The 288,358-nt window shown below is 44.6% G+C and overlaps 2 protein-coding genes and 1 pseudogene across 5 annotated transcripts; 1 reads left to right on the forward strand and 2 right to left on the reverse strand.

The window, feature by feature from the left end:
• The first annotated feature begins 9,310 nt into the window (after nt 1-9,310).
• Nucleotides 9,311-89,680, forward strand: LOC143982179 (RAS guanyl-releasing protein 1-like). 2 transcript variants are annotated; one of them, XM_077480672.1, is made up of 16 exons: nt 9,311-9,486; nt 12,939-13,144; nt 15,469-15,574; nt 15,675-15,728; nt 18,191-18,325; nt 18,469-18,616; nt 38,776-38,949; nt 40,631-40,747; nt 63,886-64,161; nt 71,203-71,283; nt 72,658-72,765; nt 80,987-81,096; nt 83,844-83,979; nt 87,533-87,569; nt 88,012-88,220; nt 89,090-89,680. In XM_077480672.1, exons 1-16 carry the CDS (start codon nt 9,464-9,466, stop codon nt 89,294-89,296), a joined length of 2,127 nt encoding a protein of 708 aa, XP_077336798.1. In that variant the 5' UTR covers nt 9,311-9,463; the 3' UTR covers nt 89,297-89,680. The 2 variants fall into 2 exon arrangements, with proteins under 2 accessions (XP_077336798.1, XP_077336809.1); XM_077480683.1 differs by lacking the exon at nt 9,311-9,486 and adding an exon at nt 10,498-10,571.
• Nucleotides 89,681-91,671: 1,991 nt separating this feature from the next.
• Nucleotides 91,672-151,795, reverse strand: LOC143982188 (protein FAM98A-like; annotated as a pseudogene). Its single transcript, XR_013274414.1, has 8 exons — nt 151,627-151,795; nt 130,270-130,418; nt 118,395-118,529; nt 115,544-115,728; nt 113,962-114,032; nt 107,514-107,630; nt 95,442-95,609; nt 91,672-94,442 (listed from the first exon to the last, which is right to left on the reverse strand). The product of XR_013274414.1 is annotated as a protein FAM98A-like (transcript).
• A 23,763-nt stretch (nt 151,796-175,558) lies between these two features.
• LOC143982196 (sprouty-related, EVH1 domain-containing protein 2-like) lies at nt 175,559-282,668 on the reverse strand. Of its 2 annotated transcripts, XM_077480706.1 has the most exons (7): nt 282,427-282,668; nt 206,623-206,794; nt 202,168-202,336; nt 201,289-201,368; nt 197,749-197,793; nt 195,716-195,877; nt 175,559-194,032 (listed from the first exon to the last, which is right to left on the reverse strand). In XM_077480706.1, exons 1-7 carry the CDS (start codon nt 282,435-282,437, stop codon nt 193,355-193,357), a joined length of 1,317 nt encoding a protein of 438 aa, XP_077336832.1. In that variant the 5' UTR covers nt 282,438-282,668; the 3' UTR covers nt 175,559-193,354. The 2 variants fall into 2 exon arrangements, with proteins under 2 accessions (XP_077336832.1, XP_077336838.1); XM_077480712.1 differs by lacking the exon at nt 197,749-197,793 and having other exon boundaries at nt 282,427-282,667.
• Nucleotides 282,669-288,358: the final 5,690 nt, after the last annotated feature.

Consider the following 288,358-nt stretch of genomic DNA (forward strand, 5'->3'; position numbering starts at 1 on the left):
GGGTGCAGGTGCCTGCAGATGGAAGTAGAAGGTCTTGAAGATGCTGGGTCCTCACGGTAGAAGAGATGTAGATTGGTCACGTAGGTAGGCACCAGAAGACCAGCAGGCGTGCAGGGAACACTACGTGTCTGAAACAGGTAGGATCGGCAACTGGCAGGCAATGCGGCACAATGACAGGAGACAGGTGCGAAATCAGGAACAAGCAAGGGGTCTGGTAACATGCAGGCAAAACGAGGTACCGAATCGGGAGACAAGCCGAAGTCAAAAGTCCAAGCCAAGGTCAGAGGTGGACCAGGAATCCAAGAGTGGGTATCAGGAACGGGTCAAAGGAGCAAGGATCACAGGAGCAAGGCCACAGGAGCAAGGTTTCAGGAACAAGGTCACAGGAGCAATGATCAAGTCTTACAGGAACAGCTGAAGACGATCCAGCATTGGTGTCAGGCCAGGACCCTGTTTATATAGAGGGAAGTGAGCCAGGATTGGTGGAAGTGGCCGTCCGTGCGTGAAGACGTACATCCGTTCAGTTTGCGCGGGTGTTTTCGCGTGTTCGGATTGGCGTACAGCCACGTGTTCGGATTAGCATACGTCCGTTCGTCCTGGAATTCGTACGCCTCTGACGGAGACACCTCGCATGGCGCCTGGAACGAACAGGAACTACTGCTATACGGGAGCGGGCATAAGTACGGTGAGTTCCCTGACAGTGCCCCCCCCTTAAGGGCAGCCTCCGGGTGCCCCTTTGAACCAACCTTTGAGAGCGATGAAAAGCCCGTATAAGCCTCTGGGCATGAAGATTCGCTTCGGGTTCCCAGGAATTTTCTTCGGGGCCGAAGCCTTTCCACTTAATCAAATATTGGTTTTGTCCTTGGCGCTTCCTGTAACCTAGAATGGCTTCGATCTCAAACTCCTCCTCACCATCTATCAAAATAGCTTCTGGAGAGCATAATTCCCGATCTGGAAAGGAATTGGGTACATCAGGCTTAAGTAGAGAAGTGTGAAATACAGGATGAATTTTAAATGAGCCGGGAAGTTCAAGTTCATAGGCTACTGAATTAATTTTCTTCTTAATTGGAAAAGGCCCCAAATATCTGGGTCCCAATTTTTTAGAGGGACACGCCAGTTTCAGATTTGCGGTTGACAGCCATACACGATCACCGATCTTTAAATCCAGTTCTCCCCTTCTCTTCCTGTCAAAAAATTTTTTATCGTCCTCCTGAGCCTTAGAGAGGGTTTCTTTAAGTACCTGATTGTTGGTAACAAAGAAATTCAGCCTATCCTGGACAGCTGGTACAGGAGAATCCGGTAAGGATGTTGGTAGGAAAGAGGGATGAAAACCAAAGTTAGAATAAAATGGTGACTGGTTAGTGGCGGAATGAATAGAATTATTAAATGCGAATTCTGCTAAAGGTAGTAACGAAGCCCAATCCTCCTGAGAAAAAGAAGTGAAACAACGTAAATATTGTTCCAAGGTTTGATTAGTGCGTTCGGTCTGCCCGTTTGTTTGGGGATGGTAAGCTGAAGAGAAATTTAACTTGATACCCAGAGTTTCACACAAAGATTTCCAGAATTTTGACGTGAATTGGACTCCACGATCAGAGACAATATCACCGGGAATTCCATGGAGTCTGACAATTTCTCTAATGAATATTCTGGCTGTCTCGGTTGCAGATGGGGTTCCCTTCATGGGAATAAAGTGTGCCATTTTAGAAAAGCGATCCACCACCACGAAGATAGAGGAAAATCCTTCAGAGGGGGGAAGCTCAACAATAAAGTCCATTGCGATCTTATCCCATGGTCTTTCAGGGATAGGTAATGGCCTCAATAATCCCCAGGCTTTATTTTTGCTGTTTTTATTCCGGAGGCAGGTTGAACAAGAACTAACATAGTTCCTGCAGTCTTTCGCGAGGTTTGGCCACCAGAAATGCCTTTGAACTAAATTTGTTGTTTTGTGACTCCCGAAGTGACCCGCCAGAGGATAGTCATGACAAACCTGTAAAATGGAGGCGCGAAGGTTTTGAGGGATGAATAATTTGCTTCCTCGCCAAAACAGACCATCTTTTTCTTGAAGGTTCATATCTGGAGGGATGGATGCACCTCGGGATGACTGTCGAACCTGTGATAGAAAACTGGTTTGTGTTAATAGGAAGTTTCCAGCTTGCAAAATAGTGTCTGGAGGGGATGAGGCTTCAGTTTCAGAGAACATGCGGGACAATGCGTCGGGTTTACTGTTCTTGGATCCTGGTCTGTAGGTTATGTGAAAATTAAAACGGGAAAAGAAAAGAGCCCATCTTGCCTGCCGGGGCCTGAGACGCTTAGCTGTTCTGAGATATTCCAAATTTTTATGATCTGTAAAAATCAATACTGGATGTGTTGCCCCCTCAAGAAGGTACCGCCATTCCTCCAAAGCCAGTTTGATTGCTAGGAGTTCTCGGTCTCCCACATCGTAGTTTCTTTCTGATGTATTGAGTTTTTTGGAAAAGAACGCTACAGGATGCATTAATGATTTAGGCCCTTGGCGTTGAGACAGAATGGCACCTACGGCGTTTTCTGAAGCGTCTACTTCCAGAGTGTAAGGTAGAGCAGGATCAGGGTGTTTGAGTATTGGGGCTGATGTGAATAATCCTTTTAGTTTATTGAACGCAGCTTGGGCCTCGATGGACCATCGAAAACGGTTTTGTTTGCTGGTCAGTTGCGTGATGGGGGCAATAACACTGGAAAAGTTTTTGATAAACTTCCTGTAAAAATTAGAGAATCCAATGAAGCGTTGTACCCCTTTTTTATCAGTTGGAGGTGGCCAGGATAAAATGGCTGAAACCTTTTGAGGATCCATCTCTATTCCCTCAGTTGATATTACCAGACCCAGGAAGTGAATGGTCTGCCGTTCGAACTCGCACTTCTCGGCCTTGGCGTAAAGCCCATGTTGCCTTAATCTCAGGAGAACTTGTTTCACATGGTCACGATGGGTTTCTAGAGAGTCTGAAAATACCAAAATATCATCCAAATAAACAATTACAAATAAATCCAAAAAGTCCCTGAAAATGTCATTAACAAAATGTTGAAAAGTGGCTGGGGCGTTGCAAAGTCCAAATGGCATGACCAGATACTCAAAGTGGCCAAAACGTGTCCGAAAAGCCGTTTTCCATTCGTCCCCCTTACGGATTCTGATTAGATTATAGGCCCCTCGTAAATCCAGCTTTGTGAATATTTTGGCTGATCGAAGTCTCTGGAATAATTCTGGAATTAATGGAAGGGGGTAGCGGTTTTTAATCGTTACTTTATTTAAATCCCTATAATCCACACATGGGCGGAGCGAATGGTCCTTTTTTTCAACGAAAAATATTCCAGCACCGGCTGGAGAAGATGAATGTCGAATAAATCCTTTCTTGAGGTTCTCATCAATGTATTCTTTGAGGACCAGGAGCTCGGGTTCTGATAGAGGGAATATCCTCCCGAATGGAATTTCGGCTCCAGGCAATAACTCGATTGGGCAATCGTAGACCCGGTGAGGAGGTAGTGTGTCCGCCTTTCTTTTGTCAAACACGTCCAGGAATTTGTGGTATGTGGTTGGGACCAACCCCTGGAGCTCAGATGTAGGACCCGAACAGGCAATGACCGGAACCAGGTTGTTTGAGGTCCTGACACAATTTTGGAGGCAGTAAGTGGACCGAAACACTACCTCACCGGTTATCCAGTTTATTTGGGGATTATGGGCTTGTAACCATGGCATTCCCAAGATGATTGGAAAGAGTGGTGAAGAAATGACATCCAAGCAGATTAATTCTTGGTGACCGGATAGAATGTTGGCGAGCAGTGGTTGAGTCTCATGGGTAATGGGACCTGATCTGATGTTGGATCCATCTGCTAACCGTATAGAAAGTTGGCGTTGCTTGAGTGCCAATGGAATGTTGTGTTGCAGAACGAGAGTATGGTCAATGAAGCAACTACAGGCGCCCGAATCAATTATAGCTTGGACCTGTAGTGTTCCTCCTGGCAGCTGTAAGGAAAAAGGAACAGCTATATGAATTGATTTCGTCAGAGGTAATGCATTGGATACAAGAGGTGAGTCTTTGAACTTACGATTTTTATTGGGACATGCATTCGCATAGTGACCAGTTTCCCCACAGTAGAGGCAAAGGTTATTCTGACGCCGGCGTAGCTTCTCCTCTGAAGACAATGGTGAGCGAAGTAATCCTAGTTGCATTGGTTCTGGAGCTTCGGAGATGGGAGCAGGTGTAGAGGTAGGAGGATAATTAGGAACCTTGGGTAACATCCAGGTGGGGCGAAACTGACCAACTCTTTCAGCTCTCCGTTCCCTAAGACGGCGGTCAATTTGGATTGATACCTGTATGAGGTCTTCCAAAGAACTGGGAACTTCGATGCGGGCTAATTCGTCTTTTAATGGTTCGGACAGTCCAATGCGGAATTGGTAACGTAGGGCGGCGTCGTTCCAATGAGTGTCAGAACTCCACCGCCTAAAGTCCGTCACGTAATCCTCTACAGGTCTGCGACCCTGTCGTAGAGCATGGAGACTGGCCTCAGCAGTGGTGGCACGCTGAGGATCATCGTATAATTTAGCCATCTCATTCAGAAAAGAGTCCGTGGTATCAAGCAGGGAGCTGGCCTGTTCCAAGAGGCGATGGGCCCAGGTCTGAGGTTCCCCGAGAAGCAAGGAGACGATGAACCCAACTTTTGTGCTTTCCAAGGAGAAGGTGCGAGGCTGTAGCAGGAAGTATAATTGGCATGCATTACGAAAAGCACGGAATTTGCTGCGATCTCCGGAAAATCGCTCTGGTATAGGAACTCGAGGCTCCGGGGATGGCACCACTATTGCAGGCATGGATGCTGGAGTTGCCGGACTGGCGGACCGAGACGCTGTAGCCCCTTGGGAGGCAGTAGTGTTTGGAGATAATGACTCCACCCTCTGCTCGAGTTGATGGTAACCATCTTGCAAGCCTTGAACTGCTTGGGTAAGGGCAGAGATCTGTTGGCACAAAGCGTCCAGAGGTGAGGCCCCCCTGTCTGACTCCATGTTTCTGGCTGGATCGTACTGTCACGTACCTTACAGCGGAGTCAGACTGCTGAGGGTGGCCTCTCGCACGGTTCCGGTCACCACGCCCCTGGAGATGGGAACAGGGAACGTGAGGACACGAAAGGGTGCAGGTGCCTGCAGATGGAAGTAGAAGGTCTTGAAGATGCTGGGTCCTCACGGTAGAAGAGATGTAGATTGGTCACGTAGGTAGGCACCAGAAGACCAGCAGGCGTGCAGGGAACACTACGTGTCTGAAACAGGTAGGATCGGCAACTGGCAGGCAATGCGGCACAATGACAGGAGACAGGTGCGAAATCAGGAACAAGCAAGGGGTCTGGTAACATGCAGGCAAAACGAGGTACCGAATCGGGAGACAAGCCGAAGTCAAAAGTCCAAGCCAAGGTCAGAGGTGGACCAGGAATCCAAGAGTGGGTATCAGGAACGGGTCAAAGGAGCAAGGATCACAGGAGCAAGGCCACAGGAGCAAGGTTTCAGGAACAAGGTCACAGGAGCAATGATCAAGTCTTACAGGAACAGCTGAAGACGATCCAGCATTGGTGTCAGGCCAGGACCCTGTTTATATAGAGGGAAGTGAGCCAGGATTGGTGGAAGTGGCCGTCCGTGCGTGAAGACGTACATCCGTTCAGTTTGCGCGGGTGTTTTCGCGTGTTCGGATTGGCGTACAGCCACGTGTTCGGATTAGCATACGTCCGTTCGTCCTGGAATTCGTACGCCTCTGACGGAGACACCTCGCATGGCGCCTGGAACGAACAGGAACTACTGCTATACGGGAGCGGGCATAAGTACGGTGAGTTCCCTGACACGCTCCTACCCCGCTGCGCTCACATACCACTGTTCTCACTCCAGTGGGACTCCAACCAGAGCCGTAAGAGAGGTCTTCTTCCGTCAAGTCAGGCTTACCACTCAGGTACCTATCACTGTCCCTGCTCCACACAGCATCCTGTCCCTACACTGACAAAAGACAGCTGCAGAATCACTCAGCACTGGCAGTGCACTCAGCAATTACCAGCACAGCAGTGCACCAAAACCCTATATACTGTACACCTATACCAGTCCTTAAAAGGATCTTTGTGGACCTAATAGTAATAGCTAGCTAGTGATTAAACTGATTGTCCCTGCTGCACACAGCGTCCTGTCCCTACACTGACAAAAGACAGGTTGCTGCAATCACCAGCAGAGCAGTGCACTGAACCCTATATACTGTACTACACCTATACCAGTCCTTAAAAGGACTTTTGTGGACCTAATAGCTAGCGATTTGTGTCACTACAGTCTCTCCCTGCTCCACACAGCGTCCTGTCCCTAAACTGACATAAGACAGAATGTAAAATGGCCGCCAGCTCAGGTCTATTTATAAGGTATGGGGAATGTCCAATTGTCCATGTGCTGAAATGTCTCAATTGGCTGTCCTGTACCCCATGATGAATGTGTCATCATGGGTCAAAGTTCTTTCACACTGTAAACACATATGTCCGCCGGGCGAACAGTGGCAATAGTCCGCCGATCTGGCGAATCGTGAAGGCGCCAAATTCGCCGTGAACCGACCGCCGGGCGAACAGTTCGGCCATCCCTAATCGTGAGCCCCACTGCACTGCCGACCCGGAAAAAAAAAGAACTTCCGATCCATACTAAGGCTCCCACCGCCTGACAGCTCTTAAAAAAACTAAAAGGCAGGGCTACCTTAGTGATGTCGCCGGTCGCCAGGGTGACATCACTAACCCAGCATGTCCTCAGTCGATGGCGCCACAAGGGGATGGTGTCACCCGGCAACGTCACTGGGTGGCCACGCCCCTTAATTATTTAGGAGCTGACAGACAGCGGGAGCCTTTGTTGGGACTGGAGGTTTTTTCTTTTTTCGGTTTGGAGTGGCGTCGGGCGGTGTGATTGACAATGTATCGACACCGAGGGACATTTTATTTTATTTTTGATTTTCTAATAAAAGAATTGTGAAAAACTTGTGTTTTTATTTACTTTTAACACTTTTTCGGTGAATGAGTAGGGAGCTGCACGCCATTGTTTTTTTCTTTTTACATTTTGGCTTAGGGTTCCACTTAAAATCCATACCCATGAAGGGCCTGATATCGATGGGGTGGCCCACTCTGTTTTATTTCATTTATTTTTCATTGCTGGCATTATTTTGTTTACATTCAGCTGTCAGTGGGGAAACCCGCTAACAGCTAATAAATCATTGCTTGTTAAGGACGTGGCAGCCGGCTTCCTGGCCCACTTCTTAAAATCCAGATATTCTTCACACAGAATTTGAATTGGTCGATCATTATTCGACCGATTCAAATTCAAATTGTTCTAAAAATTTGGAACCCGTTAGAAAATAAAGAATCCAAATTAAACTAAACAAATTTTTGCGTTCTGCACATGTCTAATGACTTTGTAGAGCACAAACAAAACGTTTACATTGGTCAAAGTCGTAACAAAGTTGCATCAAAATTGCATCAAGTCGCAGGGTAAAGACACAATGCAAATCGCACATATGAACCAATCAGCTTCCAGGTTTTTTTGTCAAAGCTTAATTGAAGTTAGACGCTTATTCACTACCATGCACAGCTGCACCAGATTTTTAGTAAATCAACCCCATTGGGTCCAGAGTCGATCGTCTGTTGCTAGCAGCAGCAAGTAGCCAATGGATGTGCAGATACAGTATATGCAAACAGTAGAGGACAGCTGTACAGCCTGTCAGCTTGGCATTGCTTCGTACAGGTCTCCCAGGGGCAGCTGTCTGAAACCACTAGTGATTCCTGCCTTGACCATTTGACCTCCAGAGAGGTTTTACCCCCTTCATAACCAGGCCATTTTTTGACATTCAGCACTGTGCTACTTTAACTGGCAAATGCACAGTTATGCAACACATGTACATGATCCAGCCTGCCTATGCCCCCCTGCACTGAACTGTGGGCGGGCAGGAAGCAGTTAAGACGTGGCCGGACAGTCCTTATAGCACATGTGTTAAAAGAAAAGTACTCTGTGTGGGCCGGCTTATAGCAACCCGCTGTCAGCTGACATAGCAGATTGCTCCAGGATCTGGAAGGATTCCGCCAATAATATTGGGATCCAACCAGTTGCCTGATTGACAGCTGTGACTCCACTTGCGACAGAGAGCTGAAGCCAGCTGTGCCTGTCCCTGTGCCCAGCCCAACGCTCTATTGAGTGCTGGAGGAGTAGAACAGAGAGTGGTGACTTACAGTCACAGCTCTCCACTCTCAGCAGACCGAGAACTGAGTGATCAGAGGTCATGTGATAATTCAGTTCTCGGTCTGAAACTGGCCATAGACGGTTTGATTCCAACCATGTATGGGCAGGCTGAATGTACCCAAGTTGATAAATTGATCAACTTGGGTACAACCAACATGCCCATCCCCTCCCCCGCCCAACGCTCCAATGAGTGCTAGAAGAGTAGAGCGGAGACTGGTGACTGACAGTCACTGCTCTCCACTCTGAGCAGACCGAGAACTGAGTGATCAGAGGTCATGTGATCATTCAGTTCTCAGTCTAAAGCCGGCTATAGATGGTTTCGATTCTAACTATGTATGGGCAGGCTGAATGTACCCAAGTTGATAAATTGATCAACTTGGGTACAACCAGCCTGCCGGATTTTACATGTGATTATTGCTAGAGGCTGTTATAGCCACAAACAATAATCACTGTGTTATCCAGGCGGGGATGGCTTACAACACCCCACCCCCCACCCCCCGCTGGGACAACACAATAGCTCCGTGGGAGGGATTCCCCTACAACACTGACAATGCTGATGTGGGAATCAAGTGATTTTCTTTCGTGCAACCCATAGGGAAAACAAATTGATCCATCTATAGCAGGCTTTAGACTCTGCTCACATCATCAGAGCATGCGGGCATTTCTGCACGCCGCGTGTAGGGCAGTGGGGCAGATAATAAAAAAATTAAATATAGAAATTGAAATTCTGAACCATTTTGTTTCAATGTGGCCCGTAACTGTTTACCAAAATACTTAAGTGGCCTTTGCTCTTCAAAAGGTTGAGCATCCTTGCCTCAGGGGGTAGGAACGCTGTAATTGATCAGGATGTTAGCACTCTTCATTCACTTTTTGGTTTTGTGAACTGGTCATAGTCAGCCCTATAGATAATCCATTATATGGTGTAAGAAGAGCTGCACAGAAAAGGGGTTAACATCTTAGACATGCAGCAACTGGTTGCATGTTTCGTAAGTTATGGTTAGACTTGGTATGAGCTCTCTCTGTAGTCTGTATTCACTGTCAGTGACACACTTTGCAGACGGTTCCTCTTTATCTGAGCTTACAAGAGACACTCCCCTGTCAGTCATTGTGTCCCAACTCTCCTGTGCCTCTTGACACGGGGGTCTGGTGATGTCTAAATAGACCCCAGAAACACGGCCCCCGATTCTGTCCTCCTGCCTTCCAGAAAACATGAACCGCAAGGACAGCAAGAGGTGAGTGTGCCTGCTCTATGTTGAGTGACACCCAAGGAATTCTGGGTTTATAGCTTTGGTTAGCAGTCCTGACAAACTATGCACTTGTCTTAGTCTGCCATATGTCTGCAGGGGGTTTTTCGGGGGTTCGTGATCTAAGACATTTGATGGTATATTATGAGATGACTGCATAAACGACTCCAACAGATGAAAGAGATCAGTTCCTTATTTTGCCTGGTTTCTGCTTTTTTTTTTTTCTGTTATGGAGTAGTACTGTATGTAGTTTTACGTGATTAATTTTGAAAGAGAAAGACAAAGTATGGTCTATGGGGGCATAGTGCGAGACTTTTTTATACAGTTTATTTATACTGATCGGCGGCAGAAAAATCCCCATCAGCTCTGATGTCAGATGTATAACTGCTCCTTTAAAATATGTTTTTTGATGCGACAGCCTAGGCATGTGGTTTGAAACGAAAATTGGTCATCAGCAGAAAAGACCTCGGTAATAAACCACTGGGGTTTTTTCTTTTTTTTTCTAACTTGCAAGGCAATGTGATAATGTGCTAGTATGCGATAAAACTTACCTTAGAACGAAGCCCTCCAGAGAGGCTCTGTCACTGGCAAAGGTGCTTCCATCTTCACCCGGTCTTCCTTCTGGGTTCGTGGACTCCAGCTGTGTGAGGGACCAGAGCTGCAAGAGCCACAGTTTACGGCACAGGACTCTGAAAGAACGGCACGGGTATGCCATTCCTTCAGAGTGCATGTGCCGGTGATGTCTCCGGCTGCATCTACAGTAAATATCTCCTAAACGGTGCATGTTTAGGAGATATTTAAAGTAGCTATAGGTAAGCCTTATTACAGATCACTGGGCCCCAAGCACACCCACTTGTGTGAAAATAGATGATGAATATTCGCTATTAGCACACTGATTCTCGTCCCGGCCAATCAGGAAGCGGGTCCTGGCTGAAAGGACAGGTGATCCTATTGGATGGCTAGGAGGAGGAGGGAGGAGACACACGGCAGAAGCCACCATAATGCAGAGGAGGAAGAGAAGTGATGGAAGCCACTGTCCTTAGGAGCCTTCCCCGCCTGTGATATAGATATGGGTAAGTACGGGACTGGATTACCAACCAACAGCCCAGGGGGGTAGGGGGTCTTGGTGAGGGTGACCTGACCGACCAGGGGAGAAACGGTGGACAAGGGGGTGCCGGCCGACCGTGGCGATGGTTGCTTGCTGCCCAAAAAAAACACCAGCTGCCACTGCCGACATACATGATGTACACAGGTTTATCACCCTGTTTGCTCTGGCACGCCTGTTCTCCTTACAATCATGTGCATCAATTTTCATGCAATGCCAGTTCATTAATTTTGAAGGGCACCCCAATGTCCTGTTATAGTAGAAAGCTACACACTCACACTGCAGTCCAGCACAATACAACTGCTATTCGTTGCAATTTTTTGCACTGCCAATTCATTAAAAATTAATGGGCTACCTTAAAGAGATTGTAAACCCTCACCTTGTAAAACAACCTATCCAGTTTAAAATAGAAATGAAAGGCAAAACATGTGTGTGTAGGTAGAAAAAAACATTATAAATATGAAAATATTTCCCCTTTCTTATAGTTGATTACATTCCCTCTGCTCAGCTGCATAAAAGCTGCAGGAGAAGCAGCAGCACACTGAGCTTCCCAATGAATGGCTGTGCAGGGCAGGCGTGTCAGGACAAGTCTGATAATTGGAGGAGAGCAGACTGAGTTCCCAGCACAGCTGGGGAACTGACCACGCTGTGTTCTCCTGCTTAGTGTGGTCAGTTTTTAAAAGGAAAGCAGAGGGACTGGCAGGAGCACCAGGGATTTCACACAAAGGAAGCAATACAAAGAGAAAAGGATACTTTTTTGTACATGGTATAGCAGGCAAGTGGCTAGTAAGCGGCAGTCAAGTGGCCAGTAAGCTGCTTCAATTACTATTACAAGGGAGCTGACCGCCGGCTCTAAAAAATGATACCGGGGGAATGCCCGCAGCTGCAAGCATCATCCCGGTACAGGCGCCGTCCCCCCAGAAAAATGCCACCAAAGATACGCAGTAGATAAGCCCCTGGCGTTATGTACAATGTTTACTTTAGGAATGGCACAGCCATTTTAAATAATGATTTGTAGCAACATTGCACAGAAGACATTGGGATATCTCAATTTAATACATCTACTTTTAGATATTTAGAGTGTGAAAACCATTGATTTTGATGAGAGATGGCAAATGTGTATATATATGTAGCACTAACCCCCGAAGGAGCTGCTGGTTCGATTTGGGCTTACCGTTACCTTCTTTTCGCCTGACTTCACATCTAGGGGTGTCCCATGGTAGATGGCCCAGTAACTCGAGAGACTGACAACAGATCCACTTGAATGGATTTTATTTGCAAAAAAACATAGACAATGAACAGTCTCTTAAATTGGGATCAGAGGGTTGGAAAGGAAGTTCAGGTACTCTTAGTGTCAAAGTCAAATGTTGAAGAACTTGCTTAACTTGACTGCATCCAGAGAATAGCCATTTGCAGCTGGATGATCACTCAGGTTGGACAGTCCTTCTCTCACAAGGCCTAGCAGCCAACAAGGTGCTTTACTCAGGAACAAGTCTCTGCCACAAACATTGTTGTAGAACATACAAGATATGTCTCTGCCACAGACGTTTTTGTAGAACACGTAGGAAAACTAAACTTGAAGAACACTCATGTGATACCTGGATCTTTCAGCCAGCTTGGGGATATCCACGAGACTGGATTCTCTTGGGTACTTCAGCCCTTCCAGGCTCTTACTAAGAAACCAACCCGTACGTGGTCTTCTTCTGAAGAGTCCTCCCCTGGAATGCATGAAGCCACTGGGTCTCTCCCAAACCGGAGACGGCACACAAACACCTCAGAATCCTCCTTTAGTTTCCTTGCCTCGGGCTAGCCAGCCCCGAGACATCAAGATCGGGTGGATCCGCACCCCAGGCCATAGCCTTCCTGGGGGCTAGTCAGGAGGACCAGGACCATGAAGTCAGTACATCCTTCTGGACCGGAACACCAAACCACGTGATGTTCGCATCTTAAATACCCTCTTCCAGAAAGCACAGCAAGAGCGCCACTCCCACTGCGCGGGCTCCGAGAGAGAGTAACTTAAGCAACCAACCAGACCATAGTTCCATACCTGCCAGAAGAGACAGTGACCCCTGTGGTCAGGCGGAACATCTCATAGTCCAGTCAGACTGATGCTGAAGTCCAAATTTAGACAATTGTACCCAAACCAAACTGCTGTTTAGGTATAACCTTAACTTTGAAAATGCATAGCTTGTGCTCTTCAGGAGCTGGCTCTACATTAAAAAAATATATATATTTTTTTTTTTTCACTGTATATAGTATACTTAATGTAAACGTATTACCAGATGAATATATGGTTAGACAAAGATAACATTGCATTCAACCTTTATGTTCCCAGAAAATCGCGCCAGGAAAGCCAAATGGTAAGCAACAATGGAGTCAACCTTCTCGTTAAGAGCCGTCACACTCAGAGCAGGAGGAGAAGACGTATGACCTGCCCAAGCTCAGCTGAGATTAACAAGGCTTTGATGACCGTCACATTAGAACAACTGGGGAAGGGATGCAGCCTGGATGAACTTATGGAGAAGTGCATACAATCATTTGGTAAGTGGTTGACCATGGACCTAATGGACTGTATAGCGAAAGCAGGAAGCCCATTACAAGAGATGTGAGGCCATTGTCTTCTGCGCCACTCTTGTTTTTTTCTCAGAGTTGTCACTTCAGTGTAAGGAAGGCCCCTAAAATATCTCATATGTGTCCTTGTGTAGAATTTTGAGTCCTGTCTCAGTCTGATGTGAATGTGAATTTCATCAAATGTGGTCATATTTTCAAAGAGACTTAAGTTGACGGTTGTCAGGGCTCAAATATCCCTATTTGTGATTATGAAATATTCAAAGCTGCTGCATACAGTATATAATTAAAATTGTTCCAGTCATAGTTTTTTGCCCAACTTCCCACTTGAGGATCAGACCCATGTTACTGTGGCATGCTGCTTTCTTTAGTAAATGCGCGTTTCTAGGCTTCAAGAGGACACTGAACAGGTTTCTCAAGGGTTGAGGTATAAGTTGGTAATTTAATGGCTCCTACACATATGAAATGCTGTCTAATGTCCCATACACACGAGCAGATTTTCCATCGGAAAAAATTTGGATGGTTTTTCCGACAGAATTCTGCTCAAGCTTGGCTTGCATACACACGGTCACACAAAAGTTCTCGGAACTTTCAACCGTCAAGAACGTGGTGATGTACAACACTATGACGAGGCGAGAAAATTATGTTCAATGCTTCTGAGCATGCGTTGAATTGTTTCTGAGCATGCGTAGGAATTTTGCATGTCTGAATTGGTACAGGCGATCAGAATTTCCGATCGGAACTTTTTCCGACTGAAAAATTGACAACCGGCTCTCAATCTTTTGCTGGAGGGAATTCCGCCAGCAAAAGTCCAATGGAGCATACACACGGTCGGTATTTCCGACCAAAAGCTCACATCGGACTTTTGCTGGTGGAATTTCCAATCGTGTATACGGGGCATAAGATTTAAGGAGCCTAACCAATTGTCAGTTTATATTTAACAAACGTCTTACATCTATGTGTCATCCCTATACAACCTTTGCTCAAGGATGCAGCAATTGGGCAATAAGGAAAATCGTATTCACTATTCCATTCTCTCAGGTTCTGGGGCTGGCTACATGTACTATCCTTTGTAACCCTAAGATGTTTTAGTTATTTTGTGTTCAGTCATTTTTCTCAGACAGTAAAATGGCCATTACATAGCAATCATGTTATAGTTTTGACGAGGTTACGATGGTTACATCAGAACAGTTTGGAAAAAGTGGAACAGAACTGTAAGCAGTTATATGGTTGGTAGACAGTTTCATACTATAAACCTTGGATTTGAAGGTGGTGTCTTGTTATGGTATTTTCATCTGCCAGGTGCAAAACATAAGGTCTGTGTAAGCTAGAGTCTTTGGAGTCGAAGCTTACACAGGGCTTAGGAAATGATCAACCCAGAATGAAAATGTGTTCCTCCATACTTAAAATACTGTTTTTTTTCCCCTTTGGCACTGGTGGGGGAGAGAAATAATTGAATCTGTCATTCTCACCTAGGGTTTCTCCAGTGGGTATTAGGGGTACCTTGAGCTATAAGCAATTTCTGCCTCTCAGATAAGTATCTACTCTCACCAATGATGATTTTAGATATTTGTAAGGAGGTTATTCTTCTCATTGACCACCAAACTAAAAAGCATTCCTCCCACTGACCATCAAGCCAACATACCATAAGCTATAGATACATTAGTTGTCAGTAGTTTCCTGAGGTTTGAAAGTTTGAGGTTGATAAAGGCTAAAGTATACTTGTGTGGACAGGCGTGGGGCTTTAAGCAAACCAGTTATTTTCCCTGAAAACAAATATTTGATTTAAAAATGTGTTACAAATATGACGGTCCACAAGTTTAATCTCATTTATCTAAGGACACCCATAGATTTCAGGGGGTGATCAGAGCTCAGGGCATAATCTAAATACCTAGCTGGTGTGCATTCATGTTCATGACTATAAAGGAGAAATGAAGAATAGCATACATGTGTTGCTCATCCTCTGAGGAACAACTGAGATCAAAACAGGTCATCTTACCGGATTACCTGATACCAGGCTTGATTTAAGAGTTACCAGTTAGTGGCCTCTATGGGGCACTCACAAGAGCTGCCTTGGCCTAATTTTCTATAATAAATTTGCAATATAACTGTCAAGCTTTTTCTAAGGTACCACCATAAGCCTCTCAACCTTCAGAACTTTGTTGAAAATATAATAGCTAAACAGACAGTTTGATATCTAAGACCCATTGGGGTTATCAGACATTTTAATGAATGTTAGATGCTCAATGCATTTACCAGATCTTACTTATTTTGTTTTGACTCCGGTGACTGAGAAGATGCGGATGGAAAGCTCTGGAGAAATGAGGACACTGTTAACATGGTCCTCGTCATGCACAGCTGGGTGGTGCCATCAGCAGAGTTTGCACGAAAACTGCTTCAACTATATCCTTATCAGCATAAATCCATCATCAGGGTGATTTGATATAGATTATGTTCTGCTTATTTCTTTATAATGGTATTATGTTCCTTGACAACCACTTACCTACAGGGAAGCAGATCAAAACCAAAGGAAGAACCAGATTTGTCATTTGTTAAGGTAAGCATACATCTCTCCTTGTATTGGTTTCCTGGCTCAAATTGTGTCCCGTGTGGCATAATAATTAAATAAAATTGTACTTTAAAGTGGAAGTAAACCCTCCTATCGTTTTCAGTCAATGAAGCTGCCATCTTGGCCTCTAATAATTCTTCAACTGCCATAATGCTGCACATGTGATCAGTTATGACACCAGCCATTGGATGGTTTGAAAGTTTGGTTGAGAGCACAACCAACGTGAAAGTTAGCATTTCCGGCATGCCGGGAATGTAAGTGTTTTTTGAAACTGGGTTTACTTCCACTTTAATTACAGTACTTGAGTACCAGCTTGTATACTGTACAGTATACTTCTTCATTACCAGGCCATTTTTTAATACTGTACCCAAATGTATTTTATATAACTGTTTTAGACAACTGTAATTTCGGTCGTATTTTATAACCACCAAGTTTTTTATAATTTAATAAATAGAGGGAAAAAAAGACCAACAATGTTGAGAGAAAACTAAATTATAATACTCTGTTAAAATAAAACACTCCTGAAATTAGACCCTTTTGGAAATTGTGAGATGATTTTTCACTATTTTTTTTTCCAAAATTAGGAAACATGATGGTATTGAGGTTGTTAAAAGGACAAAAGTATTTCAAAGTGATAGAGGAGAGTATAAGTGGGTCAGCTAGTAAGAGACTGTCTCTTCGCCCTGCATTAACAAAAGTGAGATTCTCATTTTGAACTCCAAGGAAACAGCTAAATACACTGGTGAAATATACATGCTGCGTGTGTATATGTATACTGTATATATACACTGCTGTGCAAGTTTTAGACAGGTGTAAAAAAATGCTATAAATTAAGAATGCTTTCAGAAATAAAAGTGTTAATTGTTTATATTTATCAATTAACAAAATGAAAAGTAAATGAGCAGAAGTGAAATTGAAATCAAATCAATATTTGGTGTGCTCACCCTTTGCCTTAAAAACAGCATCAATTCTTCTAGGTACACTTGCACACAATTTGTGAAGGAACTCGGCAGGTAGGTTGTCCCAAACATCTTGGAGAACTAACCACAGATCTTCTGTAGATGTAGGCTGCCTCAAATCCTTCTATCTCCTCATGTAATCTCAGACAGACTCGATGATGTTGAGATCAGGGCTCTGTGGGGGCCAAACCATCTCTTCCAGGACTCCCTGTTCTTCTTTACACTGAAGATAAGTTTTTAGTGACATTGACTGTATATTCGGGGTCATTGTCCTACTGCAGAATAAATTTGAGTCCAATCACACACCTCTCTGATGGTATCGCATTATGGATAAGTATCTGCCTGTATTTCCATTTGCAGATATGCAGCCCCAAACTTGGAAGGAACCTCCGCCATGTTTCACTGTTGCCTACACTCATTATTGTACCGCTCTCCAGCCCTGAGGCAAACAAACTGCAACCTCCAAGTCAAAGCCTGCTGTGTGATAGTGAATGGCAGTGTCAGCCTAGACCCCGCCAGGTCTTGCCCCCAATGCATTTCACTCCGCTCACAGGAGCTTACTCATGGGGATCAAAAAAGCTTGAACATCACATCTTAAAACCCCAGTCTGCTTTAAAAACTTTGCCAGGGAGAGGAGATGCTGATGCAGTATACCTACCTTGGGTCTTGTTGCTGTGCACAGTCTTGCAATGACCTGTGACATGAAACTGTCTTCTACAAACTCACCTTAGTAGCAGAGTTTGGCTGTTCCTCACCCAGTTTTAAGCCTCCTACACAACTGTACACATGAAAATGATTATCATTAGCACCTGATTGGTATAATTGATTAATTGGTCAATCATACTCCTGACTTTAATCCTACAAAATCCCTGACTTTGTGCAAGTATACAAAGTGTGCAAGTGTAAGTACTGATGTTGGCTTGATGCAAAAGTCACACCAAATATTGATTTGATTTAGATTTTTTTTTTTAGATTAAATCTTTTGCTTGCTCACATTGCATTTTGTAAATTGATAAAAATAAACAATTAAAATATATATTTTTAAAAGCATCTTCAGACATGGCTAAAACGTTTGCACAATAGTGTATATATTGTATATATTATATATACTGTCTGCAAAAGGTTTCTGATTATCCACTTGTGTGATTTGTACAGCACAGGCAGAGAGCACAACCAGACAGATGACACCATGCTCTAGCATGGATGCTCCTAAAAGTTGCAATTCTTTAATTATATATATATATATATATATATATATATATATATCACTGTCAATTTAACTTTACATCTTTACACTTTACTGTCGTTTATATTTTATTTGCTGACATAGAAATGTCTGTCCTGTCTGATTAATATTTGAACCAATAACTGTTGGCCTTGAAAGTTGATAGCAACCTTTATGGTAGTTAACTTGAGATTGTAACCGCATCTAAACACTTCTAAAAACACCATTGTGTTTTACTGATGAACTCATCTGTTTCACACCTGCAGGTTCTGGGTAAATCACTATCCAGAGATGTTCCGGCTTGACCGTGAATTAGAAGAGCTGATGTGTGATTTTTGGGAGGTGGTTAAGGACCGCAAATGGCAAATTGACCACCGACAAAGTCTTCATACATCATTCACGTAAGGACTTTATGCAATCCAGTCTCATATATATTTCCCCAGCAGCTGAGGAAACTTTACTTCCCTTTTCTTTTTCCTTGCTGTTCTTGGTGTGTTTTCTTTTATATTCTTCACTTTTCCTTTTTTATCATTTTCAATGCCAGATTTGAGCCGGAAAGCCAACAGACTTTTCCAGAGTCACCAAGCTTCAACAAGAAGAGAAAAGTCTCCCTTCTATTTGATCATCTGGAACCATCAGAACTGGCAGCGCATCTCAGCTACCTGGAGTTCAAATGCTTCTGCAGGATTACGGTAAAAAGAGACTCTACAATAAAACAAATTTGCCTAATGAAAGCAAGAATTCTAAAAGATTTATAGTCCAAAATTGTATAGTTAGTATCTGAAACATGAAAATAGATCACATTTACCGGATAATTGATGGGAAGTGCAGGCTAATAACCACATAACTATTTTAAACTGATGAAGACTGGAGTATGGGTTTGATGTTCATTTGTTAAAATTGTAATTACTAAGATGACCGTCTAGGTAAAAATGGCATAAAAATCGAATTCATTAACTCCCCTTCAAAAAGTTTTGTTTGATTGTTGCTTATCCCAATTAAACAGTGTCAAAGGGAAGTTTCATAGGGTGTGAACAATTTGTTCACTATAGTCAAATGAATGGAGACATTGTGCAGCTTTATCCTTTAAATAAATTGAAAGCTTCCATTAGTGGTTGAGAGGATGGAGAGTGTTCCCTCAGTGAGTTATGCTTACATTGGTCATAAAGAGGAATGAAAGGGAAATTAAGAGTACTGCCATGCCATAAGCCCTTTCTGTCTATAAAGTGATATGAGCACACCTTATTAATCTGGTGCTCAGCTGACGGACCAGGACCCCATACAGCCCTTTGGGAATTTCTGTATGGCCTTTGGGGGTTCTGCAGACAGTACATGGATAGAAGACAATCCGCAACTCCATACATGCTCTTCAATAATTCTGAATTTATTGTAACTCCATAAAAGATAAATATGTACAGTAGAAGTTAATGAGTTTCAGCCATAATGGCCTTGCTCACAGGTTGTGAACAAGGCCATTATGGCTGAAACATGTTAACTTCTGAAAAACATAGTGTATTTATCTTTTATGTAGTTACAATAAATTTGGAATTATTAATCAGAATGTATGGAGTTGTGGATTGTCTTCTATCCATTTCCCTTGTTAGCAACTGAGTGACTGCACATCCTGCACCCGACAGCGCTGGAGAATCTCTACATAATCTGGGGTAGTAGCACCCTTTTCTTCTATTCTCTGCAGACAGTAGTCTGTGCTTTCTCACTGCCCTGTAATAGCAGAGTCTCATGTAATGTGACTTTATGTAGCATGCCCATAGTCTCTGACCATCCCCAGTTGTATGTCTGTCATCTTTTTTTTTCAAGAGCCTGCAGAACAGAGCATATTAGCATACATATCGTGTGTGCTACGTCGGGCTTCTGCAAACACTGCCTACCTCAGGGGTAGAGGTCCGGCCCATCAATTCATGCGCACCCTAGCCTGCGGACATGTTCACCGCTGTCCTCTTCATTGGACAGCGGTGAGCGGCCAGTATCACAGAGCTGAATGGGGCGGGAACCACTGGAGTTAACTTTTTCCATTACACGACAGGTGATTGGTTGCCGGGCGATTCTAGCAACCAGTCACCAGCCTGTCAATGTGAAAAGTTAACTCCAGCGGTTCCCGACCCCATCCAGCTCTGTGATACTGATCTCTGCTCTGCGTGCTGTACACCTGTGTAAGGTAGAGATTTCTACCTAGACAGTGTGTGTCATGGAGGGGCAGAGGACACTACAGTGGGGGGTGGTGGTGCAGGGGACAGAGGACACTATGGGGGTACAGAGGACACTACAGTGGGGGGGTTCTGGGGCCAAAGGACACTATGGGGGTACAGAAGACACTACAGTGAGGGGGGTGGTGCAGGGGACAGAGGACACTATTGGGGTACACAGGACACTACAGTGGGGGGTGCAGGGGACAGAGGACACTACAGTGGTGGGGTGGTGCAGGGGACAGAGGACAATATGGGGGTACAGAGGGCATTATGGGGGTACAGAGGACACTAAAGTGGGGGTAAAGAGGACAGAGGACACTGCTTTGGGGGCACAGGAAACTTGCTATGGGGGGAGGGGGGCAGAGGACACTATGGGAGTGATGTGAAGGGGACAGAGGACACTGCTATAGGGGTCCAGAAGACACTGCAATAGGGGGGACCTTATTAGGGACCCCATCACCTCTGGGGACAGGGATCCCTTCTCGCCTGGGGACAGGAACCACATTACCCCTAGGGACAGGGACCCCTTCACCCCTAGGGACAAGGACCCCTTCTCGCCTGGGCACTCTCCCCTGGGGATAAGGACCCCTTCTCACCTGGGTACAAGGACTCCTTTTCATCCACGGGGACAGGGACTCCTTTTCACTCGGGGGGACAGGGACCACATCACCCTTGGGGACAAGGACTCCTTCAAACTTGGGGACAGGGGCCCCATCAGTGGCAGCTGGTGCTCTATTTTTGGGGGGTGCAAAGAAAGCCCCAACGCCCCCCCCCCTTCTCTCACCCGCGATAGGGCCTATAGATAGATAGATAGACACATAGACATACAGATAGATAGATAGATAGATAGATAGATAGATAGACAGACAGATAGACAGTGTCAATTTGCTGTCCCCTCAAAATTACTCAACATCATTAATGTCTAAACCGCTGGCAACAAAAGTGAGTACACCCCTAAGCGAAAAAATTTCGAAATTGGGAGGTCACCATTTTTTTCCAGCACTGTCTTAACCCTCTTGGGCATGGAGTTCACCAGAGCTTCAGAGGTTGCCACTGGAGTCCTCTTCCACTCCTCCATGACGACATCACGGAGCTGGTGGATGTTACAGACCTTGCACTCCTCCACCTTCCGTTTGAGGCTCCACAGATGCTGTTTAGGTCTGGAGACATGCTTGGCCAGTCCATCACTTTTACCCTCAGCTTCTTTAGCAAGGCAGTGGTCTTCTTGGAGGTGTTTTTGGGGTCGTTATGTTGAAATACTGCCCTGCGGCCCAGTCTCTGAAGGGAGGGGATCATGCTCTGCTTCAGTACGTCACAGTATATGTTGGTATTCATGGTTCCCTCAATGAACTGTAGCTCCTCAGTTCCGGCAGCACTCATGCAGTTCCAGACCATGACACTCCCACCACCATGCTTCACTGTAGGCAAGGCACACTTGTCTTTGTACTCCTCACCTGGTTTCCGCCACACACGCTTGACACCATCTGAATCAAATAAGTTTATCTTGGTCTCATCAGACCACAGGACATGGTTCCAGTAATCCGTGTCCTTAGTCTGCTTGTCTTCAGCAAACTGTTTGCGTGCTTTCTTGTGCACCCTCTTTAGAAGAGGCTTCCTTGTGGGATGACAGCCATGCAGACCAATTTGATGCAATGTGCGGAGTATGGTCTGAGCACTGATAGGCTGACCACCCCGCCCATTCAACCTCTGGAGTAATGCTGGCAGCACTCATACGTCCATTTCCCAAAGACAGCCTCTGGATATGAGGCTGAGCACGTGCACTCAACTTCTTCGTTCGACCATGGCGAAACCTGTCCTGTTAAACCGCCGTATGATCTTGGCCACCATGCTGCAGCTCAGTTTCAGGGTCTTGGCAATCTTCCTATAGCCTGAGCCATCTTTATGTAGAGCAACAATTCTTTTTTTTCAGATCCTCAGAGACTTCTTTGCCATGAGGTGCCATGTTGAACTTCTAGTGACCAGTATGAGAGAGTGAGGGTGATAACACCAAATTTAACATGCCTGCTCCCCACTCACTCCTGAGACCTTGACACTAACAACTCACGTGACAATGGGAGGGAAAATGGCTAATTGGGCCCAATTTGGACATTTTCACTTAGGGGTGTACTCACGTTTGTTGCCAGCGGTTTAGATATTAAAGCAGTGTTCCGCTTAAAAAAAAAAAAATAATAATTAAAAGCCAGCAGCTACAAATACTGCAGCTGCTGACTTTTAATAATCGGACACTTACCTGTCCCAGGGTCCAGCGATGCGGGGGATCGAAGCCCCGCTTGTCTCCCCCGCCGCTTGCCGTGATTGGCTGCGCAATCATCTGGGACTGGAGATGTGTCCCAGATGATTGACAAGAGGGAGGGGGCAGAGCTGATCTCCCTTCCTGCACCAAAGGAAGTGACGTCAAGAGCCCAGGCGGTGAAGGAGGCAGACTACGAGGGACCCCCTCGCAACAGGCATTTAGAGTAAAAAATATATATATTTCTCCAAATTTTTTTTTTTTTAGGTTGGAACTCCATTTTAATGGCTGTGTGTTGAGTTATTTTGAGAGGACAGCAAATTTACACTGTTATACAAGCTGTACACTCACTACTTTACATTGTAGCAAAGTGTCATTTCTTCAGTGTTACAGAACAAAAATATTACAGCACACACATGCAAAACTGACATTTACCTCCAGTAAGGCTTTTTTTTAAAAACACCTAGACATTTTCAGAAAACATTATCAAAAAATATGGGGATTTGGTCACACCATATTGTTATATGGTGCTTAAGCCCACTTACTGCGACAAAGTACCCCATGATTAGTGGGTCAAAAAGGGAAGGTACGGCAGGGCTGCGTTAATTTGTTGTGCCACATCCAAAAACAATATATACTAGAAGAAGAATCCCCTGGGGGTGGATTTTTAAGGTACGTACAACAATGTTTATAGAGTAGTACAAAAAGTTATTTTATTTCATAAAACACACAAAAGAAATATAGTATACAACTAAAATACATATCTAAGGGTATACATATACAACCGGTATTTATAATGTTATACAGCACTTGATTATGCCATATAGTCCATGTAGAGAAGATCACCCTACGTGTTTCGGAGCTTTAACAAAGCATGTCCTTCTTCAGGGGTTTAAATACCGCATTTACATGGAATAATACTAGTAAGGAAGATGATATTGTCCAAAAGATATTGTTTAATAAAAACAAATAATTACAGATGACCACACGTGTAAGAATGGCTCCGCCAGTGTTCAAGGTACATCCCAAGACCTGTCTGCATGGAGGCAAATGGTATAAATGTCGTACCAGTTTGGTACCAACCAAAAAAGGTTATATGAACCAGAGATGGACTGAAACTCTAGTAGTGCTCCACCCAAAAATGCTCTGTGAGCAGGCAAAATAAGGAGTAGCTCATCTGACTGGCGTCATGCGTCATGCATGTTGGATCCACAGATCCAACATGCATGACGCCAGCCAGTCAGATGAGCTACTCCTTATTTTGAGTTTTTTTGCCTGCTCACAGAGCATTTATACTGTATACTATATTTCTTTTGTGTGTTTTATGAAATAAAATAACTTTTTATACTATTCTATAAACATTGTTGTACGTGCCTTAAAAATCCACCCCCGGGGATCCTTCTTCTAGTATATATGATTAGTGGGTCCTACACTATCCTTAGATCGGGATATCCCGATTCTCTGAACCATGGGAGCTATACTCCTCCATATGGGAGAACATGAGGTCTCCACCATGACACAGGTGGTGACAAACAACAGATTTGGGGGGCACACCCTGAAAAATGCATAAAGATGGTACTGCCATAAGACCATACAACAGAACAAAAATATTACAGCGCACACATGCAAAACTGACATTACACTATGGATAGTGTAGGACCCGCTAATTATGGAGTACTTTGTCGCAGTAAGTGGGCTTAAGCACCATATAACAATATGGTGTGACCAAATCCCCATATTTTTTGATAATGTTCTTTTGAAAATGTCTAGGTGTTTTAAAAAAAGCCTTGCTGGAGGTAAATGTCAGTTTTGCATGTGTGCGCTGTAATATTTTTGTTCTGTTGTATGGTTTTATGGCAGCACCATCTTTATGCATTTTGCAGGGTGTGCCCCCCAAATATCTTGTTTGTTTATTTCTTCAGTGTTGTCACATTAAAAGATATAATAAAGCATTTACAAAAATGGGAGGGGTGTACTCACTTTTGTGAGATACTGTAGATCGATAGCTAGATAGACCTGTTGAAAGTGAGGATATACTCAAGGCCGTCTTTAATATTGATTGGACCCGGGGCAAAAATTTTCTTGGGGGGCCCCCCTCTCCCCATGCAATTTCACTGTCCACCTTCTCTGAGACATACAATAAATAGCAGCTACACTTAAAATCAGTTTACTGTATCAGATCAGGCAGTGATTGTGATTGGTTGCCAGAGGTTACAGCATATCATTACTGCTTACTGAGTGGCTGCTAGAGGTTACAGCACACATTAAGGCTCACTGATTAGTTACTAAAGGTTACAGCACATGATTTCTGCTTGTTGCTTGGTTGCTAGAGATTACTGTACAGTAATACTGCTCACTGGTTGCTATAGGTTACAGCACATCTTCTCCTCACTGCAGGGGGGCATGATATACATATGAATGCCAGCTTAATTTACATATGAATGTCACAGACCTCAGATATTTACATATGAATGTTGCTGATATTTACATATGAATGTCGCTGATATTTACATATGAATGACGGTTATTTACATGTAAACACAGGGTCTGCAGGTGAGTCATCTTTACAAAACAATAAGGCAGAGCTGGGCAGCATTACTAGCAGCACTTCAAATTGAGATATCAGGACACAGCATAGGTCTAAAACTTCAAGGGACAAGGGAATTTAAACTGGGATAGTTGGCAAGTATGAGGCAGCTGATTTTGGCCCCACAACAATGACAGGGCCCAGGGCAGCTGCCCCTTTTGCCCTGCCTTAAAGACGGCTCTGGATATACTATACCATGGCTGTAGCAGGCCACAGTGCTAGGGCCCCTCATGGTATACACAGTATACAGGAGATGTGTAATGAAATTCTGCAGAAGACTACCAGGTGAATGGCCGGGGTTGATTCCCGGGACAGAGGTAAAGCAGGGTGCCCTCCCCCTCCCTCCACCCTCAGTCCAATCACAGGATCACGGGATGAGAATACTGTAGACTGTAGTACAAGGTGGACAGACACTGACAGGGTGTCAGTTCACATTACCTTGCAATGCTTTTTCTTCATTCGTGGAGCCAATTTCACACTGGCACATAAACCAGAAGTGACGCCACTGCCCGGGGAAACCACCGCCCATGTTACATAGTTACATAATTAGTCAGGTTGAAAAAAGACAAAAAAATAAAATAATAAATTACAGAGCTTCTTTTAGGATCCGTGGGTGGATGCCATCAGGTCCAGGTGCTTTATCCACCTTTATTCTGTCCAAATATTTCTGGACCACAGCACCAGAACTTTCGAACGGACCCCAAATTCGTACGAACTTTAGAACCCCATTGAAGTCTATGGGACTCGAACGTTTGAAATTAAAAGTGCTAATTTTAACGGCTAATATGCAAGATACTGTCCTAAAAAGGGTTTGGGGACCTGGCTCCTGCCCCAGGGGACATGGGTCAATGCCTAAAATGTTTTTAAAAATTGCCGTTTTGGTGGGAGCACTGATTTTAACCACTTCCCGACTGCCGCACGACGATGTACGTCGACAGAATGGCACGGGCAGGCATAAGGGCGTACATGTACGTCCCTGCCTTCCCGCGGGTCGGGGGCGATCGGGCCCCCGCCCGGTGCCTGCGGCGGTCGGTATTCGTTCGGGAGCGATCCCGGACGAGGGGGCGGCCATTCATTCATGGCCACCCCCTCGCGATCGCTCCCGACGAATAGAAATCGTTCGTGACATCACTTTCTCTCCTGTAATGTAAACACAGGAGAGGAAGTGATGTAATCTCTCCTCCGTGTCGGTATTTTTCGTTCCGACACCGAGGAGAGAGGATCGGTGAGTTGCACCAACACGTCACTACACAGTAGAACATGCCAGGCACACTCACACCAACCCGATCACCCCCCCAATTACCCCTGCCCCCCAGTCACAGTGACACCAATGTCATTTTTTTTTTTGCATTGGTGTCATTTGTGACTGTAATAACTGTTAGGGCAGTTAGGGTTAGCCCCCTTTAGTTCTAATGTACCCCCCTAACCCCCCCATAAAGGTTTAACCCCGTGATCACCCCCCGTCGCCAGTGTCACTAAGGCTGGGTTCACATTGCAGCGGTTTATGAGAACGGATGTGATTCGCACCGCACTGCAGTGCAAATCACATCCGATCTCTGTGCGATTCGAGTTCAGCCATACAGATAGTATGGCTGAATTTGCATCGCACCCGCCGCACCCGCCGGAAATTCGCACGGGACCATTTTTTTGGCCCGCAGCAGAATCGGATCGCATGGGTGTTCACACCATGCGATCCGAGTTTGCAGATCGCACTGCGATATGTGAACTGATCTGGGGGTGTCATTAACATTTCACTGACACTCCCAGCAGTTCGCATAGGGCAGTGTGAACTGCCGCCGGGAGGCATGCGATGCGGGAACCCGCCGCGGATTCGTGGCGTTCCCGCATCACTCCAGTGTGAACCCAGCCTAATAAGCGATCATTTTTCTGATCGCTGTATTAGTGTCACAGGTGACGCTAGTTAGGCAGGTAGGTATTTAGGTTCGCCGCAGCTTTTTATAGCGCCAGGGACCCCCATATACTATCGCATAAAGCCCCCTGATTGCCCCCTAGTTAACCCTTTCACCAGTGATCACCATATAACTGTTACAGGTGACGCTGGTTGGTTAGTTATTTTTTTATAGTTTCAGGGCACCCGCCATTTATTACCTAATAAAGGTTTAACCCCCTGATCACCCGGCGGGTGTCATTTGTGACTGTAATAACTGTTAGGGCAGTTAGGGTTAGCCCCCTTTAGTTCTAAGGTACCCCCCCAACCCCCCCAATAAAGGTTTAACCCTGTGATCACCCCCCCGTCGCCAGTGTCACTAAGGCTGGGTTCACATTGCAGCGGTTTATGAGAACGGATGTGATTCGCACCGCACTGCAGTGCAAATCACATCCGATCTCTGTGCGATTCGAGTTCAGCCATACAGATAGTATGGCTGAATTTGCGTCGCACCCGCCGCACCCGCCGCAAACTCGCACGGGGCCCTTTTTTTGGTCCGCAGCAGAATCGGATCGCATGGGTGTTCACACCATGCGATCCAAGTTTGCAGATCGCACTGCGATATGCGAACTGATCTGGGGGTGTCATTAACATTTCACTGACACTCCCAGCAGTTCGCATAGGGCAGTGTGAACTGCCGCCGGGAGGCATGCGATGCGGGAACCCGCCGCGGATTCGTGGCGTTCCCGCATCGCTCCAGTGTGAACCCAGCCTAATAAGCGATCGTTTTTCTGATCGCTGTATTAGTGTCACAGGTGACGCTAGTTAGGCAGGTAGGTATTTAGGTTCGCCGCAGCTTTTTATAGCGCCAGGGACCCCCATATACTACCGCATAAAGCCCCCTGATTGCCCCCTAGTTAACCCTTTCACCAGTGATCACCATATAACTGTTACAGGTGACGCTGGTTGGTTAGTTATTTTTTTATAGTTTCAGGGCACCCGCCATTTATTACCTAGTCTCACTAGTGTACCCCTAAATTTAGGGGTGTCTACTTTCCAAAATGGGGTCATTTGGGGGGGGTTTGTGCCATCTTGGCATTTTATGGCCTTCAAAACTGTAACGCCCTTAGAAAGCCTGAAGGCGGTGCTTGGTTTTCGGGGCCCCGTACGCGGCTAGGCTCCCAAAAAGTCCCACATATGTGGTATCCCCGTACTCAGGAGAAGCAGCAGAATTTATTTTGGGGTGTCATTTCACATATGCCCATGGCATGCGTGAGCAATATATCATTTAGTGACAACTTTGTGAAAAAAAAAAAAAAAAAAAAAGTTTGTAATTTTCCCGCAACTTGTGGCAAAATATAAAATATTCCATGGACTCAACATGCCTCTCAGCAAATAGCTTGGGGTGTCTACTTTCTAAAATGGGGTCATTTGTGGGGGTTTTGTGCCATCTTGGCATTTTATGGCCTTCAAAACTGTAATAGGTAGTGAGAAGTGAACTCAAAAATTTACGCCCTTAGAAAGCCTGAAGGCGGTGCTTGGTTTTCGGGGCCCCGTACGCGGCTAGGCTCCCAAAAAGTCCCACATATGTGGTATCCCCGTACTCAGGAGAAGCAGCAGAATTTATTTTGGGGTGTCATTTCACATATACCCATAGCATGTGTGAGCAATATATCATTTAGTGACAACTTTGTGTAAAAAAAAATAAAAAAATTTTTTTTTGTCATTATTCAATCGCTTGAGGCAAAAAAATAAAATATTCAATGGGCTCAACATGCCACTTATCAATTTCCTTAGGGGGTCTACTTTCCAAAATGGGGTCATTTGGGGGGGGGTTTGTACTGCCCTGCCATTTTAGCACCTCAAGAAATGATATAGGCAGTCGTAAACTAAAAGCTGCGTAAATTCCAGAAAACGTACCTTAGTTTGTAGATGTGACAACTTTTGCGCAAACCAATAAATATACAGTTATTGACTTTTTTTTTACCAAAGACATGTGGCTGAATACATTTTGGCCTAAATGTATGACTAAAATTGAGTTTATTGGATTTTTCTAATAACAAAAAGTAGAAAATATCATTTTTTTTCAAAATTTGCGGTCTTTTTACGTTTATATCGCAAAAAATTAAAATCGCAGAGGCAATCAAATACCATCAAAAGAAAGCTCTATTTGTGGGAAGAAAAGGACGCAAATTTTGTTTGGGTACAACATTGCATGACCGCGCAATTACCAGTTAAAGCAGCGCAGTGCCAAATTGTAAAAAGACCTCTGGTCATTTACCAGCAAAATGGTCCGGTCTGAAAGTGGTTAATGACGATTAAAGTGAAAAAAAAAAAGTGAAATATTCCTTTAAATATGGTGCCTGGGGGGTGTCTGTAGTATGCCTGTGAAGTGCCACGTGTTTCTCGTGTTTAGAACAGTCCCTGCACAAAATGACATTAAACGGAAATAACACCATTTAAAACTGCTTGCGGTTTTAATGTTATATCTGGTTCCTGCAATATGGTTGAAAATCATTCAGAAAAATGGCATGGGTAGCCCTCCCTTCCCATTACCAGCCCCTTTGGGTCTTGTACGCATATTAAGGGGAACCCAGTACCCATATTAAAAAAAGGAAATGCGTGTGGCCCCCAGGCCCTATATACTCAGAACAGCAGTATACAGGCGGTGCAAACAAGACAGGGACTGTGTAGGTTTGTTGTGTTAAGTTGAATCTGTTTGTAATTTTCAACTGGTACATTTTTAAAGTGTAGCTCCAGTCCAAAAAAACTATTTTTAAGCTTTTTGGAAAACATAGGGAAGGGTTATCACCCCTGTATAATTTGTTTTGTCGTACATCTTTTTTCATCTCACTTCCGTTTGCAAGTAGGAGATGTTTGTAAGTTGGATGTTTGAAAGTAGGGGCCTGCCCTATATGCTCTGCAGAAATGGCGGAACAAGGTGTTGGTTTTGCCACAACATTGTAAGCCCTCAAAGTGACTCTTGGTGGGCGCTGGAGCGCCCTGCTGTGAACGATTATATCAAGAATTGTAATTACATGCCATTGTTGAACAGTGGTAGAAAAATTGACCTTTGGTGGTTTTGGTGCTGGTGCCACAACACTATAAGTCCTCACAGTTACTCTGGGTGGACACAGGAACGGGCCCTCCTGTGAAATATTATATCAAGAATTGTAATTACATGTCCCTGTTAAACAGGGGCAGAAAAATTGGGTCTTAGGCACTGGTGCTGGTGCCACGACACTGCAACCTCTCCCATATACTCTTGTTTTATTGCAGGAATTAGCCCTGCTGCAAAGCATTGCATCAAAAATTGTAATTAAACGCCCCTGTTGAACAGGGGCAGAAAAATTGGGCCTTAGGCACTGGTGCTGGTGCCACCACACTGCAACCTCTCCCATATACTCTAGTTTTATTGCAGGAATTAGCCCTGCTGCAAAGCATTGCATCAAAAATTGTAATTAAACGCCCCTGTTAAACAGGGGCAGAAAAATTGGGCCTTAGGCACTGGTGCTGGTGCCACCACACTGCAACCTCTCCCATATACTCTAGTTTTATTGCAGGAATTAGCCCTGCTGCAAAGCATTGCATCAAAAATTGTAATTAAACGCCCCTGTTAAACAGGGGCAGAAAAATTGGGCTGATGGCATCACCCAGAGCCAGAAATGTTCTTCCAACATATCAGCGGAGGAGGAAGAGGATAGACAATCAACATAACAGGACAGTCACTCAGCATCAGCATAGGCAGTCTTGAAGGGATGTGATATTTCAAAAAAAATTATTCGGTTACATCAGCTTCAGGTGCTTGGTAGCTGTGGGTGATCCAAGACTGATTCATCTTGATGAAGGTCAGTCGATCAACTGATTCGGTGGACAGGCGCACCCTGTGATCGGTAACAAAGCCACCAGCAGCACTGAAGGTGTGTTCCGAAAGAACGCTATATGCAGGACAGGCCAGTAGCTCAATTGCATACTGTGCAAGCTCTGGCCAATGATCCATCCTCAAGACCCAGTAAGCCAGAGGATTTTCGGTGGGAAAGGTGTCCAAGTCTGACCTTGCCCCTAGGTATTCCCGCACCATGTAAATCAGACGCTGGCGATGGTTGCTGGAACCAATCATACCTTGGGGCTGCGGACTAAAAAATTGTCTGAAAGCATCAGTCAGACGGCCACCTTCTCCACCGCTCCTTCTGACCGATGCCTCAGCAACACGTTGTCCAGGACCAGGACTTTGTAACCTCCCAGTCTCTGGGAACGCGTTGCACAGACCTTTCTGCAAGGCCTCCCGGAGATGTCTCATCCTCTGCTCCCTCTGCGATGGCAAGATAAGGTCGGCAACCTTACCCTTGTACCGTGGATCAAGGAGAGTGGCCAGCCAGTAATGGTCCCTCTCCTTGATCCGAAGAATACGAGGATCCTTCCGCAGGCTTTGCAGGATCAGGGAGGCCATGCAGCGTAGGTTAGCTGAGGCATTCGGTCCAGAGTCCTCTGGGTCACTAAGGACAACATGATCCGCAGCTACCTCCTCCCAGCCACGTACAAGTCCACGTGTTTCTTGGGACTGTAAATCATCCCTACAAGACTGCTGCTGCTGATGCTGAGTGCCAGCCTCCACCTCCATGCTGACACAATCATCCTCCACCTCCTCTTCCTCCTCCTCATCCTCTTCCTGTGTGATGGGTGGCACAGCAGGAACACTGTCTGGATAAAGGGGGCCTTGAGAGGCAAGGAAGTCCTCCTCTTCCTGCCTCTGTTCTGCCTCAAGTGCCCTGTCCATTATTCCACGCAGCGTATGCTCCAAGAGGTGAACAAGAGGTACAGTGTCACTGATGCATGCTCTGTCACTGCTTACCATCCTTGTGGCCTCCTCAAACGGTGACAGGACAGTGCATGCATCCCTGATCATGCCCCACTGGCGTGGTGAGAAAAAACCGAGCTCCCCTGACCCTGTCCTGGTGTCGTAGTCGCACAGGTACTCATTGATGTCCCTCTGCTGCATGTGCAGCCGCTGCAGCATGGCCAACGTTGAGTTCCACCTGGTGGGCATGTCACATATAAGGCGGTTCTTGGGCAGGTTCAACTCCTTTTGGAGCTCAGCCAGCCGAGCACAGGCATTAAATGATTGGCGGAAATGCACACAGACTTTTCTGGCCTGCTTCAGGACATCCTGTAAGCCTGGGTACCTGCCCAAGAACCGCTGCACCACCAGGTTAAGGGCGTGAGCTACACAGGGCACATGGGTCAGTTGTCCCTGTCGGAGGGCGGAGAGGAGGTTGGTGCCATTGTCGCAAACCACCATTCCTGGCTTAAGCTGGCGTGGCGTCAACCACCTCTCGGCCAGCCCCTGCAGAGCTGACAAAACATCCGCCCCAGTGTGGCTCCTGTGCCCCAAACAAACCAGCGCAAGCACGGCATGGCATCGTTTTGCCTGCGTACTTGCGTAGCCCCTGGAACGCCTACGGAGCACCGCTGGTTCTGAGGACAGAGCACTGGAAGTGGCCATGGAGGAAGAAGAAGAGGAGGGGGTGGAGGAGAGAGGTGTGTCACAACCAATAGTAGCATTTTGGAGGCGTGGTGGCGGAACAACCTCCAACACTACTGCACCTTGTCCTGCATCCTTCCCAGCTGCCAGAAGAGTGACCCAATGGGCCGTGAAAGACAGGTAACGTCCCTGTCCATGCCTGCTGGACCATGAGTCAGCGGTAATATGCACCTTACCGCTGACCGCCCTGTCCAGCGAGGCAAGGACATTGCCTTCCACATGCCGGAGAGAAAAAGAGAAAAAGTGGCATGTGGGGACCTGCCACTGAGGAACCGCACATTGTACAAACTCACGGAAGGGGGCCGAGTCTACCAACTGAAAAGGCAGCAGTTGAAGTGCTAGCAATTTAGCCAAGCTAGCATTCAACCGCTGGGCATGTGGATGGCTGGGAGTGGACTTCTTTCGCCAGTCCAGCAGCTGGGGCAGGGACATTTGCCTGCTATAATCGGACGTGGGTGTACCGCTAGCAGAGTGCCCGGAAGCACTTGGCTGTGACACACCTAATTCTACACCTTCATTCCTCTCAGAGCAGGTTTCAGAGAGGACTGAAGGTCTAGTGGGGTTGGAGATGCCAGCTGATGAGGAGTAAGGAGAGGTCAGCTTTGTTCTTTGGTGTGGGTCTTTGAGGTACGCTTGCCAACGAGCTGCATGGCAGGTCAACATATGTCTGGTCAAGCATGTGGTGCCCAAGCGGCTGATGTTTTGGCCACGCGAGATACGCTTGAGACATATGTTGCAAATAGCAGCGGTGCGATCTGATGCACTCGTCTCAAAAAAGGCCCACACCAAAGAACTTTTAGAATAACGCGCAGAGGCAGCGCCCTGCACAGGCGGAGCTCTGCGGTGTGATTCAGTCGGTGTGCTGCCCCTAAGCTGGCCCCCGGAGGGCATCCTGCCTCGTTGGACATGTGCCTCCTCCTCCTCCTCCTCCTCCTCTCTCCTACCAGGCACCCACGTGGAGTCAGTGCCCTCATCATCCCCTCCCTCTTCATCGCTGTAGCAAACCTGGCAATATGCTGCAGCTTGTGGAACATGACTGCCAGATTGCTGTCCTTCTTGAGCATCCCCTCTCTCTGCATTCACGCTACTGCCTTCCTCTAGCTGAGTGTCATCATCAGAGGCTACAAAACACTGGGCATCCTCCTGGAGCATGTACCCAACACTGTGCTCAAAGAGTTCAGGAGACTCCTCAGAAGGACGTGGTGGGTCCAGGGAAGGAGTCACTGATGATGACATTGAGACGAGGGAAGACGATGCGTTGGCAGCTGCTTTGCTAGTACCCTGAGACTGGGTGAGAGAGGATGAGGAGGATGAAGAGGGCTTGGTCATCCACTCTACCAAGTCATTGGCATGTTGCCGTTCAACATGTCCAGCTGCCGAAAAGAAGGACAAGCGTGTCCCATGGCCACGTGCTGATGATAATGCACCGCGTCCACGACCAGCACTGTTGTCTCTAGACACAGAGCCTGCTTGCCCTCTTTTATCGGCTCGCGCCTGTCTGCCTCTCCTTGCTGGCCTTCCAGACATGGTAATGGCCTGAAGGGAGTTGGGTAAAACAGCAGTTGGGTAGTGTATATTGTGCTGGAGGCACACAACACCCACTAACTCCTGCAGATGCCTTTATTATAGAATACCAGAGATAAAGGGGTATACTGTAATGGAGTCACACAACACCCACTAAGCCCTGCAGATGCCTTTATTATAGAACACCAGAGATAAAGGGGTATACTGTAATGGAGTCACACAACACCCACTAAGCCCTGCAGATGGCTCTATTAGAGAACAGCAATAAAGGGTAGATACAGGTGTATATTGTGCTGGAGGCACAAAACACCCACTAACTCCTGCAGATGCCTTTTTCATAGAACACCAGAGATAAAGGGGTATATACAGATGTATACTGTGCTGTGCTGGAGGCACACACAACTTCCAATAACTCCTGCAGATGGCAAGTGGGCTCAAATAGAGAAGAGCTATGTAGGTGGATATAGCGGTGTGTACAGGGTACAGAGCATGCAGACAGCACGCACAAGCTCCTAACACTACTGACTGCAAGCTCTATTATAAAAGATAGATCACTAGCTATATAGGTGAGGTGAATATAGCGGTGTATACTGCGGTCAGAGCACACAGACAACAACCACTACAGAAGAGCAAGATCGAAAATCGGCCGATAACGATCGGTGTATACTGTGTTAAAGGTACACAGAACACCCACTAACTGCTTCAGATGCCAACACACTACACAAGGCCGCCGCGCTGGCGGCCTTATATAGTGTGGGGCGTGTACTACACAGCCTGAGCTATGATTGGCCACAGACATCCTGCCTGTGGCCAATCATGGCTCTCCTCGCTGCTGGCGCTGTGATTGGCCAAGCATGCGGGGTCACAGTGCATGTTTGGCCAATCATGAGCCAGCAATGCACTGCGATGACGCAGTGCATTGTGGGCGGTGAGCGCCACACGAATTTGGCGCGAACGGCCCATAACGTTCGGAATTCGTCGAACGGGCGAACAGCCGATGTTCGAGTCGAACGTATGTTCGACTTGAACACGAAGATCATCCCTATGGATTTGGGACTGTGTCACTACCACCCCCATTATGGACATGAGCTGCCCCATGCTCCTTTGTATACACAGAGCTGAAGAAAGTATTTAATAAATTAGCATTATTTTTGTCCCCAGTCACCCACTCCAGATTATTTTGTAAAGGGCCTACATGCTCAGACTTGACCTTTTTACTATTAATATATTTGAAGACTTTTTGGGTGTTTGTCCTACTATCTTTTGCAATCTGTCTTTCCTTTTTCAATTTTTGCATCCTTGATTTCCTTTTTAGATATTCTGTTATATTCTTTGTAACATATAAATGACACTAGTGTTCCTTCATTTTTTATATTTTTTAAAAGTGCTTTTCTTATAGTTTATAGCTTTTTTAACTTTGGCCGTGAGCCACATAGGTTTTATTTTTAGCCTTTTAACTGGTTCCCGACCAGCGCACGCCGATGTACGTCGGCAGAATGGCACGGGCAGGCATATTGGCGTATAGGTACGTCCAATCTTTAATGCCGCCCTGCCATCGAGAGCGCGCCACCGCCAGTCGTGGGTCCTGCGGACTCAATCGTCTCACGGGACGGCTGAAAGGAGAAATGCTATTGTAAACAGCATTTCCCCGTTCTGCCTAGCAACTAGTGATGCTGATCTCTGCGCCATGTGATTGGAGCAGAGATCAGTGTTCACTAAATGAAAGCCACGCCCCCCACAGTTAGTAACACACCCCTAGGAACACTTAACACCCCTACACTGCCACCCACTGGTTAACCCCTTCACTGCCAGTGTCATTTACATAGGAATCACAGCATTTATATAGCAGTGATTGCTGTATAAATGACAATGCTCCCAAAAATGTGTCAAAAATGTTCTATGTGTCAGCCATAATGTCGCAGTCACAATAAAAATCACTGATCGCCGCTGATCGCCGCCATTACTAGTAAAAAAAAAAATTTATAAAAATGCCATAAAAACTATCCCCTATATTGTAAACGCTATAACTTTTGCGCAAACCAATCAATAATTGCGATTTTTTTTTTTACTAAAAATATGTAGAAGAATACGTATTGGCCTAAACTGAGGGAAAAAAAGTTTTTTTATATATTTTTGGGGGATATTTATTATAACAAAAAGTAAAAAATAATGCGTTTTTTTCAAAATTGTCGCTCTATTTTTGTTTATAGCGCAAAAAATAAAAACCGCAGGGGTGATCAAATACCACCAAAAGAAAGCTCTATTTGTGGGAAAAAAGGACGTCAATTTTGATTGGGAGCCACGTCGCACGACCGTGCAATTGTCATTTAAAGCGACGCAGTGCCGAATTGCAAAAAGTGGTCTGGTCTTTGACCAGCAAAATGGTCCGGTCTGTAAGTGGTTAAACTTATTGCCCATGGGAATATATATGTTCTACGTCAGTGCCAATCAGCAGCAAGACATCAAGAAGAATGTCCCATAAGGGAGTGTAGAGGCGCTTTGCATTGCGCCACAAAGCATAACAAAACCTTGTAAATGAATTGTCTCGCCTGCAATCAGCTGACTGCATTGGCGTTATGCTTCCTATAGTGCACTGTGTCCGCCTCCCAAACACAGTGCACTTAAAAGGACCTTTTTTTTTAAAGAGCCTTTTTTTGGCGATTAGCTTTGGGGGGGCGTCCATGCACCCCCTATGGATGAGCTGCCACTGGACCCCATCACCCCTAGGGATGGGAACCCCATCTCCAGACAATGCTGGCTGGCAAGGCTGAAGCCAGCCACTCTTGGTTGCCAGAATGGGGGAGGGGGCAGTAAAATCCAACTCCCCATCCACATTCTCCCTCAGGGTGAACTGGCTTTGTATTAGTGAAGCACCTTAAAGTGAGGTAAACCTGTGCTGTTATTATTAGTATGTCTTCATTTATTAGCAGGTGAATATGGTCCTCCATGCATTCACATACATTGAATCTGGGCCCTTAAGTGGAAGAAGGCTGTTGACCCTTGGCCTTACAGCCCACACCCCAAATGGGCTTTCTTTTTGAAAGCTGTAGGAAGTGTCCATGAACTACAAAAGCACTCATCAGCACCCTCGCAGTTCCTTGAGAACTACAAGTCGTTTTCTACGCTGTCAGACAGGACTTCTAGTTTATTCATTCACAGATCCCTGTGAATAGATGCAGCTGTTTGGGAAGAGCCTCGCACAGCTGCGCTGTTTTAAAATTGTGACAGCGGGTGTGGGGAGAAGCTCCCCTGCCTGCTGTCACAAGAGGAGAATTAGGGGGTGCTCTTTAGTAATTAGTTACATTTTGCACCCTTACCTGTAGCTACAGACATCATAGCGGCTGTTCTGCCGCTTGATCATTCTTATGGGAGGCAAGAGGGGATGTCCCTCGCCTCCTGCCGCCCTCCGCGTTCGAAAAATTGCTGCTCAAATACCGTACGCCATTGTATTCTCTAGGGTCTTTGCTAAAAAAAAACATATATAATGTTTGGGGGTTCTATGTAATTATAGCAAAAAAAATTATGATTTTTACATGTAGGAGAGAAATGTCAGAATTGGCCTGGGTGCCAAGTGGCTAATTACAAGGTGAAACATTTTACTAAAAGTGAACTTGTTCTTTAACCACTAGGCATCCGTGCTATAGCCGAAATACGGCCACAGCGTGGACTCTAATTGCCAGGAGGGCGTCCCTGGACGTCCTCTTGTTTTCTTCCCACATATAAGATCATCTCTCATTGCTGGCTCTCTCTCCTCAAACAGAGACAGCGTGTGAGGAGGGAGAGCGAATGGCTGCAGCGCAAGTGTAAGAAAAAAAAAAGAAGGAAAAATAAAGTGCCCCTCAGTACCTGTCAGTGCCATCCATCCGTGCCATCTGTCCCCAGTGCCAACTATAAGTGCCATCTGTCACCAGTGCCACGTATAAGTGGCATCTGTCATCAGTGCCACATCAGTGTCACGTGTCAGTGCCTCCAATTAATGCCATCTGCCATCAGTGCCACGTATTAGTGTCATCTGTCATCTGTGCCACGTTTTAGTGCTACATGTCATCAGTGCCACGTATTAGTGCCATCTGTCATAAGTCCCACATCAGTGTCACGTATCAGTGCCATCTGTCATCGGTGCCACGTCGGTGTCACGTGTCATTGTCCTGGTGCTCCAGGGCCTTCAAAAGTCTGAGCCCACGTACACACGGTCGGAGATTTTGCCAACCAAATCCGTCGGATTTTGCCCGTCGGATTTAGTCCGATGGATTGTGTCCGAAACTGTTGCATACACACGGTCGGGCCAAATTTGTGGAAAATCCGATCTTTCAGAACGTGATGATGTAATTTCGTTACGATGAGACTACATTCAGGCTAGTAGCCAATAGATTTGGTCTAGGAATTTGATATGAGCATGCGTGGCACTTTGTCCAATCGGAATTCTCTACAAACGATTGGACAAAGTCCGATCGGATCATGTTGTCGGAAAATTTCATAGCCCAGCTCTAAAACTTTGGTGGTCCGATATTCCGACGGAAACAGTCCGATGGAGCCCACACACAGTCGAATTATCCGACAACGCGGTCCGATCGAACATTTTTGGTCGGAATGTCCGACCATGTGTACAAGGGCTAAGAGTCACATCCCTGACTCATCCAATTGTGTGTGCAAATGTTAGCTTGAGTCATTGACCTCTGTGAATATAAATTTTATATAAGGCATCTAAAAACAGGATAACACATAAAAAAGCCATAAATGTCTACAAAACTTTATAAATTATATTTAAGTTCTTAAAGTATGTAGAATGGTCTGAATATATAGGCTGATACCAAATTTATATTACTATCTGAATATGACTTCTCTTTGTCAGCATTTAGACTATCGGAGCTACACTTTGCAGAGTTCTCTGCGAGAAATCCCTCGGCTGGAGCGGTCAGTCTCCTTATGCAACAATATTTCACAGTGGGTTCAACTCATGATCCTCCATCGCCCAACTCCACAGCAGAGAGCTGAGGTCTTCACCAAATTTATCCACATGACTCAGGTGGGAATTGAACATGATTGCATCAAAATCACAGGAGAGTATGCTTTGTGTCATGTTTGCATCATATCTGCACCCAAAATTGGTTTTACTAAGTTGTACTTTTTATGTTTTGGCATCATGTTGCACTTTTTGGAAATCAGCATGCTGCATGCTCCATTTTCTGTGTCAGCAGTGTCAGGGCTTATTCACACGTGTCCTTTATCCTGCATTAAAATGCATACATTTTCCCACATAAGATGCAATTCATGTCAAAATACCAATAATTCCAATATGGCTAATTCTTCTCTGTGTTCTACAGGGAGTGGGGAATGGTAAAACCACCTGTCAGTTCTTTTGGGATTTTTGTGATGTGAACCCAATAGTACAAATAGGACCGTTCACTTTCTGTCCTGGAGACACTCAAAAAAATGGAAGGGAAATCATAATTTTAACTGTAATTACTTTCTGTTTCCCAGGACAAATATATAAGGTGAGAATCTCTAGCTGGGTTAGCAGTAAAAACCTGACAGGGGTTTTAATCCCGTCCATACTCCATTCTGAACTAGAATAAAGTTTTGGTCAGAGATATAGCTTAAAACATAGGACATGCTGCTGCATAAAAGCTGACCATGCACTATATGAATTTCAGGAATTCACCAAAATGTGCTCAGTGGGTGGCCCTATCGACAGCCTCCCGCCCAACATTTTTCAATGGAAGGAGCCAGGTGGAAAATTGACGTCTGAAAAATGGCTGCATCTGATTGCTATTCGAGTATTCGAGACGGCTGGTGGGCTGTCAAAATACAAAAGCCCCAGTGGGGGATTCGTCCATCCATGCCGTTTAACTATTATTGTATGGCCATCTTAAAATGATTATAAGGGAGGAAGATTTTTTTACCCTAATGCATTCTATGCATTAAGTTAAAAAAAACGTCTGTGTCAGAGGATCCCCCCCAGCCCCCCGTTATACATACCTGAGCCCAATCTCGATCCAGCGATGTGCTCGAGAACAACGGCTCTATTCGCTGTCTTCTCATTGAGCAGCCACTGGCTCCCACTGCTCTGAATCAAATTCTGTATGAAGGAGCAGGGGGGCAGGGCCGAGCCGCCTTGTCTGTGTCAATAGATGCAAACAGGATGACTCGAGAGTGAGCCCGCACAAGTGCCCCCATAGAAAGCTCCTTTCTATAGGACACTCACTGAAGAGGTAGAGCCAGGAGTGCCGGTGGGGACCTGAGAACAGGAGGATAGAGGCTTCTCTGTGCAAAACCAGTACACAGAGCAGGCAAGTATAACATGTTTATTATTTTAATACAAAAAAAAAAATGAAGGACAGCCAGACAACTAGTATTGTCAGCAATGACAACCTTAGCATTTCTCTAGGTTTTTATTTAATTTTATTGTACATTTGCTTCTGTTTGAATTGCTTGATTTATCATTAGGCTCTATAGGTACGGTCCTATAGAGCCAGAGGTCAAAAGGTGGCTTCTCCGATAAGAAAAATATTGTAATCTCATATAAATGAGAACATGGTCTCAAAAGAAGGGATCCTAGATGAGACATGCATTGTACAACTGTCATCTTATATCTGTAGGGACCTCAGTAGTTTTGTTTTGTCTTTGAGTAATCAATAAAGGAGCATATGGCCCCAATGATATTTGCAGTGATATTTCTTTATTTATTGTATTTGTTTACTTGACAGAAACTCCGTAAACACCAGAACTTTAACACCTTGATGGCAGTGATTGGAGGGCTGTGCCATAGTGCCATCTCCAGGTTAAAGGAGACACATAGTCATCTGTCACATGATGTACTAAAGGTAAGTGTGAACGAATCACGTCTTTTATAGGATTTGTAATTAAAGGCCAAATACACCCAAAAAAGAATGACCCATCTATCTCTCAAAGCAGCTCCATTGGTAGGATTTTCTTGCAGGAGGTTGTTTCTGTTCCCTCCCAAGGGGCTAAAATGATGGAGTCGATCTCTTGTAATTGATTTTTTGTAAAGATGCTTTTAAATTTTGAATGTAGACAAGTAACATACACCTATGCCGCGTACACGCGATCCACTCAAGCTTGGCTTGCATATACACGGTCACACAAAAGTTCTCTGAACTTTCGACCGCCAAGAACGCAGTGATGTACAACACTACGAGGAGCTGAGAAAATTAAGTTCAATGCTTCCGAGCATGCGTCGAATTGTTTCCGTGCATGCGTAGGAATTTTGCACGTCGGAATTGCTACAGACGATCGTAATTTCTGATCGTAACTTTTTCTGTTGGAAGAATAGAGAACCTGCTCTCAATCTTTTGCTGGAGCAAATTCCGCCAGCAAAAGCTCTCATCAGACTTCTGCTGGCGGGATTTCCAATCGTGTGTACAGAGCTCAACACATAAAAATGGGGCAATTCAAGAGAGACACTATGGGGGTTATTTACTAAAGGCAAATCCACTTTGCACTACAAGTGTACTTGAAAGTACAGTCACTTTAGATCTGAGAGGAAGATCTGAAATGAGGGGAAGCTCCTCTGATTTTATCATGCAATCATGTAAAAGCAAAAATGCTGTTTTTTATTTTCCTTGCATGTCCCCCTCAGATCTACAGCGACTGCACTTCCAAATGTACTTGTAGTGCACCTGTAGTAAATGCCTTTAGTAAATCCACCCCTATGTTCACAATAAACTGTAAATGCATTATACAATAGCCATGGTGGTTAGAAATAGTCATATCAAAACATAATGAATAAGTAATAGTACAGTCTCCCAGTTTTAATCATCACCAGTCTGTAACTCTGTGACTCAGACCGTGGACACCAAATTTTGTCAAATTTCTCAGCAGAACCCCTATTGGAGAATGTTATTTGGTGTAGGGGAAGGGCAGAGTTAACCATTTTTTTCCACTGTGAAGTGAAGGGGGAGAGAGGATCTCTTTCAGGTGTAGCACTGACCCCCAAAGAAACGGCTGGTTTTAATGGACTTACCGTTACCTTCTTCACTTTGATTTGCATCTAGGGGTTTCCCGTGGTAGATGGCCCAAGAACTATAGAGACTGACGACAGATCCACTTAAAGTGATTTTTATTTGCAAAAACGTAGTTAACAGTCTCTCAGTATAGGATCAGAGGGTTTAGGTGGAAAGTCCAGGTGCCCTTAATGTCAAAGACAATATAGAAGAACTCTCTTACTTTGAATAAATCCAGAGAATAGCCATTCACAGCTGGATCTTCACCCTAATTGGATAGTCTTTCTCTCACCAGGCCTAGCAGCCAACAGGGCGCTTGAGTCAAGAACAAGTCTCTGCCACAGACTTTGTTATAGAACACGTGTAAGGAAACTTGAAAACTTGTAGAACGCTCGTGTGGTACCAGTATCTTGCAGCCGGTCCGGCGATACTGCACGAGATTGGATTCGCTTAGGTCCTTCAGCTTTACCAGGCCCTTGTTGAGAAGCCAACCCTTATGTGGCCTTCTCCCGAAGAGTCCTCCCCTGGATGACTTCGAAGTTGCTGGGCCTCTCCACAACCTGAGACGGCACCGAGCCACCTCAGAATCCTTCCTTTCGTTTCCTCGCCTCGGGCTAGCCAGCCCTGAGACGTAAAGTCGGGTGGATCCGCACCCCAGGTCATAGGCATCCTGGGGGCTGGTCAGGAGGACCAGGACCATGCAGTCAGAACATACTTCTGGACCGGAACCCCGAAAACACGTGACATCCGCATCTTAAGTACCTCTCCCAGAAGGCACAGCAAGAGTGACACTCCCACTGGACTGACTCCGAGAGAAAGTAACCTTAAAGCACCCAACCAGACTGTGTTACCATGCCTGCCAGAAGTGACAGCGCCCCCCATGGCCAGGCAGAACACCTTGTAGTCTAGTCCGACTGATGCTTAGGTCAAAATTTGGAGCAATCAAACCCAAACCAAACTGCGGTTTAGATTTAACCTTAAAGTGGAAGTAAACCCTTCTATAATTTTCAGTCAAGGAAGCTGCCATCTTGGCCTCTAATGATTATTCAACTGCCATAATGCTACACATGTGATCAGTTATGAAACCAGCCATTGGATGGTTTGAAAGTTTGGTTAAGAACACAACCAATGTGAAAGTTAGCATTTCCGGCATGCCGGGAATGTAAGTGTTTCTTGAAACTGGGTTTACTCCCGCTTTAAATGTAAAAAACACATAGTGCGTGCTCTTCAGGAGCCGGTGCTACACAGGTAAGAAGAATATTTTTTTTTTAACATAAAAATACTTGGTTCTTATTAGTTACTTGGCATGAATTTGGAGTATCAGAACCAAAAGACACGCCTTGGGGCATCAGAGGTTAGGCAGGCCCAATGCAGTTTCAATAAAACAGCTGGCCTGTGTCCAAAAAGATTGCACATGGGGGCAAGGGCATAGTGTTTAAGTCAAATTTCTACGTTTTTTTTTTTATTCTCCATTATGAAACATCCATCAAAGAAATGTGAAATTTTTCTGGCTGCAGTAGTTGGGTCATACCGCGAATTCTGGTATCACTACTTCCCCACCGCAGTAGGTTGTTTAAGCTGGGTGTGGTTTTCGAGTGACAGCTGAAAAAGTTGTCACATATTTTTCTTAATCATTTTTGTATCCTATTGGGTGGAGTATACCATGGGTGGGATTGCTCGGAAACAGGGCAGGGGAAGGGGGGTTGGAAGTTTCCTAATGCCGCGCACACACTGTCGAACTGTTTGACGTACTTAGTCCGTCATACAATCCGACGGACAATCCGTCGTACTTTCCACTGAACGGACTTGACCACACACGGATACACAAACAGTCCGACGAAAGCTTGCGCGATGACGTACAGCACGTACGACGGGACTAGAAATAGGAAGTCCAAGACACAGCAAAGCCCTGTAAATCCTTTCTGGGCATGCGCCATTCTTAGTCCGTCGGACTAGCATACTGACGACCGTATTGTCCGCTGAAACCAAAGTACGACGGACAGATTTTTGGAAAAACCGAAATTCTTAGTACTCCAGACTGCACGCTGAAAAAGTCCGCTGAAGCCCACACACGAGCGGATTGTCCGCTGAAATGTGTTTCAACGGACTAAGTACGTCAAACAGTTCGACCGTGTGTACGCGGCATTAATGTTTTGTATTTTTCTTTTTCTTATGCAAAATGAATAAGCAGACATTATAATAAAAAAAAATCCAATCGCATGAGCAGGAAATTACACATCTGGGAGTATTCTGTAAACCCGCGCTGTGTACAGAACACCTTCAGGTTGCCATATTGCAGTATTTATTTTTTATTTTTTAAATTTTTAGAAAGTTACAGTGACTTTAGATTGAAATGAAAAGATCATTTTTAATATCACTAAATTACAAAATGGCTTGTGTAGCAGTTTTTTTATACTATATTTATTTTTTGGGCAAAAGTGGAGTTCTGCCGCATATACACGATCAAATTTCTCGTCAGAAAAAGATATGACGGCTTTTTCAAAAGGGATTCCGCTCAAGTTTGCCTTGCATACACACGGCCATGCAAAAGTTTGCTGAAATTACGCCCGTCAAGAACGCAGTGACGTACAACACTACGACGAGCCAAGAAAATGAAGTTCAATGCTTGCGAGCCTGCGTCGAATAGTTTACGAGCATGCATAGGAATTTTTGGGATTGCCACAGACAATCGCATTTTTGGATGGGAACTTTTCCCAACGAAAAATTGAGAGCATGCTCTGAATCTTTTGCTAGCTGGAATTCGGCCAGCAAAAGACTGATGGAGCATACATGCAGTCGCATTTTCCGACAAAAAACTCTCATCGGTGTTTTTGCAGGCTGAAATTCCGATCATGTGTACACAGCAATTCTTTTTAAAGCAGTTGTATGCCCTGAGAAAAAAAAAACTGTAAGGCAAAGTTATACTAGTTCATTATGAAGTACTTACCCTAGAACGAAGCGTCTGCATCCCCTCCCAGTCACTGTTGAGGCAGCTGACATGTTCCTTCTGCTTTTCTTCTGGGTTTGTGGCTCCAATCGTGTGAGTGGCCGGAGCCACGATGAAATCACCCGCGGGATATGCATGGGAGTCCTCCGTTCCGGCAACTGAATTTCTGGTGCCGACTCTTCAGAGTGCATGCAGGGCGAATATCTCCTAAACCATGCAGGTTTAGGAGATATTAATTTTACCTACAGGTAAGCCTTATCATAGGCTTACCTGTATGTAAAAATCACTAAGCGGAGGATACAACCGCTTTAAGGACATACAGGTGGAGCTACCTTTAGGCCTCATGCATACAGAACAACTTGTTTTCCTCCCCGGATGCATTTGCTCCTGGCAGGAAAAAGGCAACTTAGAAAATGCACCTAAAGCTAAAATGCAAATGCAGGTGCATTCTTTATTCATTCCATTGGCCAGAATATTAATTTATTCTGGCTATTGGAATGATTGAAAATAGAAAGAAATCCTGCGAGACACCACTGTCTAGAATGATGCTTAAAGTGGTTTAAATAACCCAAAGACTAATGGTATTAAGCCTGTCACATGTATCATGAAAGATGAATACATGATCTAAAAGCTGCTAGCGTTGAACACGTCACATATATCGTGCAAAGATAAATACATTAATTGAATATGCCGCGCTAAAAATTATATAGATTGTAGTGTATACTAAAACAATGTAAAATTAATCAAATTAATACAACTAATAAATGGATATAATATACATACAAAACCAATTTAAAGTGAATCGTGCATAACTATGTTTAAAACCATAACATAAACAATAACATATAGAAAAGTGCTCCTGTGAAATATATAGTGTCCAAATATGTCATAAATGACCGTGCTCAAAATAAACAACACTGCAGGGGATATGTGATTTAGATCATAAGACAAAGTGCTCATGTGCATATAAATCGCATCCAGATCGCATCCCACTGCGTCTCTACTAACGTAATAAAAGTTTGTGTAATTCAGGAACAATAAAAAGTGTGATCCAAGATGTGCTGGGGTATCTTGACTCAGGTACCCCCCTTAGGTAGTAAACGCTTACCTTGGGGCGTGCGACTTTGCGATTAAGCTGAGTCAAAGCACGCATGGGAACCACCTCTGGGCTCTTTAGAATGTCAGGCTCCCGGGTTCCTCAGCATAGTTATCCAGGATATGTGAAAGGAAAAACTCGATAGTGCAATGACGTTTTAAACAATTTATTTCACTAAAGCAAAGATCCCCATCTGGGGTACTCAAGTGCGTCAGTGCACCATTCTATGATAAACATGTAGAAGATTATACCAGGGTGGAATCGGGATGATACAAGCGTCCTTCTTAGCTTACAAAATGTCTTGTCGTGCTGTCCTGATCCCATCCTCACAGTTTTCATATCTGAGTACTTCTGTTGTTTTATGTTAAACGGTGAAGAAGTTCCTCTCTACTATCAAGATTTAAGCAACCGTTAATTTATAATATGGACTTTTTCACTGTTATATTTTTTTTAAATATTATTTTTATTGATACATTTATTGTTGCACTTTATATTTGAATTGATTTATTCTTTGAGGTCTTATAGCACTTTTCAAGCAGGTAGTAGTTACTTCATCTGCACTTTTATTGCACATGCCACTTTCTTCCATGTTATATGGCAGGGATGTGCAATTAGCGGACCTCCAGCTGTTGCAGAACTACCAGTCCCATGAGGCACAGCAAGGCTCTGACAGCCATAAGCATGAAACCCAGAGGCAGAGGCATGATGGGACTTGTAGTTCTGCAACAGCTGGAGGTCCGCTAATTGCATATCCCTGTTATATGGTCTTTAAAGTGCAGGTCCAGCTGACAAACACTGTAGCTGCTGACTTTTAACCTCCCTGGCAGTATGATTAGTTCTGGTTTTAGGTGCTGAAAGCGGTACAATTATTTTGCATGGAAATTTGGCGTTTTATATTGTAGGTCTGTAATTCTTAAGCCGCGTACACACGGGGCGGACTGTCTGGCCAATTTAGTCCGTCAGACAATCCGACGGACAGTCCGTCATACTTTCAAATGAACGGACTTGACCACACACACCACTTTTTGAGCGGACTAATATGGCGTACTAAGTCCGCCATACTATCCACCCTACTTTTGAAATGAACGGACTCGCCCACACACGCGGAGGAATGTCCGCTCATTTCGAGCGCGTCTCCAGGTAGGCGGGGCCCGCGAAGGAGACGTCGCTGGCCCCGCCGCCTGGTATGGACTTAAAGGGGAACCCCAACGCCGAAAAAAATTGGCGTGGGGGTCCCCCCCAAGTCCACAACAGACCCTTGTCCGAGCACGCTACCCGGCCGGCCAGGAAAGGGGGGCGAGCGAGCGCCCCCCCTCCTGAGCCGTACCAGGCCGCGTGCCCTCAACATGGGGGGGTGCCTTGGGGAAGGGGGGGCCGCGCGGCCCCCCCACCCCAAAGCACCTTGTCCCCATGTTGATGAGGACAAGGGCCTCTTCCCGACAACCCTGGCCGTTGGTTGTCGGGGTCTGCGGGCGGGGGGCTTATCGGAATCCGGGAGCCCCCTTTAATAAGGGGGCCCCGGATACCGGCCCCCCCACCCTATGTGAATGAGTATGGGGTACAATGTACCCCTACCCATTCACCTGTGAAAAAAAGTACAAAAAAAAACACAACACAGGGTTAAAATATTTTATTGCACAGCTCCGGGGGTCTTCCGTCTTCGGGGGTCTTCTCACCGGACTCCTCCGCTATCTTCTTGTAGCTCTTTTGCTAGCGGAGGAGCCCGGCTTTCTTCCTCGCCGCCGGCCTCTTCATCCGACTTCGGGGGTCTTGTCCCCCTCTTCGGTTCTTCTGCCGGGCCACCGCGCCTTCTTATAGCTCTTTTACAGGCGGTGGCCCGTTCTTCTTCTTCTTCTTCTTCTTCTTCTCCAGGAGATGTTGCCTCGACGATCTCCCTGGCCGGAATGCCAGGGACGCGCTGCGCTGCCACTTGTATAGGGACAATGGGGCGGTGTCACATGGGTTGATGTCACATGGGTTGGTCACATGGGTTGATGTCACAGTCGCCATGTGACATCAACCCATGTGACCAACCCATGTGACATCAACCCATGTGACACCGCCCCATTGTCGCCCACACACGCGGAGGAATGTCCGCTCATTTCGAGCGCGTCTCCAGGTAGGCGGGGCCCGCGAAGGAGACGTCGCTGGCCCCGCCGCCTGGTATGGACTTAAAGGGGAACCCCAACGCCGAAAAAAATTGGCGTGGGGGTCCCCCCCAAGTCCACAACAGACCCTTGTCCGAGCACGCTACCCGGCCGGCCAGGAAAGGGGGGCGAGCGAGCGCCCCCCCCTCCTGAGCTGTACCAGGCCGCGTGCCCTCAACATGGGGGGGTGCCTTGGGGAAGGGGGGGCCGCGCGGCCCCCCACCCTATGTGAATGAGTATGGGGTACAATGTACCCCTACCCATTCACCTGTAAAATAAAAGTACCAAAAAAAACACAACACACGAGATAAAATACTTTATTGCACAGCTCCGGGGGTCTTCCGTCTTCGGGGGTCTTCTCGCCGGACTCCTCCACTATCTTCTTGTAGCTCTTTTGCTAGCGGAGGAGTCCGGCTTTCTTCCTCGCCGCCGGCCTCTTCTCCCGACTTCGGGGGTCTTGTCCCCCTCTTCGGTTCTTCTGCCGGGCCACCGCGCCTTCTTATAGCTCTTTTACAGGCGGTGGCCCGGTCTTCTGTCGCCGCCGTCGCCGCCGCCTTCCATTGTTCTTCTTCTTCTTCTTCTTCTCCAGGAGATGTTGCCTCGACGATCTCTCCGGCCGGAATGCCAGGGACGCACTGCGCGGCCACTTATATAGGGACAAGGGGCGGTGGCACATGGCTTTATGTCACATGGGTTGGTGTCACATGGTGACCCCGCCCCCTTACGATGTCATAGTCCCCATGTGACATCAACCCATGTGACCAACCCATGTGACATAAAGCCATGTGACACCGCCCCTTGTCCCTATATAAGTGGCTGCGCAGTGCGTCCCTGGCATTCTGGCCGGAGAGATCGTCGAGGCAACATCTCCTGGAGAAGGAGAAGAAGAAGAAGAAGAAGAAGAAGAAGAACGGAAGGCGGCGGCGACGGCGGCGACAGAAGAACCGAAGAGGGGGACAAGGCCCCCGAAGTCGGGAGAAGAGGCCGGCGGCGAGGAAGAAAGCCGGACTCCTCCGCTAGCAAAAGAGCTACAAGAAGATAGCGGAGGAGTCCGGCGAGAAGACCCCCGAAGACGGAAGACCCCCGGAGCTGTGCAATAAAGTATTTTATCTCGTGTGTTGTGTTTTTTTTTGGTACTTTTATTTTACAGGTGAATGGGTAGGGGTACATTGTACCCCATACTCATTCACATAGGGTGGGGGGCCGGTATCCGGGGGCCCCCTTATTAAAGGGGGCTCCCGGATTCCGATAAGCCCCCCGCCCGCAGACCCCGACAACCAACGGCCAGGGTTGTCGGGAAGAGGCCCTTGTCCTCATCAACATGGGGACAAGGTGCTTTGGGGTGGGGGGGCCGCACGCCCCCCCCTCCCCAAGGCACCCCCCCATGTTGAGGGCACGCGGCCTGGTACGGCTCAGGAGGGGGGCGCTCGCTCGCCCCCCTTTCCTGGCCGGCCAGGTAGCGTGCTCGGACAAGGGTCTGTTGTGGACTTGGGGGGGGACCCCCACGCCGATTTTTTTCGGCGTTGGGGTTCCCCTTTAAGTCCATACCAGGCGGCGGGGCCAGCGGCGTCTCCTTCGCGGGCCCCGCCTACCTGGATACCCGCTCGAAATGAGCGGACTTTTCTCCGGGCGGGAAAAGTCCGCTCATTTCAAAAGTACGGCGGACTGGCACACACAAAATGCGAGTCCAACGGACAGTATTACGGAAATTCCGAAATACTTAGTCCGCCAGACTGCACGCTGAAAAAGTCCGCTGAAGCCCACACACGAGCAGACTGTCCGCTGAAATGTGTTTCGGCGGACTAAGTAGGCCAGACAGTCCGCCCGTGTGTACGCGGCTTAAGGAATAACTCTCTTAAATCTGTTCAAACCAGAGTCTAGCAGACATCCCGGGTATGATAAAGTTTATAATATAATAAATAATAATAAAAATTATTCAATAATGTAATCAAATCCAAAAACACTGAAATTTGCTCATTTGCAGAATTGTCGCTGTCATTAGATTTAGTGTTTGATGACGAATTTCCCCACAAATCGCTATCGCTCAATTCTGCAAGTGATTATAATTTATTATCAATCACTGTTTTCTAGTTGGTCTAAAATCACTTTTGACATAAAGGGACACTTTTTGGTTGCTATGGACAATCTCCAAATTGAAGGCAGAAAAAACTGTATTTATAATATAAAAGTGCATGCAGGGCACTGCACAGACCACTAGGGACAAAGGGGGTGTGTAATTTTTTTTTTATACAGTACTGTAATCTGTAAGATTACAGTACTGCAGTGGCGGCCCACCCATAGGGGGCGCCCGGGCGCGGCCCCCCTCTCCCTAGGTGTAAAAAAAAAAAAAAAAAAGGCCCTTTAAGACATTTAAAAAAAAAAAAAAAAAAATGTCATTTAACAATTTGACATAGTGTACTGTGGCGCCGGTCACAGTGCACTATGAGAAGCGCCACGTCGATGCAATCACAAGATTGCATCCATGGCGCTTCATTTGCGGGTTAAAAACCCGCCTTGCGGCGCACTGCAGAACGCCGACTAGCTTCCGCCCGTAAAATCACTGAGATTCTACGGGCGGGAGCATTGTCATTCTTAGACAGGCAGTCACTTCCGGCTTTCGGCTGCTTCACAAAACCCGGAAGTGACGTCGGCAGCTCCGTTCCTTAGCCCGAGCGGAGCTGCCAGACAGTGAGACAGGTGAGTCACCGCATAAAGGCTTTCTAGTTTCTACTTTGTTGAGAATGTTCATGCATTTAGCTGAATGAATGCAAAAAGCTTTCACAGCCAGAAAGGTTTCCCCAGGCCAGGCGACTTTTGCCGTGGCCAATCAGAGAATGAGCTCTGAAGGGGGAACTCCACGCCAAATTTCTGAAAAAAAATTTGACGTGGGTTCCCCCTCCGAGAGCATACCAGGCCCTTAGGTCTGGTATGGATTCCAAGGGGAACCCCCTACGCCGAAAAAACGGCGTGGGGGTCCCCCCCAGATCCACACCAGACCCTTATCCGAGCACGCTACGTGGCCGGCCAGGAAAGGGGGTGGGGACGAGCAGCCGGCCCCCCCCTCCTGAGCCGTACCAGGCCGCGTGCCCTCAACATAAAGGGGGCTCCCGGATTCCGATAAGCCCCCCGCCCGCAGATCCCGACAACCAACGGCCAGGGTTGTCGGGAAGAGGCCCTTGTCCTCATCAACATGGGGACAAGGTGCTTTGGGTGGGGGGCCGCACGCCCCCCTCCCCCAAGGCACCCCCCCATGTTGAGGGCACGCGGCCTGGTACGGCTCAGGAGGGGGGGGCCGCCCGCTCGTCCCCACCCCCTTTCCTGGCCGGCCGGGTAGCGTGCTCGGATAAGGGTCTGGTGTGGATCTGGGGGGACCCCCACGCCGTTTTTTCGGCGTAGGGGGTTCCCCTTGGAATCCATACCAGACCTAAGGGCCTGGTATGCCCTCGGAGGGGGGAACCCACACCAAATTTTTTTTCAGATTACATAAGTAATGTTTTATGAGAAGTGGGATGGGCCAAAATGATGGGCGGGGTCATGATGGGCGGGGTCTGGCGCCCCCCCATCCAAAAACTTCACCAGCCGCCACTGCAGTACTGTGTGTGTTTTGTGTGTTTTTACTTTTTGGAATTTGGCGCCGATCTTCGCTCCCGTGCACTGTAACATCGCAGGGAACAGAGCTCGGCAGCATTTGGGCACTGTGTGAATCGAGCGGAGGACAGCTCGATCACACAGCGTGGAGGACATCGCTGGATCCAGGGGACAAGGTAAGTAACTTCTCCCTGTGTCCTCCCTGTATCCAGCGATGCGATCCCGAGTCTGGCTTGGGTTGGGATTTAACCACTACAATACAGGGCACTTTCACCCCCTTCCTTCCCAGCCCAATTTTCAGCTTTCAGCGCTCTAGCGCTTTCAGTGACAATTGCGCGGTCATGCTACACTGTACCCAAATGAAATTGTTATCATTTTGTTCGCACAAATAGAGCTTTATTTTGGTGTTATTTATTCACGACTCCGTTTTTTTTTTTGCGATATAAGCGCAAAAATAGCGGAAATTTGGAAAAAAAACAATATTTTCTTTTTTCTATTTGAAAAGAAATCCAATAAAATCAAATTTTGTCATAAATTTAAGCCAAAATGTATTCTGCTACATGTTTTTGGTAAAAAAAATTCCGTTAAGTGTATAATAATTGGTTTGTGTGATCACGGACATATGTACGCAAATGATCATGTACATATGTGTGCAGGTGATCACGTACATATGTGTGCAGATAATCATTGGGACATGTGATTTTAGTGGGACATATGTGGGGGACATGTTTTTATTATTAGGGACATGTGTTTTTATTATTTGGGGACATGTATGTTTTGGGGACATGTGTGTTTTGGGGACATATGTGGGGACTGTGTTTGTACTGTGTGGTGTGTTGTGTGTTTACACTACACTGATGATCAGTGAGTAAAAAGCTGTAAAAAGCAGCCCATACTCACTGATCATCAGCCGGCTGCAGCGTTCTGCTCTCCTCTCCTCAGCGGTGACTTCCGTGTGAGGAGAGGAGAGCCGATTGCCTAGCAACCGGCTGTTTGTTTACATCACATGATGGCCGTGATTGGACACGGCCGTCATGTGATCAGGAGGGCCAATCACAGAGCCCTCCTGCCGATCTGAGATGTGCCGTGTCCGGGTGACACGAGCACATCGGGATCGCGGCGCTGCGCGAGCGCGCGATCCCGCTACTCCTGAAGGACGTTCCTGAACGGCCTATCAGGAGTAGACGGCTCCCACCCGGCCGTATATATGCATTGGCCGGGTGGGAAGTGGTTAAGCACCATAAGCGGTAACCCCCAGCCAGACTCAGGATCGCATCGCTGGATACAGGGAAGACACAGGGAGAAGTTACTTACCTTGTCCCCTGGATCCAGCGATGTCCTCCGGATTCAGACTCAGGATTACCGCTAGGGAGGTTAATAAGCACACTTACCTGTCCAGGGTGCCTGCGATGTTGGTCGCCCGAGGCCGATTCGCCCATCGGATCGGGCCCCAGCGCTGCCATTCGAACTAAGGGAAACAGGCAGTGGAGCCTTGAGGATTCACTGCCCATTTCCTACTGCACATGCGTGAGTCGCGTGGCGCTTTGTGAATGGCCAGCTGTGTTCTGGGACTTTCATGGAGGATATCTTTATCATGAACAGGCAGAAGGAATATACAAGTGCATGCACTGAACATAGATAGAACATCCTGTGACTACATTACCATAGAATAACACATTAGAACACTGCAGTGCCAGCTGCTGGGTAGAAAGGTATAATGTATATGTATATATATATATTTCACAATATAGAAAGCTACTTGCGTCCAGCCCCTTGCAGGATGCTGGATGAATGAATACCAAAGGGGGAAGCTGCCGTGATGCCCGTAAAGAGCAGGGGAAGCTGCCTTGATGCTCACGGAGAGCAGGGGAAGCTGCTGTGATGCCCTCGGAGATCAGGGGAATCCGCAATGCCCACAGAGAGCAGGGGAAGCCACCCAAAAAAATGACCACCAGCCAACACTGGAATGAACGCTCAAGCACTAAACATACCTAGTGCTTTCTCTGCTCAAACACTCATCTCCTGAACGTGCAAGTGTTTTTTTTTTTTTTAGCCTCTAAATTCTCCTCTTCTAATACACCTGTAAACACTTATGTGTGCATGGACATATAGGCTAACATAGAGGTGCATTTAGAGCCTGAAGAAAAAAGTGAAACGCCTGTGTTTTTATGTTCTGCGTGCATGAGGCCTAAAAATTGTTCTGCTGCTATACTCTTTATTTTGTGTAAAGTTTTTCTGGAAAGTCTGAGGGAAGAATAAGACTGCAGAGGGCTGTTTCATACTCAAATGAAGAATAATATCTAAAAGGTAGAAGGCATAGGTCTGCTGTGTGTCAGGGCGTGAGTCATGGCCTAACGTAAGTGTGACTGGCCAGATCTATGAGAAAGTCTGTGAGTCTATGAGTGAACTCTGTCACAATCCAATGCGTTGTCTCATTCTAAGAATTTTACCACAAGCCCTCACCACAGAAACTAATACGGTGTTTTTTTTTTCGCTGTTGATTCCGTGGTTTTACCTTGCTGCTGGTTTGCAGTACAGGAAACAGTTCAGTAGCAGTCTTGACTTGTTAACTCTTATTTTGTGTATTAATGTATGAAGAACCTAGTAAGAATTCAGTAGAGAGTCCAGCAAGTTTTGTATGAGGTTTTCTGTAATGGATCACAGTTACTTATGCCCCTTTCACACGTGACACTAAAGGTTAATTTAAAAAACAAAAAACAAAAAATCAAACATATCATACTTACCACCACTGGGCAGCTCGTTTTGCATAGAGTAGCCACAAACATCCTCTTCTGGGGTCCCTCGGCAGCTCTCTCAGCGCCTCCCTGCATCAAATAACCCCCTGGGAGAAGCTCTCTCCCGGGGGGGGGGGGGGGGGGTTACCTTGCAGGCGTACTCCCGAGTACTGTATTCAGTGTCCATAGACGCTAAATGCAGGACTCAGCCCTGCCCCCCGGCGGCCGAGTCATTGGATTTGATTGACAGCAGCGGAAGCCAATGGCTGCGCTGCTATCAATCTATCCAATCAACAGCCGAGAACCCCCTAGCAGAGAGAGAGGGCATCCCTGTGGGACAAGTTTGAGGGTTCAGGTAAGCAAAAGGGGGGAGGCTGGGGGGACAGTCACTGACAGTTTTTTTTTTACCTTAACGCATAGGATGCATTAAGGTGAAAAAACGCAAACCTTTATAACCCCTTTAGCTGTGAGGGCTTACAGTGTTCTGGTACCACCACCTAAGGCCCAATTTTCTGCAGAGTATATAGGGCAGGCTGTATAGTATATATACTGCTGTTTAGAGTATATAGTGCCTGGGGGACCCCCACGCCATTTTTTTTTATTTGGTTGCGGGGTTCCCCTTAATATCCATACCAGACCCAAAGGGTCTGGTAATGGACTGGGGGGGGGGGGGGGCGGCAGAACCCATGCTATTTTTTCCAATGATTTTCAACTATATTGCCGGGACCTGACAATACATTATAGCCGCGAGCAGTTTTAGATGACTTTTTTCCTTTAGAAATGTCATTTTGCTGTGGTACTGTTCTAAATCTGGGAAAACTGTGCCACTTTACAGGCATACTATAGATATCTCCCAGGCACAATATTTAAAGGAATATTTCATTTTTATTGTTTCACTTTAAGCATTATTAAATTCACTACTCCTGAAAAAACGGCCATTTTTAAAACTTTTTTTTTGCATTGATACATGTCCCCTGGGGCAGGACCCGGGTCCCTAAAAACTTTTTATGGCAATAACGTGCATATAAGCCTTTAAAATTAGCACTTATGAATTTTCACGTCCGTGTTCCATACACTTTAACGGTGTGCGCATGTTCGAACACATTTTTTGCCTTTATATGGCTTTGACTTCTACGCCATATAAAGTCTATGGGGTGGCCAAAAACATGCAATTCAGCCCCAAAGAATCTCATGTACTTTGTCAAGCTTCATCTGATAGGTGACCGTCGACATAACATTTAAGTGTAAATGGGCTTATTGAATAATAGTAGGATTCTTCATCTTGAGCATTGTCGCACTTCGGCTATAATGCGACAAAACACTCTGGTGTGAATAGCGGCTCAAAATCTACTTTATTCACTAGAATGGTCCATAGAATTCCCAAGATTGGATCCTCTCTATCTCTCATGTTTCACTCAATAATGGCTTAATCATTAAGGAGAGGGAGAGGTGGTACCTCTACAATCAAACCCTTATAAGTTAAATGCACCATAGAGAGAGAGAATCTCAAGCAGGAATTACTATGGACCAGCCAGGTAAAAAGGTGAATTTTAAGCTGAATTTGGCACATGCCATTTCTGTTGATCATGCAGTGGATTGAGCATTTAGACAAGCTTGGAAGCCATGCCTGCACCCATGGTGGGAAGCCAAGCATGAGGTGTAGGTTTGGAGCAGTACTACTGTAGTGATAAAACACTTGATGGAGGTTCTAACTCTTACTCATTCTGTACAAAACTAGAAGAAATGTTTTGGCTGGAGTTTAAATGAGCAAATACAGGCATAGATGATCCTTACTTGAAGAGTATATATATATATATTGTTCCTTTTACCGGTTCCAGAAGGTATTGGCAAGGGTTTGTACTTGTATCCATTGACGTTTGTAAAGGTTCTTCTCACAAAACTCTCCAGCTGGAGCACAGGCAAGACTAGTCTTTTGCATGAGTAACATGGCAGGTGTGAGGACCACTGGATCTTCAGAGTCAGGGGCGTAACTATAAGGGGTGCAGCAGTCGCAACCGCAACTGGGCCCTGTGATGCAGGGGGCCCATGCAGCCCCCTCTACCTATGGCCGGCAGCAGCATAGGCAGCTAGGGGTACCAGTGCACCATGCACACGGGTGGCTGGAGGGTGACTAGCAGAGCTCCATGCTTGACTATCGCACTGGCTGCTCTTTAGTTGTGCATTCCCCACATGACCTGTGTCCTCGGCCGGCTCCTCAGAGTACCCCTCTCCTGCTCCATGCATTGCCGCTCAGTCCGATGTCTGTTCTCCCCAGCCAGAGTCCCCCCCCCCCCCCCCAGTCCGGCCCACACTGCACTGCATACTTCTCCCGGGTAAACAAACTTTAAGCACACAGATGCAGATGCTATGAGAGCCGGCTCCCCGGAGGACACTGCAGGCTTGTCTGCTAGCCCCCCTCCTCCCCGTCATACACAGATGATGAAAGGTCTTTCTAGGAGATATGCTGATCGCCCGTTCAGCACACTGGATAGAGCCCAGGCCAACATTGATGAGAGCACGGCCTACAGCTTGGTCATGGCGAGTGAGAGGACCCCATCCCCCACACACTAATACATACCCCCTCCATCTCCCCCTGGGGACAGGGACCCCTTCTCACGTGGGGACAGGGACCCCCACCTCCCCTGGGGACAGGGACCCCTTCTCACCTGGGGACAGTAACTTCATCTGCCCTGGAGAAAAGGACCTCATCTCTTCTGGGGACGGGGACCCCATCCTGCCTAGGGACAGTCCCCCAATGGGGCACCTAAAAATGTAAAAAAATAAAAACTACTGATACCAGTGGTGGAACTACAGGGCTCACAAAGGTCATACCTGTGACTACGCCCTGGAGTTCCGCCGCCGGACTCGGAGGGAAGGGCCCTGGCTGGGGTTCAGGGGGGCCCTTCATGGTTTCTTGCATCAGGGCCCTGAAGGTTCTAGTTACGCCACTGTTCAGAGTTACTTGAAATTGATGTCAAAGGTCTGGCGTTAATGATAGCTGTAACCTCTGCCATAAATGTCACTAAATATTTGTGACTAAGCCTTGCAGGTCCTACTTGTAGGAAGATAGAGTGAAGAATTCTGCGGGCTATGCCTATCATCCTCTCCCAAACACCTCCCATGTGAGAAAAGTGAGGTGGTTTGAAGATTCACGTGCAGTCTTGTTCACTCAAGTATCTTTCTACTCTGAGAACGTCCAAGTTAGAAGGAATTTGAAGTTTTTACTGCTCCTATAAAGTTAGAAACTCTGTCAGAGCGACAGTTTCACTGAGACTCTGATTGCAATTAGTTCAGCTAGCTCTGTGGCTAATACTGCAGCACAAAGTTCCAGCCTGGGTATGGTGTGATCGGGAAGTTGTGCAAGTTTTGCTTTTTCCCATTACAAACCCTATGTGGCATTGTCCTTTAGAGTCTATGGCTTTCAGGTAAGCTACAGCAGCAATTGCTTTAACAGAAGCATCCGAAAACACAAAAAGTCTTTGCATCTGAACATCAGCAGATGACAGAGGAGGATATGGTCGTGGAATTTTAAGGTTGGATAGAGCTGTTAGCGAGTCCATCCACTCTAGCCATAAGTTCTTCCTGTCAGTGGGGAGAGGGTGGTACCAATCTAGCGACTCACAGGTTAAGTCTCTCAGTAGTGCTTTACCCTGGATGCTGACAGGTGCTGCAAAGCCTAATGCCGCGTACACACGAGCGGACTGTATGGCGTACTTAGTCCGTCATACAATCCGACGGACAGTCCGTCATACTTTCGACTGAACGGACTTGACCACACACGGATGCACAAACAGTCCGTCGAAAGCTTGCGCGATGACGTGTACAGCACGTACGACGGGACTAGAAATAGGAAGTCCAATACACAGCAAAGCACCCTTCCGCCGTGTAAATCCTTTCTGGGCATGCGCCATTCTTAGTCCGTCGAACTAGCCTACCGACGAGCGGATTGTCCGCTGAAACCAAAGTACGACGGACAGAATTTCGAAAAATCCGAAATAGTACGCCAGACTGCACGCTGAAAAAGTCCGCTGAAGCCCACACACGAGCGGACTGTCCGCTGAAATGTGTTTCGACGGACTAAGTACGCCATACAGTCCGCCCGTGTGTACGCGGCATAAGGGATAATACAGGCTGTTTATGGTAGACAGGACACCTCTACGGATAAAGGTCTTTTCTCCTGTGTTTACTTGGAAAGTAAACGTGTCAGATCTTAAATCCCAAAGCAAACCAAGGCTGCGTTGCATGGGAAGTGAGTCTGTGCCTAGATTTACAGTAAGTCCTTTAACTCGATACAATGATCTTCGACAGGAAAGGCTTCTAAAACTTTTCTACTGTTGGAAGCAATCTTGTGGAGTCTTAAGTTCTTTTGATGAGACTGATTGCAGCTTCATTTGTGGGTAGTGACTTCAATCAATCATCTGCATAGAAATCTTTGTCCACAAATTGTCTGACATCTGACCCATACTCTAACTCCCCCACTCTAGCAGAGTGTCTGAGGCCATATATAGCAACTGCAGGGGAAGGACTGTTGCCAAATATGTGCACCCTCATGCAGTATTCTGTGATGTCTCCAGAGGGATTGTTTTCCCTGAACCAGAAAAACCTCAGAAAGGTGTTCTTCTTTAACAAGAAAGCAATAGAACATTTGCTGTATGTCTGCCATGAATGCGACTGAATCTTTGCGAAAGGAGAGAAGTACTCCTACTAGTCTGTTAAGGTCAGGACCAGAGAGAAGGACATCATTTAGAGAGACACCTTCATACTTGGTCCTGGAATCGAACACCACTCTAATCTGCCCTGGCTTCTTAGGGTGATAGACACCAAATATGGGTAAGTACCAACATTCCTCTGAGTCTTTGAGTTTTGAGGCTATCTCAGCTATCTGACCATTCTGGAATATTTTCTCCATGAAGGAAAAGAAATGTGCTTTCATCTCTGGTTTCCTTTGAAGATTGAGTCTTAGGGAAGTGAGGCGTTTATATGCTAGTTCTCTGTTGTTAGGCAAACGTCGTCTTTGTGGCCTAAAGGGAAGAGGTGCAACCCAGCTATTAGTCAAGTCTTTCTCCATACTCCTTTCCATAACTTCTAGGAAGAGCCTATCCTCAATGGACATTGCTACCTGGTTTTCTTCCTTTGTTCTCTTGAACACTGTGCTTCCTAAGTCCCTTTGGTCTTCGTCATAGGTATTGCTGTCACAGAAAGGACTTAGGAAAGGAAGAGGTACAGAGTTGTTGTGTGGTAGTTCCTTTATGAGGATGCGATTTTAACATGGTTGGATAAAGAGAAGGACGACCATTCTCGAGGGTACTAGTGAGCAGGTTATTAACAGATGCCAGTTTGTGTGCACCTCCCAGGCAAACATCACCTATAATGACCCACCCAAGATCCAGTTTTTGGGCATATGGGGCGTTTTGAGGACCACTGATCAGTTTTCTTACTTTGTGGACTTGCAAGATGTCCCTTACTCCCTAGGAGTCAGATTATCTGAGCCTGATCATCTAGTTCTGGTATGAGGTGTGCTATGTGGTTCAAGTGAGTCTGGTGGGCTTCTGCGTCTGGCGTGGGAATCTCGAATCTGTTGTCTGGCATCTGGTTGCACACTATTATGGTCGGTAAGGCTAGGCAGGGCCGTCTTTAAGGCCGGGCAAAAGGGGCAGCTGCCCTGGGCCCTGTCATTTTTGTGGGGCCCAAAACAGCTGCCTCATACTTGCCAACTATCCAGGTTTAAATTCCCTTGTCCCTTGAAGTTTTATTCCTGTGCTGTTTCCTGATATCTGTGTGAAGTGCTGGTACTAATGCTGCCCAGCTCTGCCCTATTGTGTGCAAGTGACTCACCTGCAGACCCTGTGTTTACAAATAACCAGCATTCATATGTAAATAGCGGCGACAATACAAAGTAAATAGCTGCGGCTGGCGGCATTGATATGTAAATAAAGGTGGCATTCCTATGTATATCATGCTCCCCTGCTGTGAGGAGGTGATGTGCTGTAACCTCTAGCAACTAATCAGTGAGCAGTAACATGTGCTGTAACCTCTAGCAACTAGTCAGTAAGCAGTAATGATATGCTGTAACTGCTGGCAACCAATCGCAATTGCTGCCTGATCTGATACAGAAAAATGATTTTAGGTCTAGCTGCTATTTATTGTATGTCTCAGAGTAGGTGGAGAGGAAAATTGCATGGGGGGGCCCAAGAAAAATTTTGCCCAGGGCCCAATCTATATTAAAGACAGCCCTGAGGCTAGGCATGTCTTACCATCCATAGATTCAATTTGTAGGCCATCAGCTCTTCTCCCCACCATTTCCACTGTACCTGCACAAGTCCTAAGGGAGTAAGGACTGTTGGGGCCTTTAGGGCCGGTTCACACAGCAGGCGAGGCGAGGCGACTCCGACTTGCCTCGCCGCGACCTGCCGCGGCCTCAGCGGCGACTTGCAAATGACTTCTGTATAGAAGTCAATGCAGGTCGCCCCGAGGTCGCCCAAAAGTAGTACAGGAACCTTTTTTCTGAGTCGGAGCGACTCGAGTCGCTCCTCTCAGAAAGGTTCCATTGTACAGAACGGGGGCGACTTGCGAGAGCGAGGCGAGTCGTGTCGCCTCGCATCGCCCGCTGTGTGAACCGGCTCTTAAGGTTTAGAATGTCAAAAAACACAGACCTAGTTAGCGACTTGTTACTCTGATCATCCAAGATGATGTAGAGCTTGACTGCTTTGTCTCTGCGTCCTTTTGGGTAAACTCTCACGAACAGGATTTGCCACCTGTACTTCCTTTGCAGACTTCAGTGTACTGTGAAGTGATTGCTATGGCATCTGTACTAGAGTCTTTGGTCTCCCTGTCTTGCTCCTTGTCCCTATGAACAGGTGGGAAAGTTCTTGGAGTAGGCCTTGGGTGTAGAGCTGTGTTGTGCTCTGTGCTGTCACGTTCTGTACATTTAAAACTGACCTTGCAGTCCTTGGCGAAATATGTAGACGAAGAACAGCACTTGTAACAGATGTTATTCTCTTTGAGGAAAGCTTTGCGATCCTGGATGGTCGTTGTCCTGAAGGCTCTGCATTTCAGAAAATGATGTGGCATCTTATGTAGAGGGAAGAACTTAGTAGGGTCGCTGTCTTGATCTTCTGGCGGAGACTCTGTAAATCTGTGGGAAGAAGTGTTAGTTTTGTGCACAGCTACTGGAGCTCTGAGTTGTTTAGGGCCTGAGGAAGTGGTATAAGACACTGGAAAAATGAAGCTTGGGTCATCTTTCATTCCTGCTTGTCTGTCTACAAAGTCCACAAACGAAAGGGTGGAAAAGGCACATTTTGTTTTCGTTGTAGTTACAGCCATGAGTAATCCATCTTTCGTGTAACTCATAAGGATTTTTTTGTGCGAAGCAGTTAATATCTCTAGCAGAGTCAAGATAAGACAGGCCGGGTAAGTCTCCTTCTGCTTTAGCAACTTGTAACTCCATAGACAGGTCACTGAATTCTCAGTCTTTGGTAACCTCTACTATGTATTTTTGGGAAGTCTTCTATCCTTTTAAACAGTGTACTCTCTATAGCCTCTGGTGAGCCATAACGTCTATCCAGTCTGTTCCAGATGTTTGCAAGGCTTATCTCAGGGTGGTTTATGTTAATGTCTCTGATCCTTTTGGCATGTTAAACAGAATCATTGCCAAGCCACTTTACGAGGAGGTCTATCTGGTCCCTGCAGGATAGATCTAGGCCTTGAATGTCACTCTGGAAAGAGGATCGCCACACACTGTAGTGTTGGGGGCGATCACTGAATTTGACAAGTCCTTGGGTAACTAACTCTCTTTTGGCCAGGAACTTGGCAAAGTCTACAGTAGCCTGATTAAAATTGGGGTAGGCTGCTGGTGTATTGTGGTGCAGTGTAAAGGCATACCTGGTAGAAGTCTCTTCTGTAGGTGCGCTGGGTTCAAACTTGCATAAGGTTGGCAGTTCATACCGGCTCATTGCATACACCTTTGGAGTGAAGACTGATGTTTGATTCTTGTATGAAGGCTGGGTGCCCTGTGGAGTAGGTTTGGTTGCAACTGGAAAGTCTGGAACTCTGCCAGATTTGTCCTGCTTGTAGCACTGGGGTCCTATGTCGTCTTGTTGCTGCTTTATTTGATGTGACTAACTGATGTCATGTCTACTTTCTTGTGGATGCTGCTTGGGTTGCACTGCTGGTAGACATAATCTGACGTGCGTTGCGAAGAATCTTGTTGGTCCTCCTCAAGACCCAGTATACTGCTGCCTACTCTTGGCTCATCATAGACGGCTGCTTCTAAAGCTTCTGCACTGGCGGGGGCAGCTTCTCGGTCCACTGCCAGCTTCTCCATGTTGGCTTCTAAGATAGCTTGCAATTTCATAGATGCTTCCTGCTGGGCTTGCTTGACCTCCAGGTGTATTCTTTGTTGACGTTTCTCTTGTTCCATGAGTAGTTTTTATTATTCCATGCATACTCTCTTTTTCTCTCTTTCTTGTTCCTGTCTCACTCTTTCTGCTTCAAGGTAGGCCTTCTCTTTTTTTCCATCTTGGTCTGCGAATGCCGCCCTGGCTCTTGCTGCTTCAGCTTTTGAACGGGTGATAGCTACTGCATTTGCAACAGATGACCTAGATGAGCTTGCTCGTGATAGTGTTTTCATTTTGTAAGAAGATGTCCTGATGTGAGACATGGTTGCGGGGAAGAAGCTGTCTTGCTGTATAGAGACCGTTCTAGTGTCGATGCTGCTTGACAGAGCGCGTCTCTGTGTAGCGTGGCTGCTTGCTTAGCCTGCTGCAGGCCTTTTACTTTAAGGCTTCTGACTGTATGGATACTGTGTAGCCCCGGGGTTTGACAGACTTCCAAAGTCAGCTTATCTTCCTTCAGAGGTCAGCTTAAAAATGTCACTGTTCTGTCTCAAGGACATATAGTTAACCTTCTTGTCCCAATAACTTCAAATACCATATTTATTTGATCTCAGTTTTATTATAACAAGCCAGGTGAGACTACAAAATAACAGAAATAGACCTCAATAAGTACAATATTGCATACAATACAGCATATATTGCAGAAACAACAATATAAAATACAAGATCAGATAGTAAAAACATACTTTTTTAAGTTCTCTAAGGGGTGATGGCGATGGATTGAGAAAGACATGTTTTTCTTCCTGCAATGTCTTGTAGAAAATGGTGACTGGTTCACTTCCTGTGAAAATTCTACCCAGAAGTCCCTGCTTATTAACAACTTCCTTAACTACACATAGTAACTCTAAATAAACAGAACTGCAGCAATGCCAAAAAGGAACACTAGATGGAGCCTGCACACCACTTATGATTGTCTTATGTAAATTACACACTATACATGTAAACTTAACAACACAGGTACAAATAGTCAGTATAAACCTCTGATGGACAGAACAGTGCCTTCTAATATCTATCTAGGGATGGTAACACCTTTTACAGGTTTTGAGCTAGTGTGCCCTTTAGAATAACCCTCCAATGCTTTTTCTTGGCCAGACGCTCAGCGAAATGACGGAGTTATTGTCGTCAAGCAGTAACTACAGTACATATCGGCGAGTCTACAACGAATGTGGTGGATTTAAGATTCCGATTCTCGGTGTCCAGCTCAAGGATCTAGTTTCACTCAATGAGGCTTTACCTGATTATTTGGATAATGGGAAAATCAATGTCAGCAAACTGCAGAGTCTGTACCAGCACATCCTGGAGCTTCGGCAGCTTCAGAAAGCCGTTCCACCATTCCAAGCCAACAAGGATGTGATACTGCTGCTAACAGTGAGTATAGAACTAAGTATAAACATCCATTCACAAAAGCATAATGCATGTAGTACATACAGTATAGTGGGCTCCATACTACAAAGTGGTAGATACCGCACAGCGTTTTTCAAAACTTTTTTTTTTTAGTTCACAAAAAATGTTTCCAAAATACCACATGCACTATTTTATGAAGTTCTCCCCAACAGCTCAATGTAAAGAAAAGAATTGCTGGCATAAAAAAAAAAATCATGGATAAATTGGCATGCCCCCCTCCCCCCCCAATATATACCAGACCTGGTATGGATTTTGAAAGGAACCCCCATGCCAAAAAAAAGGTCCAGACCCTCATTACCTTATTATGCAAGTAGGCAGCCAAGAGAGCAATACTAGGATTTTTATAGCAGCTTACCTGTGAAATCCTTTTTTTTTTTTAAAGTACATTACAGGACACAGAGCCATAGTAATTACTATGTGGGTTATAGTCCACCTTCAGGTGCTAGACACCCTAAACAGGAAGTTGCCTCCCTATATAACCCCTCCCATACTGAGGGGCATCTCAGTTTTTTAGCAAAGCAATACACGTGTATACTAAAAAGAGAGGCGGGACCTCTGTGTCCCGTGATGTACTTCAAAAGAAAGGGATTTTACAGGTAAGCTGTTATAAAAATCCTATTTTCTTTAATCGTACATCACGGGACACAGGGCCATAGTAATTACTATGTGGGATGTCCCAGAGTAATGTTAACTGAGGGGAGGGAGACACAACAGAATTAGGGCACCATGAGATCAGAGGACTTATACTGCTGCCTGCAGTACACTGCGTCCAAAGGTGACACCCTCATGTCTTTTTACATCCACCTGATAGAATCTGGTAAATGTATATGTAGCACTAACCCCCGAAGTAGCTGCTGGTTTGATTGGGCTTACCATTACCTTCTTCACCTCGATTTGCGTGTCTAGGGTTACCTGTGGTAGATGGCCCAGAAACTTTAGAGGCTGACGACAGATCCACTTAAAGAGATTTTTATTTTCAAAAATGTAGTTAGTTAATGAACAGTCTCTCAGTATAGGATCAGAGGGTTAGGAGAAAAGTCCAGGTACTCTTAATGTCAAAGTCAATAATAAAGAACTTGCTTACTTTGATGAAATCCAGAGAATAGTCATTCACAGTTGGATGTTCACTCTAGTTGGATAGTCCCTCTCTCACAAGGCCTAGCAGCCAACAAGGTGCTTAAATCAGGAACAAGTCTCTGCCACAGACTTTGTTGTAGAACATGTAGGAATAAGTCTCTGCCACAGATTTTGTTGTAGAACATGAACAAGGAAACTTGAATACTTGTAGAACACTCGTATGGTACCAGTATCTTTCAGCCAGTTCGGCAATACCCACGAAATTGGATTCACTTAGGTCCCTCAGCCTCACCAGGCTCTTGCTAAGAAGCCAACCCATGCATGGCCTTCTTCTGAAGAGTCCTCCCCTGGATAGCTACAAAGTTGCTGGGCCTCTCCACAACCGGTTCCTTAGTTTCCTTGCCTCGGGCTAGCCAGCCCTGAAACATAAAGTCGGGTGGATCCGCACCCCAGGCCATAGCCTTCCTGGGGGCTGGTCAGGAGGACCAGGACCATGGTGTCAGAACATACTTCTGGACCGGAACCCCGAACCACGTGATATCCGCATCTTAAGTACCCTCTCCTAGAAAGCACAGCAAGAGTGACACTAACACTGGGCTGGCTCCAAAAGTAACCTTAAAGCACCCAACCAGACTGTGTTTCCATGCCTGCCAGAAGAGACAGTGCCCCCTATGGCCAGGCTGAACGCCCTATAGTCCAGTCAAACTGATGCTAAGGTCAAAATTTTGAATAATTATACCCAAACCAAACTGCAGTTCAGGTGTAACATTAAATTTAAAAACACATAGCGCGTGCTCTTCTATACATATATACATCTATACATATAGATTGAAGACCAAGTTGCGGCCTTGCAGATTTGAGCCATGGAGGCCTGGTGATGCACTGCTCATGAAGCACTAACAGCCTTAGAGGAGTGCGTTTTGATTTGAGAGGGTAGAAACGACCTCTTTAAACCATAAGCTATAATGATTACTTGTCAAATTCATTTAGAATAGTCGATTTCTATGCTGCTTGTTCTCTTTTAGGACCTTTAAGCAATACGAACAAAACATCAATTTTCCGAATCTGGGCAGTCGTCTTTAAGTAGACTGCTCTCACCACATCAAGAGAATGTAGTGATTTTTCTTCCATAGAACAGGGTTCTGGAAAAAAATGAAGATAGATTAATATCCTGGATTAGATAAAAAGCTGATACTACCTTTGGTAAAAGGTTAGGATGAGGACGCCATACAACCTTATCCTTGTGAACAATAATAATATGGCTTTTTACAAGAAAAAGCAGCGAATTCTGATACAATTCTTGCCGCAGATATGGTTACCAGAAAAAAAATGTTTTCCTTTTTAAAAAAAGGACCAAGGGAATACAAGGGAATATATTGTATGGGTCCAAATAAAGGCTGTTTTGTAATGCCGCCAAAAACTACACCCAAGTCCCAAGGGATCAGGGGTGACCTAACCGAGGATTAAGCCGCGTTACCCCCTGAATAAAGTTACGAACCAAAGAAACTGAAGCAAGTGGTCATTGAAATAATACTGATAAGGCCGAGACCTGTCCTTAGAAAGCCCTCAAGGCCAGCTTTATTTCTCACTCCATCTGCAGAAAGTCAAGGATTCTACCTTTGACCTATTTCCTGGGGTGCAACCCCTGGTTTCACACCAGGAGACATATGCTTCCCAGGATTCATAATGTATAATTATGAAGGTAGGCTCCCTTGCATTAATCACAATAGAAACCACTGAACCTGACAGCCCACGTTTCTTCAGAGTGTGGGTCTCAATAGCCAAACCGTTAAATTTAGCACTTGTAAAGTAGGATGGAATACCGGACCTTGTGAAAAAAAGTCTAGACATGGCGGTAGGGTCTATGGGTCCCCTAATGTCATCTTTACGATCCCTGCATACCAAGATTTCCTGGGCCCCACTGGAGGCCACAAGAATCACCAACTTCCCTTCTTGCTTGATCCTATGAAGAAGTCATGGATGCAGACAGAATAGGAGGGAATGCATAAATCAGTGAGAACCGATTCCACGGGAATAGCAAGGCATCTGTTCCGCATGCTAGCGGATCCTTTGTTCTTGACACAAAGTTGTCGATTTCTATGTTGAACCTGGACATAAAACAGATCTATGTCTGGGATCCCCCATCTTGACATATTGACAGGAAGATATCGGGGTGAAGGATCCTTTTTCCCAGGAAAAACTGCTGGCGACTCAAGTAGTCCACCTGACAAATTTATATTCCTAGAATGGAGACCGCCGATAGGTGAAGTACATTGCTTTCTGCTCAAGATAGAATACGATTCACCTTTCTCTGTTTTTTGGGGGGGGGGGCGGAGCCCTCCTTCTCCAAAGCACCCACCCCTAAATTCAAGGTATGTGGTCTGGTACAGTTCGGGGGGGTCCCTTTCCTGGCCTGTTGGGCTGCATGCCTGTATAAGGGTCTGGTGTGGATCTGGGAGGGGCACACATTTTTTTTTAGTTTTGAGATAGGGGTTCCCCTTTAAAATCCATACCAGGCTTTGGGCCTGGTATGGATTGGAGGGACCCCACGCCTTTTTAAAAAAAAATTTTTTTATTAATGCAAGCAATTCTTTTATTTACATTCAGCTGTCTGCGGGGAACCCTGTCAACGGTTAATGACTCATTGGTTGCTAAGGATGTGACAGCCGCCCGATCCTTAAAAACCATGACAGTTACTGGTTGTTAAGGATGCCAGGGGCCATTCACTCCTTAACAACCAGTAAAAATCATATACATTCCTTAAGTACCGCATGCTTGGAAGACTACTAAATTACCACATGCATTTACTTATTTCCTTCTGTGAAATTAGTTTAACACCTGTTCATTTGGTATTTAACAAGGGTTTTTGTGTTTTGCAGTAAATACCACAAAACGGTAGGCTTGTGCAATTCGTTTCGTAACAAATCGAAATTCACCCGAATTTTGAATTGCTATAATTTCTTTCGTATTAGCCCCTGTACACACGGTCGGAGATTTTGCCAACCAAATCCGTCGGATTTTGCCCGTCGGATTTAGTCCGACGGATTGTGTCCGAAACTGTTGCATACACACGGTCAGGCCAAGTTGGCGAAAAATCCGATCTTTCAGAATGTGATGACGTAATTTCGTTACGATGGGACTACATTCAGGCCAGTAGCCAATAGCTTTGATGTAGGAATTTGATCTGAGCATGCGTGGCACTTGGTCCGATGAAAATGCTCTACAGATGATCGGATTAGGTCCGTCCGGCCCAGCTGGTCAGGAAATATTTCCAACATGTTGGAAAATTGGGTCGGACGGAGATTCGGACAGAATCAGTCCGATGCATACCACACATAGTCAGATTATCTGACGAAACGGTCCGATAAGACTCATTCCGACAGATTCTCCGACCGTGTGTACAAGGGCTCAGTGGAAATTAGTTACTTTTTTATTCAGACATTCGGATACATCCGAATGTCCGAATAAAAAAGTAACGAATTTCAACTAATACGAAAGAAATTATAGCGGATATAACGAATGGATTCAACATGATTCGGTAATTCGTTAAAGATCTAATGACACAAAAGGTCAACTCAAAGTAAATCTTACTGTATTTGTATTTGAGCAGAGGAGAAGAGATATTGTCATTGTGTGTGTTAAAAGATTCAATAAACAAACGACTTTCCAAACTACGAATCATTATCATGAATATATATAATATATATATATATATATATATATATATATATACACACACACACACACAAACACATACAGACACATTCGAACTTAAACGAATACGAACAAAATTATAGTGCATATAACAAATGAATTCAACATGATTCGAGATTCAGTATAACGAATATCAATACTCTACAGAAATAACAAATTATCCGAAAATGTATTAACGTAATGTAACGAATATAACAGAACGAAATTATGTATTTTACACATGACAACGAACCAAAACTAAACAAAATTTTCCGTTGTGCACAAGTCTACAAAACGGTATCGTAAATTGACAGTTTCAGGTTCGCATGCAATGTTTGGACAAAATATGTCTGGACACCTAAATTCCGCAAGCGAGATGCTTTTGTTAATGGAGCCCAGTATGTCTTGACATGAAGTAAGAGGAAATCTAATAATAGAGAAGTTGATGACAATAAAAAACTGACAGGAGATATTCGTGAAGTCAAGGTTTCCAAAGGCTGTAAACAATTTCATCACTATTATACCTTTTGTGGGAAAGGAAGCCATCCTCCAAAAATGGATTTACCCTGCCCAATCCTAACATGTTTTACATATGGAATAGATGGAGGTAGAGGCGTCGCTAGGGGGTGGCTATTGAGGCTATAGCCCTGAATCTGTGGCCCATAGCCCCTAGTCTCTAGGGCAGGGGTCGCCACCTGGCCTGCCACTGCTGAATGTGGGCACCGGCCCTCAGGGCTGGATGGGGACGGGAACCGCAGGAGTTAACCTTTTTCATTAAACAGCAGGTGATTGGTTGCAATCCTAGTTAATGTGAAAAGTTAACTTCAGTAGTTCCCGCCGCCATCCAGCCCTGTGATGTTGATCTCAGATGCTCTGCTTGCTGTACACCTATGTAAGGTAGGAGAATTCTACCTACACTGTGTGTGTGGGCTACAGGGGAAAGAGGGCACTGCAGTGGGGCGGGGTGCAAGGAACAGAGGACACTACGGTGGGGTACAGGGGACAGAGGACACTACGGTGGGGTGCGGGGGACAGAGGACACTACGGTGCTGTGCAGGGGACAGAGGACACTACGGAGGGGTGGGGTGCAGGGGACAGAGGACACTGCAATGGGGTGGGGTGCAGACGACAGGGGACACTATGGTGGGGTGGTGTGCATGGGACAGAGGACATTATGGTGGGGTGCAGGGGACAAAGGGCACTACAGTGGGGTGCAGGGGACAGAGGATACTGCAGTGGGGGGGTGCATTGCTGGGCACTGGTGAGGCTGCATAGATGGGCACAGCTGAGCCCTGCATTCTTTATGTAGCCAACTCCTGAGCCCAGGGGCTCTCTGGGGACCCTGATGTAAGTAGGGAGGCTCTCCGGGGACCCTGATGTAAGGGGGGGCTCTGGGGACCCTGATGTAAGTAGAGGGCGCCCTATGGAGCCTGGTGTAAGAGGAGGCTCTCTGGGGATCCTGATGTAAGGGGGGGGGGGGGGGCTCTGGGGACACTGATGTAAGTAGGGGGCTCTCTGAGGACCCTGATGTAAGCGGGAATCAGTACTCAGATATGTAACGATATTATATACTGTATATATATTTATATATACACACACACACAAGCATACATGTGTATGCCCACCCAAGCGTATGACTTTCTTTACTTCGCTGCTATGGGCTCTAGCCCTGGTTTTTTTGTAGACCTAGCAACTCCCCTGGATGGAGGTTTCCATACAAAAAGAAACACAGCCTTTTTTGAAGCACATCAATAACAATGCTTTAAATACACTTATTGGTATAAAACTAGACTAATGACAAAAGGACCCTCTAACTCCAAAACTCCCACTTCCAACCTAAATCACACCCTGTGGTTTGTTAGACAAGGCCTCCACCTCTTATATATTGCCAGATATAAAACCAACCACCGCCCACATAATGTTTAATGATTAACGTTTAATACTGGGCTCAGTGTTACCAGTTCAATCTCACATTATACTGTTAAAGTAACTATTTGCCTGTACTTTCCTGTTGGCCAAATGTTGCGGCCATGCTTAATGTTAACTGCATTCTTGCTTAAAATAAAACACACACATATATACCCCCCCCCCCCCCCCCCAAGTCCATTCCCCACTCTTCTTTGATTTTTAAAGTGTTTTGTGAAAGCCCTTTGGAATTTTTAATATGTAAAAAAAGACAATTATCAGTGGAATTCTCTTGATCTGAAATAAGCAGGTGTTCCTCTTTACTTACAGACATCATTAGATACCTTTTACACAGAAGATGAGATCTACTCCCTATCCTACACTCGGGAACCACGCAGTCCCAAAATATTGGTAAGAAACTGAGTGGATAAAATGCTTGGAATTTCAGTATGATTCTGACCAAGGATTGTGACCTGGTGTATACGAGGTGAGTCTAAAAAGTTTGGTGAATGGTCCACTATCTCAATGACAACATGGACCAGGTGCGTGCGCATACACATGGCTATCCAGAGACACGTTGAGAAGCGCCACCTAGTGTGGAGTATACGTGACCATCAGGGTGAACCTGCTGTGGGCAGTCAAATGTAGTCAGTGTGAGAGGTAAGGTCAGAGTGCAATGAAGCAACGCGTGAACATCAAGTTCTGCTATAAATTGGGGCAAAAGGAGACGCATGAAATGTTTGTGCAAGAAATGTGTTTATGACTGGTTCAACCGCTTTTACGAGTGGAAGGAAATGACTGAAGATGAGCCACGTTTGGGTCGGCTGTCGAGAAGCAGAACCCCAGACATGATTGAGCGAGTGCGACAAATGCTGGCACGATATCGGCAACTGATTCTACGATTGATGGCGGAGGAATTGGGCATTAGCAAGGACACGGGGCGCACCATAGTCTGCAAAGATTTGGGTAAGCAGAAGATCTGTTCCCACTTTGTGTCACACAAACTGACACCCAAACAGAAAACCAAACCGATGGAAAACTCTGGAGATTTCATGAGATTTCACCATGTGTGACCAGGATCCATCCTTTCTGCGAACCATCATCATAGGGGATGAGACCTGGTGCTACTAGCAATCAATGGAAAGGTGTTCACTGCCCGTGACCCAAAAAGAGTCGCCTTCAAAATTCCAAGGTCAAGACAATGTTAATCGTCTTCGACAACAATGACATGATCTATAAGAAAATCCAAGAATGTTGCGACAACTGTTCTGTGATTGATTCCTGAAGAGGCCTTTGCTGACAGTTCCCAGGAGCTTTATGAACATTGCCAAAAGCGTGTTGTGGAGGATGGCAATTATTTAAAACACCAAAAAAGGTAATTGGTTTGTATCTTCTGTTTTGCTTGTTTTCTGATACCATTCACAAAACTTTTTAAACACCCCTTGTATGTTCTCATGGTTATCACTACATGTGTCTGGACTGTTTCTTAAATGCTGGGGCAGAAGGTGCCAAGCTTGGAAGACTATCAGCCTAAGAAATAGAGCTGGGTATAAGGTGAAAAATAAGAGGCAGCTGGCATAAGGGTTCAACATCCTTATCCCTCTATAGCTCCAATTATTATTGGAGGTTATGCAGTTAGCAGCCATGGTGATTCATCAGCTTTGACCTTTTACAGGATACCCAATGATATCATTGCTTCCTTTGCACAAAAACTGTTATTTTCTGCCAATTTATTTTTGATAAACATTTTTAATGTTTTTTTTATAATGTATATCCTTCTCACAGTCCACCACAGCTAACAAGCCACCTGCTGATATTCCACACTGGACCCCTGACATTGCCATACAGCCGGACCCCGAGGCCCTCAGTCGCAGTGTTGAGCAGATGGTGCAAGTGAGTAAACAGTTTGATGTCAGACATAGCTGCAAGAGACATACTATAGTACTGAAATTATGCCCAACACAAAGATCCCTTGGTTGGAGCTTTTGGACAGTGCCCTATATAACCATTTCTGTTACATTTGGCTACACTTACTTTTAATTTTGTCATTTAAGTATACAGTTCCTGCAAATAATACATCACTGTTTCACAGCCAGCCATAGTTTGAACGCACTCACTTCCTGACCACTTCCTGTTGTGCTTTAACCCTGCACACAGCAATCCATCACACACAACACACAAACAAGCATTTGTGAAATATTGTTGGATTTAGAGAGTCAATAGTGAAATTACAGAATGATAATGAGAACAATTATATACAGATCCCATAGTAACCAATCCTTTTCAACTCTTCATTGGAGAAGTACGAGTGAACGTAAGCATATCACTGTATTCATGATTATTTTGTAAACTCCTAGCAGTTACGATTGTTTAAAATAATATAGAGCGGGGGAAAGTACTGAACACGTCATCGAGTTAAATATATTTTTAAAGGTGCTATTGACATGCCATTTTCACCACATGTCGGTAACAACATGTGCAATCCATACATACAAAGAAACCAAAACACGTTCAGAAATGAAGTTATGCGTAATAAAATGGAATGACACAGGGAAAAGTATTGAACACGCTAATGACGCGTACACACGATCGGACTGTCCAGCGAACTCGGCTCCGGTGGACTTTTTCTTTCCAAAAGTCCAGCGGACTTAGAAAGAAGTTTTGATGCAAAATTGTCCGCCGGACTCCGCAGTCTGGCGGACGATCCGCACGTCTGTGTGCTAGTCAGCCAGACTTTTGAAATGAATGGACTTGCCCACACAGAGAAAAGTCAGTTCATTTTGGCTCCAGGTAGACGGAACTAGTGAAGGAAGTCAATGTCGCCGCCTCCATTGGCAAGATTGACACCTCGCTAGCCCCGTCGCCTGGTATGAATTTAAAGGGGAACCCCGAAAAAAGGGCCTGGGGTCCCCCCAAAGTCCATACCAGACCCTTATCCGAGCATGCAGCACGGCTGGTCAGGAAAGGGGGTGGGGACGAGCCATACCAGGCCATGTGCCCTCAACATGGGGGGGTTCTTTGGGGAAGGGGGGCCCTGTGGCCCCCCACCCTAAAGCACCTTGTCCCCATGTTGATGAGGACAAGGGACTCTTTCCGACAACCCTGGCCGTTGGTTGTTGGGGTCTGCGGGCTTATCGGAATCTGGGAGCCCCTTTAATAAGGGGGCCCCCAGATACTGGCCCCCACCCTATGTGAATGAGTATGGGGTACGATGTACCCCTACCCATTCACCTGGTAAAAAAAAATTGTAAATAAAAAAACAAACAAAAGTTTTTAAAGTAATTTATTAGACAGCTCCGGTGGTCTTCTCTTCCGTCTTGGGGGGTCTTCTTGCCGGACTCCTCCGCTATCTTCTGCTCTTTTGCTATCTCTTTTACTAGCGGAGGAGCCCGGCTTTCTTTGTCGTCGCCCCCATGTTGAGGGCACCTGGCCTGGTACGGTTCAGGACGGGGGTGCGCTCGCTCGTCCCCACCCCCTTTCCTGCCCGGCCGGGCTGCGTGCTCGGATAAGGGTCTGGTATGGACTTTGGGGGACCCCCGTGCCGTTTTTAAATCCATACCAGGCCACGGGGCTAGCGAGGTGTCATTCTGGATGATGGAGGCAGCAACATTGACTTCCTTCGCTAGTTTCGTCTACCTGGAGCCACGTTCAAAATGAACCGACTTTTCTCCGTGTGTGGGCAAGTCCGTTCATTTCCAAAGTCCAGCGGATTGTCTGCCGGACCTAGCCCGCCAGAAAAGTCTGGGCGTGTGTGGGCAGGTCCACTCATTCGGAAAGTCCGGCGGACCTCAGCTGCAAAGTCTGGCGGTTTGTCCGCCGGATTAAGTCTGCCGGATAGTCCGATCTTGTGTACGTGGCATAACTGAAATTTATTTAATACTTCATACAAAATCCTTTGTAATGACAGCTTCCAGGTGCCTCCTGTATGGAGAAACTAGTGGCATGCATTGCTCAGGTATGATTTTGGCCGTTCTACTACAGTCTTCAAATCTTGAAGGCTCAGTGGGCCCCTTCTATGAACTCTGATTTTTAGTTCTTTCCATATTCTATTGGATTCAAGTCAGGTAATTGGCTGGGCCATTCCAGTAGCTTTATTTTCTCTTTGAAACCAATTGAGAATTTCCTTGGCTTCATGTTTGGGATCATAGTCTTGCTGAAATGTCCACCCTCATTTCATCTTCATCATCCTGGTAGATGGCAGCAGATTTTTATCAAGAATGTCTTGGTATATTTTTCCGTTCATCCTTCCTTCAATGACATGAAGTTTGCCAGTACCGTATGCTGAAAAACAGCCCCACATCATGATGTTCCCACCTCCGAACTTCACTGTTGGTATGGGGTGTTTTTGGGGTGATGTGCAGTGCCATTTGACCTCCAAACACGGTGTTTATAAATTGATCCAAAGAGTTCAATTTTGGTCTCATCTGACCAGACTATATTCTCCCAGTATTTCACAGGCTTGTCTAAATGTTGTGCGGCAAACTTTAAACGAGCGTCAACATGCTTTTTCTTCAGCAATGGAGTCTTACGTGGTGAGTGTGCATACAGACCATGGCAGCTGAATGCATTATTTATTGTTTTCTTTGAAACAATTGTACCTGCTAATTCCAGGTCTTTCTGAAGCTCTCCACAAATGGTCCTTGGCTTCTTTTCATTCCTCTGTCAGAAATCTTGAGATGAGCACCTGGTCGTGGCTGGTTTATTGTGAAATTATGTTCTTGCCACTTCCGGATTATGGCCCCAACAGTGTTCACTGGAACATTCAGAAGTTTAGAAATCCTTCTGTAACCAATGCCATCAGTATGTTTTTCAACAATAAGGTTACAAAGGTCTTATGCCGCGTACACACGACCAGACTTAGGTCCGACAGACTTTCGACGGAGTTCTGACGGACTTTCCGAATGAACGGACTTGGCCACACACAATTACACCAAAGTCCGACGGATTCGAATGTGATGACGTACGACCAGACTAGAATAAGGAAGTTCATAGCCAGTAGCCAATAGCTGCCCTCGCATCGGTTTTTGTCCGTCGGACTAGCACACACACGAGCGGATTTCTCGGTAGGAACTGGGTCCGGCGGAGTTCTGGAGGAAAAATTTGAAACATGTTCCATTTCTAAAGTCTGTCAGACTTTTGCAAATCAAAAGTCCGCTGCAGCCCACACACGATCGAATAGTCTGCCGGAATCATTCCGTCAGACTTTTGATGTTGAAAAGTCTGGTCGTGTGTACGCGGCATTAGAGATCTATTTGGTTTTTCCCCTCATGAGAGGTTTCTTGTGTGACACCTTGGGGTTTTGGGGTTTGTCCTACTATCTTTTACGAACGACAGATTGCAAAAGATAGTAGGACAAACCCCAAAAAATTCTTCAAATATATTAATAGTAAAAAGGTCAAGTCTGAGCATGTAGGCCCTTTACAAAACAATCTAGAGTTGGTGACTGGGGACAAAGAGAAGGCTAATTTATTAAACACTTTCTTCAGCTCTGTGTACACAAAAGAGCATGGGGGAGCTCATGTCCATAATGGGGGTGGTAGTGACACAGCCCCAAATGATCCACAATGGCTCAAAAGGGATATGGTCCAGAAATACTTAGACAGAATAAAGGTGGATAAAGCACCTGGACCTGATGGCATCCACCCACGGATCCTAAAAGAATTGAGCTCTGTAATTTCAGAGCCATTGTATCTAATTTTTAGGGACTCATTAATGACGGGAATAGTCCCACTGGATTGGCGCAGGGCGAACGTGGTGCCTATATTTAAAAAGGGATCAAAGTCTTTACCAAGTAACTATAGACCTGTTAGCTTAACTTCTATAGCTGGGAAGATACTGGAGCGTTTAATAAAAGACCACATCGACGAGTTCTTGCTGAACAATAACTCTTTAAGCAACAGACAGCATGGATTCATGAAAGACAGAAGTTGTCAGACAAATCTGATTTCTTTTTATGAGGAGGTAAGTAAAACCTTGGACAGAGGGGTGGCGGTGGACGTGGTATACTTGGATTTTGCAAAAGCATTCGATACAGTTCCGCACACACGGCTCATGTGTAAGGTAAAGTCTACAGGTTTGGAAATATCAGTTTGTAAATGGATAGAAAATTGGCTAGAAGACAGAATTCAAAGAGTCGTGGTTAATGACTCTTACTCTGAATGGTCTAAGGTTATCAGTGGTGTACCCCAAGGTTCAGTGTTGGGACCCTTACTTTTTAACATCTTTATAAATGATATTGGGTCTGGCATCAAAAGTAATATTTCTGTCTTTGCAGATGACACCAAGATATGCAGTGGAATAACGTCTTTACAGGATGTCTCCAATTTACAAGCCGACCTCAATACACTGTCTAATTGGGCGACTATGTGGCAGATGAGGTTTAATGTTGATAAATGTAAAGTTATGCACTTGGGGCCTAAGAATATGCATGCATCATACATGCTAGGGGGAGTACAACTGGGGGAATCCATAGTGGAGAAGGATCTGGGGGTTTTGGTAGACCATAAGCTCAATAACAACATGCAATGCCAAGCTGCTGTTTGCAAAGCGAGCAAAGTCCTTTCTTGTATTAAGAGAGGTATGGACTCCAGAGAAAGAGATATAATTTTGCCCCTGTTCAAATCATTAGTAAGACCTCACCTGGAATATGCCGTTCAGTTTTGGGCACCAGTTCTCAAAAAGGATATCGGGGAACTGGAGAAAGTGCAGAGAAGGGCAACCAAACTGATAAGAGGCATGGAGGAACTCAGCTATGAGGAGAGATTAGAGGAACTAAATTTATTCACTCTTGAGAAGAGGAGATTAAGGGGGGATATGATTAACATGTTCAAATATATTAGGGGTCCATATAGTGAACTTGGTGTTGAGTTGTTCTCTGTACGGTCAACCCAGAGGACACGGGGGCACTCTTTACGTCTAGAGGAAAAGAGATTTCAGCTTCAAGTACGGAAAGGTTTCTTCACAGTTAGAGCAGTGAAAATGTGGAATAGACTCCCACCAGAGGTGGTTCTGGCCAGTTCAGTAGATTGCTTTAAGAAAGGCTTGGATACTTTCCTGATGGTACATAATATAACTAGGTACTAACATAGGTAAAGTTGATCCAGGGAAAATCCGATCGCCTATTGGGGGATCAGGAAGGAATTTTTTTCCCCTGCTGTAGTAAATTGGAGCATGCTCTGCTGGGGTTTTTTTTCGCCTTCCTCTGGATCAATTGTGGGCATAAAATTGGGTATCTGGATTGTACGATTATTTTTTATTTTATTTATTTGTTTTTAAGGTTGAACTGGATGGACTTGTGTCTTTTTTCAACCTGGCTAACTATGTAACTATGTAACTATGTAACTATGTAACCTTGGTAACGAGACACCTTTTTATAGGCCATCAGTTGAGACTGAACCAGCTGATATTAATTTTCACTGACAAGGAGCAGGATTACTTTGTAATTACTGATAGATTTCAGCTGGTGTCTTGGCTTTCCGTGCCTTTTTGCACCTCCCTTTCTTGTGTTCAATACTTTTTCCCTGTGCCATTACATTTTATTACACATTACTTCATTTCTGAACTTATTTGCTTTGGTGTATGTGTATATATGAATTGCATGGCTTATTACCGACATGTGATAAAAAATTCATGTCAATAGCACCTTTAGAATTATATTTACCTAGAAAATGGCGGTGTTCAATATTTATTTTACCCGCTGTATATCCTTTGCAGCAATTGGGACAGCTGGCGGTTAATAATCAGGGCAGTAGTTGAGTGGTCGGCGCTCCAGTAATAGGGTTCTGGGTGTCCCCTAGCTTCATAAGGCAGCTCAGAAACATACTGGTTGGTTTTATTGTACCTGTTCAAACTGACAGTAGTCTAGAAAATGAGAAATGAGTGTAGAGCTATCCGTCCAGCTACATAAACAATAAAAATTAGTGCAAAAAAAATGGACACTTGATACAGACATGTAAAATATACATACAATATACAACATACACTCCCACTATACTGTAAAGGGTGGACAACCCTCCAAATTACTGAGTTCAGGGGTTTCAAGTGAATGGTACTGTTAAAGTGGTTGAAAACCCTTACAAACCACTTTGACCTACAGGTAAGCCTAGATTAAGGCTTACCTGTAGGTCCAAGAAATATCTCCTAAACCTATACGGTTTAGGAGATATTTGCCCGAAGACAGGCACCGCTGTCTACGGCGCACTGAGCGCGGCATTTCCAACAATGGAGCTGCCGCTTGTGTCGGCTCCCGTGCGCACGCACGGGAGTGACGTCATCGCGGCTTCGCCGAATGACAGCGGCGGAGCTGCGAGACCCCACCGAGAAGATGGATGCGCCGGACTACAGGGGACAGCGGTGACTTCGCTGGCTCCTGTGTCAGGTAAGTGACACATAATGGGCTACTATGCGATGCATAGTAGTCCATTATGCTTTGCCTTTGCAGGGAATGAAAGGGGAAGTAAACTCATCAGGGTTTACTTCCTCTTTAAAGCAGTATTTAACTGAGAGGCAGGTTTTTATAACAGAAGAGACCCTAGTGTTTTCTTCTGTCATAACTCTCCCCCCTGCCTGTCAGCGGTATTGTGATAGGAGCTGTGCAATGCGCAGCTCAGATCACATTTAGAGCACCCACTGTGTGCTGTAATTATACGAGTCCTGTGAGCATGCACGGGAGTGACATCACCACGGCCCCACCATTCAAGTGGCCGAAGATGCAGAATCCATAAGGAAGACCAGGCAAAGATGGAGGCTCCGGCGAATAGGGGGTTTATGACAGCATAACACTGGAGGGCACTGTTCGCAGGCAAGTCTATCATAATGTGCTAGTATGTAGTGCATTCTAGTACATTATGAAGCCTGCTGTCGGCTGACGTCACAGAGCCTCTCAGCAAGCCACAGAGCATGAGCTGGCCACTCCCACCCCAGGACTCCAGTGAGCGAAGAGGTGTTAGAGCAGAGAGTAGTTGACTGACAGCTGGCTCTCTGCTCAGGGAGCTCTGAGAACTCGAGAGATCAGTGGTGTTCGCTTGCTCGGTTCTCAGTGTTAGAGGCGCTGGGGGACCGATGCTGCATCCACCTAGGCAAGTATGATTCTTAAAAAAAAGAAAAGAAAAATCTTATACATAAATCTTTTAAAGTGGTAGTAAACCACAAAGAAATAAAAAAATGAAAATAAATTAGGCCCCCGCAGTCATAATGTGTATGTATGCATCGTATACTAGCAAATTATGAAAGACTTACCTTTAAACAAAACCCTCCAGCGGCACACTATCACGGCTGAGAGGGCTTCCATCTTGATCTGGTCTTCTTCCCAGGTTCACTGGCTCCAGCCATTTGAATGGCCCAGCCACGATGAGGGCACTCCTGCACATGCAGGTGGGAATCATGGCTGTGGTGCAGCTCTTTCAATGGATAGCATACTGTCCATTGGTAGTGCAGTGTGCATGCGCCGTTGACGTCACCTGCTGCAACTAAAGTAAATATCTCCTAAATGGTGCACTTTTATGAGATATTTACTGTATATTTACTGTACCTACAGGTAAGCCTTATTATAAGCTGTAGATAACTATAGATAAATAAAAAGGCGGAGCTTACTACCGCTCTAAACCTACAGGAGAGCCATTTTGTTAATGACTTTACTACCACTTTAATTACTCCAGAATAAGAAGACACTGTATACAGTTGTGAACAGCTTACCTTGTGGCAGCAGTTTGGAGAAGGCTCATTTCTTTTTTTAGCACGGCTTGTACCCCTGTGCACATAGCCAGCTCCATAAAGGCATGATTTTGGTATGGAGGAGCTCAAGTAGCCTTCATGTCAAAAGGGAAATAGGTCTTCTCATCCAAAACCAGTATCTGTACTGATCTCAATAATGCTTTTTGGAGTGAATGAGTACAATTTTCCTTACATTTTCATACACTCCAAAATCTTTTGGAAAGCTCTTCAAGAAGAGTAGAGGCTGTTATAGCTGCTAGAGGGGGCAGCATTATGGTTTTGGAATGAAATGTCCAGCAAGCTCATATAGCCATGTTCATAAAGTTTTGGTCATATCGTGTTTGTGTATATTTGTGTTTTTGCCTTTAGCAAAGTTCTTGATGATCATCCTATTTCTTTGCAGTCTGTTTTTCGGTTTTATGATCCTGATCAAAGAGGATTTGTCTCCCAGGAAGACTTTGTAAAGGTTGTTTCCAGTCTTCCATTTTCCTGTCACATCCTAGAAAAGGATCAGTAAGTAGAATGCATTGTTTTTTTAATGGGCAAGCAGCCAAGAAATCAGCCTGTATAGTTTGTCATTTTGTTTTTATATATTCAATTTTTTATTTTCATCACTTTGTTTTTTTTCACAATAATAAAACGTCATTAGACGACATAAGATGAAATAAATAATGAATGAATAAAGTCATAGTCGGTATCTCCATAAACCCTTAACAAGATCACAATATCATGTAGATCAGATTTACAGCTTAAAGTGGGGTTCCCCCTAAAAAAAAAAAAAAAAAAAAAAAAATTAAAAGTCAGCAGCTACAACTACTGCAGCTGCTGACTTTTAATAATCGGACACTTACCTGTCCCAGGGTCCAGCGATGTGGGGGAATGAAGCCCCCTCGTTCCTCACTCCACTCGCGGCGCCAGATTCTTACTTGGTCCGGCAGACAATCCACTGGACTTTGCAGCGGAGGTCCGCCGGACTTTCCAAACGAGCGGACTTGCGCACACACACAAACTGACTTTCTGGTGGACTAGGCCCGACGGACTTTCCAAATGAACGGACTTGCCCACACACCGTCTAAAGGCCGTTAATTTTGAATGTGACTCCAGGTACGATGGGACTAAAGAAGGAAGTCAATCTTGCCGCGAGATTGACACCTTGCGAGCCCTGTCGCCTGGTATGGATTTTAAGGGTAAACCCCTACGCCGACAAAACAGCGTGGGGGTACCCCCAAAGTCCATACCAGCCCCTTATCTGAGCACGCAGCCCAGCCCGTCAGGAAAGTGGGTGGGGACAAGCAAGCGCCCCCCTCCTGAACTGTACCAGGCCACATGGGGGGGGGGGTCCTGTGGCCCACCCACCCCAAAGCACCTTGTACCCATGTTGATGAGGACATGGGCCTCTTCCCGACAACCCTGGCTGTTGGTTGTCAGGGTCTGCGGGTGGGGGCTTATCGGAATCTGGGAGCCCCCCTTAATAAGGGGGCCCCCACCCCATGTGAATGAGCATGGGGTACATCGTACCCCTAACCATTCACCTGGGGGAAAGTGTGTCAATAAAAAAAAAAAAAAAAAAAAAAAAAAAAAACACACTACACAGGTTTTTAAAGTAGTTTATTAGGCAGCTCCAGGGGTCTTCTTCCGACTTCTCCACGCTTTCCGGTTCTTCTCGCCGGGCTCGATAAGCGGACTTCCCGGCAGGCTCGGCGGACTTTCGGCGGGGATATTTAAAACATGTTTTATTTCTAGGTCCGCCGGACTTTGAGGAAGAAAAAGTCAGCTGGAAAATCATGTGTACGCGGCCTAAGAGTTGAGACTAGGCTGAGTGGACACTTAGGTTAAATAGCACAGTGTTGGGCGGTTCATAGACACTTTCTTACAGCCACCAGGAATAAATGGATGTCTTCTATAGAAATTGGGGAAGGTAGAGGTAAAGTGTTAAGGCCCACAGTAAAGAAATTGGGGTGAAGAGGCAGAAAATAAGAAAGAGTTAAAAAAAAAAAAAACACTAATGGCAAGAGTGGCAAAAGGGGAGTTTGAGGACCCAGATTTTAGGCTGGGTTCCAGGACACCATGTAAGTTGCTGCACTACACTCATTTTAACTCTAGTACAGGCATCACTAAATAGCGGATCGCGGTTCAGATCCAGACCTAGTAACACTCCTATCTGGACCGCAGCCTCGCCAAATGCATTCCCTACGCATTTCCTGTACCTTGTTCTGGTGTAAAGAGGCCCTTAGGGCTTGTATACACCATAATCTCTGCATGCACTTTTGGTTTGTTTGCAAGCATTTGTGCCTGGTCTTTGGCAATTCGATAACAGAGACACCTTATCCCTGACTGATGTCCTTTTTACTGCATATCAAGAACCATTGTGTGTTGGCAATTCCCATCCTTTGGATAAAAGCCCTGGCTGGGTTGTAAGCCGCAAGCACGATTTAGCTTTCTTTTGGTAAGCTTGCATTTCATGTGGCGGAGGTTCACAAGGCTGAGTGGTGTTTGAGTGCTGTTTCAATCAGTCTCAATATATAACATAAGCACATCCATCTGTGTTTGAAGGTCTTTATATGCTCAATTCTACTGAAATTATTGTTTTTGGTTCACTTACTGTTATTTTCAACTATGTTAGTACTAGCGCAGCTTAAGTTGTTTATTTAAATGCAATAAAAACTAGATCAAACAGACACCAACATCTAAATCACCAATCAAAGCAGGATGTGTAACAAGCTCCAAACAATAAAAAGTGCGCTATCCTTGTGCTTGTTCACACTTGTGCCAAGATCTATGTTTTTTATGCACTAGAAAAACACCAGCCTCTCAAAAGGGCAATAGAAAACAATTGCAACATGCACGGGAGGCTGAGATGCAAAGGATCTGAGTCATAGCACCAATATGACACTCAGACCTCTGCTGGAAGAAAAGTTTACTGACCGGACCCCTGCAAATTTGAATTCAGTATCCCTGCTCTAGGAGGTAGCAGCAGGATGAATGGAGGAAATCAGGCAGCCTTAGACTTGAGCTCCTGGTAGGCTAGTATATGGTATTTTGACTGAGATGTATATGGAAATGTCAGAAGGCATAGCTGATCTAGAAGTGTAATGTCTGCAACGACTTACATCATTCTTTAAAATTTATGTACCAAGAGCAAGTTGGCTGTGTTGATCTTTTTATTAGAACTCTGCAAGACCAGTACATATGAAACCAGAATGTGTGGCTGGATAATGGGTAAGGAGGTATTTCATAACCCTCTCACACCTTCTTCATAGGGAAGGACCGGTAAACAAGCAGGAGATGACATCATACTTTATGAAAGCCAGCCAGATTTGCTCCAAGCTTGGAGTTCCTGTCCTACAAACGTTGGTGGAAATACAACTGAAGGAATCTCCTCTGTGCCCCAGCTGTGTAAGTGACCACCCTACCACTTTCAATTATTGGTGGCACTCCTAGTATTAAAGTCGGTGTAAGGGCAAAACATTGTTTTTCTTAGCTTTGGATAGAGTGGGGAAGGGTTAGACCCTCTATTAAAGTGGTTGTAAAGGCACAAGGTTTTTTTTTTTTAATCTTAATGCACTCTCTTCTGTGAAGAGGAGGTTCAGGGCTGCTCTGTGCAAAACCATAAAAATAAATCAAAAAAATTTCCCCTTGGAAAAAAAAAATAAAAATTCAACAGGACTTTAGTATCACTAAGTTTTTTTAACATGGTCTGTGTCCCCACTTGAGGCGATTCACCCCATTCTTTTAGTCCTGACAACCATGGTCACAAAGACAGAAAGTAAAAGAAAATCCCCAAATGTTCAAGTTGTCAGCATAGCAAGAGGGGAGGGATACTCACCTCCTAGGGACTAATGTTCCACTGACAATGGTCTACGATGAGAATTCCCCTCACTTTGATGAGATTTTCTCTGATTTCCTGCTGCATCTCCAGGACAGGAAGTGAAGGGAAGGGAAATCTCCCATGTGAGACACAAACAGCCAAAACTAATACAATAGTGGTTTCAGCCCTTCTCTACTCTATCCAAAAGTTTGATATATACATGTTAACAACAATGTTATGTTAGAATTGCCATATGAATTACTAATTATATATCTGAGAACAAAAAGTATAATACTGTTTAAACTTGATAATTTGAAAGAAATTAATACCTGTGGAAGCGAAGACGAACTAGAGTAGCTTTCTTGGTACCATGCAGAGTAGCTGCATGGGTCACCTGCTTACTTCACAGAATGCCTTGCATTATTCTTATTAAATTCAAGGCATTCTCTGATTGGAAGAGGTGGAGAGGTCTCTGTGCAGCTGGCAGGAAGCAAGTAAAGTGATCGTCTAACCTGCGTAGTATGTGAAGCACAAGAGTGGCTGAGAAGATTAAGTATAATTGTTTAATTAATTAAAATTAACCCTACAAATTATTCAGCTTGGACAGATGCGTCTAGAATTAAAGTTTCAACATATGAAAGTCAATGTAAGAACCAACATGCTTTACACGGTCACATCTAAACTGAGCATCTGAAGAATTAGCTAAAGACAGCAAGAAAATGCTAGGCCAGTTTTCTGTTAATGCAGTGTGTACATAATGAACCTAGTCCTATGTGCTGGTAATCTGGAATTTCTCTATTTTTGTTTTGCTTAACCTCAATGTCACAAGAGGCAGGAAGTGATGAAGTCTGTGGTTTGATATTTGATTTCTGATGAAGTGACCGCCCAAATTGGTTGTCAAAGCAAATGTACTAATATAGCAGAGCAAAGGGCATTTCAGACGTAATTTTCCAGCATAGGTTAGGAAATGAAAGGAATTATCCGATTTGCTGCTGCAAGTGACCCTTCTCTATTGTGTCTGTGTCACTTCTAGCAACCTATTCTAGTACTTCTTTACAGCTGAATTCTAGGCATTATTTATTTTGCCTAGTTACTGTGCATTAGTCCAGCTTGGCTCAAAAGTAAGTATGTATATTCCATACCTGGCTGATCCCTGAGCACTAAATTCGCAGCCACTATTACAATGTGCCTCACTGCCTTCTGGCTTTTATGCTGTATGGCTGCCTTGCTTCATAGTGAACATGGCATGGGTTCCATTCAGAGAATGCCTTGCAATTTTTTTCAGTGAATGCAAAGCATTCTCTGATTGTGATGTTACTTCACCTCATCCAGGGAATACCTTCAGGAGGAAAAAAAAAAAAAAAAAATACAAGGTGTTCTCTGAGTGACCTCCTTGATTCAGCATGTAATGGGACAGCCACTTGGCACAGAAGACAGCAAGGATCACTGGAGTAGCGGCAGCTACTATAGTGAATTCAAGCTCCCACAGGTATGGAATATGTAGACACACTGGCCCAACAAAACTACAATATCTATCTCATCATCATTTTTTTTTTTCAGCTTTAAAAGTCTAACCTAAAATTGAACAACCCAACAATTTCTCATTGGTAAAAGCAGCCAACGCCTTTCTTCCTTTAGTTATACTACATCAGGAAACGTACCTGAAAAGGAGGATTCTGGGATTTTGTGAACCTCATAATCATGAACGACCAGTTGATTATAAATACAGAAAAATGAAGATGGAGACATATGAACTCTGCAGCAGTGGTCTCATATAAAGTCCCAACAATTGTATTAATGAACACAGATTATAGATACTTTTGATTGAAAGATTTTTGGAAGCAACTGTAAATATTGCACAAAAGGGAAGAAAACAATTTGGTCAAACCTGACAGGGCCTGTCCTTTTCATTTTAATGACAGTGGCTGTTGATTCATCAAACCACTTATTTCACGACATTGATTCCCAGTGCTTTCTGGTAATAGTGTTTATTGACATTCTTATAGAAAATACAGGGAAGAAGAAACCAGTACAGGTAAAAGAACAATGGAGTCAATATGACTGCACCGTAACAACTCAGTCCATAAGACAAATACCATAGGACACAAAGAACAGATGGTGTTGGATGAAAAGATGGGAAATAAAAAAAATAAAAAAGGGAGGGGGGGGGGGGGGAGTCTGGGAGTGCAACACCATCCCCAGTTACACAATCTATTTTCTCATAGGTTAGTGTTGAATGAGGTTTAGTTAAACAGATACTTCAAAACAAGAGAGATGGGTGTGTAGAGACAGTGGTGGTTTCAGAATAGAAGTTACAGAGCATTAATACAGGTCTTTTATAAAGGCAGGGTAGCCTAATAACCATGAGGTCACATGAACCATGTAATGTAATAATTTACCTTGTTGGATTCATAAGGAATTCTGAATCTGGACAGCACATGACCAATGTAAGCTTAATCATGACAGAGGGCAGAGTATTTAAAATAAATAAATGAAACAGTGATCCAAATGAAATTTGCAGTGCCACTCTAAGCCGAGACCAAGATCTCCCCGCTGGTTGCAGTGAAGGTAGCTGGCATCAGTGCACCATACAGAGGTGTAAGAGCATTATCGAAGAGACGGAAGGGGGCTGCTCACCAACCCAGTGAATTAGTATGCAGATAAATGTGGTCTCAACCAGGGTCACTCTAGCCACATCCCTCCGACATTTTTCCTGAGGTCTGTGACCAAGCCCTGGTGAGCAGGGCGAAACATGTCATGGCTAGAGCCACCCTGGCTGAGACCACATTTATCTACATACTAATGCACTGGGTTGGTGAGCAGTGCCCTTTCGTCTCTTTAGTAAAAACGGTGATGTTAGAAGTGTGAACTGCACCTATTGCCGAACTGACAAGACATCTGCAGTACAAGATAATGTCAAAAAGGCCCTGCCATTCCAAAAAGGAAAATTAAAGTTACACTAAAACAGTGTTGTTATCTCAAGGTATGAGAGGACTATCAGTGCAATACCCCTAGAGAAGGAATGGGCCAAAAGATAGAGTTCCAATGCTTTCATAGAAATGATCTTTACATGTATACCCAGCAGGTGTTTGTTACATTGTAGTTAGGCTTCTCACCTCTTTTTTTTTTTTTTTTAACCAGATTTGGGCTGTAGCTAAGCAAGGCTATGTACCTGAAGGTAATTCTTCTCTATTTATACACTACAGATTATCTACTACTGGTCACCGGACACACACACACACACACACACACACACACACACACTAAGAAGAGCAAACATCTGGTATTCTACATCTGGCCAAACTACTGGCAGTTTGAGGAAGCAAAAATTCCATTCTATTTTTAAGAATCTCAAATCATTTGGAAAAAAAAAAAAAAAAAAAAGGCAGTTTCAGTCAACTGAAAGAAATTGGAAATTAAATTGCTCTGATCTGACCTGGCATAAAAATTTGATTGCTTTTCATAAAATCTCCTGGCACCACAGAACAGTAGCTGGATTCTAACTCAGCTTCTGGTGTGAACAGGCTCTTATGTATAGTTTCCACCAATCATAGTCATATATTGAGTAAGATTACATAGTTTATATCTTTATTTATGGATTAATTGCACTCTGCATTCAGGTTTGCACAAGGACAGTACAGAGACCTGGACATCTAGGCCCAGCAGTTCCATGCACAGCAATAAAAAGAAAGGTCTAAGCCATAAAGCGTGTCAAACTGATTCTGGTGGTCCTGTTGCTTCAGAAGACCCCGCTCATGTCAAAACCAACTGCGAAGAAAACTGCAGGACCTCAATTTCCTTACAAAGACAGCTTAAAGAAACGGAAAAGGTAGTAGGAATATCTAAAGCCAACATAATTGGGGGGTGTAATTGTAGATGTTCACCTCAACAGGCAATCTAAAGTTTAAATCAGGCTAAAGGGCACATTTCACAACAGAAAACATAGGATTTTGGCTTGCATTTTTTAGCTGTAAGACACACATTTGTGTAAGGTTTACATGCATCCAGCTGTGCTGCGTACATGGACCCTATTAACCATCACAGTAAATAAACAAATAGTTTTTACATCGATTACACAACATTACTAGAACCCCGCTGCCTATTGTGCTTGGCTGCTAGGACGCAGGTGGTCATTCAGGGTTGACCTCTATTTACATGGTGGTGGACGGGAGCCAATAGGCTGCAATAACGCTGTACCCATATAAACCTTACAAACGTACACTGAAAAAAAGAATACTGAGATTTCCAAACTGTGGACCATGCACATACATGTGTATTATGGATATAGGGCTTGAAACATTCACTCAAATGTTATTCTTGTCTGGGGCTCAGTTTCCTTTGTATGGCCTCAACAAGCTCCAGACCCTGAGAAGCAAATACTAAGGTTTTGATTTGATTTCTCTCCATTTGTAAGGCACAGTAGAAATGTATATGCAACCACTATAGTCTAAAACCTATCAATAAAATTTAAAAGTGCAAAAAAAATGACACTGAAATGTATGGCTTCAGACACAGCTTTATCCTATTTTGAGGACACATTTGAGTGAATGGTCCCTAGCACAGGTTTAAGAACACTGGAGTTTGGCCCTGGTTGAACACCTGTGTATACAGTGAAATAAAAAAAAATAAAAAAAATGTAATTCTCTGTTACAAACTTATCTTCATATGCCTCTGATATATTGTTGGTTTGCATTGCAGGAGAGGGACCACTTCTTAATGGACAATGCCAGATTGCACTGCATCAACTCCCAGCTAGCTGCAAAAAATGCCAAGCTGCAGAGTCAGTTAAGTATGTTGCAAGAGAAAGTGCAAGCTCTAAAGGTGAACACAAAGATGCGACCAGCTGTCAATCAAATACTCGATACTTTTAAAGAGCTTCACATACAAGGGGAAGGAAACTTGTGACCAGTAAACAGACTACAACCTAAGGACAATTAAAAAAAAAAAAAACAACAACTTTTTTTTATTGTATATTACTAAAGAGATAATTACCTCTGTGGGGTCTCTCTCTGTGTACATAGTGTACTATGGCATGCACAGATCACTTAGTAGTATGTTAAGATACAACTAATTTATTTATGTGATTTTTTTTATTTTTTACTAGCAAGTCACAATACTTTCTTGTCGAATACAATTCTAAAAATGCCTGTATTATGTGCAGAAGATTGTGCAGTAACCCATAGCAATCCTAAAACAACCCCCAGCAATCAAAAGTTTATTGCAGATGTCTGCTAGGGGTGGTAAAGATATTTTTACATTTATAATAAATAAAAATATATTTTATTTTGACTTCTTGCGGTTCACTATGCTTAAAGAGGAAGTAAACCCCTTCAGACCACTTTGACCTACAGGTAAGCCTAGATTAAGGCTTACCTGTAGGTCCAAGCAATATCTCCTAAACCTATATGGTTTAGGAGATATTTGCCCGAAAATGGGCACCGCTGTCTACGGCGCATGCGCCGTAGACAGCGGCGCGCAGGCGCACTAAATGCGGCAAGTCCAAGAATGGATTTGCCTAATTTGTCGACTCCCGTGCGCATGCGCGGGAGTGACGTCATCGCGGCTTCGCCGCTGTCATTGGTCGGAGCTGCGAGACGCCACCAGCAAGATGGATGCGGCGGACTACAGGGATCAGCGGCGACTTCGCTGGCTCCTGTGTCAGGTAAGTGACACATAATGAGCTACTATGCGATGCATAGTAGTCCATTATGCTTTACCTTTGCAGGGAAAAAAAGAGGAAGTAAACCCATCAGGGTTTACTTCCTCTTTAACTTGAACATTTTCCTATTCCTTTGGGGTTAATTTGTAAAAGGAAAAGTGTTATCTACTTTTCACCAATAACAAGACCTCACCACAAAATACCACTCTGGGGGTTCATTTATTAGAATTGGAGAGTGCAAAATCTGGTGCAGCTCTGCATGGTAGCCAATCAGCTTCTAACTTCAGCTGGTTAAATTAAGCTTTGACAAAAAAAAAAAAAACACACACACACAACACAACCCACACTGTCCCAGTTTTTCTTTAATATTTGGTTTAAGTGTAAAGCTTCAAGTGTTACGGTGCAGGAGTACTTTTTTTTTTTTTTTTTTAAAGCGAAGTTTTCTTAGAATTCCTAGATTGATGCAAGCCTTTATTTCATTATAGAACCCCAAAGCAAGTAAAGATTAGGCAGATCTAAAAGTAACACAGCTTTATTAGATGCGTTGGAGGGTTTAGGGTGGATTCATACTTTTGCAACTGGTTGAACTGCATTTGCCTTATGCTAGGACAGCTTATTCATCAAGTCCTTTTTCACACTGTGGTTGGGGAAACCCCCCATCCAGAGGCCAGAGGGATGCTTGCACTGAAATACTGCACAACAACTGCTAACTAAGCAATCGGCTCACAGTTGTGGTGACTGCAAAAGGTGAGTGTGACAGACAGTGCTACTTGAATTACCACACCTTAAAAGCAAAAACAGGACCTGTGGCAAAGTGTACTCACCTAAGCTACACCTACATGTTCATTTGGAGGTGGTCTGCCACCCATGGTGTGGTGAACCTACTCAATGGTCTCAAAAAATAAATAAACAGGAAGTACATTTGTTATGTGGTGCCATGTATTTTACTGATGCAAACTTGATTTAACAGTCAAACTGCTCTATACAATTCTTTTCTTTTGGGGGGGACAGAACCCCCAGTCCCTTTCTCAGCAACCTTAGCTGCACTGAAGATGAATGTGAATGGACAGGAGACAGAGGCTCCTCTCCAGTCATAAACTCAAGCATAGTAAAACACAGATGCTCGGTTATGAATGGACAGAGTCAGTGATCACCGTCTCCGTGCATTCAGAAAAGGAAGGAGCCGGTAAATTACATTCACCGGCTCCTTCCTCCGCTCTCCATCCTGACAGATCTGGGACAGGGGGACGGGGAGACCGAAGGAGCACACAATGGACAGTCCGGGGTGAGCACTGTTCTCCCTGTATAGTTTTCAATCCTCCTCCATCGGATCAAGCATTGGAGCATTTGCTCTATCGGTGCAACCCTACATTTTAATACAACCCCTCAAACAAATAGATGTGAACCATCTGTACATTGTGGTACCCCTGCAGGCCCATCAAAACTTGCATTGTGAGAAGCAGTGATACATCACAATGGTCTGAATCAGCCCTAAGAAAAAGATCTTATGTGGACCCACCAGCTCAGGCACACTGTTAACATAAGCAAAAAAAAAAAAAAAAAAAAAAAGAGTACAAGCAGGCACCTGCTTACATATTTATAACACATGGACAAGGACAAATCAATAAAGCAAATTTATATTTAGCCATTTGGACCACAATAAAATTAAACAAACAATGCACAATGTATATTGTGCAAGAAAAATTGAGAGCAACTGCCTCCTTGAAACAGAAGCCTTTAGAAAACATTTTACATATTCAAATGATTATAGCGTAAACTGACTTCTGCAATTATCTGAAATAAAACAAAGCACTAAAAATCAGCTTTTTTTCACACCCTGGGCAAACTTAAACAGCAGTTAATGCGATTTTCACCAAACATTCACTGGTGGGGAATCCTCATTTAAAATGCATGCACTAGGAAGTTTCACCTACAGTGAATGTGTGGTGGATGTCAGATTTAAGGCTTTATAAATATGCCCCCTTGTGTTGTGTTCACCTGTTTTTTTTATTAGAAGGAGAAGGAGAAGGAGAAGGAGAAGAAGTGGAAACATTTTTAGATAATACCCAACATATAACCCCTTGTGTTATTAGCAACAAAACTAACTGCAGGTGACTTTTTTCCCCAACTGGAAACTGAAAGAATTTATAATCAATATAAAATATTTAAAGACAATCAAGCTGCTCTTTAAAGCTGTGTATTTTATACATTGAGAACCTGCTGTCAACACAGTGATCTCTTGAAAGAAGTGCAAGTCACCCCTTAATATGCTTTTGCATAGTGCAGAATGCAACAGCAGACACCATAGCAAGATAGAGTTGAGTTCTGATTCAAGCTTAGGAGTTCACCAAGAAAACTTGTCACGGGAGAACACATTTATTGCCATGGAATTTACACTAAGCAAAGTGAATAAGCTTACAGGACTGGCGAGCACAGCCATTACTTCAGAAATGTGATGATGTTTCTTCATTGTCCACTCAGACTGGGGCAGATCCAAGACCAGGCTGTTTTGCTTAACTGCACTGTAGTGGGCAGGGAGGTCTGGGAGCCAAATGTGATACGTTTATCAAAACACTGGCTGAGCAGAAATACAAATAATTGTCAGGCAACGTCGTTCAACTTTGTATTTAGTTGCTTGCTTGGAGATCAGTTTTAAAGCAAAACACCAGGAATTATATTTTTGCATACTTACATTGGGCCAGCTTGGCTTGATGCAAGTATGCATATCTGATAACCAGAGGGCCACTGGGGATGCTGTAAATCACTGTAGTGGACCACGGTACAAACGGTGAAAGCCCTGACGTTTCTGGTTTTGTGTGAGTGGCTTCCCCTGTGGACGTAGACCACAAGGAGGCTCTCGCTCAGCACCTCTGCCATTTATAGAACACCTTGTAATTTTTTCAATGAATATAAGGTGTTCTTGTAAAAATGAATTAATTGAAAAAAATACTAGAGGTTTTATGAATGGCAAAGGTGCTGAGCGAGCAACCTCTGATCAGTGTGTAGAGGGTAAGCCACTCCCAATGAACCTGAAGATCACAGCTATCACTGTATATATGCTATGCTACGCTACTACAGTGATTTATGGCACCCCTCCAGATATGCATACTTACAGCAAAGCAAGCTGGTCCAATGCAAGCATGCAAAATATATTCTTGGAGTACAGCTTTAACTATGTAGTGTAGTGATTATGTGTGCACTGTTGTACTCCCCCATTCTCAAAAATATTAAACCTTTATAATTTTTTTTTATTTTATCAAGTTTTCTTTGCTTTGAAAACAATTCTCTAGCAGGCAAAAAGCCTTCTGTAAACAAATCAGTGGCTGATCACAGTTCCTAAGTTGTACACCATGAATAGAGGTACCTGCTAAACGTGAGCTCTTTTTGTAGGCTACACACAGGGGTTGATTTACTAAAACTGGTGTGTGCAAAATATGGTGCAGCTGTTCATGGTAGCAAAATCAGCTTTTAAGCCCCCCCCATATACACCGGTGTGACTTGACAGGTCCAAAAGTGTATGACAAGTCACACCCTATTGTCAGGAATGAAACTGCTCGAATCGGCACACAAAGCTGACCTTTGCTGTGCTGCACCAATTAGGAAAAAGTTCCCTCACTATTCTTGGCGATTTCAGGTGAGAGTTGGATAGGTGCATGAAGTCGCCTTGACATGCGGCTTTGAAATTGTGCGAGCTTAAGTGAAGTTGCATGATTTCAAAGTCAGATTCAGTGTGAACGGGTCCTAAAATTTTAGCTTGTTCAACTAAGCTTTGAAAAAACAAAAACAAAACCAAAAAAAAAAAAAAACACTAACTGTAAGCTGAATTTGTGCCATTGAGTCGACTGGCCTGCCCCGGGGAAGCACTAAAAAGAATGAGGTCTATAGAATCAAAACACCAACAGACATTACCACCAGTGTTAGTTATACCATGGGGCAAAGCCAAAAGAAACACACTTGTTAGTTAGCGCTCTATAGGCATTAAGAAATCTATAAAAATTATAATATTATATCAGGGAGTCTAACTAGTTGCTAGTTGAACCCAAAAAATCCTCTTTGTTTTGATAACTGTAATATAGAGTCCACATCTGGAACTCCTTTCATAGATATTACCTGCTTAGCAGGTAGGAACCATGCAAAAAGCCACTACCTGGCTCTGTTAATAAAAAGTGCAAACAAATTTTTACCCCCTGAATAGAATTTTGGCAGACAAGAGGCCACGAATAAGAAGCCAGATACAAGTTTATCTGGCACTCAGTTCTTTCTTTTCTTGTTTCGCTTTCCCCAATTCTGACGCCCACCACCTCCCTCCTTTCTTTCTCCCCAAGAAGGCATAGGAGGCTCAATTTCATTGGGTCTTCCCCCTCGATCAGGCACAATGCCTGTCATAAGCACCTGTAATAAAAAAAAAAAAAAAAAAATTTTAAAAAAAAAATGTAAAAAAAGGGGAGGAGTCTTTGAAATTATGCAAATACATTTAGGGTCAATTAAAATAAAGTATTTAAAAGCATTACTATTAGTTTTGTTTGTAAAGCAGATTCAGAGCTCCTAAACAGCTAGGGACCACTACTATATGAGAACAGCAGTCTCTTGTTGCATTAAGATACACCCACTGCTTAACTTAAAGCTATAGATCTACAAAATCAGCAAGGTTTATACTCCCTGCCGTATGCAAAGCTATAGGTCTGAGCCAGCTTAAGCCCTTGTACACACAGTCGGAGAATCTGTCGGAATGAGTCTTATCGGACCGTGTTGTCAGATAATCCGACTGTGTGTGGTATGCATCGGACTGATTCCGTCCGAATCTCCGTCCGACCCAATTTTCCAACATGTTGGAAATATTTCCCGACCAACTGGGCCGGACGGACCTAATCCGATCATGTGTAGAGCATTTTCATCGGACCAAGTGCCACGCATGCTCAGATCAAATTCCTACATCAAAGCTATTGGCTACTAGCCTGAATGTAGTCCCATCGTAACGAAATTACGTCATCACGTTCTGAAAGATCGGATTTTTCGCCAATTTGGCCCGACCGTGTGTATGCAACAGTTTCGGACAAGATCCGACGGACAAAATCCGACGGATTTGGTTGTGGAAATCTCCGACCGTGTGTACAGGGGCTAAGGGAGCTGGTATCTGATCTCTGCAGAGAAAGACTGCAGTGTACTAACAAAGCAGGCTGCCACAGTAGTATAAAGCCAAATATTACCTCCCCTTCCATACAATCTACATTCCAACAACCAGAGAATTCAGTCTCAAAAAGTGCTGGTTGCACTAATTTTACATTAGCCAATCAGATGAAAAACTTCACTTCAGGTGAAGCCGACCTGTTAAAGTGGATTTGCACAAAAAACATTACCATGCTTAGATATTTATCAGCCTTAGAAGATTACCTTCTGGATGGAGCTGCGGGTTTTTTGGCAGAAAGCAGCATTGCAGGTATGGACAATGCGAGAATAATCTTCACGTGCTGCCAGCAGGTGGGCCACTGTGATAAAAGATTCTGTGACAAGAGCCTTTCTGATAGGCCAGAAGACATCATTCATAGAGGGTCCTTGTACCTGGGTCAATAAAGACAGACATAGGGGTTGATTTACTAAAGGCAAATCCACTGTGCACTGCAAGTGCAGTCACTGTAGAACTGAAATGAGGGGAAGCTCTGCAGATTTCTATCATCCAATCATGTCCAAGCAAAAATGCTGTATTTATTGTCTTACAGCGACTGCATAGTCAAGTACACTGCACTGTGGACTCGCCTTTAGTAAATAATCCCCATAGTGTTAGCAACCAAGCAGTTTAATGCTGCAGTAGGTTATTACAAGACTTGTAGCCTGCTTATTTAATTGCAAGAAGACAAAGAAAGAAGGCAGCATGCCCCCAGATACCAAACATAAATTGATCTCAACTCAAAAAGTGAAGATGTGCTAGGTTATAGGGGACATCAAGAATTATTAATTGTGCCTAAGCAGCATCCTGAGCAAGCCTAGATTTGTGTACCACAAGACACCAAATTTGAGAGATAGATAAATTGGTGCATAATGTACCAAACCCTCCAAATCGGTTGGTGACCTTTCTGGACCATAACGGGTTTTACACCTATGGCAGATGTAAACCCTGCAGAACAGTTAGGAACAGAAAAAGGAAAACTTTTTTCTAGTCCAATGTTACCTTTAAGGAATACCTCATTAAAAAGCACATTGCCTGTCAAAGTACGTATGTGACCCATCTGCTTTGCAGTCCTTGTGGCCGACAGTATGTTGGCTGCACTACACGAACATTATCTATACATCTGGGTAAACACTGCACTAACATCAAAAATGTTTAGAAAGCAACGTTTCAAACCATTTTAGCTTAAAACATAATAGGGACCCCAGTTTACTCACTTTGTCGGATAGACAAAATTGATCAACATTGGAGGGGTAAAGATATGCGAAAGGCTGGGTCACAGAATGAAACAAGTTGGATCCACAAGTTATGTAGTCATCAGGGTATGAATATTGATATGGATCCAATTTTTAGTAGCTAGTTGTGGATTTTGATTATGTAATTCGTAACTCATCTGGATTTGCATATGATCATATTTAATACAGAACAAAATATAGTGGGCCAACAGGATTCATATATTCCATAATAAACCTATTTTAACTATTTAATATTTATTTACTCTAGACCTGTTGGGCATATATGGGTTAATTAATGTTCGTTTCCCAGGCTATTTAAAAATGACGTTTAATGGATAATTAGTTGCCCTTTTTATGTGGGGAAAATTGACCTATTTGCCAATTTTGTTAAAATTATATATTAAGTGTCGGTTCTGCATTAAATGGACAATATTACTAATCGAATACATTTTTTATTTCACCATACAGTCACAAGCAAACCACATGATTTGCATAACATCTATCTGCTATGTAAGGGTGGGGCAGGCTTATATCGTGGGGAGGATATTTCTAGTGTTGGCATCGCGTGATTTTCAACTTCTGATGGCCTCACGTTTGATAACGAAACGCACGTTGCGCTACATTACGTCTTTGTGGAGCACATGCTGACTTTGGTGTGGGTCATACAGCTTCCACAATCCTCACTGTGTTTGCAGTTGTTCGCATTGGCAGGTATAGACTGCATTTACCAGATTTATGCTACAGCCCATTGAGGCTTTTAATAAAATTACCTATAAGGTCTCACACTATGAGGCGTCTGGCCTCTGTTTTTTGCTACCTATACGGCTGGTCACATCCCGGCTTGAAGTTCCACTCTATCTTGAGGAGGGGGACACTGGAGGCTTTGCCTAAAAGACCCGAGGAGACCCCACAAGCCCTATATAATCTCTCGTTATAAGGCGGGGGGGGGGGGGGATCTACAACATCTGGAGAGTGTACATCCACACCTAAAGGGGGTTGTAAACCCGAATTTTTATTTTTTATTAAAATAACAAACATAAACTTGCATCCTCTGTGCAATTTGTTTTGCACAGAGTGGCCCCGTTCCTCCTCTTCTGGGGTCCCTCAACGGCGCTGGTGACTCCCCCCCCCCCCCCCCCCCCGCATCAAATGTCCACATTGGAGCGCTCTCCTTGGTGGACATCTGTGTGGGTGTGCTCCCGAGTCCCACATCTGTGTCCATTCACACAGAATGTAGGACTTGGCACCGCATCATTGCATTTGATTGACAGTAGCGGGAGCCAATGGCTGCACTACTATCAATCTATCCATTTAGGACACGAGATACCAGCTAGATCTGGTGTGCTCATTTCCGGACAGAGGGTGACAGCTTTCAGGTAAGTAAAATGGGGGGGGGGGGGGGCTGCGGGGCTGCAGCACTACAGAAGGTTTTTCAGCTCAATGCATAGAATGCATTAAATGTGAAAAACCATGCGGGTTTACAACCCCTTTAATTGTCACCGTATGACCCATGCAGGAAGATTGTCTTTTCATTGGAGTATATGACTAATTTTTGCATATTTCATGTTCACCTATGTATCAAGGACTGTTCTACTATATAGTTCCCCCCCCCCCCCACACTATTTAATTTTTTACACCAATTTTGTTTGCACTAGTATTAAACATAGTTCACATTGTATATTCTATGTGTTACTAGCAAGCGCTGTTTTATACATCCAGGTTTGTGAACATTTTAGCAATTCACTATATAGAATTGGAACAGCAGCTGCCACCTATTTTATATCATCTGGCGTGGGTGCATCGATTATTATACCGTGAGAAATGTGCCTTTTGCCTAAATTTCTCCACAAAAATTTCAGTGCTCTTCCTGGTAGGAGACATGCCTAGCCATTCCTGAGCCTGCAGCATCAAATCCTGCTATGATCTGCAGTGTGAAATCTAAGGCATTGCTACCTCTAATTGCTAGTCTGAAGAGATTTGGTGATGTCACTACTGTGCAGCTCACCGTTCTTCTTGCTCTGACATGAGGAAACAGGAGCCCTGCCTTCACACAGACAGTGCAGAATGAGCAAGGTAACCAACGGGGGCAAGTTCAGCTGCAGGGAGACCACATGCAATACTGGCGGCCATTTCTTAGCCCTCTGCCCTCTTCTTTTTTTTGGGGCACAGCTTCCACAGTTCAGTTACTCTTTAACCTTTTCTCTGTACATTTACGATGTATGGACCTGGCAGCGGGGAAGTCTCACACACACACTTGGCGGCTGCACTGCCACACCCCCCCCCCCCCCCAAGCACATAAACCCCCCCCCCCCCCCCCCAAAAAATATGAATGTAAATTCACGTGTTGGGGGCACCTATGTGTGAAAACGTCAATTGTTGTACATATTGCAGTGCAAACCGGAGTGACAGCAATAATTCTAGCATAAGACCTCCCCCATAACACTAAACTAATTACCTATAGGGGGCTTTTAAAGCATTGCCTATAGAAAATATAGGGTGCTGAAGTGTCGCCATTTCACAGGTGTGCACAAATTTAAAGGTTTGTTGAGGCATCTGTTTACTCGGTGCAACCTTATCTTTTATATTTTACTGTGTTTTTTTTTTACAAAAATTTTGGATTCCTAGACCTTTGCGGTAAGATCAAGTGACATAAAAAAATTGGAACAACCAATATTTTATTCTCCAAGGGTGCTGGCTTGGGGGTTTTATGTAATCCAGGCCTAAAATTATTTTTAAAAAAATGTGTGCAAAAACTGATCTGGCAGCAAGGGGGTTAAAGAGGGAAAAATAGGATTTTTATTACAGCTTACCTGTAAAATACTTTTCTTGGAGTACATCATGGGACACAGAGCCTAAGTAATTACTTAATGGATTATGGGCCACCTTCAGGTGTTGACACTGGTATACCCAATCAAGGAAGTTCACTCCCTATATAACCCCTCCTCCTTCCACATCAGTTTTTGTAGAAAAGCAATATACTTAAATCCCAAAAAAGAGGGAAGGGACCTCTGTGTCCCATGATGTACTCCAAGAAAAGGATTTTTACAGGCAAGCTGTAATAACAATCCTATTTTCTTTATTGTTCATCATGGGACAGAGAGCTTAAGTAATTACTTAATGGGACGTCCCATAGCAATGCTACTTGAGGGGAGGGAGAGACGACTTGAGGGCTTATACTGCTGCATGCAGCACACTGCGCCCAAAAGGTGATATCCTCATACCTCCTTACATCCACCTGATAAAATTTTTGTGAATGTAGGCCAAGTTGCGGCCTTACAGATCTGAGCCATGGAAGCCTGGTGACGCACTGCCCAAGAAGCACTAATTGCGCTGGTAGGAGTGCGCCTTAACTTGAAACGGGGGAATCTTACCCCTTAAATCAGAAGTTTGAATTATCACTTGTCGAATCCACTTAGCAACAGTGGATTTTGACGCTGCCTGTCCTTTCTTAGGACCCTCTGGCAGAATAAATAAGACATCAGTCTTACGAATCTGAGCAGTTGCCTTTAAATAGATTTTCACTGCTTACCACATCAAGACAATGTAGTGGCTTTTCTTCCCTTGAACATGGTTTTGGAAAAAAAGATGGCATGACAATATCTTGGTTCAGGTGCAAACCTGAAACCACTTTTGGTAAAAAGTCTGGACGGGGGCGTAGCACCACTCTGTCCTAATGAAAAATCAAATATGGCTCTTTATAAGAAAGAGCAGAAAATTCCGAAACCCTCCTTGCTGAGGATATAGCAACCAAAAATACCAACTTTCTTGTCAGAAGGACTAAGGGAATATGCTGTATTGGTTCAAATGGCTGTTTTTGTAACACTGACAAAACCAAGTTCAAATCCCAAGGGTTCAAAGGTGATTTAACTGGCGGATTAATCCGCATCACCCCTTGCATGAAACCCCAGACTAAAGAATGCGTAGCAAGCGGTCTTTGAAATAAAATCAATAAGGCTGAGACTTGGTCCTTAAAAGTACTCAAGGCCAACTTCATCTCCATGCCTAATTGAAGAAAGGCAAGAATTCTATATCTCTAATGCCGCGTACACACGATCGGAATTCCGGCCAGATAAAGACCGATGAGAGCTTTTCATCGGAAAATGCGACCATGTGTATGGTTCATTGGAATTTAGCTGTCCGAATTTCCGCCAGCCAAAAATGGATAGCATGTTCTCAATTTTCCAGACGGAAAAACGTTCTAATCGGTAATTCCGATCGTGTGTATGCAATTCCGACATGCCAAAAATCACGCATGCTCAGATTCAACTACGAGACAGAAGCTATTAGCTACTGGCTATTGAACTTCCCTTTTATAGTCACGTTGTACGTGTTGTACGTCACCTTGTTATAAATTATCGGAATTTGATGCGACGTGTGTAGGCAAGACAGCTTAAGCCGAATTCCGTCGGGAAAACCATCAGAGCTTTTTCCGACGAGAATTCCGATCGTGTGTACACGGCATAAGGGTTCCAACCCTTGGATTCAAACCAGGAAACATAAGCCTTCCAGACTCTATAATATACAGTTCTGGAAGCTGGCTTCCTTGCATTAATCAAAGTAGAGATAACCGACCTGGAAAGCCCAGGTTTCTTCAGAATGTGGGTTTCAATAGCCAGGCCGTTAAATTTAGTGTTCGTAAAGTAGGATGGAATATCAGCCCCTGTGAGAACAGGTCGGGCCTTAGTGGAAGGGACCACAGACCCTCCACTGCCATCTTTATGATTTCTGCATACCATGACCTTCTGGGCCATGCTGGTGCTGCCAGAATTACCGGTTTTCTTTCCAGCTAGATCCTGCAAAGAAGTCGAGGCAGCAATTGAATAGGGGGAAATGCAAAGATCAGCGAGAACTGATCCTACGGCATCACCAACGCATCTGTTCTGCATGCAAATGGATCCTTTGTGCTGGACACAAAGTTAACTAACTTTATGTTGAACTGGATGCTAGAAGATGTCCGGAGTCCCCCATCTTTGACAAACAGCCCGAAAAAAATGTCGGGATGAAGAAACCCCTGGGAATAATCTGCTGGAGACTTAGGTAGTCCACCTGCCAATTCCCTATTCCCAGAATGAAGACTGCCAATAGGCACGGAATGTTTATTTCTGCCCAAGTAAGTATAAGGTTCACCTCTCTCTGAGCTAAGAGACAGCTGTGGCATTGACGGATTGGATACTGACAGGACAATCCCTTAGCCTGGAAGTCCAGGCTTTCAGAGCCAGATACACAGCTCGAATCTCTAGGATGTTGATGGGCAAGGCTCTTACGGTTCTTGAACACTGTCCTTGGACAGTTGTCTTCTCTGTCGTTACCACTTTCCAGATAACGGGTCTGAAGGATTTACCTTTTAGCAGATTCTTTAGTAACCACCAATTGAGGCTTTGGGACACCCTTGGGGACAGCCGCATTGGCAAGTCCAAAGCTTGGATCGTTTTGTTCCAAGCAAATAGAATACTGTTTTGTAACAGTCTCAAAGGGAACTGGGCATAGGGAACTGCTTCAAATGAAGCCACCATCTTTCCTAACAACCTCATGCAAAAGGCGAATGGAGGGACCTCCCTTTGACCTGACCATCCGCACCAACTCTCTCTTATGGAGTTGTTTTTTGCCTGGGCAAGAACACCTTTTTCTGGGCTGCATCTATGATCAGACCCAAATACTCCAGCTTTTTTTGCAGTTTTAAGGGACACTTCACTAGGTTGAGAACGCAACCCAGACTTTTACAAGTAACTAGTTGTAATGCGTACACCTTACTCCGAACACTGATTGATCTATTAGCAATAGATCATCTAGGTATTCCAAGACTGTTTATGCCCTGTGCCCTTAACCTGGCTAGAGGTGGGGCTAGCACTTCTGTGAACACTTGGGGTGCTGTAGCTGGCCCAAAGAGCAAGGCTACAAACTGAAATGCTGTTCTACTTCGAACGGCAGAAACCTTTGGCGAGTGGGAAATATATGGACATGCAGATATGCATCCCTGATGCCGATAGATGCCAGAAGTTTTCCTCCTTGTAGGATATAAACTACTGACCTGATAGACTCCATAGAAAGGAGCGGATCTTCAGGAACCGATTTAGATTCTTTTAGATCTAGAATGGATCTGTTGAATTTCTATGTGGATCTGTACATTTAAAAACATTATAAAGAAAGATTAAACAATAAACATCCTTTTTAGAATATTGTAGCAGCGCTTTCTGTCCACATCCAAGTGAAAACAGATTCACATAAAAAGTCAACAAAGGACATGACTGTATAGTGGCAGGGGAGAAGTATTAGCCCTTGTACACACGGTCGGAGATTCCGATGGAATTTCCCGACAAAATGCTCCGATCGGACATACTCCGACGGACAAAGTGCCACGCATGCTCAGATCAAATTCCTAGACCAAAGCTATTGGCTACTAGCCTGAACGTAGTCCCGGCGTAACGAAATAACGTCATCACGTTATGTACAATCGGATTTTCCGACAACTTTGTCCGACCGTGTGTATGCAACAGTTTCAGACAAAATCCATGGATTTGGTTGCCAGAATGTCTGACCGTGTGTACAAGGGCTTAGAAGGTCCTTGCTGCGATTTGTAGAAAACATCCACCAAAATTCACCACGTGCAGCACATTGGTGAGTGCATCCCCAGAGAACCAGCATTAATGCGCCTTTCAAATAAAACTTCTCCTCTCTCATCGTCCACATGTCAGTGTCAATTACCAAGGGAGTGGCCCCTGGGGGCGGTGATGGATCTTTACATGTACGGGAAATGTATGAAAAAGGCAGTGAAGGTTTTAGGGAACCCAAGAAGAAACAGAACTATCAGCTACTAGAGGTAGCTTGAAAGAGGCACGAACCATCGCTGTAAGATTTGTACTAGCACTCTGATTGCGAGGCTGAAAAAAAGGTTCAACTCCAGTTGTCTCCTCCGCAGAGGAAGGAGTCAGTTTAAATAAAAGGACGTTTATACCTTCTTTTGGGCAAAAGAGTACCTTTCCTGCTAGAAATCCTTTGGATGTATTTTACCAAATCCTCCCCAGATAGTCGCTCCCCCTGAAACTAGTCAGAAGCTTTTTTGCAAGATGCTTCGGCTGACCAACTTTTTAATCACAGGGTCCTACGCATGTGTTTTAGCACAAGCACAAGGCGGGACTCTTGTTGGATAGTCTTTTATGGCATCTATGGCAAAACATAGCACCTTTTAGAGTTCGGCTAACTCACTGGCCTGTTGTGCAGAGACCTCCCTAATGGCCTCTTTGAACTGGTCCTTTAGGGACTGACAGATGCCTATCACAGCAACTGCAGCCTGAGAAAGAGGATTTTAACAAAATTTCCAACTTCTTATTTGTTGGATATTTAAGCATTTGTGCATTGTCTTTCTACTGAACAAGTTAAATTTTTATTGATGCTGGAAATTGCAGCATCTATTGCTGGTACTTTCCATCTTTTGTGAATTTCTCCTCCATGGGATAGAGAACGGAGAAACTCTTTGGAGGGAGAAAATGCTTATCCAGAGGATCCCATTCAGCATAAATAAGCCTTTCTAGTAATGCATGAAAAGGCTGTAAAAGTTTTTAAAGAACCCAAGGAAGGGAGCGAACTTTCAGATGGCTGTTAGGGGTAGCATGAAAGTGGAACGAACCAGCTCCGTAAGAGTTTGTACTATCAATCTCGCAGATTGCGAGGTTGCATAAGGTTCATCAACTGTTTTCTCTGGAGAAGAAAACTCGGCTGGTGATCACCTGAGGGTAATACCTCATCCTGTGCCCACTGTTCCCTTGGTAAAGGGTTTGAGGTGGGGAAAGGGGATCTAGCACGCTTCCTATCCCCTTGGATGGAGGATGTGATTAAAGCTACTAATCTTCCTTTTAAGCCCTGCAGGGCAGAGGAAAATGCATTCAGTCATGTATACAGGGGCTGAAGTAAGAAGCAGTTGCACCACCAATAGGTTACAAAAACTCCCCCTGGCTTGCCATATCTGGTATCTCTGGAGAGGATGACAGTGTGGAGGCATGACTGGAGTTCCTAGCGCCTGGGGGTGGAACTTTAGGTGCTTTTGGAAGCCATAGGGCTAAGCACAAAAGCAGAGGCACTCTAATAAAAATGTACCATTTGCTGAGCAATAGTAAAAATAATGCAACATAAAAATGAATCTGATGGTAAACACTGTATTTTCCTGTACTGGAAATGCCTGTGAACACCCCTTGCGTTCTCCAGCGCTCCTGTGTCCTGTGTTGCAGCTCTTCATTCAGCTGCTCTGGTAGAGACATTTTAGTCATAAGAGCGCTGCTTTTAAAAAGATTTCTCAGGTGTAAGCCTGATTGCTGTGCGCGCTGCGTGCTTCATGTGTACACAGAGTCCCGCACGTGGCACCAACTGCCTTGGGCCATACTCCCTTCTATTGACCCGCCCTCCTCCTCTTTCAAGTTAACTTCAGCCCGCACGGACACGGCACTCGGGTCTGAGACACAGACCTGAAGGAAAGGAGGCTGCAGCCGCCCTGCAGCATTACAGGCAGGAACAGAGTTTTTTCTTCTATATAAGAAGCTGGCCTTCCTTGCATTAAAAATAATGCTAAAAGGCAGGTATAACTAAAAGTGTTTGTATAAGAAAGCTGCCTCGCACCCCCTGGAGGGGGGGTGGGCGGCTTTACTAGTAAGTGTGAAAACAACTTTTTTTTTTTATTCCTTAATTAAATTTTCCAATTATTTTTAATACAAAACAGACTAAAGGAAAACAAGCAGAGGATCCAGAGAACATCTGTACCGTACATATTACATGTTATCTATCGTTTCTCCTTTTACCTCCCTCCCTCCTCCAATCCTCCCCATTCTCCTGCCCATCTTCCATATCTTGTGGGCAGGAGAGTGGGGAGTCCCACCTTCCGCTTCCCCCCCCTACGGCCCCATTACCTCGCTATAGTTCTTGGTTAGCTTAAATGTTTTCCAGCTCTCCCATTTCTTATGAGACCCTCTGCTTTCCCTCTCCTCCTCTACTCCATAACCTTCCATTTTATATATTTCTTCTACTTTTTCTAACCGCTCTCTTAATTTGGGCATTTCTGTTTCCTTCCATTTTTTTGGAATCAAGGTCTTTGCCGCGTTTATCAAGGAACTTATGAGTGAGTTTCTATACTCTTTGATTGGAGTATCTACTCCATGGAAGAGACATGTCCATGGGTTTTCTAGTAACTGGATTTTAGTCATTACTTTAATATATCTTATTATTTCTCTCCAGAACTCTTTGATCCCAGGACAATACCACCATATTTTTCCCGTTTGCCCACACCCCCTCCAGCATTTCCCAGATTGTCCCTCCTGATATTTTGCCATTATATCTGGAGTCCTATACCTTCTGACTAAGAATTTATAATTTGTTTCTATCATCTTAATATTTTCCGAGGATCTATGTGCTATCTTCACTATTTTTTCTATACTGTGTTTCTCCCCCCGTGGTCCTATTTCTTCTTCCCATTTTTTTATGAATGTTGGCACCTCTACTTCACATTCTCGTCTCAGTGCTTTATAAATCTGGGCAATCCCTACCCGTGGTGTTTTCACCTCACATATCCGCTCGAAGACTGTCAATTTTTCTCCGTCTCTTAATGGTTGTGATAACCCTGAGAAAAAATGCCTAAGCTGTAAGTACCGCCACTCATTTAAATCCTTCCAATATTTTTCTTTCTGTAATGTTTCTAGTGTTTTTATTTTTCCCTCTTATTATGTGTCGTAATTGTATATTTTCTTTTTTTACCCACTTCCCTCCTATAGTGCTTTTACCTGGTGGAAAAAAATTATTATCTTTTAAATATATTAATGGGGAATTATATTTCCATTTATTGTGTTTGTATACTCCCTCCCAAACTCTAATCACATTTTTTGTAAGTAAAGGTGTTGTCTCCCCTAGTGATCTATATTTTGGAGGTGTCCAAACTTCTTTTCCTAAATTTGTGCCTGACAAACTGTGTTTTATCTTTACCAATCTTTTTTTACCATCTAGTTTTGTCCATTCCACCACCCGTGTTAGTACTGCGGCTTCATAGTACTTTTTAAAATCCGGTACATTTAATCCTCCCTGATCTTTTTCCATTTGTAAAGTCTTTAGTAAAATTCTAGGTTTCTTTTTCCAGATGAGCTTAGTAATTAGAGACTTAATAATTCTAAAATATACTGGAGGGATGTAACTCGGGAGCATCTGGAATTTATACAGTATTTTAGCCCATATAATCATTTTTAGGGCGTTAATTCTTCCCATCCAGGTCAAGGGTTTTGTTCCAATTCTCCTTATTTCTTGAAAAGGACTTTTAATGCTGCCACACCTTGAATAAACATCTGCTCAAACATCTTGTGGTTAAAGAGAGGATGTAATATTCCTTGTGCAGTATACATAATGTACCCCCAGCTACTTATTTCCCCTCCTGATACAGGGACACACCATGCTGTTGTAGCTGGACACAGAGCTGCTGAAGTAATGTGTACCTTTACTTCCTCTAGAGGAGTTAAGGCATTACAAGGTTTAAAATACATGGAAGAAAGGGTTCCACTCCTTTGGACCTGTATAGAACCCCTCAGGAGCAACTTTAGGTAATGTAGGAAGACCAAAAAGAGGCCTGGTTCCTAGGGTCTAGCCCTCAAAGAGAAGAGTTATAGGCAAAACCTTGTTCTTCTATGCGAGGCCCGGGTACCATCCTGTGGCCTCAGTGGCATGGATGGATCCGGTTGTGGAGGTTTTTTTAAATCCAGCATGGATCCTTCCTGGAGTTCCTCAGAGCACATTTTCACACGTGACCAACACCTTAATCACTGGCGAAAAACTGATGTGCTCCTAGAAGGAGGAGGGGTTATATAGGGAGCGAACTTCCTTGATTGGGTATACCAGTGTCAACACCTGAAGGTGGCCCATAACCCATTAAGTAATTACTTAGGCTCTGTGTTCCATGATGTACGATAGAGAAATAATAATTTTATTTGTTTGCTGTTCTGCCAAATTCCTGAACAGCGCAATTCATGATGAAGGCAGCAGGGAGCAGCTTGATTTTCATTTGTAGTTAAACAGATGTTATTTTACATGACTGCCTCTGACCTTTGCTCTTTCAGACCAGTGAAACGATTGCACAGTGACATCAAATCTTGTGATCAGCATCTTCATTCTACACTCATACTCTCTGAGCATAGCCCAATGCAATTCTTGCAGCATTGCCTGTGAAAAGAGTAGACTTGTGTTAATAAAACCCATGCATCTTTAAATAGGAGAGAAGTATGCACCATGCAGGAAATGGGATTTTTGTACTCACCATAAAATCCTTTTCTCTGAAGTTCATTGACAGACACAGCTTCTTTAATTCTTAACCTTAGGGTTATCACGCCACCTTCAGGAGAGGATTAGGCAGAACATGTAACACATGTAAAAACAGCAAGACTGCACAGCACCGACCCAGGGGACGGTCCCTCTGGTTATAACACCTCACCCTGCTTCCTGCAGCTCAGTTCGTTAAAAAGCAGTACAAACAGAAATAGGAGGGGTGGGTGCTGTGTCAGTCAATGAACTTCAGAGAAAAGGATTTTACAGTGAGTACAAAAATCCAATTTTCTCTTTCGTTCAGTGACTGACACAGCTCCTTTAATTCTTGAACGAGGGGTGGAAACAGCAAAACATAACTTCACCCACAACAAAAGGAACACCTCAGAGGAGTTGCCATCTTAAAAGGCCACCATCAAAACCTGCGGCCAACTTATGCATCAAAAAGATACGTTCACAACAAACTTGTAACTGAAAGTGTAAATTGCAACCTTACACAGCCGCCAGCAAAACCTTGCGGCCGAAGCAAGCATCCGAGGATGTGCTTACATCAACTTTGTAGAATTTAGTGAAAGTGTGAACAGACAACCAAGTCGCTGCCTTACACACCCGGGAGACATACACTTGATGTCGGAAAGCCCAGGAGGTTCCAATTGCCCTGGTGGAATGAGCGGTTACAGGAAAAAGGGGGCACCCAGCCCTTTAAAGGCATAAGTCTGAACCACCATCTGTCTGATCCACGAGAAATGATGGACGACGAGACTGCCAGACCTTTTATCAGACCAGCCGAGACAAAACAGAGTATGACTTCCGGAAGGGAGCTGTAGCAGACAGATACACCCATAGAGCCCGGACCACATCCAGGGAATGTAAGGTAACTTCTTTCGGGTGTGTCGGCTTTGGGCATAGGGACGGTAACACAATGTCCTCATTTAGATGGCATGCCGAAACCACCTTTGGAAGGAGAGGGCCAGACGTAGAACTGCCTTAGCCTTGTGGATGACCAGGTAGGGAGACTTGCATTACAAGGCCGCCAACTCAGAATCCCTCCTGGCAGATGTAATAGCCACTAGAAAGACTACTTTCTGAGAAAGTTAACAAGGGAATCTCCCTAATGTTTTCAAACGGTGGTTTTTGGAGCGCCAATGGCGCCAGATTCAGATCCTACAGAGGTAGTGGTGGTCGAATCGGAGGGACTACATGTCGAACCCCTTGCACAAAAAGTACCCACTAATGAGTGAGCCGCCAAGGGACGTTGAAAAAAAAAAAAAAAAAAATACACAATATCTGCCCCTTGATGGTGCTCAAGGCAAGTTTCTGATCCACTCCTTGCTAGAAAAACTGCAGGATCCTGGAAACTGAGTATGTGCGCGGACACCACCCCATCTCCTCACACATGGAGATGTAAGCCTTCCACGTATGATGGTAAATCTTTTGGGAAAACAACTTCCATGCCCTCAGCATAGTGGAAATTAGAGTCTGACAGACCTCGCTCCCTTAGTGCCCAGTTTTCAACAGCCATGCCGTTAAAACCGGCAACGGTAAAGCAGGATGAAGTATCAGACCCATGCGCAGTAAATGTGGTAGAAGTTTGAGAGGGGAGGCATAAATCAGTCGACAATGCCCCCATGGAGCCACAGAGTCTGGACTCATCCGCCCAGGGGTCTCTTGTCCTGGACACAAACCTCTGCACCTTCTGATTGAGCCGAGAGGCCAGGAGGTCCACATCTGGTGTGCCCCACCTTAGGCAAAGGAGACAGAATACATCCGGATGCAAGGACTATTCCCCTCGGTCCAGCATCTGATGACTTAGGTAGCCGCTCTGCCCAATGAAGGATGTGAGCGACCTCCCGTGCTGCGGCTGAGCTCCTTGTTCCTCCTTGATGGTTGACATATGCCACCGCTGTTGCGTTGTCCGACTGGATCCTGACCAGATGCCCCTGTAGCCTCCTGAACCATGTGGAGAGGCACCGTCTGATCGTCCAAAGCTTGAGCACATTGATTGGCAGTTCAGATTCTTCCTGCAACTAAAGGCCCTGGGCTTATTGAACGCCCAAAACTCCCCCCCCCCCCCCAACTGGTCAGGCTGGTGTCCGTCGTGATCACCGTCCAATGGAGAGAAAGGAACGATCTCCCAGCCCGAAGGGCCGGAGCCCACAGCCACCAGAGAAGGGAATACCTGACTAACTGGCTCACCTGAATTTGACAATCCAGGGATAATGGAGATTTGTTCCATTTTGACAAAATCTCCTTCTGCAAGACTCCAGTGTGAAATTGAGCGTACGGTACCGCTTCGAAAGTGGCTACCACGAGGCCCAGAATTTGCATGCAGAAGCGCAGCGACGACCACCTGCAGTTCACCAACAACTTCATTGCAGTTAGAAGAGTCTGCAGCTTGTCTGAAGGGAGAAAAAAAAAAAAAAAAAACTCTCGCTTCTGAGGAGTCCAACAGTAAGCCCAGGTACTCCATGCGTTGAGTCGGCACTAACACTGACTTCTTTAGGTTCAGCACCCAACCAAACTCCCGAGGAGTCTGCATGGCGATCGCTACATTCTCCCTTAATTCTGAGGGGAAGCTGCTCTCAGAAGGAGGTTGTCTAGGTAACCCACGGTTGCGATCCCACGTTGCCTTAACAGCGCCAGAATTGGAGCCAACACTTTGGTAAAGACTCGGGGTGCTGACGCCAGGCCAAAAAGGGAGAGCCACAGACTGGTAGTGCTCTTCCCCGACTGCAAATCACAGAAACCTCTGATGCCTGAGGCATATGGGTACATGTAAGTACGGGGGGGCATACCTTCATGCGGTAACATTTTTGTTCACAGTTTGTCTTGCAAAACTAGGGACACTTTTGTCCTTCAGCAGGTGCCTTGTCGAACTGGGAACGCTTACGTGCCGACCCGGGCGGGCAAAAAAGGTGTTTCTACGTGAAAAAAGAGGGACCTTGCCTACGGCGTGGCTCCTTACCCTTCTTGGACTGTGGGAACAACGTGCTCATCCCACCGGTAACATTTTTAATAATGTCATCCAGCGAAGCTCCAAATAGCCTCTCACATTGGAAGCGCAAATCCACCAGTTCTTTTTTTTTTTTTTTTTTTTTTTAGATGCCTGGTCCGCAGACCAGCATTTCAGCCAAATCAGGTGCCCTAGCACCACTGCTGATACTGATGCTCTAGAGAGCAGGTTAACCATATCCAGGGCCGCATCACAGACATACTTAAAGCCATGCACCAGCTGATCTGCCAGTTCTATGCAGACCGGGGGAGACTGTTGCATCTCCAATTCACGGTGCAACAACTTTGCCCATTCAGTAAGCATCTGCGACACCAAGGCTGTGGCCAGCACAGGTCGTAACGCTGACCCCACCACCGTGAACATGGACCAGCCACTGCCTCGGCCCTCCTGTCGGCTGGGTCTTTGAAGGCAGGAGTCCCTTCTACTGGAATCGTGGTTACTTTATTTAACCTGTATACGGGGGGGGGGGGGGGGGTGTATGTGGTTCAACGACCGGAGAAGATGCCCATTTTTTCAGCAGACTCTCCTCAAAGGGGTAACACACCGCCATTCTTCTCGTGACTGAAAAGGCCCGTTGCGGACTTCCTCATTCCTTGTACAAAATAAGTCAAATATGGAAACACCTTAGGCGTGCGGGCCGGTTTGCAAGACCCAAAAGGGACAGCCAACTCAGCAGAAGTTCCTTCTGCATCCTGTAACTTCAGGGTATCCCGCACTGCAGTGATAAGTGCTCTAACTAGCGATTTTTCTTGCGATAACCCGGACATAGTCATTCTCCCTGTCCAAACGGTCCTGGTCCGCATCCTCTGACACGCCAGAACAGGAGCCGCCAGTCACCACGGGGCCCCGAGTCTGAATCAGAGCTCTCCCCAGAAGACGAGGGGGGGGGGGGCAGGGGGCGTTTTTTGGCCCCCTTGCGCTCGCAGGCCGCTTCCACCCTGGAAACAAAGGTCTCCAGGACTGCCGACAAAGCATCCATAGGCACCGCATTTTTTAGCTGGTGAGCAGGTTGCAATAGCAAGGATGTCTGGGGAAGAAGCGCCAGCTTCTGATGCCATGCTGACCCTCACTCGCCTGCCACAACTTAGGGACTTAAGGCAAGGTACACAAATCCCACCCCCCTAGCTGCTCGCAGACTGAGGGGCCCCTCCTCTGGACTCCCCATCCTGACCAAGTGCTGCTGCTGACCGCTCTGCCCTGTGTCAGTCACAGTCACAAACTGCCCAGAGTAAAAGCCGCGCTGTCCTTAGGTACACAGACCCAGCACTAGAGGTAAAAACGCACTGAAGGTACAAGAAAATGGCCGCCGGCCATCCTAGTAAAAAAAAATAAAAAAATAAAAATAAAATAAAAAAATCACCAAGGAAATGGCCGCCAAACTTTCTAGAAAAATAAAAATATGAAAAAAAACTTACAGCACATACACTGCATAAGACTACAAGAATATGATGGCGGCCTCTCCTCATGTAAAACAGCCCAAGCACCTCACAGTGAAGAAAAAAGGGCAGTAAATAAAAAACGGACCCTAACAGCCAACGCAGCCCACCGCCAAAGCCCAGGGGCCCGCCCTGGAGGACCCCCGGCCAGGTACATACACCTCACCTCATGCCCAGTCACAGCGCGGCCCCAGCAGGGGGAGGAGGGAATGAGGGATAGAGAAAGAAGGGAGAGTGAGAGACCCCCTAGTCGACCTCCCAGGGAATGCCCAGCTGCTATATCCTGCAGAGGCAGGGAGAGCCATAGGTGCCCCTCCTGTCGGGATTGCTGGATGCATTCCACTACAGACCCATCACCTGAGCAGTAGGGGGTGGCTTCTGGTTATGGTACACTGACACGGACAGCAGTAGCCCGGTCACATGTGTACCCCGCAGCATATAGCTCACCGGTCACCCCAGGAGCACGTCATGGCTGACCCAGCGCATAGCTAGAGACTGCTCACACTTGATGGCCAGGCTGGGGAGACTGCAAGGATCTATATTATCCAGCCTGTCACCCAGCCCGGCTGTTGATTGTAGTTCACAGGATTAAAATTGTAGAAAAAAATAAATAAAATAATAATGAAAAAATTCCTAGGACCAATGGACCCCTCAGGGAGCCAGGTCCTTCTACACTAGGCAGAAAAAAAACTGAGCTGCAGGAAGCAGGGTGAGGGGTTATAGCCAGAGGGACCGCCCCCTGGGCGGTGTTGTGCAGTCTTGGTGTTTTCACATGTGTTGCATGTTCTACCTAGTCCTCTCCTGAAGGTGGAGTGATAACCCTAAGGTCAAGAATTAAAGGAGCTGTGTCCGTCAATCAACGAAAGAGAAAATATGGCATTTTAAAAAACAAAAAAAAAAAAAAAACACACAGTATTCCAGCCAGTGCACAGTGGTTGGTTTGAGGAGTACATATCGCCAACTAATTTAAAAACAGTTCTCAGTTGCATACAATTGTAGATAAATTAGGAAACTGCATACCATGTCAAAGAGGGCCTTAATGTAATGGATATAAAATGTCCACTCCAGTTACACCGCTTTTTGGAACAAGAAAAGCACCATCCACAGACACAGCACTGTGTCTGGGGAAAGGCCATGCACACAACAGATGCCCTCCATTAGGTTATATAAACTCTACAGCGCAGCCCCATTTGCAGCTTACACTGATTTGAACAGTTAGCATCATTTGAGCCTCTTATTTTAGCCAATAATGCATCACGAAAGGTAGCCTCAGAGAAAGATCTGTCCCAGCTCCCAGTGGGAAAATACTAAAAGTGTTTGTAAAGTCTGTAAAAAACCTTCAGTGTGCAGCTCCCCCCTCAGCCCCCTAATACTTACCTAAGCCCGATCTCGATCCAGTGATGTGCAGGAGACTCAAGGCTCTCCCAGGTCTCTCCCTCTTGATTGGCTGAGATGCACTGGCTCTCACTGCTGCCAATCACAGCCAGTAAGGTAGGAGCGGGGGGGGGGGGATTGGTTCTCAGCTGCTCTGTGTTTTATGGACACAGACAGCTGACTCGGGAGTGAGCACGCATGAGTACCCCAACAGCAAGTGGTTGGCTGCGGGGGCACTCGGCAAGGGGGAGGGGCCCAGAGGTGGGGGACCCGAAAAAAAAAAAAAAAGAGGACCACTGCACTGAGGCAAGTATGACATTTTATTTATTTAGGATTTTTTTTCCTTTACAACCACTTTAATACTGGAGCTGAAAAGGTCATTATAGAAATATACAATTTTGCTTCTTACCCACTGTTCTGGTCGTAACTCTGTTTTCAACAAAGGAGGAGACATAGTACAACTGTACATAGAGCAGTTATCTAAAAAGGAGAAAATAAATAAATAAATGTATATACAGACACGCCTCGTTTAACAACCGCTCGGACTTACAAACCAGCTCTTACTTTTTGGGCACTGTACATCATTGTATTGTGCAGTACAGGATTGTACTAAAAAAAAAAAAAAAAAAAAAAAAAGTCTAAACACAACTCCAACTCAATAACGTTGTTTAATTTGCATAAGTACAGTTCTGTACTTATGCAAATTAAAACAATGTTATTAAGTTGGAGTTGTGTTTTGACTTTTTTTTTCAGAAAACAGTAGTTAAAAATGCTAAAAATAATTGATTACTTGTGGCTCGTCATTTAAATAACCAATTTGTTTAACAATCTGTTCGCTGGAACGAAAGTGAGGTGTATGTGTGTAGAATAATATATATATATATATATATATATATATATATATATATATATATATATATATATATATATATATATATATATATATATATATATATATATATATATATATTACACATACACACACACACCTCATAAACCTGCACAGTTTAGGAGATATTTACTGTAAATGCAGCTGGTGATGTCACCAACGCTTGCCCTCTGAAGGAACGACCACCAAGTCCATTCCTTTAGAGTCCTGTGCCATAAATGCGGCACATGTGCTGACGTGAAGTAATCGTGGCTCCATCTACTCACAGCTGGAGTTGGCAATCCTGAAGAAAGACCGGGTGAAGATGGAAGCACCTTCACTTCAGCAGTGAAATCTCATCGCTGTGATACATACTAGCACATTAAGACATTGCCTTGCCGATTGCATAACGGAAAAAAAAAAAAAAAAAAAAAAAAAACACACACACACACACAGGTTTACTACCAATTTAATTAACCCAACAGCTTACCAGTTCCTTGGATGACAACCCATTTGTATAAATATTTTTTTTATTATTTTTTAAAATTTCAAAGAAAATCTAGTGCGCCTCATAGCAACTAAGCAGAGGTTTGTTGACATTTCTCATTATAGATGAGAAAGTAAAACATTTGTTGCAGAAATTTCCTTTTTACACTCGTTTAGAAGTGTAATCTGTGCATCATTGTAGAAAGATGGTCTGTTAGATATACCACGTTCGAATGAGTCCTAACAAGTTACATAGACTGCACTAGTTCATGATACGTGTCAGAGGTTTTGGATGTACAGCTGGCCGGTGGAGCAGAAAATAAATGATTTTCATGTCTTCCATTGCAAATTATTCATCAAGCCACCATATCCTAACTGTCCACGTAGTCTTGTCATTCTCTCTCCCCCCAAAGCCCTGCTAGCCTGCTGGAAGCCAGGAATTCCAACTCTTGCACAAAGCAGGGCTATCAAATCGGAAACAGCTGCATGCAAATTGGATAAATGTTTGGTTTATAACGCAACCTCAATGGTTCTATACTCTAATTGGTCATGGAGCCATAAAATAAACCATTTGCTTAGGTTCTGTCCACCAACCCTTACAAAAGGTTATTAGGTTTTAACAGTATTATACAAGTACCTTGTCCTCCAACTGCTTAATTAAAGGAGTAACTGGGACCTCTGAAGAAATCTCAGGTAACGCTAAAGCTTTTCTGATCAGCTCTAACTCGTATAGGACTTCCTTTTGTTGATCTGTAGGCTCAGAACTGGGAATGCTGTGGCGACCAAGGATTCTTGCAGCTTCAAGCTCTGTGCTTAAGAAAACTGATGAAAAAACAGCCTCTTAAACTATGGATTTTTACATTTATAAAAATACTTTAAAAGTGTTAGTAAAGGCGTACTATTTTATAGGTATATAGTTAACCTTTAAAGTGGAAAACAAGACTTCAAGTTCACATTTGTAATAAAATGTACTAGTCAAGCAGCCCCAGTACTTAGAAACTTAGAAACACTCTGCAGCTTAGAAAAATTGCTCCTCAAATGCCATAACTGTAGGCCATGCTTGACTTACCCACAGCCTGGCTGAAAAAAAAAAAAAGCTATCATTGGGAGTGATCTGCCTTGTCCTGCCCAGGATCTGTGACATACTGGTAAATTAGGCATGCTCCCACAATCACAAGAAGAGTGCTTTCTTTTAAAACCCGTGCTGAGCATTCTACCTCCCCCTTTTGCAGCAGCGCTGAGCCCAGCCGCAACAGGGGGAAGAGAGGGCACACTGCACATGTGCTGAATTCAGAGCAAGGGGGGAGAGGGTTTGTTCCTATTATGTTGGAGGTCTACTCAACGGTCACTGTGTCCAACTTCAATGGTAGGACAGAGCAGTTGTTTTTGAACAGGCTTATAAGAGATTAGTCTTCAGTCAAATAATATAAAACAAAGGCTGTATCTTTTTAAGCTGGATAGTGTTTTACCATTAATGGACTGCTTATGCATTTTTTTTTAAGTGAACTTAGCCTTTAACTTTATCATATCAGTTTACTGCATGTACTGTATAGTCAAAATTGCAACCCACACAAAAGGGTTTGAATATTATTTTCTTAAGTATGTATAGCCAAAATGTTTTTCTTTTGGATAGCATACGGCAAAAGAACCCATTGTTACAAAAAAAAAAAAAAAAAAAAAAATTAATCTGTAATTCAAAACATGTTACAGTCGGCACCAGAACATGAAAAGAGAGGAAATCATAAAAATGGGGACATATGACCGCCCAACAGTTCAGTGGAATTGTCCTCACATTTCAGAAGAAAAAAAAAGAAAGGAAGGAAGGAAGGAAGGAAGGAAGGAAGGAAGGAAGGAAGGAAGGAAGGAAGGAAGGAAGGAAGAAGGAAGGAAGGAAGGAAGGAAGGAAGGAAGGAAGGAAGGAAGGAAGGAAGGAAGGAAGGAAGGAAGGAAGGAAGGAAGGAAGGAAGGAAGGAAGGAAGGAAGGAAGGAAGGAAGGAAGGAAGGAAGGGAGGAGGAGGAGGAGGAGGAGGAGGAGGAGGAGGAGGAGGAGGAGGAGGAGGAGGAGGAGGAGGAGGAGGAGGAGGAGGAGGAGGAGGAGGAGGAGGAGGAGGAGGAGGAGGAGGAGGAGGAGGAGGAGGAGGAGGAGGAGGAGGAGGAGGAGGAGGAGGAGGAGGAGGAGGAGGAGGAGAGGAGGAGGAAGAAGAAGAAGAAGAAGAAGGGAGGAGGAAGGAAGGAGGAAGAAGAAGAAGGAGGAAGAAGGAGGAAGAAGGAGGAAGAAGGAGGGTACATACACCTATGGAAAAAAATTCAGACTTTACAAAATCTAGAATCAGGTGTTCCAGATTAGGGGGTGAACGATTAGAACCCACCTTGGGAATATGCAGGTGGAACCTGTTTTTTTTAACCCTTATGCTGCCAGTGACATCTCATATTTCATCAGCAGCGGGAGGTTTTACACATAATCCTGGCTGCGAATGCATGCAAAAGTTACAAGCCAAAATGTAAACTTTTCAGATAAAATTAAGTGCTTCCATGGACCTATGCTACACCCCTCCTTCCCCCACTATGATTCCAGGGGCTCACAGAGTGGTGTTGCCAGACAGAGGCAAGGAAGACCAAGGAGCCTCTGTTTGTTGATCTCCCCTAGCTAGTAAGACCTGGAAGTGACAAGGATTTTGCAACTTTTCCTAGCTGCTGTGGATGGGGAAATGTTAATAGAGCACAATTTGTACTCCAACAGCTTCAGTGGAGTGCATATAGATTTCAAACAACTATTTTTTTATTTATTTTTTTATTCTTATTTGCTGGGTCTGCAGACAACTCTTACAGCAGTTGGTGTCAGGCCTGGTTAACACTATTGTGGGTTTCTGACCCGCGTTTGCGTGGGCACAGCAGCCCATTCATTTGAATGGGCTGCCGTGCCTGCGTTTCCTACAAGAAAAAAAAAAAAAAAGGAACATGCACCATTTTGGAAACGTAGTGGCTGGGAAAATTGCATGGTGCTTTTGATCCACCAGCAAATTCACTACAGTTTGAGATGAGAGGGGGTGCCAGTTCAACCACTGAACATATATGCAAAGAGACAAGACTGTGTCTGAATTCTGCATCATATCAAAAGGGGAAAAATGTGAAGCCGTCTATTCAAAACCTGAAGATGAATTGGAAAAGGATCTTTCAAAACATGATAATCATGCAAAGCACATTGTCAAATCAACCAAGTAAATGGTTCAAATTAAGAAATGGACGGTTTTGGATAGTCCATTTTTCACTGAGACAAAGTCAAAGTCAGAGACTGGTGGGAAAAAGAAAGAAAGAAAGAAAGAAAAGAAAAGAAAGGAAAAGAAAAAGAAAGAAAAGAAGGACTTCTTTTGGGCATTTTGTATAAGAGGGCAGTACCAGCTTTTCATGCCAAGGGTGTATGTACTTTTAAGGAAAATAAACATCTTTTAAAAATTACAAATAAATTCTAAAAGAATAGCCATTCTTACCAAGAAGTTGCAGGCAATTTGAAGGGCTGTAAAGTCTGGAGGTAACATTTCCAGTGGTCAGAGATGGGTATGGACAGTGGAGCTCGTTCATCACACCACTCATTTCCAGCTGAAATGTCTCTGCATCGGCCGGGCCTGGGGAGGTAATGGACTGTATTAGAGAGAAAAAAAAAGAAAACCCTGTGAATTCTCTGTCCCATCCTGACTAATAACCCCATACACAGGATTTGTGTATATAGAACTCCATCCTTTAAATAAATAACATAAATGCACTTTAGTCACACACACACACACATATATATATATATATCAAAAAAGGTTTTTTAAGGTAAACCAAGCCTAAGGGAGTGGGATGTTAACGGTGCAATAAGTCAAAAACTGTATTCTTATTAAAAAATTACAAAATTTATTTATACATAATTCATAAAAGCAGAACAATGATCTGTATAATCATACTGAGGTTATATACAACTTTGTGGTCCAATAGATGGTAAAGTTGAGGTAGTTGCGATTGATTTATCCCGACATGTTTCGCTTAATGCTTCATCAGAGGATAAGCCAACTACCAACATAATAAATTCAAAAAAGAGAAAACATAAATTAATTTCACAAAATACATTTCTTTGTACATAATTCATACAAGTAATCGACATATATAGTGTTTAACCACTTTCAGACCGGACCATTTTGCTGGTAAATGACCAGAGGTCTTTTTACACTTTGGCACTGCGCTGCTTTAACTGGTAATTGCGCGGTCATGCAATGTTGTACCCAAACAAAATTTGCGTCCTTTTCTTCCCACAAATAGAGCTTTCTTTTGATGGTATTTGATTGCCTCTGCGATTTTTATTTTTTGCGATATAAACGTAAAAAGACCGCAAATTTTGAAAAAAAATGATATTTTCTACTTTTTGTTATTAGAAAAATCCAATAAACTCAATTTTAGTCATACATTTAGGCCAAAATGTATTCAGCCACATGTCTTTGGTAAAAAAAAAGTCAATAATTGTATATTTATTGGTTTGCGCAAAAGTTGTCACATCTACAAACTAAGGTACGTTTTCTGGAATTTACGCAGCTTTTAGTTTACGACTGCCTATCTCATTTCTTGAGGTGCTAAAATGGCAGGGCAGTACAAAACCCCCCCAAATGACCCCATTTTGGAAAGTAGACCCCCTAAGGAAATTGATAAGAGGCATGTTGAGCCCATTGAATATTTTATTTTTTGCCTCAAGCGATTGAATAATGACAAAAAAAAATTTTTTTTTTTTTTTTTTTACACAAAGTTGTCACTAAATGATATATTGCTCACACATGCTATGGGCGTATGTGAAATGACACCCCAAAATAAATTCTGCTGCTTCTCCTGAGTACGGGGATACCACATATGTGGGACTTTTTGGGAGCCTAGCCGCGTACGGGGCCCCGAAAACCAAGCACCGCCTTCAGGCTTTCTAAGGGCGTAAATTTTTGAGTTCACTTCTCACTACCTATTACAGTTTTGAAGGCCATAAAATGCCAAGATGGCACAAAACCCCCACAAATGACCCCATTTTAGAAAGTAGACACCCCAAGCTATTTGCTGAGAGGCATGTTGAGTTCATGGAATATTTTATATTTTGCCACAAGTTGCGGGAAAATTACAAACTTTTTTTTTTTTTTTTTTTTTCACAAAGTTGTCACTAAATGATATATTGCTCACACATGCCATGGGCATATGTGAAATGACACCCCAAAATAAATTCTGCTGCTTCTCCTGAGTACGGGGATACCACATATGTGGGACTTTTTGGGAGCCTAGCCGCGTACGGGGCCCCGAAAACCAAGCACCGCCTTCAGGCTTTCTAAGGGCGTAAATTTTTGAGTTCACTTCTCACTACCTATTACAGTTTTGAAGGCCATAAAATGCCAAGATGGCACAAAACCCCCACAAATGACCCCATTTTAGAAAGTAGACACCCCAAGCTATTTGCTGAGAGGCATGTTGAGTTCATGGAATATTTTATATTTTGCCACAAGTTGCGGGAAAATTACAAACTTTTTTTTTTTTTTTTTTTTCACAAAGTTGTCACTAAATGATATATTGCTCACACATGCCATGGGCATATGTGAAATGACACCCCAAAATAAATTCTGCTGCTTCTCCTGAGTACGGGGATACCACATATGTGGGACTTTTTGGGAGCCTAGCCGCGTACGGGGCCCCGAAAACCAAGCACCGCCTTCAGGCTTTCTAAGGGCGTTACAGTTTTGAAGGCCATAAAATGCCAAGATGGCACAAACCCCCCCAAATGACCCCATTTTGGAAAGTAGACACCCCTAAATTTAGGGGTACACTAGTGAGACTAGGTAATAAATGGCGGGTGCCCTGAAACTATAAAAAAATAACTAACCAACCAGCGTCACCTGTAACAGTTATATGGTGATCACTGGTGAAAGGGTTAACTAGGGGGCAATCAGGGGGCTTTATGCGGTAGTATATGGGGGTCCCTGGCGCTATAAAAAGCTGCGGCGAACCTAAATACCTACCTGCCTAACTAGCGTCACCTGTGACACTAATACAGCGATCAGAAAAACGATCGCTTATTAGGCTGGGTTCACACTGGAGCGATGCATGCCTCCCGGCGGCAGTTCACACTGCCCTATGCGAACTGCTGGGAGTGTCAGTGAAATGTTACTGACACCCCCAGATCAGTTCGCATATCGCAGTGCGATCTGCAAACTCGGATCGCATGGTGTGAACACCCATGCGATCCGATTCTGCTGCGGGCCAAAAAAAGGGTCCCGTGCGAATTTGCGGCGGGTGCGGCGAATGGCTGAACTCGAATCGCACAGAGATCGGATGTGATTTGCACTGCAGTGCGGTGCGAATCACATCCGTTCTCAAACCGCTGCAATGTGAACCCAGCCTTAGTGACACTGGCGACGGGGGGTGATCACGGGGTTAAACCTTTATTGGGGGGGTTAGGGGGGTACCTTAGAACTAAAGGGGGCTAACCCTAACTGCCCTAACAGTTATTAGTCACAAATGACATCCGCCGGGTGATCAGGGGGTTAAACCTTTATTAGGTAATAAATGGCGGGTGCCCTGAAACTATAAAAAAATAACTAACCAACCAGCGTCACCTGTAACAGTTATATGGTGATCACAGGTGAAAGGGTTAACTAGGGGGCAATCAGGGGGCTTTATGCGGTAGTATATGGGGGTCCCTGGCGCTATAAAAAGCTGCGGCGAACCTAAATACCTACCTGCCTAACTAGCGTCACCTGTGACACTAATACGGCGATCAGAAAAATGATCGCTTATTAGGCTGGGTTCACACTGGAGCGATGCGGAAACGCCGCGAATCCGCGGCGGGTTCCCGCATCGCATGCCTCCCGGCGGCAGTTCACACTGCCCTATGCGAACTGCTGGGAGTGTCAGTGAAATGTTACTGACACCCCCAGATCAGTTCGCATATCGCAGTGCGATCTGCAAACTCGGATCGCATGGTGTGAACACCCATGCGATCCGATTCTGCTGCGGACCAAAAAAAGGGTCCCGTGCGAATTTGCGGCGGGTGCGGCGGGTGCGGCGAATGGCTGAACTCGAATCGCACAGAGATCGGATGTGATTTGCACTGCAGTGCGGTGCGAATCACGTTCGTTCTCATAAACCGCTGCAATGTGAACCCAGCCTTAGTGACACTGGCGACGGGGGGTGATCACGGGGTTAAACCTTTATTGGGGGGGGTTAGGGGGGCACATTAGAACTAAAGGGGGCTAACTCTAACTGCCCTAACAGTTATTACAGTCACAAATGACACCAATGCAAAAAAAAAAAAAAATGACATTGGTGTCACTGTGACTGGGGGGCAGGGGTAATTGGGGGGGTGATCGGGGGGTAAAGGGGGGGTGTGAGTGTGCCTGGCATGTTCTACTGTGTGTGTAGAGTGTTGGTGCAACTCACCGATCCGCTCTCCTCCGTGTCGGAACGAAAAATACCGACACGGAGGAGAGAATACATCACTTCCTCTCCTGTGTTTACATTACAGGAGAGGAAGTGATGTCACCGGGGATTTCCATTCGTCGAGAGCGATCGCGAGGGGGTGGCCATGAATGAATGGCCGCCCCCTCATCCCGGATCGCTCTCGAAGGAATGCCGACCGCCGCAGGCACCGGGGGGGGCCCGATCGGGCCCCCCACCCGCGGGCAGGCAGGGACTTATATATACGCCCATATGCCTGCCCGTGCCATTCTGCCGACGTATATCGTCGTGCGGCGGTCGGCAAGTGGTTAAAGGACACGAGTGAGGTTCAAAGAAATGATGGAAATATGCTCACCCCCATTTTACCGACCCATTCGTACCCCAGGAAAAGTTATATGACTACCAGATGGATAGAGGAATGCAGGGCAACAAGTACAGCAGCCAGGCAATATAGCTGGAGAGGGCATAGACGGCGGCTAATTGGAACAGAAAAATTGTATCATATCAGCATACTATTTATAAATAAGAGCTATGTTGTTATTATATATTTTATACTATAGTCAATATATAGGAGTAATCTGTAGCCTTTTTTTTAAAAAAAGAAAAGAGAATTATATTTTAATATAGCAATCATTTCAAGATTTTTTGCATTTTTTATTTTAATGAATAATTTATACTAGTGGGGCCCAATTACTATTTATTTGAATACATCCACTTACATTTACTGACGATAAAGTAGAATTTCCTTAATATATTTTATTTCCCAGATATTATATTATATCCACCAAAGTGCATAAGGAATTCTCCTTCAGGTTAAAACAAGCCCAGAGTGATAGCACACTCACATGGGCTCTGCAACCTGTTTACACGATATCTAAGAGAAAAAAAATACATTTACCATTAATTGAAGTGTGGATAAGGAAAGAGAGTCATTCTCAGCAATCAAATATTAAAACTACTGACCAGCCAGCAAGCGTGGACTTCCTCCTAGCGCGGCTCCCCCACAATAGAGCCGAATGTTTTGTGTCCCAATAAATATACCGCCGTCCATCGAGCCGGCGTCTGACGTCACCGGCTCGATGCGGACGTAAACAGCGGCAGTGCGCCTGCGCGAGAGAGCCATTAGGGGAATCTGGAGACTACATTTCCCACAAGGCCTCGGTGCAAACACCGGTGTTCAGGGAAACGTACAGGAGGGGGCAGCCAGAGCGCAGCTAAAGCAACGCTCTGGCTAGCACCCCCATATTGCTCCAAGAGTGTGTGTTTCCCTGTCTCGCACGCAGGGACCACCGCTAACCAATGGGCAGCCCGCTCAATCAGATATAATCCGATCCAGCAAAGGTGCCCTCGGGCGTCCATATGCTCCTCTCCAATGCCAAAGTGCCAAAAGCTGCCGACCAGGAGTCATGCATCATAATTGCATGCGATATTCGAACAAATCATGAATCGCATGCCAGACCACATGTGGGGAATGGAAAAGATTTATAAATAAAAACCAATGGGGGATAAAAAATACAAATAGATAAGGGGGGCAGAAAAATATATGTATATATACCCCAATATATCAATCGGTACAATCGCGATAATGGACCAAATCAATCGCGAAATCAGTATATATATTTAATTGAAGGCCCCATTTCGTGTCCCAAAAACAGAATTCACAATCTACTTTGAATATCAATAGTATGGAGTATCACAGATAAGTATTAATATATTTGACATATCAAAATGATATACAACCATATAAACAATAATTAATAAAAAACAGGACGAGACAAAACAAGACTGAACAAAGGAAAAACACAGCAAATATCATCCCCCAACCCACCCCCCAAAAAATCAAAAACCCCAGACCAAAGGTCCTCAAAGAAATGATCGATAACTCAAATTTTCATTAAACCCAGGAAATATTATTGCTTTTAAATTATATATCCATCTTGCTTCTATTTGTAAGAGTTTTTTGTCAACACTCCCCCCTCTTGAAGAGAGTGGGACATGATCTAGAGCCTGGAATCTAATATAGTCTGGGTTAAAGTCATGATGTAGGCCTATATGCCTACCAATTGCTGTGGTCATTTTTTTATTAAGGATTGGTTTTATATGGTCTCTCATCCTTATTGCGAAGGCTCTTTTTGTTTTGCCTATGTAAAATCCTCCACACCGGCACTGCGCCAAATACACTATGCCAGGTGTGGAGCAGTTCACACAGGATTTCAATTGGTGCTAATTTCCATTTGGTAATCTAAATCTACTACAGCTAGCCATATATCTGCACATATCACAATGTCCGCATGGGTAGGAACCATATTTCCCTATTTTGGATTCATTATCACAGTCAATATAATGACTATGTACCAAACGGTCCTTCAAGGAGGGAGCGCGTTTGTAAGTAATCTCAGGACATTCATTAACATATTTCTTCACCAAAGGGTCGGCTAATAGTAGGGGCCAAAATGTCTGTATTATATCTCTAAATTTCTTATTTTGATTAGAATGTCGAGTAATTAATCTTACAGTTTTGGTTATTTTAACAGGTTTTTTAGTAAAAATAAGGGTATTCCTATCTTTTTGCTGGACTAGATTATATGCTTTTTTCAGGCATTTGTGGGTATATCCACGTACTATTAGTCTATCATGTAGCTCTCTAGCTGCTAATTTATAATCTGATTCCTGACTGCAATTTCGTTTGAGCCTGAGATATTGACTATACGGTATAGATCTTATCAGGGATGGTGGATGTGAGCTTTTGGCATGTAGAATGGTATTTCCAGCCGTCGGCTTCCTAAAGATAGAGGAGGTCAGTAGGCCTTCAGAGTCAACATGAATCTTTAGGTCTAAAAATTCAACCTCCCTTCTATCATATTTAAGAGTAAAATAGAGGTTATAGTCATTAATCAAAATTTGTTGGAAAAATTGATTTAATTCAATTTCAGTCCCAGACCAAAAAATAAGGATATCATCCAAATACCTATACCAGGCAAGGACCTTTTCAATCATGGGTATCATATCTTCTCGCGAGAATAGTTCTTTTTCCCATCCCCCCAGGTACAGGTTGGCATACGATGGGGCACATTTGGTCCCCATCGCAACCCCCTGCACCTGGAGGTAATGGGTCTGATCAAACTGGAAAATATTGTGTCTAAGCACAAAGTTCAACAGTTCAACTACAAAGTCCGTATATTTAGCACCTCGAGGGCCTCTTTCGCTGAGGAATGACCGCACAACTCCCACCCCCCTATCATGGGGGATGGCGTTGTAGAGACATTCCACATCGACCGTGACAAGCCAGCAATCTGGGGGTAAAGACATTCCCTCAATTGTTTTAAGTAAGTCTATCGTATCCTTAATATAGGAAAATAATGATGTAACGTGTGGACGTAGATAGTTATCAATTAGTGAACTACTGTTTTCCGTTAAACATTGGCAACTAGATATTATTGGTCTTCCCGGAGGTTCTAATATGGATTTATGAACCTTCGGGAGCGCATAAAAGGTAGGTATCTTAGGATCTTTAGTATTTAGAAATTCCCAGGTATTTTTGTCAATAGTTCCTGATCTGTATGCTTTAAATATGATATTGCGGAATTGCATCTCATAATTAGTAATTATCGTGATTGAAATAGGGCGATACCAATCTTTGTTTTTTAAAATTTTTTGACACATATGAACATATTGCTCTTTGTCCATGACAACCAGATTACCTCCTTTATCCGCTGGTTTAATTATCAAGTTGGAATTAGATTGTAAAGAGTGTAATGCCTGCAATTGATGTTCATTAAGATTGGAATTTTCAACAGACCCAAATGAACTATTTTCTATTTTTCGGCAAACTTGTTGGGTAAATGCCCAAATGTTTGGATTAATATTTAGTTGAGGAAAATTGTTCGATTTGGGTTTAAAAGATTGTGGAGGGGGGGGGGGAACGACAGACCCTCAATCGTCAGACCAACGGGCTCAAGCATTCCCGGGTCGTCCGAGATATAATACAGACATTTTGGCCCCTACTATTAGCCGACCCTTTGGTGAAGAAATATGTTAATGAATGTCCTGAGATTACTTACAAACGCGCTCCCTCCTTGAAGGACCGTTTGGTACATAGTCATTATATTGACTGTGATAATGAATCCAAAATAGGGAAATATGGTTCCTACCCATGCGGACATTGTGATATGTGCAGATATATGGCTAGCTGTAGTAGATTTAGATTACCAAATGGAAATTGGCACCAATTGAAATCCTGTGTGAACTGCTCCACACCTGGCATAGTGTATTTGGCGCAGTGCCGGTGTGGAGGATTTTACATAGGCAAAACAAAAAGAGCCTTCGCAATAAGGATGAGAGACCATATAAAACCAATCCTTAATAAAAAAATGACCACAGCAATTGGTAGGCATATAGGCCTACATCATGACTTTAACCCAGACTATATTAGATTCCAGGCTCTAGATCATGTCCCACTCTCTTCAAGAGGGGGGAGTGTTGACAAAAAACTCTTACAAATAGAAGCAAGATGGATATATAATTTAAAAGCAATAATATTTCCTGGGTTTAATGAAAATTTGAGTTATCGATCATTTCTTTGAGGACCTTTGGTCTGGGGTTTTTGATTTTTTGGGGGGTGGGTTGGGGGGATGATATTTGCTGTGTTTTTCCTTTGTTCAGTCTTGTTTTGTCTCGTCCTGTTTTTTATTAATTATTGTTTATATGGTTGTATATCATTTTGATATGTCAAATATATTAATACTTATCTGTGATACTCCATACTATTGATATTCAAAGTAGATTGTGAATTCTGTTTTTGGGACACGAAATGGGGCCTTCAATTAAATATATATACGGATTTCGCGATTGATTTGGTCCATTATCGCGATTGTACCGATTGATATATTGGGGTATATATACATATATTTTTCTGCCCCCCTTATCTATTTGTATTTTTTATCCCCCATTGGTTTTTATTTATAAATCTTTTCCATTCCCCACATGTGGTCTGGCATGCGATTCATGATTTGTTCGAATATCGCATGCAATTATGATGCATGACTCCTGGTCGGCAGCTTTTGGCACTTTGGCATTGGAGAGGAGCATATGGACGCCCGAGGGCACCTTTGCTGGATCGGATTATATCTGATTGAGCGGGCTGCCCATTGGTTAGCGGTGGTCCCTGCGTGCGAGACAGGGAAACACACACTCTTGGAGCAATATGGGGGTGCTAGCCAGAGCGTTGCTTTAGCTGCGCTCTGGCTGCCCCCTCCTGTACGTTTCCCTGAACACCGGTGTTTGCACCGAGGCCTTGTGGGAAATGTAGTCTCCAGATTCCCCTAATGGCTCTCTCGCGCAGGCGCACTGCCGCTGTTTACGTCCGCATCGAGCCGGTGACGTCAGACGCCGGCTCGATGGACGGCGGTATATTTATTGGGACACAAAACATTCGGCTCTATTGTGGGGGAGCCGCGCTAGGAGGAAGTCCACGCTTGCTGGCTGGTCAGTAGTTTTAATATTTGATTGCTGAGAATGACTCTCTTTCCTTATCCACACTTCAATTAATGGTAAATGTATTTTTTTTCTCTTAGATATCGTGTAAACAGGTTGCAGAGCCCATGTGAGTGTGCTATCACTCTGGGCTTGTTTTAACCTGAAGGAGAATTCCTTATGCACTTTGGTGGATATAATATAATATCTGGGAAATAAAATATATTAAGGAAATTCTACTTTATCGTCAGTAAATGTAAGTGGATGTATTCAAATAAATAGTAATTGGGCCCCACTAGTATAAATTATTCATTAAAATTAAAAATGCAAAAAATCTTGAAATGATTGCTATATTAAAATATAATTCTCTTTTCTTTTTTAAAAAAAAAGGCTACAGATTACTCCTATATATTGACTATAGTATAAAATATAATAACAACATAGCTCTTATTTATAAATAGTATGCTGATATGATACAATTTTTCTGTTCCAATTAGCCGCCGTCAATGCCCTCTCCAGCTATATTGCCTGGCTGCTGTACTTGTTGCCCTGCATTCCTCTATCCATCTGGTAGTCATATAACTTTTCCTGGGGTACGAATGGGTCGGTAAAATGGGGGTGAGCATATTTCCATCATTTCTTTGAACCTCACTCGTGTCCTTTAAACACTATATATGTCGATTACTTGTATGAATTATGTACAAAGAAATGTATTTTGTGAAATTAATTTATGTTTTCTCTTTTTTGAATTTATTATGTTGGTAGTTGGCTTATCCTCTGATGAAGCATTAAGCGAAACATGTCGGGATAAATCAATCGCAACTACCTCAACTTTACCATCTATTGGACCACAAAGTTGTATATAACCTCAGTATGATTATAGAGATCATTGTTCTGCTTTTATGAATTATGTATAAATAAATTTTGTAATTTTTTAATAAGAATACAGTTTTTGACTTATTGCACCGTTAACATCCCACTCCCTTAGGCTTGGTTTACCTTAAAAAACCTTTTTTGATATTTCTAAAAAGGGATGAGGTGTCAATTAATGGGGTACTGATGGAGGTTTGAATCATTTCCTTGTTTGACACATCATATATATATATATATTATATATATATATATATATATATATATATATATATATGTATACATACATACATACATACATACATATATTTTTTTTTTTTAAGAAAACACATGAAGTCATTACCTTAACTAACTGTGGTTAATATATTCAGTTCACATGCCTTTATCATTTTTGGCAGGTTTAGCAGCCCTAAATGCAGGAGAAGTAAACTGGTAAGTAATGCTTATATCACCTTTTTCCCTTTAAACCAAGCTGGTTCAAACAAACCATTTACCTTGCCAACAGCTGCAGCAGCTGTGCTCTGTATAAGCTGTATGTGTTCTCAGCTACATACAGTATACAGCTCTGTGTTCCAGCAGTGAAATAAGAACATCCTCTTCCAGATAAAAAATCATGTCGGGCTGAGCCCTTCTAAGCCATTCAGAGGAAGCTTTGTATTCTATGAATGAATACCACACTTCCTCTGATCAGCTGAGGCAGAGAGGCAAGCTAAGGATGTCAAAAACGCTACCTAAGCCAATTAGAGAAAGCCTTGTACTCATTCATAGCATATAAAGCATCCTCTGAGTGGAAGAGCAGTGCTCATTCAAATTTTGTTCTGTAAGTGGGACGAGAAGTTCTCATCTTACTGCCAGAATGCAGCACTGTATACTGTATGTAGCTCAGGCTACACAAAGTTTATACAGCACACACAACTGGTAGGGAGATGCCTCATCTGGACCAGCATGGTCCAAATGAACTATTTAAGGTTAAATGAAAACCATCAAGATCAGCCTAAAGCAGGTTTAGCAGCATTTAGAATTTCTAATCAAATCCTGGATGCAGAGAATTCTATTTTCTCTAAACACAGCTAAATGGACTGCACCAACACGCAGGTAAATGGCACCATTAAAAATAAACCACTACATACGTTTGTATGCATTTAGAAATGTCTTCTAAAGACAAATGAACACAGTTTTGACACTGCCAACGTAAATCGGGCCTTAGTCACTGAAGCACATTGGTTGTTTGAATGTTTCTCATCTTATTTTACAGAAAAAAAAAATATATTGTATCTGGACTTTAAGATCATGGAAGCCCCTAAGTGTGTAGCGTGAGCCCTTGACTGCCCAATATCTAAACATCGTACACCCAAACAACCTCCCCTATTTAGTAATGAAAAGAAAAGCTTCAGGAAATTCAGCAGTATACACCTGCTCATAAAAATCTGACAGAGGTTATAATCATTCCCTACACAAATCAAAACGACAAAAAAAGTTTTGGCTATTCATATACTTTAGCTGCTAGTTAGGAGGCAACACAAAGCTGGAATAGAGACATTATTGATATATGTAGCTGGCTCTCACCTTCGGTAGGGCTGACATTTTCCACTAGATAAGACACAGATTTCAGCTCAGACACCAGCCACACACACAGTGCGGTAAACTGCTGACATGCAGCTCCTAACGCACAGGAATCCAGCAGAGAATCTTCCTCAGACAAAGGCCCAGAGTATCTAAAATAAAGAAAAATGTAGGGGAAAAAAAAATAAAATTATAAAAAAATTGCAGTATTTAAAAATTGAGACTTTTCTTCTATTAGTGATAATTCTGTCTTCAAGGTCTACCTCCAGCAAGGTATATTTTCTGACCCGTGATCCTTTTCTGGGTATGGGGGAGCACGTGACCTCCATGTTCCAGAACGTGAACTCCTGAGCGGCTTTTTTATTTTACTTGTTACCGGTACTTATATAGCATTGTCAACAATTTCACAGCGCTTTACATTATATATTATATATATATATATATATATATATATATATATATATATATATATATATATATATATATATATATATTATATTATATTATATTATATTATATTATATTATATTATATTATATTATATTATATTATATTATATTATATTATATTATATTATATTATATTATATTATATTATATTATATTATATTATATTATATATATATATATATATATATATATATTTTTTTTTTTTTTTTTTTTTTTTTATTCGTATATTCACATCAGTCTCTGCCCACAAGGAGCTTACAATCTAAGGTCACAGACAGACATACATACACTAGGGCCAATTTAGACAGGAGCCAATTAACCTACCAGCAGATCTTTGGAGTGTAGGAGGAATACCCAAAGGAAAGCCACACAGGCACAGGGAGTACATGCAAACTCCAGGCAGTTTGTGCTGTGGTTTGGATTCAAACCGACAAACCTAGTGCTGCCAGGCAGAAATTCTAACCACTTAGCCACTGTGCTGCCCCAATCACTTGTTTTTTTGATGGGAAGGCTGTGACACCTCCCAGCTTACCCAGGATGGACAGCTGCAGTGGGGAGGTGGCAAGAGAGCCTTCCTGCTGAGGTGAGCCAACAGGAGACACTGCCATTTTGGGCAAAATATCAGGGCCCCTTCAAAGAAATATGCAGAATAGGTTTTGTCTGGGGACCAATACCAAGGACTACTTTAATCATGCAGTCTTCCTGCCCGCTAGTTACAGGTTTAATGATCGCACTCCCCAGAATGGGTCTTTAAGGCCATCTGTTGGCTGTGACGCCATCCCACTTGCTCACATCATCACATAAAAGACCAGCAGTCACTGCCAGTACTGTATTTCACACAATGATGTTGAGGACCCACTCACATTCCAGGAGAGAAGAGGACAGCTATTTGTATTACATCTTCCTAGACAAAAACGAGAATTTAGGTATTCTGAATATGCTGGGTTGAGATATTTTTTGGCCAGCCAAGAGCTTCACTGTTTAAACATGAATTCCCCTTTCCTCTGTGCTACCAACCTTCTAGATTTATGGGTGGTATTGTAGTGGTACCACTAACTTGATAGCGTGTGCAGAAAGTTATATTGGTTATGGGAGGAACACCATCTAACGCTGCCCTAAAAGGTTTTGAAGAGATCTAGAGAAACCTCTGCCTACCCCTTTTCAAACAGGTACACATTTGTTAGAAGGAAAAAAAAAAATAAATAAAAAAAAAACACCCCCCACACACACCCCAAAAGAAAGCTTGGTTTGTTCCCTGACCAATATGTCACTACAGGGCGTGATTGGAGACAAAGTATCAAAACACACCCAGAATTGTCAGATACCAGTGGCATTTGTTGCTTTTCAAAAGAACAAAGACTTTACTTACTGCCTGCTGGAAATGCTAATATTATTAAAACATGGCTGCTGGTGTATGAGATTTTTTTTTTTTACTGTACAGGGATGCTTGGTGTGCGAGTATAAGAATATATTTACTCATACAGATGCTTGGGTATAAAAGTAAAAATAAGAGAACACCTCTTATAGCATACAGTTGCATTCAGGGAATAGTCAAGTTTAATGCACAGCAAACATTTAAAGGCTTTGCAATGGCAGTTTTTTTTAGTATGGGTTTGTATCAGTGCTCTTCTCCTACTGGTACCAGGAGACAGTGTGTGCTTTAGAAGCTGAGTCATAGCCTTATTACATAGATAGGGCAGAGATTATGGAGTAAACAAGTCGACCATAATGCAGTGGATTTCTGCTGATGATGGTTATAGACTATGCTCTGAAACTGGGGATGGTAGTGCTAGGCACATATACTATATTGTGAATGCAATATATAAAAAAAAAAAGAGTCTCAATAAAAAAAAAAAGTCCTTAAAAATATTGCAGCAGTGCTTCCTGTCCGATCTAATTGACCAGGCAAGCTTTCATATATAGTCCATACAAAAGGAGATGGAGAAGGTCTATTATAGCTTTTATAACTACCACCATACACTTCTCCACGTGTGGGAAGCTTCCCCTATGGGGATGCACTCACTAAAGGCACAGTTTTGCTGTATTTCTAATGATAAACATGCCTCTCTGCCGTTTTACCACAAACCTCCACCAGATATCAGTCACGCTATCAGGGGCTCCAGCAAACCATGTGAGAGGAATGAAATGTCCACATAGTGTAATACTGCTAAAAAGTTTTATTAATCATAAACACCCCCTTTATACAAGTTAAGCATACCAAATTAAAGTTAAAATGAAGCAAAATAATAAAGTGCACTGTGCCTGTGAATTGTCCCGGTCGCCGGAAACAAAGGGCACCCGCGGTGTACAGCAGCGCTGTGCTTCCTAGTTGCCCAGCCCGTGGAACGCACACATCACTTCCAGTAGATCACGTCCCTGACTTCATTTGAGGGTGTGATCTACCAAACTGGAAGTCAGTATTTATGTAAAACCAGCGGCCTCGTAACCAATCAGATCACACTAGTTCAGTGCAAATATTAATAAGCAGGCTGCGCTTCATACCTACTGTCTTTTTACAATTTGGCACTGCGCCGCTTTAACTGGTAATTGCGCAGTCCTGCAATGCTGTACCCATACGAAAATTGTGTCCTTTTTTTCCACACAAATAGAGCTTTCTTTTGATGGTATTTGATTGCCTCTGTGATTTTTATAAAATAAATAAACTCAATTTTAAAGAAGATGGAGGATCTGATCCTCACATCACAAAACAAACAAGAAGTGTTTAACCACTTCCCGACCAGCGCACGACGATGTACGTCGACAGAATGGCACGGGCAGGCATACTGGCGTACAGGTACGTCCAATATTCAATGCCGCCCTGCCATCGGGAGCGCACCGCCGGCGGCACGCTCCCACGCTGGTCGGGACCCCTGTGAGTCTGGTCACGGGACCCGCGGACTCGATCGCCGCGGGCATCCCCGTGATCGTCTCACGGAGCGGCCGAATGGAGGAAATGCTGTGTAAACAACATTTCTCCATTCTGCCTAGCAACTAGTGACGCTGATCTCTGCTCCATGTGATTGGAGCAGAGATCAGTGTTCACTAAATGAAAGCCCAACCCCCCCACAGTTAGTAACACACCCCTAGGAACATTTAACCCCTACACTGCCACCCACTGGTTAACCCTTTCACTGCCATTTACACAGGAATCACTGCATTTATATAGCAGTGATTACTGTATAAATGGACAATGGTCCCAAAAATGTGTCAAAAATGTCCGATGGGTACCCCACAATGTCGCAGTCACAAAAAAAAAAAAAAAAAAAAAAAAAAAAAAAAAAAAAAAAAAAAAAAAAATCGCTGATCGCCGCCATTACTAGTAAAAAAAAAAAAAAATAATAAAAAATTATTAATAAAAATGCTATAAAACTATCCCTATTTTGTAAACGCTATAACTTTTGCGCAAACCAATCAATAATCGCTTATTGCGATTTTTTTTACCAAAAATATGTAGAAGAATACGTATCGGCCTAAACTGAGGGAAAAAAAATATGTTTTTTTTTATATATTTTTGGGGGATATTATAACAAAAAGTAAAAAATAATGTGTTTTTTTCAAAATTGTCGCTCTATTTTTGGTTATAGCGCAAAAAATAAAAACCGCAGGGGTGATCAAATACCACCAAAAGGAAGCTCTATTTGTGGGGAAAAAAGGATGTCAATTTTGTTTGGGAGCCACGTCGCACGACCGCGCAATTGTCAGTTAAAGCGACGCAGTGCCGAATCGCAAAAAGGGGTCTGGTCTTTGACCAGCAAATTGGTCTGGTCTGCAAGTGGTTAAACAAACTTTGGACAATTGGAATCTCTTCATCTTCGCACACGAGGGTCGACGTCTCTTGCAGACTTAGAGCTTTTCGCCAACCCATTTCAGTCTCTGCTCTCTGGCTGCCATCGCGTCTCCTGCCCCCCCCCCTTCCTCCTCCCCCTCGCACACCCCTTCTCTTCCCTCTCTAACTGTCCTTTCCCCCTTGACCCCCCTGTAAAACGGAAAAGGACGGGAGTGAGGGCCCTTGCTCCCCCTGGCGGAGGTGCATTGATACTGCCCGGGGGGTCTCTAGGCGTATTGGGCCTCTAGATGTTGTTATAAGTATACAGATGGGGTTACCTTGATGTTTATTGTGTTCTCATGAAAGTAGTGATCCCATACCGGGATGTGATGTAACCCTGACGTGTAATGTGGGGACCCTTTCTCCCTTCTGTTGGAACTGAATAAAAACTATATTTGAAAAAAATAAACTAAATTTTAGTCATACATTTAGGCCAAGATGTATTCAGCCACGTCTTGGGAAAAAAAAAAAAAAAACCTGGAGGTACTGCCCCAGTAGAAGGCTTATTAGTCGAAACGCGTTGGTCTAGCGTTTCATGCTCCCCATATTGCTTTTTTATCTTTAATTCGTATAATGTGATTTTTTTGGATATTTTTTATGTAATTTTTATGTCATTTGGAATTTTTTCTAATAAAACCTTCAATGGTGGAATTTCACTATGAGAGGCATTGTGTCCTTACTTTTTTTGTTTATGGTGAACCTGCTCCGAGCTTCTAACCTACTGGAACTTCCGAGAGAGAGTCGAGAACCCCTGGAGACCTGAAGTGTAGCGATCCTGAAGTGGGCAGTGACTACTCGGATGGTGATCCATGACCAAGCCTGCATGACACATTTACTATACAGTAGTTTGTGTCCATCACTTTCGGTAAGGGTATCCACCGTTTTCTATAATAATTTCTGGCTGTGAACGGAAGGCTATACATAGTTTATACCAACGAAATATCTGGACTCACGTTTCACATTATTTTGTCATAGTTGGACTTGTCTATGTTTGTACTGGTATTTTAGCACAAATTTTTTTGTATTTCTCACAGGATCGCACAACATGTAATGTGTGCTGTCTCTAAATCTTTCACTACCAGATCATTTGGTGATTTTTATCTAGGTTTTGGTTGCATTTTTTGACATTACAGCGCTACATTGTTTGTTAGTATGCTAGTCTGACAGTCAAAGACCGATGCTAGAGCAGCTATTGGCTACTGGCTATGAACCTCCTTATTCTAGTCCAGTCATATGTCATCACGTTCGAATCCGTCTGACTTTGGAGTGACTGTGTGTGGCCAAGTCCGTTCATTCAGAAAGTCCATCGGAACTCTGCCGAAAGTCCGTGGGGAAGACCATCGAAAAGTCCGGTCATCACTTGCTGAATCCATTTAGAAATTGTGAATAATTAAATATGGCTCTTTACGAGAAAGAGCAGCCAACTCCGTTACCCTTCTTGCAGAAGATATGGCTACCAGAAAAACTAGTTTCCTTGTCAAAAGGACCAAGGGAATATGATGTATTGGCTCAAAAGGCTGTTTCTATAAAGCCAACAGAACTAAATTCAAGTCCCAAGGTTTCAAGGGTGACCAAACCGGTGGATTAAGCCGTGTTAACCCCCTGTATAAAGTTATGGAATGCGATGCAAGTGGTCATTGAAACAATACCAATAAGGCAGAGACCTGGCCTTAGATAGTACTCAAGACCAGCTTCTTCATCTCTAACCCCATTTGCAGAAAGTCAAGGATTCTACCTTTGACATACCTACTGGGGTGCCAACCCCTGGATTCACACCAGGAAACATATGCATCCCACAATCTATAATAAATTCTAGAAGCCGGCTTCCTTACATTAATCAAGGTAGATACCACTGAACTTGACAGCCCACGCTTCTTCAGAATGTGGGTCTCAATAGCCAAACCGTTAAATTTAGCATTTGTAAAGTAGGATGGAATACTAGACCTTGCGAGAGTAGGTCTGGACATGGTGGTAGGGTCCATGGGTCCCCTATTGCCAGCCTTATGATCTCTGCATACCAAGATCTTCTGGGCCACAAGAATCGCAGATTTCCCTTCCTGCTTGATCCTGCAAAGTCATTGAAGCAACAGAATAGGAGTGAATGCATAAATCAGTGAGAACCGATTCCACGGGACCACCAAGGCATCTGTTCCGCATGCTAGTGGATCCCTTGTTCTTGACAAAGTTGTCAATCTTGTTGAACCTGGATGCAAATAGATCTACGTCCGGGATCCCCCATCTTCGGCATATTGCCAGGAAGATCTTGGGGTGAAGGAACCATTCTCTCGGGAACAACTGCTGGTGACTCAAATAGTCCGCCTGCCAATTTTCTATTACTGGAATGAAGACTGCCAATAGGCAAGGTACATTTGTTTTCTGCCCAAGTTAGGATACGATTTACCTCTCTGGGCCACACAACTTCTTGTGCCCCCTTGATGACTGATGTAAGTCACGGCTGTGGCATTGTCGGATTGGATCCTGACAGGACAATTCCATAACCTGAAAGTCCAGGCCCTCAGAGCCAAGCTCGCTGCCTGAATCTCTAGAATGTTGATGGGCAAGTCCATTTCTGATTTGAACCATTTCCCTCGGACAGACGCCTCTTCCAGGACTGCTCCCCAACCTGAAAGGCTGGCATCTGTTACCACCTTCCAGGTAACTGGTAGGAAGAATTTTCCCTTTTGCAGATTGTTGGTTATCTACCACCAACTGAGGCTCCGGCACACCCTCGGAGACAGACACATTGGGAAATCTAGAGTTTGGACCTTCTCGTCCCAAGCTAGTGGGATACTGTTTTGCAGCAGCTTCAAATGAAACGGCCTTGAATGAAGCCACCATCTTTCCCAACAACCTCATACAAAGCCCAACAGAAAGATTATTTTTTGCTTTGACCACCTGAAATCAGTTCCTTTATGGCGCCGATCTTTGCCTTGAATACCTTTTTTTGGGCTGTATCTATGATCAAACCCAAGTATTCCAATCTCCTTGACAGTTTTAAAGGAAGATTTTTTCTAGGTTGAGAATCCAACCTAGGTATTTCAGGTAGTTGACTGTGGTGACCATACTTTGGTCTAAGCGGGCTACCGACTGGTCTATCAAGAGCAGATCATCTAGGTAAGCTATAATCATTATACCTTGGGCCCTTAATCTGGCCAGAACCTTTGTAAACACTCGAGGTGCAGTAGCTAGACCAAAAGGCAGAGCTACAAAGTGAAAATTAAGATTGTCTACCTCGAAATGTAGATATTTCTGGCGAGCGGGGAAAATAGGCACATGGAGGTATGCATCCTTGATGTGGATTGACGACAGAAGTTCTCCTTGTAAGATGGAGACTACTGATCGAATTGACTCCATGCGAAAAGAGCGCATATTCAGGAATCGATTTAGATCTATAATGGGTCTGACATCTCCATTTGTTTTTGGCACTGTGAAAAGGTTTGAATAAAACCCCAATCCCTGCTCTTGCATGGGGACCACCAAGATCACTCCTTGAGACAAAACATGGTCCAATGCTTGAAAGACTTTTTTTTCCTCTGGATCCAAGGGAATGTTTGATCTGAGAAAAATGAGGAGACGGGAACTCTCGGAACTCTGGCTTGTACCCTAGAGCTACAGAGGAAGTCACCCATTTGTCTCGACACTCTTCCTGCCAGACTCTTGAGAACTGCAGAAGTCTCCCCCCCCCCCACACGAGCGAGCGGGGGTGCCCCTTCATAAGGAGGCTTTAGCATTTTGTTTTGTAGGTTTCCTCCCCCAAGGACTTCTTTTGTGCCTGGGGTTGACCCTGAGGTTTACCTCTTGAACTTGATGGCGAAGGGCTGTCGTGACTGCCTGGAGGCTGATGCCCCTGGCACTGCAGAAGGAGCTAGTTTAAATTAAAATACGTTTACTCCTTTTAAAAACTGGCAAAAGGGTACTTTTTTCACTAGAAATTTTTTGGATGTATTTATCCAAATCATCCCCAAACAGCCATTCACCACAGAAAGGAAAACTAGCCAGGAGCTTTTTGCAAGATGCTTCGGCTGACCAATTTTTCAACCATAGTATTCTACGCATATGTACCAGCCCAAGTGTAAGGCGCGAGGCCTGAATATAATCTCTCATAGCGGCTATTGTAAAACATAAGGCCCCTGGTAGCTTGGATAGCCTTGAGAACCTGTTTAAACTGGTCTTTCAAGGATTGACATACAGCAATTACTGCCACCGCAGGTTGAGTCACTGAAGCTGCCAAAGAAAATGCGTTTAACAGGAATTCCAATTTTTTTATCCGTTGCATCCCTAAGCATTTGAGCATTGTCTACTGGACAAGTCAAACTTTTATTCACAGAGGATATAGCAGCATCAATTGCTGGTATCTCCCACTTTTTAGTGAATTTTTCCTGCATAGGATAAAGAGTTGGAAACTTTTTGGGAGGAAAAAAAAAATACTTTTCTGGGTGATCCCACTGAGAATACATAAGCTGTTCCAGCAATGAATGGACAGGAAAGGAATGCACAGCTTGAGGATGCTTTAGTGAACCCAAACAAGAAGTGGGCTTATCAACCAACTCAGTTAAAAAGGTAGCATAAAAGTGGAGCGGACCAACTCACTAAGAGATTGCACCATCAATCTCTCAAATTGTGAAGCCGAAGGAGGTCCTTCCACATTTGACCCCCCAAAAGAGGAGTCATCAGCCTTTTCATGGTCCCCTGAGGGAAATTTGGGGTGTTTCTACCTCCCCTTCTGACCATAGCCTGATGCACAATGCAGTGGTACTACCAGAAGAAATTGCACCCACTGCTTGCGCAAATAGTCCAGCAACTGCCGCCGCTATTAATGCTCAGCCTTATGCTTCAGTAAATGTGCCTAGGAAATGCCTGTGTCACCACTTACATGCCCCCTTCTGCTCGTGTCCCTCCAACAGCTGCAATCAGCCAAATGGAGCTTTTTATAATGCACTCCTGCACTGGACGTTGCTACACACTAACGCCACGCCAAGCCATGCCCCCTCTGTGTTCCAACCGCACCCCCTCCTCTTCAAATTTGCGTTTTTCCATGCAAGCACAGGCCTCCGATCCGACGTGTGTATATAATATATGTGTGTGTGTGTGTGTGTGTGTGTGTATATAATATATGTGTGTGTGTGTGTGTGTGTGTGTGTGTGTGTGTGTGTGTGTGTGTGTGTGTGTGTGTGTGTGTGTGTGTACATGGGGGGGAACGGTGAAGAGGAGAGCTGGTGACAAATCGCCGTGCAGAGGTGGTGAACGGAGAGGCATCCGCAGATTGTTCTAGCTTCCCCTATCTATCCAGGAAGAGGGGGAGAGCTTCTACGAAGGTGGGGGGGTGTTTTTTGAACCCCTCCCCCCAGTATCCTACCGGAGGCCTGGGACTGCTAGCCGGAGGGAAGTCTGCAGCTTCTGCTAGCAGTCTAAGTCATGAACAAGCTATATACAGCCCCCAGTGGTGACTTTAGTCATGACAACATTTACTTTTAAAAGCGACAAACCATAAGAAAAGTTGAACTTATATTTTGAAGCCCAAATCCAGAAAACTTTAGGGCTGGGTTCACACTATTGCGAATGGGATGCAGGTTTATTTTCATGACAGGAGAGTGTTCAGGGAGGCCACGGAGCGCATTGCACAGGGTTTGTGAGTCTTTGGATCAGTTTCAGGTCCAAATTCAGTCAAAAATGTGGACCTAATTTGGACCTGAAACAGTGAACAGGGACGCTCCAGACACCCTGCTGTATCCCACGGCCGCACAGTGTGAACACAATGATTCCTTGCAGATGTGCTGTGCCTGAGCATTAACCACTTGCTTACTGGGCACTTAAACCCCTGTCCAGACCAATTTTCATCTTTCAGCGCTGATGTACTCTGAATGACAATTGCGTGGTCATGGAACACTATACCCAAATGAAATCCCACAAATAGAGCTTTCTTTTGGTGGTATTTGATAACCTCTGCAGTTTTTATTTTTTGTTATAAAAAATATAATATAATTTTTTTATATATATATATATATATATATATATATATATATATATATATATATATATATATATATATATATATATATATATATATATATATATATATTATTGTGTTATAAAAATTTTGCAAACGTACTTTTTCTCCTTCATTGATGTACGCTGATGAGGTGGCAGTGATGGGCACTGATTGCTTACACTGATAGGCAGCAATGCTAGATGGCACTGATTGGCACCACTGGTGGGCATTGACAGGTGGCACTTGTGGGCACTGGCAGGTGACAAGGACAGATGGCACTGGCAGGGGGTATTGAATGGCACAGAGGAGGCAGATGTGCCTCCTTCCTCTTTGGGACCGATGTCCCTTCAACATAAGCCGCTGTCAGCGTGAGGAGAAAAAAAAAAAAACCAACCACAGAGCTTTTGTTTACATCATGTGATCAGCTGACAGCTAATCACATGATAAGGGGCTGGGACCGGCCCCTTACTAGGATCGGTGATCAGCCAAGTCTCAGTGATGCGGTGATCACAGCGCGCTCCCTGTGCGCCCTGCAGGGAAAGACGTCCTATGACAGCTTCCCGGGAATTGAGGTCCGCACTGTAGCCATCATTCGGCTATGGCCCAGACCTCAAGTGGTTAAGGGTTAATTGCTTGTTTAGGTCTAGGGGACAAAAGGTAGGACGAAGATCTTAATTATCCAATCCTTCTGCAGCGTCTTCTCCCCCCGCTCCAGAAGTCTAAGGGCTCAGCCCCACTGCATAGTAAAACCCCCGTTAGACTTACCGGTAACGGTATCTCCAGGAACCTTCCAGGACAGCTACTTGAGAGATGACTGGCTCCGCCCTCTATAGGAAACACAAATCAGATACAATTTAAAATGCCCCACCCCTTCCTTCTGACCCTCAGTTGTTTAGAAGATCAAGTAAACCTCCACCAAAAGCGCACTCGGTAGAGGAAAAAAAAACAGAAACTCAAAAAATTAAAAAAAAAAAAAAAAAAACACCACCACCAGGTAAACAAGGTTGACCAGTGAAAAAATAAATAAATAAATAAATAAAAAAACAGAATAGGGTGGGAATATAGACACTGTCCTGGAAGGTTCCTGGAAATACCGTTACCATTAAGTCTAACGGGGGTTTTCCTCCCCCTCACCTTCCAGGACAGCTACTTGAGAGGATAAGCAAGATTCTATACCTTAAGGAGGGACGATAGCCTGAAGCACTTTCCTACAAAAGGAGAGGTCCTGGCTGGAAAGCATCTGTACTCTATAATGTTTGACAAATGCATGAGATGAGGACCAGACGGCAACTTTAGAAATTTCTTCCCATGAAGCACCCGCTCTTTCTGTCCATGATGTGGCTATGGATCGCGTTGAATGGGTCCTAATTCTAGAAGGAGGGGTGTGACCCGACGCTTTGTATGCCTCACAAATAGCTCCCCTAATCCACCTAGCAATAGAACTTCTTGATGCTTTGGAACCTTTCTTGGGGCCACTGAATAATGCCAACAGTTGAGAGGAACTCCTAAAATGATTGGACTTTTCTAGATAAAGTAGAAGATATCTCTTTACGTCTAACAGACTAAATCTTTCCTCCTCCGCATTCTTGGGAGAGGTGCATAAACCAGGAAGAACTACCTCCTGGGACCTATGAAAGTTGAAAGAGACTTTGGGTAAATATAAAGGATCAGGCTTAATCACTACCCTGTCCTCTCTCATCCTCCGGAAGGGATCTTTACAGGAAAGAGACTCTAGATCAGAAATCCTTCTTCCTTACGTAATAGCTAAAAGGAAGGAGATCTTAAAAGAAATAAAATTTCAGGGAAGCCTCATGCAAAGGCTCAAAAGGAGCCCTTGTTAGCGCATTTAACACTAACGACAGATCCCAGGGAGGAATATGCATGTCTAGAACCTCCTGTCTAAAAGGATCCTCTGCTAGTTTTCTCTCTGAAAACAAAGATAGGGCAGCAATCTAAACCCTAAGGGTGCTGACAGATTCCCTTTTCCACTCTTGTCTGCAAAAAAATCCAAAATACAGCGAGTGGAAAAATAATCTAAACCAGTTTTCCTTAGCCAGGAAATAAAAGTTTTACAAACTTTCCCATAGGTACTTCTTGTGACTAACTTATGGCTGTCCAAGATAGTTTGAATACCCTTCTCTGAACATCCCCTTAACTGTAGGATGCGCCACTCAGCCTCCAGGCTGTCAAATGGAGGGTTTGGATGCAACACTGGTTCCGAACTGGTAGAGGCCAGGAAGGACTCACAGAGAGGGCCCTCAGAGAGGAAAACCAACTCCTCCTGGGCCACCAAGGGGCAATCAGAACAACTTCTGCCATTCCTGAATAATTTTCTAAACTACTAGAGGTAGGTTGGGGAAAGGAGGGAAGGCGGAAGCCAGCGTGAAATCCCACAGGAAGGAGAGAGCATCCGTCCCCAAGGACTCTGTCTCTCCCTTCAGAGAGAAGAATGCTGGCAGTTTTCTGTTGAGACTGGAGGCAAAAAGATTGACTGTGGGAAGACCCCATCTTAGCACCACCTCCTGGAACATGCCTTGATGTAGTTCCCAATTGCTGGAACTGATGCTCACCCTGCTCAAATAGTTTGCCCACACGTTTTCTGACCCCCTGATGTGGACTGCCCTGACTGAAGTGACATTGATCTCCGCCCAGGACAGAATCTGCTGTGTTAATGACAGAAGTGACTTTGAGCGAGTGCCCCCTTGCTTGTTTAGATACTCCACAGTTGTGGCATTGTCTGAGAAAATTAATAAGTCTTTTGAATAGACCCTCTCTTCCAGAGACACAAGGGCTCTCCCCACGGCTAGACGTTCTCTGAAATTCAAGGAGCGGACTGCCTCCTCTGGCAACCAGGCTCCCTGGGCCAGCCAGTCTTGCGAGTGAGCATTCCAACCCCACAGACTGGCGCCCGTGGTAATTTTTACCAGGGAATGTTGTGCCCAATCCTTCCTCCTCTGCAGATGTTCTCGTTGCTCCCACCAAGAGAGATCGAGAAAATCTTCTCCTGGCAGCTGCACCACCTGATCAAGAGAACTCTTCCTGCGATCTCAATGGAGCAAGAGAAAAGCCTGAAGGGGTCTGGAGTGTAACTGGGCCCAAGGCACCCCCAATAGCCACAGTCATTAACCCCAGCAACTGCATGATCTGCCAAAGGGAGGTCTGAGGGAGCAACTTGAAGGCCTGCATGGAGAGAAGAATAATTTTCAAAATTTTCTCATCGGGAAGAAAAATCTTTTGGACAACAGAGTCTATTAGATAACCCAGGAAAAGTATGCTCTGGGAGGGCACCAGGCAAGACTTTCGTTAGTTGACTTTCCACACCAATTTCTGAAAGGTCCGTAAAACCAACTGCAAATCCTGAACAAGGGAATCCTTGTCACGAGCAAAGATCAAAAAAATCATCTAGATATGGGACGATTGAGACACTTTGAATCTGAAACCAGGCCATGGTGTTGGTAAAAATTCTGGGTGCTGCCAAGAGACCAAAAAGGAAGGGCATTGAACTGCCAGTGACTTGGCTCGTTCCCCATGAGAACCACAAACCTGAGAAACCTCCGGTGACTCTGGCAGATTGGTACATGAAGTTAAATGTCCTGAAGATCCAGGGTAACCATAAAGAGCCCTGGAAACAACAGATTCCTTACTGAATAAATGTTCTCCATCCGGAAACGTCCGTAGACTATGCATTTGTTCAGGACGCTTAAAATTGATGACCAAACAAAAGCCGCTGAGTTTCTGGAACAGGAGAAATAACTCCCTCTGTTTCCCGCACAAAAATCAGATTTGACATGGCTTGCCGTCTCTTGGCAAATGGTAAGAAAAAAAACCTCTGGGGGGGGGGGGGGGGGGGGGTGTAGGGAGATTTTTGAATTCCAACCTGTAACCCCTTTCCAGAGTTTGAAGAATAAAGGAATTGTCGGAAATCTCTGCCCATTGCTTGATGAAATGGGACAAGCTTCCCCCTACCCCTATTCTGGCATCACTGGGGATTTTTGGAAGGGGCTGAAGGAGCAAAGAGAGCCCCTGATTTTTGCTTGTCTTTGTTAAAAGACCACTTCTTTGCCTGTTGGTTTTAAAATTAGTCTTGTTTTGGAAGCCACGAAAAGGCCTCTTATTCTGGGTTTTATTCCTTTGGGAAGAAGGGAACCATTTACTCTTCTCAGAGGAATGGGCTAGGACCTCCTCTAAGGAGGAACCAAATAAGAGCTTGCCTTCAAAGGGGATGCCGCAGAATTAATTAGAGCAGAAGCCATGGCTGCCGATTTCACTGAATCTGCTGCTGCATTATGTAGCAATGAGTCGGCCTTTCTATCCATTTTATCCTTAAAGTGGTTGTAAACCCTTACAAACCACTTTGACCTACAGGTAAGCCTAGATTAAGGCTTACCTGTAGGTCCAAGCAATATCTCCTAAACCTATATGGTTTAGGAGATATTTGCCCGAAAATGGGCACCGCTGTCGCCATAGACGCGGCAGTTCCAAGAATGGAGCTGCCGCATTTGTCGACTCCCGTGCACATGCGCGGGAGTGACGTCATCGCGGCTTCGCCGCTGTCATTCGGCGGAGCTGCGAGACGCCACCAGCAAGATGGATGCGGCGGACTACAGGGGACAGCGGCGACTTCGCTGGCTCCTGTGTCAGGTAAGTGACACATAATGGGCTACTATGCGATGCATAGTAGTCCATTATGCTTTACCTTTGCAGGGAAAAAAAGAGGAAGTAAACTCATCAGGGTTTACTTCCTCTTTAAGGACCCCAGAATCTTCAAAAGAAAGATCTGACCTTTTGGACACCTGTGACATAGGGGCATCTAATCTGGGACATGTGAAAAAAAACCTCCTCAAACCCAGACTGAAAAGGGAATCTTCTTTTGTGTCCTCTGGAGTGGAACAATCTCTTTTCAGGTTCTCTCCACTCAGAAAGAATCATGTCCCTAAGTCACTGGTGCACCGGAAAGGCTCTAGCCTTCCGTCCCTGTAGACCCCTATACATTTTAATCTGCACAGATTGGGATTGCTGAGGCATCTCAATCTGCTCCAAGGTATATATTGACTTTAGTAGTTCGTCAATATCTTCAACTGGATAAAGATATTTAAATGAGATACCTGTATCTTCCTCATCAGATGAAGAAACTGGATTCTCACCTTTCTCTAGATCAGAAGTATTGTGTGAACTAATGGTCTCAGATACATACAGACACAAGGGAAGGGATCTAGCAGAGGCTGAAGGCTCTTGAGCTAAGGGTCTAGACGAGGAAGGTCCTAGACCAGATACCCTGTCATTAAGGGACCGAAAGGAGTCCACAACCTCCTTCATGGAAGACATACATTAACTCTTTAAAAGAGGCAGTCTCTGAACTAGCTTTGGCTGGAATACAATCCTCACAAAATAGTTTTCTATAACTATCAGAAAGCCTGGCCCTACAGTTTCCACATTTCTTCTTCACCGGTTTGGCCTAGAAAAAAAAAAAAAAAGCAGAAACAAGAACCATAACTGAAAAGCAGTTCCATACAAAAGGTCCTCTGCTGTAGAGCTATCCACAGACAAGGGCTTACCTTGGGGGTAGTATGGGACCCGGATGCTGCCGCTGGTTCAATACGAGCAGACACTCCATTCGCAGTCCTGTCCTCAAGCTCCATGAAGCAAGTGGAGATTGCCCGTAAAGTAAACTGCTGCTGTACCGCTAAATGCGCTGGTCTGGCGTTCAGGCAGACTTTTCCCCAAGCAGCATGTCCTCAGTGTATCCACGCTGTGCTTCCTTATAAAAAAACGGCACCCGGAAGTGCATCATGTGACTTCCGGTTCCGGCGCCATCTTGCAGATACACCTGCTGAGCAAAAAAAACAGGTCCAGGCCAGCCACAAAAACAAAACAAAACAAAAAAAGTTCCTTAAGTGCATTGTGTTTGGACGCCGGACACAGTGCCCTTATGGGAAGCGTCACATCTATGCAATCGCGAGATTGCAGACGTTGCACTGCATTTGCAGGTGTTTTCTGAAGCGCCGATTAGTTTCCGGTTGGCCATAGTAATCTATACTACAGGCGCCGGGCGGAAGCTTCTTGGCGCTTCAGATTTGATTGATATCTGACCTCAGATGTCACTTCCTGTATCTCTCTCTCATTGCGCCCGGGAGAGGAACCATGCCTCCATCAGCGCTGCCAGTGGAAGGAGACACCGCAGGAGAGTACAACAGCAAGGTAAGTACCTCTGGGGGGAGGGGGGGGGAATTTGAAGTGGCAGACGCTGCAGGCTGCATTTAATGGGACACAGGCAGGCTGCATTTGGGGGGGGGGGGGGACAGAGGCTGCATTTGGGGGAGGGGGGGTGACAGAGGCTGCATTTGATGAGGGACTCCGCTGGCGGCACCCGATGGCATCTGGTTGTAGGTGGCATGGCTAGTGACACGCTCAGGGCTCCCACTGATTCTGCATTATGGCGAGTTGAATGATTTAATTTTATATTACAATGTAATAATAGAAATAATGCGCTTCAATCATCCTGACACCATAACAAACATGGTGCCAGGATGATTGAAGTGCCAACACTAGGTGTTTGGAGTATCTTTATCTGCTGATTGTTAAACTTTCTAGAATACACATTTCTATTGTTGTGTAGGATCTGGGCCTGCTTTCCCTTCATTCCTCTCTCCCTCCATCGCTCAAACCATGCCCATTTTCACCAAGTGGGAGGGGTCAAAAAGGAAGGGCAGGGTCTGGTGCCCCCCCCCCCCCCCCAAAACTTCACCAGCCATGACTGGGCCTAACTCTGAAAGTAATGAAGCCAAAGTCAGCAAATATAAGTTTTACAATTAGGTCAGGGCTCGACAAACCCCAGGTCACCATGGCGACAAGTTCCATCTTGGCACCTGGGCTGCCACCCAAAATGCTCCCCACACCTTGTGCAATCACCCACCTGTTATGTATTCATGGCTCTGCGTGATCATCTGTGGGCCCAGGACTGGCATAGTGGGTGCCGCCGGATGGAGAAGAGGGGAAGAGAGTGGACACGTTTGCTCTCCTCCCCTTCTAGTTGTTGACCTGAAAGTGATGTTGACAGTTTCCCTGGCCATCAAGGCCGGGCAAGAATGTAATGAACCTGGATATCATATTAAAATATATAAAACTTTTTGTCTCTTATGTGATGGGGGGGGGGGGGGGGGTTATGGCTTTCATATTTTACAGAAAACAAAAATTAAAAATGTGGCAATTTATTGCATTTTTTTGCCTCTGAAAATTAACTTTTTTAATGAAGTTTTTCATTAATACCATGTGACATGGAACTACCACCATTTATTTTCTAGGGTGTGCTTTCAGAAAACATAATGTTTGGGGGTTTTAAGTAATCTACAGGCCTAAAATTATTTTTTAAACGTGTGCAAAAACACAACCTACTGCCAGTGTACCACTGATTAGATTTGTCAATTTAAGAAAAAATTAAAATGGTTCCTAGATCCAAAGCACATACACACATACATACAGATGCAGATTTGGCAGCTGCACATCCATGATGCAAATCTCCTGTTCTACCACGTCCCAAAGGTGCTCTATTGGATTGAGATCTGGTGACTGTGGAGGATGTTGAACGTTACAATGAGGTCACTGTACTCCAAGAAACCAGTGATGAGATGATTTGAGCTTTGTGACATGATGCATTATCCTGCTGGAAGGAGCCATCAGAAGATGGGTACACTGTAGTCATAAAGGGATGGACATGGTCAGCAACAATTCTCAGGTGGACTGTGGTGTGTAAAACGATGCTCAATTGGTACTAAAGGGCCCAAACTGTGGCAAGAAAATATTCCCCACACCATTACACCACCAGCCTGAGCTATTGATACAAGGCAGGCTGGATCCATACTTTCATGTTGTTTACTCCAAATTCTGACTCTACCATCTGAATGTCGCAGCTGAAATCGAGACTCATCAGACCAGGGAACATTTTTCCAATCTTCTATTGTCCAGTTTTGGCGAGCCTGTGCGAATTGAAGCCTCAGTTTCCTGTTCTTAGCTGACAGGAGCGGCAACCAGTGTGGTCTACTGCTGCTGTAGCCCATCTGCCACAAGGTTCAATATGTTGTGTGTTCAGAGATGGTATTCTGCATACCCGGTTTGTAATGAGTGGTTATTTGAGTTACTGTTGCCTTTCTATCATCTTGAACCAGTCTGCCCATTCTCCTCTGACATCAACAAGGCATTTTCCTCCACACAACTGCCGCTCACTGGATATTTTCTCTTTTTCAGACCATTCTCTGTAAACCCTAGAGATGGTTGTGTGTGAAAATCCCAGTAGATCAGCAGTTTTTGAAATCCTCAGACCAGCCCGTCTGGCACCAACAACCATGCCACGTTCAAAGTCACTTGAATCCCCTTCTTCCCCATTCTGATGCTCCGGTTCGACTTGCTGAAATTCATCGACACCACGTCTAGATGCACAGAGTTGCTGCCATGTGATTGGCAATTTTTGTTACCAAGCAATTGAACATGTGTACATAATAAAGAGCGTGATAGATATAGATAGATAGATATATAGATATATATATATATAGATATAGAGAGAGAGACCGGCTGATATTTGCCATTTTTTAATTAATCGGCATCGGCCGATTGAGCTGATAAAAAGGACGATTTAGAACAGCGGGACTTGGAAATGACTTCTGTAATAGAAGTCAGTGTAAGTTGCCTGTGTCATAGAAACCTCTTCCTCCTCTCTGGGCAGTCTGCCAAGAAAAGAACAGAAAGATACAATGTTTACACTTGAATGAAATCATCTCAGTGTGTAGAGTTCTCAGTTTAACCATTTAAAGACTAAATCTTTTCTGACACTTGTTGCTTACAAGTAAAAGTCCTGTATTTTCTGCCAGAAAATCACTTAGACCCCCAAAAAGTATATATATATATATATATATATATATATATATATATATATATATATATATATATATATATATATATATATATATATATATATATATATATATATATATATATATATATATATATATATATATTTTTTTTTAGCAGAGATCCTAGGGAATAAAATAGCGGTTGTCACACGGCATTTGCGCAGAGGTCTTTCAAATGCATTTTTTTTTGGGGGGGGGGGGGGGGGGGGGAGGAAATACACTAAACGATTTAAAAAAAAAAATAAAAAAAATAAAAAAACAGTAAAGTTAGTCCATTTTTTTTTTCGTCCAAAAGTTTTGAGTACTTGTTTTTATTTTATAGGCTGCTTGCACACTGGAGCGGGCAGACGTTGATGGTAAAATGTTGCTAGTTTTAGCAGTGCTTTACCATAATTTTAGCGGTGCTATTCGGCTGCTAGTGGGGCGCATATAATCCTAGCTAGCGGCCGAAGAAGAGGTTAAATGCGCCCGTGAAGCACCGCTGCCAAATCGCATTGCATGCGCTTGGGCAGTGGTGCCCATTAATATCAATGGGCAGGAGTGGTGGAGAAGCGGTATACACCACTCCAAACGTGCTGCTTGCAGGACTTTTTTTTAACATCCTACCAGCGCATCGCCTCAGTGTGAAAGCACTCTGTCTTTCACACAGACTGCAGGGGAGCCGTTTTGCAGGCACTTTACAGGCGCTATTTTTAGCCCAAAAGCGCCTAAAAAAAACGCCCCAGTGGGAAAGGTGTCTGTTAGGTTTTATGAGATGAAAGGGGATAAAAAAATAAATAAAAAAAAAAAAAAAAAAAAATCAGCCTAACATATCGGCCCAAAAAAAAAAAAAAAAAAAAAATCGGCATCATATATCGGCCACCATGATTTCTAAATATCGGCATCGGCCAGAGAAAAACCCATATCGGTCGACCTAATATATATATATATATATCCCCCCAAAAGGAGCTGCTGGTTATTTTTGGGCTTACCGTTACCTTCCGTTCTCCTTGTTGCACGTCTAGGGGGATGTCCCCTGGTAGATGACCCAGTAACATGAGACTGATAATAGATCCACTTGATTGGATTTTATTTGCAAAAACTCAAACCATTGAACAGTCTTTCAACTTGGGATCAGAGGGTTGGGAAGGAATTCAGGTACTCTCAATGTCAAAGTCTATAAACGTTAAAGAACTTGCTTACTTTGACTGCATCCAGAGAATAGCCATTCACAGCTGGATGATCACTCAAGTTGGACAGGCCCTCTCTCACAAGGCCTAGCAGCCAACAAGATGCTTACTCAGGAACAAAGTCTTTAACACAGAAGTTGTTGCAGAACACGTAGGGAAACTAAGATTTAGAACACTTGTAGGATACCTGGATCTTTCAGCCTGTTTGGCGATATCCACAAGACCGGATTCTCTCAGATACTTCAGCCCTTCCAGGCTCTTGTTAAGAAAACCAACCTTTACATGGTGTTCTTCTAAAGAGTCCTCCCCTGGAATGCTTGAAGTACAATGGGTCTCTCCCAAACCGGAGATGGCACCCAACCACCTTGGAATCCTCTTTTAGCTTCCATGCCTTGGGCTAGCCAGCCCAGAGGCATCAAAGTCAGGTGGATCCGCACCCCAGGCAATAGCTCTCCTGGGGGCTGGTCAGGAGGAGCAGGACCAAGTAGTCAGAACATCATACTGGACCGGAACCCTGAACCACATGACGTCTGCATCTTAGATACCCTCTCCCAGAGGGCACAGCGAGAGGGCCACTCCCACTGACCTGACTCCGAAAGAGAGTAACTTAAGCCCCTGACCAGACCATGTTTCACGCCTGCCACCAAAGACAGCGCCCCCTGTGGCCGGGCCGAACATCTCACAGTCCAGTCAGATTGACACAGAAGCCAAATTTAATCAAATAGGCCCAAACCAAACTGTAGTTTGGGTAAAGAGCTTTAACTTGGTAAAAACGCATAGCGTGTGCTCTTCAGGAGCCCGCCGCTATATATAATATATATATATATATATATATATATATATATATATATACACACACACACACTTTAGGTACACCTGTTCAATTGTACACCCATCACTGTGTACATATACGTATCCACACTCACAACACAGTGTACATATACATATCCACACTCACAACACGGTGTACATATACATAGCCACACTCACACGGTGTACAGGAGAGGGGGGCTGTCACACTCACCCGAGTTCCCTGAGCAGCCCCGCCGCCTGTGTCAGTAATATCCCCCGGTATCCGGGCTCTTCCTCCTCTCCGTGGGACTCCATCTTTCTGTCAGACTTCTCTCAGCCTATTACTTCCGCCTTGTCTCCTAGTAACCGACGCCGACTCACGTAATACACGTCACCGGGAGCCACGGCCAATCAGGAGGCGGTGCCGTGTTCCCTAGCAGGAGTAAAGTTGATGTACGTCCTGGCCCCTCCCCCTGTACACACAGTGGGAGGAGCTAGATATGTGGCTGGCTTCCTCTCTTATTCTAAGCAGGCACAGCAGCATACACAATGGTTGGAGGTCCAGGGATAGGAGGGAGTATAGACTGTTATTTTATTAAAGAGATGCTAAGGTCTCCAAGATTTTGTTTAATGTTAAAGAGGTCAGAATGAAAAAAAAGGAGACCTGTAAAATGGGAAATATGTGAACTGGTATTGCAAACTGGTGCCAGTACTTGAGGAAAATGAATGAATGAGAACGGAGAGCCTGGTCACATGACCTGTCAAAGCAATGCAAGCATTCATTAGTAGCATTATGCAGAGATCACTTTGGGGACACCCCCCACTATTTTCACCGCTATCAGCATTGAATGAATGGCGAGTAAAATGCAGACACTCGGGCTGGTCTGAGTATTACCAAAACTGGAACAGACAGAATCTGAAGCAACTGTGCATGGCAACCAATCAGATTCTATTTTCAGCTTGTTCAGTTAAAGTGGAACTAAACCCACCGATTTCAAAAAACACATTCCAGGCATGTCAGGAATATAACTGTCACATTTGCTTGTTCCAACCAAACTGTCAAACCATCACATGGCTGGTGTCATAATAACTGATCATAGGTGCAGCAACATGGCAGTTGTAGATCAACAGAGGCCAAGATGGCCGCTTCCTTGGCTCTATAGGATATATAGAAGGATTTAGTTCTATTTTAACCAGTTATGGACCATTCGGCGTCATACTGAGGCAGGTTGGCAAGGCTGGAAGAATCACCTTAGGTGTACATTGGCCGGTTTAGATCCCCATACACACTATCAGATTTTCTGCTGATTTTTTCCTGATGCCTGATTGCATACAAATTGAAGCTCCTAAATTTGACCTCATACTATATGGTTTTGGCAAATCTGAAGGAAAAAATCCCCAGAAAATCTGATAGTGTGTATGGGGCCTAAGAGCCATACGGGCTGTGAGCCAGCGATGCCAGAGCCAATGCGTGTGACCGGCGCCTGCATTGTCCACCGGCCACATGGAATCCCTCCACAAAGAGCCAGAACGGGGATCTATCAATGTAAACAAACAGATCCCCGTTCTGACAGGGGGGGGAGAGGGATATCTGCTGTTCCTAGTGATCAGGAACAGCGATCTCTCTCCTCGTCCAGTCACTACACTCCCTCCACAGTTAGAAACAATTCCTAGGACACCCTTAACTCCTTGATCGCCCCCTAGTGTTAACACCTTCCCAGCCAGTGTAATTTATACAGTAATCAGTGGTTATTTTGAGCACTGATCGCTGTATAATTGTCACTGATCCCAAAAAAGTGTCCGATCTGCCTGCCTAAATGTCGCAGTCCCACTAAAGTACTAGTAAAAAAAAAAAGTATAATAAAAATGCCATAAATATATCCTCTATTTTGTAGACACTATACATTTTGTGCAAACCAACTAGTATTCACTTATTGTGATTTTTTTTTACCAAATATATGTAGAAGAATACATATCGGCCTAAACTGAAGAAGAATTATTTTTTGGGGGGTATATTAAAGTATAGCAAAAAGTAAAAATTTGGAGTTTTTTTGAAAATTGTCACTCTTTTTTATTGTCAGTTAAAGCAATGCAGTGCCGTATTGCAAAAAATGGCCTGGTCATTAAGGGGGTAAATCCTTCTGGGGATGAAGTGGTTAAAGACTGCCTACCACAGATATACTGCGGCAGGTCGGCTCTATTGCATGAAACAATGTACTTCATGAAATAGACAACGGGGGGGGCGCGCACGCTGATTAGTCAGAGGGGGAGCCAATCAGCGGGTCTGGTGGACGCGATGTCTGCCGGGACCCACCGATCATTCCCCAGAGAGGCAGAATGGCAATCTGCCTTGTAAACAAGGCAGATCACCGTTCTGACAGGGGAGAACACAGTGATCTCTGTGTTCACCCAATCAGCCCATCCCCCATACAGTTAGAAAGCATTCCCTAGGGACACACTTAGCCCTTTGATCGCCCCTGGTGTTAAGCCCTTCCCTGCCAGTATCATTAGTATAGTAACAGTGCATATCTTTAGCACTGATCACTGTAATAATGTCACTGGTTCAAAAAAGTGTCAAAAATGTCAGTTAGGTGTCTGACTTACCTGCCGCAATGGTACAGTCCTGCTAAAAATCGCTGATCGCCGCCATTACTAGTAAAAAAAGAAAATAAATAAAAATGCCATACAAAATATCCCATAGTTTGTTGACGCAATAACGTATGCGCAAACCAATCAATATACCCTTATTGGATTTTTTTTTTACCAAAAACATATTGGCCTAAATTGATGAGGAAAAAAGATTTTTAACATTTTTTCATTGGATGTGTTTTATAGCAGAAAGTAAAAAATATTCTTTTTTTTTTCAAAATTGCCACATTTTATTGTTTATAGCGCAAAAAAAATAAAAACCACAGAGGTGATCAAATACCACCAAAAGAAAGCTCTATTTGTGGGGAAAAAAATGGCATAAATTTTATTTGGGTACAGTGTAGTACGATTGTGCAATTGTCAGTTAAAGAGACGCAGTGCCATATCGCAAAAAAATGGCCTGGTCATGCAGGGGGTAAAACCTTCCGAGCTGAAGTGCTTAAAGAGGATTTTTAGTCAGAAAATCCAGTTGTTCTAGATTACTTCAGGCCCCTTATGCAGGTATAACTATGTAAAACATTAAAAATAAGTGCCTGTACTGTTTAAAAAGGAGGTCCACCCCATCTTCATGAAATAATTTCAAGTCAGCGATGTCGGCACCTCAGGAGATTTAATCGGCTCTCGGGTGCTCCCGCCGCCATTGCCTGTAAGAGAAATCAGCAGTGAAGCCTTGCGGCTTTACAGCCGTTTCCCTACCATGCGAAGTGTGCTTCGCTTTGTGAAAGGCCTGGTGGCGGAGAAAGGAGGAGGGGGGCCGAACTTCTGGGGGACTTTACCGCAGCTAGGTCTCCTGGAAGTGGTGATGGGTACTTGTCAAAAACAGGTGCCCGTTCCCCCCTCCCCCCAAAAGGTGTCAAATGTGGCAACGGAGGCAGGGAGGAAGCACATAAGCGGAGCTTCTCTTTTTGGCTGGAGCTCTGCTTTAAAATCCAGTAATATACTCTCTCACCCTCCTCTGCACATGCTCAGTTGTTTTCCATTTTTAGGCACTGCTGAACTTGTCGAAGCCAATCTGCTGACAGCCTTAAAGTGGAGCTCCACCCAAAAGGGGAAGATCCACTTGTTTGCTGCCTCCCCCCCCCCCCTGCTGCCACATTTGGCACCTTTTGGGGTGGGGAGCGGATACCTGTCAAAACCAGGTACCCGCTCCCACTTCCAGGTAAAATCGCTGCACAACGATCTCTTCGATCGACGACATTTTTCCGGCTCTTCCTCCCCCGCTGCCTTCTGAGAGACACACAGGTCTCAGAAGACAGCAGGACCATTCAGAAAACGCAACGCGACTCGCGCATGTGTAGTAGGAAACAGGCTGTGAAGCCACAAGGCTTTACTTCCTGTTTCACTTAATGAAGATGCTTGTGCCTGCACTCAAGGCCGATTGATTAATCGGCTAGGGGTGTCAACATCGTGGGATACCTGGGCAGGTAAGTTTCCTTATGTTAAAAGTCAAATACTGTAGTTGCTGACTTTAAAAATAAAAATGTACAGGCTGGAACCCCGCTTTACATCCTCCTATCCTTTACAGCCAAGGAAGCTGCTTCTGTTTGATCTGCAACTGCCATGGTGCTGCACATGTGATCAATTTATGACACCAGCCATTTGATGGTTTGACAGTTTGGTTGAGGACACAAGCAAATGTGACAGTTAGCAAAGAACATTGTTTTTTGTCAAGGTGTTATGGATAAAGTTCCACTTTAGGCCGGGTTCACACTGCTGCGGGGGGAGATCCGGATGTGATTCGCACCGCACTGCAGTGCTAATCACATCCGATCTCCGTAGCGATGCGAGTACAGCCATACAGATAGTATGGCTGAATTCGCATCGCTCCCGCAGCAAACTCGCACGGGACCCTTTTTTTGGTCCGCAACAGAATCGGATCGCATGGGTGTTCACACCATGCGATCCGATTCCTGTGCGAGTCGGCAGATCGCACTGCGATATGCGGACGGATCTGGGGGTGTCATTAACATATTATTGACACTCCCAGCCGTTCGCATAGGGCAGTGTGAACTGCCGGCGGGAGTAATGCGATGCGGGAAAACGCCGAGGATTCGCGGCGTTCCCGCATCGCAGCGGTGTGAACCCGGCCTTAAGCTTTAAAAGTAAATGGTAGATTGATTGCCATGCACAGCTGCTCCAGATTCTCTCCGCTCCAGTTTTGATAAATTCCCCTCAAAGTGTAACTAGAACTAAACCCTCCTATCCTTTTCAGCCAAGAAAGTTGCCATCTTAGCCTCTGTTTGATCTGCAGCTGCCATGGTGCTGCACATGTGATCAGTTATGATTCTAGCTATTTGATGGGTTGTAAGTTTAACCACTTAAGCCCCAGACCATTTTGCTGGCCAAAGACCAGAGTGCTTTTTGAGATTCGGCACTGCGTCACTTTAACTGACAATTGCGCTGTCGTGCAACGTGGCTCCCAAACAAAATTGACATTTTTTTCCCCGACACAAATAGAGCTTTCTTTTGGTGGTATTTGATCACCTCTGCATTTATTTTTTGCACTATAAACAAAAAAATAGCGAAAATTTTTGAAAAAAAACGCATTATTTTTTGCTTTTTGCTATAATAAATATCTGCCAAAAATATATAAAAAAACATTTTTTTTCCTCAGTTTAGGCCGATACGTATTCTTCTACATATTTTTGGTAAAAAAAAATCACAATAAGCATTTATTGATTGGTTTGTGCAAACGTTATAGTGTCTACAAAATAGGGGATAGTTTTATGGCATTTTTATAATTTTTTTTTTTTTACTAGTAATGGCAACGATCAGTGATTTTTATCATGACTGCGACATTATGGTGGACATGTCGGACAATTTTGAAGTGATTTTGGGATCATTCACATTTATACAGCGATCAGTGTGATTAAAATGGCATTGATTACTGTGTAAATGTGACTGGCAGTGAAGGGGTTAACACTGGGTGGCGCTGTAGAGGTTAAGTGTGTCCTAGGGATGTGTTCTAACTGTAGGGGGGATGGGCTAGCTGTGACACATCACTGGTCATAGCTCCCGATCACAGGGAGCACAGATCAGTGACACTGTCACTAGGCAGAATGGGGAGATGCTTGTTTACATTAGCATCTCCCCGTTCTTCCTCTCCGTGAGACGATCGCGGGTATCCCTGTGGACATCGAGTCCACAGGACCCGCGACCCGACTCAAGGAGCTACCGGCCGGCGCACATGCGCCGCGGCAAATTCAAAGGGATATACAGGTACGCCGATTTGTGCAGCTGTGCCATTCTGCCGACGTACATTGGTGTGCGCCGGTCAGGAACAGGTTAATTGAGAGCAAAAGCAAATGTGTGCATTCCTGGCATGCGGAATGTAACAGATTTTTAAGACCGCTGAATCCATGGGTGTAGTTCGGCTTTCATAAGGCTCCTTTCACACTTGTGCAACTTGGGATCTGACTTGTGAGACCCCAAGTCGCAGGACAAATGTATTTCTATGAGAGCCTTTCATACTGACACTACCGAATTCGCATGGATTTCAGAAAAGGTTCCTGCACTACTTTGGTCCAACTTTTGATGTGACTTTGGTCCAGAGAATGTAAAGTCACACCAAAAGTTGCATCAAAGTCACACTGGAAATCGTGCAACCTTGGAGACATGCTGATGTATAAGAAGCCTAAAGGCCCGTACACACGATCTGAATTTTTGACAACAAACATGCAAATTAGCTGTTTTGGAGCAACATCTGACCGCGTGTACACTCCATCGGACAAACTTTTTCGGTTTTCATCTGACTTTTGTTGGCTGTGCGAACAGACAAACTTTTTGACAACATAAGTCCGATGGAGCAAAGTCTGATTGTGTGTACACAAAACCATCGGACTTTTGTACAAAGTACAAACACGCATGCTCAGAACCAATGCAAAAGATCAGACAACAATACAGAAGTTGACCAAAGCTGGTGCTGGAGTAATTGAACGTCCTCTTTTGAAGTGTCGTCAGTACGTTGAAACATCACTACGTTTGTGTTTGCTGCCTAAAAAGTCAGATCGTGTGTATGCAATACAAACTTACGGCCAACGCCCTTTGTACTAAAGTCCACGGGAAAGTTTGTACAAAGTCCGATCGTGTAGCAGGGTTCACGTTCTATTATAAATGTGGACCATAGTGAAGTAAGAGCACTATGATGTTGCACATATTCAGATAGTGAGTAAGATGAAATATCTGGGTATCTGCATCTCTAAAGACCCTAAGCAATATGTGATAAATAACTTGGTTCCACTGGTATTCAAATTTAAACAAAAAATTAAGATATGGAAGAAATTACCACTTTCAGTAGCAGGTCGATGCAACCTTATTAAAATGATTCTTTTGCCGCAACTTCTCTATGTACTACATAATTCCCCAGTATGGATATATAAGGACTGGTTCCATAAGATAGAATCCATATTTAGAGAACTGATGTGGAAGGGGGGTCGAGCACGTATTGGGTTAAAGACTCTGCAACTTCCAAGTAATGGAGGGGGAGTTGCGCTCCCACACCCGTTTAATTACTTCATGGCAGCTCAGCTACAACACCTATCAGGAGAGGAAGTGGGGGGAGAGGGGTGGAAAAAGGGTTCTCCCCTCACACAATTCCTCGGAAGGTCACTAGTAGTAGCATTAGAGGCAGGGGCATTCATACGGGAGGTCCCTACCCTAGGATTAATGATTAAGGTGTGGGAGACAACTAAAAAAATATTGGGTTATGAGGGATTTACAGAATATTCCCCCTTATGGGCAAATAATAAGTTGGAAGAGGTTTTAAAAATAGGACAAGTAAGGGAATGGGAAAAAAGGGGTATACACTTTGTTCATCAGATCTATCGAGACGGTAGAATGAAACAATTCCAAGAGTTAAGGAACCAGTTCCTAATTCCGAAAAAATCCTTTTTTAGATACTTGCAGATCAGACATGCTTTGGATAGACAGTTCCAGGGTATATTAATGGAATGGAGTCAGATACCCGTAATAGAGGACATAATACGAGCAAAATCAGGGAAAGGTTTAATATCCAAAGTGTATGTCGAGTTGTGTAAGAAATCTCAGGAAAAAAAACAGGCTCAAAAAAACAGGAAAAAATGGGAGTCTGATGTGGGTGACATCTCGGAGGACCAATGGGAGAGGATCCTCGAGGTGGCGCCATGGGTGTCCATTTCCCCATCTCAAAAGTTCTCACATCTACTGTTATTGTATAGAGCATACTATACCCCCAAGAGGTTGGCCCAATTTGGTAGAAGGAGCGATGCAGCGTGTCCGAGATGTGGTAGGACAGAAGGAGATATGATCCACATGTTTTGGAGATGTCCTAAGCTACATCGGTATTGGAGGGAGGTTGTGATGATAGTTAGCAGGGTTTTTGAGATGGCAGTGGAAATGGAACCAATGGGATGTGTATTGGGATGGATCAAGGGGAGTAGTGACCCCAAGGATAGTAATTTAGCCAAAGTAAGGTGTCTCTTTCAGGCTAGAAAACTCATAGCCCAGAAATGGCAATCTGCCACACCCCCCACGAGTGGCGAGTGGGTGCAAAATATGAATAGGGTTATCCTTAAAGAGAGAGTAGCGTATATGAGACAAGGGGGTATTAAAAAGTTTGATAAGATATGGAAAGAATGGTGTGCAAAAATGATGAACGAAGGTACCTCTTAGTAAGAAGGAAGTATGATGAATGGGAGTGTATGAGTGGGGTAGGTGATGAATGTAGGAAGGGAAGGATGGGAGAGGGATATGTAAACAGGTATTGTGTTAATACTGTTTTTTTTATTGGAAGGTTGTATGAGTTGTATTTAATTGAAAAAGAAATTAATAAAGATATAAAGTAAAAAAAAAAAAAAAAACAGCAATCAGGATAAAGCTTGGAGGCAGCTGCTGGCAAAAACAACTGCTCCACTTGGACATTTTTAAACACTAGACTTATCAAAGGAGAAACCATCTGCTAACCCTAGCAAAGGTTTATTTATTTCATTCTTTTTCTTTTGCATACTGTTTTTCCCTGAGCTTGTGTGATTTTTGAAGCTACTCGAGGACTCGTTGGCATGATAATGCACAGGAAGTGCAGGAGAAATCATTTGAGATGTAACAGATTGGAAAGTACTGGTTAAAGTTAAACGTAGCTATTCCACTACGAGTTTCTCAGTTTCATCATGTACTGTATGTAAATATTCTTTTAATGAAGAAAAATAAAATACATTGCCAGTCAAAAAAAAAAAAAGAGCACTATGATGTGGGTCAGTGACAACTAGGGATGAGCCGAACACCCCCCGGTTCGGTTCGCACCAGAACTTTCGAACAGACCCCGCGTTCGTTACGAACGTTAGAACCCCATTGAAGTCTATGGGACTCGAACGTTCGAAATGGAAAGTGCTAATTTTAACGGCTAATATGCAAGATACTGTCCTAAAAAGGGTTTGGGGACCTGGCTCCTGCCCCAGGGGACATGGGTCAATGCCTAAAATGTTTTTAAAAATGGCCGTTTTGGCGGGAGCATTGATTTTACTGACGATTAAAGTGAAAAAAAAAAGTGAAATATTCCTTTAAATATGGTGCTTGGGGGGTGTCTGTAGTATGCCTGTGAAGTGCCACGTGTTTCCCGTGTTTAGAACAGTCCCTGCACAAAATGACATTAAACGGAAATAACACCATTTAAAACTGCTTGCGGTTTTAATGTTATATCTGGTTCCTGCAATATGGTTGAAAATCATTCAGAAAAATGGCATGGGTAGCCCTCCCTGCCCATTACCAGCCTATTTGGGTCTTGTACGCATATTAAGGGGAACCCTGTACCCATATTAAAAAAAGGAAATGCGTGTGGCCCCCAGGCCCTATATACTCAGAACAGCAGTATACAGGCGGTGCAAACAAGACAGGGACTGTGTAGGTTTGTTGTGTTAAGTTGAATCTGTTTGTAATTTTCAACTGGTACATTTTTAAAGTGTAGCTCCAGTCAAAAAAACTATTTTTAAGCTTTTTGGAAAACATAGGGAAGGGTTATCACCCCTGTATAATTTGTTTTGTCGTCCATCTTTTTTCATCTCACTTGCTGCTGTCTCCTTGCGTTTGCAAGTAGGAGATGTTTGTAAGTTGGATGTTTGAAAGTAGGGGCCTGCCCTATATGCTCTGCAGAAATGGCGGAACAAGGTGTTGGTTTTGCCACAACATTGTAAGCCCTCAAAGTGACTCTTGGTGGGCGCTGGAGCGCCCTGCTGTGAACGATTATATCAAGAATTGTAATTACATGCCATTGTTGAACAGTGGTAGAAAAATTGACCTTTGGTGGTTGTGGTGCTGGTGCCACAACACTATAAGTCCTCACTGTTACTCTGGGTGGGCACAGGAAGGGGCCCTCCTGTGAAAAATTATATCAAGAATTGTAATTACATGTCCCTGTTAAACAGGGGCAGAAACATTTGGCCTTAGGCACTGCTGCTGGTGCCACCACACTGCAACCTCTGCCATATACTCTAGTTTTATTGCAGGAATTAGCCCTGCTGCAAAGCATTACATCAAAAATTGTAATTAAACGCCCCTGTTAAACAGGGGCAGAAAAATTGGGCCTTAGGCACTGGTGCTGGTGCCACCACACTGCAACCTCTGCCATATACTCTAGTTTTATTGCAGGAATTAGCCCTGCTGCAAAGCATTGCATCAAAAATTGTAATTAAACGCCCATGTTAAACAGGGGCAGAAAAATTGGGCCTTAGGCACTGGTGCTGGTGCCACCACACTGCAACCTCTGCCATATACTCTAGTTTTATTGCAGGAATTAGCCCTGCTGCAAAGCATTGCATCAAAAATTGTACTTAAACGCCCCTGTTAAACAGGGGCAGAAAAATTGGGCCTTAGGCACTGGTGCTGGTGCCACCACACTGCAACCTCTGCCATATACTCTAGTTTTATTGCAGGAATTAGCCCTGCTGCAAAGCATTGCATCAAAAATTGTAATTAAACGCCCCTGTTAAACAGGGGCAGAAAAATTGGGCCTTAGGCACTGGTGCTGGTGCCACCACACTGCAACCTCTGCCATATACTCTAGTTTTATTTCAGGAATTAGCCCTGCTGCAAAGCATTGCATCAAAAATTGTACTTAAACGCCCCTGTTAAACAGGGGCAGAAAAATTGGGCTGATGGCATCAACCAGAACCAGAAATGTTCTTCCAACATATCAGCGGAGGAGGAAGAGGATAGACAATCAACATAACAGGACAGTCACTCAGCATCAGCATAGGCAGTCTTGAAGGGATGTGGTATTTCAAAAAAAATTATTCGGTTACATCAGCTTCAGGTGCTTGGTAGCTGTGGGTGATCCAAGACTGATTCATCTTGATGAAGGTCAGTCGATCAACTGATTCGGTGGACAGGCGCACCCTGTGATCGGTAACAAAGCCACCAGCAGCACTGAAGGTGCATTCCGAAAGAATGCTGGATGCAGGACATGCCAGTAGCTCAATTGCATACTGTGCAAGCTCTGGCCAGTGATCCATCCTCAAGACCCAGTAAGCCAGAGGATTTTCGGTGGGAAAGGTGTCCAAGTCTGACCTTGCCCCTAGGTATTCCTGCACCATGTAAATCAGACGCTGGCGATGGGTGCTGGAACCGATCATACCTTGGGGCTGCGGACTAAAAAATTGTCTGAAAGCATCAGTCAGACGGCCACCTTCTCCACCACTCCTTCTGACCGATGCCTCAGCAACACGTTGTCCAGGACCAGGAGTTTGTAACCTCCCAGTCTCTGGGAACGCATTGCACAGACCTTTCTGCAAGGCCTCCCGGAGATGTCTCATCCTCTGCTCCCTCTGCGATGGCAAGATAAGGTCGGCAACCTTACCCTTGTACCGTGGATCAAGGAGAGTGGCCAGCCAGTAATGGTCCCTCTCCTTGATCCGAAGAATACGAGGATCCTTCCGCAGGCTTTGCAGGATCAGGGAGGCCATGCAGCGTAGGTTAGCTGAGGCATTCGGTCCGGAGTCCTCTGGGTCACTAAGGACAACATGATCCGCAGCTACCTCCTCCCAGCCACGTACAAGTCCACGTGTTTCTTGGGACTGTAAATCATCCCTATAAGACTGCTGCTGCTGCTGCTGCTGCTGATGCTGAGTGCCAGCCTCCACCTCCATGCTGACACAATCATCCTCCTCCTCCTCTTCCTCCTCCTCATCCTCTTCCTGTGTGATGGGTGGCACAGCAGGAACACTGTCTGGATAAAGGGGGCCTTGAGAGGCAAGGAAGTCCTCCTCTTCCTGCCTCTGTTCTGCCTCAAGTGCCCTGTCCATTATTCCACGCAGCGTATGCTCCAAGAGGTGGACAAGAGGTACAGCGTCACTGATGCATGCACTGTCACTGCTCACCATCCTTGTGGCCTCCTCAAACGGTGACAGGACAGTGCATGCATCCCTGATCATGCCCCACTGGCGTGGTGAGAAAAAACCAAGCTCCCCTGACCCTGTCCTGGTGCCGTAGTCGCACAGGTACTCATTGATGGCCCTCTGCTGCGTGTGCAGCCGCTGCAGCATGGCCAATGTTGAGTTCCATCTGGTGGGCATGTCACATATAAGGCGGTTCTTGGGCAGGTTCAACTCCTTTTGGAGCTCAGCCAGCCGAGCACAGGCATTAAATGATCGGCGGAAATGCACACAGACTTTCCTGGCCTGCTTCAGGACATCCTGTAAGCCGGGGTACCTGCCCAAGAACCGCTGCACCACCAGGTTAAGGACGTGAGCTACACAGGGCACATGGGTCAGTTGTCCCTGTCGGAGGGCGGAGAGGAGGTTGGTGCCATTGTCGCAAACCACCATTCCTGGCTTAAGCTGGCGTGGCGTCAACCACCTCTCGGCCTGCCCCTGCAGAGCTGACAAAACATCTGCCCCAGTGTGGCTCCTGTCCCCCAAACAAACCAGCGCAAGCACGGCATGGCATCGTTTTGCCTGCGTACTTGCGTAGCCCCTGCAACGCCTACGGAGCACCGCTGGTTCTGAGGACAGAGCACTGGAAGAGGCCATGGAGGAAGAAGAAGAGGAGGGGGTGGAGGAGAGAGGTGTGTCACAACCAATAGTAGCATTTTGGAGGCGTGGTGGCGGAACAACCTCCAACACTACTGCACCTTGTCCTGCATCCTTCCCAGCAGCCAGAAGAGTGACCCAATGGGCCGTGAAAGACAGGTAACGTCCCTGTCTATGCCTGCTGGACCATGAGTCAGCGGTAATATGCACCTTACCGCTGACCGCCCTGTCCAGCGAGGCAAGGACATTGCCTTCCACATGCCGGTAGAGAGCCGGAATCGCCTTCCGTGAGAAAAAGTGGTGTTTGGGGACCTGCCACTGAGGAACCGCACATTGTACAAACTCACGGAAGGGGGCCAAGTCTACCAACTGAAAAGGCAGCAGTTGAAGTGCTAGCAATTTAGCCAAGCTAGCATTCAACCGCTGGGCATGTGGATGGCTGGGAGTAAACTTCTTCCGCCGGTCCAGCAGCTGGGGCAGGGACATTTGCCTGCTATAATCGGACGTGGGTGTACCGCTAGCAGAGTTCCCAGAAGCACTTGGCTGTGACACACCTAATTCTACACCTTCATTCCTCTCAGAGCAGGTTTCAGAGAGGACTGAAGGTCTAGTGGGGTTGGAGATGCCAGCTGATGAGGAGCAAGGAGAGGTCCGCTTTGTTCTTTGGTGTGGGTCTTTGAGGTACGCTTGCCAACGAGCTGCATGGCAGGTCAACATATGTCTGGTCAAGCATGTGGTGCCCAAGCGGCTGATGTTTTGGCCACGTGAGATACGCTTGAGACATATGTTGCAAATAGCAGCGGTGCGATCTGATGCACTCGTCTCAAAAAAGGCCCACACCAAAGAACTTTTAGAATAACGTGCAGAGGCAGCGCTCTGCACAGGCGGAGCTCTGCGGTGTGATTCAGTCGGTGTGCTGCCCCTAAGCTGGCCCCCGGAGGGCATCCTGCCTCGTTGGACATGTGCCTCCTCCTCCTCCCTCCTTCCAGGCACCCACGTGGAGTCAGTGCCCTCATCATCCCCTCCCTCTTCATCGCTGTAGCAAACCTGGCAGTATGCTGCAGCTTGTGGAACATGACTGCCAGATTGCTGTCCTTCTTGAGCATCCCCTCTCTCTGCGCTCACGCTACTGCCTTCCTCTAGCTGAGTGTCATCATCAGAGCCCACCAAACACTGGGCATCCTCCTGGAGCATGTACCCAACACTGTGCTCAAAGAGTTCAGGAGACTCCTCAGGAGGACGTGGTGGGTCTAGGGAAGGAGTCACTGATGATGACATTGAGAGGAGGGAAGATGATGCGTTGGCAGCTGCTTTGCGACTACCCTGAGACTGGGTGAGAGAGGATGAGGAGGATGAAGAGGGCTTGGTCATCCACTCTACCAAGTCGTTGGCATGTTGCGGTTCAACATGTCCAGCTGCCGAAAAGAAGGACAAGCATGTCCCATGGCCACGTGCTGATGACAATGCACCGCGTCCACGACCAGCACTGTTGTCTCTAGACACAGAGCCTGCTTGCCCTCTTTTATCGGCTCGTGCCTGTCTGCCTCTCCTTGCTGGCCTTCCAGACATGGTAATGGCCTGAAGGGAGTTGGGTAAAACAGCAGTTGGGTAGTTTATATTGTGCTGGAGGCACACACAACTTCCAATAACTCCTGCAGATGGCAATTGGGCTCAAATAGAGAACAGCTATGTAGGTGGATTATAGCGGTATGTACTGGGTACAGAGCACGCAGACAGCACGCACTATCTCCTAACACTACTGACTGCAAGCTCTATTATTAACGATAGATCACTAGCTATATAGGTTAGGTGAATATCGCGGTGTATACTGCGGTCAGGGCATGCAGACAATAACCAGAAAACAGCAGAGATAAAGGGGTATATACAGATGTATACTGTGCTGTGCTGGAGGCACACACAACTTCCAATAACTCCTGCAGATGGCAATTGGGCTCAAATAGAGAACAGCTATGTAGGTGGATTATAGCGGTATGTACTGGGTACAGAGCACGCAGACAGCACGCACTATCTCCTAACACTACTGACTGCAAGCTCTATTATTAAAGATATATAAATATAGTGAAGTGAATAGTGAATATAGTGGTGTATACTGCGGTCAGGGCACAGACAATAACCACTACACAACAGCAAGATAGGAAATCAGCCAAAAACGATCAGTGTGTACTGTGTTGAAGGTACACAGAACACCCACTGCTTCAGATGCTAACACACTACACGAGGCCGCCTCAATGGCGGCCTTATATAGTGTGGGGCGTGCACTACACAGCCTCAGCTATGATTGGCCACAGGCATTCTGCCTGTGGCCAATCATGGCTCTCCTCGCTGCTGGCGCTGCGATTGGCCAAGCATGCGGGGTCACAGTGCATGCTTGGCCAATCATGAGCCAGCAATGCACTGCGCCATCGCAGTGCATTGTGGGCCGTGCGCGCCACACGAATTTTGACGCGAACGGACCAAGAGTTCGGATTTCGTCGAACGGACGAACAGCCAATGTTCGACTCGAACACGAAGCTCATCCCTAGTAACAACTGAAGCTGCTGAAACTAGCATTTTTAGTCAAGATCATTGGCAACCTACAAATATGTCACAGTACGTGCCATTCACACACCTTACCACTCATGTTTTTATTCCTGTTGCTAACACACATGGTACATGCACTTTGGGGAACATGCCTTTCATTTCTAAGGGGCCTCCAATGCAAGTCAACACAGTAAACAATGTACAGTACTTGAACCTTCAATGCTCCACAAATATACACTATATTACCAAAAGTATTGGGATGTCTGCCCCTAAATGCACATGAACTTTAATGGCTATAACAGCTCAACTCCTCTGGGAAGGCTGTCCACAAGGTTTAGGAGTGTGTCTATGGGAATGTTTGACTATTCTTCCAGAAGCGCATTTGTGAGGTCAGGCACTGATGTTGGAGAAAAGGCCTGGCTCACAGTCTGCGCTCTAATTCATCCCAAAGGTGTCCTATTGGGTTTAGGTCAGGACTCTGTGCAGACCAGTCTTGTTCTTCCACCCCAAACTTGCTCATCCATGTCTTTATGGACCTTGCTTTGTGCACTGGTGAGCAGTCATGTTGGAACAGGAAGGGGCCATCCCCAAACTATTCCCACAAAGTTGGAAGCATGAAATTGTCCAAAATGTCTTGGTACGCTGAAGCCTTAAAAGTTCCAGGCTTTTTTTTTTTTTTATTAAAAGTCTACAGCTACAAAAAGTTTAGCTGCTGACTTTTAATAAACAGACACTTACCTGTTCCACAGGCCGCACGGAGCCACACTCCTCTCCTTCTCCTCTGCGCATCCATTGGAACTGTGGGTACCCGGCCGTGACACCTTGCGGCCTCACGACTGGGTGCGCACTGCGCATGCGCCAGTCGCGATGCACTCTCCCAGTGGACAGGCAATTGTCCCAGAAGATTGCCGACAGGGAGGGACCGCTTAGGGGAGAGGAGGAGTCGCCTAGGTGGTCGGTGGGTGGAAGGGGGAAGTGGGACAGGAAGTCCCTCTCTAAAGTAGTCACACACTCCCCCGATGGACCAAATACGATGCAAGGGAAGCTATTGGCTACTAGCTATTGAACTTCCTTTTTTAGTCTTGTTTACGTCATCACGTTCAAAATGAATGGACTTTCGACTGGACTTAGTCCGTTCATGTGTGGACAAGTCTGTTTGTTCGGAAAGTGCGACGGAAAGTTCCCTTCCCCAGAACTAAGAGTTCAAGCCCAACCTCTGAAAAGCAACCCCACACCATAATCCCCCCTCCACTAAATGATATGGACCAGTGCACAAAGCAAGGTCCATAAATGGATGAGTGAGTTTGGGGTGGAGGAACTTGACTGGCCTGCAGAGAATCCTGACCTCAACACAATAGAACACCTTTCGGATGAATTAGAGCGGAGACTGCGAACCCAGCCTTCTCATCTACATCAGTGCCTGACCTCACAAATGCACTTCTGAAAGGATGGTAAAACGTTCCCACAGACACACTCCTAAATATTGTGGACATCCTTTCCAGAAGAGTTGAATCTCTTATAGCTGCAAAGGGTGGGCCAACTCAATAATGAACCCTACAAAATGAGACTGGGATGCCATTAAAGTTTATGTGCGTGTAAAGACAGGCATCCCAATACTTCTGGCAATATAGTGTAGATCTGAGTAGACATCTGTTGTGAACATCAAGTAAATTTTTTGGTTCGTAAACACACGTTGTGGGTCAAAAATGAATGGCCCATGCAACGTGTACAAAACAGTGTAAACGGGCCCCAGAAAAACCTGCACAGAGGAATATAGGGGCTCCATTACTGCAACTAGGATATGAATATAATTAACTATCTAGAGCGGGCAGCAACTAACACACTCCCTGGCATTTGGCAGAAGGAAAGTGCTGCATTGCATTGTGGGATACTGTATAAAAGCTCAGAGTACATGTGCTAAGTAGGGGTGCGCATCTTCACTGGCCTCACGATTCAATTTGATTACGATTATCTTGTCCACGATTTGATTAGATTTCGCGATGCATCACGATTACTGCGCATGGTTTTCATCCAAAAAATTCAAGCAGTCAGAAGAACTCCATTTTGTTTTTATTTTATCTGTTCTTAAAAAAAAAAAAAGACAACACTCCCTGCATGTAGCAAAGTGTAAACACAGCAGACAACTTAAAGAGAATCTCCAGACTGACTGACCCCAAAATACTACAAGAGAGGGTCAGACTGCAGACAAGATACAAGAGATGGCCAGAGATGGCAGACCTACTACAGGAGATTGTTAATGACTGCAGACCTGATACAAGAGGGTCAGAGACTACAGACATGATACTAGAGAGGGTCAGAGACGGCAGATATGATATAAAAGAGGGTCAGAGACTGCGGACATGATACAAGAGAGGTTCAGAGACTGCGGACATGATACAAGAGAGGGTCAGAGACTGTGGACATGATACAAGAGAGGGTCAGAGACTGTGGACATGATACAAGAGAGGGTCCGAGACTGCGGACATGATACAAGAGATGGTCAGTGACTGTGGACATGATACAAGAGATGGTCAGAGACTGCGGACATGATACAAGAGATGGACAGAGACTTTTGTAACTACACAAGACACTGCAACTACCCTCCTATGGGTTCCTCTCACAAATCCTTGCACAAAGACTACCACTGCTTGCAGCTGTTTACTTAAAGTTGTGTAGGAGCTCTATAACAGCTCACAACATTTGGATTCTTGCACAAAGACTACTGTTCATCTGACTATGTATGTAGTATACTATACAGGGGTAGGTAGGGTCCCAGCACCACACAGCCAAGCCTTTATCCCAATTTTCATGGTCACAACTGATAAGACTTTGGTGCTTTCCTTTACTTGCCCAGTCCACTCTTTAAGCCACAAGAGATAAGATGGTGCTGCACTGTCCACAGGAGACAGCCCATTCTTTATACTACAATAAGATGGTGGTTGGTTCCCAAAGTACCTGATGATGATGATGATGCCCGCAGCAGCAGCCTGTGAGGAGGACAGAGGACAACCGCGGCCGTCTGACGTCTTGGGTCTCCCACAGCAGCCTGTTGTAAAGAGGGTGGAGGCAGCTTGTGCACAGTGTGAGGTGAGCCAAAGAGGAAGGCACTGGGGACTGGGTCGTGACTCATTGGGAGTTGGGGGACACTCGCCCGACGTGTCTCACAGCAGCCAGCTCAACACGGCGACCCCGTGCGGTTAGGGATGACGTCAGCGGGGGTGGGAAAAGAGGCGCAGCTAATGCCCATGGCTCCTTTCGGCTGCTTTTGGTTCAGTTCAGACTCAGAGCATATAGCAGCGCGCGGGTGACATCATCAGAAAATCGATTGTGCAAGTCATAGCATCAATGCCGCATTGTGGGTGGTCGAATCACGATGCATCGATGCTGCGATTAATTTCAACACCCCTAGTGCTCAGGATTGTTGAGCCAGGGAACAGAGCCCAGGAGGGAGAGGGGTGGCTGCCTTCTCCTCTGCGGAGACGATGGTGCGGCCCTGGGTGGTCGACCCAGGGGCCTAGAGAGAGAGAAGCTGAACCCAGAGATCCTGCAGAGCTGACTGGAAGGGAGACACCAGGAAGAATCTGATTTTGCCTACTATGAGTACAGATCTGTGTCTTTGGCACCTGTCGAGTGAAGGCTGCCCCTTCAGCTAGAAGAGTCAGTGGATGGGTGTCAGTAAGGGTTAGTTTACACTTGCTTCAAAACATGGCTTCTGACACAATTTGTTAAAGCTCTCTGAATAACAGTCAAATCTCCTGTCACTAAATAAAATGGTTAGCTTACAGTCAGTGGCGTTGCTAGGGGGTGGCTATTGGGGCTATAGCCCCGAATCTGGGGCCCATAGCCCAGAGTCTCTTGCCGCAGTCCCTGCCTAACCAGTGGGCTGTAACTGCGATGGAGGAGCGGGTAGCATGTGAGAGGTGGATGAGAGGAGAGAAGCAAGCGGGTAGACGATCAGAGATGACATGATCTCTCTCTGTCAACTCCACATTACCACTCTTCTGCCCAACACAGCATCTGACGAAACACCAGACCTCTTTAATATGGGAGCGAGGTGCGGCGGGGAGCAGAGAGATGACATCATCTCTCACTGCTCGCCACACATCAGCACTCTTCCGCCCTCACAGCGCGGGCCTCTTCAATGTCAGAGGTGTGGCAGGACAAGTGACACACTGCATCTGATGTCAGGAGATGTGGCAAGTGACACGCCCAGGGCTCCCACTGATTCTGCATTATGGTGAGTTCGACCACTTCATTATATATTATAATGTAACAATAGAAACAATGCGCTTCAATCACCCTGACACCAACCATTGCCTGCAAAATATTGCACCAGCTTACCACCTCAACAATCTTGTAACAGTTTCAAACAACGGTTTTAATGAACTCCTCCACTTTTTCTTCAATCTCCTATTGTAGAACTTCAGTCAGCTGAGCTCCCAGTCTTTCACTAAACTAACAGATCCACTCGCCACTAGATCTTCTGAGCTCCTCCAATCTTCTCGCTCAGTATATTCCTTAAGTGTCACCCCACTGGCCTGCTTGGTCCCTGGCTTGGCACCTGCTGAAGCTTTCCCAATTCTGCACCATCCCCAGCTGGTGAGAATACTGCTCAGGTACTTGGTTCAGCTACGCAGTGGTCTCCGGTAGCAAAGTGCATGGTCCCTTAGTGGCGACAGCTTCCACCTCTACCTCTGACCACAGCTGGTTCTCTAACCGGCAGAACCGTTGCTTCTCGCTGGGCTGCAAGCCACAGTCCCAACCCTATGCTGCTCTCTTGCTTCTGGATAGGCCCTCAGACAGCCTAGCAGCCAGATGTCCCCAGAATAGGCCCAAGGCTTATGGCCTAGCAGCCCCGAGCAATACAACACACATCCACCCAGACAGCCACCCAGGTGGCACAGAAACCCAGTTCACCTGACTCCACTCAATAAATAGGCTCTCCCAGCATGCCAAGTGAACCAAGAAAATCCCTGCCCATTGGCTGAGACACCCCATTCATTCCTAATCTGTCCTTGCAATGCCCTTGTCTTATCCAATGCCACCAGATACCTGGCCATCTAGTGACAGAAGAGGAAAGTGCAGCAATTCCAGAATTAGGGTGAAATCAATTGACCTCCTATCAATTGGCCAAGGCATCTATCACTTGGCAAATACATTTAATAGCAACCCTGCCTTAACATCAGGTTACTACATGTATTAAAGTGGTTGTAAACCCTTACAGACCACTTTGACCTACAGGTAAGCCTAGATTAAGGCTTACCTGTAGGTCCATGAAATATCTCCTAAACCTACATTTTGTCTTTGTATTTGTCTACGGTACAGGCGCACTAAGCATGCCGCTGCTAACGGCGATATGCCGTTAGTGGCGACTCCCGTGCGGAAGTGACGTCATCGCTGCTCCAGCGCTATGAGTGGCCGGAGCAGCGATACCCGGAAGAAGATGGACGATTCGGGCTACAGGGGACAGCGGTGACATCGCTGGCTCCTGTGTCAGGTAAGTGACACATAATGGGCTACTATGCATAGTAGCCCGTTATGCTTTACCTTTGCAGGGAGGCAAAGAGGAAGTAAACCCATCAGGGTTTACTTCCTCTTTAACGGTCTACCCAAAACGCTGTGGCTGATGCTGGAGAATTAGGACACCTAGCTTTGTCTCATTAGCATTGGGATGCCATTAGTGAGATCTTTTGTTTTCAGGGTCACTGGTGTGTATACACATTTTACAAGGGGATCCTCTCTGTCTGTAGGATAAAAACAAAACTTCAAGAAGAATGAGGATGAGATCCAGGAAACGCATATACTATATAGCCAAATGTATGTGAACGTGTCTTCAAATAATTTAGTGTTTCCAATGAAGGGTACTGTTAATGCCACAGCATACAAAGATATGTTAGACAATTGTGTGCTTCCAACCTTGCAGCAACAATTTGGGAAAGGTTATTTTTTGATCCATCATGACTACACAAAGCCAGCTCCAATAAGTTATGGTTTTATGTGCTTGATGTGTGAAAACACCAGTGGCCAGTTTAACTCTACAGAACACCTTTGGAAATAATAATTGGAATGCTGACTGTGAGCCAGGTCTTCTCATACCTGGCCTCACAAATGATCATTGGGATAAATGGAAAAAAAATGAGACTCCAAAATTTTGGAAAATTTGTTCCAACGAGAGTAGAGGCTGTTATAATTGTAAAGGGGAGGTGGCTCCACACTAATAGTCATTGTTTTGGAATAAGATGTCCAAGTCCAATACATAGGGGTGATGCACATGTGGCCATATAGTGTACTGTATGTTGGACGGGATCTCACCAATGGAGTCCCAGAAAGTTTTAAAGAGGAAGTAAAGCCTCAGGGAAAAAAAAATACACCCTGCAAGGCAAAGGCATAATGAGCTAGTACTCATAGAATACCAGCTCATTATGAATAACTTACCTGAGATCAAAGCCCCTGAAGCGACCCTCGTTCACCTCCTCCGATGCCGCCATCTATCCCGGAGTGACTTCCGGGTATCGAGGCCCCGGTGCTGTGACTGGCTGGAGCCGTGATGATGTCACTCCCACGCATGCGCGCTGGTGCCACAAAAATCACAAAAAAAAAAAAATCTTCACACTGCAAGTTAAGAGCATAATGTGCTAGTATGGATCGCATACTATCACATTATGAAAGACTTCCCTACAACGAAGTACTCCAGCGGTACACTGTCACTATGCTTCATGGGAATTGTAGTTCTGCAACAGCTGGAGGTCCGCTAAATGCATATCCCTGCCCTACATCCATGTATTCTTTCAATTGGCTTGTCCATATTTGCTAAAGAGACATGGAACTTCCAGATGATGCACCGCCCAATCCACACCTCAACATTTCCTCTGTGTTGCATCACAAATGTGGGAGTGCTGATGTGACAAAATCACATCTCTTCCACAATGGTAATCTCTCTGGTAATCCCAGATAGCAAGCAATTGAGTTGCAAGTTTGAAAATCACTTGCTAAGCTATTGCTAGACTTTCCAGGCTTCACAAGTTTGTTGCATAATTGCAGCAAGTCCACATTGCATGACTCCAGATCAACTTTCTTTGCAAACATTCTGCAAGTCTGCTGCAAGTTCTGGTTCAGTTATGTTGTGCAATAGTCATCCCACCACAGGGGTCACTGTGGCCGAATTTGGAAAAGTGTTAACTAGAACTTGTGCTTCAAGTGCTCTGCAAGTATACAGCTTTCCGTTGAAAATGTGCAGCAAGTTAACAGTACTTAAAATTTAACACTGCCACAAATATGTGGCACGTTACCCTTGCTATCTTGGAATTGCTCTGCCTGTATTTGGTTGTGTAAGATCTAATTACTAAAGCCTTCACCTGCAGAACACTGGCTTGAGAGGCCCAGGGATTGTGGTGTATGTTGTTTCTTCATAGGAAGTGTTAGTTCTTAGGCTACAGACAGGAGTCATGAATTATCCCATGCAGTGTCATGCTGTGTTTGAACACAAACAGAAATTTCTGACACTGGAATGTAAAGATTTACTCTACTATAGGCTGTGTGTACAAGGTAACAAATGATACCATGAAACTACACGATCAATCTAATGAAGGGTGCAAGTATCCTTATAATAAATTGTCAAGTATGGAAATACATCACTAAAGCAAACCAGTGCATTGTGGAACTCAAGTGCAGGGTTGCCTATTTTACCTAAACATGTAAATTCAAGTTTTCTGGGAGGGCCACTGGCACTCTTGGGACAAGGAAATACCAAATAAAAGGTACAACATGGCACCTCATTTGCCTTTTAGACCAAACATGACTTGAAATTCAGTGAATTCATGTGAATTGGCTGAAATTAAAGCCGTGGGAGGCCCCACCGATACTACATAATGCCGCGTACACACGAGCGGACTGTATGGCGTACTTAGTCCGTCGAAACACATTTCAGCGGACAATCCGCTCGTGTGTGGGCTTCAGCTGACTTTTTCAGCGTGCAGTCCGGCGTACTAAGTATTTCGGTTTTTTCTAAATTCTGTCCGTCGTACTTTGGTTTCAGCGGACAGTACGGTCGTCAGTATGCTAGTTCGACGGACTAAGAATGGCGCATGCCCAGAAAGGATTTACACGGCGGAAGGGTGCTTTGCTGTGTCTTGGACTTCCTATTTCTAGTCCCGTCGTACGTGCTGTACACGTCATCGCGCAAGCTTTCGACGGACTGTTTGTGTATCCGTGTGTGGTCAAGTCCGTTCAGTGGAAAGTACGACGGATTGTCCGTCGGATTGTATGACGAACTAAGTATGCCATACAGTCTGCTCGTGTGTACGCGGCATAAGTCAATAAACTTTGATTGTGAAATGGAAAAACATCATCCAAACAGTGACTGCAGCCAGGCAGCTGAAGTCTCGGTTTGGGTATTCTGACAGCTGCAGATGCCAGCTGTCAGGTTACAATAGCATTCATGGGGTACCCTCCCAGGGATGACCCCTCCTTAATACATTTCAACACGGTTGGCTTGATCTCAACGGCATGGTTGGGGCAGTTCCTGGGTGAAGGGGCAGTCCCTGGGTTGGGACATCATGGATGCAGTTGTACTGATGACAGCAGAATAAAAGTGCCTAGACAGTAGATACTGGAGTGAGGTTTTCATTAAGTTGTACCTTTCAATGGTGAGCAGAGACGGTTTTTGAGCTGGCACCCTGTGTGTCTGAAGACAGTGAGCAGGTCTGAAGCAGTGCTGTGGATTTGCAATGTTTTAAGGCAATCACAGTGGTCATGTAATTGGGCTAACCTTCCCACCCCTGGGTGCAATAGCCCAGGCAAAGGGGCTGGGCAGGTGTGGCATTTAATGTACTCCGGGAAATATCCCTTTGACCCCATACACAGGTGTCACTAATAACACTCATCACACCAGCAATATTAACAAGGTAAGATACATTCTTGTTCATTAAAAAATAAACATGTTTAATGATTAACCATATTTCAAAACACTGAACTATCAGAGGGAATGACGTGATTTAATCTGCAGAATTACAATAAAGAAATTTAAAGACTTGTGATCAGTATAACATTTCAAGTTGTAATGGAAAATCAAATGCAATTAAACTTTGCAATCTGTTTCAGTACAGAATACGGGAATTTGTGGAAAATATAAAACACATTTAAAAATATCATGTACATTTTTTTTCCTAAAGAAATAAATAGCAAGGTTTAATAAAATTTAACTTTAGCCAACCCATTTTACGCACCATTAAATATTGTAGTTTTATTTAAACCAGTCCTTTACACACGGTGCAAGCAGCCATGTTAAAGCATGAGTGCCTCCATTGTTTCACTCGTTGTCAGTGAACAGATCAGCTAAAAATTGACCGAATGCACAAAATGGCTGCTGAGGTGACAATGAGTTCCCTTTAAAAAGCCTCTTGGAGTTAAAGACAGGTAACAATAGGGGGTGGTTTTGCCTCCCATTCCTCTGTACAAAAGAATAAAAAAAAAAAAAAAGTTTCAAAAAATAAAAAAATAAAATTGCTCCAACCACAAAAAAATTGTTTAATAGCAACCTTTTTTTGTTTGATACAAAATAGCAATAAAACATTCCAGCAATATACAGAACACTGCACAGCTAGTGCAAACTTTACAGGCTTGTGTGTGTGTTGGTTGTGTAAGATGCAGATTGGCATCTCTGTCCGCAGTGTTTGGCTTTCAAACTTGCACTATCCTTAACGGTTTCATCATGAGGCCTTGTCACTAATTCAGCAACCGTTTTGTTTCAATTGGAGAACAGAACAAAGGAAAGTAACTCAAAAGTGAAGCGACTATCCTCAAAAACCGAAAAGGTTTCAGCTCCCAGACGGAAAAAAAAAAGAGATCGGTTTGGTTACTATGCTCATCAAACAAATCTGCCACAATTCTTTTATCCTTAAAATTAGTTAACTGGTTAATAAAAGGTTTGACGGTAAGCAAATACAATAAGAAGAGTTAAAAAAATTGTATGTAATAATAGAAGTTTAGGGAAAGCCTAAAATACATTTTTTTAAATACCTCCTGCCATTTTGCTTAGGGAAAAGTTGTAACAGGATCTCTTTAAAGCCCACTACATGACCAACCTATTCTCACCTACATTGTCCCAACCCTGTTCCCGTTGATTGTTGGAGCATCTGCAAAATACCCAGCCCATGTGATTTCCTCCCCATCACAGTGCTCAGGCTTAGCAGCCCGTCACCAGGGTCAAGCATTGTCATGTAAGGCAGAGGTCACATCTTTAACCCTGTATAGGTTCTGACACCCAGCTTTGACAGGGATAGTACAGTAGAGGAAGTGTATTAGAGTACAGTACAAAAGGTAAGTAGGGGACAGTACATAGGGTTAGTACAGTAGAGGAAGGGTAATATTGGACAGTACATAGGGTTAGAACAGTAGGGGAAAGGTGCTAGGGGACACCACATAGGGTTAATACAGTAGGGGAAGGACAGTAGAGGACAGTACATAGGGTTAGTACAGTAGGTGCAGTAGATGAGGAGTGGTAGAGGACAGTACATAGGCTTAGTATAGTAGAGGAAGGATGGGAGGGGACAATACATAGGTTTAGTACAGTAGGGGAAGGGTAGTAGAGAACAGTTCATAGGGTTAGTACAGTAGGTGCAGTAGGTGAAGGGTGGTAAGGGACCGTATATAGGGTTAGTACAGTAGAGGAAGGATGGGAGGGGACAGTACATAGGGTTAGTCATAGGGTTAGAACAGTAGGTGAAGGGTGGTAGGGGACAGTACTTAGGGTTAGTACAGTAGGTGAAGGGTGGTAGAGAACAGTACATAGGGTTAGTACAGTAGGTGAAGGGTGGTAGAGGACAGTACATAGGGTTAGTACAGTAGGGGAAGGGTGGTAGGGGACAGTACATAGGGTTAATACAGTAGGTGAAGGGTGGTAGGGGACAGTACATAGGGTTAGCACAGCAGGTGAGGGGTGGTAGGGGACTGTTCCTATAGTTAGTACCTTAAGAGAAGGGTAGTGTAAAGCCTGGTACACACTATTACATTTTTCCGTTTAACCCAGCGGGTTGAACAAAAAACACCTGTCAGCTCTAGTCAGAGCTGCTGTACTAACGATTCAATGTTAGTAGAGTGATCCCCCCGCTAAGCTTTTGTATTCTGACAGGGGGACGGCCATTGGCTGAGAGAGCTGATCGGCTGCTGGTTTTCCACAATGGCAGATAGTCGGCCGGGTTTAAAAGAACGGCATTCAGCCCGTGTGTACGAGGCTTTAGTGGGTTGGGCTTTAATGGTTATCTGTGAAGTGCGTTAATGTCATGTGTCAACGTGTGTTGCATTAAGGCAGCATATTCAAACCGACAGACTTCCAACGTGCCCTAACAACCCAAAAATCGGCCACACAAAGTGTTTCCTGCAATGTACCGTAACACATTGGCAGGTTACCAGGTTGAAAAGCATGTGTTTTTGTCTATACAAAATGAACAGCGCCGCAATGCATCCACCCAAGACGGCCCTTAAGAAACAAATTTTGGCCATTGTGGCCTAATGGGTAAATGGACAGGGTTTCTAGTTTTGGAAAGGATGGAGACTGGTCAACGTTTACTTTTGTTGTCATTAGGATTTATATAGCACCAACAGTTTGTGCAGAGCTTCACAAAATAAATGTAACAGCCTAATTGTTTTACTACTTTTTGAAATGTCAATTCACCAAGCTAAAGGAATTATTTTACCTGGGTTTGTAACTGATATTTTCTCCCCAAAATTTTACATTTACAAAAATAAAAATTGCATGGATGTACAACTGTTATTTTGATTTAAAAATGTACTTTTATCACTAAATGCTTTTATTTTTATTTTTTCTTAGCTAAGTAATCCTGATTTCAACCCTTCAGCTGACTTCTTCTGACAGCCAAAGGATAGGGGTATTTTAAAGAGACTCTGTCACCACCTGTTATTCTGACAAATAAACAATTGGGGATCTGTTTTCAGGCTACTTACAGCACTGCTTGTTGTAATATTTTGACACTCCTAAGGAAAAATATCAGTGCTGCAATTCTATTCTAAAAATTGACACTACCAGATGTGCCAGATCAAGAGGCTTCCAGGCAGCCCTCCCCTTGCCCGTCTGTCATTAGTGTTTGACGGCATTGGAAGCTGCTTCACAGCAGACCCACTGTTGGGGTAGGGCTGCAGTTAGTCTACTAGCACTCCAGAAGTGTAGAATTTCTAGAATTGCATCTCTGATATCTTTTGTTAGGAGGGCCAAAGCAGGTAGGGCTGTAAGTACTGCTAACACTGGTTCCCTCCCTGTGTGTACTTGTCAGTATAGCAGGTGGTGATGGGGCCTCCTTAACACAAAAAAAACCTATGATAATCCTCCTAAATTGCATTTTACAGAATACAATGAAAATTGATAATATAATGCTTGTGCAGTAAACTCTGATACAAGCAGGGCAAGGGGTGGGCAGGAGGGGAAGATGCCCTGGGTGGTGCAGTGGTCTACTGTAGGGATGGGGATGCCATGTGGTGAGCTCATTCTGTTACAAGGCTGGCAGGAGGCTGACTACTCCTGCCAGCCCAGCGTGGGTTATGAGAGAGCTGGCAGGGGATGCAGGTTGTGTTCTCTCTTCCTTGCCTTCCTGCCAGTGCATCTTTCCTGTATTAACAAGCTGGCGGTGGTCTTCACAGACATACTGAAGCACTGCACTGGCAGGAAGGTGGAGGGGGATAAAGAACACAACCCAAGTCCCAAGCTAACAGCGTACCTGTATATAAAAGCCGGCAACACTGTCCCTGGTGCTGCCCAGAACTGACAGCAGCCTCTGAGGGTATGAATGGCTTTGGTTATGTTATGTATGACCCATTAATGTTGTATGAATTGGTTTGAAGGTAAACTAACCCATTCATGTGAATGTAGAAAGCTGAGGACAATGGTGACTTAAGACTGTACTCACTTCAGGGATCAGAACTGTGAATAGATTTGCTAACAAACACAAATCCATTCATAAAAGTAAAAAAAAAAAAAAAAGAATTTTAAAAACAGAAATGTAAAATTGGGGTACATTCACACAAGTGGCTACATTAGAACACAGCAGTAATGCAGATGTTCCAACTGCAGTGCATTGTTTCTGAGGACCCCCTGTGTGGCTCTGAAACATTGCACTTGTTCTTTAGTGATGAGATCATTCTGCAATAAAAGCTTTCGACTACATTTGAAGATCCATGGTGTGCTGGCAAATATGTACATTGATCCCTGTTGTATTCAATATCCAGCTGATAGTCGCTACAGCACTCATTACTGATGAGCCTTGTGATCCAGGAATGTGTGCGATGGGAATACAGATAAGACCCAGTCACTGGGCATAATGTGCTTTCACTAGAGACTATCAACTGTAACCAAGGAAAAAAAGCAGCTGTGGGGATGCACCTGAACATACCTTTACTTATCTTACAGAACACTCTGGGAGCTCCTGAACCAAACACTGACTTCCTACTTGGAAAGTCAGTGCTTTGGCACGCCCCTTAAAATTGATTCCTCCTTATTGGTTGCAAGGTTAGGGGGATGTCAGAACTGGAGGCACCTGCTTTTGACTACTTAGTTTTGTGGAAATAAAGTCAAACTTCAGACAAAAAGTGTTTATGGTTACGGATAGAGTACGGAAGAGTTACAATCTTTGCCAAGTCTTTATTTTTGTGTGTGACCCCAATGATGGGATTTGATATCACTTCCCTGGAATAGAAATGCACAGACCCCATAAAAACATTAATGAAGAGATATGTTCACGTCTCACAAGCCAATAATGATATGGCCATCCTCCAGGCAAACTAGGTGCCAAAAGTCAGCTAGGGGTTCATCCTATGCCATGAACAACCAATGATTCCAATAAGAAAAAGACATGAACACACCAAAATTCAAAGTGGGTATAACTTTATTGTTCATTACAAATAAACACAGAGTTCCTGTCTGGGATCTCTCCTTCTAACGTTTTTGACCTGAAAGACTGGGCTTAATTGTAGAGACAATGTTTGAGTCTTGAGTCTCGAAGTTTGTGTGTCTGGAACACTAAAGTTATAGCCACATTGATTTTTTTAATGGCAGCCTTTTTCTTCTTGCAATAAAAATATTGTCAGAATTGCTAACCTTGCCTCTCTTTACTGATAATGTGTTTTCATATTTTGTTGGGGTTCCCATTAAAGAGCTCTCCCATCACCTCTTATCCCGACAAGAAGAAAATCTTTATAGTCACTGCAGGTTGCAAAGACGCACAACCGAGCCTCTTACCCTTCCTTGCTCTAGCCAAAGCAGAATAAAACATTTTGGCTGCTGTTGGGCTTTAATCTAAGGATTGGTTTAATATAAATGATTAGCTTAGTTCGGATCTTGTTTTACAGGTTGGAACTTGTACACAGTTTAAGGTATAACAAAAGGCATTTTTTTTAGTTTTGGACAGAATAGAGAGGTATTCTAACATCTATCAGGTTTATATTGTTGTCTATGCCGCTGTTACAGAGATTCACCCACTCTATTTGTCCTAATATAGCGGGGAAAACCTCCAATGGGGACACTAGTTTTGTTGATCCTGGTGACTACCAGGGATTTTCAATCACTTTGAAGAGATTTCCTCATCTTGTTTTGGCTTTGGGACAGAAAGCGATGGGAAATCTCCCCAATGGGACACATATGGCAAAAAAATCTAAAGGGGTTATAACCCTGCCATGTTCTATCCAAAATAAATAAAATACCTCTATTATCTTACCAAGGTGGATATTTTTTTGCTTGGTTGATGAAAATGACACATCTAAAATATGGTCTTCCTCTCTAAGGAATGAATGCACCCAAACCCAATAATTTATTGATAGGTGGAGTCTGATGGGCTGATTCGCCCCTATCTTCTTGAAGATTTAACATACTTAACCATGAGATCTATGTGCCATCATTTCCAACTCTGTTCTTGAAATCCAAAATAAGAGTGGGACTCCTTTATAATGGCCACAACAGGTGTACAAATCCAGGAGTTCTAACACAGAGATTTCTCCATAAGAGAGATAAGAAATTGTCCTGTGATTTCCAAAATTTACCAAAAACTAAGATATAAATTTTGGGTGGACTGACCCTTTAAGATATTTGAGGCTTATACTGCATATGTCTATATCTCCACTATTACATCACTGTGCAGGAAATGTTATATTGTTTTAGATTCTGACCTGCTCAGCTATGACATGCTAGGCAAGGTCCTAATTTTTGTACATGGGCAATTATTTAAGGTTTGGAGAGCCCCTGAACAATTAGATTATTTTTACAAAAAGGATTTTTGGCTTTCGTAAATTGCATTGTAGCGCTCCTGCAATTTCTGTTCAAATGCAAATAGCACTTAGTGGGGTTCTGTTTTTATTTATACTGCAGCTCTTTCACAATGTTAGACTACAAAATAACCTCAGAGGTCTAATTTTAAAACCAATTTGTGAACCATTTTTTTTAGCAGTTTTAGTAGGGATGGTTCCATGTGTACACTTTCACAGATGAAGGGGAGCTAAGGAGCAGCCTTCTTTACACTATTATTATTAGGTAGTACGCAGTATTTTTATAGTGTTTTATATATTTTAATTTGTAGTTAAGTCAGTACAAAATATAATGTTTGTAAAAATGTATTTCTTTTTAAAAACTAAATATTATACATTAATATTTTATATTGACCTTTTTTATTTCCCTTTAACTTTTTACAGACTCTTTCTGAAGCTGTTTTGCTAAAACAGAGTAGGGACATCTCCACACCACCCAATCAGATACAGAATATTTTAAAAAGTCAAGGGTTCACAGGCTACCAACAAGCATGCTGTCAGGCCCTCTCTTTAAAAAAAAAAAACAGCATGTTTTGCAACCTGAGAGTCATGGATGCACCCTTTAAGAATTGTTTATTTGGTATATACTGTATACATTTTATACCAATAATTAAAAATACACATGGCTTTTTAAACTTGTAAACTTAAAAAAAATGGCATTACAATTTATTTGTATGTATAAATTAGAGATTTGGAATTTAGGATGCTGCTAAGTCACTGCTGGCAGGGGGACAAGGTGAGATGAGCTGCTAAGTCCTTGCTCGGAGGTGGAGCTGAGTTGCTTTGGTGGGAGAGCAGGGGTAGCTGAGCTACTGATTTCCTACTGGGAGTGGTAGAAGGGGAGCTGAGCTTTTTGAATCACTTGAACTACTTTAATGCCTTTGCTATGAACCTTGATGATGAATAGCTCTACGATACTGAGATCAGTAAGAGCTTGTTTTAAATCTCAGTTCCCACTTGTAAGGAATATGTAGATACTTCAATGTGCAGTACTGTGCTGTTGTTCCTCTGTTCAATCAACAGGTCAGGAGTGTACTCTGTAGGATGGTAATCTAACTGTGGTGTCTAGGAGGGGTGCCTGAATCACAATACCGGCTTCACTGAATTACAAATTAAATTCTTCAACAGGTAAGACAGTTCCCATATATGCATTTTCATATGTATTTGCCTGCTTGATTGAAGTTCATTTTTGATGAGTAACTTTGATAACCCGTGTAGTCCTAGCCACACAGTCATAAATGTATTCAAAATGTTTATTCTGACATGAGATTACATTTTTCTGTACAGTAATTCTCACGCTTCTGTACTTTTTAAAATTCAACTTAATTTATGATCAAAGTCTGTAAACAAATTAATTGATCCTGTGGAAAATCCTGTCTCTGTAAAATACCATTCAATCAATTTTTGATTTGATTGGAAAAGACAGGAAAAAAAGTGCATTCTACACTTAAAGTGGACACGTTCCACTATGCACTATCACTTCTTTTTTTTTTACGGTAGTTTTCACCATCTAAAAATTGGCTTGGCTTGTTTTGGAGCAGGGATTTTACCAGAAGTATTGGCATACAAAATGTTGCCACAATGCTGAAATCACTCTGTTATCCTATAATAACTAATGTAAAGCTGGCCATAGATGGATCGAAATTTGGCTGGTTCAGGAGGGACAGACTGAATTTCGATCCATGTATGGCCATTCCTAACAAACAACTTCTACTGAACAGGAACGTTGGAAAATGTTCCATCCGCTGCTGCAGCCATTAGGTTGCAATGCTGATCAATGTATCCTGACAGCAGAGAAGTCTTTTCTGTCAGAATAAAATAGCATGGTGGGGAGGATACCTCCATATACCTCACTTGTGTGGACAGGGGAACTTGTTTTTTTTACAATCAGCCCACTGGCCCATTTTTGTCCACCTTTACTTGGTGAAGAAACTATTACCAATGGGTACCTCTTTAATAACGTATTTTTTACTTTGTAACTAATCCTAAAATTAATTTTAAAATTGCAGATGCTAAAAAAAAAAAATTGCAGATGCTACCTTAACACCTCCCCTCCCCAGTATATGAGATGTTGCTGCATTCAAATGCTAGAAAATTGTTGGCAAATTAGACAACTAGAGTAAGATCTTAATGGCAAAGTGGGTGCCATCAAGTGCACCTAGCCTTTAAGTTAATCTTAGACAGCCTCAAGTAATATAAGTCAAGACTACATTTAAAGCGCTTGTAAGGCTGGGTTTACATATGTGTGGCCACAGTTTCCAGCCTGGAATCTGGAGTGTTTCTGTTCACCAGTTCAGCTGCAATTCTGGTCCATGTAAATATCTACCAGCACACTGGATCAATCCACACTTAAAATCAAAGAAAATCTCGATCCACCCCACATTTGCAATGCATCAGTTCTCTTTAGACCCACTGGAAATAATCACATGAAATGTAATTTTGCACACTAATTTAGAGGATCTGGCCGTTTCTTCATGAATTGGTATCAATTCCAAGGCAAAATCATTTGGATAATGAGGATAAAATTAACTTCACATCCACAGATTGTGCTGTGTATGGAATAACTTCAGCTATATCTATATGTCTACAGTCTGTAACACATCATATGGTTGTAGGAATAGAAGGTCAGAGCAAAACAGGCAGCGGTCCAGAGGAGGTACACACCCAGGCTTGTTGAATAGTAATTCTCTTTTGGGTTATTAGTTGTCCCCCAATTTTAGGCCTAAAACCTCCCTCGCACTGCCACATCAAATCCAAATAAATGGTCTAACAGCAAAGACCTAACCATATAGTCTGTGCTAAGCATGAATTAGCTATAAAGTGTACTTAGTTCCTTGTAGATAGCATAAGTTCCAAACACAGAGATTGTAAATCCAATGGTATAGTATACTTATCGAATTTCATTATCCATAAAGTAATCCTTAGTCCATATAGAAATCATCCAATATAAGTTTTTTTCCAACTTTAGAAGAATCTCATGTGGGTCAGGGATTGGAGGTGGATGGATCAGATACGTACCTGACCGGTTTCGCTGAGCCCCGTCTGCTGCATTAGAGGCTTAGCATAGAGTTAGATCTCCAACTCTAAGCCAACTCTATGCTAAGCCTCTGATGCAGCCAATGAGGATCGGCGAAAAACCAGTCAGGCACGGATCTGATATGTGCCTGTGTTTGGAACGTATGCTATCTACAAGAAACTAAATAGACATTACAGCTAATTTATGTCTAGCGCGGACTATATGGTTAGGTCTTTGCATTTTCTTTAAATGAGTGTGGGAAATTACATTTCATATGATTATTTCCAGTGGGTCTAAGTAGAATTGATGCATTGCAAATGTGGAGTGGATGGAGATTTCGTTTGATTTTAAGTGTGGAATTGTTTGTGGTACCATTTTAATGTTGTTATATTTTGATTAATAAAATTGATCATAATTGATCCGGTGCTTCTGGCTCCTCCTATCTGTCCAGAAGCTGCTTCCCATGGGGGCATTTATGTTTACTCGCTCCCAAGCCCCAATGCCTTGACACATACAGGGGGACTCAGCCCCACTCCTTTGTCACTGGAGTTGGTTAACAATAGCTCTCGCTGCTATCAATCTGCCCAACAAGGAGGGAGACAGCGGCAAGAGCCGCTACTCTCATGCACGCCGCTGGATTGGATCAGGCTCAAAGAATAAGGGGGGCTGGGGGGATACTGCAGCAGAGAAGGTTTTTTACCTTAATGCATAGAATGACGCTTTACAACCACTTTAAACAGCAGGCAACATAAGGTTACTCTGACAGCTTGCCCCAACCCCCCAGTCCACAGATGTAGCTTCTCCCTAGATCAGTAGTCCCCAACCTTTTTGGTACAAGGGACCACTTTCGTGTCAGCCAATATTTTTTGCCCTAGAGGACCAGAACCTCCAGGTTTGTGGAGCATAGGTGCACCCTCTTCTGCCTGCCATAATGCAGTTTCCAGTGCTTGAGTGATCAAGATATGCCATGCTTGGGGCCTATGCATATACTGATTTTCAGAAAGGCCATATTGCAGTACTTGTGAAAACCTTGGCGGTTTTCAGCAGCAAGCTGTCAGAGTAAAGGCAAAGGTACAATACTTAAGAGTACCTAGAATAGAGCTGTAGCCTTATACTTTACATTATTTGAGGGCAATATGAGTTTCTTAAAATACACCAAGGATACTCAGCATGTCAAAGGAATTGCATTAAAGTTAATGTAATACAATGGTCCTTTTATAGTAAGGCAAGGAGCTAAGAGCATAGTGCTACAACCCATACTAATCAGTATTTTTCTTTTCTGACTACACTAAATTTGCATTTCTCCATTTTATGAATGCATGTACCCATTTATGAAAGCTGGTCTTTACCAAGTACTTCTGGTATGGTCCACTACACTCGAACCACCCCTTGATGTGAGTGCATTTGTTTCTAGTACCCTCTAATGAATAACTGTTTGTCAAAAATATATTAAACTTTTTAAATAATAAAAAATAAGTAGCAAATGTGGTCTGTTTGGCACAGAAAACATGGTAGGATGTGGCTGTGGGGTCTCATGAAACCTCTGCAACATGTAGCCTAGAGCATCACTGAAAAACATGTGAAGGAAATATTAGCATTACAATGTATCTGCAGCTTTGTCCCGACCCACCAAGATATTGCCACTAAAACTATCAAGCCATGTATCAAACTTCTCATAGCCAGGCTAGCACATACGCTTTATTTAAGAGGATTCTCTACTGGATAGAATAGGGAGTATATGCATGGGCCTGGCTCAGAAGATTTTGACAAGCAGCTCTGCAACCTTGTAGGCAATATACTGCTGAATTTAGATACAGTAGGTGAACAAAAGTCTTGCAAGGCATGCTGCAGGTAGGGGGAGCTTCAACCAAAGATGCAATTACACTTTAAACCAGGAGATCCCCAGGCATTCATTCAGAAGGGGATACATCAAGGGGCCTTGGTGTTCTCAATGCCAAATGCCAGGTAGATATAAAACAAAATTGTATCTTATTATTCAGTAATCATTCGGTACATTATTACATAGGGCACAGCAGGATTAAAGCTAAACGCCTGGCATATACAGTAAATAAATAAATAAAATATCAGATATGTATTAATTAACAATCGTTAAATGTATTTTAAGATGCAACTAGTGTAATTACCGGAATCTGACTTGATATTGACTTCCTGTAATCCCCTGCACGATGGTGCTCAGACTTGGAGAGGGGAACAGCATTCTGAGCCGATCAGGTTCTATTGGTATCAATCCAGGTCTGTGAACATGCCTGTATGAGGGACGCAGGGATGATCAATGGTTTGCTGCTGCTCCTTCCTTGTTCAACAGGCCAGGGAATGTCCTGAACCAGGCTGCATTACTTAAATACAGTTTGTGCAGATCCAGGACCTCCTACCTGTGAACTTCATTACCTCCCAAAGAAGACTCCTATTTTCTTTAACTAACACATTTTGAATTCTGTTTAGCTAGTTTTGTGTATGGATCACAAGACTAGCTATACAGAATTAAAAATCTTGGCAATGAAAACAGTTGATGTATACTATACAGTATGTGGTTCAATTGTGTATTTACTGTAACTGTTTGCCTAGATTTCAGCTTTAAATGTGTATCATTACGTCCATGAAGAAAAATCATAACTAGTAAGCAATGCAGTAAGCATATTTCAATAAAATTATCCTTTGCAGTGCCCATGTATAGCTCCCAACTGTCCTTGATTTCGAGGGACTGTCCCTGATTTGGAGCAATGTCCCTCTGTCCCTCATTCCTCCTCATTTGTCCCTCATTTTGGTCTGATCTATATAGTTTTATATAAAATGCACTTTTTATCTTTCAAAAAGTTTTTCTCAGTGCTACACCTTTCATTAAATTTCAATAAAGGAATAGTGGTAAAAAAAAGCCCTTGTGTTTTTTTCCCCCGGTGAATTCTCCTTTAAGTGGGTGTGACAGGGGGCGTGTCCTATGCCTTCATAGTTTTGCTAGTAGATGTCCCTCAATCCCATCTCAAAATGTTGGGAGGTATGCCCATGCAGGGCTAAGCAACCGGGTCCCTTATTTTACTCTTCTTCCCAGCAGCACATACTCACCTTTACTTAACCAACAGAACCAGGCCTTGCCCAGGGTCAGGATTTTTTTTCCCCACCCCCATGAGGCACTGCAGGGCCAATCAGTAAGCACCAGCACAGTCCTGAGGGAGAAGGGGAAGGAGTCCCATGCTATTCTATACTGGAAAGTGCGTTTTTTTCTCTTCTGGCAGCTAAATAAAGTGGTGGGTATATATTGCGGAGGAGGGAGGAAATTACTATATTGCCCCATACACACGATCGGACATTCTGACAACAAAATCCCTGGATTTTTTCCGACAGATGTTGGCTCAAACTTGTCTTGCATACACACGGTCACACGAAGTTGGTTTGAAATTGCAAATGTCAAGAACGCGGTGACGTACAACACATACGACAAGCCGAGAAAAATTAAGTTCAATAGCCAATGCGGCTCTTCTGCTTGATTTCGAGCATGCGTGGAACTTTGTGTGTCGGAATTGTGTTTCCGACAACGGATTTTGTTGTCAGAAAATTTAAGATCCAGATCTCAAATTTTGTGTGATGGAAATTTCGATGGAAAAAGTCCAATGGAGCCTACACACGGTCAGAATTTCCGACAAAAAGCTCCCATCCAACATTTTCCGTCGGAAGATCCGACCATGTGTATGGGCATTAGTGTTATTTTGTTCTACATGGACAAAGCACACAGTCACTTTAAAGTGGAAGTAAACCCTTCCATCGCTTTCAGCCACGAAAGCCGCCATCTTGGCCTCTGTTTGATCTTCAACTGCCATGATGCTGTAAATGTGATTAGTTATGACACCAGCCATTGGATGGTTTAACAATTTGGTGGAGAGCACAACCAATGTGACAGTTGCATTCCTGACACATGCCGGAAATGTAACGGTTTTTTAAATGGGTTAATCTATGGATTCACTTCCACTTTAAAGCAGTATTAAACCCAAAAGCAAACATTTATTATGCTGCAGATTATTCATTTTGAGATTTGATGGCTGCATTTGTTTTCTTTTTGTAGGCTTTCTTTCCCTTATTTTTACCTGGTAATCCAGCTAGTAAGCCTGTTATTTTTTCAACAGAACAAACTGCCCTGCAGATATAGCAGTTGGAGGGTTGAGACAAATCATTTAGCTCTGACAGGGGTGCTTACAATGATCCATTTTTTAATTTATGTAAAACCTTTAGCCAAAAAATAAATAAATAAATACTGTTGCTGTATCGACTTAAAAATTGTTAGCTGGAGCTTGTCTTCAATTTGTTAGTGTATGTAAATCTGCTAGTCTATCTAATACACCCGACCCCCCAGATTAACAATTCTGCTGTCCAAAAGGTGTCCCTGTTGGTCCTTCCTCCAAAGTGGAAGCACTCTAATACAGGACGTGGTTACTGGCCAGATCACCAGGTGAAAACAGAGGGAAGAAAGCCTAAAAACAAAAAAAACAAATGCAGCCAACACATTGAAGGATTGGTAAATTGCAATATATTAAATGTTTGGTTTTGGGTTTTAATGGACTTAAAATAGCACATATTAGACTGTACAGGTCTGATATCCTTTTCATATATTTATGATTTGCTAAAACCCTAAACTGTACTGATGAATTTTACTGATAGCAAGACAAGCACTGACTGGGAAGGCAGTACATTAAACTGCTGTAATTGGCTGCCATGTGTAACTGCACAATCATTCTAATTGCATTGTGCTACTTAGTAAAGAACAGTCTGTTAAATTCACAAAACTCATACAGAACAAACTCATGAATTGGTACTCAATTTAACAAATCATTTAGGTCTCAGGTATAAACTCAGTCATTTTAATACTTTATCAATTATTACCATTGTCTCTGGCATAAAAAGTCATAGAACTCTCCCATCCTTCATTGTCTGTCACATCAAGTGCATGATTTTTTTTAATTTTTAAACAGCTATAATAAAGTAACACGTTTTGGATCCTTTCTTTTTATTATAAAAATTCCATTTGGCTTCCTCTGTATAGCTGTTTTAGTTAAACATTTTTATCCTTGAAACGTGTTCTCAACCAGTCACTGGCATAAATGCACATGTAAAAGAATACAGAGGACACCAAAGAACAGAATTGGGATACAAGGGCACCAATGGGAATTAATGGGTGTATGGGTGGTTCTGTCCAATAGGACTTAGCCAAGGATTGTCTGACCATCATCCGGCCAACCATAAACTAAGATTTTCTTTACACTGCAATGTTTTGAAATCTTCAGATCCAACCATATTCACTTTTCTAGTTATAGAGGCTCTAAGTACATGAACTCTAATGTTTAACTCCATTCTTGGGCATCTGTTAGGCCCCATTGCGGTACCTGCAAGCTCCTGGACAACATTATGTATAACATGGGAGTTCAATTTCACAAACGATAACATTTAAAAGGCTAGAATCACCTACTTTTTAACTTTACCTTCAATTTAAAGTGCAGATCCAACTGACAAGATTTTGTAAGTTGTAAGGGGAAATCATTGATTTTGCAAATAGTATTGAAAGTGGCCCTTCTATGAAAAACAAATACATTTTGACTGTAAATCGGCATTACTCCCCTAGCTTTGTAAAGTACATAAGTGCACGTTTGTGTAAAACTTTACATGTTTTATGTTCTGCAGTAAAATGTCTGGCACTTTGCTGTTTGAGACCTGGCATGGCACTGCACCAAGCTATTAACATGGTTTAGATGGGATTGCTGGTCATGTGATATGTGATGTCAGCAAATTCCATCCTAACCAGCCCAGATATCTTCAGAGGCAGTGAGGGGGAAGATAAACCTGGGAAGTAGTCTCTCTCTCTAAAGGCAAGTATGGCAGCTTCAGAATGCACGCAGAGAGAATGCAGGCCATTTGTGCCCTGGACAGTGACACTAGTAAATCTGGAACATGATAATATTAAGCTGAAATGCTACTTTATTAATAGCTAGTGTTTTTATGTGATCGTAGTGCAAGGTCCTCTTTATTACAAATTGTTTTCATAAATGAAAGGGAGGATCTGACTGGTTGACATGAGCAATACAAACAGTTCTTCATTCAAGTAAGGCCCAATGGTCTTTATAATCTCAATTACTTCATGTCAAGATCTCTCGAATGGAGTTTAGACGTTTGCAAGATTCCATGAAGGAAAAAGTTAGATACTCTTGCTACAGGTGTTCCCTTAAGATTTAAAAAGATCTGTCACTTTAAAAAAAGCTCCCTGCAGGTACAGCTATCAAGCACCTTTTATTGCCACCTATATGTCCAAATGCTGGGCATTCTGCACTTTCAGGCAGTGACAGAGTTTTACCACAACCACCCCTCCAAAACACACATTTTTCTTGTCCAGAGAAGAAGCCCATCAAAGTGATGGGGTCAATAAGATCATATAGGGGTGGCAGAAGCAACCAAGCTTTGACTCTTCCTGGAAATTAGAATAACCTGGCATTTGGGCATTGAGGGAGCAATGAAAGCTGTTACAGGTATGCTAGTGTTAAAAAAAAGTCCAGCTAAAATACTAGGGTGGAGTAATCTTATAAGCGATTACTTTGATGTCTAAATCAGATTGCTTTCATGACCTTCCTAGAGTCATAGTATTGTCTGTTTTCTGACTTCAAATTTACTGTTACTAGTTGAAATATCCAAACATAGTTCAGCTGCAATCATTGTAGATATAGTTTCCCAGGCTCTGAGATGTCTATCAACTATACTAATCCATTATGGAGCTCTGTACCTCAACAAGGTTTGTTTATTAATACAGGGGCTTATTTAATAAGGACAAAAGTACTGAGCAAAGTGCAATAACCTATAGCGACCAATCAGAATTTATCATTCTCCAATCTGACCACTGTAAACTGAACTCTCATCGGTTGCTGTGAGCAAATATCCATTGTACATAATTGACGACCTCTGCACTGCCGGATAACATTCCTCAAGTGGTGAAAACAGCAGTGATGTACAATAGACTATGGCAATTATTTAGACATTTAGGTTCCAACAACTTAGTGTAGCAATGCTAGTGAAACGATTATTTCTGATTGGATGCTTGGGCTTCTGTATACTGCTCTTTGGCCTTATTAAATAAAGGTCACTGTGTCTGTGTCATGAATTGCAATATGATGGGGTGAGACTGATTGAACTATAATAAATAAAGTTGGGAATAAAAAAAGTATTAATCTGACATTATAACTATTTTACATTAATTACATAACATAGTACTGAAATAAATTATACCCTTTCAATGGCAAAATATATCATTTTGGCCTAGTTCTGAATGTTAAACATACCTTACAACTGTCCCGATTTGAGTACAAATTTTTTGAGGTTTAGGAAAAATAAGTGTGGTATGCCCATATATGGGTATCTTGGGCAAAATGGATGGAGCTTGGGGCAAATCGGGCTGATCTTCAAGTGCTTTGATTTTGTAGAACCATTGTTAGGTATATATTAACCAAGAAATTACAACATAAAAGTATTACAACAATCAAGTAGTAGGTAAAATAAATATATCAGCCAAATGAATTCCTCTTAGAGACAATGGAAACCAACCAAGCCTCAAACCTCCTTCTAAGATGCAGCTTTCTGGAATTTGGGGCTGATTCATTAAAACTGGAGCAAAAGTGGAGCTGCTGTCCATAGCAAGCAGTAACTTTTTATCTTTCAAATGAGCAATGGGACCTAATTGTTAAAACTTTAACAGAGAATAATTGAGCTGTTTTCCACAGTTTTTCTATTCTTTTCCTACTTGGTACAAATTATTACTTCTGGGTTGAGTTAGGAAGTGTTTAAACCAGTTTTAGATTTTTTTTATTGGGATCTGTTTTTCCACTTGGAGGGATTTCCCCTCACTTATTGACGTTTTGTTACTAGGACATGAAGTAAGGGGGATTTCCTCAATTAGGCCAGCTTGAAAGACCTGTAAGATGACCTAACATTTTCCAGTGTTTTGTCTGTAGTTAGGTTTTGATCTGACAGGTGAAACCAGATTGGTTGCTGTAGCCAACGTTTCCTCTTTTCATAACTCAGCCCAAGTGTATTGTATTGGCCTCTTTGGTCATCATCTCCAATTTTACTCCAGTTTTCCTAAATTAGTCCCAGTGAGTTCCAAACTGACCTTATCTCATTTTGGTCTTCTTTGGAATCTAAACCCCGACCTGTAATAAATAACAGACTGGTATATTGTTAGGCTGAATTGTAATTGCTGTAACTACCGTTTAACAGAATTCTCTCCTGCCTCTATTTGGTAGGTCATTGCCTTTGCAGCCTGTCTGAATAAAACACAAATCTCCGGCCAGACGCAAGACCTGCGCACTCACAAACATGGCGGCAGATCTCACCATATACATAGTTGCTGGCTCTCAGGAGGTTAGAGACAGAACATTAAATTTTCCTCCTTGCACCCTGTTCTCCTCCCCTCACCGCACTGCCTTATGCTTACCCCCACAGCAGCCACAGTGTTCCCCGCACCAGTGGCATGCCCGTAGTGGGATGTAGCAGCACATGCAGGGGACCACGAGGGACAAGGCTACCAGGGCAGCCCAGCGTATGCAAAAGTGGGGGTGCCCTGGGTCGCAGGAGCAGGGGTCCGAATACTCGCCTTCTGAGTCTGACATGCAGTGGTACAGTAAGCTCTCAGCACACCACATGCAGGAAAGCTGGTAGACACAACGCCCTATGGGGTCTGGAGCGTCCTGGCACTGCCCTCTACCATTTTCTTCGCTGCTGAACACGTCCCTGCAATACACGCAGCGGGCAGTGGCTGTGTCCTCCTCTCCTGCCATGTGAGAGTGTTCTTTAGACTTAGGAGATGGAGTGCCATGAATCCTACAGGAAGGAGAGGCTCTAGGGTCCTTCAAAGGCCCCTCACTTTCCGCTGTCGTTGTGCCCACCACTGCTGGAAAATGCCTATCCTTGGCTTTGCTCCCGCTGGCTTTTTGGAAGTGGACGCGCAGGTCAGACTTGGGCTGCTCAGGCCGCTGAAGAGCCGCACGCCTGTAATCTTCGTACCCCTTTGACACCCACAGGTCTTTGCAAGGGTTGATGCTCTCCAGCTCTTCCTCGTCATGGAACGACAGGCGCTGCAGAGGCTGTGACTGTGAAAGATTGGAAATGTTATTATGTGACACTATATAACATGAAAAAAAACATACTTAAAATAAACCTTTCCATTCCCAGGAAATATAAATTTGTTTAACCTTAAAGTGTAAGTTCACCTTTTCAGAAAAATATAAAAGCGCAGATGCATCCTGGAAGCTCTGCAGAATGAAGAAGGCGAAGAGTGGGGATTTCAAATCCCTGGACTGCTGCAGCGGCTGTGTGAGCATTGACAGTTCATCATCCACGGAGGTACTGTAAGTACAGTGGGGACCAGGAGGAGTTGGGAAGGGCGTAGGGGTAAATTTTGTGAAATGGTGAACTAACCCTTTACAGAGATAAAGTACTTGCCCAGTAATGGTAAAATGTTTATAAAGTACACTCCTGACCACTTTATACTCAACTCTTCAGCGTTTTCCCATTGTTCCTTCTTCTGTGGTGGGCACTGAAAAATACTCGGTACTTCCGGGTATGAGGGAACATATGACCTCTTCCCACGATGCAATGCTTGAGCCTCAGGTGACATCATTGCTCCCTTTGAGTTCTGACAACAGCTAACACCTGATATTTTGGCAGTGACTGTGATGCAGGATAGGGTAGTGTGGCAGTGCTGTAGAGGTGAGTATCAAGTGGTCGAAGGATTGGCTTTACACAGACACTGTGAATGGGCAAAGTAACAGTGTCTCTTTAATGTTGGGATAATTATGTGTACTGTACCGCACCTAATATCAATTAACCATCTGCATGTGGTTATGCAGCCTTATGCACTTCTAGCAAACTTTGCATAAAAAACAGGGATTCTTGGTTTGTTATATTGCAATACATGTTCAAACTGCTCAGCTCTATCAAAATGATCCTCTCTAGCCAGTCCCTACTATACCAATAAAATGCCAAATATCTATATGTACATAGAATACTTTGGTAGACAGAGCAAATTTACAAACACAGGATAAAACCCTACACTACCTTATCTAAAATATGAAAAGCATATGATTCTGCTTTAAAATGTCAGTTAAAGCGGAGTTCCACCTAAAAATGTATATATATATATATATATATATATATATATATATATATATATGTGTGTGTGTGTGTATGTATATATGTAATTTTTTTTTGGTGGGGGGGTGGGCAGCGGAAACCTTCTTTTTCGAGGGTTACAGCTCCCACTTCCTCCTGGCGCACCCATGGTGCCGGAAGGAAGATCACCTCTCCCCCATCCCTCTCGGCCATCATCTGGGACACGTCACAGGTCCCAGATGATTGTCAGGCCAGCCACAGCACGGCTCGCACATGTGCAGTGTGTGCCGGCTGTGGAGCCATAGCTGGGCTCCCACAGTGACAATGCCGACGCCACAGAGAGAAGGGGGAGACAAGCACATCGCTGGACCCTGGGACAGGTAAGTGTTTGATTATTAAAAGTCAGCAGCTGCAGTATTTGTAACTGCTGACTTACATTTTTATTTTATTGGACCTCCGCTTTAATGTCATGACATGGCAGGGGAAGTTTCCCTGCTGTCGGCATACAATAGTTTAGGCGGTGGGATTCCCATATCAACATCAAGCATGTGGATGGGCAAAATTATTTTCTTTCGTTCAACCTGCTGGTTGAATAAAAGAAAATGAATTATGCATGGCTTGCTTAAGTCTGCACTGGCATAACAATCTGCGGAAAAACATACCTGTGTTGTGGGACTAACTGATGGACCAGAGGTAAAACCGAACTCTTCAGAAACAGGCGATCTCACATAGCAGCTGGAAGATGACTCGCTAGTGACGATGGTGATATGTTTTGGTAACATTTCCTTACGGCTGTTAGAAGATGATTCACTGTCAGTATGGAGCTGGTAAAGTGGAGGTCAAGAAACAAGAGGTAAATATATCAGTAGAGGACAGAAGAGCAGTGACATTGAGCTATATTTCATAGATTTGACTGTGATTTATTGAAAATGGGAATCGTTAGAACCTGCCAGGTTATTTTTTTCCTTTGCTCTCTGTATCCTGGTGAGGAGATTTAACTTAATTTACTTTTCTGAAGACACAACAGAAAGTGAGAGAAAATCTCCTAAAGGTGAGGGAAAATCCCCTCTAAGCCCTTGTACACACGGTCAGAGATTCTGACTACCAAATCCGTCTGAGTAATTCCGACGGATTAATTCCGGAAGAGGTCCGGAAGTGATGTTGCATACACACGGTCGGACTAAGTTGTCGGAAAACCCGATTGTACATAACGTGATGACGTTATTTTGTTAGACGGGACTACGTTCAGGCTAGTAGCCAATAGCTTTGGTCTAGGAATTTGATCTGAGCATGCGTGGCACTTTGTCCGTCGGAATAGGCTACACATGATCGGAGTATGTCTGATAGGAGCATTTTGTCGGAAAATTTTACCGGCAAGTTGGAAAACTTGGTCTGTCGGATATTCCGACGGAAACAGTCCAATGCAGACCACACACAGTCAGAATATCCGACAAAACGGTCCGATAGGACACATTCCTTGGGAATCTCCGACCATGTGTACAAGGGCTAAGAGAGAATCAACCAGAACAGGTATCATCACTAAAGGGTTTCCCCTGACCTTCTCTGTTCCAGTGACAACCATACCATTTTGGGCTTCCAAGATGTGAGAAGATAAGAGTCACAGTTCAGTATACACTTGTGCCAGTATTTTATTCTGTTGTCAGAAAAACTACTGCATACATGATATCTCCACTAAAAAAGACTCCCCACTCCACTCTTTAACACGCTGCACCATGAGAGCTTGAGGATAACGTAAGGTATGTACCATGGTGGTGAAACATATTAAGAAATTGTGTTTTTCTTGGGTGGAGACATCACGTATTCAGTCGTTTTTCTGAAAACAGAATAAAATACTAGGACGAGAGTTTAGGAGTATAGAGTGCGACTCTTCTACTCTTCCATCTTGGAATGTTGAGTGGAGACGGGGTAAACAGGAGCCAAAATCTGGATTGTTAGGAGGTGACAGGAGGTAGGGGTCTGGAGCAGTGCAGTGGATTCGGCTAATGTTGTTAATGATGTTTTTGCTAATGTGGGCTTACCATTACTTTCTGTCCCACTGAAAATAGGTTTTGGGACAAACAGAGAGAGTGAATCTCTCCAGAAGGGATACAAACAGTGACGAATGCTGATGGGTTCTAAGGCTTCCCCACTCTATTCAAAATTAACAAAAATGTATTAACTCGGTGCTTGTGAATTATATAAGGAACCTTTTCTATTGCTCTTGCATAGATGTATTTTATTGGGCACTAATGCTAGAGTGGACATGTTATTAAAATTTCCACTTCACATGAATCAACAACATAATTGTCATCACTTCAAAATCTTATTATTTTAAATAGCACCTCTTTTTTGCAATAAATAAAGATGCTGCTCCATCATGAGATCTACATCTTTGGCAGCCAAATTCACAAGGTTTCTGGTTAACAGGAGCATTGTCATGCTTCAAATCATTGGGCACTCTGTATAGTCTATTGTTTTTGATAAGAGATGGCAGCAGATGAGGTTCTATTATACTACTAACATTTTTTATTTTGACCTGCTGTTGGAGATTTTATCTCACTTTCTATGTAGGGAAACGATTGTCCCCATTAAGTAAGTAGTACGTAAGGAAAAATTCCACTAATGGATGAGTAAAACCTAACAGGGAACCTTGCTCACTTTTAAAACAAAAAAAAAAGAAGCTGTTTGTACTTACTGTAACATCCATTTCTTGGAGTTTGAGGGGCACAGGATTCAGAGACTATTGGGTTGTACAAAAAAAAGAAAAGAAAACAGTGACCAGCCCAGTATAACCCTTTCCATTCACAGTATGCCGCAGTTTTGTAGAAAAGAAATGGCAAAGTAAGATTATAGACAAAGAGAGGTGAAACCTGTGTCCCTTGATAAACTCTAAGAAATTGATTTTACAGTAAGTACAAAAATCCAAATTTCTTTCTCATGTAGTGAGGGATCCAAGATTCAGAGACAACTGACACATCCAAAAGCAGTCCAACTGAAGGGTGGGCAACAAAAACACTAAGGCCGCGTACACACGCGGGGACTGTTCGCCCAACTTTGTCCGTCAAACAGTTTCGGCAAACAGTCCGCTCAAAATTAGCATGGACGGACATGGCCACACACGACGAACGAACAGTTTGCTGAAACCGTGCGCGATGACGTGAACGGCACTTACGACGGGACGCAAAATACGACGTCCTATACATTGCATTACAACTTTCGGCGTGTAAATCCTTTCTGAGCATGCGCGGAACTTAGTTTGACGAACAAGCCTACACACGAGGGGACTGTTCGCTGAAACCAAGTTTCAGCGGACAGTTTTTCGGAAATTCCGAAAAACCTTGTTCAGCAAACTGTTCACTGAAACTGTCCGCTGAAAGCCCACACACGGGCAGACTGTCCGCCGAAACACTGTTCAGCGGACAAAGTTGGGCGAACAGTCCCCGCGTGTGTACGCGGCCTAACAGGCCCATAACAACAAAAAACAGAACTAGGGGCTGCCTGAAGGACCTTACACCCAAAGCTTGCATCAGATAAGGCATGAACACCTGGTAAAACTTGGACTACTTGCGGGATAAAGACCTGGTGGCAGCCTTCCAAATCTGAGAAACAGCTGCATAACCTGTTGCTGCCTGGAAAACTAATTTGTAAGGCAGCAAAAGGGCAGGCATATATGCGTCACTGGGCAGCCAATGTTTCTGTGCTGAGAGTTAGTTGGCTTACCAACACAGTACACTGAGGTATGGAAAGGGCCCCCAATGCAGAGCCCAGTTCCCTAATGCCGCGTACACACGTAGCCAACTATCCGGCGGACTTAGTCTGGCGGACTTCCCGCCGGACTTTCCGAACGGGCTACTTACCCACACACACTTTTTCAGCAGACTAATACGGCGTACTAAGTCCGCCGGACTATCCGCCGTACCTTTAAAATGAACAGACTCGCCCACACACGCGGAGGAAAGTCCGCTCATTTTGAGGGCGTCTCCAGGTAGCCGGGGCCAGCGAAGGAGGCGTCGCTGGCCCCGTCACCTGGTATGGACTTAAAGGGGAACCCCAACGCCGAAAAAATTGGCGTGGGGGTCCCCCCAGGTCCACATCAGACCCATGTCCGAGCACGCTACCCGGCCAGCCAGGAAAGGGGGGGACGAGCGCGCCCCCCCCTCCTGAGCCGTGCCAGGCCGCGTGCCCTCAACATGGGGGGGTGCCTTGGGAAAGGGTGGGCCGCGCGGCCCCCCCACCCCAAAGCACCTTGTTCCCATGTTGATGAGGACAAGGGCCTCTTCCCGACAACCCTGCCCGTTGGTTGTCGGGGTCTGCGGGTGGGGGGGGCTTATCGGAATCCGGGAGCCCCCTTTAATAAGGGGGCCCCCGGATCCCGGCCTCCCACCCTATGTGAATGAGTATGGGGTACAATGTACCCCTACCCATTCACCTGTAAATAAAAGTAAAAAAAAAACACAACACACAAGGGTTAAAATAGTTTATTGCACAGCTCCGGGGGTGTGTAGGGAATTGCTGACTGAAGGAAAAAATAATTGTGAAAAAAATAAAAATGACTATGGCTAGTAAGAACGGCTAAATGTTTCTCATCACTAAAAAGACACCCATCCTCTTAGGACAATGGCAAACAAACTGAGGCTTTCTGGGACTGGGAGGAGTTATACAGGACTGGTCACTGATTTTTGTATATATATATATATATATATATATATATATATATATATATATAAATAATAGAAGTAATTAAGTTAACTGCTGGCACTACAACCCAATTGCAGATATAAAAAGGGCAAGAGCACTCTTCACTCACCGTGCCTGACAAGAGGTCTCCAGTCCGCACACAAAAGTACTCCAAGATTAGGTAAAGTTGACAATAAAGTGAGTATTAATAAAAATGGATCTTTATTCAATCCAAGGGTGTGCATACTTTCCAAAATGGACTATGATCAATGCCCTGGTTGGCTGAAACATGTCAGTTGGCTCCATTTTGGAACACATGTACTCCTCTGGATTGAATAAAGATTGATTTTATTAATACTCACCTTGCTGCCGACTTCACCTTACCTATGAGTATAACCCAGTTGTCTCTGAATCCTGTGTCCTTCAATGAATGAATAAGAAAAAAACCCGGCTTTAATTTTGCCAATATCAATTCAGGTCAGAAGGTGGACTATATAAATGATAGTAAATTTAAAAGAGATTATACAGTAAATTATAAAAAATGTAGTCAGCTTTTTTTGAAAAATAAGTTCTATGCCAAATGGGTATCCTGCGTTGCTAATTATCTAAAGGACTATCATAATTGACATGATGCAAATACTGACTTAAAGTGGAACTTTATTCTCTCAAAATTGGCTTTTTTTAATCCATATACTGGTAGCGTTAGTAAATAGATAGGAAGGTATAATATATTTACTTGTTTTTTACATTTGTTCAGTTATGTTATGGTTTTCAGGCCTAGGCAAACCATGTGATACATCCCATGAGTCTTCAGGAGTGGAGGAGGGGTTTGGGGAAATGGATTCCAGGAAGTAAATGCTACATGACTCATCTGCCCTTACTCAAGATGGTAATGGCTAGAAATGCTAGAGGGTGTTTTTCAAAGTGATTTCTCAGCAAAAAAAAAGCAGAGAGACATAAATGGATGAAGAGGTTTACGTTGAATATAAAAGATGAATGAAATCGTGTTTTTGGTTTTGGTGCTCAGATGCAGTGTAGTTTCACTTTAAATATTCTTGGGAATAAGAGTGGCATAGCTAAGATCAAGTTTTTCAAAAAGGAACTAAGCAGAGTATTAGGTACATGGTCAGTGCCATACCTAGGATGGGGTCTGCCCTAAGGTACACAGCTGCATGGTACAGTGTGAATGTAGGCACAGTTGGGCTCAGTTGGGCACATTGGTATTCTGCCTGATGGTTTCTGCACAGAGCTGGACTAGGAAGCCATGAACACACATTCCAATTTCCAGCTCTAGATCTATGGTGGCACTGTCGGGTAGAGGGATCTGTTTCTCGACAGTATCAGAATAGTTCTGGTGGTGATATCACTGGATGGGTTGCTGTTTTTGGTATGCAGTGTACCTTTAAGTGTCTTTTATTCAATATCTGGGATAACGTGGATATAGAAATGTTTCCTGCCACACAAAACCAGGCATTGTGGTTGAGAGTGGCTGTCAATGTTATTATTTGGCAATAGAAACTAGTTTTATTTATCTTATGGTACTTTCTTATATACTTACTGGCATGACATCCTCCAAAGCTTGCGCTTCTTCCCGAGAGGTAGAGGATGATGATGAGGATGTTGAATGTGACATAGAGCCTATGGTGAGAGAAAATAGATTTATCACAAGTTGACTTTTGGATGTGATTTGACAGATAAGCTAGGCCCAGTTTGAGGCCTGTATGGATGTCCTCTGCTCCTTGGATGGCCCCCTTCAAGACACTACTCATATTTACATCTGCTGCCAGGTAGATCTATTAGGTAATATTCCAGTGCCCTCTCTATGGTAAGGAATTTCTGATCTGTTTTCAATACAAAATCCCTTAATTATATTCGCCATATTTCCCATGCTTCCCTTCCAGCCTGTTTGAACTGCATTTTCTGAGTACCTTCTGGCAGGATTAAAGCCTCTTGCCCCTCAATTTGTGCTATGCTACCTTCCTGCACCTAGTGCAAGAAACCGTAGTGGGAGTATATAATGATTTCATAGAAATAATAATCACAATAAATGGATTTACTGTGTTATTAAGATATCTGTCACGCCTTTGTACAGAATCAAAAATGTAGGCATCTCTGTTGTGCAAAATTTCAGCACCTATCAGCAACCATCTGAGGTGTAGGGCAGCCTGGTGCAGAAAATTGGGTGAGTAAACATTAGAAGAGCTGTAGAAGTAGGCTGTACCTTGTGTCTATTTCAAGGGTAATTTTTTACATCTAAATGAAGAGTACCTTTGAACACAACTTTATCATATTTGTTTCACAAAATATTGTTTAACACCTAGGTGTGAGCTCTTGTTTATCTATTTTACCCTGACAGCATGGCACCAACATTGAGGGGACCATTGTGAATATAATAAAGCCATATGAATTGAGGTTTTTCCTTGACTTTATAACCAACCTTCTACGAGTTCCTCCATGGCAGCTTGCACACTCCTCTCAAATGTTACAGCATCCGCCGGACTCTGAAAGGTCAGCCCAAACTTGTTCTCCTCGACTTTCCAATGATGGAAGATGGGGTTGGCTTTATTGTACACTAGGCCCTTCTTCAGGACACACTCAAGGATAGTCTGGAAAAAGGGAAACATGGACAAAACTCATCTCCCACTCACTTTTCTACATTTATTCTCTAGACCAAACTTCCTGAACAAAGGGACAGTTGTCCTATATACTTATGTGGACTGTGAGAGTAAAAAAATTCCCCTCCATCAACGTGGGAGTTTCAGGCTTGGTGGTAACACATTGCATACCATAGCACCTGTGGTGAACAGGAGGAGGAATAGTGCCCCATCATTGGTATTAGTGGGAGGAATAGTGCTCCATCCTTGGGGGGTTGATTTACAAAAACTGGAGAGTGCAAAATCTCATGCAGCTGTGCATGGTAGCCAATAAGTTTCTAACTTCAGGTTGTTCAATTAAGCATTGACAAAAAAAAAAAAAAAAAAGGAAGATGATTGGTTTCTATGCAGAGCTGCACCTGATTCTTCACTCTCCAGTTTTAGTAAACCAGCCCCATGTGTGTCTCAGATCAGTGGGATGAATAGTGTCCCAAGGGTGTTTTGTCTTAGGAGATGTCATCAAGAGGCTTGTAGGAACCAGAAAACCAAGTGCTATGGGAGCACCTATGTGCATGCGCTCCCAAGCCAGGCTCTGCACATCCATACACACATAGAGCGCCAGTAAGCCACGTCACTACTCCTTCCTCACAGAAATGTGAAAAAATCTCTTATTCTGTAAAACCAGGAAGTGTGAAAAGCGGTGTTGCAGCTGAGATGGCACTGAAACTGTGACAGGAGTCATGTAAAGCCCAATACACATGGGCGGAATGTCAGCAGTTTCCCTGTACAAAAAATACCAGCCAACATTCTGCCCATGTGTATGTCGGACGTGCATGCTGAAAAACCAGCAGCCGACCGACTCCCGATCAGCACTTTTAGCCAATGGCAGAGAACAATGATTGGAGCGTTTTGGCAGGGGGGCGCCCCCCCCTGTTGGAACCAGTGGTGTATCCTCCATGTGTGTAGGGTTTTCACTGCACAAGGGCCCCTGAGAGGGGGGGCCCACTGTGACCCACACTGCACACATGGATGATTTTTCCTTGATCGGAACAATGATCAGTGCGGCAGGAGGACAGTTGCGAGCACCGATCTCCTTACATGATTTTTCAGACAGCCACTTCTCCTCCTCTCCCTCTGCGGCTGTCAGCTGAAATGCCATACAGGGAGATCAGTGCTCACAACTGTCCCTCTGTCACACCGATCACCCCCCCAATGTCCACTGTTCTCTGCACCTCTTCCTCAGACCGCTGTGTCTTCCTCCTCCTCCTCCAGCCCCGTGTTCTCTGGCCCGCTGTCCTCCTCCTCCGCCCCATCTTGTTCCGCCCACAGCCGGTTCCCTCCTCTCCTCTCCCGGCTGCTGTGGGGGATTTCAGGATGGAGACTGGAGGAAGGGGTTGGTAAAAATGTAATTTACCAGCTCCATCCTTTTCCAAATTGGACATAGAGAGCGATCACTACCAAGCGCTCTCTATGTCCTATAATAACTGAGCAGAGTAACCTGTGTGTTACTCTGCTTCAGTTTATGAATGAACAGGAGCCGCTGTCCATTCATCTTCAATGCTGAGAAAGAGACTGGGGATACTGTGACCTGACAACCCAAGCACCACAACTGATATATATATATAAAAAAACAATCCAATAAACATTACAAAAAAATAAATAAAAAATGGGTAAAAATAAATATAAAAAAAAGGTAAAAAAAATATAAAATAAAAAACGACTAACACCACCTTCTCAACCCCCCCCCCCCCCCCCCCCGCGCGCCCTACCGACATTGTCCACAGTCCCAATCCCCTCCCCCCAAAAGCATTGTGAAAAAAATGAAAAACTAATTAACTTCTAAAAAAAAAAAAAATACATAAAAATGAAAAAAAAAAACTTTTGGCACCATCCACTGCCCTACTGACACAGTCCGACCTCCATACACTACATACTCATCTTACTAACCACCTCCATACACTTCACGCTCCTCTCCTGCACATACTACCCATCACCATACACTCAGCACTCTCCTGCACATACTACCAACCACCATACACTCCATACTCCTCTTCTGCACATACTACCCACCATGGGCGTTCGCAGAACTTTTTTCAGGGGGGGGGGGGGGCATCATTTTAGGGTCACCCATGCACCACCCCTTTTCGACAATGTCATTATCACATTATCATGGTCAGAGACTGCAGACGTAGTACAGTCCCTAGGATAACTAATGAATAATAGCCAACAGGCCCTCTTACCAGACCCAGCAAAACTACAGCAGTGATCCCTCCGGCTGGACGATCGCTCACTCTGGGTTCCCCTGGGGGCGGCTCTAGTCAGTAGTGTAGCATGTCTGTACCCTGGCAGTGTCTCAGTCTTTCTCTCGCTGGTGTTGCTGGGCAGCGTGGCTCTCTGGTAGCGCTGGGCAGTGTGGCTCTCTCTCTGGTGGCGCTGGGTAGCGTGACTTTCTCTCTAGTGGTACTGGGCAGTGTGGCTCTCTCTGATGGCGCTGGGCAGTGTGGCTCTCTCTCTGGCTTCCGCCCAGCATACTCCTCATTCTTTTTCCTGTAGCGATCTCTCCCTCAGCTTTTTTCCAGGCTGCAGTCTCTCAATCTCTCTCTTGATCGAGCTTGATCGAGCTGTAGCCTCCTCCCTGTGGAAAATGGAGCCACCAATCTTTGGGACTACATGTCCCATGATGCTCTCCTCTACTAGTCTCCCTTGATTAGCCCTCAGTTATGGCCAATAGGGAAGGAACAGAGCGGGCAGGAAGCTGGGTGTGGAACCTGGTGAGAGCAACCATCTCTTCTCCCTGACAGGAGAAAGGGGGGAAGAGCAGGAGAAACCTCTGATAGCCCGCAGCTCGCCTTTCTCCTGTCACAGTGCCGCTGAGTTCCCTGTTGGATTGAGCAGGGAAAAGAGCCTGAAGTCACATTACACTGATGGGGGTGCTTGACAGCACCTTGATGGTGTCACCCCACTGGCAGGTGGCATGTGTGGGCTGCCCCCGCCCCAATAGTGACGCAGCTGTGCTGAATTTAAGATCTGATCCCTGATTCCGGGGGGGGGGGGGGGCACTTGACCCCCATTGCCCCTACCTGTGGACGCCCATGCTACCCACCATCATACACTCTGCACTCCTCTCCTACACATACTATCCACCTCCATACACTCCACATCCCTCTCCGGCACATACTACCCACCTCAATACACTCCAAACCCCTATTCTGCACATACTATCCACCTCCATACAATCCACACCCCTTTCCTGCACATACTACCCACCACCTTACACTCTGCATTGTACATACCCTATTTAACATTACCACATTCTGCATTAAGTAATATAAGACTCTATTATACAAATAACAAATAAAAATAGAATAATAGAAAAGTATAAAAGCCACCAAACTGGCACCAAAAAACAGTCATGCAAGACCAGAAAATCCCAACAAAAACCCACCCTCCCCCACTTTCCAACCTTACTCTGTGCAATAAAAGTCACATATCCTATATAGGAAGATAATTGTTTGTGACCAATAAACCAGGGTGGAAACCTACAAGACCCGTAATAGGACACATGTCAACAATGTCAAACATCATTGAATGAATAGAGACAAGAACGCAATGAGTATCCCAGTCCCAGGAATATACGTAACCTCATATTCAAGGCAAAGATTCAGATGGATGGTAATGCTTAACTTGATCATCCTACAGTAATAATGGGGGCTTACTCATTAGTACTAACCATAGATGTACAGTTACCCCAAACCATTTTAACCAGGGACAACCCTGATTCAAATACGTGGCCTTATAGAATGGTAAAGCAGAGTTAACCAGTGCTTTCCAGAACTGCAGGAGTGGGGGTATGGGTTTTTTCTCCAATGAAGTACGATGGCTTTACGAGCATAGAATAAAAGTACTCTCAGCAGGGTTCTATGTGCCATCGTGATGGCCAGTCCCTCCACAAGGCCCAAAAGGAAGACCAGGATGGACAAGGGGACAAGAAGAGTCGTAACCTTCAAAATAAGTTGCGTGACACCCATCCAAAATTGTTGAACTAAAAATGAATGCCAGAAGATATATGAAAAATGAGCTGGGTTGAGGTACAACTCCAGCATTCCGCATGAAGAGACTGATAAATACCAGTTAATTTAGCAAACATAAACATAAAGTAAATTCTGTGAACTTTAGAACCACTTTAAATCAGCTGTTGGAGGTGCTTACAAAACTGAGGGTTTAATATCACCTTAAGGCTTAAGTTGCATAAACAACATGTATAACAGCCATGCATTGTATATAATGAGTATACGTACAGCCTGGTCTCGCAGCCTTTCCCCTCGGATAAGGTAGTCTCGTTGGTGAGAGGTGTCTGGTCGCCGAACCTTACAGATCATTACATGGCTGAGACCTCCTCCTCCCATTGGCACCCAGCCCCCACTAGAGTCGTCTCTGGACATCACGACTGCTCGAACTCTCACGATGTAACTACAACAGCAAAGAAAAAAAAGACAAAAATTAATAGTGTTCTTCGATCAACAACTTTGTTAGACTTTATTATTGGAGAAGGGTTAGACAAAGCTAAAAGTGCAGCTATTTTGTAGTTTTGGATAATGCATAGATTGGATAACCCTTTTACTATCTGAACCATTTTTGCATTTTCTTCACCTATGTTTTAGAAATCATTTTAGGCCTGAAGATTACTTAAAACACCCAAACAGTATATATTTTCCAAAAGCAGCAACCCTGAAAAAAAAAAATTGTGCAGAATAATGGCTCTAGAATTATTACTCTCACTCTGGGTGTGCACGGCGATGTGTAATGAATATCACAATCAACAGTTTCGTATCTAGGTGTCTCCAAAATTTGTGTTTTGTGTAAGCATTCGGGACTGTGGGGGCAAAACCTTTTTTGTGACTGGCTTTTAAGTGCTTGGTTGTAACTACAGTATGTGCTGGGATTGTGCGGAATCAGGCAGATCTGACAGTCGACTTGTCATATTTATACACATTGTTTTTAACACACACACTGCTGCTGACATATCTATGCTACCTGGATGTTGCAAACCATTAAAGCACCATACACACTTGCCAATGGGGCTACCACTGATTACATGCAAGAACATCAATTAGATAAAGGAAGCAATCAATGGGAGTCACCAAATCAAGTGCCCCTCTCTTAGGCCGCGTACACACGGGCGGACTGTTCGCCCAACTTTGTCCGTCAAACAGTTTCGGCAAACAGTCCGCTCAAAATTAGCATGGACGGACATGGCCACACACGACGAACGAACAGTTTGCTGAAACCGTGCGCGATCACGTGAACGGCACGTACGACGGGACGAAAAATACGACGTCCTATACACTGCATTATAACTTTCGGCGTGTAAATCCTTTCTGAGCATGCGCGGAACTTAGTTTGACGAACAAGCCTACACACGGGCGGACTGTTCGCTCAAACAAGGTTTCAGCGGACAGTTTTACGGAATTTCCGAAAAACCTTGTTCGTCAAACTGTCCGCTGAAACTGTCCGCTGAAAGCCCACACACGAGCGGACTGTCCGCCCAAACACTGTTCAGCGGACAAAGTTGGGCGAACAGTCCGCGCGTGTGTACGCGGCCTTAAAGTTTTCTCCTCCATACCTGTGACAACTAGAACATTTAGGATTTGCCATTACTGTCCACTGTCAGTGGTAACCGAGAAAAACAGGGAATTTGAATATCCACAGTGAGAACACAGACAAGTTCTAAACCAGTGGTGCCCAACCTTCTTCATATGGGGACCTCAAGTGCAGCACTGAACATCACCAAAGAGCTACACATAAAATTCAGTGAATATTTATTATCGGAGCCAGGAGACACACAACAAGGTATAGTCAAAAACTATGAGCATGATACAAGAGATGGTAAGAGATTAGACATAATACAGGACATGGTCAGAGACTACAGAAGTGCTCCAGGTGACTGTCAGAGCCTGCAAACATACTATAGGAGTTGTTGGAGACTGCAGACATTCTTAAGAAGACATATTATACATGAGGCTGCCAAAAATCACTACTATAACAGGGCAATTGTGAAATACGGAATACTGTCTGCAGAGGCCCCAAGGACCACACAAAAAGTGCCAAAGTGACGCATGTGGCCCCTGGGGCACAGATTGGGCACCAGGGTTATAAACCTTCCCTATCAAAAACTAAAGAAAAAGTTTGAGAAGTAAATATACTCAGGGGTCAAGTCCTGGGAAAAAAAGTGTGGGAACTCCCACCCAAGATCCATTCCCCCACCAAAAAAAAAAAAAAAAAAAGGTACGCTCATATGCATATATACTGCACAGAAAATACAGTACAACATTTATTTTAAAGTGCCAGTTTACAAAAACAAAATAACGTGTCAAACAAAACAATCAACACAATGGGTGATGATCTTTCCCTCGCAGGGAATTTCTACCACAAATACACCCTGTTCCAAATTCTGTTACACAGCCCATTAGAAAATATCCCACAAACAGGAATAAGTATTGGCAGAGTATTGAAGAGTATTGGCAGGGTATTGCAGAGTATTGATAGGGTATTGCAGAGTATTGGCAGGGTATGTATTGAAGAGTATTGGCAGAGTATTGCAGAGCATCGGCAGGGTATGTATTGGCAGGGTATTGCAGAGTATTGATAGGGTATTGCAGAGTATTGGCAGGGTATTGCAGAGTATTGATAGGGTATGTATTGTAGAGTATTGATAGGGTATTGCAGAGTATTGGCAGGGTATCGCAGAGTATTGGCAGGGTATTGCAGAGTATTGGCAGGGTATGTATTGGCAGGGTATTGCAGAGTATTGATAGGGTATTGCAGAGTATTGGCAGGGTATTGCAGAGTATTGGCACAGTATTGCAGAGTATTGATAGGTTATTGCAGAGTATTGGCAGGTTATTGCAGAGTATTGGCAGGGTATGTATTGTAGAGTATTGGCAGAGTATTGTAGAGTATTGGCAGGGTATGTATTGGCAGGGTATTGCAGAGTATTGGCAGGGTATGTATTGCAGAGTATTGATAGGGTGTGTATTGTAGAGTATTGATAGGGTATTGCATAGTATTGGCAGGGTATTGCAGAGTATTGGCAGGGTATTGCAGAGTATTGGCAGGGTATGTATTGCAGAGTATTGGCAGGGTATTGCAGAGTATTGATAGGGTATGTATTGCAGAGTATTGGCAGGGTATTGCAGAGTATTGATAGGGTATGTATTGCTGAGTATTGGCAGGGTATTGCAGAGTATTGGCGGGGTATGTATTGCAGAGTATTGGCAGGATATTGAAGAGTATTGGAAGAATATTGAAGAGCATTGATAGGGTATTGCAGGGTGTGTATTGGCAGAGTATTGGCAGGGTATTGCAGAGTATTGGCAGAGTATTGCAGAGTATTGACAGGGTATTGCAGAGTATTGGCAGGGTATTTATTGGCAGAGTATTGGCAGGGTATTGCAGAGTATTGGCAGAGTATTGCAGAGTATTGGCACAGTATTGCAGAGTATTGATAGGGTATTGCAGAGTATTGGCAGGGTGTTGCAGAGTATTGGCAGGGTATGTATTGCAGAGTATTGGCAGGATATTGAAGAGTATTGGCAGGATATTGAAGAGTATTGATAGGGTATTGCAGGGTGTGTATTGGCAGAGTATTGGCAGGGCATTGCAGAGTATTGATAGGGTATGTATTGCTGAGTATTGGCAGGGTATTGCAGAGTATTGGCAGGGTATTGCAGAGTATTGATAGGGTATTGCAGAGTATTGGCAGGGTATTGCAGAGTATTGGCACAGTATTGCAGAGTATTGATAGGTTATTGCAGAGTATTGGCAGGTTATTGCAGAGTATTGGCAGGGTATGTATTGTAGAGTATTGGCAGAGTATTGTAGAGTATTGGCAGGGTATGTATTGGCAGGGTATTGCAGAGTATTGGCAGGGTATGTATTGCAGAGTATTGATAGGGTGTGTATTGTAGAGTATTGATAGGGTATTGCATAGTATTGGCAGGGTATTGCAGAGTATTGGCAGGGTATTGCAGAGTATTGGCAGGGTATGTATTGCAGAGTATTGGCAGGGTATTGCAGAGTATTGATAGGGTATGTATTGCAGAGTATTGGCAGGGTATTGCAGAGTATTGATAGGGTATGTATTGCTGAGTATTGGCAGGGTATTGCAGAGTATTGGCGGGGTATGTATTGCAGAGTATTGGCAGGATATTGAAGAGTATTGGAAGAATATTGAAGAGCATTGATAGGGTATTGCAGGGTGTGTATTGGCAGAGTATTGGCAGGGTATTGCAGAGTATTGGCAGAGTATTGCAGAGTATTGACAGGGTATTGCAGAGTATTGGCAGGGTATTTATTGGCAGAGTATTGGCAGGGTATTGCAGAGTATTGGCAGAGTATTGCAGAGTATTGGCACAGTATTGCAGAGTATTGATAGGGTATTGCAGAGTATTGGCAGGGTGTTGCAGAGTATTGGCAGGGTATGTATTGCAGAGTATTGGCAGGATATTGAAGAGTATTGGCAGGATATTGAAGAGTATTGATAGGGTATTGCAGGGTGTGTATTGGCAGAGTATTGGCAGGGCATTGCAGAGTATTGGCACAGTATTGCAGAGTATTGATGGGGTATTGCAGAGTATTGGCAGGGTATTGCAGAGTATTGGCAGGGTATTGAAGAGTATTGGCAGGGTATTGAAGAGTATTGGCAGAGTATTGAAGAGTATTGGCAGGGTATTGAAGAGTATTGGCAGAGTATTGGCAGGGTATTGCAGAGTATTGGCACAGTATTGCAGAGTATTGATGGGGTATTGCAGAGTATTGGCAGGGTATTGCAGAGTATTGGCAGGGTATTGAAGAGTATTGGCAGAGTATTGGCAGAGTATTGAAGAGTATTGAAGAGTATTGGCAGAGTATTGAAGAGTATTGGCAGAGTATTGGCAGAGTATTGAAGAGTATTGGCAGGGTATTGCAGAGTATTGGCAGGGTATGTATTGGCAGAGTATTGGCAGAGTATTGCGGAGTATTGACAGGGTATTGCAGAGTATTGGCAGGGTATTTATTGGCAGAGTATTGGCAGGGTATTGCAGAGTATTGATAGGGTATTGCAGGGTGTGTATTGGCAGAGTATTGGCAGGGTATTGCAGAGTATTGGCAGGGTATTGAAGAGTATTGGCAGAGTATTGGCAGAGTATTGAAGAGTATTGACAGGGTATTGCAGAGTATTGGCAGGGTATTTATTGGCAGAGTATTGGCAGGGTATTGCAGAGTATTGGCACAGTATTGCAGAGTATTGATAGGGTATTGCAGAGTATTGGCAGGGTGTTGCAGAGTATTGGCAGGGTATGTATTGCAGAGTATTGGCAGGATATTGAAGAGTATTGGCAGAGTATTGAAGAGTATTGGCAGGGTATTGCAGAGTATTGGCAGGGTATGTATTGACAGAGTATTGCAGAGTATTGGCAGGATATTGCAGAGTATTGACAGAGTATTGCAGAGTATTGATAGGGTACTGCAGAGTATTGGCAGGGTATTGCAGAGTATTGGCAGGGTATGTATTGCAGAGTATTGGCGGGGTATTGCAGAGTATTGGCGGGGTATTGCAGAGTATTGGCGGGGTATTGCAGAGTATTGGCGGGGTAGTGCAGAGTATTGATAGGGTAGTGCAGAGTATTGATAGGGTATTGCAGAGTATTGGCAGGGTATTGCAGAGTATTGATAGGGTATTGCAGAGTATTGATAGGGTATTGCAGAGTATTGGCAGGGTATTGCAGAGTATTGATAGGGTATTGCAGAGTATTGGCAGGGTATTGCAGAGTATTGATAGGGTACTGCAGAGTATTGGCAGGGTATGTATTGCAGAGTATTGACGGCTATTGCAGAGTATTGGCGGGTATTGCAGAGTATTGACGGGGTATTGCAGAGTATTGATAGGGTAGTGCAGAGTATTGATAGGGTACTGCAGAGTATTGGCAGGGTATGTATTGCAGAGTATTGGCGGGGTATTGCAGAGTATTGGCGGGGTATTGCAGAGTATTGATGAGTATTGGCAGGGTATTGCAGAGTATTGATGAGTATTGGCAGGGTATTGCAGAGTATTGATGAGTATTGACAGGGTATTGCAGAGTATGGATGAGTATTGGCAATTTGGCAGGGTATTGCAGAATGCAACTTACTTACACATGACACTACTAGTGACTGACCTCCTGGTATTCTCTTCTTCCCTTCTGTTCTGGGGGGAGAAGTAAACTCAAAGTGCACTGCAGCGGCTGTTTCCCCAGGAGGCACTGGGTAGAGGGGAGCGGGAGGACAGTCCGGCGCGCAGCCTGTGTCACACTGACGGGCTCGTGCCAGTGCGTGCCCACGCCGAAGTCATGTGACCAGTTGCTAGATGCGGAGCGGCCTCTGCCTAGCAACCAGTCACTCGGCGGCTGAGGAGCGGCGCGGACTACGCGCTGCATAGCCTCAGCCGGCCCTGCTCAGACAGCTAATGGGAACGGCGTTCCCGCTGTGGAAATAGTACGGGAACGCCGTTCCCATGCGTTCCCGCAGCACTCGAGCCCTGAATATACTTTAAAGCAGCCTTTCTCAGCCTTTTTAACACAAAGGAACCCTTAAAAACTCTTTCCAGTATCAGGGAACCCCTGGTAAAAATTATAATATCTACAACTCAGATATGTTAGTGTGATGGTCAGTGCGAAGAATGCTCCTTACACTTGTGGTTATTGGGAAGAATTACCTCCTTACAGCTAGCTAAAAAGATCATTGGTGTCAGTGGGAACTTATCTGAGAGGCAGACATTGCTCATTATTCAAGGAACCCCAAGCAAACTCTGGAGGAACCCCAGGGTTCCATGCAGAGGCGTAGCTTGAAGCTTGTGGGGCCCGATGCAAAAGTTGACCTGCCCCTCACTACTTCCAAAATGCGTGCAGATACATCCACCGAACGCCAAGATACTCAAAGTGGCTTAAGAGTTTTGAGTTCCTCTTTACATCAGAGAACAGGGATTACCACTGGAGAATCAGAGGACAGGGACCCCTGGCAGAGCTCCTTTCCCATCCCAGCACTGTATACAGGGCCTCCACACTACACAGGGCTAAAATCACATTCCTTTACACACAGTCTGTCCCCTTATGCCCCTTATGCTCTGCCCATGGTTCCCTGGAACCATGGTTGAGAAAGGATCTCACTATTCACTCTCTGTTATACACAACAGTATCGCTTCTTACTGCAGCCTACATTTTGTGGCTGCAGTATTAAGCCTGCAGTACTCACAGAGTTTTCTCCTTAACAAAGCAGAGAGAGATTTGAGATTCAAAGTTAGCCTGTGATGTGACTTTGACAAAAGCCCCATTCATTTTATATTGCTCACCTTCCAGCAGCCATGATCTGCCTGCATTGCATAGAGAAGCACAAAGACTCAGCAATGTTCCTACTGCATCTTAAATAAGTTATATAATAAAAATGCCATTTTATGATGAGAGGGCAAAGATTGGACCAGGGAAGGTAAAATAGATGCAGATTACACTTCAGCTTTATTAGATGTCCCATGCCAGCCTCCCACACTCCAGCTGGGTAAACACACAGGGAGTATGCACGTGGGGCTCTATGTATAAAAAAATGTGCGTTGTGAATGTCTCAGCACTTACACAAAAGTCACAAATATTACCTATGATGTTTGTAATATGTGTAAAATAGCCCTTTCTATTTGCTGCCTTTTACAGGATCGAATGTAACAACCCTAACATTCAATTTTTACATTAAGAGTACAATCATAAGTATCGAACATGTCTTACACATTGCCTCTGGGGCGTCAGTATATATGGCGAATACAAAACATATAAAAAGGTCACACAAGAGCATTGGACAAACAACAAGATACATTCTATAACATAGCAGACAAATGATAATGTGTTTAAAAAAAGGAACCCACCCAGGGTCCATGGTATTTAAAGAATAATGTTTGCACAGAAACCAAAGTATTCTCTCAGAAATTGAGGTACAGAGCTGTTACCACCAGGGCAGCCATCAGAAATTTTTGGGCCCCTTACACAGCTTTAGACCTGGGCCCCCCCTAAGGCTGACCACCAACATTCCCCAGGGCTTGCCTTTGGGCCACCCTACCGAATCTGCACACCGGTCATCTCACCTGAACGCACTCAGCCCCCCTCAATCCTGTATATTTGTCAGCCTCCTCATACCTGTATATATGTCAGCCCCCCCACACACACACCTATATATATGACAGCCCCACCCCCCCAGACACCTGTATATATTTCAGCCCCCCCCACACACACACCTGTATATATGTCAGCCACCCTTCTACACACCTGTACATATGTCAGTGCCCCCCACAAACCTGTATAATTGTCAGCGCCCCCTCCCCACAGACACCTGTTTATATGTCAGTGCCCCCCCAATAAGGGGGCCCCCAGATCCCAGCCCTCCACCCTATGTGAATGAGTATTGGGGTACCATGTACCCCTACCCATTCACCTGATGAAAAAAAGTGTAAAGAAAAAAAACACAAACACAAGTTTTTTAAGTAATTTATTGGACAGCTCCGGTGGTCTTCCGTCTTGGGGTAGTCTTCTCACCAGACTCCTCCGCTATCTTCTGCTCTTTTACTAGCTCTTTTACTAGCAGAGGAGCTTGGCTTTCTTCTTCGTCGTCGCCGCCGTCCAGGGGTCTTCTTCTGACTTCAGGGTCTTGTCCCGCTCTTCTGGGGTCTTGTCCCGCTCTTTGGGGGTCTTGTCCCCCTCTTCAGTTCTTCTGCCGGGCCTCTGCTTTGATGTTGACTCGATGCTCTCTCTGGCCACAATGACAGGGATGAGTAGTGCGGTGACTTATATAGTGACCCCGCCCCCTTATGATGTCACAGCCCCAGCATCCTCGGGGACTGATATGGACTTTGGGGGGGGGGGGGTAGGGCTTCCCCTTTAAGTCCATACCAGGTGACGGGGCTAGCGAGGTGTCAATCTCGCCGATGGAGGCAGCGACATTGACTTCCTGCACTAGTCCCAGCTACCTGGAGCCATGTTAAAAATTAATGGACTTTTCTCCATGTGTGGGCAAGTCCGTTTATTTCAAAAGTCTGGCGGACTCCCACCATAGTCTGGCGGATTGTCTGGTCATGTGTGGGCAGGTCCACTCGTTCGGAAAGTCCGGTGGATCTCCGCTGCAAAGTCCGGCGGATAGTCCGATCGTGTGTATGCAGCATTAAAAGGTATCCACATCAAAAGGCCAATAGGGAGAGGTCCACAAGCTTGTGCTTCCAGTGAGATCCAGTCCTGTTGATAAGAAATGGAGTACATTTGGTATATTTGGGTTAGTTGGGCTGATCTATATTATTTTCAAAAATCCAGAACCCCTAGACCACCAGTGTCCTTAAGTGTATATTGCATGCAGTGTGTGAATCTACACCCCCTGGGACCCCAGATACATTTTAGTACTCGGGATTGAAATTTCTAGAAATCAGTTATAGGGATCGAACGAGGAAAGTTCTAGAAATAAGTTCTAGGGATCGAACGAGGAAAGTTCAAAAATAATTTAAAGCCTTAGACAATACCACCATTTTTAGACAATAACACCATTTTCGTGCAATTTTGCCAAGCCAGGAAAGGGACATTGTTGACCACATCTCTACCTCCTTCAAAAGTTTGGCAAATAATGGAGGGTAATTCATACTATGCAAGGTGTTGACTTGAGAGGTTTTTTGATACCTAAATAAGGTATAGAAAGCTGTTGCCAAGAAAAGGGATATTGAGCCCTGAAACTCCCAAATATCCGATAATCTAAGGGCCTCTGACTTGTCTATGGTAACCCTAAGGCATGATGCATAGACCTGCCTCCATCTCATCTCATTGGTTAGGGCAAGCCGGCTTGACAGCTAAAATTTTCCCCTTTTTCCTCCTGGCGGGCCAGCTTGAAAAGGACAGTGGGGGTTCTGAAATGTGTAGCAGCCCAGCCCCTCCTGTCTGTCACGGTTCCCATTCCTTGCTCGCAGTAGTGCGAGCAAGGGTTATAGACGCCGCCAGTCTTACATCTCACAGCGTGTCCTTGCTTGTGCTTTGCAGCTGCTCATCTGTCCATCCAGACTGCTGTGAGCTGTTTGTGCACCATCCATATTGGCCACCAGAGTAGGTTACAAGATTCTTAGATGTAAGTGTGCCTTTATAATAAAGTGTTGTTTTTATCCTATACTAATCTGGCACTCTGCTGTTCTTCCTTTGCATGTCTATGAGGGATTCCTCCCAGGTCTACTCACAAGTAACTGCCAGATTGTGTGCATCCATTTATTTAATCAGTTTCCCGTCTGCCATGGACTTAACGGACTGTTCCTATTTTCACTGTTTTCTAGAGTACGGTACTGATTGTTCTTGTATGCCATACAAGTCTCTACAATCATTATAACTTCAAAGCGACGCTGCAATTCCATTCAATTTGGAAGAGTGGTGTAAGGGGAGGTAATGAACAGAAGCAAATCATCAGCAATAAGAGCACATTTATGGTGCCTGCCCCCACTTTCAATAACTAATATATCTGGGTTTCTGCGAAACGCAATAGTAAAAGTTTGTAACACCATGAAAATTAAAAGTGGTGATAGCGAACACCCTTGCCTAGTGCCTGATGCAATGTTAATAGGGTTCAATTTATAACCTTTCATTAGAATTTGAGCCAAATAAATCAAGTACAATGTCAGCAAAAAAGGTGAAAAAATTAGGGCCAAAGTATAAAGTAGGTAGGGCCAAGACACTGTATCAGAGGCCTTATATAGGTCAAATGAAAACAGCATGCCCATCCTTTGCCCACCACCATCCAAGTTTCAGTAGGGAAATTAAATCTAATGCTCTCCTGGTTTAGTCTGCTGCCTGTCTGTTTGGTATAAAGTCTACCTGTTCTATGTTTATATACTTTTCTATAAAACGATAAAATCTGGTCGCATATTTTCTAGTAAGCAATTTAAGATCAATATTGATCAGTGAAATTGGCCTATAATTAGATACAATGCTAGGGTCTTTGCTCAGTTTAGGCAACAAACAGATACAGGTTCTATTGGAGTCTGCGTCTAATGGAGTCCCTTGCCTAATCACATTAAAATATTCCACCCAATGAGCGACCAGGTGCTGGGCAAATTGTTTATAATATAAAGCTGTGAAGCAATCAGGCTGTCAGAGAACCTCCATAACAAACGCTTGTTCCCGTATACCAGCCACCAATCTCCGTTCCTCCAATGCGAACATGCCTGCACTAAGTCACAAGCGAGAACGAATGAGTCCCGGACCCAGCATGCGCACTGGCCCATCCACCTGAACAGGTATGCGTGTGCATGCGCGCACGCCAACGAATCGTGGTGCGCGGCACCCTATTTAAATGAGGAGCCTGCTTAATGTCAGTGCTGGATTGTCCTGTGTACCTGTTGTTACCTTGCTTGACTTATCCTGATCCTGAACACCCGGCTCTCCCCGACTACTCTTTTGGATTATCCCTGCAACCTTGTCTGCCTCTGTTTACCTGCACCAACCCCGGCTTGGACTTCTGACTACGGCTCTATCTTCTGATTTTGTACCTTGCTGCCAGCCTGTTACCGACCTCTGCCTGTCCCCGACTACGAGCCTGCCTTCCATTTGTGTACCTCTCTGCCAGCCCGTTGCCAACTCCTGCTTGTTCCTGACTCTGCAAGTGACTCTGTTGAACTTTTCCTGGACTAGTCCGGTGAGCAGTATCTCACCTCCTCCACAAAGGCTCCGGTGTTCCTGATCTGCTATCACCTGTCTGCAGGCACCTGCACCCTTCCGCTGCCCTAGCAGTTCCTGTCTCAACCTCCAGGGGTGCTAGGACTGGGACCGTGCAAGAGGCCGCCCTCGTCATTTCGGACTCCGCTGTAAGGTACGTGACACAGGCCCAGAGACCTTTGAGGATTTGAACTTCCGCCGTTGAGATTGCCTTAACGATAATATCTCTGTGCTCCAATGACAAGCAAGGAAGGGATATTTGCGTGAGGAGTCTTCAAAATCTTGTTCCCTAGGAGGAGTTGTAGCAGTGAAAAATAAAAATAACATTTCTTAAGAACTATCTGGGGGTTTTGGCTACATGGGTCCCATCCGGTTTCCTGATCTTGAGGATTGATACATTTTTCAAAAGAGGGTTAATCCTGAGACCCCTTTAGCGCTAAAAATAGCGCCTGTAAAGCGCCTGAAAAAAAGCATCATCTGCAATCAAGCAACTTCTTTGAAGCTGTTTATGTATGTATACACCGCTCCTAAAGCGCCCCTGCCCATTGAAGCTTTTAATCCTTTATTTGGCCGCTAGCGGGAGTTAAAAGTGCTGCAAAAACTAGCGACTCGTTACCACCGACGCCCCCGCGCTGGCAGTGTGAAACGGCTCTAAGAGAAAAAAGCCTTACAAACATACGATCAGAAGATTTAAAGAACATTTGACTGATAGAGAAAATATCACTATAGGCAAAGAACATTTGACAAGGAAAGGAATTAGGGGAGGACTTTGCACTGTATAAAAAGTGTATAGAGATTCCTGTGCTCTTAGGGATAAGTTGTAGGTTTGTTTGTTGTTCACAAGGTTTGGCGAATGGCTGAACCTCCAGCTGCAGAGAGGCCGTGACAGATTTCTGCTTGGGGCTCCTGGTTGTTAGGAAGCCAGCACCCGCCAGCATCCTAACAACCAGTAATCATCCTTGCCCCACACATTCAGCTGTCAGCCTGACAGTGTAAAAAAAAAAGAGCATGGGGCCACCCCAAAAAAATCATTCAAGACCCTTGAGGTCTGGTATGGAACAGGAGAGGTAATGAACAGAAGCAAATCATCAACAATAAGAGCACATTTATGGTGCCTGCCCCCACTTTCAATAACTAATATATCTGGGTTGCTGCGAAACGCAATAGTCAAAGTTTGTAACACCATGATAATTAAAAGTGGTGATAGCGAACACCCTTGCCTAGTGCCTGATGAAATGTTAATAGGGTTAAATTTATAACCTTTCATTAGAATTTGAGCCAAATAAATCAAGTACAAAGTCAGCAAAAAGGGTGAAAAAATTAGGGCCAAAATTCAATTTAGACAATAAGTATAAAGTAGGTAGGGCCATGACACTGTATCAGAGGCCTTATATACGTCAAATGAAACTAGGAGCTTGGGGCTCCTGGTTGTTGGGAAGCCAGCACCCGCCAGCATCCTAACAGCCAGTAATCATCCCTGCCCCACACATTCAGCTGTCAGCCTGACAGTGTACGGGACAGTGTACCCCCCCCCCCCCCCCCCCAAAAAAAAATTACTTCAAGGATTTTAAGAGGGACCTCATACAACAAAACAAATTAAAAAAGCATAGGTTTCCCATTCAAAATTTGAGTATGCAGCCTGGCTGGCCAAGAAAGGAGGGACGGGTATACACCCCTTCCTCCAGGATCATACCAAGCCAGGTGCTATCAGCATTGGAGGGTACCTAGCCATGAAACACCATGCCCTCATGTTGATGAGGACAAGAGCCTCTTTCATGCAACCTTGGCCTGGTAGTTGTGGAGGTTTGTGGATAGGGGGCTTATCCGAATATGGCCCCAGATATTGCCCTCTTACCCCACGTGAATGACCAAGGAGTGCATGGTACTTATACTATTTCACAAAAAATAATTGCTATAGTAAAAAAAAAAAAAAAAAAACACACTTTTTGACAAGTCCTTGATTAAAAAAAAAGGTCCACAATGTAGATCCACTAGCAGATCCTGGTCAACCACAATGAATGATGTTCACTGCCCTGAGATACAATTCGCTGCCATCAACTGCTCACCTCAAATGACAGTCCTAGTTTCCACCACAACATGTAAACAAAGGGGCAGAGTCTCCTGGGTGACGTCATTGACCAAATATGCATGCTATCTGAGGCCACTTATTTTTAAAGGGGGTTTCCAGGATTCGTTAAGCCTCCACCTGCAGATCCCTACTTCCACAGGGACAATTTTGCGGTGAAGAGGCTCTTGTCCTCATGAGGACAAAGTGCTTTACCAGTTAAGCCGCGTACACACGGGCGGACTGTCTGGCCTACTTAGTCCGCCGAAACACATTTCAGCGGACAGTCCGCTCGTTTGTGGGCTTCAGCGGACTTTTTCAGCGTGCAGTCTGGCGGACTAAGTATTTCGGAATTTCCGTAATACTGTCCGTCGGACTCGCATTTCGGCGTACAATCCGCCCGTGTGTGTGCCAGTCCACCGTACTTTTGAAATGAGCGGACTTTTCCCGCCCGGAGAAAAGTCCGCCCATTTCGAGCGGGTCTCCAGGTAGGCGGGGCCCGCGAAGGAGACGTCGCTGGCCCCGCCGCCTGGTATGGACTTAAAGGGGAACCCCAACGCCGAAAAAATCGGCGTGGGGGTCCCCCCCAAGTCCACAACAGACCCTTGTCCGAGCACACTACCCGGCCGGCCAGGAAAGGGGGGGCGAGCGAGCGCCCCCCCCTCCTGAGCCGTACCAGGCCACGTGCCCTCAACATGGGGGGGTGCCTTGGGGAAGGGGGGGGCACGCGGCCCCCCCCACCCCAAAGCACCTTGTCCCCATGTTGATGAGGACAAGGGCCTCTTCCCGACAACCCTGGCCGTTGGTTGTCCGGGTCTGCGGGCGGGGGGCTTATCGGAATCCGGGAGCCCCCTTTAATAAGGGGGCCCCCGGATACCGGCCCCCCACCCTATGTGAATGAGTATGGGGTACAATGTACCCCTACCCATTCACCTGTAAAATAAAAGTACCAAAAAAAACACAACACACGAGATAAAATACTTTATTGCACAGCTCCGGGGGTCTCCCGTCTTCGGCTATCGGCTCCCGGATTCCGATAAGCCCCCCGCCCGCAGACCCCGACAACCAACGGCCAGGGTTGTCGGGAAGAGGCCCTTGTCCTCATCAACATGGGGACAAGGTGCTTTGGGGTGGGGGGGGCCGCGCGGCCCCCCCTTCCCAAAGGCACCCCCCCATGTTGAGGGCACGCGGCCTGGTACGGCTCAGGAGGGGGGGCGCTCGCTCGCCCCCCTTTCCTGGCCGGCCGGGTAGCGTGCTCGGACAAGGGTCTGTTGTGGACTTGGGGAGGACCCCCACGCCGATTTTTTTCGGCGTTGGGGTTCCCCTTTAAGTCCATACCAGGCGGCGGGGCCAGCGACGTCTCCTTCGCGGGCCCCGCCTACCTGGAGACCCGCTCGAAATGAGCGGACTTTCCTCCGCGTGTGTGGGCGAGTCCGTTCATTTCAAAAGTAGGGCGGATAGTATGGCGGACTTAGTACGCCGTATTAGTCCGCTCAAAAAGTGGTGTGTGTGGTCAAGTCCGTTCATTCGAAAGTATGACGGACTGTCCGTCGGATTGTCTGACGGACTAAGTTGGCCAGACAGTCCGCCCCCCCCCCCCCCCCACCATGTTAAGGGCACATGGCCTGGCCAGCAAGGCTGTATGTTTAGATAATGGCCTGGTATAGATTTGGGGGGGGGGCACGTTTTACTTTTCTTATGATGGTGTTGAAGCTTACCTCCTGCTTCCTGCTACCTGTGTATTCCTGTTCTATATATTACATCAGACATCCTACTGTATACACAGTATGGCATCTATTAGCATAGTGATGGGTCAATAGAAATGTGTAGGAGCTAAAAATTAACAGAAAACTGTGATACTACCTGGATGTGTCCAAACTAGCCATGGATTCTGCTGGTGCCTGTACGTTATACATTACAGCTGTTTTTTCTCCTCTTGGCTTACACTAGTGTAATGTACCAGTTTAGTCAGTTATAAAGATATAACTAATTTCTTTTTCAGCCCAAAGTTGGTGGACTTCCTTTGTTTGGTGAAATAAAACCCGCATTACAAGGTTGACACAATACAGTCAGATCTCAGATTATGCTGTTTATACTAAGATATAATACAGAACATAATTTTGGTAACACTGCACCCAAGGATCAAAATAATAATAAATCACCTAAAAGCTTCTACTTAAAGCGGGAGTCCGCCGGGACTCCGCGTTTTTTTTTTTTTTTTTAAAAACCAGCAGCTACAAATACTGCAGCTGCTGACTTTTAAAATAGTGACACTTACCTGTCCAGCGCGCCCGCGATGTCGGCACCCGAAGCCGATCTCTAGATCGTCTCTCGGGTCCTGCCGCCGCCATCTTGGGTATGGGAATCAGGAAATTGAGCCTTTCGGCTTCATTTCCCGGTTCCCTACTGCGCATGCGCGAGTCGCGCTGCGCAATAAGGACGGTCCCCGCTGCCTCTGGGATCTGTGTGTTTCCCAGCAGGCAGCGGGGCACTTGCGGCCAGGGGCGGGCACTTGCGGAAAGGGGCGTAATCTCCGACCCTTTCCGCAGAGAGCTATCCCGGAAGTGGGTGCAGATACCTGTACTGTACAGGTATCTGCACCCCCTCCCCCCCTGAAAGGTGCCAATTGTGGCGCCGGAGGGGGGGAGGGTTCCGATGAGCGGAAGGTCCACTTTAGGGTGGACCTCCGCTTTAAAGAAAAATCAAGCATTAAATAAGCCAACAAAAAAGCATAGCTTCATTGTAGTAAGTGTCCATCAAATGTAATAAATAGAAGAAGAAAAACTTCAAATACAATAAAAAAAAGTCCATATAAAACCCCAAATTATCTAAAATAAATTGTATGTGGAATTTGAAGAGCTCAATTTCTTCTTTAAAAATGCATTAGAATCACACTCACCTGATAACATGACCTCCAAATTATCAGAAGGTCAAAAAATGTGGTGATATCTAGACTCCTAGAGATTCCTGTATATCTTCCAATTGGTCTAACCGGATATATACAGTATGTCCCAACCACTAGATAAGTGTTTCTCCATTCCAGTCCTCAAGGCGCACCAGCAGGTCATGTTTTCAGGATTTCCCTTAGATGAAACGGCAGTGGTAATTACTGAAACTGATCAAATCACCTGTGCAAAATAATGGTAAGCCTGAAAACATATTTGCTGTCCCCTCAAAATAACTCAACACAGCCATTAATGTCTAAACCTCTGGCCACATAAGTGAGTACACCCTTAAGTGAAAATGTCCAAATTGAGCCCATAATGTCAATATTTTGTGTGGCCACCATTATTTTATAGCACTGCCTTAACCCTCTTGGGCATGGAGTTCACCAGAGCTTCACAGAATGCCACTCCTCCATGATGACATCATGGAGCTGGTGGCTGTTAGAGACCTTGCGCTCCTCCACCTTCTATTTGAGGATGCCCCACAGATGCTCAATAGAGTTTATGTCTGGAGAAATGCTTGTCCAGTCCATCACCTTTATACTTTCAGCTTCTTTAGCAAGGCAGTGGTCATCTTAGAGATGCGTTTGGGGTCGTTATGTTGGAATACTGCCCTGCGGCCCAGTCTGGGTCATGCTTTGCTTCAGTATGTCACAGTGCATGTTGGCATTCATGGTTCCCTCAATGAATTGTAGCTCCCCAGTGCCGGCAGCACTCATGCAGCCCCAGACCACAACACTAACACCACCATGCTTAACTGTAGGCAAGACACACTTGTTTTTGTACTCCTCATGTGGTTGCCACCACACACATGCTTGACACCATCTGAACCAAATAGGTTTATCTTGGTCTCATCAGAGATGTTCCAGTAATCTCAAATTGTTCCAGTAATCCATGTCCATGTCATGTCCAGTAATCCATGTCTGCTTGTCTTAGGCAAACAGTTTGGGGGCTTTCTTGTGCATCATCTTTAGAAGAGACTTCCTTCTGGGACTACAGCCATGCAGACCAATTTGATGCAGTGTGTGGTGTATGGTCTGAGCACTGACAAGCTGACCCCCCCACCCCTTCAACCTCTGCAGCAATGCTGGCAGCACTCAAATGTCTATTTCCAAAGACAACCTCTGGCTATGACGCTGAGCACGTTCACTCAACATCTTTGGTCGACCGTGACGACGCTTGTTCTGAGTGGAACCTGTCCTGTTAAACCGCTGTATGGTCTTGGCCACCGTGCTGCAGCTCAATTTTAGGGTCTTGGGAATATTCTTATAGCCTAGGCCATCTTTATGAAGAGCAATTTTACACTGTTATACAAGCTATACACTCACTACGTTGTAGCAAAGTGTAATTTCCTCAGTGTTGTCGCATGAAAAGATATAATAAAATATTTACAAAAGTGTGAGGGGTGTACTCACTTATGTGAGATACTGTATATCTGTGGTAATTCATGAAGTTGTAATAGATACCCAGAAAGAGAAAAAGCCAGCTTCCTATAGAGAAGTAATGTTTAAAGAGATGCTATAACCCCCCCCCCCCAAAAAAAGCTCACATTTTAAGGGTGTACACCAGGGGTCCCCAAACTTTTCAGACCAAGGGCCAGTTTATTGTCCTTCAGACTTTAGGAGGGCCAGATTGTGGCCAGCGGGGGGCAGAAAATGTCCTGAGCCCAGTATTAGTGAGAATAAATATGGCCTCAAGGTTGGTGGTCAGTAGGAGGAGGAGTAGTGCCCCTATTAGTAAGAGGAATAGTATCCCATCATTGGTATCAGTGAAAGAAATAGTGCCCTCTTGTTGGTGTCAGTGGGAGGAATAGTGCCCTAGGCCTAGGGGCCGGATAAAGGCTAGCAAAGAGCCACATCTGGCCCTTGGTCTGCAGTTTGGAGACCCCTGGTGTACACTATACTTGTATCAGGTAAACCATATGTATCAAGACCTTGCCACGTGTCAATCAGGCACATACTGTACATGACTGACTGTGGAGATCCTTCTTTGACATTTTTTGATGGTGGTAGGTGAGAATTCATTATTTATTTCCCCCACATATTTGGAGGGCACCCAGCAGCTGTATCTTGATGCTTGTAAGAATGTAATGCTACTTATGAACTTTTAAAATGTGAGTTGTTTTCCTTTGGTATCATTTCTTTTAATAAATGTTACTACAAGTATTCTATGGGAAGCAATTTTTTCTCTTTTTGAGTATTCATTCCAACTTCATAAGTTAAGACGAATATACCAGTCTTATGATTTGGGGATCTAATGTCTAAGCCCCTGTACACACGGTCGGAGATTTCCACAACCAAATCCGTCGGATTTTGCCCGTCGGATTTTGTCCGTCGGATCTTGTCCGAAACTGTTGCATACACACGGTCGGACAAATTTGGCGAAAAAATCCGATCTTTCAGAACGTGATGACGTAATTTTGTTACGATGGGACTACATTCAGGCTAGTAGCCAATAGCTTTGATGTAGGAATTTGATCTGAGCATGCATGGCACTTGGTCCAATCAAATTCTCTACACATGATCGGAGTATGTCCGATCGGCCCAGTTGGTCAGGAAATATTTCCAACATGTTGGAAAATTGGGTCTGACGGATATTCCGACGGAATCAGTCCGATGCATACCACACACAGTCCAATAGGACACATTCCGACAGATTCTCCGACCGTGTGTACAAGGGCTTAGACATATATAGTCAATTGGACCAATCAGAAGATATACTGAAAGTACCAGGAGCCTGGTTGTTGAGTACTATGGTGTTTTTGGATGGTAGTCAATGAGAATCTATTACCTGCTCCCCCCACATAACATTAGCCATTTTAAGGCTACTCAGTGGTTTTAGTTTGATGTTTGTGAGAAGCTTTTTTTTTTTTTTTTAATAGCCTTTTTTTTCTTTTTAAACATTACTACTCTATGGGTTATCGTTCCTATTTCTGGGTATCCATTATAACTTCATGAATTAAGACGGATACATCAGTCTTATGATATGAGGATCTAACGGTTGGGGCATATATACTTGATCGGATCAACTGGAAGCTGTACAGATATTTCCAGGAGTCTAGATATCACCACATTTTATTTGGAGGTCATGCTATCTGGCGAGTGTGATTCTAATGAGGTGACGGCATAAATGCTGATTATCACTTAAAGAAGAAATTAAGCACGTCAAGTTACACATACATGTAGCATTCTGTAGTTTAGGCAGGGAGCTCCTCATAAATTTACTTGCCAGGAGTAGTTATCCTGGTTGAATGATAGAGATCTATTGATTTCTCCCTAAGTTTAGCCTTGTTGCACTTTTCTCTTCTACCACTAGACATGAGAAGAGACACCCAAGGTCAAGTTATGGGTATGTGGGGTATCTCATCCAAAGGGCAGGGGTTTTCTTGAATCCCTTGGCCTGCTGGGAGATCCTATATATTTGGGTGGAGTCAGGTGATCTCTGTTCTGTGCCACCTGGACGGCTGTCTGGGTGGACGTGTGTTGTATGCCCCGAGCTGCTAGGCCAGAGATTTGGCCTGTCCCGGGGGCATCTGGCTGCTAGGCTGTGTGAGGGCCTATTCAGAAGTGAGAGAGAAGCGCAGGGTTGGGATTGCAGCTGGTAGTCCAACCAGAAGCGACGGTTCTACCGGCTGGAAAACCTGTCAGTGGTCAGAGGTAGAAGTGAAGCTGTCGCCACAAAGGAGCCAACCACCTTATTACCAAGGAGCCCAGGGAGTAACTGAAGCAAGTACCGGAGAATGGGCACAGTGGAGAATCAGGGAAACTTCAGATGGTGATAAAGTCAGGGACCCAACCAGCAGAGGTGAGGCTTGCAGAGCAGCCTTGTGAGTCAAGCTAGGGACCGAGCTGGTCAGCAGGGATGAAGCTTGAGAAATATCTCGAGTGCCAAGCTAGGGACCCAGAAGAGAAGCATGGGTGAATCTTAAAGGAGATACCACCGCGAAGATTGGAGGAGCTCACGGGATTCAGAGCCAGTGAATCAGAGGGTCTAGTGAAAGACTGGGAGCTCAGTGTTGAAGAACTACAAGACAGTTGTAGTGAAGCTGAAGGAACTGTTACGTTTGAGTTAGGAACTCTTAACCGGTTCCCGACTGGCGCTTGCCGATGTACGTCGGCAGAATAGAACGGATAGGCAAATGAGAGTACAGGTATGTCCCTGTAAATTTGCCGCCGTGCCATTGCCTATGCGCCGGCCGGACCCTCCGTGAGTCCCTGATGAAGTCACGTGTTAGGTGACGATACGCGTAGGAATACGAGGAACTAGGACACCGGAAGTGACGTCCGTAACATGAGCGGAGCGCTCGTTTATTTGTTATGCAAGTTTTTTTCATTTGTTTGTGAGTACCTTTCCATTACTTTTAAATTAATAAATGTATTTACGTACTTCACCATTGGAGCCCACTTTCTTTCCTTTATGAGATCCTTATGAAAATTAATGAAGTATCAACATCAGTCGTGGGAGACAGTATAACCTACCAGGAATAGGGATACATTCCCTGGATCTTTCCCCTTTTTTTGCTGATCTTCCGTTTACCTTACAGCAGTAAGATAAGGAGCCACTCCACCTGGTGTGCTGTGAGCACTAAAGAGGCACAAGAGGGCTACTTACTGTCTTGTCACCTTTCACTTGGAGAAGCACTAAATGAGTCACTGTTCATCCAACGCATTTCAGTTTACATATAGACTCTATTTTTTGCTTATTTGAACTGTGTGATTCACGTCTCTATTATTAATTTTTATTTATTTTATATTTTTATTGCATTTGATTGGATTTATTCATGAGAAGTTTGATACACTATATTATTGCACATTTGGAGGTTTTGTCCTTTTTCTCATATATGAATATGGATTAATGGTATTATGATTATTGATTATTTAAGCACCAGGCACTTTATTCACTTATTTAATTCTGTAGCTTTTCCTTATAATCTTTGCGGTATTTACACCTCTGTAATATAGACTGTTGCACATTTACTTATGCACTAGACACTTTACTATTCTGATAGGGAAACTTTGTTATATTTATTTATTGTAGGGGGTGCGCAATTTTGCAATACAGTTGGAGTATTTACACGGGACATTTATGCACTAGGCACTTTAGTTTAGTTTTAATCTTTAAGGTAGCGCAAGACCATTTATTTGATTTTTTATAAACAATTTTCGTTGGTAGGGTTTGTACCTCTGTCGGTGGTTTGCTGCAACCTTTCCTTAGTGGTAGTTTTGTTTTTATGATAGCGCGGGGATATTCTAATCTATCCTCCGTGAGTCGGATCGTGGGTCCCGCGGACTCGATCACCACAAGGATACCCGCGATCCTCACGGGGAGGAAGAACGGGGAGATGCTAATGTACACAAGCATCTCCCCGTTCTGCCTAGTGACAGTGTCACTGATCTCTGCTTCCTGTTATTGAGAGCAGAGATCAGCGACGTATCACATGTAGCCACGCACCCCCACAGTTAGAAACACGCCCCAGGACACACTTATCCTGCCCCCTAGTGGTTAACCCCTTCACTGCCAGTGTCATTTACACAGGAATCAGTGCATTTGTATAGCACTGATTGCTGTATAAATGACAATCATCCTAAAAATGTGTCAAAAATGTCCACGTATCCGCCATCGCACTCACAATAAAAATCGCTGATCGCCGCCATTACTAATAAAAAAAATTATTAATAAAAATACCATAAAACTATCCCCTATTTTGTAAACACTTTAACTTTTGCTCAAACCAATCAATAAACGCTTATTGAGATTTGTTTTACCAAAAATATGTAGAAGAATACGTATCGGCCTAAAGTGAGGAAAAAAAATGTTTTTTTATATATTTTTGGGGGATATTTATTATAGCAAAATGTAAAAAATAATTTGTTTTTTTCAAAATTGTCGCAAATTTTTTTTGTTTATAGCGCAAAAAATTTAAAACCGCAGGGGTGATCAAATACCACCAGAAGAAAGCTCTATTTATGGGGAAAAAAAGAACGTCAATTTTGTTTGGGAGCCACGTCGCGCAATTATCAGTTAAACTGACGCAGTGCAGAATCGCAAAAAGTGCTCTGGTCAGAAAAGGGGCTGAAGTGGTTAAAGACTGTTACCATAGGAGTCAGCATTTCTGCATGTGCAGATGTAGCTCCTTGCCGGGGCCTTTCCCTGCACGGCTATCCTCCTATTGAAGTTTCTGAGTCTGCCAATTGAATCTACCACTACTTAAGGGTGTCCTAGCCCTAACCCTCTTTACCCTAAAAATAAAAAAAGAACTGTTAAAGAGAAATAAAACCTCCAAGAAGTGTCTGGCGCCCGCTAACTTACACCTTGCACCCACTATGCCTCACAACCCAATACTTACAGAAGGATGTCAGCTATCTTTGGCCTTAGAGGTCCTCATTAGACTGGAAGAGACTAAAGACTTTGCTAAATACAATTTATACAATACATTTGGACATTTTATGTTTTATAAGGACTTTTTAAAATGTATTTGCAGGTTTTCTTCTTCTATTCACTACAATTGATGGATACTTATGTAGCAGTTGCTCAGCATCTCCACTATCTTGTGAAGCTGGGTGGGTCTCTCGCTCCCTTTTTTCTTCTCACTGTGGAATGAGTCAGAGACATATTCACAGGCAGGGCCGCCCACTCTTCTCTTTCTCCTGTTTCTTCATTGGCAGTGGGAAGTTAGCCAATCGAGGGAGGACTGCAGGAGCGGCAAGGAACTCTGGGAGATGGAGTCCTCAACACAAGCTGCTTTATTTTAATCCATACAGGGAGAACTACGCACATCCCAGCAGCCAGTGCTAGGGAGGAGAGATCTTACCAGAGAGGCTTTCCAGAAGAAAGGAGAGTTACCATGAGGTGTGAGGAAGACCGGACGCTGGAGAAGGGTGCTGCGGTCCTGGGTCTGTGTGATCGTTCCTCCTACAGCTCTGAGGTTGGCGGCAGACATCCAGAGCTAAAGTGCATCTCCAGGCTTTCCTGTCAGCACGTGGTGTTTTCGTGGGGATATAGCCAAATGGACAACCGTAAGAATAAGTCCCACAATATCCCCCCTTGGGTCCCCTGGACACAGGATTCGGTGAGAGGGCACTTGCCCAACCCTCCCTAGCCAGAACACTGAATTGCTGCTGTTACTCTGCCTCACTTGATTAGTAGAATTGGTGATGCTGCCTGATATAACTGAAGATTACCAACACCATTAAAGTACTGCTGTTTAAAGCCTCTTTGGATGTACTTTGTTTTACTCCACTAAAGAAAGTCAACAAGTGCACCACCTTAAAGTCATCCAAAGTTTTAAGAGCTCCATCTATACTCAGGACTGTAGTCATTATACAAGCTGGTTCAAGTTGTAGGTTAATTCAGTGCACTCAATCAGGAGTTGTGTTTGAATGGGCCTGTTGGGACTGTAGTGCTGGGGTGAAGAAGGGAGAGAACTGACATATAGAACAAGGTCATTCCTCTGCCCTCCTCCTGCCTGGACTCATATAGTCCAATTTAAGTAGAGTTGGCAGATAATTTATTGAAGTAACATCCAATTCAATTGCTTTTGCTCTTTGTTCTGCCAATACCCATTTGCTTACTACTCTACATTACTGTTATTTTTTGTTTCATTTTTCTTTAAACAAGTTCATGGTAAAGATCATTTCTGTGTGCACTATAGCCTGTGTCCATTTACTGTGGTATTTACACTACATTTTTGCCAGGTGGGCCAGTGGGTTTGAGTTTGTTCTTGGGGTTGAATAGGCAGAGTAAGGAACCAACAATGTTCAAGTGGCTCCTGCGGGAGTAGCGCTACACATATTATAAGGAAGCATTGCTTACTTGTTGGTTTATATATTATACAGAAAGCTGCATAGAAATGGCTAATAAAGAGGTATACTGCACAGATATTTGATTGGATATGATAAACTGTTCAAGATCAGCCAGTGTATCTAATACAGAAAGTGGTGTATCTAATACAGAAAGAAAGTCTCAAGGAATATTTGAATTTGAACAGAAACAGAGATCTGAGTGTATGTAATACAGAGAGATTTCCTGTCTGGATATTATTATCAGTCCCAGACTGTACTGAAATAGTAGCTATACAAATGACTAAGATAAAATGACCCTCTGTCTGTCTTGCTCAGTTTCTCGGAATTCAGATTTATGCATTGTGCAGTTTGACATGAACTGACATGAGCATCTAAAATGTATTGTATTGGCCCGAGCCAACGTAATCCACCAAAAAGGCAGCAAATGTATTTGTTTATTTCCAGCTGTCTCCATTGTCTAAAACAGTGGTGGTCAACTGGAAAATAATAGAGGGCCTTAAGTGCAACCCCCGACATGTCCATCGGGCTTCACAAAGGCAGCACATTTGCGCACCTCAACACCCAAAAAAATTCAGTCCTGTATTTTTTTGCAGTGTATTGCAATGCACACTGAATCATTTGGAGTACAATAACCCCCATTGTTGGTATCAGTGGTCACAGTAATAACCGCTCTCTCCCCAGGCCAGGACTTTACTTGTACTGTGGGCAGAGATAACTTAATTCACAGCAAAGTCTCTCTCTTCCAGTGCAGAGTGCTGAAACTTACAGAGCTTACCAGCACCCGGCAGCCAACTGACCGATGCCTGTGGACTGCATGTAGAGGGCCGGCAGGCCTCATGGATTCCATTGCGAATTTTGGTACACAAAGAAATCAGTTTATAGCGATTGTATATGACCACCTTGTAAAACAACCCATTCAGTTTAACCGCTTGTCCACCACAGTATATTTACTGCAGCCAGGCGGCATGGCCAGGCAGGATCATGTACATGTATGTACACTAACTTCCATGTTAGTGTTGCACAGCGCACCACTCCCGCCACCTGGAGTTGCGACTGGTACTCAGCTGCTTTAGTCAGCCAGGGGATCATGTGATTGCTATGCAATCACACAATGTCAACAAAGCTGTTATGAAATAATTAAGGCTTTGTAGGCCAGGGCTGGCAACGAAAGGAAGTGTTAAACTTTTATTTAGAGGTTGACATATAGAGAGAAGGAAAGGGACCCCTTCTTTGAGTGGACTTAGAAGCCATAACAGTTGAAATTATGAGCTTTTTCTTGTGAAGTGGGAGCAGGGTCGCCGATAAGGGGGTACAAGCAGGACTGAGACAGTTGAGAGCCTGTCATGCATGACAAGCCCTGTCGCTCCTCTGCAGTCAGGCCAGTGGCCTCTCACCGTCCATCGGGATCACTGCCCTGATCTCCCATTCATTCTGCCGTGTCCCTGGCTAGGAAGATCCAGAGATCCTGTATGTGGATGGGGGATGATCTTCACACACTCCAGTGAAAGGGGCTATGGATGTGGCAGATTTCAATATACAGCACACAGCAGCAGCTCTAGATCCCAACTGCCTAAGCCTACAAGATAGAAGCCTGGGACCATAACTATGAGTAGCAGACATACTGACCCCCTTTCTCTCTCACCCCCCTTCATTCTCTCCCTCTCTCTCTCACCCCCACTCTATCTCTCACCCTCCTCCTTCTCACCCCCGCTCACCCTCTCTCACCTCCCTCTCTCCCCACAGCTCCCCCCCCCCCCAGCGGAAGGAGCCAGATCCTGGTTGCCTGAGCCTACAAGATAGGAGCCTTTGGCCATAACTGTGAGTAGCAGACATACTGACCCCTCATTCTCACCCCCTCTACCTCACCTCCCCCTCTAGCTCTCACTCCCTCCCTCTCACCCCCCTCTTTTTCCCTTTTCCCTCTCTATCTCTCACCCCCTCCCTTTCTCACCTTCCTCTCCCTCCCCCCACCACTTCCTTCCCACAGGGGGTGGGGTCAAGGGCAGGGTTGGGGCTGCATCAGATAGACTGTACAGGGCCCCATGATTTCCAACAGCAGCCCTGGGTAGGCGCATCCCCCAGTGACTTCCTTAACAAATATGTCAAGGGATACCCCAAAAGTAGAAGATATTTCTTACAAGCATGTTCAGCAGGCCTTTTTTTTAGCCATGTAATCCTGCACATGTGCACAAAGATAACACAGATTCTTGAGACTTGTCAAATATCAGTCTCAAGAGCATCAACACAAAACAATAGGGCTGAAGGCACACACTATAATTGTGCTAGGAAAGCAGGGTCTTAAAAGACAGGTTTCTGGTCTCTGTTCATGTGTCTTGACCAGTTAGCGATAGTCTGGCAAAAAAGACAAGGCAGAAATTACTGGCCCCAGGGCTGGATCTGCAGGGGAAAATAAGGCCTCTAATGCCGCGTACACACGACTGGACTTACCTGCAGAAAAGGTCTGGCGGTCTTCCCGACGGACTTTCAACGGAGTTATGACAGACTTCTGAACGAAAAAACTTGCCCAAACATGAACGGACTGAAGTCCGTTTGAAAGTTTGTTCGTTTTGAATGTGATAATGTACAACGGGACTAGAAAAGAAAGTTCAATAGCCAGTAGCCAATAGCTGCCCTTGCGTCGTTTTTGGTCCGTCGGACCAGCATACAAACGGTTTTCCCGATAGGAATTGAGTACATAGGATAGATTTGAAACATGTTCTATTTCTAGGTCCGTCTGATTTTTTTAAAGAAAAACAATCGGACTATCCGACGGAATGATCATGTCGGACCTAGTCTGCCGGAAAGTCCGGTCGTGTGTATGCGGCATCAGAGGGCTTCAAAATGCCTATCAACAGAATTCTTAAAAGAGGAAAAATGTACAGGTTCCACTACTGGAATAGATCTTAAATTTTTTAAATCTTTTTACATAGCATAAATAGCAGCAAAATGTCACCCCATACACTTTCGGACTTTCCAACGGGAAATGTTGGCGGCAAGTCCGACCGTGTGTACGCTCCATCGGACAATTGTTGTTGGACTTTCCACCAACAAATGTTGGCTAGCGTGTTCACAAATTTTCCACCAACAAATGTGTGTTGTCGGACTTTCCAATTGTGTGTAGATAAGTCTGTCGGACAAAAGTCCAAAGTACAAACACACATGCTCGAAAGCAGAAGCGGTCGGTCTTGTAAACTAGTGTTTGTAATGGAGAATTAACATTCGTGACGTGGCAAATTATGAAATCTCCAAATGCAGCGCACATTCTCTTCTTCTTTAATGGGATAATAATGAAGCCGTTTTGCTGGTGATACTGATGGAGTTATTGCAAACAAATTTTCAAAGGTTTTTTTTTTTTCTAGTGATATCAAGAATAATATTATTATGTTTTTTTATTTTATTTGGGCAAGTTACCACAGCACCATTATCCCGTAGTTTTTAAGATCAAAGATACAACTATGTTGGTGTCCCTTGTCAATTTTACATTGTATTTTTTTTTAATGTAACTGCCGACTCCCAAACTGTCATTTGAAGTAAGACACATAGCCAAGTATTATTCTACACAATTTTTTTTATTGTGCATTAAAAAAAGAAAACAAATAAAATTAGACATGCTATCTGCCAATAGAACGTAGCCAAAAAGTGCATTCTATGCATCCAAAAATATATAGAAAATATACCAAATCAAATCATTATTCAACTAAAAAAATACTGTCAAAGCAATAACTCCAAGGCCAATAATAAATAACAGGTTATCTCCTCTGATTCCGCAACATCTCTGGTTGACGAACGGCCGTTCAGAAACATACTGAAAAGCGCTAAATGAAAAACGCGAAAAGAAAAGAGCGAATCAACACTCACCAAACTTCTACTAGCACAAAATTAGCAGAAGGAGCCCAAAGAGTGGCGCCAAAGAGCTGAAAAACGTAGTACGTCTAGTACATCACTATGTTCATAATTGTTGGCCAACATTTGTGTGACCGCGTGTATGCAAGACAAGTTTGAGCCAACACCCTTAGGACAAAATTCCACGGTTTTGTAGTCGGAAAGTCCGATAGTGTGTATGAGGCATTAGTCTCTTAGTACCCATGGGGGTCTGTTTTGGCTTTGGGGAATCAGTGGCTGTTCAAAAAGATTAGTGCCCACCATGTCAGTTAGCCCTCACTCACACTTAAGCGTTTTTCTGATAATTTTCCTATATCTCACTACCTAACTATGCAAAATTCCATTCTTTCTAATTGTCCCTGTTCACACTTGTATGCTTAGTGTAGCACAAAAAATAAAAAAATAAAACAAATGAAAAATGATTATGTTAATACATAAACTGCATACTGTGCATACACTATATTGTCAAAAGTAATAGCATGCCTGCCTTTACACACACATGAACTTTAATGACATCCCAGTCTTAGTCCGTATGGTTCAATATTGAGTTGGCCCACCCTTTGCAGCTATAACAGCTTCAACTCTTCTGGGAAGGCTCTACATAAGTTTTAGGAGTTTGTCTTTGTGAATGTTTGACCTTTCTTCCAGAAGTGAATTTGTGAAGTCAAGCATTGATGTTGGATGAGAAGGCCTGGCTCGCAGTCTCCACTCTAATTCATCCCACAGGTGTTCTATAGGGTTGAGGTCAGGACTCATATCCAAACATGTCCTAGCCAAACACTTTTTCCAAAAAAGGCATATTTAGGACAAGGGAAAATCTTGCTTCACAATTGACAGATGGAAAGTTCCCATTGTGGTCATACCTTCAAATACAACACTTTCTCCAAGGTACAAATTGCGAATTACATTGGACCCGACAACTTACCCCCATAGAAACACTATGCTTGGAAAGTACCCCACAAATACATCTTGTCTCAACCATCTGCTCATTACTTTTTGCCAAACACCCCATGCAAAACAAGACATATCAATTCTGCGAGAAAGAACTATCCCTAGACCTCACAGAAACACAATGGGAGCAAAGATTTAATACATCCATACGGGGACGACAAATGTGTCAACTCAAGAGAACAGTTATAAGGCTCTTTCTCGATGATAGAGTCCCAACCACGATCCATAATTTCGCACCATCAGTATCCAACCAAGCTTGAGATGCATCTCTAAACCAGGTTCCCTTATACACATCTGGTGGTCATGCCCCATCATCCAACAGTTCTGTAATGAAGTCCATGACATAACCTCAAGAGGAGTCTCCATCGTAGCTTTGGAATTTTCCCCCGCCCAGCTTCTTACACCACACTGCCCAGACGCTTATACTACAGATCCCTAGATATGCACATGCTAAACGCATCCGAGCTATGCATCCCGGTTTTGTGGGGAAAGACACATGCTCTCTCAATAAAAGAATGATATCAGAGAATCAATAAAATCACCGAAATGGAGGAGCTTATAGCCATCTCCCATGACAACATCTCCAAACACACTGCCCAATGGGCTTGCTGGTACCACTTTAAAAAACTACCACTGAATACATCCAAAGAACACTCCCAAACACCAACTGAGCCGACTGGGATGGGTCAAAGAGCAGGGTCAGATTGGAGGCAAGCGCCACTGGGCCCATGTAATTTCTAATTTCTATGTACTAATTCTTGTATTTCCGAATTATCCCAATAAAATATTATGGAAATTGAAAGAAAAATCACGCTGTGCAATATTATGTGAATAACAATTCAGCAAAGTTTTTTTCTGAATCTCATGAAATGGCCTCCATTGTGATTTCTTTGTTTAGGCACAATCTCACCTTCCAAAAATGGCCCCCACAACAAAGGTCATAAAGTGCTTTTAATATAACCCAGGCCTCTTTGATAGTTCTTAGGAATATCTCCTTTCCAGATTCATCCCTTGTTTATCATAGCAAGAGTCAAGTATCCGGTTATGTGGGATACATTTTTTACTCAAATAAAAAACAAAAATGGCATAGTGCTCACTGCAACATATTTATTACAATGGGAAGGAAAAAATACACTCACATGGGTCAATGGAATATCTTTAAAATCAAACACTGCTGCAGGTAAGACCCCTTTCACACCAGGGCATTTTGCAGGCGCTATAGCGTTAGAAATAACGCCTGCAATCCAGCCTAAAAAAGCTGCACCATTGTCTGTAGTGTGAAAGCCCGAGGGCTTTCACACTACAGCGGTGCACTGGCAGGACGTCAGGGAAAAGTCCTGCCAGCAGCTTCTTTGGAGCGGTGAATGAGCGGTGTGTTCACCGCTCCTCCACCGCTGCTCCCCATTGAAATCAATTTGGGCAGCGCTGTAATACCGCCGGCAAAACGCCGCTATTGCGGCGTATTGCCGGCGGTTTTAACCCTTTCTCGGCCGCTAGCAGGGGGGTAAAAGCGCCCCGCTAGTGGTCGAAATGTGCCGCACATCCGGCGCTAAAACGCCACTAAAAATAGCGGCGTTTTACCGCCCACAATATGGGCGGTGTGGTGTGAAAGGGGTCTAAGAAAGGCTATCTCCAATACAGCCTTCTCTCCAGGATTGCCGCCTTTTAGACCCCTTTCACACCACACCGCCCATAGCGTGGGCTGTAAAACGTGCTATTTTTAGCTGCGTTTTACCGCCGGATTTGCAGCACATTTCGGCCACTAGCGGGTAGCTTTTACCCCCCCGCTAGCGGCCGAGAAAGGGTTAAAACCACAGGCAATACGCCGCAATAGCGGAGTTTTGCCAGCGGTATTACAGCGCATCCCCCATTGATTTCAATGGGGAGCAGCGGTGGAGGAGCTGTAAAAACACCGCTCCTTCACCGCTCCAAAGAAGCTGCTGGCAGGACTTTTCCCTGACGTCCTGCCAGCGCACCGCTGTAGTGTAAAAGCCCTCGGGCTTTCACACTACAAACAATGGTGCAGCTTTTTTAGGGCAGACTGCAGGCGCTATTACTAACGCTATAGCGCCTGCAAAACGCTCTGGTGTGAAAGGGGTCTAATAAACAAGCCATGGCATACGTGTTTCGTAAGCTAGTAAGTGTGGAGAAAGCTCTTCATGCCGAAGCCTCCCAATGGATGAACGGCCTCGCAAATTGGGATGCTCCATTCGCGAATACCAGCACACATGTAAACAAATCACAAAGTGCAACCAGAAGGGGGCAGAAAGCCGCCACATCCACAGATTGATACAGCTCACTACAGCACTACTCAAACACCAAGATATCATAGTGGATAAAGGGGACGGCCGGGTCAGAGCTATATTTCATTGCAAACCGCTTGGTTGCCAACCTGTGCATCTACTACTACTTGCTCAAGATCAATGAAACAAACTATAAATAAATTGTACTAATTACCTTGTATGTAAGCATTTTAAAATAGCAGCATACAAATAAATAGGAATAAAGTGAAAGAAAAGAAAAATCAAAACTATATTTAAAAAATAAAATAAAATAAATTTTCATCATACTTTTTATTTCCCTTTATTCTTATTTATTCATATGTTGCTACATTGATATGTTTACATACATGGTAATTAGTAGTTTTTGTGCCAATCATCTGAAGCAACATATGACCTGTGACCTGTACTGTAGGATTATAATAAAAACATTTTGGCAAAAGCTACACTGAAGCATTCCCTTTATAAAATGTCACTATACAGCAGGGGTAGGCAACTTTTGAGCACAGTGTGCCGAAAAATGTTTTCAAAGAAATTGAGAGTGTAGATTTTTATAACAAAAAAAATGTCAACTTCACACTCTCAATCACAAAAAAAATAAAAAAATGTATAAAGCAAATGCTGTAAACTACTTGAGTAGTAGTGAGACATTAACATCCCGCACTCTCACGCCTCAGATCAGCCCAGATTCCTGCACCTTTATACCTCAGATCACTATCCCCCCTGCAAATCTGTCCCTCCACTGTAACCCCCTGCTCATCTGCCCCACCAATGGACCCCCTTTCTCATCCACCCCACCACTGTAACCCCCTGCACATCTGCCCCCCACTGTACTACCCTGCACATCTGCCCCCCCCCACTGTACTACCCTGCACATCTGCTCCACCTCTGTACCCCCCCCCCCCGCTCATCTGTCCGACCACTGTAACCCCCTGTACATCTGCTCCACCACTGTACCACCCTGCTCTTCTGCCTCACCATTTTAACCCCCTTTATCATCTGCCCCACCACTGTACCTCCTGCACATCTGTCCCACCTCTGTTCCCCCTGCTCTTCTGCCCCACTACTGCAACCCCCTGCTCATCTGTCCCACCAATGAACCTCCTTTCTCCTCTGCCCTTTCACTGTACCCCTGTACATCTACCCCACCTCTGTACCCCCTGCTCTTCTGCCCAACCACTGTAACCCCCTGATCATCTGTCCCACCAATGCACCTCCTTTCACATCTGCCCCACCACTGTACCCCCTGCTCTTCTGTCCCACTTGCTTCAACACTGAATCTCCCCTGCTCATCTTTCCCGCCACTTTAACCCCCTTCTTATCTGGCCCAACACCGAACCCCTCGCTCATCTGTCCCACCACTGTGACCCCCTGTAAATCTGCCCCACCACTGTACCACCCTGCTCTTCTGCCCCACCACTTTAACCCTGTTTATCATCTGCCCCATCACTGTACCTCTTGCACATCTGTCCCATCTCTGTTCCCCCTGCTCTTCTGCCCCACTACTGCAACCCCCTGCTCATCTGTCCCACCACTGTAGCCCCTTGCTCACCTGCCCCATCACTGTAGCCCCCTGCTTTTATGTCCCACCGCTGAACCCCCTTCTCATCCCTCCCACCACTGTACCCCCTTGCTCTTCTGTCCCACCACTGTAACCCGCTCTGCTCACCTGCCCCATCAATGTACCCCTTTTCTCATCTGTCCCACCACTGTACCTTCCTGCACATGCTCTTTTGTCTCACTACTGAATCACCTTCTCATCGAAACCCATCTGCTCATCTGCCCCATCAATGTACCTCCTGCACATCTGTCTCACCTCTGTTCCCCCTGCTCTCCTGCCCCACATCTGTAACCCACCAATGCACCTCCTTTCACATCTGTCCCACTGCTCTACTCCCCTCCTTTTTCTGTCCCACCACTGAACCCCCTTCTCATCTGCCCCAACACTGAACCTCCCTGCTCATCTGCCACATCACAGTACCCCCCTGCTTTTCTATCCCACTGCTGAACCCCCTTCTCATCTCTTCCACCACTGTACTTACTGCACATCTGCCCCACCACTGTACCCTCCTGCTCTTCTGTTCCACCACTGAACCCCTCCTGCTCATTTTTCCCATCACTGTACCCTCCTACTCATCTACTCCCTCACTTTACCTTTTTCTTATCTATGATATATAGAGTGGTGAAAGGAAGCAGAGATGAGACACATCTACCTGTCCTGGCACACTCAGCCTGCTGATCCACCTCTCCCAGAATCTCAACAGTAATTCCACAAACTGTCACCTGATTGTGGTTTTCTCAATCACAGTGAAATCCCTTCTTTCTGAGTTTGTTTGTGGCAACCAAGCAAGTCCTCTTCCTCCAGATGGTGGGTGGGGCTAACAGGACTGTGACTGGCTTTAGCAGTGGTCAATGACAGTCCTGAAAACAGGAACCGACCCCTCCTAGCAGAACTGTACCCAATATCTTCCCCATCACTGACACTTCCCTGTGCTGCTCTGCTGATGGGGAGGGAGTCGACTGCTGGCAAAAGAGGCTTTGTGCACCACTTTCGGCATCAGTGCCGGGGGTTGCCTATGCCTGCTTTACAGCAATGGGTTATTATTCCTGCAACTCACAGTTGTATATATTTTTGTAATAACATGTTTCTTTCAGGGCTTATTCATTGCATGTCAGTTGAGCTGTGTTGATCTGCATAAATGAAGGCAGGCTCAATGCCAGGGCACACAGAAAACATTGCTTTCTATGTGGCCTGTTCACATCACACATGTGCAGTGGGCGTGTTTGCATTTTCTTTTCCAAGGATGTTATTAAGTTTTTACATGAATGATGTTACAGAGGAGAGAGACATGACATAAACAATTGTAGTAATAATAGCTCTCTTAAGGCGTAGGGGAGTTAAGCCTGGTACACACTTTACACTATACACTGTAAACACTGTCAGCTCCGGTCGGAGCTGCCGTACTAACTATGCAAAGTTACAGTGGTACAGCGATCTCCCCCACTGAGCTGTTGTGTTCTGACAGGGGGTGAAACCCCCCGCCCCCCCAGCTAGAACACTCCGATCAGTGCTCTTCGCTATCGGCTGAGAGTGCTGATTGGGATTTGGTCGGCTGCTGGTTTTCCAGCATGCTCGTCCGACAGAAGGCCAGCTTCTATCGAACAGGAAGGCATACACATGTGCTGAATGTGAGCTGATTTTTTTTTTTTTTTAAACTGTCCAAAGTTTCCCGACATTTGGCCCATGTGTACGGGGCTTAAAGTGGTTGTAAACCCTTTACAACCACTTTATGCTACAGGTAAGCCTATAATAAGGCTTACCTGTAGCTACCCAAGCTATCTCCTAAACCTGCATGGTTTAGGAGTTATCCCCTGTCCCCTGCATGTGCCGATGACATCGGCTCATGCGCACTGGGGCAAACTGAAGCAATGGCATGTATGTGCCGTTGCTTTAGCCTGCGTGCCATTACCGGCGGCTCCTGCGCGCATGCGTGGGAGTAACGTCACCACGGCCCCCGGTCAATCACAGCGCCGGAGCTGCGATACCCAGAAGTAACCCCCAGGAGAGATGATGCTGGCCGGAGGGGGAGACGAGGATGGCTGCGGGGGCTTCGTTCTCGGATACGCAATTCATAATGAGCTAGTATGCTATGCCTTTATCATGCAGGGTTTTTTTTTTCTACAACCACTTTAAGCCTCACGTAAGTTTACAATAATAAAAAATGAAATAAAAAATTTAATGCAAGATTAATATATGTAGATTACAAATACTCAACAATATTAAAGAGGAATTCCAGCCTGGGGAAAGACACTGAAAGTCAGCAGCTACAAATATGTAGCTGCTGACTTTTAATATATGGACACTTACCTGTCCAGGGAGCCTGCAGTGTTGGGACCCCAGCCGATCTTCAGATCGGCTCTCGGGTACTGCCATCACCATTCCTGGTAAGGGAAACCGGCAGTGAGGCCTTTCAGCTTCACCACCGGCACCATACTGCGCATTGCGCTCTTTAACTGGGCCGGCGGTGGAGGAAGGAGGTGGAGGGCCAAACCTCCCGGAAGTGGGGAAGGGTACCTGTCAAAAACAGGTTCTCCTCCCCCTGAAAGGTCCCAAATGTGGCACTGGAGGGTGGGAGGAAGCAGATAAGCAGAGGTTCCACTTTGGCGGAGCTATGAAGTCTTCCTATGAAATATCTAACTGTGAGTGTAACATTTAAACCAGGTTGTGGGTAACAGTATAGGCTGTGCCTTGTCTATTTCTAAAGTGGTCATTGGTCTGTGTAAGGGACCTATGGAGACTGATTACAGCAATGTAATGGGGATCATTGGAGATGGGGGGGGGGGGTGAGAGGGGAAATGAGGGAGTAGGGAAGAAGGAGTAGAATAGAGGTGGGGATGGGTTTAATGGCAGGTAACAGAGGAAGAGAAGAGGGACAAATAGAGGGAAGGATTAAGAGTTTGTGTGTTGGGAATGGATGAATCCTGCAAAATCTATCCAGTCCTTATCACAAATAGAGCTTGCTACGCCGCTCATGTAGGCTTAGATTGGAGTCGTGAATATTCGAATGAGTCCTGCAACTGAAACCAGCTTGCCCAAGTGTGAGTAAATTTAGTCGATGTGTCTTACGCAATATTGATTATTTCTTCCATTTCCGCAGTCTGTCTTATATGCAAAAATCATTCCCCAATTTAAGTCGTGGTATTGCCCCATTTAATGGGGATAACAAGATGCATGGCTAACTACATGTGGCAAGTTGATCTGGGGAGGGAAGAGTAGTGAAAGAGGTATTGGGAGGGATTAAAGTCCAGCGTGTAGGTGGTAATCTTCATGGTGAATCATGCATCTTTCCAGAATGATTATACTTTTATGCACAACCACCAAATATGTAGTATACTACCGGGTTCTGATCCACATCTCCAACATAGCGGGATGAAGAGGGGGAGAATTTGTGGAGCTGGACAGGAGTCCTATACCAGCCAGAAAATAGCTTGTACTCCGTTTCTTGTATAGACACATTCACTGAGCCTTTATGGAAATGGGTGAAATTTTTTTTCCCCATTCCTCATCAGAGAGATCTAGAGAGTTGTTCCTATTTCTGACTCGGTCTACTGAACTTTGCTGTGTTTTTGGAGAAAAGGAAGGTGTATAGCATGGATTTTGTGTGTCGGTGTGTTGTGGATCTGGAACAGAGAGCTTCAAACAGGGTATGAGTTCTAGACCATGCTCCCAAGGTACCAGAGTGGTGGAATAAATGTCTAAGTTGAACGTATGTCCAAAAGAGAAAGGAATGATTATTCATTTGGGATTTGAGCCTCTCACAGGATAATGAGTGAGCCCTTGTGGAAAAAGTGCACTGCACAAATTTGTGGCTAAAAATTTAGGAGACAAGCCAGGGGCGAAGTCCGGGTTATGCTGAAGGGGGGTGAGTGGTACTGGGGAAGAGGAGAAGTCATTTTTGTTTCAAGCTATCTGGAAGCAGTGGAGTGAGAGACTTATAAGGGGGTGTTTTTTGAGTTCCCGGGGAGTGTGGTAGGTGAACAGCCAAGGGCCAGGTGTAGTGGTACTTCTGGTTGCAAGTTCTCCAATTGGACCTATGCCTTTGTTGAATTGTGAGTGCTCCAATCCACAAGCCTTATTAGGTGGCATGCCAGGTAGTATTTAAAGATGTTGGGTATACCTATGCCACCTTTCATAGTGAGGGAGCTAAGGGAACTAATTCTAGGTCGTTTCAGCCCCCAAATAAAGCATGTACATATTTCCCGGTATGTCTTGAAAAAGGTCGCTGGAAGCCTGATTGGGATCACCTGCATGGTATACAGTATACAGAGTAAGATGATTAATTTTTATAATGGCTGCTCTTCCAAACCAAGAAAATAGTTTCTATTTCATGATTGGATATCTCGTTGAATGTCATGGAGGATTGGTTCAGCATATAGATGTTGGATAGGTGAGACGAGAGTTTAATCGCTAGATATGTGATTGAAATGTTTTTTCTCTTGTGATAGCAATACATTCTGACAAGTCCCCTTTATGGAGACATCCGGGGTCTCATAAAAAAATTAAAAAAAAATAAAACTGATCTCATGCTTTCCAACACATTTTCCCTAACCAGAAGTGACAAAATGCTTGTCGCTTCAGGTCTCCTAGACCATAGAGATTATCGGGGATGTTCCTACTGGATCAGATGCCAGCCTCTCCGGTGGAACAAAAGAGCTCTGAAAAGGAACGGAGACCCCTCCCACTGCTTGACACAATACGATCCAGTGGCTAATTAGGCGCTAGGATTGCTTTTACAGTGTAGGGCATCACTGGTAGCCATGGCCCTAGTATAACTGCTTAAATATAGTGACATGCATGTACATAACTGTGCATCAAAATACCACCCTTCAGTGCCCCTACAAAAATGGAAACTAGCCACATGTGTTTTAGGATTCATGCACACAGGCGCATTTGCCCGTACAGGAAAACAAAAAAAAAGTGTATTTGGGCACTCAGGAGTCACAGGTGGTGCAAACAGCCTGCTGCCGGCACCCTGTCAAAATCAATGACAGGCTGAAATCAACAGCAGCTGTACACACACTAGGGCTCCTATGACTCCCGGGCACCAAAATAGGTCCAGTTTTTAAGTTTGACAGAAGAAAAGGTGCATGCGCTACTTTGCCACATTTTATGCCCACAGTGTGGGATCCGATAAGATACCCTAGCCAGAGCTGTCTCCAAGGCTTTGCAAGGTGTTTTTTAGAGAGCTATGAGACTCAGTCATTACCCCCCATCTATGTACCAGGTGCACCTTATACTATTACCTAAGCCAGGAAAAGACCCCAAGTGCTGTGCGTCATATAGACCAATTTTCCTTTTGAATTATGATTTTAAAGTCCTGAGTAAGGTATTAGCCATCAGATTGACAACATTTTTTGCATCCTTGGTTAGTATTGAACAAACTGGCTTTGTCCCAGGGAAATCGACAGATATTAATCTGCGTAGAATATTGACACACTTGCAGCTCCCCCTGCAGAGTCAGCTTCCAGGGTCCTGATTATGCTTGATGTAGACAAACCATTTTAGACTTAGTGGATTGGGTCTACAAGTCTGCTGTGCTGAAGGTGCTGGGTTTTGGGTCACGTTACCCGTAACTGGATCAATATCCTTTATAAGGCTCTCCTGGCACAGATTAAATTGGGAGGCAAGTTGTCTGAATCGTTCTTCATTGGCAGGGGGACCAGACAAGGGTGCCCGTTGTGCTAATGATGGAATCAATAACCCAAGCTATACGTAATGCTACCCTTATTAAAGGTTTTTATGTAGGCACTATCACTAAAAAAGTGTCACGATACACTGACAACGTTATCTTTTTTAATGACCCCCAGGCCTTGCCTTAAGGAAGCTCTATGTCATGGTTATGCAGTGATCTTCCTGTGTTTGCTTACCTCCCCTCATGTCTTCAGACTAGAGGCAAGCCACTTCCACCTGGTGGTTTTTATAACCTCTCCTCTAAGCATGGCTCCACCCCAGGCCCTATCAGGGAGCCCTATATTAACCTGTGCACTGCAGGCCATCAGTGCTGATCAACCATTGTGTATTCCTTTGTGTTTTAGCTTCCTGTTTCCTGCCGTGTGCTCTGCTACTGTTTTCCGTTACCGACTTTGGCGTGTCTTTGACTATCCCTGTTTGCCTGTGATCCTGACCTTTTGTTGTGTCCCCGACTATTCTTGTCTGCTTGTGGCCCCGACCTTGGCTTTGTCCCTCACCATCCCTATCCTCCTGTTGCCTACTGTGGGTGTGAGCTGGGGGATCCTGGGGGTCGTGACCTGGAGCCAGTTGCAGCCAAGTCCATCCTCGCCACCAGAGGCGCTGGTGAACACCTGCTGGCTCTTAGACTCCGCGCCCCAGGGAATCTTATGCTCTAACCCCAGTGGGATCTGTCCCCCGTCTGCAGCAGTCAGCCGTAGGGTCCACAACCTTGCGGTGCACTCCTGATCCTACGGTGTGCACCTGTCACCTTGCCTCAAGATGACCTGACAGTTTGATCAGCCATGGACCCGGCTGACGTGCCGCTTCCTACAGATGATCCATTGGAGAGCTTAGTTCGCAGACTTGAGACCCAAGAATCGCATCAGACCCAGGTGATGCAATTCCTTCAGGATTTGGCATCCCATTTTGAACAGGTTCAGGCCTCATTAGGACCCCCGGTTCAACAACCTCATCCGCTATCTGCCGCTGCACCTATCGCATCAGTCGCAGCCACACATTCATTACAACTACCAGCTCCGGTCCGTTTCTCTGGGGACTCCAAGGCTTGCAGGGGGTTCCTTAGCCAGTGCACAATTCATTTTGAACTTCTGCCCCAAAACTTCCTGTCCGATCGGGCAAAAGTCGCATATATCATATCCCTCCTGTCCGGCAAGGCGTTAGCCTGGGCCGCCCCTCTGTGGGAACTGAATGATCCAGTGGTTTCTAGCCTGTCTGATTTCTTGAAACTTTTTTGGAATATCTTCGAGGAACCGGGTCGTGTCTCCTCAGCGGCTAGCGCTCTTTTACGTCTCCGTCAAGAGGCCGCGTCTGTGGGACAGTATGCTCTTCAGTTCCGTATCCTCACAGCTGAATTGAGCTGGAATAATGAGGCCCTAGTTGCAACCTTTTTACATGGCCTCTCTGATAGAGTGAAGGATGAATTAGCAGGAAGATCCCTTCCTGCTGATCTGGACAGTGTCATCACCTTGTGTAACCAGATCGATATTCGATTTCAGGAGAGGGCCCTGGAAAAAAGACACCAGCGCTCCCCGTTCTTTAGGCAGCCTGAGCCCCCAGTCCCTTCTCTTCGATCCGAGGAGCACCCCCTGTCTGCTGAGGAACCTATGCAGTTGGGCCGGACAAAGTTATCTCCCGAAGAACGTGCTAGGAGCAGAACTCTGGGCCTATGCCTCTATTGTGGGGCCAAAGGTCATTTCCGTGATACTTGTTCTCTTCGTCCGGAAAAACTCTCAGGGCTAATACATCTGGAAGGTGGAGTATTAGACCTTGAAATATCACCTTCATCTTCTTGTCTTCTCCTTTTCGTGTTGCTTCATATCGGTGCTTCCTCTCGTTCGGTCTCAGCACATCTGAATTCCGGAGCCGCTGCCAATTTCATGGATTGGGAAACTGCATCCTCCATGAGACTTACCATTTTGCCCCTTACAACGCCATGGTGGTCTTGGCGATTGATGGCACTGTTCTCCCAGGGGGCCCTATCCGCTTCCAGACTCTTCCTGTTAAGATGTCAGTAGGGACACTCCACCAGGAGTGGATATCCTTCCTTGTCTTACCTAAGGCTTCATCTCCTATCATATTAGGTCTTCCTTGGTTACGACTCCATTTTTCACACGTTGACTGGTCTGCCGGTCAGGTTCTGGCTTGGGGTTCCTCCTGTTCCTCTTCCTGCCTACTCAAGGGTACCCCAAAGGAGAAATTTCCTGTTACCACCATCCCAGTATCTTCTGCTCTTCCCGCTGTATATAGAGATCTCTGGGATGCATCCTGCAATAGTTGGACTGATGCACTCTCTAGGTCATGTGGTACTCTGGATGAGGAGCCCACCTATGAACCTGAGTTGATCATTCACTCCAGTTCGCATAACCATTTACCTTTGCCTGTCCCTAATTTCCCTTGGACGCACAGCCAGACTAACTTGTCTGCAAGTTCCACAGTTGCTATGCCCTGTGATGCGATTGAGATGGTCGTTACACCTGACAATACTATTCAGTCGACCTCTGCACCAGTTATGCCAGTCCAGCCCATGCCCAATGAGCTTCCTGCTTCTTGTTTAGCACCTTCGGTGACCTGGCCTCACCCTACTGCTACTATGTCCGTTCAAACCCGTTTAAGAGGCTCAATCCATCCTTTGGATAGAATACCTCATTCGGCCAGGAGAGATTTTCAATCTTTTTCTCAGGGTTCTCTGCATTCTGTTTGTGTTGCAGCTACCCAGCTTGACTCTTGTGACATGTCACTTTCTAACCAACATGAACTCAGGGATCCACTGACCTCTGCCCAGTCTGGTGGTCCTGTTTTGGATGCCCAGCTCATCTTTAAGGGTGTGGGGGTCCCTGCTCAGACTCCTGATCTTCTCATGCCCTTATCCATTCCTAAAAAGCCTTTTGTCCTCAAGTCCTCTCGTCCTCTCCCTACCTCTATTTCGGTCTTTCAGGATAATCTAAAATACGAGGTTAGTCAAGTTTTGGATTCCCGGCTCCGTAAAGGCATTCTTCAATACCTCGTACTTTGGAAAGGGTTGGGTCCTGAGGAGAGGTCTTGGATCACTGCATCTGAGGTCTTTGCTCCCTGTCTGTTAAGGAGGTTCCATCTGGAGTTTCCCTTTAAGCCTGGACCCAGGTGGGAGAGAAAGAGGCCTTGTAAGTGGGAGGGTACTGTCATGGTTATGCAGTGATCTTCCTGTGTTTGCTTACCTCCCCTCATGTCTTCAGACTAGAGGCCAGCCACTTCCACCTGGTGGTTTTTATAACCTCTCCTCTAAGCATGGCTCCACCCCAGGCCCTATCAGGGAGGCCTATATTAACCTGTGCACTGCAGGCAATCAGTGCTGATCAACCATTGTGTATTCCTTTGTGTGTTAGCTTCATGTTTCCTGCCGTGTGCTCTGCTACTGTTTTCCGTTACCGACTTTGGTGTGTTTTGACTAACCCTGTTTGCCTGTGATCCTGACCTTTTGGCGTGTCCCCGACTATTCTTGTCTGCTTGTGGCCCCTACCTTGGCTTTGTCCCTCACCATCCCTATCCTCCTGTTGCCTACTGTGGGTGTGAGCTGGGGGACCCTGGGGGTCGCAACCTGGAGCCAGTTGCAGCCAAAGTCCATCCTCACCACCAGAGGCGCTGGTGAACACCTGCTGGCTCTTAGACTCCGCGCCCCAGGGAATATTACGCTCTAACCCCAGTGGGATCTGTCCCCTGTCTGCAGCAGTCAGCCGTAGGGTCCACAACCTTGCGGTGCACTCCTGATCCTACGGTGTGCACCTGTCACCTCGCCTCAAGGTGACCTGACACTCTAGCCCTGCTTTCCTTGTATTCTCACTTGACAGGTCTAAAGATTAACTGGGATAAATCTCTCATCCTGGCCATTTCTCGAGAGGCTGAGGTCATGGCCAACCGGGATTTGCCACTATGGTGGACTTCTTCTGCCAAATATTTGGGAGTAGTGATCTCCTCCAAAGCATCAGACTATACTAACCTGAAATTATTGCCGCTATTGAATCTAACAAAGCAGTGACTGTCGGCATGGTCCCATCTCCCCCTCTCCCTGATGGGCAGGATTAATCTCATTAAAAATTAAATTTCTCCCCTCAATATTGTACACTCTTCTTCATGCCCTCGTGTGGATCCCTAGGAGATACTTTAGGCTATTTGAGACTGAAATGGCCTAATTTCTATGGGGCTCACAATGTCCTAGGTTTTGGTTGGCAATTCTACAAAGACCATGGACTAAGGGAGGGCTAACATGTCCAAATCTATTTACTTATTAACTTGCCGCTTTAGTTACTCAAGCACACAACTGGTTGATAGCAGACAAGACCAATGCTGCTGTAGTGCTTGAGGCAACGCAGCTGGGTTCTTAGGAAGCCCTACGTAATCTGCCATATAGAGGCCCATAAACCCTATTTCCAATTACTTAATTCATACTTGTTTAGATATCTCCAGTTGCGACATCAGTGTTGCCAACCTACCAGATTAAAATTTACTGACACAACACCCAAAATTTACTGGCACAGGCAAGTTTTTACTGGTATTTCCAAAAGTTACATAATTACAGTTGTAAGTGCAAATTTCAGTATTTAGGCTACAAATAAGTACAATAGGCAATTAGCAATGTGATTTAAGGTAGATATTAAGGCAAAAGGCATATTTCTTATTTTATTTCCAATATAGTAAGTAAGTGGCTCAGGGACAGAACTCAGTGGCAGCAAATTAGAATGGGTGACACACGCACATGAAATGGACTCTCACGATGACACTGACAGCAGTGTGCAGCAGCACAGATCATTGACAGGTCCCATCCTGAGTCACAGTGACAGTCTCTATCCATGCCAGTCCAAACAGCACTGACAGTCCCGCTATTGGCTTGCCTTGCTCCAGTCCCACAGACCCGCACACAAGGCTCTGCCCGCTCCGCTCGACTCCCTTGCACCATGACCTTATCAGGCACCGTCTCTGCCAGACCTGCCCCCGCCAGTACCACCCGAACACACTGTAGCAGGCACTTGGATGGTCCTGGCCGGCTCCGGACCCGAGCTGCGCATGCCCAGTTCTGAGCCGCGCATGACCAGTTCCAAGCCAAGCATCACAGCCATATTTTTTACCTCCAACCTTTTCCTTTTACTGGCAGGAGAAAAGTGCCTGTTTTTTACTGGCTCCCAGTAAAAATACTGACGGTTGGCAACACTGCGACATGCCTTTCAGCTGCAATTTGGTAATCAACCTGTAACCATGACATTATCAAAAATTGAGCCTCTATTATGAGGGAATAGTTTAGAGAAACCTCTCTCCTCCATTTAGACCCTTCAACCCACTATAATTGAAAAGCTTTTGCCTGTTGGTCCGTGGAAGTCCCAGAGCTGGATTCAGAGGATTGGGAGGATGTATGGGATTACCCCATGCAATGCTTTGTCTCAGCCAGGACAGGCTAATACAATTTTTAAGGTTCTACATAGAGTTTATCTAACTCCTCAAAGGCTACATAAGATGTATCCCTCTCACTCCTCTCAATGCTGGCGCTGTACGGCAGATCCTGCCACATTTCTACATATGTTTTGGGAGTGTCTGGGTATAAAGCTATTCTGGTCCGAGATTTCTCAGTGTATCTGTATGGTTACCATTTCTGTACCATAATTAATTGATGTGTGTATTTTGGGTCTAGTTCATTTATTACCTACCTCTAGAGCTATGAGAATTCCGATAGGCCTTTTATTGTTTTATGCACACAAGTCTATATTCCTTAAATGGAAATCTTCACAGGCCCTATTTTAGATTATTGGAAGTCTGTTGTCAACAAAACGGTCCCATTATATAAATTTGCATACGAATCTAGGGGATGCCCTAAAAATTCTCCAAGGTGTGGGATATCTGGACATAGTCAGGACATATGTTGTATCATCGGCAACGTCTCAATAATGTGAATTCATAATTTTATAGAAAATAAATTTGCAGATGTGATCACTCCCCTTACAAATTCGCATTGAAACCGCACATGCTAAGCAGAATTTGCATTGCTATGTTAAAAAAAAACAATAACAAAAAAAAAAATGCGCATTCACACCATGTACCGCTTTAAATTCACACCTAATTTGCTCCGCATCAGTGTGAACTGGGGCGGAATGCCCATGCTGAGTAAGTGACCTCCTGATGATTTCAAATTACTGCAAAACCCAGGACATGTTTGTGAGGCCATTACTTCTAAATGGCGCAGTAAATCACGCTGCAATCGCAGCAAATTGCAACGTGCACCGATCGCCCAAAATTTGCTCATGTTTCTTTTTGAGCGACAAGTGTCACGCGTTGCGATGGTGATTTTATTTACTGCGTGATTGGAGTGCCATTAGGATGTAATGGCATCGCAAACTCGTCCCGGGTTTTGCAGCAATTCTGCCCACGATCAGGTGGGAACGGAGCCTTAGGGTCCATTCACACCTAGGCGATTTGAATCATGGGTGGAATTGCTGTGATCATGGGTGGAATAGCGGCAAAATGCGGGATGTGTTTGCGATGCCTGTACTTCTTAATGGCACCCCAATCGCGATGCAATTTCAACGTGATTGTCGTGCAATAAATCGCCCTCGATTGTCGTGCAATCTAGGCTAATCGTAACGCAAGGCGCTTTAGCCCGAAAGAAGCTCCGCCAGTTGCAATTTTGCCACGATTACAGTACAATTTATCATGGCAAAATCGCACCATGATTCGGGTGCCATTAAGAAGTAATGGCTTTAAAGGTTATGATGAGGTGGTACCTGGTTCCTGCTAAATTGGTTAGGCTTTACCCTTCTGCCTCCCCTCTTTGTTTCCGAGTTTGTGAACATATTGGAGGTATGCTGCATATCTGGTGGGATTGCCCCAAAATTAGAAGCTTTTGGAACAAAGTTTTCAGTATGCTCCGGAAGATCTCTGGTCTTTCGATTCCTAAAATCCCCATGTATTGCTCTACTTAAATTCCCTGTAGCCGCAGCTTCTAAAAGCTTGCAACGTCTTATTCTCGTTATCCTCACTGAGGCCAAACTAACAATTGCCAGTGCTTGGAAGCAACCTTTTGATTCCTTTAATAGAGGGGAAAATCTCCTGGATTATGGCCCAAGAGAATATTTGGGAAGCTATTTGGGAACCATTGGCTACGTACATATAAATATTTCCATAGGATCCTCGGACAACTCTTCCTTAGGGTTGGACCGTTCCATTCGGGTCACTAGTCTTTCTCCCTGGACTCTTTTTCTTCTCTTTCCTCCAAGTCTCCCTACCTTTTTCTTATTCCTCTTGTCAATTTTCCTTGTTTGTTTCCTTCATTTTTTTCATTTCAGGCTTCTCTGTCGCTTTCCTTTTCTCTTTTGATCTACAGACAGGGCCATCGGTTGGTCTTATTTTGGGACCTAACCCCATTGCGAATCAAAATGGGCTAGGCACTTCGGTGGCCCTTTTGATTCTGGGTTTTGACTCACAAGGGGCTTGGGATTTCCCAACACCATATTTTGCAACAGACATTTCTTCTTTAGAGGATTTAAAAAAAGGGTTCATTGTTACGGAGAGAGTCTTATTTGGGATTTCCTGTTTTGTTTTGTTTTTTTATTGTATATATTTTTGTGTTCTAAGTACCTTTATAATTTCTCTCGGTCTTGACACATTTTTTGATATTTGTTTATGAACCCTTGTATTTCATATGTTGCCTGGTTGCTCATGACTGTTTTCATCAGTTGCAACTGCTTTTTTGTTTGATTGTTACTACCAAAGTCAATAAAAACCTATTAAAAGTAAGAAGTAATGGCATTGGGTCTTGCGTTTTGGAATCATGGGCAGAATCGTGGCGATTCCACTCACGATTCAATCACCTAGGTGTGAATGGAGCCTTAGGCCGCGTACACACGGGCGGATTGTCTGCCCAACTAAGTTCGTCAGACAATCCGACAGACAGTCCGTTCAAAATTTGCATGAACGGACTTGACCACACACGATGAGCAGACAGTCCGCTGAAAGCGTGCGCGATGACGTGTACAGCACGTACGACGGGACTAGAAAAACGACGTCCTATACACTGCAATGCAACCTTCGGCCGTGTAAATCCTTTCTGAGCATGCGCCATACTTAGTTCGTCCAACTTGCCTACACACGAGCGGACTGTCCGCTGAAACCAAGTTTGGACGGACAAAACCAAGTTTGAACGGACAAAATTTCGGAAATTCCGTAAGACTTTGTTCGTCAGACAGTCCGCTGAAAAAGTCCGCTGAAGCCCACACACGAGCGGATTGTCCGCTGAAACACGGTTCAGCGGACTAAGTTGGACAGACAATCCGCCCGTGTGTACGCGGCCTTAGGGTATGGTTGTGTGTGAAAAAGGTAAGGTCTAACTACTCAACTTTACCTTTCCACCTAACTGTAAGTTTATAATTTCTTCTTGCCCAGGCCCTACTCCATAGAAGCCATTGTTTCCATGCACTGCACTGATGATCATCAACAAGCCTAAAAAAACAGGTGTGTGCAGGTTGGCATAAACGGCTGTATGACGTCAGGCTAGGCATGAGCTGTCAACCTAGATGCACAGTTGGCCTAGGGGTATAAAAGGGTGATTTTCACAGCTTCCTCTACTATCCTAAAATAAGGCAAAACCCCTTAATTTTGGTATTTGTGATGAAAGTGGGTCATGACTATAAGGCCCCATTGACACTTTTTGGAATCAGGGGCAGAATCGCTCCAATTCAGAATCGCGCTACATTTGCGGCAAAATACACAACACGCATTTGGGTGCCATTCATTCATAATGGCGCTCCAAATGCTGTGTAATTTTGTTTGGACTGTCACGCGACAAAACATGCAAAAATCGCTGCAAAATGTAGAAAATGTTCCATGTGTAGCGCTACTTTTTTAGGAGCCGCGGGTATACTGTCCAGGGCTTCACCGAATAATTGCCCTGCAGCCAGGGACACAGGTTCATTCACACATTTCTTCAATAACCAGTCTAGGGTTGTTGTTTTTATTTTTGGAGAACTTGGACAGGGTTGAGGGAATTAGATGGGATACTTCAAAAACAGGAACTACAGTATGTACAACTTGAGGACTTAAGTATTCTTTCTGGACAAGCTATATTGAGGTCTGTGCTTTTAGCAAACAGTAGATTTCAGCTTTAACCACTTGTCGTCGGCACAATGGCAGCGGTGGGAAAATGGGCGTACCTGTACGTCCCCTTTAATTTGCGGGGCTAGTGGCCACGCATGCGCCTGCCACATTCAGCATGACCAAGCCTGCGGACTTGATGTCCGCCGGTGTCCCACGGTCGTGTCACGGAGCGGCAGAACGGGGAGACAAGGCATTTTCCTGTTCTGTCTAGTGACATGACAGTGATCTACTGCTCCCTTTCACTGGGAGCAGTGATCACTGTCATGTCAGTGGTAGCCCACCCTCCCACAGTTAGAATCCCTCCCTAGGACACACTTAACCCCTTGATCACCCCCTAGTGTTTAACCCCTTTCCTGCCAGTGTCATTTACACAGTAATCAGTGCATTTTTTAGCACTAATCGCTGTATAAATGACAATGGTCACAAAATAGTGTCCGATGTGTCCGCCATAATGTCGCAATCACAATAAAAAGATCGCCGCCATTACTAATAAAAAAATAATAATAATAAAAATGCTAGAAATCTATCCTCTATTTTGTAGACGCTATAACTTTTGCGCAAACCAATCAATATAGTTTTTTTTACCAAAAATATGTAGAAGAATACATATCGGCCTAAACTGAGGAAAACATGATTTTTATTATATATATTTTTTGGGGGGATATTTATTATAGCAAAATGTAAAAAAAAAAAAATTCAAAATTGTCTCTCTTTTTTTTTTTTTTTTTTTTATTTAAAGAATGCAGATTATACAAACATATAAAAAACGACATGACAATCAGCTGGAACTTACAATAATGAATCATGAGGGCTCACACCAGTCCAAATATACTGTTAAGAATAAATTGATGAAGTCTATCCAAACATACTGAAGGAGTGATGCGATTAGCCGTTATCAATTATATGTGTCCAAGAGCTCCAGTCTAACCAACAATGCTATCTACTGAGCAGGAGGGAATATCTAGGTACCCAAAACATGTTGCACATATATCTGTGCTGCATTCGTATTCTGGGCGATCACGTGTAGTAGGGCACCCCCCAAAGGGAGGACTATCGTGTCCCAGGTTACTTAATGAAATTGACTGGAGCAAGTCCCTGTCGTTTTAGGTTATGGAGCTCGCACCCATGAGGCTGGGGGCGGCACCAAGCTGAGGTATCGCATTCAGGAGGATTTTCATTTTTATGGGGAGGAAAGATGAACGACACCCATGGTGTCACGAGAGAAAAGAGGGGGTAGCTTATAAGAAAGAATAAGGATGGGGAGGGAGGAGGGGGGGAGGATAAGGTGAGGCCCCGGCGAGGCCGCCGACCCAAGGCCCCATTGCCCCTAAGGGACTGTCTGTTCATGTGTAAGATTTGTAGCCATCTGAATATCGAAACAGATCCCAGTGTGACCACCGCGCACTATGTTCCTCCTCTCTTTCCCCTATAGCCGCCGTTAGACGTTCCATACGCTGTATATCGCTAATCCTGGCAAACCACTGCATCACTGTCGGAGGGGACCTCTGCTTCCACATACTGGGAATACATGCCCTGGCCGCATTGAGAAGGTGCTTCAGCAAAGATTTACGATAGCGCCTACTGGACATTGGGGTCAAATTCAATAGTATTGCCGCTGGGTTGTCTTTCAGATCAATATCAGTGAGTTTATGGATGATTCCTAGTACCTGACTCCAGAAGTGCGTCAGCACTGCGCACTCCCAGAAGATGTGTAGAATCGTGCCACTCTGAGTTCCACATCTCCAACATAGGGGGCTGTGTCCTGGGAATATCGACGCTAGCACCGAAGGGGTCCTGTACCAGCGCGTCAGCACTTTGTAGGAGATTTCTTGGTATTTGCTGCATAAAGAGGACTTATGCGCAAAAAATATGATTCTACTCTTCTGGTCATCAGTAAACTGGACATTAAGATCCCTCTCCCATTTCCTCAGGTATGGGGGATCATCTAGGGAAGCGCTGGTCTGCAAAATATTGTATGAGTAGGAAAGGGATTTCCGGACTGGTTCCTCTCCCATACACAGATCTTCAAAAGGTGTGCGTGGTCTGCGAAAGCCTGCCGCATCCGGCAGGGATCTGAGAAAGTGCGAAAGCTGTAAAAGTTTCCATCTTCCTAGCGCGGTCAAGCCCAAGCCAGGGTACATGTTTGAGAGGTCGTTCCAATCTGAAGGTCCGGAAAATGAGGAGGCCCTAACGATGCTCTGCTCTGGTCTGATCCGAAAAGACCTGTCAGAGAGCCCTGGCAAGAATTTCGGATGTCCGATTATGGGTGCCATCGGAGAGGGAAAGCTGGGCGTCTTGGTAAATCTAAAATATCTGTGAAGTTCCTGTAGAGTGGTTTCTATTAATGGGTGGGAAGGGAAGGAACTAAGAGGCCCCCCTCCACTCCATGGCAAACCTTCAAGAGGTGCTAGTACCGATTCCTGTTCCAGACTGACCCAAAGCTTATGTGATTTATGCCGGCACCAGTCCACTGCCCTGTTCATATGAACTGCTGTGCAATATAGCGCAGGGTCAGGGAGACCCATCCCCCCTCTAAGTTTGGGTCGGTGCAACAGGGAGCTTTTAAGCCGCGCAGGCTTGCCTTGCCAGATATATTTGGTCATTATCGAGCGCATTTTATGGAAAAAAGTCCGTGGTAGCCTCACTGGCAGTGCTTGTAATAGATAAAGCAACCGTGGCATGATATTCATCTTCAGTACGTTGCTTCTACCAAACCAGGAGATTGCTAGGTTCTTCCACCTCTCTAAGTCTGAGGAAAAGGTGGTCAGAAGTGGCTGAAAATTAAGTTGATAGACAAGGTGCAGCTCCGATGGGATTTTGGTGCCTAAATATTTAATCGCCTGGGGAGACCACCGGAAGGGAAAGTTGCTGCCAAGAGAAGCCCGGGAGCTGGGGGGTAGGGAGACATTTAGTGCCTCAGATTTCTGGAAATTAATTTTGAAATCTGAGAGCGTCCCGTAGTGGCGTATTTCCGACATCAAAACTGGTAATGAGGTGTGGGGATTGGCGACATAGAATAGCAGATCGTCTGCGTATGCCGCAACTTTGTGGTGGTAAGTGCTCGTTTCGAGTCCTCTTATGTCTGGGTTGAGCCTAATATGTTGTAGCAGGGGTTCCAGGGAGATTATGAACAGGAGTGGCGAGAGTGGGCAACCCTGCCTCGTTCCGTTACTGATCTTAAATGGGTTGGAGGCAACCCCATTCACTCTGACCGATGCGGAAGGGCAAGAATAAATGGCTGAAACCCAGGACATAATGGAGGCTGGCATTCCCATGCGTCGTAGGGTGGCCAACAGAAAAGTCCAGTTGACCCTATCGAACGCCTTTTCAGCGTCTGTCGATAGTAGGATCAAAGGTACATTAAGGTGTTTGGCCCTAGCTACCACATCAATCGTCCTAATTGTGTTGTCTCGCGCTTCCCTGTTACGGATGAAGCCGACCTGATCTAAAGGGATTATATGTTGGAGGACAGACCCTAATCGTTCCGCCAATATTTTAGTAAATAACTTCAGATCGCAATTTAGTAGAGAAATAGGCCTGTAACTGGCGCATAGAAGCGGGTCTTTCTCAGGTTTTGGGATAACCGATATGCTGGCTTGCAGCAGGTCTGGTGGCATAGTATGATCATCCAGTATTGCCTTAAAGGCTGTGATGAAGTGGGTCGCCAGTTGAGTCTGGAAGTGTTTGTAGTAGGCGTTGGTAAAGCCATCTGGACCTGGTGCCTTTCCCTTCGGAGCCCCGGCTATAGCTTTTGACAGTTCCTCCACAGTTATAGGCCGCAAAAGCAATTCCACCTCTTCCTCATTAAGCGAGGGCAAGTCTGCCGCTGCCAGATAAGTCTCAATAGCATCCACACTACCCTGGGGACGGTCTCCTACGGGATGGGAATGTAAGTTATAGAGTGTTTCGTAAAAAACCCGGAAGGCCTCCGCCATTTCCGCCGAGTCATGAATTTTATGTCCCGTGGCGGTGGATAGGGTCGGAATATAGGAAAGGTTACGCTGGGTTCGTATGGCGTTCGCTAGGGCTCTACTACATTTATCCCCGAATTCGTAAAACGTTCTGCGTACCTTTAAAAGGTTGTTCCTGGAGTGGAACAGAGAGTGTTCTCTAATCTTCTCACGGAGGTTGATTACCTCTACTTCGAGGTCCCTATCTGGGCGGTGCTTATGGCGTTTTTCGCATTCGTGTAGCTTTGCCAGCAACTCGGACAATGTTTTCTCCCTGGCTACTTTGAGTCTATGTCCATGTTTTATGAACATGCCCCTTATATAACATTTATGCGCCGACCAGATTGAAAGGGGGTTAGAGACCGAGTCCTTATTACTCTCAAAGAAGAGTCCAAGTTCCCGTACAATGTCCGCTCCGACCTCTGGGTCACGCAGAAGGGACTCATTTAGGCGCCACGTAGCCGTTTTAGTTGGTGGACGTTGTGTATTCAAGGTAATGGAAATCGGGGCATGGTCTGAGAGCGCAATATGCCCAATCTGAGCTCCCATGACCAAAGGGATCGTATCGTGGGAGATCAGGAAAAGGTCGATCCTGGAGTAGGAGCCATGCACCGGAGAGAAGAAGGTGTAGTCCCTCTCCCGTGGATGGAGAACACGCCAGATGTCAACTAGCCGATAAGAATGCAGTAGATCCCTAATGCGGTCTCGGACCCTCAGGGAGAGGGCAGAAGAGCCCGTCGATGAGTCCCTCCTGGGGTCAATAGTGAAGTTGAGATCACCTCCCAACACCAGCGTTCCTTCCGTGAAGGAGGCCAAAGCAGCCAGGCAAATGTCAAGAGCTGGCAGTTGGTCCACATTCGGCAGGTAGAGGTTTGCGAAGGTATAAGTATGCGACTGCAGTGTACCCTTAACAAAAAGGTATCTGCCTTCCAGATCAGCATGGACGTCCTTCAGCTGCCAGGGCAAAGTGTTGGCCATGAGTATACTCGTGCCCTTTGATTTTGAGGAGGATGAAGCACTGTGGTACGCCACTGGGAAACGCTTATTGGTAAGTTTGGGAATCTTGTCTGCCCGAAAATGGGTCTCTTGCAAAAAGACCACTTGCGGTCTCTGTCTCCAGAGATCCGCCAGGCAACTGGTGCGTTTCTCTGGGACATTCAGTCCCTTCACATTCCATGACACAATTTTCAGAGACATCCCAGGCAGGTCAGGGAGGGGCCGCCGGGACTCGCCGTTGGCTCGGAAGAAAAGTAGGGTTCAGGGGAAGGAAGGGAGCAGATGGGGTAGGGGGGCTAGAAAGAGAAGGAGGAAAGAGGCTTAGAGGGATTACAAGACTGGGAGGACAGAACAAACAGGAGTGAAGGGGGAAGTTGGGAGAAAACTAGATCTCCAATCGGAGAACGACTGCCTCTGTTGGCAGCAAAGGCCTAGTGGGGGAAACGGTAGGGCACTTCGGGAGCCAGACCCCCGGAGCACGGGGCTCTGCCAGGTACTCCTTGCTGTCAGCGATCTCAGCAGAAACCACTGTGAAGTACTCAGCTACCCAACAAAAATAAAATAAGAAACGAAAAGAGCAGCATTTGAAAACAATACAGAACGTAACATGAACCTTAAAACCTCAAGTTAACTTATTTCTTTAAATGGCAATATAACTATGACAATCAGCAACCAACTTAGTGCACCAGCAACCGCATTATCAAGAGGGGAGATCGTCCAACCCTCCGGGCCAGGGCCTCCTGATACCAAGTCGTGTCCCCATGACCCGCCCCTAATGCCCAACCGAGGAAGTACCTACGGGGACCTCCCCCATGTTCCCAGACCAAGCTGTTATAATAGCCATTGCCCCTTTTGTCCCTGGCTCACAAGTACCAACATATAGAGCCAATCCCGATCTATCAGGGGGCATACAGGTGGGGGGGGTGAGGAGGGTCGCGATGCCATAGGTGGAGTAGTATCCTTCCCAATAGGTCAGAGGTACCTCAACTCCGCAGAATTAAAACTCCACAACCCAGGCAGTAGCCCACCCATCAAACTCCCCGGTCCTCCCCCCCTCCCCATGTGCATCCGGGTAAGGGTAGAGCAGGGTAAGGTCAGTGTGTCGAGGGCCTCATGTTGGGCGGGCCAAGGGGGGCCACCGCCAGGGAGCCTATCTCTAATCCAATCATTGGACGGTGGGGTGATGCCCCTTTCGCCCGTATGTCCATACCCCCGGCTATAGGAGGGCCTGCATTTCTAAAAACCCCACATCCCCAAAAAACGGACCAAGGCAGGAAAAGAAAAACAAAAAAAAAATAGATTACATAACAGAATAATGAGGAAATGTTCCGGCCTGAGACCAGGGGCTCACGGTTTAGCGTCCTACGAAGTCAGCGAGCATCCGTGAGATTGGTTGAGCTCTGTGCCGCTAAGTCAAAAACGCTGTACCTGTGCAAAGGAGAGAAAGGAAGACCGAGAAGAGGAGGAGAAAAGGAGCAACAACCACAAGGAGAAAAAAAAAAAAAAAAAAAGAGAGATTAGCCACAAAACACAGCAAGCACTAATCAGAGTTCGTTGTCCTGCGGATTCTGCGACTGTCTGCGTTGAGAGCCACGGTTGCGTCTTGATCTTTGGGGTCTAGACGTGTTTCTAGCAGGTGGGTTATCATTGCGAGCCGGAAGATCAAATGCGAGCCAATTGGGAATTTGCAGTGGGGGTAGACCCAGAGCCCGGAGAAAATCGGGGACATCAGCTGGATGTCGGAGGGTGTGTGACCTGCCGTCCTTACGTACAATCAGGTGAAAGGGGTGGCCCCACTTGTAGGAGATCCCCCTCTCATTGAGTCTCTCAAGCAGGGGTTTCATGCAGCGGCGCATCTGGAGGGTCCTCCTTGAGACATCCGGTAGCAGGACAACTGCGGCGCCGTCAAAGTCGATGCTCCCTCTGTGCCAGGCCTTTTGGAGAATGTCTTCTTTGACGGTGTAATTGTGCAGGCAGCAGAGTACATCCCTGGGTCTGTCTTCTGTGGGGCTCCTGGGTCCTAGCGTTCTATGAACTCTGTCAATCGCAATTGGCGTCTCCGGCGGTTGTTCAAGGCAATTATTGAAAATGGCCGTTACTGTCGCTTTGAGGTCAATCTGTCGGGTCGCTTCGGGTAGGCCGCGCAGTCTTATGTTTCGCCTGCGGTTGCGATTTTCCAGGTCGTCTGTTGCGAGGTATAACTGTGCGATTTGGTCCGTCACTTCTTGCCTGATATTCCGCAGCTCAGCGACCTCTTGTCGGAGGACTGAGGTGTCTGTTTCCAGAGTGGCTACTCGTGTTGTCACTTCCGTCACTTCTTTTCTTATTCCCGCAATCTCTCCCCTCAGCGCGCCTTCAATTCTGGACACCACTGAGTCCAGGTCTTCCCTGGTGGGAAGTTTCTGCAGGAGAGCCCAGATAGCCTGTTCAGTGCATGTTATGGGAGCCTGCATAGACACAGCCTGTGCAGCATTCAACGCTTGGTGCTGTTGCAGTGTGGAGGGGAGCTGTGTGCCTGTGTATGAGGGCTGTGAGGCTAAAGTGCCATGCCTTCCCCACTGTAGAGATCCGCTATGCTCTCCCTCTGGGCTGTCCAGCGGCGTTAATATCAATGAGCCAGGGAGACAGGGGGAGAGATCGCTGGGCGGGGAGAACGGTGGCAGGTCATTACACAGTGCAGTTCTCTCACCTCTCCCCGCCGCCGATCCGAGCTCCGTCCTCGTGGCCGACGCCATCTTGGCCGGGTCCGGTGTAGACGCTGGTGGCTGCAGCGGGACGAGATACCGCTCCATGCGGGCTGCGGCGGTGCTGGATTGAGCGTCCTGCTTCCCCACGATGTTGGGCACTGGCGGGGAGTACAATTAAATGATATGGCTACAATGTACGTTCCCTGAAGAGCCTCGGCCCGGGAGCCTCAGAGAGATGCGGCTTCACCCGTCCATGCCGAGACCACGCCCCTCTCTCTTTTTTTTTTTACAGAGCAATAAAATTAAAACCACAGAGGGGATCCAGTACCACCAAAAGAAAGCTCTATTTGTGGGGAAAAAAAAAGGACGTCAATTGTCAGTTAAATCAACGCAGCGCCGAATCGCAAAAGGTGCTCTGGTCAGGAAGGCGGTAAAATCTTCAGGGGCTGAATCGGTTAAGGTTGTAGTAGTAGTTAATAAACTGCTTTCTTAGAGCCACAAGACCAGAGTCCCTTTAAGTAGAAGATTAGATGGACAAAGCTCTTCAGGATACCATCCGATGTCCCCTTTAACTAGACTCACAGCTGACTCTCTATACCAGGGGGTGGGGTAGCAGCAGCCCAAAAGTCTCTAAGATCTCTCAGCAGTCTATACTCATCTGGCCCAAGGATAGCTGGTTGCCTCCTTCCAACTTCCAAGCGACACCGTCCATTAGTACCAGATATTTAGCCCCCTTGGTCAGCTCTCTCGTGGTCTCAGCATCCAAGGCCCTCAGGTCCCCCCGAGGCCTCATGACAGCAGACATACAGCAGCACTGCCTGGAAGGGCTGCATGCCTCCAGGCTGGACCAATCCTCTCTGGGGAAAAAGTCCCGGGGCTCAGTGTGCTCACAGAATATATACAGTCTTCCAGCATGCCTTCAAAGCCTGCCTCTCTGGGATAGGCCAGGGCTGTATCAATATTCATGCTGCCATCTGCACAGCTCCACACCTACAGTATCATCCAGAGACTTCTCAAGCTTTGTGAATGCAGAGGGCGCTATCAGACTGGCAGCAGCTGAGCACACCGAGCAGACCCGACTAGCAGAATGCTCACTGTAATCAGTACAGCTGTACAAACTAAAGTTGGTAGTACAGTACAAACTAAATTTATTTTACCAAACCAATTACAGCCTCGCTGACTACAGTGAAGCAACTAACTTTACCGATCAAAGTACAGCTTCACAAAATCAAATTTATCTAATCGTAGCACCTACCTAGGACACATGTTTGGAAATAAAGTAGCATCCGTGATGCACCGATTCGTCCCGGCATGCCCCAGTTGTCTGGGCCTCATTCCATTCCTTAAAGTGATTGTAAAGGCTTGTTTTTTGTTGTTTTTTTTTAATAACAAACATATCATACTTACCTCCACTGTGCAGCTCATTTTGCACAGAGTGGCCCCCAAGCCTCAACTTCTGGGGTCCCCCGGCAGTTCTCGCCGCTCCTCCTCACTTCAGGTAACCCCCTAGGACAGTGGTGAACCTTGGCACGCCAGATGTTTTGGAACTACATTTCCCATGATGCTCATGCACTCTGCCGTGTAGTTGAGCATCATGGAAAATGTAGTTCCACAACATCTGGGGTGCCAAGGTTTGCCATCACTGCCCTAGGAGAAGCGCTCTCCTGGGGGGTTACCTCGCGGGCACACTCCCGAGTCCAGCATTTGCGTCCATAGACACAAATGCCGGACTTGGTCCTGCCCCCCACATCATTGGATTTGATTGACAGCAGCGGGAGCCAATGGCTGCGCTGCTATCAATCTATATCCAATCAAGAGCTGGGACCATGTGCAGAGAGGGACAGTGCGTCTCCAGCGTGGGAATTACAGGGCTCAGTGAAGTAAAACAGGGAGGCTGGGGGGGGGGGGGGGGGTGACTGCCAGAAGTTTTTTCACCTTAATGCATAGGATAAGAGCTTAAGAGCTCTAGGAAGGGTGCCCGCCACTGGACGCCGGAGCCGATGCGTGTGGCTGGCAGTCACGATGTCCGACCCGTGATCACTCCTCAGGGATCTATTAATGTAAACTGACAAATCCCCGTTCTGACAGGGGAGTAGAGAGATCCGCTATTCCTAGTGATCAGGAACAGCGATCTCTCTCCTCTTCCAGTCACTACACTCCTCCCACAGTTAGAAACACCTCCCTAGGGAACACTTAACCCCTTGATCGCTCCCTAGTGTGAACCCCTTCTCTGACAGTGATATTTAGACAATAATCTGTGGCTATTTTTAGCTCTGATTGCTGTATAAATTTCAAGGGTCCCAAAAAGTCTCAAAAGAGTCAGATCTGTCCACCGCAATGTCACAGTTCTGCAACAAGTTGCTGATCACCACCATTACTAGTCAAAAATAAAATTTATAATAAAAATGCCATAAATCTATCCCCTATTTTGTAGACGCTAATACTGTTGCGCAAACCAATCAATATACGCTTATTGCGATTTTTTTTTATCAAAAATATGTAGAATACACATTGGCCTAAACCAATGAACAAATTTTTTTTGTTTTGTTTTTTTGGATATTTATTATAGCAAAAAGTAAAAAATATTGTTTTTTTTCAAAATTGGCGCTCTTTTTTTGTTTATAGCGCAAAAAATAAAAACCGCAGAGGTGATCAAATACCACCAAAAGAAAGCTCTATTTTTGGGAAAAAAAAGAACATAAATGTAAAATGTTGTTTGTGTACAACATGGCATGACTGGGCAATTGTCAGTTAAAGGGACACAGTGCCATATCGCAAAAAATGGCCTGGTCATTAAGGGGGCAAATCCCCTTAAGTAGTTAAACTCTTCCTGACTGTGCTATAGCTGAATGACGGTCACAGCATGGTCACACATTACCGAGAGGGAGTCTATTGACCCCCTCCCAGAACCCCGCCTCCTTGCACACCCCCAGGGCACGTATCGGGAGCACTCTGTGATTGCAGTGTCCTTCGGACACAGCTGATCACTAATCGGGGGAAAAATCATGTGATCAGCTGTGTCCAATCACAGCTGAGTAAAGTGTAAACAGGATTTGCCGGTTCCTCTCCTCTCGCTGACAGCGCGTGAGAAGAGGAGAGCTGATAACTGGTAGGGATGGCCTTGCGGTTCGCGATTCACCAAACCGGCAGACTTCTGGCACTGTTCGCGCGGCGGACATATGCGTTTACATTGTGAAAGAACTTTGACCCATGATGACCCATCCATCATGGGGTACAGGACAGCCAATTGAGACATTTCAGCACATGGACAATTGGACATTCCCCCTACCTCATAAATAGACCTGATCTGGTGGCCATTTTACATTCTGTCTTTTGTCAGTGTAGGGAGAGGTTGCTGTGTGGAGCAGGGAGAGACTGTAGTGACACAATTCGCTAGCTATTAGGTCCACAAAAGTCCTTTTAAGGACTGGTATAGGTGTACAGTATATAGGGTTCTGGTGCACTGCTGCTGACTGCTGTGCTGCTGATTACTGAGTGCACTGCTGACCGATTCTGCAGCTGGCAGTTTTGTCAGTGTAGGGACAGGATGCTGTGTGGAGCAGGGACAGTCAGTTTAATCACTAGCTATTACTATTAGGTCCACAAAGGACTGGTATAGGTGTACAGTATATAGGGTTGTACACGTATAATATACTTTCTTTCAAATATAGAAAGCCTATTATACTTGACTGCTGAGCTGAGTGCTGACCGATTCTGCAGCTGTCTTTTATCAGTGTAGGGACTGAGGGACAGTCTGCAAATCACTAGCTACTAGGTCCACAAAGGTTCTTTTAAGGACTGGTATAGGTGTACTATTTGGTGTGCAGTATATAGGGGTGTAATACACGTATAAAATACTTGCACATATAGAAAGCATAGTATAGTGCATTTCCACTGTGCAGCATTGTGACTGCTGAGCGGTTCTGCAGCGATACTACAAAGAGTGACAAATGCAATAAAAAAAAAGTATTATAACTGGTGTGATAGACCAGTGGCCCCCAAAAACGACAGATTGAAGCGGGGTGTTATATGTTATATACCACATACATATTGCACTTCTCTAGAGACTTTTGTCACAGGGTCATTTAAAAAAATGACAGGCAGAGGAAGAGGCAGGCCCTTCCGCAGGGGTGGTAGGGGTAGGGCAGGAGCAAGAAACTTGAGCCAAAGTGGCAAATTGCAGAAGGTGCGTGCGATTACGTCAAAGGACGCACCAGACTTGGTTGAGTGGCTCACTCAGCCTTACTCTTCTGCACTCTCCTCATCCTCTCGATCTGCATCTCTTCACTCTCTGCTGTGAGCACCCCCAAAGACACTACCACCAACAGTGCTCTCTATCACGGTGCTGGTGTGGTGTCAGTGCTCTCTATCTCGGTGCTGGTGTCAGTGCTCTCTATCTCGGTGCTGGTGTCAGTGCTCTCTATCTCGGTGCTGGTGTCAGTGCTCAGTCTCTATCGCGGTGCTGGTTTCAGACAGTGAGGGAGATAGCAGCGGAGAAGCCAATCAGCAGGCAGTGCCAGCACCATGGCTGAGGATCAGCACTGGACGGGCACCTCCAGACCACCACAGTGGAGCCCTGCATAGGTGGGGGTAAGGGCCGGGCAGAGGGAGGGGCTCAAGCACAGGTTGGCACACTGGGACACTGGCACAGGACTGCATTGCCCTGACTGTGGCACTGATCATCTCCTGCACCCCCTTCATAGCCTTCCCTGACCTTGCCTCTCCTCCATGGCCTTCATGCGCTCCTGAATTGTCAAAATTTCACAGATAAAAAAAGAATGCTTGTCTTTGTCGATCACAGATTCACTTAATACTTTTGTTATGTCAGTGTCCATGTGGTGGGACTATGTGTGCACAGCTAGTAAGTATTTTGTGGCTGAAAATATGACCTGTAGGTTTTTAAGGTTCGCCTGCCATTAAAGTCAATGGGGTCCGCCGCAAACCTTGCGGTTCGCGAACTTTTGGCCGCGTTCGCGGTTCGCATTCACGAAACGTCCCGAAGTTGGTCCATCACTAATAACTGGTAATCCACAAAGGGGACATCTACACTCATTATCAGGGCACTGATCATCAGTTTCCTGGTTATAAGTGCAGCCCCAATCAGTGCTGCCTGTCATTGCCCATCATTGCCGCCTATCAATTCCCATCAGTGCTGCCTCTTCAGTGCCCATCAGTGAAGGAGAAAAATTACTTATTTACAAAATTCTATAATAGAAACTTACAAAACCTTTTTTTATTTTTATTTTTTTATTTTTATTTTTAGTCTTCGATTGTTTAGCAAAAAAAAAAAAAAGCAGCAGTGAATAAATACCGCCAAAAGAATCTATTTGTCTCAAAAAAAAGATAAAAATGTCACATGAGTACAGAGTTGCATAATCGCGCAATTGTTGTTCAAAGTGCGACAGCACTGAAACTTAAAAACTGACCTGGGCAGGAAGGGGGTGAAAGTGCCCGGTAGGCAAGTGGGCAACCATTTCACATGTGGGTAGTGTAGGAACAGGTCACCCGTCTGACAGGGACAGTGATTCCTACATCTCACCTTTTTGAGATGGACACCTATAAGTAAAAGTATGTAGGAATAGGACACACCCTCTGCCATACCCCCTTAAAGGAGAATTATAAAAAAAAAAAAAAAAAAAAAAAAAAGACTAGTTAAACCCAGAAGTGCTTTTTTTTACCACTACTATTCCTTTATATTGGCTTTTGAAATTTACAAATGCAGCAATTTAGAAATAGGATGAAAGGTTTACCAAAATGAGGGACAAACAAGGAGGAAAGAGGGACTTTGTTCCAAATCAGGGGCAGTCCTTCATAATTAGGGACAGTTGGAAGTTATTATGATTAGTAGCAGAGAGAGTAGGGAAAGGATAGGGACATGCCATCCTTCCTGGATACCTACCCATTCGGACTGTGCATGTAGTATTGTGGGCGTGCGCCCGCTGTGCGCCACGGGAGAGAGAGGCAAAGACAGCACTGAGATCTGCTGTTCCTAGTGATCAGGAACAGCAATCTCTGTGTTGTCCCAGCAAGCCCATCCCCCACACAGTTAGAACACACCTATGGAACACAGTTAACCTCTTGATCGCCCCCTAGTGTTAACCCTTTTCCTGTCGGTGTCATTTATACACTGATCAGTGCATTTTTTTTAGCACTGATCACTGTAATAATGTCCCTGGTCCCCCAAAAGTGTCACTTCGGGTCATATTTGTCCGCCGCAATGTCACAGTCCAGCTAAAAAAAAAAAACGCAGATCGGCGCCATTGCTAGTAAAAACAAAAGTCCCTAAATCTATCCCCTATTTTGTAGACGCTATAACTTTTGCGCAAACCAATCAATATACACTTATTGCGATTTTTTTTTTAACCAAAAATATGTAGCAGAATACATATTGACCTAAACTAATGAAGAAATTTGTTATGTTATATATTTTTTTGGATATGTATTATAGCAGAAAGTAAAAAATATTGTTTTTTTTTTTTTTCAAAATTGTCAGTCTTTTTTTGTTTATAGCGCAAAAAAAACAAAAACCGCAAGAAAGCTGCATCTAAGTAGTGCAGGAAACTTTTCAAAGTTGCTGTGACTTTAAGTCACATATATTTGACAGGGGTTCCATTGAAATCAATGGGCTGCGAATTGTCATATGACTTTATGTGTCCAAAGTCGCATTAATGTTTAGTGTGTATGAGGCCTTCAAAATGACGAGGGTAGAGCGATCAGACAGGATCCATGCCAGGTGCTTTGGACTGATGCAAGAACATACTAGAACTATAGAGAGATATGCTTTGTTCAGGTTTCATTTCAGAGGTTTACAAACACTTTAAGGGTCCATTCACACAGCTGCACTGCAGTAGCACACACCCAATATGCCATGTGTAAACGTGTGATGCATTAAGGCAGCACGTTTACTTGAAGGGACCAGAATTCACCAAAAAGGTGTATGCGCTATTTTCTGTAATGCAGCACATTACAGTGCACACTAGTGCGTTACACCATGCGTTGTAGTGCACTGCAACACACATGACTTGGCAAGGTGCATTGGGGAGGCATTCAGAATGCTCCAATGTGCAAAATGCGCAATACCCAGTGACACATTGTAAAGGGGGCCTAAAAGCAACTGCATAGCTCCCAACTGTCCCTGATTTGGAGCAATGTCCCTCTTCCCCCCTCATTTGTCCCTCATTTTGGTCTGATCTATATAGTTGTATATAAAATACACTTTATTTTCAAAAAGTGTTTCCCAGTGCTAATCTTTTCATCCAATTTCTAAATTGCTGCATTTGTTTTTTTGTTTTAAAAGCCAATATAAAGGAATAGCAGTGGTAAAAAAGTGGATTTAATTAACCTCTTTTTTGTTATATCTCCTTTAACCACTTGAGATCCGCGCTATAGCCGAATGACGGCTACAGCGCGGACCTCCTTTGCCGGGACTACGTCTATTGACATCATCCCGTGCACGAGCGGCCTGCGCGCCCCCTGAGGGGCACGCGCGGCGCGCTCTGTGATCGGCGAGTCTAAGAGACTCGCCTGATCACTAATCCGAGCAAGGGGTCGATGCCAATGACAGCTGATCATGTGATGCAACGGAGCCGGTAATCGGCTATTATTCCTCCTCCCGCTGACAGGCCGTGATCGGGACATCAGTCCCGATCACGGCCAGCCCTGCCAGTGCCCACCTGCCCCCTGCCAGTGCCCACCTGCCCCCTGCCAGTGCCACCTTAATAAAACATAAGTGCCCCCCGTCAGTGCCACCCAGCAGTGCCCACAGTGCCACCCAGCAGTGCCCACAGTGCCACCCACAGTGCCCACAATCTGCCTCAACAACGGTGCTGCACCCCAGTGCCACATATCCGTGCCCATCAGTGTCATCTACCAGTGCCCATCATTGCCCAGCAGTGCCGCCCATCAGTGCCCAGCAGTGCCACCTATCAGAGCCACCTATCAGTGCCACCTATCAGTGCCCATCAGTCCCATCTATCAGTGGTACCTATCAGTGCCCCTTAGTGCCACCCATCCGTGCCACCCATCCGTGCCACCCATCCATGCCCATCTTTGCCCATCAGTGCCGCCTTATCTGTGCCCATCAGTACTGCCTTATCTGTGCCTATCGGTGCCACCTTATCTGTGCCTATTAGTGCCGCCTTAACTATGCCTATCAGTGCCCACCAGTGCAGCCTATCAGTGCCCACCAATGCAGCCTATCAGTGCCCACCAGTGCAGCCTATCAGTGCCGCCTCATCAGCGCACTTCAATGAAGGAGAAAAATAACCTATTTGCAAAATTTTATAACTATTAAACATGATTTTGTTTTTTTTTGCATCTTTTTTTGTTTGTTTAGCAAAAAATAAAACTCCGAGCTGTAATAAAATACCACCAAAAGAAAGCTCTATTTGTGGGAAAAAAATGATAAAAATGTAATTTGGGTACAGTGTTGTATGACCGCGCAATTGTCATTCAAAGTGCATCAGCGCCGAAAGCTGAAAATTGGTCTGGGACTGAGGGGGGTTTAAGTGCCCAGTAAGCAAGTGGTTAAGGGGGTGTGGGAGGGGACGTGTCCTATGCCTACATACGTTTTTTTGTTAGTAGGTGTCCCTCATTCCCATCTCAAAATTTTGGGAGGTATGCAAGTGTGCAGCCTAGGTGCATTGAGGCACCATTCAAAGTTTGGTATTTTAAAATGGCAGATAAATGTTGCTACTAATGCATAGCTCCCAACTGTCCCTGATTTCGAGGAACTGTCCCTGATTTCCAGGAACTGTCCCTGATTTGGAACAAAGGTAAAGAAGAGATTTGAGGTCTTTTTGACCCCCGATCTCCTCATAAAGAGGACCTGTGATCCTTATTTCTATTAAAAGAGTGATCGGGAAAAAAAAAAAAAAATCTCTAAAGACGCTTAAAGCGTCGCCTATGGAGATTTTTAAGTACCGTAGTTTGTTGCCATTCCACGAGTGTGCGCAATTTTAAATTGTGACATGTTAGGTATATATTTACTCGGCGTAACATCATTCTTCATATTATACAAAAAATGGAGGTATATATTGCATTTTGTTTTTTCAGCGCTTCCCGACCGCCTCACGCAGATATACTGCGGCAGAAGGGCACGAACAGGCAGATTAACGTACCTGTACGTCGCCCTTCCAGAGTCAGCTTGCGGGCGCGCCGGGAGCTCCGTGATCGCGGGTCCCACGGACCCGATGTCAGTGGGGATCCCCGCGATCGTCTCACGGTGAGGAAGAATGGGGAGATGCTAATGTAAACAAGCATCTCCCCGTTCTGCCTAGTGACACTGTCACTGATCAGCTCTCTCTGTGATCAGGAGCTCTGATCAGTGACGTGTCACACACAGCCCCTCCTCCCCACAGTTAGAATCACTCCCTAGGACACACTTAACCCCTACAGCGCCCCTAGTGGTTAACCCCTTCACTGCCAGTGACATTTTTACAGTAATCAATGCAATTTTTTATCATTGATCGCTGTATTGCATAGTTAGTAAGGTTGAATAAAGACATTAATTCCAATGGTCCCAAAAATGTGTCAAAATTGTCTGATGTGTCCGCCATAATGTTAAATTCATGATAAAAATCACTGATCGCCGCCATTGCTAGTAAAAAAAAAAAATTATCAATAAAAACGCCATAAAACTATCCCCTATTTTGTAGACACTATAACTTTTGCGCAAACTAATCAGTAAATGCTTATTGTGATTTGTTTGCCAAAAATATGTAGAAGAATACGTATCGGCCTAAACTGAGGAAAATAAATGTTTTAAATATTTTTGGGGGATATTTATTATAGCAAAAAGTAAAAAATAATGTGTTTTTTTTCAAAATTGTCGCTATTCTTTTATTTCTAGCGCAAAAAATTAAGAGGTGATCAAATACTACCAAAAGAAAACTCTATTTGTGGGAAAAAAAGGACGTCAATTTTTGGGAGCCATGTCACACAACTGCACAATTGTCAGTTAAAGCGACACAGTGCCGAATTACAAAAAGTGCTCTGGTCAGGAAGGGGGTAAATTCTTTTGGGGCTGAAGTGGTTAATTCATTAAAATACATTTTTTCCCCAAAAAAAATCAGTTTAAAAAAACTCTGTGCAAATATTGTGTGACATAAAAAAATTGCAAAGATTGGCATTTTCCCTATAAAAAAAAAAAAAAAAACACTATCTGTCTATCTAGAGAATGTTTGGGGGTTATAAGTAATTTTCTAGAAAAAAAATACTGATTTAAACTTGTGAACGAAAAGTAACCAGAAAAGGTCTGGTCTTCAACAATTACAATCTGAATGTACAATCTTTATAGAATTTCCTTAACATTTACCATATCTATAAAGTGCACGTGCCTACCAAACAATCCCTTCAAATTATATTCTGTTGATTAGGCTTTTGCACTGTATAATTGTTGATAAATCGTAGGCTGGCTTCAGTAACTGCGAAAATTTGATTTGATTTCCAGTGCGATTATGTGATGCAGCTTGGATGCAGTTTGCATATTCCATGGGGCCACAATTGCGTTGAAATTGCACCAAAGTAGTAGAGGACCCAAAATCACGCTGTGCTAAGTTACACTGATGTGAAAGGGCAACATTGAAAATAATGTGATTTCAATTGTCATGCGATTTTCACATCTGAAATTGCACTAGCGAGAAAGAGGCCTAAAACAAAATATACAATCAGACTGCAATGTGTGTGGCAAGCTTTAGTGAGATAAGTGACAGGTGGGCTCCAATTTGTTGCTATGAGCTATAATTTGGCAAATTTGATTCTAAAAACCCCACAGTTCACCTCTCACATATCTTATTTCTCAGATTATCAGTTTTTTTTTCATGCAGGCAGAAATTTTGATAATTATTCTTAATAACATATGTAGATGATATATACAAAAAGTACTATGTAATAAAACATGTCTGCTCTACCTTATTTTATTAATCTTCAGTTTACACTGTACACTGCACATGAAATGCATAGGAACGGCACCACATTCCTGTGCAATTCACATGCGATTCCGTGCAGTGCGATTTGAGCCCATTCGCGCACCACATTGCACCAAAGACGTGCATGCACCTTTTTTGGAGCCACACTGAACCGGATCACATGGTCACTTTGTGGTGTGTAATCTGGTGCAACCAGGTGCAGGCAAATGCACTGTGTCTGGGGTGTCATTAACTGTGTATTGACACCTGCAGCAGATTGCAAGGGCAGTGCGACAGCAACATGGTGCGTGACACGCGCGTGGATTCCGGAACTTCCTGCACTCCATAAGTGTGAACTGAACCTTACATTCTGACCGATTTTAGAAAGTAATTTATATTTTCTTTCAAGTGATAAAACACAATATAAATAACTATATACAGTATAAGCCAGTTGTGGTTAACTTTCCTGAAATGGGGGTCTCACAAACAGCCCTTGATAGTACCAAAGGGCCACACATATCTGACATTTCTGACAGCAGACAAACTGGATATAGTCAAAGACTATGGACATAATACAAGAGATGGTCAGAGACCTTGGATATAGTAAAGGAGATGTTCAGAGACTGCGGACATGATACAAGAGATGGTCAGAGACTGCGGACTTTATATAGGAGATGGTCAGAGACTGCGGACATGATACAAGAGATTGTCAGAGACTGCAGACATGATACAGGAGATGGTCAGAGACTGCGGACATGATACAAGAGATTGTCAGAGACTGCAGACATGATACAGGAGATGGTCAGAGACTGCGGACATGATACAGGAGATGGTCAGAGACTGCGGACATGATACAGGAGATGGTCAGAGACTGCGAACATGATACAGGAGATGGTCAGGGACTGCATACATGATACAAACACAACTGACGCGTTTCACACTAAATGTAGTCCTTACTCATGAGCTATGAGTAAGCACTACGTTTAGTGTGAAACGCTTCAGTTGTTTTGGGTTCTGTATTACTTTGCTGTGACATGTGCAGTGTGATTCTGACGTTCTAATAAAGGCACGGGAAATTTCATTTGGAATGCGGCTGTCCAGAATTTTCTACTCACCTTGATTTGCTATATGCATTAGCCGGCACCTGGGGCTCTTCATTTCCTGGAGGAAAACTTTTTTGTGTCAGCAGACCTACCTGGAGGCCCATCTCTATATTACATGAGACTGCTTCAACCAGGCAGTAAAGGCACACAGGATAGTGTCTGCAGGGGCCCTGAGGGCCACACAAAAAGTACCAAAGGGCTGCATTCCGCCCCCAGGCCACCACAGGTTGGGCACCAGGGGTATAAATCAGACATATATACACTGGATAAATGAACGAATATATATATATATATATATATATATATATATATATATATATATATATATATATATATACACATACATACATACACACACACACACATATATATATATATACATACACATTATATATTTATATATTTATATATATATATATATATATATATATATATATATATATATATATATATATATATATATACACACACATATATACACACACACACATATATACACACACACACATACACACAGTATCTCACAAAAGTGAGTACACCCCTCACATTTTTGTAAATATTTTATTCTATCTTTTCATGTGACAACACTGAAGAAATGACACCTTGATACAATGTAAAGTAGAGTGTACAGCTGTCGCCTCAACATAACTCAACACACAGCCATTAATGTCTAAACCACTGTCAACAAAAGTACACCCCTAAGAGAAAATGTCCAAATTGGGCCAAATTAGGCATTTTCCCATTTTTCCCTCCCTTCCGGTTGTCATGTGACTCGTTAGTGTTACAAGGTCTCAGGTGTGTTAAATTTGGTGTTATTGCTCTCACTCTCTCATACTAGTCACTGTAAGTTCAACATTGCACCTCATGGTAAAGAACTCTGAGGATCTGAAAAAAAAAAAATGATAGCTCTACATAAAGATGGCCTAGGCTATAAGAAGATTGCCAAGATCCTGAAAACTGAGCTGCGGCATGGTGGCCAAGGCCAAACAGCAGTTTAACAGGACAGGTTCCACTCAGAACAGGCTTCGCCATGGCCGACCATAGAAGTTGAGTGCACGTGCTCAGCGTCATATCCAGAGGTTGTCTTTGGGAAATAGACGTATGAGTGCTGTCAGCATTGCTATAGAGGTTGAAGGGTGGGGGTTCAGCCTGTCAGTGCTTAGACCATACGCCGCACACTGCATCAAATTGGTCATTCCAGAAGGAAGCCTCTTCTAAAGATGATGCACAAGAAAGCCTGCAAACAGTTTGCTCAAGACAAGCAGACTAAGGACATGGATTACTGTAATCATGTCCTGTGGTCTGACGAGACCAAGATAAACTTATTTGGTTCAGATGGTGTCAAGCGTGTGTGGCGGCAACCAGGTGAGGAGTACAAAGACAAGTGTGTCTTGAGTACAGTCAAGCATGGTGATGGGGGTGTCATGTGATGGGGCTGCATGAGTGCTGCCGGCACTGGGGAGCTACAGTTCATTGAGGGAATCATGAATGTCAACATGTACTGTGACGTACTGAAGCAGAGCATGATCCCTCCCTTCAGAGACTGGGCCGCAGGGCAGAATTTCAACATGATAACGACCCCAAACACACCTCCATGACAGCCATTGCCTTGCTAAAGAAGCTGAGGGTAAAGTTGATGGACTGGCCAAGCATGTCTCCAGACCTAAACCCTATTGAGCATCTGTGGGGCATCCTCAAACGGAAGGTGGAGCAGCGCAAGGTCTCTAACATCCACCAGCTCTGTGATGTCGCCATGGAGGAGTGGAAGAGGACTTCAGTGGCAACCTGTGAAGCTCTGGTGAACTCCATGCCCAAGAGGGATAAGGCAGTGCTGGAAAATAATGGTGGCCACACAAAATATTGTCACTTTGGGCCCATTTTCACTTAGGGGTGTACTCACTTTTGTTGCCAGCGGTTTAGACATTAATGGCTGTGTGTTGAGTTATTTTGAGGCGACAGCAAATTTACACTGTTATACAAGCTGTACACTCACTACTTTACATTGTAGCAAAGTGTCATTTGTTCAGTGTTGTCACATGAAAAGATATAATAAAATATTTACAAAAATGTGAGGGGTGTACTCACTTTTGTGAGATACACACACATACAGTGGGAAAAATAATGATTTGAGACCCTGCAGCAGAAGACCACACTGGATGCCACTCCTGTCAGCTAAGAGCAGGGAACTGAGGTTACAATTCACACAGGTTCCACAAAATTGGACAATAGAAGATTGGAAATACGTTGCCTGGTCTGATGAGTCTCAATTTCAGCTGCAACATTCAGATGGTCGGGTCGTAATTTGGTGTAAACATGAAAGTATGGATCCATCCTGCCTTATATCAATAGCTCAGGCTGGTGGTGGTGTAATGGTGTGGGGGATATTTTCTTGGCACTCTTTGGGCCCCTTGGTACCAATTGAGCATCGTTTCAACGGCATGGCCCACCTGAGTATTGTTGCTGACCATGCCCATCCCTTTATGTCTACAGTGTACCCATCTTCTGATGGCTCCTTCCAGCAGGATAATGCTGTATGAATGTATATTACATTTCTGTTTCTGCATTATACCCAAGCGTAATACATTCATATTTGATTTCTGATTTTCTTGCCATGTATAATAAACTGCATTAAAGCAGAACTCCAGCCAGAAATAACAAAACAAACCAAAAACGAAAAGTCCATCAAAAGATAAATAAACAGCCTATGCCCCAATATTTAATGCAGAGCTCTCCCCTGCAGTACTTTTTTTCTGCCAGAAGATTTCCTCAGTCTGACAGCCAGCACAATTCAACCCATTTCCTTTGAGTTCAGGTCATCCTGGACCCACCTCTATCCCGAGACTGGACAGTGAAAGGAAAAACAGCACAGTGGTGAGTCTGTCTCTTTGTCACCCTGCTTTCTCCTTCTATCAACATGTTCTGTCAGCACATGCCTGTCCTGCTGTACAGGTCAAACACACTTAAAATGCTTGCAAAAAAAAACACCTTGAGTGACAAATGAAATTACAGAAAAATGCATAGACATTAATTACATTGTAAAGGAAATAAATAATTTAAATACAACATACAACAGGTAAGGCAGCCCATGACATCAATCAGTAATCTTACAAATCAATGTAAAATAGGTAACGCTATAGAGGCTAGATACCTGTTACAATCCAATATATCATACCTAACATTATAATAAGACAATAATATACGATTTAAATGCCAAGCTATCTAAATCAGGTGTCATATAATTTGGGGTAGGGACAAAGGGATAACAGGTGACAGGAGACCCCCCACCTTCCCCATCCTACCACCTAAGATAAGGGGGGGGGGCATATTAAACTGAGAACATGGCAGACATGGATGCCCTTCTACCAGAGATAGGGTTGAAGAAAAGGACAGCTAACATCCATATCCTCCTCCTGGTGGCACATGAGTTCTGTCATTTTGGTTCACATATTCAAAGTTGATAATCATGGCTATTGTTTGTCATATTATTTATGGCATTCTTCTATGTTTATTATTATGTTATTCTTCTATATTTATTATTATTTATGGCATTCTTCTATGTTTATTATTATGTTATTCTTCTATATTTATTATTATTTATGATATTCTTCTATGGTTATAATTACGTTATTCTTCTATATGTATTATTTATTCTATATATGTATTCTTCAATGTTTATTATTACGTTATTCTTCTATATTTATTATCATGATATTCTTCTATGTTAATTATTATGTTATTCTTCTATATTTATTATTATTTATGGTATTCTTCTATGTTTATTTTTACGTTATTCTTCTATATGTATTATTATTTATACTATTCTTCTATGTTTATCATTACGTTATTCTTCTATATTTATTATTATGATATTCTTCTATGTTAATTATTATATTATTCTTCTATATTTATTATTATTTATGGTATTCTTCTATGTTTATTTTTACGTTATTCTTCTATATTTATAATTATTTATAGTTTTCTTCTATGGTTATTATTACGTTATTCTTCTATATGTATTATTTATTCTATATATCTATTCGTCTATGTTTATTATTACGTTATTCTTCTATATTTATTATTATAATATTCTTTTATGTTAATTATTATGTTATTCTTCTATATTTATGGTATTCTTCTATGTTTATTTTTACGTTATTCTTCTATATTTATTATTATTTATAATATTGTTCTATGGTTATTATTACGTTATTCTTCTATTTGTATTATTTATGGCATTCTTCTAAATTTATTATTATGTTGTGCTTCTATATTTATTAAAATGTATTGTTATTTATGTTATTCTTTCACTGTATGTGCTTTCATAGAAATAGTGATTGTAAAGCATCCAAACTATAGACTAGGGGTAGGCAAACCCCAGCACTCAAAGCCTCTTTTGCCGGTGTTCTACCATATAGTGTCCGGCCATCAAATAGTGTCCGGACCGTACTGCGCATGCAGGAAAATCTCTGAAGCTGAACGGCACCTGCGCCGTGAGTGGAGGTGGTAGCCCCACCATCCAAGCGGACATAGGGTTGTGAATATTAGAGGGCCCCTCACAGGCGAGCTTCGCTCGCCACGCTTCGGGCTCGGCCTCGCTGCGCTCGGCTCTTTTTTATTCCTACTCTATGTCCACTTGGATAGTGGGGATAGAACCTGGACTCACGGCGCATGCGCCGTTCATCCTCTGCAATTTTCGGAATCTGTGTTGCTGTGTACTGCGCATGCGCAGTACACAGCGGACACTATCCGATGGAGGACGTTATTTGACAAGACACTGGCACCCGACTCCCTCCCCATCAGTAGAGCTGCACAGGGAAGTGTCAGTGACACACTAATGCATTCCAATTTCAGAATTCCCCAACATTAATTGGTTCTCTAACTTTGCTGTAGCTGCGATCGTCAGCTTTTGTGATGGGGAAGAGATTGGGTGCAGTTCTGCTAGGAGGGGTCAGTCCCTGTTTCCAGCAGAAAGAGGACTGTCATTGGCCACTGCTAAAGCCAATCACAGTCCTGTTAGCCCCACCCACCATCTGGAGGAAGAGGACTGGCTTGGTTGCCACTACCAATCTCAGAAAGAAGGGATTTCACTGTGATTGAGAAAATCACAATCTGGTGACAGTTTGTGGAATTACTATTGAGCATCTGGGAACTTTGTTGAAATTATTCCTGAACCATTGCATCACGTACTACTTACCCCTGCATTCTGTGACCCTTTAAGCCAGAGCCAGTATTCAGCGCAATGAAAATCACACCCAAATTTTGCTGCGGCGCAGAGCGCCACACTTTTCCTCAACTGTGGGGGCCCAACTTATGATCCTGCACACAGGCCCCCTGCTTTCAGAAAATACCCCTGACCTGAGCTCATCATTGCGCATCCATTCCAGGTGCTTGTATGTGATATCACATACATCACATACAAGCATGTGGGCTGGATGCGAGAGGTGGATCAGCAGGATGAATGTGCCAGGACAGGTAGATGTGTCTCATCTCTGCTTCCTTTCACCACTCTGCATATCATGGATATCATAGATGAGAAGAGGGTACAGCGGTGGAGCAAATGAGTAGGGGGGTACAGTGGTGGGGAAAATGAACAGAAGGGTTTCAGAGGTGGAACAGATGAGCAGGGAGGTAGAGTGGTAGAAGAGATGAGAAGGGGCTTCAGCAGTGGGACAGAAGAGCAAGGGGGTACAGTGATGGGGTAGATGAGAAGGGGGTTACAGTGGTGGGATAGATGAGCAGGGAGGGGGGGGGGGGTTCAGTGTTGGTGCAGATGAGAAGGGAGATCAGTGGGGGGACAGAAAATCAGGGGGGGTAGAGCAGTGGGGCAGATGTGAAAGGAGGTGTATTGGTGGGACAGATGAGCCGAGGGAACAGAGGTGGGGCAGAAGAGCAGGGGGTACAGAGGTGAGACAGATGTGCAGGAGGTACATTGGTGGGGCAGATGAGAAAGCGGGTTACAGTGGTGGGGCAGATGAGCAGATGGGTTCAGTGTTAGGACAGATAAGAAGGTGATTCAGTAGTGAGACAGAAGAGCATGGGGATATTTGGGTGGAGTAGATGTGCAAGGAGGTACAGTGGTGGAGCAGATGAGAAAAGGAGTGCATTGATGGGGCAGATGAGCAGCAGGGTAGCAGTGGTGGGACAGAAAATCAAGCGGGTACAGTGGCAGGGCAGATGTGCAGGAGGTACAGTAGTGGGTGGGATGAGAAGGGGGTTCAGAAGTGGGACAGAAAAGCAGGGGCTACAGTGGTGGGACAGATGAGCAGGGGGTGTTCAGTGTTTGGGCAGAAAAGAAAGGTGGTTGAGCGGTGGGACAGATGAACAGGGGGGTTCAGTGTTGGGCCAGATGAGAAGGGGGTTCATCAGTGGGACAAAAGAGCAGGGGTGTACAACGGTGGGGCAGATGTGAAAGGAAGTACATTGGTGGGACAGATGAGCAGGGGGTTACAGTGGTTAAGGCAGAAGAGCAGGGGGTACAGAGGTGGGGCAGATGTACAGGGGGGTACAGTGGCAGGGCAGAGGAGAAAGGAGGTACTATGTTGGTACAGATGAGCAGGGGGTTACAGCGGTGGGGTGGATGAGAAAGTGAGTTACAGTGGTGGGGCAGATAAGCAGTGTTAGGACAGATAAGTATATGGTGGGGGTATGGCGGTGGAGCAGATGTGCAGGGAGGTACAGTGGTGGGGCAGATGAGCAGGGGGTGAGAAATGGGGTGGATGAGAAAGGGAGTTACAGTGGTGGGGCAGATAAGCAGATAAGTTCAGTGTTAGGGCAGATAAGAAGAGCATGGGGGTATGGCAGTGGAGCAGATGTGCAGGGAGGTAGAGTGGTGGGGCAGATGAGCAGGGGGTTACAGTGGTGGGCCAGTAGAGCAGGGGGTATAGAGGTGGGGCAGATGTACAGGGTGTTACAGTGGTGGGGCAGACGTGCAGGGTGTTACGGTGGTGGGGCAGATGTGCAGGGGGTTGCGTTGATGGGGCAGATGTGCAGGGGGTTACGTTGGTGGGGCAGATGTGCAGGGGGTTACGGTGGTGGGGCAGATGTGCAGGGGGTTACGGTGGTGGGGCAGATGTGCAGGGGGTTACGGTGGTGGGGCAGATGTGCAGGGGGTTACGGTGGTGGGGCAGATGTGCAGGGGGGAAAGTGATCTGAGGTATGGAGTTGCAGGAAACGGGGCTGATCTGAGGCGTGAGAGTGCAGGATGATAATTTCTCACTACTAAAGTAGTTTACAGCATTTACTTATATAAACTATAAGTAATAAATATTATTATAATTATATATATATATATATATATATATATATATATATATATATATATATATATATATATTTATTTATTTATATAAAAAATCCTTTTCGGATTTTCGTGAGAGTGTGAAGTTGACATTTTTTTGCTATAAAATCGTCACTGCGCTCAAAAGGTTGTCTACCCCTGCTATAGACTGATTGTAAAGAGGAGACTGTATCAAAGCGGAACATATTGTGTCCAATGTTATACAATGTAAGTGAAAAAAAATAAAAATCAAATGTTAAAAAAAAAAATGATACTTAAAAAAAAGAAAAAATAGGACAGCTGATTCCTTTCATCATTTAAAAAAATTCATCATTCCCCTTTCCTTCCTAATCCAGAGAGAGAAGAGATTTAGGATTAGTAGGGGGGTGTCTTTGCTTGCTGGGGGATCCCAGCATGATCCAGCAAGGGGCCCTGGGAAGTATGGAGCAGCTGATCCCCCTTGCACGAAACCAAGAAGCATCAGTGAATGAAGAAGAATTTTTGTGAATGGCTGGTCACATGACCAGAGGTTCTTTGTGCTGGCAGGTGAGAGTGTGACAAGGGTCCCTAAATCCCCCTTCTAGCGGTGCTGTGGACCAGAGTGATGGGTCTGGCCTAGGCACCAGGGATGACATCTGCAGAGGCACACACACACACACACATATATATATTTATATATACACATATATACACACACACACACATACACCAAGGGGGAGGGGGAGGAGGGTGGGGAGGGGAAGCAGCTATCATGGTTCCTCAAACTGATCACAGCCCTTTTTTTATGAATGAATCCAGATGCAAATAGGATTGATTCACAAAAATCTGCCCCTTCCCCTTCCCCACCTTGAATGAGGACCAGAAATGGCAGTTGCCCCCCTCCACCCTCCCCCGCACCCCCATTGCCTTCCCTCCCTGCAGCTATTTCAGGACAGGAGATGGTGGGGGGGAGAAATGCCAGATTTAGGCAAATGGAAACAGCAGCAGCAGCAGCAGCCATGCAGGATGACAGGAGGGAATGATAACAGAGAGGGATGGGGGTTTAATGCTGGGATGAATGGCCCTGCCTGCTGCAACAATCAATGGGGTACCTGTCAGATAAGGAAAGGGGGGGGGGGGTCAAGCAAAGGGTGCAATGATTAAAAACAAAAAAAAAGGCAGAACTCACTCTCTGTCCATAGCTGATAGAGAATCCAAGAAGGGATGCCTCCTGTATGCTGTGATCCTGTCTTGCCAGGGGAATGTCTATGGTGGCACAATGCAATAGCTGGCAGCAGGGTGTTATTTCTCATCTCCTCTGTTTTTTCCTCTTTTTCTCCATTTTTTCCTGGGCATCATGATGTGGCTGTTGGAGGAGCAGCCATCTTCCAGGTAACAACATCTCAGATCACCCCCATCCCTCCCTCCTCCTCCCCCCCCACCCTACCACCACCCCCTCCTCTCTGCCTCCTGGGCTGTGTCTGTGCTGCTGCTGCACCTGGAGGCTGAGCTGCTGCTGATGGGGATCAGAGGGGCCTGGCTGCTCCCAGTGCCCGGGGACAGTGGGGTGCTGCTGCACGGAATAGGGGGTGCATGAAATAGAAGAGGGGTTGGGGGGGGGGGGGGCGATCGAGGTGGAGGCTGCACGGTCCTAGTGCTCGGCAGGCTCGGTGATGCACCTGTTTCTCAGGATATAGAAGGAGCAGAGCTGATGCATGGCTGCATATTGCATGTAGATGCTGCAACGTGTGGCAGGAGATGGGCAAGTAGGGGGTTAAACATTGGACCGCGGGTACTGAACCCCGAAGTGCAATATTGGGGAGGGGGGGCAGATGTCACTCAGAGCTGCAGGTTGGCCCTTTAAAAAGGTGGCAGGAGCCAGAAGGTAGGGGCATCACACTGCTCCCCCCCCCCCCCCCCCCGCAGGGCGCCCCTAGCACTACACTATCATGCTTGGAGAAAGATGGGGGTTAAATATCATCCAAAGCTGCAGGTTGGCCCTTTAAAGGGTGGCAGGAGTCGGAAGGTAGGTGCATCACACTGCCCCCCGCAGGACGCCCCTAGTACTACACCATCATGCTTTGAGAAAGATGGGGGTTCAGGGGGTTAAATATCATGCAAAGCTGCAGGTTGGCCCTTTAAAGGGTGTCAGGAGTTGGAAGCTAGGTGCTCACGCTGCCCCCCGCAGAACGCCCCTAGTACTACACAATCATGCTTGGAGAAAGATGGGGGTCCAGGGGGTTAAATATCATCCAGAGCTGCAGGTTGGACCCTTAATAGATGGTAGAAGCAGGGGGCAGATGCAAAACACTGCCCCCGCAGGACGCTTTTGGTACTACACAGCCATGCTTGACGGAGGGGGGGGATATCAACCAGAGCTGCAGGGTGGCTCTTTAAATGGATGGTGGCAGTAGGGAGGTAGATGCATCACACTGCCCCCGCAGGGCGCTTCTGGTACTACATAGCCATGGTTGGGGAGGGGGCAATGTCATCCAGAGCTGCAGGTTTGCCCTTTAATAGATATAGAAGCAGAGGGGCAGATGCAAAGCACTGCCTCCGCAGGACGCTTCTTGTGCTACACAGCCATGCTTTAATGAGGATGGGGGGGGGTGGTGTCTGGGGGGTAAATGTCATCCAGAGCTGCAGGGTGGCAGTAGGGAGGTAGGTGCATCACACTTCCCCCACAGGATGCTTATGGTACTACATAGCCATACTTGAAGGAGCATGGGGGGGGGGGGGCAATGTCACCCAGAGCTGCAGAGCAGTAAGGAGGGCATCACACTGCCCCAGCAGAATGCCTCTGGTGCTACATTGCCATGCTTGGAGAAGGATGGTGGGGGGGGGGGGGCAGGTGTGTGAATGGCACCTGGAGCTGCAGGCTGGCCCTTTAAATGGTGACAGCAGCAGGGAGGTAGATGCAACAGATTGACTCTGCAGGATGCCTCTGGTGCTACACTGCCATGCTTGGAGAAGAAGGGGGGTTGTAAATGTCACTGCAGGTTGGCCCTATAAAAGGTGACAGCATCGGAGAGGTAGATGTATCACATTGTGGTAAGTGTGACATCACAGCTAAGCCTCTCCACGTTGTGCAGAGAATGCTGTACATTCATTCAGTAAATACAAAGCATTTTCTGAATGATGTCTGTGCTTTGTTGGACCTCTTGTGTTCGGAATTTAGCAGGGCAGCTGCTCAGCACAGGACTCAGAAGCAAGAGAAGATCACTGGAGTGTCAAGGTGTCAACTTCATTGATTTCCATCTTCCAGGGGCATTGGCCAGGTAAGTCATATACATACTGTAGGTACATTGGTCCAAGCTAGACCAATGTAACTACGTATCGTATAGCCATGCCTGGAACTCATCTTTAAAGCCCAACTCCGGGCATGACAAATAAATGAACCCCTGCAGTGGGGTCCCCCTCGGATTATATGCTTGTTAGAGATGAATTCCATGTATTGCTTTTTTTACACAGTTACATTGGTCTCACTTGGATCAATGTAAGTATAACATGTTCCATACCTGTAGGATTGCTGTATAAGCGGAGAATCACGGTTGTAGTCACAACTCATACAATGATTGCTGCATTCTTCGGGGCCCATTGACGAGTGGTTGCCCTGCTGCTCATAGTGAACACAGCGGTTCGATCACTCAGCATGAGCGCCCTTCACGGAACACTATATTTTTCTCAATGAATGTAAGACATTTTCTGAATGGACAAGGTGGAGATTGTGACAACCCCCCTCCCCCTACTCACAGCCTCCTGGGATATCCATGTCATAGATCTGAGGAACATTCTGGGTTGTGTAAAACTCACTGGGGTTGATTTACTAAAGGTAAATTGACTGTGCATGTTACAAAGTGTGGTTTCTCCAGAGCTTAGTAAATGAGTAGAAGCTCTGCTGACTTCCATCATCCAATCATGTGCAAGCAAAAATCCTGTTTTATTTATTTTCCTTGCATGTGATTGGGTTCTCTTTGCAAAGTGAAGCTTTACCTCATTTACTAAGCTCTGTGGCAATTGCACTTTGCAACGTGCACAGTCTATTTGCCTTTAGTAAATCAACTCCACTGTGTCATCAGGAGGCCAGCTCCTAGGATATGGAAGAGACATTCGGCCTCCGGATGACATTACAAAGAATTTAGCGGCACAGGAGCCGGAGTGTGGGCAGGTGAGCATGCTATTTCAGCTCACCTACCATACCAGATAGGAAGGGGTTAATATTAAAATAAACCCCAGGGAGTAACGTTCATCTTTAAGTCTAGGGGGTTGCAGAAGAGATATTACATACCTGACTCCCCGCTCCCTCAAACCCTGCAACCGTTCCCTTTCAGCTTCCCCTGTAAGGTACTCCTGGCTGCAGTCACATTCCTGCCTGCACCATGTACAATACAGGGTTCATAGCCCTGCACTGTCCTTGATGATGCTGAGGCTCCACCCTAGAACAGAGCTTCAGGGAGAAAAGGAGAGCACTGGAGCTGGTTGGAACGGGGAGTCGGGTAAGTCATGCATTCTCTTCTGCAACCCGTAGGCTTAACAAGCATTTAACTCTTGCGGGGGGCACTGCAAAAAAATTTTTTTTGGGGGGTCGGACTTTGGCCTTAATTCTGAATTTTCGGGGTTTGTTCACACCAGCAGCTGATATATGTAAAGCATGTCCTACTTTCTTTCAACGCTGTGGTGCAAATTAAACAAATTTGAGCATAACTGCACAGTGCAGCCCAATGCAATTGGTGTGAACAGGCCCTCAGTAGCATGGTGGTCACAACCATTGGTGTGCCAGGCCACATCCTAATCACACTATGTGTGGTGCCAATTCCCACTACTGCCCGGACTTCCCCTGTGTTGGACCCCCTCCCGCCTCATTGCTTCTGGCTTCTCTCCTCTCCCCACCCCCAGCTGCTACGGGGGATGTTTCAGGATGGAGAGTAAAGGAAGGGGCTAATAAATATGTAATTTACCAGCGCCTTCTTTTTCTAAATGAACACACTCACTCACTTTGTTCATTCATAACTGAAGCATAGTAAACTGTGCTTACTTTGCTTCAGTTTGTGAATGGAAAGGAAGCCGCTTGGCACAGAGCACTTCCCATTCATTCACTGTCCCATGCAGCTAAGGCTGCAGAGAAAGGCATGTGTGTTTGAGCTTTGGGGTGCACACCCTAATGCAATAGGCTGCGCACACCTATGGTCACAAACCTTTAGCACCCCATATGTTATATAAATGTAGATGTAAGCTATTTGTCTTCCAGCAAAGACGTACAGTTAGGTCCAGGCACAATTTTAGTTTTTTCAGGTATTTACAAAAACATATTCAAGCTATAGTTAAAGAATGGATATAGGCCAAAAATGCACAATCTCAGGTTTAATTTTAGGTTATGTACATCCAAATCGGAGGATGGGTTTAGGAATTACACCTCTTAAAGCGGAGGTCCACCCTAAAATACACTCCTAGGTCTATGTGATCCCCCCTTCCCTAAACGCTATGTAACCCCCTTACCTTTCAGCTGTCTTCCTCCGTTTTTTTTATATTTCAATTTTTCTGTCCCAGTGAATTGCGGAAAGGGGAGGAGCCGATGCGGAAAGGGGCGGGGCTTAATCGGCAGGTCACTTGTTCCGGTCTGCCGCATGGGCTCCTGGGATCTTTTTTTTTTTCCCCAGGAGTCTGTGAGATCTAGGAGTCTAGAGATCTCGCGCGAGTCATAGAAGGGAAGTGATGTCTTTGTATCATTGTTTATCTCCGTTGCCATGACAACGGGGCGGGACTTCCGACGAGAACACCCGTTGTCATGGCAACCGGAGCTGTTGACGGCGCTCGATATTGCGCTTACTGCGCATGCGCGAGATCTTTTATAGATCGGGCGGTGCATGCTGGTCATTTAGCATCACACACTCCCGGAAGAGGATGCCTGTGGGCTTCACATGCCCACAGGCAAAATGGAAACCGTCGGGAGACGGTTTTATAAAGTCATTTATGAGGAGACAAAGGCATGCTGCTGATGGCAGAAACAACAGAAGTAAGTGTTAGCCTTCTTAATAATATTGATTTTCACTATGCCTAAAAAAAAAAACGTTAGAAACGGTGGAATCCCGCTTTAAAGTGGTTGTAAACACTTACAAACCACTTTGACCTACAGGTAAGCCTAGATTAAGGCTTACCTGTAGGTCCAAGAAATATCTCCTAAACCTATACGGTTTAGGAGATATTTACAAAAAGACAGGCACTGCTGTCTACGGCGCATGCGCCATAGACAGCTGCGCGCAGGCGCACTGGGCAGGCCGCAGATCGCAGCGATATGCTGCTCATGTCGGTTCCCGTGCGCATGCGCGGAAGTGACGTTATCGCTGCTCCGGCGAATCACAGCGCTGGAGCAGCGAGACCCGGAAGTCACTCCAGGATACATGGCAGCGGCGAACATGAAGAAGGAGGAGCGCTTCGGGGGCTTCGTTCTCAGGTAAGTTATTCATAATGAGCTAGTATGCTATACATACTAGCTCATTATGCCTTTGTCTTGCAGGTTGCTTTTTTTTTTTCAACTGCCTTTACTTCCTCTTTAACCACTTCAGCCCCGGACCAATAAACACCCTAAGGACCAGAGGTCTTTTTACAATTTCACACTGCGCTGCTTTAACTGGTAATTGCGCGGTCATGCAATATTGCACCCAAACGAAATTTGCGTCCTTTTCTTCCCACAAATAGAGCTTTCTTTTGATGGTATTTGATTGCCTCTGCGATTTTTATTTTTTGCGATATAAATGGAAAAAGACCGAAAATTTTGAGAAAAAATGATATTTTCTACTTTTTGTTATAAGAAAAATCGAATAAACTCAATTTTAGTCATACATTCAGGGCAAAATTTATTCAGCCACATGTCTTTAGTAAAAAAAAATGTCAATAAGTGTATATTTATTGGTTTGCGCAAAAGTTATAGCGTCTACAAACTAGAGTACATTTTCTGGAATTTACACAGCTTTTAATTTACGACTGCCTATCTAATTTCTTGAGGTGCTAAAATGGCAGGGCAGTACAAACCCCCCCAAATGACCCCATTTTGGAAAGTAGACACCCCAAGGAAGTTGTGGAGAGGCATATTGAGCCCATTGAATATTTTTTTTTGTCCCAAG

The sequence above is a fragment of the Lithobates pipiens genome, unplaced genomic scaffold, assembly GCF_037356315.1.
Source record: "Lithobates pipiens isolate NorthernLeopardFrog02 unplaced genomic scaffold, aLitPip1_a1.2 Scaffold_1, whole genome shotgun sequence".
In the NCBI taxonomy this organism is placed as follows: Eukaryota; Metazoa; Chordata; class Amphibia; order Anura; family Ranidae; genus Lithobates; species Lithobates pipiens.

Coding starts and splice junctions, on each gene's coding strand:
- LOC143982179 (XM_077480672.1), top strand. CDS start 9,464: ATGAACCGCAAGGACAGCAAGAG. Junction 13,145..15,468: donor GAAGTGCATACAATCATTTG/GTAAGTGGTTGA, acceptor GTGACTGAGAAG/ATGCGGATGGAAAGCTCTGG. Junction 64,162..71,202: donor ATGTGATACTGCTGCTAACA/GTGAGTATAGAA, acceptor CTTTACTTACAG/ACATCATTAGATACCTTTTA.
- LOC143982196 (XM_077480706.1), bottom strand. Junction 197,794..201,288: donor CTTTGGAGGATGTCATGCCA/GTAAGTATATAA, acceptor ACAACCCAATAG/TCTCTGAATCCTGTGCCCCT. Junction 194,033..195,715: donor CAGTTAGTCCCACAACACAG/GTATGTTTTTCC, acceptor AATCTTTCACAG/TCACAGCCTCTGCAGCGCCT.